This window comes from Fimicolochytrium jonesii (assembly GCF_025526975.1).
Source record: "Fimicolochytrium jonesii strain JEL569 chromosome Unknown EV422scaffold_29, whole genome shotgun sequence".
Taxonomy (NCBI): domain Eukaryota; kingdom Fungi; phylum Chytridiomycota; class Chytridiomycetes; order Spizellomycetales; family Powellomycetaceae; genus Fimicolochytrium; species Fimicolochytrium jonesii.
The window spans coordinates 193,462-414,133 of NW_026515696.1; the positions used below are offsets into that span (position 1 = coordinate 193,462).

A 220,672-nucleotide genomic window follows, 5' to 3' on the forward strand; every position below is an offset into this window, starting at 1 on the left:
CCATGTCAAGCGCCTGCCATTCCAAGACTGTTATGCAGGGACTCTGTCCTTTCTACAGATTCCCTTCCGGACAATTCTCTCCATCCGTCGGCGCCCACCAGTGACGGCGGACTAAAAAGGGGATGAGGACGCCAAGGTGATGGGAAAGAACTTTCGACAAAGAAAAAGCTTGCTGGCAAGTCCCTCTCATTTGGGCACCTCAGCTAGCTTAGACCAGGCTTCCCAAGCGGTCTGAGCTGTATGCACATGCATAAGCTGTGTGTCATTCAGACTGAGGCAGATGTATGCCAAAGGCCGTTTGTCCTTTCTTTCCACCAACTCCTCCTCCTCCCCTTCAGGCCCCTTTCCCTTCGATGTGCTTGCTGTAGCCAAATTTCCTACCTTCTCCCTCATCCCAAACTCCACTGCCAACCAAAGTCCCTTTGCCTTCAACATCATCATCATCCTAAACTTCCATAGATGGTAGTTCTCCCTGTGAACTTATCCACCATAAGTTTCAAAGTCTCTGAGTCTCCAGCCATTGTGTGTGTGTGTGCGTGTTGGAGCCAGATTCATCTGTTTCAAGTGTGTGGACGCGTTTCTGATGATGTTGTATTGTTGGACGCATTTTGGGTGTCAAGTAGTGTGTATCTCATCGAGTTGAGCAGTTTGGCGCGTTTTTGGTCACAGAGTGGTGAATTCCAAAGGATATATCAAAGATAGGGCGTAATTAGCGATGGTACGAGGTTTTGGGCATCTTGAATAGGGTTGGCGAGGATGGTTTAGTGATGATAAAGCTCAGGGCTCATAACCTGTTGAAACCTTAGCTGATACAAGTGTATCTGAGAGGTCACTAATACAGATTCGCCAATGACTTAGAGATGTGGGCGCCCAACTGGCATTGTTGCGATGAAGAAGACCGTACTGTAGCTGGAGTATTTGATAGAAAGATGTGTATTGAAGAGGATAAAGTGAAGGGAGGGGATGGGCAGCATATCTGCCTTTTTTTATAGGATATTTGAGCTACTTTCCTGTGGATCTAGCTATGTGCTGGGGCATCCAAAACACCCTCTGATGCCGGCTCAAGTCGCCCAAGGCGTCTCTGAGTGCTGCAGTTAAGGTTGGTAAGGTTGGTAAGGTTTTGGCAAGTCTTTGTACCCCATGGCCTGCCTGCTGATGTCCCATGGGCATCTGCCAAGTCCACGGAGTCCGGGGCCTGCTACAAGCCCAATCTAGCTACGACAACTCAATCACAGCTCCATACGGGTATACTGACCGCCATCAGCTCAAAGAACATCATGAAAGCGCAGTGCTGATGCCTGGATGCCTGGGAACTAGTCCAGACATCTTCAGAGCCTTCCAAGATGCGTCCTAAGTCTCGCAGAGCCTTCTAAGTGCCCCATCTTGATGCTATCTCAATACTCCTCAACAATTTCCATAATAACAGCCTCACTGCAGGTAGTTTCACGTACTCATAACAACCTTCTGGCCAGCGTAATCGCATTTTCAGTTTGAATAACCTCAAACAACGACGAATACGTCCAGAATGCGGACAGAAGTACTCTGTTGATGTTGTGTAGCTCAGGACGATGAGCAAATACACACAAACCACTAGGTGCCAAATCAGGTATATGCTGTATGCAATAACCAAAATTCGGCGGTAGATTTTCCCTCTTTTGAGTAAAAAATCCCCAAAATCCACCGTGTCTGATGTCAGCGGATTTTGGCTGCATTGATCCTATACATGATCTGAAGCTATTAGTTGAAAGAGACCTTTGAGAGGGTCAAGAAGAACCCTCATGGCTTAGCTCTGTCCCGAAACTGAGAGAGTTTTCCTATCCGCCCGTTTTCGCTTACGTATCGAATTATCGACAAGATTCAAAAGTCCCAAAACGTTCAGCGTAATTGGAGGTAGCTCTTGCGATCGGGAAGAACCTCCTCGGGGGTTGTTTCGGTCAGAACTGCGATAGTTTTGATATACAGATGTTATAGTGGCGACGATTTATGGCGTTTTCGATATTCCGTAGATCGAATTCCTTCGAAACTAGCTATGTGCTGGGGCGTCCAAACCACCCTTTGAGACCTCCTCAAGACGCCCAAGGTGTCGCTGAGTGGCGCAGTTCAGGTTGGTAAGGCTGGGAAGGTTTTGTCAAGTCTGTTTACCCCATGGTTTGCCTGCTGATGTCCTGTGAGCCTCCGCCAAGTCCGCGGAGTGCCCAGAGAGCGTTCTAGACCATCAAAACCCCAATCTGGCTACTACAACTTGGTCACAGGTCCATACGTCCACAACTGACCGCCATGAGCTCTAAGAACAACTTGAAAGCGCAGTTCTGATGCCAGGATGTCTGGTAAATGCTCCAGATATCTTCAGAGTCTCCCAAGACGCGTCGGAAGTCTTGCAGAGCCTTCCAGGTGCCCCATCTTGATGTTATCTCGATGCTGCATCTACTTGAAGGCTCTGCAGCCTCTAAGTGCATCGCAGCTCTCAGACGTGTGAAATCCGGCATGGGGAGGGGCTTGGTGAGCGCATCAGCTATCATCTCCTTTGTTGGGCAGTACTGGAGGGTAACTGTCTTGTGTGCGACTTGTTCACAAATGAAATGGTATCGGATGTCGATGTGCTTGGTTTGTGCATGGTGAACTGGGTTTGTGGCGAATGCCATAGCTCGTTGGTTGTCTTCCCAGATGACTGTGGGCCCTTGGGCGAGTCCTGTCTTGTCTTGGTGCGTGCTCAGTTCTCTGAGTAGAGATCTGAGCCACATGGCTTCTTTACAGGCGTCTGTGAGTGCCATGTATTCGCCTTCGGTGGAGGAGAGTGCTGTAGTGCGTTGTTTGCGTGATTTCCACCTTACTGGACCGCCAAAGGTGAAGAGGTATCCTGTGGTCGATCTTTGAGTGTCTGGGCAGCCTCCCCAGTCTGAGTCTGACCATCCCACGAGTTTGGGGGTTCCTTGGACGGCTCCCAGTCGAAGTTGGTAGTGTTGAGTCATCTTGAGATAGGCTAGAATGCGTTTGGCAGCTTTCCAGTGTCCTTTGCCGAATTTGCTAAGAACTGGCTTACAGCTCCGACTGCTTGAGCTATGTCTGGTCTTGTCCCGACCATCGCGTAGATCAAACTGCCTACAATGGGTTGATAGGGCTTGTCCTGCATTTCTGCAGATGTTCTATTCCCTTGAAGCTTGTCTAAGACCATAGAGAGTCTTCCCAAGTTCAAGCACGAGATTCTCTTCTCCAAAATCACCAGTTTCCGACCAAAAAACGCGCCAAAGTGCTCAACTCGACAAGATACGCACTACTTGACACCCAAAACGCGTCCAACAATACAGCATCATCCAAAACGCGTCCACACACTTGAAACAGATGAATCTGGCCCCAACACACGCACACACACAATGGCTGGAGACATGGTCGATAAGTTCACAGGGGAGAACTACCATCTATGAAAGTTTAGGATGATGATGATGTTGAAGGCAAAGGGACTTTGGGTGGCAGTGCAAGCTGGGAAGAAGGAGAACGAAGGAGCTACGGCTAGAGCAAGCTCGTCGCAGGGAAAGGAAGCTGAAGGGGAGGAGGAGGAGTCGATGGAGAGGAAGTATGAGAGGGCTTTGGCATACATCTGCCTCAGTCTGAACGACACGCAGCTTATGCATGTGCATACAACTCAGACGGCTTGGGAAGCCTGGTCTAAGCTAGCTGAGGTGCACGAATGAAAGGGGCTCGCCAGCAAGCTCTTCCTACGTCGAAAGTTCCTTACCATCACTATGAACGAGTCTGACTCAATCACAAATCACATCAACAAAGTCAGACAGCTCGCACAACAGCCAGAGGCTATCGGCGCACCAGTACCCGAAGACGATATCATGACGACCTTGATATACAGCTCACCAAACAGCTACGAACAAGTCCTCACGAGCCTCGAAAGCAGGCCGGACGACTTAGACATGGAGTTCTTGACGGCCAGACTTCTGAATGAAGAAGCTAGGCGCAAGGAGAACTCAAAACCAGTCAGATCGACTGGAAACGCCTTCGTTGGGGACGGGGGACACCAGCAGGAGGCTGGGGGTTCAGCCAGGTTTGCCAGGAAGAAGGGAAAGTGCCATCACTGTGGTATTGAAGGGCACTGGAAGAACGAGTGCAAGAAGCTCAAACAAGAGCGAGCTCAAGCCAACAATGCGAATCAAGCCGAACCATACCAGGCCAGCCAGGGAACCGGGTTCCTCTTCATGGCAGCTATGAAACGCACGGAAATCAGCCCAGAGTGCTGGATTATCGATTCAGGAGCCTCCTCACACATGACACACGTCAGGGAATGGCTCCAGGACTACAAGACGCTGGAAACTGAGATCCAGGTCCAGCTAGCTGATAACCGGTCAGTCCTAGCCATCGGAACACGCTCCATTTCGATTAGAACACAAGGGGGGCACCCTGGCACCCTTCGAAACGTCTGGCTTGTTCCCAAACTGGAAAAGAACCTCATCTCAGTAGCCCAGCTGACTGAGAACGGAGCACAAGTCGAGTTTTCGAGTGCAGAGTGCACAGTCAAGACTAGAGATGGTGCTCTCGCCTTCAGAGCTCTCAAAGGGAGTGGTCCCTACACCATGAAGGCCCAAGCTATCCCTGAACATGCCTACTCAGCAGGAGGGCTTTGCAGCACTCCCTTTCATATCTGCCATCAGAGACTGGGTCATCTGAATGCCCAAGATGCTCAGAAGCTTCTCAATTGCTACCAACATGATATCAAAGTCACCGGACACCGTGAGGGTCATGTCTGCAAAGTCTGCACGCTCTCCAAGCAGTCCAGAGTCCCATTCCCGAAGAAACAAGCTACGCAAGCCACAGAAGTCCTGGCACTCGTCCACACTGACCGCTGCGGCACCTCCTCAGCGCTCTATGACTTACACAGTCCCTTACAATTATCTGACACCGAAATGGAAGCCATACATACAACCCCTCCTCAAGTTCCTGCTCTTGTGGGAATTCCTCAAGAGAGTGAACCTCTGAGACCAGTTACTCCCGCAACGTCCACGTTGGCCACCAAAACACCATCCAAGGTCTTTGTAAACAGCACACTCAGCAAACTCGGTACCGACAATGGAGAACCCAACGTTGCCAATTTGGAGGCGCTTCTTGATCACATTGATGTGATTATGAAGTATCAGATGATTACACCTTATGACAACCGCGTAGACTACTTTGTCAACGCACTCACTGGATCTGCTAACCAGTGGTGGAAATGCTTGAGTGAATTCGAACGCTCTTCCATTATCTCATGGCACAATATTCAAGACGCCTATGGACTGCCCGTTCAAACCGGACTCCGCTCCGCGATGCTCGCGCGCTTCATCCCCCGCACTCACTTGCTGCAAGTTCTTCATAGACAGCGTGCATTGAAGCCCAAGTCGATGAACCATCAAGGTTTAACCGAATACGTCGCACAGTTCAACCTTTTAGCTGGACAACTCAACAATACATGCTCTGTGCCGATTTCCTTCAAGCTCTGCCTAAGAATCTTAGCACCTTGATCACTGCCCAGGAACACTACAACGATAATCTTTGTCTTTCTCAACCAGCTGCTATGTATAGCTGCCCAAATCAGTGAGAAAACACCAAATGCACCTCAGTCTGGCACATCTGCCGCCCACGCTACTTCTGCTCAACCGTATAAGGAGAAGAAAGATAAATCGAAGTCTGATGCCTCAAGGGGCTTTTCATCGACTCCCTCCACCTCATCTGGACCCACCAAGTTTTGCAAATTCGGGACGCACAAGTCTGAGGATTGCTTCACCTACAAGCGTGTCAAGGAGGATATTGACAAGAAGAAGAACAAGAAGGAGGCATCCGCTGTCACTTCCATGGCCCACGCCATGCAATTTCAAGCTTATGCAGCCACCCACAACCCCCGCCTCTTTAAGGCAAAGGTGGATTCAAGCTGTACGGATCATATGACCCCCTTAATTGAGGATCTGGATTCTACCTCTCTAGTAGACCACCACAGCCTTAGTGGATCCCGGACTCTACAACCCTTACTTCTCACAAGAAGGGCACCGTTCTCATCCAGCCCAAGTCCAACGGCAATGCGCTTGCTCTGGGCAACGTGTTTTGATTCCTGGTCTCACTCAGCTGCTCATATCAGTTTGTAAATGCACAGATAGCGGCATCCCCATCTCCTTTCACCCCACCGTCATTACGTTCAACACAGACACCAACTTATTTGTGACGCAACTTACTCACGATGGGACCACGCCAAGGCGACGCGTACTATCGAGAGGGACAGGTTACTACATATGAGCCCAACGCCCATGCACTGATTGCTTCCATTACCCCCCAACTTCTACATGAACGCCTTGGACACCCAGGAAACCAACCACATTATCCTGGCCATGTCTAACATAGTAGAGGATTGCCCTTCAGTGGGGCCTACGCCTGATTGAGGCGCACGCTGCTACACTTGCGCACTTGGCAAAGCTACCTGCCTTACCTTCCCTGAATCGACATCCCCGCCACACAAGCCCGGCGAGATGATCCACAGCATATTTACAAGGACGCTTTCAAATTCAGGGCATTGACGGACAGCGCTACAGTCTTGCGTTCCTCGATGATGGCTCCAAGTTCCCTATTTGATTCCAAGTTACCTATTTGATTCCGGAGAAAGAGCCATCCACTATCAAAGAGAAGGTTATGCTCTTTCACAAGTGACATAGGAGGCAAATACACAGGCGAGCTTCCGTCATATTTACATGACAACAGGATCACTCATGAATCTATCGTCACCTATTCTGCCGACAAAATGGAAAAGCTGAGCGCCTCAACCGGACGCTGCTGGACCATGTATGCGCTAACTTTGTGGATACGCATCTACCTCAAAAGCTCTGGCCGTCCATCCTGGAGGCTATTTCCTACCTACACAACCTCTACCTGCATTCACTGGATGCGCTACAGTCGCTTGTGCCTTAATGATGGCTCCAATTTTGCCCGTACCTACTGAATTACGGAGAATGAGTCATCCACTATCAAGGAGAAGGTTCTGCTCTTTCACAAGTGGCTCATAAATCAAACTGGCACCTCCCTCGAGATCTTACAAACCGACAGAGGAGGCAAATACACAGGCAAGGTTCCGTCATATTTACATGACAGCGGGATCCCTCCCAAATCTATCGTCGCCTATTCTAGCCAACAAAATGCGAAAGCTGAGCGCCTCAACCGCACGCTGCTACACCGTGTACGTGCTGTGCTACCTTTGTGGATACACATCTACCTCAAAAGCTCTGGCCGTATATCCTAGAGGCTGTTTCCTACCTACAGGACCGCTACCCCCATTGAGGTGCATCACCGGATGCTAAATCGCGCTGCCTATACCTTATTGGTCGCCACTCCAGCATCGCACATCCGCGCAAGCTCAGATGTCTCGTGTATACGTTTGTTCCACCCAAGTGCCCAGACAAGATGGCCAAACACTCTACAAGGACATGTCTTGTCAGCTACACACACCAACAAGGAACCAAAGTTTACTACATATGGCATCCAGTATGCGATACCATTACAATCTCCCATGACGTTTGTTTCGATGAATCTACTGGCCTCCTTGAACATGTTCGTCAGGATCCCGCTCTTCTTGACATCCAAGAAGATGTTTCCCTTTTCCGCCCAGCCACATGAAACGCCCAAACAATTGAGCAATACTCATGCTCCTTCAATGCGTGTAGCGAGGACACCCCTACATCAGTCACTATGACCTGGCGCCAAGCGATGGCCTCCCCTCACTCAGCCAACTTCAAACTTGTCTCATCAATAACAAAACTTGGGAACTAGTACCCCTGCCGCACGGTCAGCGTGTACTCGGTACTACTTGGGTACTTTGTCAAATCTTCAACCCCGATGGTCGTTTCAAGGTATTCAAGGGCCACGGCGTCGTTCAAGGTTTTTGCCAACAATACGGCATTGATTACACTGACACCAATGCACCAACACTGCCCATGTCAGTACTACGCCTATTCCTTGCCATAGCCAGCTCTCTCAGTATCGATATTTATCAACTTGATGTCCCCAACACATTCTTTCACAGCGACATTGACGGTTGTGTCTACGTCAAGCAATTTCAATGCCACAAAGATCTGCGCCACCCGCACCGCAACGGGGTATACCTTCTTGTCAAGGCTTTATACGGTTTGAAGCAGTCACCGCTTCTCTGGTACTGCACCCTTTGCGACACACTCAGGTCCCTCGGCTACCAAATGTTGGTTAACTGCCCCTGCATCTTCTATCGCTTCGCAACAACCACGCGTACCCTGGACGCCATTCCAATTCTTTTGATGTATGTGGAAAACTTCATTGCCATGTGTCTGCCCCTTTACATTGATCAAGATAAAGCTGAACTTGGTTTTCACTTTAGCTGTATGAATCTAGGCTGCATTTAGAATTGCCTCGGTCTTGTATTCAATTACACGCTCTCGGCTTCGAGCAATCACCTCAGCATCAGTCATGTTACCTATATTGACAGCCTACGTCGGGGTCTTTCTCTCTTTTCCTGTGGCGGTCTACGTAATTTTTCCTTTTTCCATTCGCATGTTTGGCGCTGATACAGTCTTATCGCTAATCTTTTCTCGGGGTTTTCTGCAATGTTCGGCGTATACGGCCACTGGAAATTGGTTTTCTTGTTTCGCAGGTGATTTCTTCAGCGTTTCGGGCGTCATGGGAGCTTCTGGTTGGTTGAGAGTCGGGTCGGGGTTGCTTTCATGTGTGAGATCCTCTCCTACGCCTACATTTTTCGCATGTCAGTCGTATCCGAGGACAAAACGTCGTTGTGAAGCAAGGTTTCAGTCAAGGTAGTTGTATTTGGTAATCGTCGGAGTGTCGGGAACGCCCGTGTGTCGATTTATTGTCGGAAGTTTTGACGGTATTTTGACGTTGTCGTATAAAGGTGATTTCATTCGCTTGTTGAAGCTTCTAGGCATATAATCGGCGTCGAAATATTATCGATTTCATGCGCAGTTTGAAGCGCACCACCACAACGTCAACACGACAAAGGTCGAACGTCAATCGCATACAAAATTGGCGACCTCATCAATCTAAATCGGCAAGGGATCAACCTAGAAGTAGACGCTCGAAGAGGACTTCGATACTCAGCCACGTGCTTCGGACCATTCAAAATCATCGCACTGGGAGCACATCCTGATACCTACAAACTCGATTTATCACCATCGAAGATCGGCGGCATCTGGCCCATCTTTCACGTCGATATTTTAAGGCCACATCGCAAAGAGCAATATCCGCAAAGTGCAGTTCCACAACCTCCTCCACCAATCGAAGAACGCGGACAACCTGAATGGGTTGTAGAAGATATCATCGACGAGCGACGCGCCGTACAAAATCTTTTAGTCAAATGGCTCGGTTACCCTGACCCTACATGGCAACCCGAATCCGCACTTCGCTACATGCCTGGCTACAAACGACGGCGTAAAGCTCATCCACAATCTTTGTGGATCCGGAGACGAACAGCATAGAGCATCTCATATCACATCACATGCGCAACGCCGCAAGAACCGCTAACTACCAATCACACCGCTGACAATAGCGACGTAAACTACATTACATCACGCGCGGCGACGCAAGAGCCGACCTTACACAAACACACATATCACACGACGTCGGCTTAGGGACGCCTTTGCCTCAAACACACACATCCCACAGTGCGTCAACACTATAAAATGAACAAGTGCATCAACACCATAAAATGAACATGAGCTCTCCCTTTATTTACATATCCCTTGTAGTTCACCTCTTATTTATTCGGCGCCCTCCTCAGGATCTGAGGGAGGTTCTGGAGATATCTCATATATTCACTTGTATTTCATATTACATCTCTTTACTTCTACTTGATCCGAGACCCAGGCTGGCCACCCGAGCTCTCGGTGACACATTACATCAGGCGCCAAGCCTCACTGAAGCCACGCAAGCCCCATTGACAACCCATATATAAAGCTGTCAGTCGAGCGGCCGCTGCAGAAAGCTTTTTACTTTTTTCTTCAATACAATACACTGCTCGCAGCCCTCTCAGAAGGGCCCAATATCGCCTACGTTTCCTCTGACGTTACAGTTTCTAACGGTTCTAGGACCCACTGCAATGCGTAAAGTGGGGTTAGGGTTAGGGTAGTATCCTAACCTGTGGTATTCATGCACTTCTGCACTTCCTTAATGCACATGGGCCACCCTTCCATTACGTTCAGGTTGACCGGGATCAATTAGCTAAACTAGGTGCGGGGAATGCTGCGGAGATGGATGATCCGATGGACTTGGACTGAGGTTAACCAGGAGGGGATTCTTCCGAGGAGGGTTAGGGCGCATTTCATAGAGAGGAAAAGGCGTATCCCGTAGTTTTAACATCCCATACTTTATTAAACATCCTGTAGTTCAGCTGTACTGTAATGCTGTAATCCCAGTTCAGCAGTAATGTACGTATGTACAGCACCACAACAAAAGGGTTACGGTTGTAGGGTTAGGGTTAGGTTTCCGCACGCGCGTTACATATCTAACAGTGGATTTACACCATTCTGGTGTACTGTGATGCATTCAGAAAACACTGGCGCTTTGGCACAGTTAAATCTTGCTTTCCCTGCAGACGTGCAGGTAACTGGTTCAATTCACACTCCCAGACAGCTTCTTTGTTCAGATTATGACCCCTGTCGAGCTAGGCGCGGCGTGGTAACTACTGTCGCGCTTGGCGCTTCGTGGGTGTTAAATGAACAGCACAACTAAGTACCGCAACAGAAAGCTACCTTAACCAATCCTCAAGGCCTTACCCGCTCTCAAACAGCTCGAGCCACAACCATTTTTGCTCTGCCTCACGCTCCATCTCGACGGGGCTCTGGGGAAACCAGCACAGCCCATGCAGGTCGACCTCCCGCATGCGGCGGTCGTGCTCAACATGGGCCGCAAGATCAGCGTATAGCAAACATGCCCAGACCGCACAGCCCATGCCGGTCGGCCTCCCGCAAGCAGCGGTCGTGCTCAACATGGGCCGCAAGCCCAGGCGGTCAACACCCAGTGGAGACGCCCACAGCTGCACAGCCGCCACTCCCCTCGTCAGCCCTGAGCATGCTCGGAGTGTGCTCTGTGTGAGTTGCCGGGCTTGAGCTGGAAGGAGGTGGGCGGTGGCCAGGGGGGTGAGGGGGCTGTCGTCCGCACCGAGCGCTTGACGTTTTGTGTGAGAGGAGGAGAGTGTGGTCTTGGAGATGCGGCGATCAGCAGCAGTGTGGACAAGCCACCACTGCACCACGACTGTGCCTCACCGCTCTCAGCCTCAATACCACAGCACTAACGTGAGTTCTTTGACCTGCAACACCGGTCTCGGCTGACTTAAGGCACAGCACAGCCATCATGTCATCACACCAGGCGCTTCAGGGGCACCTGTGGGGTGGCTTCTTTGCCGGAGTTACCACACCACGGCGGAAGAGGAGGAAGGTTGCTCCGGTTACCCCGCGGTTGCCCATACGTCTGCCAAACGCTGTGCAGCCAACCGCTGACACCATTGCAACCCCCGCAATTTAAGTTCCCACCTTCTGTCCATCGCCACTTGCCCGAAGCAATTGCAGACATGGTTAGCGAAAGTTCCGGCGATGAAGACGGGCGGCACCAGCAGCGAGGGCTTTCAGCCGTGGACAGGGATCTGCAGCGCCCACTGAACCTCCCCGCGCTGTAGTATTGCGCTAAACGGCGCATGAAATCGATAACATTCCGATGCCGATTATACACCTAGAATCTTCGACAAGCGAAAGAAATCACCTTTATACGACAACATCAAAATACCGTCAAAACTTTCGACAATAAATCGACACACTCGCGTTCCCGACATTCCGACGATTACCAAATACAACTCCCTTTACCGAAACCTTGCTTCACAACGACGTTTTGTCCTCGGATACAACTGATATGCGAAACATGTAGGCATAGGAGAGGATCTCACACATGAAAGCAACCCCGACCCGACTCTCAACCAACCAGAAGCTCCCATGACGCCCGAAACGCTGAAGAAATCACCTGCGAAACAAGAAAACCAATTTCCAGTGGCCGTATACGCCGAACGTTGCAGAAAACCCCGAGAAAAGATTAGCGATAAGACTGTATCAGCGCCAAAATTGCGAATGGAAAAAGGAAAAACTATGTAGACCGCCGCAGGAAAAGAGAAAAAGACCCCGACGTAGCTAAATCCTCTAGAGACGACTAGTAGAGAATTTGGACTTCCACAAAATCCCGTAGCCTAGAAAAATCCATATAAAAACCCAACTGTTTTGCCCAGACCTTTGTACAACACGCAGAACACAGATCCCGATCAACAACAGAGCTTTCTACTTCTCTACTCCCGACGACTTCTTTCAGTTTCAGATAGACTTTCAAGGCGCGCTCATAGATCCGGAGAGCTTAGACAAGACGACCCCGACTGTCGCAACTTGTACTTTGCTGACGTCGCCGAGGACTTGGTAGTTCAGGAATCCCGTAAGAAGAGCTGAGAGTGAGATTGTATAACCCTGTTGTTTTGTTTTGTAGTCAACCCCGCAGATATTCCTGATTTCGTACCCGTACCCGTAATTCCCGACCCCATATTAGAAGAAGGACTCCTTTCAAAGCACCTGGATATTAAGGTTGCAAGACAACGCTCTCCCTTGAGATCTTTTCTTGTGCTATTGAGAGACTGGCAGCTTATTTTTCCCGAAACCTGACCGTAAACCCGTATTCAACAGACCCTCGCTTCTGCCGGCCACCACCACAGCGCCCATCCCTTTCCGTTTTCCCAGCACACCGGGTGGATCCCTAGTGTATGAACCCCCGCCACCACCACCACCAATTCAACGACCCCGCCCACAGACACATGCCAGCACCAAGGTTTTGCTTCACCGAATCCATAATCAAAATCAAGTTCAAAGGGAGCGCCTGACAACATTCATCGGCAATGTTCACATCCTTGCGCGCCACACCACCTTCTTTCTCAAGTACTACCTTGGTGAGTCTTTGAGGTGCACTATATATTTCCCATCAAACATTGTCCTGACTGCTACGTCTGCTCACCGCAGCTGATCATCCTCTACACAATTTCCCGGACATTACCGACAAGCACATCAGTGTGATATTTGAGCTGCTAAACAATCCAGACTACAATGGCAATCCAGTCATTGCGCAAGAGTTGCGTCCACGGGTTCAAGACTACTGTGATGTTCACGGATTCGCCCCCATCCGCATGCAAAATTGCCAACAGACCGCAGCGTACACAGCTACGAGCATATTCACAAACCTCAAAGTCAACGTACAAGAGCATTTCATGCAAATGTTTCTGCGCTACGTCAATGAAAGGCTTGGCTTGAAGCAAGTCGAACTGCATCTCCGGAGAGGGCAGCGGTGACACTATTATCAGCGTGTCCGCCAGGTTGCAAAGTATGCAACGTTTGAAGAGTTTCCAACCGAAGAGGAATTTGCCCGCCTCACACGACTCGAGCGGACTGTCCTCAACAAGTTATGGGCTCTGTTTCCTCCCCAGGATGAACCGCTTGCATACAGCCTTGCAGTGGACGCAATGCCATATTTAGGTGAGTTAGTATATTTCCGCCCCCACCCCCACCCCCCGGCTTCCTCTTTTGTCTAATCATGGTCCGCACCTGCCTCATCACAGGTGCCTATTGTGAGCTCTCACGCCTCTATGAGCGCCGTGGAATGCGGCTGTTTTCGGCTATCCCGCTGCGCAAACCTTGAATCCAGTCATCTGTTCGGATGGACACGCTGATCCTAGGCACTCATATCCTGGATTTCGGCCAACGTCGCATGGGGAAACTCACCAATGAATGCAAGCGGGAGCTGTGGGGGCAGTTTCTCAATGTGAATGTCAGTTAAGTCTGGATGCTTTTGCGCTTATTTCAATCACCTCGCTGAATGACGGATTGCAGGACAAGGTCTTCAAGCATTGAAAGAAGCTTGGTCTCAAATTTGATGGGTCAATCAGCGCAAACGGGTCTTCCGTTACCATCCACTTCAAGAAGCCAGGGCTCAAGTATGGGCATCGGGCCTGCAAGCGCAGCAAGGCCAAAATGCGGGAAGAAGTCAAGCAGCTGTATTTTGAGCACCACATTGCCGAACTGAGGGAGGCTCCAAACATCGTCTGCATTGGTCCGGGCTAGCGTGACCTCTTGTTCTGTCGAGACATCAAGAAAGAGCGACCATTTTGATATCTTTTAGTGGATTACTACTTTTGACATTCCGTTGCAGCATCCTCACAATGCACCACCCCGTATCAGATACACATCCAATCAACGGGCGTTTGAGACAAAGTCTTGGTACTTTTGAGAAGACATGACAGAGCAAAAGATTAATGCCAGCATCACTGAGATGGAATCCCATATCCCATTGCACAAGAGCATGAACATCGAGGCGTTCTCAGAGTTCATCGTGGATTACGAACATGCGGGTATGATGTTCTACTTCAACTTTGATTTTCAACTTTGGTAAAACATGGGCTGACATCCATATCCCAGATCCCGCCCTGGATGAGTTTTACCAGGATGGGATTCATGTGGCTCGCAGATTTAAGGCGTTCTCACTGTGGCAAAAGTCTGAGAGCAAGCTCATCAAGAACATGCGACGCCTGTATGGAAAGCATTTTGCCGTCATCTTGGGTGATTGGAGCGATGCTGGAAAGACCATGCGCTTCCAGGAGTCATCAAAGACCAAAGGGTGAGTGACCATCATTGGTACTATGTATTATAATATGCTAACTCATCATGGAAATCAGATTCCGCACACTCTTTGCAAGAAACAACATTCCGTGTTACTTGCTAGACGAGTATCGAACGTCCTCCGTGTGCCCAGACTGCCACGGCCGTGTCAAGAAAAACATCCGATGCCGGCTGTCATCTCAGCCGTGGCTTGGTGGGTTGAATGGGAAGAAAGGGAAGAATGGAATTTGTCCATGGATTGGTGGGTTGCCCCAACCCCGAATGTATCAACCAAGACTGGACGCCATTTGAGATTCCTGGAAGACAACCACTACGACTACGGATGAAAGTGCACAATTGGGACGTCCTAAGCACCAAGAATTTCCTCTCGATTGTGCGTTCGGTGGTGTTTGGCATTGATGGCCGCAGACCAGACGCATTCTCCCGTAACCGGTAGTCTAGATTTCACCCCATCCCATTTTCCGTGGTGGTTATCTGCCATCCACATCATTGTACCTCTGCCTGAGGCGTCGCCGATGATGGCAACTTGTAGGGAGTTAAGAGCAAAGATGAAGTGGAACGTGCCGCGTTGCCTGTACATGTAGGCGTTGCTGGGGCCTGAGCTAAGTGTCTAACTTACTTATCTATCCTGTTACTGTGGAAGAGCTGGGCGTGGGAATTCGGCAAGATTGGAGACGGAGGCAGCACGACCAGCACGAGGGGAAGCCACATTTGACAACCACTTTATACGGAGACAGGAAGCCACAAGCCTCAGAGCGTGCGTCTCCCGAAAGTCTCGAAGAGGCCAATCGGATACGCTTAATGAAGTTGCGAGGCACTCCCCGCTCCCACACGAACACTCTCGACCGCGTAGTAGTACTTTCGTTGAACCTTGCGCTGTACAGTACTGTATGTATAGTGTACTGTATGTACGTCATTTCGTGAGGGTACGCTGGGGCCGTATTATCTCAACTTTGTTGGGCTGAGTCCTGACTCCGTCGGAAAGTTGGGCAGAAATACTCCAATAAAAACGTGTGCACAGATATGTGAGCTCGGAGGAAGAGGATGCCAGTGACTGGACAGCAGCGGAAAGGAGTGTGCCGACTTGCCCCGGAGGAACCCTCCTAGTCCATAGTTATTGCGGATGCCGCTCGTTCGTGCGCTCTCGGGCAGATGGTTCAGCTTTGAGTAAGGCACGCATTTTCTGCCAAGGGGAATGCTGAGAATATGTTTCCTCGTCTCAACGCAGATATGGTCAGGAATCAAGTGTGTTGCAAAACTCTATGATGTAATGTAATTACAGATGGTGCTTCAAGTCTGAATCAACAGAACGAGGGGGATATTGGGAGCAACACTATGCTACAAGGTCGCTAATATCAAGGAGTCTATCCACAGAAAACGGATTCACCACCGAACTCGTCCGAGGGGCAACCGACAGCGGTACCGTGTTCGTCAAACTTATACTTGGCAATCTTGATGGCGGCCAATGCGAGACCAGCCAGACCCTCTCCGGCAATCAAACCACTCGCCAGCGCAAAGCCCCAGACGTTCCACGACTCCGGGTTGCGGCGCTCCCACACCAAGAGGATCATGGACCCGATCAACATGGCGTTGGCGTACGACGTGTCTTGGACGACCCAGGCGACTCCGAGGGCGGACATGTTGGGGATGATCCAGGAGATCTTGGGAGGCAGGGTCTTGCGGGCGACGATAAGGGCAACAGTCAGGAGACCAAGGATGATTGCAGCGATTCCAGAGGAACCCGGGATTCCAGCATCTGGACTTGTCAGAGCGGTGGTGGTCACGGCCCATGCGGTCGCAGACGCCAGGTCGAATTCGCACTCGACGTCCGCAAGAGCCTGGTTGATGCATGGGTAAGCATCAACGTAGAAGATGTAGAGACCGACGGAGATGAACACAGCGAAGAAGGTTCCGATCGCCTGGGCGTAGAACTGGGTGCGGGGAGAGGCGCGGAGCAAGTGGCCGGTCTTGAGATCTCCGACCATGTCGGTGGCTTGGGAGGCGGAACCGGCAGCGATGGAACCGGCGACCAAGTTCTGCATCATAGCGTTGTTGAGAGCGGGCTGGACGGTCTTGCCTTGGGCGCGAGACATACCACCAAAAACGAACTGGGCGGTCTTGGCAATAGCTCCGACGGGGTTAATGTCGGTGGTTCCGGCGGCTTGGATACCGATGAAAGCAAAGATGAAACCGAGGATGATGGCCAGGATCGACTCGCCAACACCGACACCGAACATGGTGGAGCATATGGTGATGGTCAAAATGGACGAAGCGACGATCCCGGAGGCCCACATCCACATGGGAACTTGTTCGTGGGCAGGGGCGGGGTCGACAATATCCTCTTCGGTTCCATCGCTCTTGACGAAGATACCCTTGACTCCGGCCCAGATCGATCGCCAGTTCCAGAAGAGCTCGGTGAAGGAAGCGGCAATCATGATCATAATACCGGGCCAGAGCAGCCAGTAGCGCGCGGTGGGGGCGGTGAGGGTTTGGCCAGGCTTGGGCATACCGGTGAAAGAGGACGCCTTCACAACGCCTTTGGCGACAAGGATGGGGCCAACGATGCCCCAAGCGGTAAGAGTTCCTATCCAGAAGGACACAGAGGCGTGCACACCGGACAACATGCCGGCGCCCAAGAAGGCGGGGGTCCACTCTGTAACAAGTCTCAGTATCAGCGACAGAAATGTGGGCGGGCATCGGGGCATCGACATTAACTTACCAATCCTCCAAGTCCACAAGTTCGCTGTGAAGCACGCCTCACATCCAGCCGTGGAGAACCAGTACATGACGTACCAGCTGTAGATTCCGGGCATCCAAGAACCGATGATCTTCCAGAGGAAAGCGCCACCCATAGAGCCGAACATGATCAGGGCCTTCTTACGGCCGACGGCGGCACCGTGCACAGAGTGCAGGGATGCGATAGTGGCGGCGGAAGCGAACGGGGTGGGGAAGACGAGCTTCATCTTGAGGATGAAGTACTTGCGGAACGGGATGGCGAAGAACAGCCCGTAGTAGGCGGTGATGAAGGTGAGGGCGATGATTTTGCCAGCATCTTCACGAGGGCTGGCGCCGAGCAAATCCAACGCGTACATGGCAGGGAGCGCGGCGACGAACAAGGTGCTGAGACCTCCGGCGGCGGTGGCGGCGGTTTGCACTGTGCAGTTCTCTTTGATACCGAAGTAGCCACCGGTGATCGTGGTTATGATTTGGAGAATGAACCAACCACCAATAGCACCGAAGAGAGAGGCACCGAATGTGAAACCTGGAAGTGCAAAAAATGACCTTGTCAGTAAAATGGGAGTAACAACCCTTTCGACCCGTCGATTGAACGACTTACCGGTCTTCAAACCCAGGTAGATGTTGGAAGCAGCGACGATCGAGCCCAAAATCACACCGACGACGAGAGCGCGAACCGTCAAGGCATTGCCCTCTTCAGGGAGGCCTTCTGGCAGGTCGACGTGCGTGCCGTACTCGTGCTTCACAACCGGTTGGTGAATTTCTTCAAATTCCTTCTTCTCGGACTCGTAGACCGTGTCGACCGTAACGGGGTGCGGCTTCTCGTCAAGGTTCGACGCATAGTGCGTCGTTTCGGTGGGGGTTGCCATCGTGCGACTGGGGTTGCGAGGGGATCTTGCGTGAAGCTCAGATGTCACAACAATCTGAAAGGGATCAGCGATACTAGGCGGCCAGCGCTCTAGAGCTAATCAGTGGATTCGAAAGAAGCGGATGCGGATTCAACGGGGCAGGGCAGCAGCAACACGGTGCCGGCCTTAAATATTCGGCATGCCAGCAACTTGTCCACCGGCGGGACTTGCATCCACGGCAGCCATCCGCTCGTGCATCACAGCGTAGCGCATGATCATCATCTCGGCAGAGCAGTGGGCGTCCTATTTGCGAGACCGCCAAATTTTTTTCCGGTTTTCTCTTGTGATTCGACTGATTTGACAGAGCAGGACTATCTGGAGGCCCCGATATGAGTGTCGCCAACCGCTGCCCGTTTCCTGGCAACAATCACTCAACTCAGATTGCGCGAATGACCGACCAGACGCGTGCGGGTATGACCCCCGCACAAGCAAATGGATTATGGATTTGTACCATCTGGATTCGGGAGAGCAACAACACTGTGAAATTTACTGTTGGGTGCCTTGGGACATGTTGGAGTCTTTAGATTGTCAGGAATAAGGTTTGTGGTGTACGAGGTGTATATAAGGATCCCGCCCGCAGCAACCGGAGATAGCTCTTACAAATTTCGTCCGATCAGGCCCATCTATAAAGTTTGTGGTGTACGAAGTGGCCCCGGAGATGAAAATTTAAGCTTCGTCCGATCAGGCAGCGTGACTCCTTGATCAAAACCGCGTCAAAAACTCTAATCATCTCTCAGTGTTTCACAGCCGCTGATTGGTCGCGCATGAGTCATCCTGACTCTGTGCCAGCCAACCACGAGCCGGCGGAAGGCCGTTCCGGCTCGTTCGAGACCTGAGCCAACCCCCATCCATGCGCTGTAATGTACTGTATCATGCGCTTGTCAGCAGGCGGACCAGAGCAAATTGGCATCGTTTTGGCTACGTACCCGGTAGGAGCTCATCTTGTCACAGCCTGGAAAACGTTGAGTCTCCGCCGCCGCACTGAAGTGAGAAGTCTAGCAGCCTGACCTGGGGCTGTCGCCAGGCTGCCCTAAGGTTCGGCGGCCTTAAGGACGCGGGGACTCCCCCCTAGTCCCCCCGCCATGCTGCCGCATATCATCATTTGTGGGAGATGCTGACCGGGGCCCGCGCTCTGCCACTTCATATGTACTATTTCCGCATTACGGATGGGCGACGTTGGGCTGTTGGTCAGGTTGTTCCACCATCTTGCAGCGTTCGAAGCCACACATTCTCTGATGGAGTCCAATTTCCGTCCGCATCTTCCCGAGTCGCTGCCGGCTTTCCATGCGGGGAAGAAGTGCAAAACACATCTTTCTATCTGACATCTTCGTCCGTCATTTAATGGGATCCATGGATCCCAGATCTGAAATGAGCGGCGAAGATTCCCCAGGACGTCAACGCCCTGTGGCTGCCATTAGCAGGACTTCTGAGCAGCGGCAATGTGGCAAGTGCCACTCGGCGAACGTACTGTACAGTGGGCTGCCAGAAGAGCAGTTAACGCGCGGTGGTAGGAACGACCGCGAAGGCACTTGAGCGAGCGAGCGGTCTTCATACTGGCCGTCTTCGTTGAGCGGTAACGATATACCGGTGAAACAACTCTTCAATCTGGGAAATTACCTTTTCATGGTGTATTGTAGCACGCAGGCTCGCGCGATGATTTTCCGCATCCAGGGAAAATCAAGGAACCACCTCCGTCCCAACGGACACAACCTTGTTGGCACATACATATATTACCCCATCCTGTTCCTAGCTTTTCTGAGCGTACTCGGGTTGTAAAGCAGCTTTCCATGTGCTTTCCTTCGCATCCATGGAAAAGGTGAATATGATCAATTAAAAAGCGGAAGACATCTTCAGGTTACTGTCAAAATGAGTGTAACAACAACGGCGGCAGACGTACAATGCACAGCGTGTTGATCACTCTCCCAACACTCACACCTCCCTTCCAGCTATACATCTATAAAAACGTTTATGCAATACGCTCCTTTCTATATACATTCATCACCAGGGAGTACACCGGCAGGATACGCCCAGCGTACCCTAGTACGACGCCCTCTTGTCACATACGTCTAAACCAAACGCACAAAAGAGGGCGAGAAGTCATTCTGCGTCCTTCTGAGAAAAAATGTGAGCCCTGACGGCTCTTCGTCGTCAGGCGACATGGTGGGGATTTGACAAACTCAGAGAGTTACGCATGTTGTTGCGCCTGTGGTAAGTGGGTGATATCGGAATATGGGGATCGTGTTCTCGCACTGGTATCGCGGTTGCGTAAGGTTCTGCGTCCCGTGGGTCTGTAGTACTGGTCGTCGGTGGGGGTAGGTCAAAGTCCGGCGGTACGTCGTCTGGTATCGTTACCACATGTGCGGGTATTGAAACATCGATGGGGTTCTCGACATCAAGCCCCTCTCCTGCTCCGCCGCGGACAACATGCCCCGGTACACCCGTCGTCGTTCCATCATGTCCCGTCCCAGAATGTATCTCAGTATACTCCGGCGCCTCCGGAAGCTGATCCTCAGTCAACATATCCGGCGCATACTCCCCCTCTCCCCCGTCCTTGGCCGGCGGAACATACGGCGGCAGCGCGTCCTCCGCCAGCGGGCGCACCGAATTATAAGGCGCATCGACCGAGTAATCCGGCGGTGTCGTCAGCTCGATATCCCGAGACCCGACGCCCGCTGCTCTCCTCCCTTTCGGTGGTCGCCTGAAACATATGCACGACATGAACGCCGAGGCGATAAACACGCCTGCCACTACCATGCAGAGGATCAGCAGTTTTGTTGAGGTGGTGCCGCCGGGTTTTGGTGGGCATGGCGTGTAAGGTTCCATCTGGAAATTCGTGATCTCAACAGGCGCGGTCGACGGCGTGATGTTGAAGATCTCCAGGGCGTATACGTCGGGAGACTCGATAAACGATTTGTGGAAATTCGGGGAATCGGACTGGAAGTTTTTGAAAGGTTCGACCTGGGTGCCGCCAAAGTCGCCAGTGACACTGTACTTGCGGGGAACGGACAGTACTGTGTCGTTGAAATTGGCGCATGAGCCGGGATACGGGCTTAGGCGGAGCCGGACATTGAACGTGAGTGGCCAAGTGTTGAAGTGCAGGCTCGGACTGAATCGGTATAGACGGGGCGACCCGAGCGAGCAAGAGGAGAAATGTGAAGTCTAGGAACGAACCATTCATCGTCAGCTACCTCAGAGGAGAAATAGGGTAGCTGGAACAGTATTTACCATATTGATTCCGATGACACTAGTGTTTGCCGGAAAGACGACCCCGCCTTGGCCTCCGAGGACCGGTGAAGGTGCCTGGTTCTCGTAGAACCACGACTTGGCTGTCGCCTGGTCTTGTAAGGGGATACCGACCGGGGCCGCTTCGCAGTCCATTTTGCGACGAAAGCTTGGAGGATATGAGAGCGAATGGAACCCGGTGAACTACAGATTCTGGGGCGGGGTTGGGTAGCAGGTGAATTGCCGAGCTATGCGGCGACGGCGGCGGTACTTTAGATTGGGTCCATCTTCTTCAACTCTTCCTTCTCCGATCGAGTTGCTTCGGGTATTCACAAGTTCACAACGCTTTCATATGTGCAATGCCAAGTTGCAATAAGTTGCAGTTGGAGCCCTCGCGGTGTTGGGCGCCGGGCGGCCGTCTGTGATCGCTTCAAACTTACAGGGCGTCCAATGCGCGCCGTATAAATTGCCACGGTGTTGTGCGGCGCGTGGTAACGCCGACTCTCCCAACCACTTTTCGATCGAACATTACACGATGGCGCTTCCATCCGAGTTCCCATATTACGGAGTGGAAGGATGGAGGGGATAGTGATATCTACAGTACATACATACAAATTGTTCAATGAAGGGTGAGGCGAAGCAAACTTCGCCGATAGTGAAGGGGAGTAACATACCGCCGAAACAGGTTTATACAAATGGGAGAAAGCAGCGTCATACGCCATCAAGTCGGAGAATGTAGGGGAAGATATTTCGCTCTGACTGCTATATACAGTTACACTTTCAGGTGAACTCGCAGGCATCTGTTGAGCCTGTTGCGAGTCCTGTGAGGGTCATGTGGCGCTCCTAGGCACGTTCGCTCCATGTTCACGGTCAACATGGGGCGAGACATCCGCATACCCGACGACATGTATCGTGTCATGCTCGAATGTACCGCCGTTGCCCGCACTTATCCTCGTCCCGTCCGGACTCTCCTCCCGCTCTTCAGCCGCCGTATACCCCTCCTGCTCCCAGAACTCCTTCGGGGGCGGCTCGTACGGCGGCAGCGGGTCGTGGGCCAGCACGCGTGCATCCAACGGCGCATTGGTAGCATACCGGGGCGGCGGGCGCGGCCGCGTGGGGCCTAATTCGGCATCCTGCACGGTTTGAGCAATATGCAGCCTTGAATCCTTGTTGCGGCGGCAGCGCATTATGCAGTAACCGAAGCAGCCGATAATGGTCAGCGAGAAGCCGATTGTTAAAGCCAAATTGAGATTGCTCGGTCGCATGTCGGGACGGCCGCTGTTGTCGCTCGTGATCTCAGGCCCGGGGGGCTGGGGGCATGCCGTTGGGTCGAGTACCACGCCACCCATCGTTGCGTTGGTCGGTGAACTGAAGTTGAACAGCTCGACGCCGTAGATGTCCCCGAAAGAGATCGGCTGGGCTAGCAATCCGATCCCACGAGGAGCTCGAAACTTGAGGGATAGGAGCGAGTACTTTTGATCTTCCGGATATAGTTCGACACTTGACACGCTCTCGCTGTCGTGAGTGTCATTGTAGGTCCCACATTTAGAGGGCTCGTTGAACAGTTTCAACCGGACCATGAAATTGATGTTGGGCTCGCTAAGCGCCATGCTGAAGCGCAGATTACCGTAAGAGCTTGCATCCCGGTTGCTCCCACAGGAGGCGGCGATACTGGTCTATAAAATCAACATTCATGGCCCTCAGAAGGCTGCAGGTAGCTGAGAGGAAAATGACAACGATGTCTCACCAGATTGATTCCGATCACGCTTCCATTACCCGCCGCAAAAGAAACTTTATGGTCGTTCGCCGACGCATCGAATATCAACATAGTATTATTCGCAGCATAGTACGCCGCTCGAGCATCAGACGCGGACGTAAACTCCGAGGGGGTTACGTCCCTCGGACAGGGGGCGGCGGCGAGCGCTCGTGCGGCACATATAAGCAGAACGGCGAGAACGGTACATTGAGCCGGCACCGTTCTGAGCCTGCTCGCTCGCATGTTTCTGGGGGCGTTGCCGCGCTATAAGTACTTTGGATTTCGGCTGTGGATGTGTGGCGGAAGAAGGTGTGGCGGAAGAAGGCGTGACAAGAGGATGGGCAGCGGGCTGCGTCAAAATGGGAGTCGGACGGCCAGTGTCTGGTATTATATGGACCTGGCGATCAGCTGCGAGCTGGAAGCAATGCCGTACGAGTGAACAGGAGTGGGTGCTAGCTACATGTGTATCGTCGCTGTCGATGGGGGTTGGAAGAATAGTTATGCGATGAATGACCCCCTCAGCCGCACACCTCACACCTCTCACACCGAGCTTGCATCGGAGGCGGCGGACGTGACACGAGCATGACTCAGCACTCCGATCGGGGCAATTCCCGCCATTCCCCCCCACTGCCCCAGGGCCCCCAACTACTGTACCATCGCTCGCACCGCCTGCACCGGCAATGGCCGCGACTGCAATGGTGGAGTTCTCGACGTGGATCTTCAATATCAGCACAAAGAAGCAGGACGGCCGGATTGCCCGGTGGATTAGGGATGGAACAGGGCAGCTCACGGAGGAATCAGTGGAGGAAATCAAGGTTTTGCGACTCGATCAGGAGGTGGAAAAGACGGTTTTGCCTGGTGGAGACGGAGCCGAGACTGGTGGTGGCGACGTGGGTGGTACTCGGGCCATCTCCATTAATCAAGAACGAAAGTTAGGGCATCATCCGAAATCCGGCCCTTCAGAACCCGCCTTCAAGATTCCGCCCTTAGAACTACCGACTCCGATGGTGGCCCCGGTGTACCCTTTGAACCTCCCGTCGGAGAAGATGATCTTCTGGAACCTGGAGGATGCAAATGCCGACAAGCTCTACCTATTTGCCCACATGGCTTGGTGCGAGGAATGTGGTATCATGATCGGAAGCGGATGGAAGGGGAGTGCGAGGAAAGCGAAATGCGACCAGTGCAGGAAACGTGTAAGCCCAACCAAACTCGATAAGCACAAGCTCCTGGTCCATTGTCAAAATCTGCTCCAAAAGCGCATTTCCGGCAAGTTCGCAGACGCATTAAAAAAGCACGCCGGCTTGGTCAACGCGCACGTTGTCGACTACGAGACCACCACATCGAAAGCGCGCGTGCTCTGCTTCTGCTTAGGCCGCTTCTCTGCTCTGGGTTGCCGGGGAAAGGGAGCCCACCACCACCGAGATACCTCGATGCGAGTGTTAGAGTTCCTACTCACAACAACACTCCCATCAACGCACTCCGTACTCGCCGCATTTCGCGACAAATGGGTAGCCCGCGCTGAAATCTCCGCATGCGACTACCTCATCATGGGAGCCGGCACCCAGGTGGACCCTCTCGACCGGCCGTACGTATTGCAGAATGGTCGGCTGCGTTTTCAGGCCCCAGTCATCTTATCCGAGCCTCGTGGCCTAATGGGCAATGGCACGCGCGTATGAATGCATTTCTCGCATAGGATGTGAGGCTTGTCTCCCTTACATGCATGCATGTAGGGGTCGTCTATGTCCCCGGCGACGTGCCCAAACACGCCTTCGGGCGCATCAAAGGGTAAGTACCGCGTGCGTTTGCCAACCGAGCCCCTCTCGAATGTTCTGAAGAGCTTTATCATATATGCAAGGAGATCTGCGGCCGGCTGAAGGCGCAAGTGGGCGCGGGGAGGATCGAGTCGCGTGTGCCGCCAGTCAGGGAAAGCACGACGGGGTTGCGTGCGGGGCTGTACGGCTTGGAGATTGACGGTAAGTTTCCGACGCGTAGTATTTTATTCTCAGGCCGGCTGTGGAAACGTGCTGTACTGGTTTTAGCCCCAAAGCAGAGCAATGGCACTCGCTTATGTAGGAATTTCTAGCTTAGGATGTGAGGCTTCTCTCCCTTATATGCATGTATGTAGGCATTCATTATATACGTATCTCACATTGGTTAATGGCAACGTATGTAGGCATTTAATATATATGTATCTCACATTGGTTGATGGCAACGACGAGGAGGGTTGTGGCGACAGGGACGGGGTTGAATTATGGAGACGACGAGGAGGAGGCGGATGATAGGGAACCGGCTGTACAAAGAGGAAGATGGCGCAAAAACTTTCCAAGCGACTACGAAGCCCAACCCAGAGCACGACAAGATGAACGATCGCAAAAAAAAAATATGAGTGAATGGTTTCGCTCGCTATATGCTGAAGGTTGCGGAGAACGAAAAGAAGGAGAAGGAGAAGAAGAGGAGCAATCTCGACAGGCATCACGGATCACTTCCTGAAGACCAAGAAACGGACAGAGCGAAAGAGATAGGGGGGGATGTGCAATAGCATGTATAGCAGATATTGGAGTGCCCTCATACATTGAGACATTTATCGCCGGGCGGACCACTATCACTTTCGCCGTTGCAGATATTAAGGTCCGGCAAAGTCAGCCGCCATTTGGGCCCTCTGAATGTCCCTTTCGTGCCTGACTCTACTGTAAACATCGCTCCCGAAGCACGGAAGATAAAGGCCCTCCGTTCCCTATTACCCAACGATGCATCCCAACGATGCGCATCCTTCCCAACGATGCATCCCAGCATTGCCACTGAGGTGCTTCGTCGGGTTGGGCTGCTTCTCGAATTCCGACGCTACAATGTCTTTCTCTGCGTACCTTGAACTTGGCGCCAAATGCAAAGTTGTTCGGAAGTTTATCCGAGCCTCGTGGCCTAATGGTCAAGGCGTCTGTCTTCGGAACAGAAGATTGGAAGTTCGAATCTTCCCGGGGTCGCATCAGTTTATTTCTTTTCTTCCATTTTTGTCAGCACACTGCTGACTGTGATATATCAACCTGCAGCAGAGGCAACTTGTGAGTTCAAGTGGCTAGGGGTGTTCTGCCACGACCACGGTCTAAGGATGTATGTACGGTGGGACACATGAGGAAACGGCGTCTTGTCACCTTTTTTTTTTACGAACGAGCCTCATGGTCTTCATCCATCCACAGCGGCATTCCACGCGTACATCCCTCCCACATTACATTGATATCCAGAAAACACCGAAACGGCACTCGGCCGAGTTTGCTTTCGAAAACCAAGGCTTATAGAACGTTTCATTTCATCAAAAAGAGGGATCCCATCGGAGGCTTTACAACGGGGTGGGTATGTACACAAGGGGATCATATATCCGTTTACAGTGCTTTTGTTTTCGAAGGAATCTGTATGTATGTATGTATGTATGTATGTACGGAGGAAGGTCCCACGGGCGTTAGGGATAGGCGCAGCACAGCACGTACGAGCGAGAGATTGGATGTCCCGACGCAGCATCAAGCCGGTCCTGGTGCGCCGCGGTTCGTCGCCGATACCGTGTCGAGGGAAGTGTTGCGGGGGGGTATCTGAACCATCGACCGAGCGGAGGTTTTTTTTTACAAATGAAGGAACCGCAACACCCGTCTCCTGACGCCCATCCGCGCGCGGTTCTTTGCATATCCGCCTGTTCGAACCGACGAAATGAGCACATCAGTGAGCGGATTCGACAGACGAACGACGGGCAGTAAACTGTACTGTACCAGGACTCCGCTTGAACGCCAACACGTTCTGGACTTTCCAGAGGATGCGTTGCAGGCCGTTGACTTTTGATTCTGTTGTCATTTTTTCTTGGGGTGTATATTTGTTTGTTCCTTTGTTCCGTTTCTCTGACTTCCCCGTGAGAGGTTTGGGGCTCGGTGTGTGCTCTGTGGGTTGAGTTGAGGTTGAGTGTGTTTGCGTTTTGGGGTGTCCGTTCGGAGGTGGATGGAGGTTGGTAGGTTTTATACTTCGCTGAAAGGGAGCCGGCGACAGCCAAGGAACGCAAGGAAGGAGGGCTCAGCCACATGGCTTGCGTCGCTTGCGTTGGTGGCGTGTGTCGTCATCGCTGCCAAACTCGAACATCCTTAAGAGTGACGCTGTCGAAACGCGTGACGTACGCGCTGTACGAAAGCGCTTTCCGAAGGTCAAAGTTCGAAGCGGCGCTCAAGGGACAGAAAATAAGGAAGCATTCTGGATGGAAAGCCCATGAAGAAAAAAAAACACGCCGTCAAACCAAAGAATGTAAAGAGCACGACGGAAAGCGGTAACGATCCAGTCTAGAAACATACAAAATGGAAACAGCGGGGCCAAATGGGATACACCAACTACAACAAGGACACTATGCTAACGAAACATTCCAACCCCGTCAACACAACCGCTCTCCTCTATCCTAAGCCCAGACCCCCTCCACACTCCCCAACCAAGGCCTCAACACCCTCATCCACCCATCCAACAACCACGGGATGGCGCGTGTCGCGACGGGGTCTTTCCAGACGGTCGTGCGTTTTCGTCCCTCTGCCCCGTGTTCCAACCCTTGGGGTGTGATTCCCATCGCTTGTTGTTGTGGTGGTGGTGATAAAGGACCGGAAGATGGGGACTGGACATCCCAAAATAATCCGCGAATCTTTTCTTCGACACCCGCGACATCCGGGTCGGTATCATCCACACCGATCTGCGGGACAGGACCCGCACCGATCACTTGGCTGGGTGTGATATCGACCTCGTTCGGTTTGGTCGGTTGGGGATCATCGGAAAGGGAGGTCTCGCTCCCGCCAAGGGACTCGAAACTCGCGATGCTGCGGACGCGTTTCGGGCCGTCGGTCGTACCTTCTCCAGGGATCTGCAACATCCCCGCCTGTCCCACCGGCTCCACCCGTCTCGGTTCGTCTCCTACTAAACCAGTGGGATCCACCCCCGCTTCAGTCCGCCACACATCCCGCACACCGAATGATGCCACCTCCTCCCCCTCATCCTCCTCCTCCTCCTCATCATCATCATCGCCGAAAACATCCGCCAAAGCACTCTTATCGGTCTTTGTCGTCTTCGTCGTTGAGGAAACATCCCCACGGACCCGCTCACGAACCTTCCGCGACCTCTTCTCCTCCCTCCGTCGTTTACGTTGCTTCAATTTCTCCAAATCCTCTTTTAGCGCTTTCATATCCACTTTCTCAGAGGAGGGAGTGGTGGAGGCTGAAGTGAAGATGTCGGCGAACTTCACAACCCCGCCAACCCGTCCCGTGAAAAACCCAGCAAGGACTTCGAACCAGTCGGAAAACGTCACGTCCCTTTTGGGTCCTTTGGTGCGCGGAGTCGCACTTTGTGACTTTGCAACGTCGATGGTAACAGGCGCCAGATGCATCCCCTGCGCGATATTCCGGACATGTGTGAACAGCCGGTGTTCGTGACGCGCGAGGAGGGTTTGGAGGGGGAGTGTTTGCGGGTGCGGTGCGTCGTTCGTGGTCGGACTTGAAGACCCTTCCTCCGTGGCCGATGGTGGGGGAGGAGCCGTTGACGATGTGGGGGTGGAAAATACAGGTTGTGCCGGAGGAGCGGGTTGTTGTGACCGCATCTCATCCAACGTCAATATTAAGTCGTCTATGAACTTCGCTGCGTCTCGTACAATGCTCGCCGGGTCCGATGCCTTCATAAAAAGACGACGTCATCAGTCCACTTACCCCACACACACCCGCACCCACCCAAAGGCCAAAAACCCACCTTGTAAACCCCACTCAGCGGCCCATACAGTATGTTTAGGACACAGCGCGCAAACTCCACCGTCGCTTCATCTGCTACCACTGCTCGGAGCTGGTAGTATCGTCTCATGCTCCACAACAACTCCAACAGTTTTTCAACTGCTAGTCGGTGCGGGTGCGTCGGCGGGAGGGAGGCGTGGGGACCTAGGACTTGCGGTGTTTGGTCTTTGAAAATTATGTGATTTAGTGGAGGTGGGGGAATGGTGTATTGAGATGGGAAGGGGGGATGATACAAACCTTCGGAGTAACCACCCTGGGGAGCGTTATCGACGACATGCGTTCCCCGCGCGATGGTATCAGGGTCGAGGAATGATTTGACGTATGTGAGTTCCTTCTGAGCGATGGCCAGTTCGTCGTCTATGTTTGATATTATCACGCTGAGTCAAAAAACAACAGGAGTGCTCAAGTTAGATATCCGTGCAGCCCCTCCTAAGGAAGGAGAAGTAAAACCAACCTCTGAAGTATACACCACCCTCCGAACGGCCTCACCAGCACCACATTCCCGACGGCTTTGACAACAGCAACCGCATTCGTCCCCCTCAACACCGCCGCCCAACTCCTATACGGCGCGCCTTTATGAAAATGCCTCAGTCGTCTAAAATGCTCATCCGCGCGATCGTGCGCGACGAAGGTGCGGTAGATTGATGCCGAGGCGCAGAGTTTCCACCAGGTTATGGTGGTGCGGATGTGAGGGGGTAGGTCGGTTGTTTCTTGCGCTGTGGAGATTGTGGTGAGGAGGGTGGGGAGACCACGGGGGGCGAGGAGGAGGGTTTGGAGGTGGGAGAGGGCGGAGAGGATCTCGTTGGCACGTTGTTCTGTTTGGGTGTGGGTTGTGGGAGGGAGGGGGAGGGGGTCGGATTGGTTGAGGAAGTCACGGAGGATGGATGTGGGTACTTTTGCAGCCGCATTCAAGTATTCCGTGTATTTTTGTTTCAACTGGTCCCATGTTTCCGGGGTGACTCGTGAGTAAGGTGGGGTAGGAGGTGTGGGTAGGGCGGGTACCGAGATGTTGGGGCGACGGATGAGTTCCTTGTGGAGGTGTTTGAATGAGGCGTAGTCGCGGTGGGCGGTGCGGGTGCGGGTCTTGTTGAGGGTGGAGGTGAGGGTGAGGGTAAAGGATTCGGAGGTGCGGAAGAGGTGTTTTGTGGTTGTGGGGGTGAGGGTGGTGGCGTGGATGGACGTGAAGTGCGGGTCGCTTGCGGAGGGTTCTTGGGTGTCGGTTGTGAGAGACGTGCGGCTTTTGGTTTTGGGAGCTGAACCCTCTTCGACGGGAACGTCTAGCTTTTCGGCCTCCTCCACATCGGTCCTAACCGCTTTACCCAACATCGCCGCCAATGTATCCAACAACGTATTCGCAATCATATCCCGTTTCGCCATATGCGCTTTTGTGCCGCCGGAGTCGACACGGGAAAGTATGATACCCAGGAATGTGCCAATCGTACGCCACGCGCCTTCAGCGCCGCCGTCTGCGGCTGCGAGAGGAGGGAATGTTAAGAGGAGGGTGCGGAAGAGCGGGGCGAGGAGGGGGAAGCGTGTGTCGGTGTCGGGGGAGTCGAGAAGGACGGCGATGGTGAGTGGGTCGGAGAGGATGTCGGAGATTTCGATGCGGAGGCGGCGGGCGAGGAGTTCCTTTTTGAGCACTAGGGAAGGGAGTAAGGGGGGTGCGTTAGACAAGTGCGTGTATGTGAAAAAGGGTATGGACGAGAAGGACAATTCGTTCTCTTCAACGGCTGGCGAAGACAATAAGTTGGTAGGAGGATCGGAAGCGTTCGTGCGACACTTCACAAACGCGAATCCCATCTTCCTGACGGCCACCAGCAACAGCGAACCTGGGCCTCAATCACTCATCTCCCCCGGCAGTCCCCTTCAATCCTAAACCGCCAAACCCCCTCGTTTTCTCCACAAACACACTCACAGTGAACTTCCTCGACAGACAACGTTACTTCCGCGGCCTTCTCATTGAGGGCTTGCGGGGCGGCCACCGATGCGATGTGCGTTGACATGACTTTCGTGGGCGACGTCAGTGAGGCCTACGAGCGGAATCTTTTTCCGATTGGAGTTGTGAAAATTGAATACTGGCGGTAACTACTGGAATGGGTATATCTGTCGCAGCGTCGGTCCAATAGAGTATTGTACAGTATATGCGGTTGCTGCTGTGTTTACGCCGCGTGATGTTGCTGCTTGCCAAGTGGCGATGGTTCCGACTGTCTGGAAGGTTGCCTGGCAATGGGGAGAACATTCCACAATCGAACTTCCAACTGAATATCGCAGCCATGATGTCACCCCCGGCTCAGTCATTGAATTATCATCCATCATCGGGGCTGTTGGAGATCACTCAGGTGACTTGAATATTCCAACACGCGCATCACGTAATCATCGGGCTCTCGCCTTTCTGACTGGCTCCCCGCGCAGCGATCCTGAAACAATTCAATTTTCATCCCCCCCCGTCTTTCCCAACAAAGACGCCCCCCTTCCACCCTCCTGTATGTTCAAGTCGCACCAGCCGTCCCAGCTTGTATAGTCATGATTTTAGCTTTTCCGGGCACTCGCACAAGCCGGCAGTTCTCGCTCGTGCATTTGAAACGCAGGCAAATCACCCCCTGCAGGGAGGAGGACATTGGCGTGTTTCAGAGGGGGTGGGTGTCTATGACAGACAGGATGGGGGGGGGGGGGGGAATAACTGATTGGACGCACAAGCGCAGAGTGAAAAAGTCTGCAAGCGGTGCAAAAAGGCACAGCAAGCGAGCAACCAACCAGTTGAAACTCAGACGCCAGACGGGGGGGGAGGGGGGGTTTGGGATACCACCGCCAGTGTGAGACATAGTATAGTAGTAGTAGCAGTAGTAGGATAGTATCTCGCTCAGGCAAAAGAGCGAAAAGGCCGTAGTAATGGGAGGCAGCGTGGGAGAAACCTCCCTGGCTCAGCACCCGCCGGCCTCGTTCGGGAAGAGGTTTTGGCGTCCTCTCGCACCCCTCCCCTCCCCACCCGCAACTACTCTTGTCGCCGCCCGCACAGCACAGCACGCTGTCCCCGTCCAGCTGAGCTTCCCTTAGTTGACTCCCATTCGCATAAACTTCCCACTCTCACACCAACGACGACACTCGCCATAGTACGATCTATCTGAGTAGTGGTCCCACGTCCGCATAGTCCAGTAGAAGGGCACGCACGGTCCAGCAAGCGTCCACCAACCATGTCGTCCACCGCCGCCGCTACCGCCGCAAGTAGTGATACCCCTGCTGGTGCTGCTGCTACGGGATGCTTCCAGCTTACAGGGTCAACCGCTTGTCCGGATTTAAGTGGGATGTGTAAGTATGAGATACCGAGGTGGGATTGGTCGTGGGAAGACGGCGAGCGCGGGGGATCCAATGCGCTTGTGGATGCGCTTGCGAGGGGCGATTGTAGGGAGAGAAGCAAGGTCTAGGGGATGCCTGAGGGCTAACGCAGTGAAGTTGCGAGCGGAGGGTGTTTCGCGCAGGCGCACGAGACCTGGGAGCGCGCAGCGAACGGTCGTTTTCACTGTGGGAGTTGGGAGTTGGGAGGGTCGTGGGAAGGTGCTGTGTGTCGATTCAGGGGGCCTGGCAAAATGGACATCTGGACACCCATCGCTCAATGACTATCTCTTTCTCTTTACAGATGTCGCACCACTACGGAACGGGTTCAACGATGTGGCCACATTCGACAAGTACATCGTCAGCAATACGAAGCCCTCGCCGGACTACATCTCCACCTTCAGATCCGCATTCTCCTGCCCAGCGTTCGACGGTACGGGCCAACGCTACGCCACATCCGTGCAATGCTTCTTCTTTGTCGCCAAATCCGGATGCGCCGAGAACCCGAACCCGCTCCCCGCCTCCGACACCCTCTGCCAAGCCCCATGCCAGCAGAACGTCGCGGCCAACCGAGCCATCCTCTCCAACACCACCCTCTGCACCTCCAACCCCGCCGCCGCCGCCGGCACCAACCGGAAAGACCTCACGGCCATCGAATCCTTCTGCTCCACCCTCCCCACCACATCCAAATGCTCCAAAGGCCTCCGCGCCGAATTCGCTACCTGCGGATTCGCAACCCCGCTCGAAGCCCAACGCTACTGCTCCACCCAAACTGGGAAAGCCGACCCTTGCTGCATCATGGTCGCCTCCACCGCAGCCATGTCCGCCGGCGACCCGGGCTCTTTAGTCGACCCCATCAGCGCCACCCCTTACATCGCCTCAGGCCTCGCACTCGGCGGAATGCTCCTGGGAGCCACTCTCTTCTTCTTCTACGTCAAAGTCCGCCGCTGGAGAAGTGTCACAACCACCGCGATCCAACCAGGCGAGAACGAAATCAAGCCGGGCACGACGCTCGGACGTACGGGTACGGTCGTCCGTGGCCGCATGGACGCCGAAGACGGCCCTTCCTCCTCCCGGGGAAGGTTCATGAACACTGTCCGGAAATCCTTCCTCGGGCCCGCCCGCTCGACTACAATCTCCCCCGCCGCACCCGGATCAGGACCAAAACAACAGTCACTGAACCGTCCACCGCTTCAGTCCCTGAACCGCCAACCGCCTATGTCCATGTACTCCGACTTCAACCCCTCCTCCTCCAACAACAATGGAACGTATCAACGCAATTCCCCCACACCCCCCATGCCAGCCATCCCACCCCGTGTACGTAACGCACCCCCGGAATTCTCGCTCCCGGTCCTCCCAACCCAACCGGCCATGATGGAAACCTTCGAGAACCGCGCACCCTCCATCCTGCCCCTCGCACAAACAATGACGGTAGTCCAGACTTACGAAGCACAAATGGGCGATGAACTAACGTTGAATATTGGGGATGTTGTTAGCGTGGATGAGGAGTTTGATGATGGTACGTCTTATATATCATATCCCCTTCCCCCTGTCTTGCCCCCCTCTAACACCTATCTATTTATATCATTAGGCTGGGCAGTCGGAACAAACCACACAACCTCCACCATCGGCGCATTCCCACTCTCCTGTCTCGAGCCGGCCTCCCCGCAGCCCTACCCGGGTGACAACAGCGATGAAATGGATCCGAGTGTGCGCGCATCGGAGTTCTTCTCGGCGTACGCGAGGCGAAGTATGCGGGATGGAAGTGGGGTTGTGAGGGAGCGCGGGGTTAGTTTGGTTGGGATGCCTAGGGGGAGGTAGATATCTTTGAGGACACGGCGTAATTGGGGACGTCGGCCCGTGACATTCCTATCATGAAGCAGACATATCCACCCACCGCATCATCATACATTTGTACATTCTTCTTCGACACCCCATGATCTGAACATCAACCACCATCTGTACATTTCTTCATCTGTCCCAACAAATCTTTCTGTAACCACTTGTATATAGACAGAACAACATATAAACATGAACTTTTTTCAAGCTTTGTCGCGAATGTGTTTGAGGCTTTTTCGGGTGTGAGTTATCGGTTTGTGTTGTTGTTGTTGGAGGCGGTTACGAGAGAGAAGACAGGCAGCCACCCATGGGGGCACTTGGAAGTTTTCCGACAGCACCAAGGCTCGAAGCTGACCTCTCAGAAAGAATCGGAAGGTGAGCTTGGATGTCCGAAAAACCGTGAGTTGTACACGGACCGGGGGGGGAGGGGGGGGGGGGGGGCGGGGCAAGACTGAGCGGAAGAGCAGGAGGGGAGGGTTCGATATGTCTCCTCGCAAATGAATGGAAACGATGGAAAGGAAGGAGCTGCGACAAGGTACAGTACACTGCGTATCCCGTCTACAGCCACACACACCCATCCAAACACCATCTCTCCATGTCCAGAAGGCCATCGTCAGCAGGAAATGTCCGTGCGTGCCGCGTATTGGAGTTAACCAGGTTCAGTGGGACGATCGTTTCGGACACTCATCAATGTCCGAAAACGCGAACCTGACGCGTGAACAAAGACATGGGCCCTTTTCCCGTGTTTTTTTCTCATCTCCCTGTGCCACGCACGCATTCACCAACCATGTCAGTTGTGTGTCCACGCTTTGTCAAGTGACCGGGCGTAATCTAGAACCTGATATATACCCAGCATTCGTCAAGCAGCATTTCGGACGCTGGTCCAAACTGCGAAAGTTTCGGCTGCTGATTCACCGAATGGGGGAAGGGGTCCGATACACTCATAAACGCATTAAGAACAACCCCCTGCTCATCCGCCTTCACCCTGGGCGCGTATCGTTTGGTTACTTGTCCCAGCTATCTGTCCGAAAACGCGAAACTGACGCGTAAAGGACGGTGGGTGTGGGCAGATAGAAGAGGGCCCCCCTTCCCCCACCCCCCCCCCCCCCCCCCACACACACACACACACACGCACGGTATGTTCTTCACAGTGGTCTGGTGGACTCTGCCTGTGGTGCGCCCCGATCGCTTCGTAAAATCGATATTTCCGATCCGTAAAATAAATACCATCGGCCACTTCGGGAACTTTACCGCAGCGAACTTAGGGCATGTGTTCCCACAAGCTTGTAGCCCCCGAACACGCGAAACTGACGCGTGATAGTCGGGCTGCCTCCTCCTTTCGCCCTTCCCTTCCCTCCTCATTTCCACAGGGTATTGTAATAACACACCGCCACGGAAATTCCACTCATCAACACCGATACTGCATCTGTAAGTCCGTCCAAAAAGCGTGAGTAAACCGCTCGTGATTATCCCCGCTTTTGAAATAGTTCGTGACATTATTGACGCTGTTGAAGACCTAATGCAACCACGGTCTCAGACTAGTCTCGCTCTGATGCCTCAAATGTATATGACAAACTGTGTGTGTGCGCCGCATATCGTAATTAGGGAAGGAGAACCTTGTCCGAAAACGCGAACCTGACGCGTAGATATTTGTTCGGACCACCCCCTCTCGCCTCCCCGCCTGTCCTTCTCCCCACCCCCTATCCTTCAAGTTGATGTAAGCAATCCGTTACGGGTATCTCATTCGTCATCACATCTGTACATGTAACTCCATGGTGAAAGACCCCTTTGTCCGAAACGGAATGCGTACCACGGAGAATTCAACTCCGAGACGGCTCTTCCGGCAAGATAGGACTGGGTGCGTCCCGACTCCGAGACCCCAACTCGCTGTAAAGAACAAGATGGTGCGAGTCCCCTGCAGCAGCAGTGCATGTCAGATGTACATCCCCCAAATCCAGTGAATGAGTCGGGTCGTGCGTTGGAAGATTTGTATGCGTTTAAAGAATGATTGCAGGAACAGAGTGCAGAAAAAATATGGTCTAACCCCTAAGGGTCGCCTCGAAACAGAAAGTTCACTTTTTTCCATCCGTTTTGCGGCCCCTGAAAAGAAGCAATAGCCGGCACACGTAAGATGCAATAGCCCGTCGCAGCCGGCAGTTTCTTTCGCCGTCCTTTCTTGTACCTCTCTCTCCCAAACCTGATATCAATGGAAGCCGCCGGAGGAGCCGAGGGTTGCAAAGACTTTTCACCGTTTGAAAAATGGGTGTGACCGCCATACCTCCTGAGGTCTTTGAGGCAGGCAACCTGACAGGCAACCTGACAGGAGACGACAGGAGTGCAGTCGTCTTAGGCCATCTGAGGGACACCACGTGACACGCACCTATTCCACCCCCATGTTTTGAGTAGTTTGGAGTGATCTCTCGACCTTTTTGGCGTACCTGATGTGGTCAACCGGCGCATCAGCTCTAGACGGCGGCAAATAGTCATAGACATAGATAGCTCTGAGGTTGGAAGGCTCCCGTTCTTTTGGTCACAAGGATAGCTTATAGCGTCTATGAGCCATACAGACATCAGCAGAGCTTGGGAGTAGTTGCGGCTAAATTGGAATGAGCTCAACCTCCATCATTGTGCACCCCATGCATCCGTTTCTTCCGATAATGTGCCCAACACAATTGGGAACTTTGTCCGAAAACGCGAAACTGACGCGTGGATGGGCTTAGTCAGCGCAGTACGTTTGCCGGACGACCATACGTCATGTTTTTCGCAGAATGGGTCAAAGGTGGAGAGGGCACGGGCAGAAGATCTGGAAGGGGGGAGGGGGGCGGACAATCCGCACCAGCGGTACCGATGTCTCGACACTCCCCACTTTCACGTCCAAAGCTCGCGCTGTCGGGGGTAAAACAGGGAGTGCATAACCCTTAAGGGGGTGTTAGCACACAGATGATAAAAAACGATAACCCATCCGTCTGCGTTCCTGTACGAAATTTGGGAAGGCCCCACCGTACGGAACTTGAGTCGGGAACGCCTCTTCGAGCGTGTCGGAAGACGCCACAATCTGGGTTGGGTTGGTCAGTTCCGTCCTGCTTTCGCCTTCACTTTCCCTTCCTGCTGCCCGGCCCCTTTCTCTCACACCACCCTCTGATAAGTGCGCCACGGAGAACCTTCACTCTCACTACGAAAATCGTGTACCGCGCATATATCAAGCAAACCATGTAGTCCGAAACGCCGAAACAGACGCGTCCGTGTGCTGAACGGGTGTTTGTACAAGAGGCAGAGGGGAGGAAGCCCGGCTGTTCATTCACCTTGACGGTATCCGGGACAGTTAAGAATTATGCACTCATGCCACGACTACCCAGTCCCATAGGCCCTTCCACTTCTTGCTTTTCCCAAGAGGTTCGCCCAAAACGCAAAACTGACGAGTGAAAGGGGGCCTCCTTCACATTTTACCATCACCCCTTTCCCCTGTTCACCCCTTGCACTATGCGCCACTATCCATACGGGAACTGGCAAATGCGGTGTGCATTTGAGGGAAAGCAGGAAATCCCCTTCCCCAAGACGTGAACCTGACACGTACGTCAATGGGACTACTTTGGAGTCCGTGGGGTTTTCGAGACAGCCGCTCTCCGCCGAGTGTAAACCACCAAAGGTCGGCTGACAATATTTACAAAGCACGGGCACTGCCCGGGCCAGTCAGAAATGGGAGGATTCACTCATGAACGGCAATGTAACCTCGTTTTCCGGTGGGTGATCGAGGACCTGACCCCGTCTGGTTACTTCGAACTATTGTCCGAAAACGCGAAAGTGACGCGTCCAAGAGAATGGTTGGGAAAACACAAGAAGGTCGCTCCCTGCCGCTGTGTGCGAGAAGTTCGCTCGGGTCATTAACATCTTGGGCCCCACCCAGGCCCGTCACGATGTGGATGATCCACCTATGAGCAGACTGCGATTCCCACTGCTCCACCCCTTTTGCTTTCATCGGGGGCTGGGCATGTGTGTTGTCCGAAAATGCGAAACTGACTCGCTTTCTGAGCGCGAGCGGTATGGCGTATTCCGGATGGTGTGGGTATATATATATATATATAGATAGTTGCTAACTACGTACGCTACCCGTGTTTGCTATCCACGCTACCTTTAAGCACACATACTTTAATTGTTAAGTGGATGGAAACTATAACTTGCAGCCCCAGTTAGGGTTAGGGTTAGGATTAGGGTTAGTAACACCCAGCCCTAACCGGCCGAAGGCCGCCCCAAGCGGAGCGTGTTGTTATGGTAGGTTAGTTACCCAAAAAGTCACCAAGTCTATGTCGCTTATTATAGTGTGAAGTGGAGGGTAGCGCGGTTAGCAAATTCCGTTAGCAACTCCCTATATATATGTACATATATATGTGTCTCACACATGTAAGGAGGACAGTGGGAACTATGCGGTAACGAAAGAAGTTGGTCGCTTGGGCAAGCGGATCCTCAGATCCGCGTAGAAAGGCCTGTGCGTCTCTCAACAGAAAGTGTCTATAACCATCCAAGATCGAAATCTAGGAGCCGACGCGTTCGTTCGCGGGCTTACATGGGCTTTTCGTACATTTGCCATCAAGCACCTCTCCCAACACGTCCCACACCACACACCGTGCGATCCACATAACCAGGTTGCGAAATCCCGGCGGATCAACTCATCTGAAAACGCGAAACTGACGCGTACATCCAACGGCCTGATTACACGTAGGCTGCTCTCTCTCCTGCTGCCAATCAAACAGTCCGCATTCTCGTATGAGCGAGTGAATATGTATGTGTCCCGTACGCCTCCATTGAGTCATGAGGAAATTTGCGACCGCCCGGTCGGCTGCCCCAACTGTCGTCCGAAAACGCGAAACTGACGTGTAAATCGGTATGATCTTTCAGCCCTAGCCTGTCGGTTCACGGGCGGGTCACAATCGGCGTGTGTATATGTACATCTATATTCAAAAATAAAGTGCGATAACGGCCGGGCAAGCCAGTTAGCACATCCCACCCGTGCAGATGTAGTCTATGCCTGAAAACGCGAAACTGACGCGTCAACAATACTGTGGTATTTGAACCGCCCTGTGCAATATAGGAGTTGACTCGCCTATGCCCTGTGGGCCAGCCGTAAATACTCTTTCCACTCAAACCTTCCGCCTCCGGCCGCGCTTCCCCGCTCCCAGCAGGTCGACGAGATGTGTTTTCCCGAACTGTTGTCCGAAAACGCAAAACTGGCGCGTTCTGTACATGTACATTTCTGGCGTCTTTCGCACGGCGTAGGTGGTAATGTCTTGATTCCGCTGCTGGGCAGTGGGCAGATAACAAAACGCACAATGTACAGAGGCCCTCGTTGAGTTTGCACCCCGAGCACATTGTCAAAAAGTCTTACACACCTAAACAAAGGGCTTGCGGTCAGGGCATGGATCGGCCCCACTAACGTGTTTACGAGGGGTGGTATCACTCTGCCCCGGTGAGCTGCCAATTCACTGCGGCTTTTAGTTGGAGCAGTCCTCAATTTTGAATCTCCCTCTCCACATTTCAACTTCTGTCAGAAAACGCGAAACTGACGCGGTCAGCCTGTGTGCGTCTTTAGGCTGACTGGTCAGCCTTGTGTGCATCTTTAGGCTGACTGCGTCCGCCGGAGTTTGCATGCGTTGGCTGTAGGTCGGCCGGAGGAAAAGGAGCTTCACTGTCATCTGCCAGCAGAATGTCCGAACACAACATCTCCGCCTGTCCGAAAACGCGAAACCAACGCGTCGCCCGATGAAGCTGAGAAACCCGCCAGAAAGAAAATTACCCGCCGGCCAAAGGAGAGACAACCGGGTGCCTTCCTTGCTCCTCTGCTGCCCTTCACGCCCTTTCCCAACGGAAGCGCAAGACTGGATGCGTTCGTTGAGGCGTAAGTCTCGGCTCCAGATCAAACGCTTCTTGTCCGAACAACCCGACACTGGCGCTTGGTCTGCGGGCATTTTTCAACGCGCCTGTGAAGCGGGGTGAACCGTTCCACACCACTTCTCCAGTTGCTCAATCCGTATGAAGTCCGATTTACGGACTTACTCACTTGGCGTTGCATACAGTCTGTCCAGTTAAAGCGTCATCGAATATAACGGGAGTGCTCTGACGGTTGACGTTTTTGGTTCCCGCCTGTCCGAAACGGCAAAAACGCGAAACCGACGCGTCCTTGGAGAAACTCGGACATCGTTCATGCTTTCCGTCCGAAGGCACCGTAACGGAAAAAGACAGAGGAAGGGCCACGGAACTTGTTGTGGGCACATACGGGGTGGTTCTTGTCACAGAATGTGAGAAAGTTGCGCGATTCCCGCGCCCATAACTTTGGTCAGTCCATTCGATCCGCTGTCCAGAACCTCCAAGACGCGAAACTGACGAGTCGGATGGAACCCGCTCATGCGTTTCCAGCGAAGGATCGACAAGGACGATATGGCAAAGGGAAGGGCCGGTGTAGTGAGCGTGTCCAGGGTCAAGTGACGGGACAACCCACCGATCATCCTCCAACTCGAACGCGAGACTGACGCGTCTCTCCCAGCCTCGGTCCGCTATTGTGAATTTGTGAGAAGTCCAAAGAACGCGAATCGGACGCGCTCGGAAGAGGGGATTCGTTTTGCGGTACGCAACAGACTGTGGGGAGGTGTCCAAAGCCAGGAATAAGAAAGCGAAGGGGCCAGCTTCTTGCCAGATTCTTGCCAGTCAGTGTATGTATGAGGAACGGGAGGCTTCGAACAGGGAATTCCTCAAAGGGATTGTAGTTGAGGGATGTGATAATCACTGGTGCATCAAGCGTGAGTGGCAGATGCTCCTCGAAGAAGGTACAGATGATGTTCCCGCCCCAACTGTAGTTGTGCACCGTCGGGGCCGGCGACGCCTGAGCACGCTGCCATGCCTGAAGTCCGAGGGACAACGCGATGAACGGGCCGCAGATGGACCTGTGGACCGACGAGGCCCGGAAATGCGAGCATCCATCGTCGTCCATACATAATCCCGACCCACCGCCAACGCGTGGGGCGGGGTGCAACGGCCGACGAAGTAGCATCTGTTCCGTCGTCTCCGCATCTCCACTTCCAAAAGAACCATCCAAATCTCGCCAAAGTAAGTCATATATCAAAAAAAAAAGAAAAGTGGTATGTATATCACAAAAACCCCCAACTTGGTATAAATCAACCCAAAAAAAAAGAAGGGAATATCCAAAATCCGGCTTGCGCATCTGTTGCTAGTTTAATTGCCCACACTCCCCCCCCCCTCCCCCCCCCCCCCCCCGGTCCCTTTCAAGACTCCAAAACCGCCGATTTACTCGGACTCATCCCCCTCCCTCCCGCCCCCCCGGCCTCATCCCCCAACCCCTCGCGACTCCTCCCCTTCTCCTTCGAGACGTCTTCGCGGGATTTGATCTTTTTCTCTTCCGTGGCGCGCCGTTTGAGGCCGCTGAAGGCCGCGAGGAGGGATGAGGAGGCTGTGCGTGATTTTTTGCCTGGGACAAAGGGGTGTTAGGGATGTGTGTGAACGAGACACGGGTTATGGCGGGGGTTATGGCCATACCTCCTTCGTTATCCGCCAGACTTTCCGCGGAAGAATTAAGGGCCGTCGTTGAGCGTCTCGTCGCCACTGTGTGAAAAAAAAAGGGAAACAAGCCAATCAATCCCCACATTTTTTGAGTCAACCCCCCCCCCCCCCCCCCCCCCAAAAAAAAACATATACAAGCCACACATACCATCCAGACTCTCCCTCGTACTCTTACTCCGTCCCAACTTCTTCCCTTTCTTCTTCTTTGCGTCCTTCTCCTTCTCCTTCTCCATCTCCTCTCCCGGAGTCACATTACTCCCACCGCTCTTCCCCCTCCCGGTCTCCGCAGGGTCCGCCTCCGCCCGCTTGTGGGTACTCCCAGCGCCGTCGGTGGTATGATCCGGCACGCTCGCGCGTCTCGCCAGCACGCCTCCCAGGGACGTAAACACGCTCCCCCTGCGCGGCGGCGGTTGTTCCCCCGGCAGCTCCGCCGGGTTCTCGCCCGACGGCGTCGGCGGCTCGGACATCAAGCCCGTGGACGGACGATGCACGACGGGACTCGCCGCGGCGCTGCTCCGGTCGTCGTTCGCGTTCACGGTCCCGCGTTTGCTGGATTTGGACGCGGTGGCGCTGGACGAGGAGGCCGTGGCGTAGTCGCGCAGGATCTCGTCCATCATCGCGTTGCGGGTGCGGTGGTGCGGTTTTTGGAATTTGGGCGCTTTGTACGAGGCGTTTTCGCCGTTTATCACTATCATTAACAAAAAAAGGCGCTGTTGAGTTACCCCCGCCCCCTTCACGGTCACCTGGCACCACTGTGACTACCCCGTTGAACTCACTCTTCCCCAACAGAAAATCCCTCATCTCCGCCTCATCCCAAAACACGGGCGGGGTGGGCAACGGCGGGCCGTAGGGCGGGACGTCGACGTTGGAGGCGAGCACGACGCGGTAGCCGATCTTGCCGGGGCGTGTGTGCCGGTCTTCCTGCACGGCGATGAAGATGTGCAGGAACTGCGATTTGATGGATTTGGGGTCGAAGGGCGTGTCGCCGTCTATGAATATGATTGCTACGATATCTGAAAAAAAAAAACGTCACGCGGATTAGTATATTTTACCATGTATGATTATAAGACAACATGATTTGATTCGTTTTCATTTTTGTTTTTTACCATTCCCAATATGCCTCTTCCGCTGAATCTGCTGGCGATCCTCCTTCTTATACGGCAGGAACGTCGACACGTGGTACATGACCTCAAAGTGTCTCCATTTGGTGTACAGCGACCATTTGCCCGTCTGGCCGTGCTTGGTGTCCAGACCCGCGGAGTAGCCCGTCCATGTGGAGAGATCGATTTTGTCGCCGATGCGTGTGAGGAAGCGGTCGAAGGCGGGGGAGCCTGTTTCTGTGGGGGGGAGGGTTGAGGTGTTATATTGCGGGTGGGTGGGTGGCGATGGGGATGAATTCAGGGGGTGGAGGGATGTGATAGTAGGAAGCGAAAGGCCGGCGCTTACCATTCCCGAAAAACTCCTCCTCAGTCGTCTGTCCCGCCTTACAATACAGCACGCCAAACTTATACCTCGTAACCGTCTCCAAAAAAAAAGGTCATCAATCCCCATCCTCCCCCGCCCTGTTCTCAAATCCCAAGACCTACCAACAACTCATCCAGCGCAACCAACCGCCTCTCAAACCCCTCGCCCGCAACCTTCCTCAACTTCCCCGGCTGTATATCCCTATGCAGCATCTGCAGCGCCGCCTTCACATCATGTTTCGGGTTCTGACGGAGCACGGAGGAGGCGGTTACCCGCGCGGCGTCGATGACTGCGCGGAGGGGTTGGGCCTACATCAAATGGATATCATTGTTCAGAGAGTCGGTAGACGGGGGGGAGGGGGAACTATGAGAACGTTACGTCTTTGGTCCGCATGATAGCCCAGAACTCTGCACCCTGGTCTTTCTCCCCGCCCTGGCCGCCACCCATGCTACCCCCGACGACGGCGGGCGGGCTCTGTGAATACGGCACGTCGGCTTTCTGAGACCCGGGCTTGTACATCAACGAAATGATGACGGGGCCGAGTTTGGGCATATCGCCTATGTAGTTTCGATGTTCTGTCCAAATCACAAACGAAACAATAGACTTGTCAATCAACAACCGACAGACAGAAAGATAATCGGGTTTGGTATGACGTACCATTCCCAAGAAAATGCCGCCGATAGTACCCTGCATCCTCATCCACATACTCCAATTTATAACTTCCGTACGAGGGGTCTCCCTCCGCCGTAGTCGTGTCGGCAATGGTTCCGGTGGTGCTCCGCAGCCCATTGTCGGGCCCGATGGCTTCGAGGCGGAAACCATCTGCCGTTTTTATTATCAGCTGAAGAAGAAAAAAAAAGCGAGAGGTCAATAAGTGTGGTGTGGTGCGAGGCGGGCGAAAGGGGGACACGCAGACATACCTTCCCCTGAGCCTCCACATAACTACTAACAACCTTATCGGCCTCATGCACGGTCTGCAAGATCGCCTCCCTCAGCTCCCTCACCCCCTTCCACCCGCCCTCCTCAGCGCCCGCAATCTCGCGTTCCGCCTCGCGCTCCTTCGCAGTCAACTTGACAGCCGCGGCCCTCAGGCCACCCACAGGGACCAGACAATTCGCAATCTCCATCAGCTTCCGTATCGACTCCATGATGCCTCTGAACACCGTCAACGCGATGTTGGTTTGGTTTTTCCGCGCGTTGAGGTCGGATGTGGACGCGGCGGTGGTGGGACGGCGGGCCCCCTGGGACGGCGGGGGAGGCAGACGGTTGAAGTTCTCGTAGATCTGGATAAGGTCGAACCCCTGTGTGGAGACGATGTTGGCGAGGTCGGAGAGGAGGGTGGTTGATTTCGTCGAGGAGACACGATGTACCGAGTCGGGGATTTCCGCGCTTCTCACACTCGCATGCTACCAAGAAAAAGGAAAGAAAAAAAAAACAGAAAGACCCCAGGTTTTTCAGTATATCATGCCGGGGGCGAAACAACGCCAGACAACCAAACACCGCAGTATGATGTTTTTCCCACCCACGTACCCGCTTCTTCTTGGGGCCCAGCGTATCCAAGCTCAACGACAAACTCCTCCCCTTCCCAATCCCGCCCTCCCCCGTCCCTTTACCGGCGTCCAAATCATCCAACGCAGATACATTCAACCTGATCAAGGACTGTATACTCGAGTCCGGGCTACTCGTTCTCCGAGCCGCCTGCGATGCAGCTACACCTGGGGCTGTGCGGCGGAGATTTTGCGTGGATCTTGTGGCGGGGTGGGGCGATGGGGTGTCGTCGGAGGATGAGTAGCCCACCGAGTGATTCGAGTGGGAGAAAGACGAGTCGGTGGAGAAACGGCGCGGGGAGGTTGGGGGGATGCGGTCCATGCTGATTGTGCGGGAGGAGTGCGGTTTGGAGGAGCCGCGTCTTTTGGAGCGGGGGTCGGTGGGTGATGGGCCTGATGACGAATTGGCGGCCTCATCTCGTGCTGCAAACGTCCGCGATTCTCAATAAAAGCGCCATTAAAGTCCCCGCGAGACAAAAAGTCCCCAAAAAGCCTACCTAAAAGCCCCTTACTCCCCCCCTCCCCGGTCTTGATCCCCCCCGCCCTCGGATACAACGGCGCCGACATCGGCGGCTTCCCTCCCTGCGCCGTAGTGGAATTCGAATTCAGCAACAATCGGCCCGGCGGCGGCGTCTTCCGTCCCGCTCCCGCGCCGCTATCCGCGTAGGCCCGCGATGATGGGGAGGCCAGGGTGCTACCTAGATTGTGTCAATTACACCAACTATATCTCATAAGTATGATACACAGCGCACTCACTTGAGGTTAACGGCGACGTATTCGGACTCGATTCGGAGAACACGTTTCGTAAATTGGGTCGGTGGGCGTACTCTGACGCACTGCGTTGGTGTGCATCGGAACCGGCGGTGGTGGTGGTGTAGGTTGAGGAGAAGCCGGAGAGGGAGCCGAAGGTTTTGTCGTCGGAGTTGCGGCGTCCGGTGGGGGTGGTGAGTTGCGGGGTTTTGGGGAGATGGGCGGTGCAGTAGACGGAGCCGTTGTGGGAGGCGTAGTTTGCTATCTGTTGAGGATTATTCATCGTCAGACATCAGCCATCCATCATCAACCGTCAACCACGATGTGCGTTGATGTTCCGAAGCCGTTCGCTCTGGGCCGGCCGGCCACATCGCTCGTGTGTTGCATTGGCTCCAGCCCCCGGGTCGCCCCCCTCTCGCCCCCGCTCGCCGCAGACAACCACCATGGTTCGCTCCGCTCGCGGTCAACCTGTCCCACCCCCCGATGTCTGCCATCCCCACCTCTCAGCCAATCCAATTCCCCCACTCTCATCGTCCACCGCTCGATCCCCTTCCCAAACACGCAACATCCCAACATACCGACAGAGTCCGATTACACTGCGCACATTTCAAGCACTAAAAAACCGAGAAAAATGCGAACATCAAGTCAGTCGATCACCGGGGCCCCCCCTCATCGAAAACTTCCCATCCCCAAAACGGGAACGAGACATCCAAAACCCACCCCTTTATGGTAAAACTTGAATTGCGCCACCACAGCCTCCATCGCATACCTAACGCCCCCCCAACATCAAACATGGCATAAGTAACCTCATACATCAAACAGAAGCCCAAGCAGAGAGAGGGAAATATGGGTCCTCGCTTCCATCCCCAATACATACACAGGCCTTAGACAAACACAACACGTCCCGTTGCGCTGGACCTGTAATGCCGGCACGGAGGTTGATATGGGCGCGAGTGTATTGGACGCCATGGCGGTGGGGGGGACTTTGCGGAAAGTGGTGTCGGGCTGGGTGGTGGGAGTGGGGAGAACGAGCCCCCCTGGCCGCTGAAGCGGGGGAGGTTGTTGCTCGTTTGGTGGGCTGGGAAGCGTTGGGAGTGTTCAACTTGGGGAAGGAATGGTGTTCCGTGGGGATGGCGGGTTGAGATGGGTGGATATAGACCAAGGGCGGGCTGGATAGAGGGTGGGTGGGGGCTGCAAGAGCAAGAGCGGGAAGGGGGCTCTTTGGTAGGGAGCGAGGTATATATATAGTAGAGAGTATTGCGAGCAAGCAGGTTGGTTTTCTCTAGTGGTAAAGTAAATAGGGGGGGGTTTGGGGGGGGGGGGGGGGGTTTCCACACTGCGAGAGAGAGAGGGAGTAGGGGCCATCACGTCAGCACCCACTGCGCCCTTTTTGGGACAGACATCCCACGCTCGCCCCTCCTACTCCCGCTCGCATCACTCGCAGGGTGGTCGAAACTGCTTGGAAAAGATCACGGGTGGATTGGCACGAATCATAACATCTCACGCCCCCGCCTACATACTGTAGGTTCCGGGGCCATTGATGATGCATCTATCTTTTGACGCATTGGGATGCCCATGAATGAATGAGCGACAGACCACACGAGTCTTTAGGGGGCTTCAAGGGTGTCTGTATGATGCTGCTGCATGCTTGCGCGGCTTTTTTCCATGGGCAAACGCTTTCATACGATATTTATCATCATCCAGCATGCGCGCCTTGGGTTTTCACAGAGGTACTGTAAAATGGCATCGGACTCGGACTTGTGCTCTTGCATTTTCCATGCAGCGAAGCGGCATTCTGCGGCTAGCTAAATCGATCGGGCAGTTGATGTGTTAAGCTGTGCAATGGCCTCAAGACCTGCCATGGTGTTCTCGGCCGGAGTTTCTGGGTCTGGGTCGTTGGGGGGGGGGGGGGGGATCGACGGATCCGTTCGTGCACCACCCAGAGTTTGTCCTTGCATATCTACGTCGATCAACCCGTCGTCATCAGTCCGATAGGTGCAGGGGCCGTAGTACCGACGAGGATCGTGATAGTATTATTGTATGGGCATTTTACAGTATGAAGGAGTATCCTCCTGTCGACGTCGAAGAGTCGAACGCAACTCGCCGGAATAACTTGTTGTGGGGGGTTGAGTTGGGGTTCTTACCGCCGTGTCTTTTTAGTATTGCTACTCCTAGTTGACTACCAGTGACCGACTGCTTACCGCCATCCAAGGACTTATTAAAGGGTATTCCAAGGTGATCGATCCCCCATCTTGCAAACTCATATTCTGTCCCATCGATGGAACATCTTCATATTCATATTACTAGTAAGTTACACGCACGACATGGGTGGTCCTGGGGGGCGAGTTCCATGGGAGTCATGAAGTAGTGGGAGTAGTAGTAGTAGTAGTAGGAGGGAGTCATCACCATCGATGGGGGGGCGCGTCTCTCTCTCTCTCTCTCTGTCTGTCTGTCTGTCTGTGTCGCTCGCGTCTCTTCTTTTGGGAGAGATGGATCTCTGATAGCGCTCTCTCTCTCTCTCTCTCTCTGAGAAACAGACACAGCGCCCACACATATCTGTGCTCTGACCCCCCCTCTCTCTCTCTCTCTCTCACTCTCACTCACTCGAAGAACCCCTATCTCCCATCTATCTCCCTCCCCCCCACCACGTTCCTCTCACTCGACAAACCGAAACCCCCCCACCGCACTTAAAAAAAGGTAAACAACAACCCCCCCCCCCCCCCCCAAATCTTACTTCCCACTCCGTGATCACACACCATAAAAAACTTATCGTTTTGGCACTCCCTGGTGGTGATCTTTCATATCATATACCTAACCACTCCGTCTCTCTTGTCAACTCCATCTTCCCAACCCCCCATTTCGACTCGGCACACCCCAATGCTAGGCCAAACTATGTCCGACTCGCAGTATATTGCTCAGGCTGGTGAGTTTGTATTCCGAGACGGGGACCCGAGGGGATGGGGTTCCGACCGAGCCTTAGCAAGCGAAGCGAGCTACGCTCCGCCCACAACATCCTCGTCGCGAGCGGAGCGAGCAGGGTAATGTTTGTTGATGCTTGATGGTTCGAAGGTTGACGGGTTGAAGGTCGATGCTTGATGGATGTTGATGTCGATGGTTAATGGGTTGATGGATGTTGACACCCTCTCGGCACACGCAGACCGCCATGTCCAAATCAAATCCAAGATCATCTGCACAATCGGCCCCAAAACTCAATCCGTCGAAATGCTCGGCAAACTCGTCGCCGCCGGCATGAACGTCATGCGCATGAACTTCTCACACGGAAGCCACGAGTACCACCAAAAAACCGTCGAAAACATCCGCACCTACCTCGCCAACGCCAAATCCCCCAAATCAGTCGCCATCCTCCTCGACACAAAAGGGCCCGAAATCCGTACAGGAAAACTCGTCGGAGGAACCGACAAGAAACTCAAGGCCGGATCCACATTCACCTTCCACAACGACGATTCGGTTTTGGGTGACGAAACCCAAGTCTCAACCTCCTACAAATCCCTCGCATCCTCCGTCCACCCGGGCGACCGCATCCTCGTCGACGACGGCCTCATCGGCATGCTCGTCACCTCCATCAACCCCCAAACCAACACCGTAACATGCACGATCGAAAACGACGGCCTCCTCGGCGAAACAAAGGGCGTCAACCTCCCCGGCATAGAAGTCGATCTCCCCGCCATCACCGAAAAAGACGCCTCCGATATCGCGTTTGGAGTCGCGCAGGGCGTGGATTTCATTGCCGCGAGTTTTATTCGCAAGGCGAGTGATGTGTTGGAGATTCGGAAGCTGATCGAGGGCACGGGCATCAAGATTATCAGCAAGATTGAGAACCAGGAGGGGTTGGAGAATTTCGACGAGATTTTGGCCGTTAGTGATGGGATCATGGTCGCGAGAGGGGATTTGGGGGTGGAGATTCCTGTGGAGCAGGGTAAGCATATGACTCCATCCTCTCTTTTTGCATCACCCCACCCTTCTTTTTTACCAACATCCTCCCTCTCGCTGGATTTTTTCCCTGTGATTTATTCCCTAGTCGCACGGTATCAAAAAATGATGATCCGCAAATGCAACGCGGCGGGCAAACACGTCGTTACGGCCACCCAGATGCTCGAGTCGATGATTGTCAACCCGCGGCCGACGAGGGCCGAGGCGACGGATGTGGCCAATGCGGTGCTGGATGGGAGTGATTGTGTCATGTTGAGTGGGGAGACTGCTAAGGGTAAGTGTTAGGGGGGTGAGCCGAGCGGGGCAAGCCTCGAGTGCGAGGGGCAGCCGAGCGGGAGCCAGCCCGAAAGCTCGCCATTCTCTCACACCTAAAATCGTGATGATGTGCAATTATTGATCTTGTTTTTTTTTGTGATTGATTTTTAGGATCATTCCCGATCCTCGCCGTCGAAATGATGGCCAAGATCTGCCGCGAGGCCGAGATCGACATCAACTACACCGAGCTGTACCCGTCCATACGTCGCTCGATCCGCCTACCCATCTCTGTCTCGGAGACCATCGCTTCTTCTGCTGGTATGCTCACACATTCCGTCAGGAATTTCTTGCCCTTGCCTTTGCGAGAGATATATCTGACGCATTTATTTATTTTTCATAGTTAAGACCAGCTGGGATGTACATGCCGCTTTGATCATCGTGCTTACGCAGACGGGAAACACGGCGATCGCGATCTCAAAGTACAGACCGATTGCGCCCGTGCTTGCCGTCACGTCGTCTCCACAGGCCGGTGAGTCTCATACCCCTTGTGTATCCCAGGGGAACACACGCCTCGGGTATCACACCCTTCCAAAAATCACCGAATAGAAAGCCAAAAAAACCTGACGATTTCTCCCCATTAGCCCGGCAATGCCAAGTCCTCCGCGGGATCTACCCGATGCTGGTGGAAAACATGGAAGGCACGGAAAACATCATCCACCGCGCCATGCTGTGGGGCGTCAAGATGGGGATGGCGACCAGGGGAGACCCCGTCGTCGTCACCAGCGGCGTGCTGGAGTCGAGAAGTGGAAGCACGAATATCATGCGCGTGTTGAGGTGTGCGGGGTTTGAGGTTTAGATGCGTGGGACGAATGATGGAGGATCCCACCCCCCCGATTACATGGCCACCATACGGCACACCACGCATACACCGCAACCACCACCACCACCACCACCCCGGCTGTTTCTTGTTTCGTCGTACATTCCGTTTTGTGGGGGGGTTGGGGGGCGGATTTTTTCGCGAGTGCTCTCTCTTGTTCATAATGGTTGGAAAATGACTATACCTGTTGCACGCACACTCCTGTAGTTGGCAACCCCGGCGTCCTGGTCCCTGTTTCGAACCCCCCCTTTGCTGGTCGACTGGCGTACGGGGCATTCCGGACCCGTATAGAGGAGATCGGGGAAGCGGGGACCGACCCACGGCCGTTCTGGCCAAGCTGGATTGATGACGAAAAGTTCGACTGTTCGCGCACAAGCAAAAGTCTGCCCCCCATCAAAAGACAATCACCAAAACCCCCTGTGATCCGCATCCGTCCGTATGTGTCCTGGCCGACAACGGTGGTGGTGTGGCTCCATCTAGCCATGCCCCGGGGAAACGCGTGCTCTCGTCACCAGGCGGTCCGAGGGGCCTGTGCGTCGACGTCGCAGCATGACCCACCGTCCGTTCATCCACCCGCTACGAACACGCTACAAGGGCGGGGGGTTCTTTGGGGGATCAGTACACCCCCCCCCCCCGCCACGTTCATCCGCACACCGGTATCGGAAACATAGCGGGGTGTGTGTGGAGGACCGCTGGGGGGGGGGGGGGGGGGGGGGGGGGGGGGGCGGTGTATCTTCCCGCGCTCGGCAGAGGAGTACACGCCTCAGAGACCGTGTTCCAGTCCCACTCCCAGCTCCGCCACCATCATCGCTTGTGACTTTTATCGCTCACGCATCCACTGGACGTTCGCTGGACGTGACAGAGATGGGGTACAAATACGGTACATCTGCGCTGAGATGTGGGGAGGCGCATCCATCCATCCATTCATTGATGGGTCCGTGGCTGAGGAACGCCAGGTCTGTCATATGTCATCCCACCCACATTCTCAGCCTAGTCAGACCACTTCGGATTTCCGTCGGGGGGCTGAGGAACAGACGACTCCGACAAACAGAAGCCGCGGAGGGTCGGAGAGCAAGGAGACACCCCGGGGCTGAGCATGGAGCTGGAAGCATCGACGCGTAAGACACCTGGGGGTTCGCTCGGTAACGTCTCCGCCCCTTGCTTCCGGGCTCCTAAGTTCACTCCTATGCGGAACTTGCAGTTTTGGAAGGGCGGGACTGGGAATTGACAGTGACAGGCTGTCAAAGGTGCGTGGTTATGGAATGGACGTGGGGGCATAACATGTAGGTGAGGACAAATGGGCCGGCCGTGGGGGAAGGGAAGTGGTGTAGTTCGATGGATGGGGGTGCGCGGGAAATGAAAAGGGTAAGAGGAGCGGACGTGCGGGGAAACAGGATGTCTTTCGAGTATTCCCTCGCCAAAGGTGCCGCAACGCACGGCCCGGCCACCTTTGGAGGTCGAGGGGGGAAGGAGCGTCGGCAAGGGACAGACATTCCCATGACGGTGTGTTCGACCAAGGAGGAAACCGGCGAGCTGAGCACCTACGACGGTTTTTGGGTCCTATGCGCGGTTTTTTCAATGACACGTGGATCTATCATAGAAGGAGAGGAACGGGAGGGACTTTCTCAATCACGCTTGGATGGAGGTTTTGCAAAGCACACCTTCGTCGAATGGAGTGGGTCGCCATGATCTTGAGGGTAACTTACACAATGACATTGGACAAACAGACCGCTACTGGTGTTAACCAAAGATATCGTAGCTGGAAAAGGTCAGATTGGCACGAACACTCAGGAGGGATCGGGACTAGAGCAAAAGTTTGTACAGTACATGTAACGTACACCGCGCGGACTAAACCGGTCAGTGCGCTCTGATGAAGTCGCGAGGCCCGGCTTCGGTGGTCGGGAGAGCACCCACTTCGTCGATGCATGGAATGAGACGAGCAAGGAGAACAAAAGGGAGGAAAGAGGAGGAAGAAATGGATCAGTCATCTCGTAAAAGGTATCATGAACGGCCCGGCAGCAGCCAATCATCCAATATCCACAAGTGTGCCGAAAGCCTCTAAACGCTAACCCCGACGGTTGTTCACGGAAGGGGGCCGGGAGAAGAGACCACTCTTTTTCGCAGGCAAGAAAATTGGCCGCGTCGAACACCCCTGCAGTGCCCACCGTAGCACAGGTGTATGACACAAGGGTCACAGCACGCCAGATTCTAATCTGGTTCGTGGAGAAGAGTACCCAATGCAGCCGTTGACGACCGACAACAGGAAAGGCGACTAGAACGCTGATCCCCAACGGTTGTTCACGGAAGGGGACCCGGGAGCAGTACAGTTTTTATCGCAGGCGGCCCAGAAAGGGGATGCCGTGCGCCTGATGACCGTGCGGGTCTCACAGAGACGAGGCCCGTGAGGATACGGCACGCCAGGAGTGAAACCAACCACGCCTGATCCCGGCAGGAAGCTGGAAAGTCTCTATGAGTCCGCTTTTTGCCTTTCAGACACTAATTTTTCTGATGACGGCTTTTGGGAATCTGTAGAGGTTCAGACGCGTGCAAACGTGCGCGAAGGAGAAGACGAGGTAGACGCCAAGCACGCCCCCTAAGACTCGACTGCTCCTGCCTACTGCCCTCGACCTACCACTAACTGCCCTGCGACAATGCCACCCACTGACAGTGACGGGAAGTCGCCAAATGATTGTGCTGGATCTGAATGCCGGAGCGACGCGTCAAATAAGTGGACGATTTTAATGTGGAGATTCAGGTTGCACGTGATCCCCAGCATTCTTAATGCAGATGAGATATCCCGACCTCACCCTCCGTTTCGCCGTCCCATGGCCTTCCACTCTCCATAGCTTCCCTATTTGTGTATCCCCGAGAACATCAGGAGCGACTCATATCGCTCCAAGTTCAACGATGACACCACCACACGACACCACAGCAAGAAAGCTCAATTATGTCCATACTCGCCTCGTAGGAGGGGGACATATCAATCCACTGTGCTATGCGAAACACTTTAAGTCGGATCTGGGGGAGACCGCGATGAAAGCCGATTTCGCCGAGATAGTGCGTGAATACATCGACGACCGCCTGCCGCTCCTTCGCGGCAAGACATACACGAAGAGTCGCGAAAAACTGGAGGCGGCGCGCAATTACGCCGTAAGTGCAGGGTCGGGACATCGAAGATGGTAGCTCAGTATATGGACGCAGTGCAGCATGAGCGCAACAGTGCAGCAAACGGCTTAACGCGTGGGGCGGGTTTGGGGGCGTCCCATTGCTGACGAGAACTCTCATTTCTTTCGTCGTAGTATGCGAGCGATGGGGCGTGGAAGGCATGGTGGGTCAAAAGAACCTCGAGATTACAACTCGAAGAACAAGCCGGCCGACGCCACGTTGCGATGGGCGAGCTGACGACGCAAAGGGAAGAAGAAGAGGCTGGTCTTCGCAAACGTAAGCGCGGGGAGTCGCCCGAGCCTGACCAACTCTCATGCGACGACGACGATGTCGACGAATGCACCGAAGATTCCGCAACAGTTTCCGAGGAGGCTACCGAAACCCCAGCGCTGAACTTTCCCAGCGTCCTGGGAACAGAAAAGTTGGTGCAGCGCATCAAAGAGCTTCATCAAGCGAACGTGTCGCTGGTGGCGGGCGGCACTTTGATCTGGTGTGTTCTGGTGTGCGTTAGATTCTGCTGACAAGAAAAGCTATACCCTCTTGAGCAAGATCGTCAGGGATAAGGCAAAGCGCCTGACAGAAGACGCGCTCGGCGATGAAATGGCGGGCGCCGCGCTCGACGAGCGGAAATCTCCCCTTTTGCGTACACAAGTTATGGTCGCAGCTATTTCGATTTGCTGGAGGGGCCATACTTCAACGTTTTCTCGGAGCCATACGATGCGACATTTCCGACCTTCTGTACCCTCCAGTGGTTGCACGGCAACCGCATCCACCGGTTGGAATCGCCCTGGTAATGACCGAGATCGAATCCATGAGCACTTCAGTGATGTTGTGGTGGGAATGCCTCGACATCATCCGACACTTGGCGCGCGGAATTCCAGTGTAAATCATTATCCACCGTGACGGAAGCCCGCTCTGCTTGACGCTTCCCAAAGCAATGTGACTTCTGGGAAGACTGCTCGACCATCGACAAGGCGAGCTTCACCCGCTGGACGCCGATGGGCAGACATTTGCTCGGCAACTGCGCGACATCCAACAGGTTCGAATCAAGAATTAGGAGAGGGGCATACGGGGCATTCGTATGGCGGGCTAAAGTCGTTCTGGGAGAGAATGGATGGGGACGCGGCAGAAACGAAGGAGGCGAGCCGCGACGCCGACGTCCGGTACATCATGAAGTGTCTGCGTGCCATGGCAACGCACACCAGCACGTATGCATGCCATACAGAACGTGCATTCGACGCACATGCAGTGCTTCCTTTGGCCGAGGTGCCTCTTGAGCCCAAACTGCACTATGGCGATTCGATGCCAGTTTCGGGCCAAGAAGAGAAAACGCCGCGGCGGGGGAAGGACGTTGAGTACAATCTGTCACCATATGTCTGCGACCACCTGTGACTTCCAGGCCGGCCCCCTGCGACAATGGCAGCCGTCGCGATGGACACTGACTTAATCCCGTGAGGTCGCAGACATATGGTCACAGACTGTACCTATACAAGATATCCGGACACGAGCACGGGTGCGCAGAGAACTCCGGGCCGCTGATCAAGGCACACGAGCTCCATGCGGCAGAGAACCTCGTCAGCTTGGCCAAGACATGCAAATCTCAGGCAAGGGCGCTTGCCAGGCTCAACCCAGCTCAGAAGGAGAAGATCGTCGTGCCCTCGTTCCAGGTCCATTTCCTTTTCCGCGGAATGATAACGACACTTAAAGCGTCATGGACATGTGCGAATTCTTCTTTATATACTCTGTACGAGCAATGCAGACAGTCCCGCATAGGCGAAACATCCGACGGTACTCAGAGACACCCCAGAAGAATGCAATGGCAGGCATCATGACCCCGATGAAAAAGGGGGATGTCAATCAAGCAAACTCCAACCCGCAGGCGAGAGGAGAAACTGCAAAGGAGTCCGGAAGCGGGCACCGTCCGGCTGGGCAGCGTTGAAAAGGATGACGAAGAGGTCGTAGGGAAGAGCGGAGGGCGTGTTCTGGGTCGGTTCAAAGGGGAGATGGGGATAGGATGGAGTGGCTTCGGCTTTATTGGCGTATGGGGGTGGAATAGGGTGGACTTCGCCTGAAAAGAGCCATGTGGGCTGGGATGTGGTGGGCTACGATCAATGCTCGTCGCCGTGATGCAGAATTGCACGCCTTCATGATCGCGAATGACTGCTCGCAGCCGGCCCCCTTTTCAATACAAGTTTGCAGGAACTGCGTGGGCATTGCTGTAGCCCGTCCCGCTGTACACTGCACCTCGCCCCTGTGGCACCTCACCGGTCACATGAGTTCATCCTTCCCATCCTCGCCATTGTCCTGTATATCGCTCCTCCGCCACAGATTGTCACAGAGATTGGCTGCGATGTTAATGAGCTTCTTGGCTGTCGCCATTCGATCCTGATCAGCTCTCTGGCTTTCGTGGTGCAGGCTTCGGAGCGCTTACCCCAGCGGGTGGTGATGGAGCAACGCGCTGTCAAATTGTTACTGCGCCGACCCAAAGTCCCCGTATTTCGACAGAGTGCGTCAATGCCATGTGTAGCTGTTCTAAACCGTGGCAGCAGTCCACATACACTGTTCTAACTCCCACGTTCCCTCCAGCGATGGCTTAAGTTCTTTCAAAGCCCAAAATCTGGCTCTCGCATTGGCAAACTGCAACAAGAGGTCTGCTTGATCAAAGATGCCAGATATCTCTTCGTTGATCGTCACGCCGGCGCTGCCATCCGTGCCCGGGATATCCAGAGAACTCTCGTTCGTGTTGTTGTTCTGGGGCACTGCACCCAAAGTTTGAGCTGATGGCAAGCATCTGTACAGAGTAGCTTTCTCGGTGGTGATGGTTTTCAGGGCTTGGTGAAGTGGGTGTGCTTTCGCAATGGGCAACGCGGGCTCTTGCTGCGCCACATCTCCGACTTACGCGCGGCTAGCGCAGCCTCTTTCTTGGTCACGCGGCGCCAAGTCGGAGTTTTTAGGGCGCTGCCGTCGATTTACCGTGGAGATTAAACCGGTCAACGGAAGTTCGGAGGGGAAGAGGCTCCTCCAACGCCCTGGTCCCTGGTCCCTGGTCCTCGTGCATTCTTCAGCGAACGCAAAGCCACGGCTCAGCTATTTATGGACAACCTTACCTGAAAACCCACGGCCTGTAGTCCGCATTTGGATCCCCTATTCCCATTCATGAAAAATGGCACAACCCACAAAAGTGTCTAAAGGTGTCTTATGAGAACGACGGATGCGCGGTGGCTGATGAAGGTTGCGGAGGGCATCGACACTTCTCTCATCTTTTAGCATTTTAGCAATCCGCACACTCCGCTGACATTTCGGGTGTCTGTCCCCATTGATTCATGCACTTTATTCGGATTTCTCAAATCCGTAGGAGACAATGCTGCGTGGGCCGCGCGAAGGGTGCAGGATGCGTAATGCCCATCCATATTCGTCCTGTGCCCTTGTCGGGCTGTCGGTCATCAGTCACCCATGGCCCTTCACACAATTTTCCTGACCCGAGGGTGCAAGGGTAATGGGCATTCGAACCCCTTGATAAGGCATAAGTCAAGGGGCGTCTCCCTTCCGCCCACTTTCGGGACGTTCCATATTTGCGAGAATAACCCATTTCTCGTAGACGCTCGACATCTGAATTGAGCAGGCCAGATACCTACATCCGCGTATCGTGAAGGTCTTTATTTCTCTTTAGCCAGCACTCTCTATCATGGCGACGCCGACAGACACGGTGCCTGATTCCAATGGCAATGGGTCCGATGACGAGCTCTACCTGGAGCGTTTCACAGTGCACAAAGTCCTTGGGGAGGGGAGTTATGGCAAGGTGAAGCTATGCTATGACACGACGACGCATCGAATGGTGAGTAGTGAAGGCGGACACATCCAAGGAGTAGAAATGCTCAAAGCTTTATTGGGACCCTTCGTCTCAACGTCTCCTTGACGCATCCCCAGGTTGCCCTAAAAATCGTCCCGAAAGTCTCCCTCAAAAAGACCGCCCACGTAACCCGCCTCAAACGCGAAGTCCGCATCATGCGGCTCCTCCACCACCCGAACATCACCCGCCTGTACGAAGTGATCGAGACCGAGCACCAGATAGTGCTCGTGATGGAGCACGTCGAGGGCGGCGAGCTGTTCGACTACATCGTGGCCCAGAAACGGTTGAAGGACCGGATTGCGAGACGCTTGTTTAGGCAGATGATTGGCGCGCTGGAGTATTGCCATAAGAGCTCGATTATTCATCGGGGTGAGTTGCGAGGGGAAACGGTTACGATACGATTCCGTCTTTGTTTGAGGGTGTTTGGGGTGGCTCTGAGAGGGATTAATGCTGATTCCTGTGGTTTTCTGCGCAGATTTGAAGCCAGAAAATATCCTTCTGGACCAAGACAAGAATATCAAAATCATCGATTTTGGGTTCGTGAAACTCTTCGAACAGACCAATTGCCTGCAAACGTTCTGCGGCTCCCCATTCTATGCATCACCAGGTACGGGGAAATCAATTCAACGCTGAACTTCCCTGGCAAATATTGCGGTGACGCCTATTTCCAGAAATGCAAATTCCTCATCTTTCATTTCGCTTTTTTCATCAGAAATGATCATCGGAAAAGAATATAGCGGCCCAGAAGTCGACATCTGGAGCATGGGCGTGATCTTGTTTGCGCTGCTGAACGGGTACCTGCCCTTCAAAGACGCGAATACGCAGGAGCTGTACCGGAAAATATCCACGGGCACGTATGAGATGCAGACAAGGTGGATGAATGAAGGTATGCGTCCGTTCTCCACATACATACCGTGCAGCCACAAAACGCTAACGGTGCCCTTCCCTTGTTGATTCTAGCCAGCTCAGACCTAATCAAACGCATGCTAACCGTCGAGCCGTCCCAGCGCGCGACCATGGACGAAATCAAACATCACCGCTGGGTCACCGAAGACGACGGCTCGGAACAAGCGCCCATAACCGACGTCCCCCCGCGCGCCGAATTCATCGACGACCCGGACCCATATCTCCTCGGCAAATTCGCCATGTACGGAATGGACCGCGCCGCCGCGGAAGCGTCTCTCGCAGCGGGCGAGCGCGGCCCGGCTTGGGGGCTGTACCACCTGCTTGCCGAGCACGAGGTGTGGGAGAAAGGCGCGGCTGAGGAGCGGACGGGGGTGGACTCTGGGAATGTGTCCGGGCGGACGAGCGTGAACGCCTCACATGCTGGGTTGGTTGAGAACAACCTTGACGGGTCCGGCCATAATATTCGCAACGGAGGGTCGATGGCTCGTCCGAAATTCCAGAGACGGTTGTCCCTTGGGCGTCCGACGGGGTTGAATTCGGGCAATAATAGCCCGTTGGCCTCGCCGGGGACGTTGGGGAAGGAGACGAACCCGTTTGATTCGCCGAGGATGTCGATGCGGAGACGTGCGTCGATGATGGAGAGGGATGCAGTGCCGCATGGTGGTGGGCCGCAGAATGGGGCGCCTGCAACCACGACGACGGGATTGGGGGCTGCGTCCATTTTGAAGAGGAGGTTGACGTTGGATACGCCTGCACGATGTAAGTGTTGGCTACCCATATCACATTCCTTTTTTGTTTCTCGTGTATGCGTGTCCATCGCTACACTATTTCCAACCTATGGCTTGATTCATCACATGCTAACCAGCATCAACATTTCTGAATACAGTAAAGGAACGGGCAGAAACAGCCGCCGCCTCCCTCCCCCGCCGTCTCTCCCGCCCCGAGACCGTCTCCCTGCCGCGGGACTCCCCCCATACCTCCCTCCATACCTCCGCCACGCCCGTCTACGTACACGCCTCCCTCCCACGCAAAAGTCCTCCCCCAGGCGCCCCCGTCTCGTCGACACACACCTCCGGCTCGATCCCAATCCGGTCCACTCAAACCGTCAGCGGCGTCAGCTACGACAGCGTCTCCTCCGGCGGAAACACCTACCACCGCTCCGCACGCCTCCGAAGCACGGCCGAGGGCGGTATCGAGGAGGGGAATGAAGGCGTATATGTGCCGAAGCGGAGGGCGAGCGCCGTTCCTGAACAAGGCTCGCCTAGACTTCCAACCAACACCGAGTCCCGTCCCAAAAGCACCACAAAGTCCCCCGATCGCCGCCCCTCCGTCTCCCGCATCTCCCTCAATCTCTCTACGCTGCACAAAAAACTCTTCAAGAAATCCTCCTCCACCAATTCCACCCCCTCAACAGCCGGCGCCGACACAACCTCGACCAAGCCCGCGGCGGACATCATCGCGGAGATTTGCCGCGTGATGGAGCTTAACGGGGTGGAGCAATGCACGCTGTCGGCGACGCGGATCCAGGGCACGACAAGGGAAAGTGTGATTGAGGTCGAGCTGTGTCGGTTGAAGGGGACGAATATGCATGCGTTGCAGATGAAGAGGATTAAAGGGACGAGTGTGGCATATCAGACGCTTTGTCAGACGTTGATTTCGCAGTGGCATATATGAGAGCGATATTTCTGTTTCGCTTCGACGGCATGCATCGCTGCCCCTCCATGTCAAAAACCCCTCTATCCATCCCCCTTCCTACAAATTCTTGTACCTTTCCCCCCGGGTTCCTTTTTCGGCCGTCTCCACTTCCGCTACGCTCTTGTGTAGCGTAGCTACGCTTTCTTTCTTTATACCAATATAACCACCTTTTTCGGAAACTGCGCAACTGTCGGGATTATTGGCATCTGCCGACGAAGACTGGCCTGGACTGTGCCCTTGACACCTCCAAAGGCCCACTGAAAAGGGATGCGAAGAAGGTTATGCTTATCAGGGTATCAAACGGGTTGATGCAATCCGATCCAAACATCAACGTATATATTTTTGTATGGCTCTATCCAAACATCGAAGGCCCGATTAGCTCAATCGGCAGAGCGTGCGGCTTTTAACCGCAAGGTCGCGGGTTCGAGCCCCGCATCGGGCTCTCTTTCTGGCAGAGTGGTATCGTTTTTGCCTTTTTGCCCTTCACGCATTTGTGCACACACGTCATCGATGCCCACGTTCTCTCCTGTGCAAGTCTCCGCTTGTTTCCCAAACGTTTAATCTCTTACGACAATAACCCAGAAAGATGCCCAGCACACTGGACTTCATCAACAAGCCGCTCGTCACCGCCGTTGGCGTGCCCCTCGTCCTCGGGATGGCCATGGGGACCATCTCCCGCCGACCGGTGCAGACGTGGTATAGGACCATCAACAAGCCGAGGTAGCGTGGCTTCTTGTTGACGGAAGATGTGTGAAAAGGAGCTGCTCGACTGGTTGACTGATTTCTTGTGTGACTGGTTTCAGCTGGACTCCACCGAACTGGGCTTTTCCTGTGGTACGTGTCTCGAGGTGGGAGGGGCTCCGGGCGTCCTTTGTTTCCGGGGACGTGAAGGCGACGAAGCATGTGGAAATGGAAAGAATGGCCTGGCAGGTGCTGCGGGGAAGAGCGCCTCGGGGCCTGCAGGCGTCAAGACACGTCCGTTCCATGGTCCCGAAGCTGCGGGAACCAGTGGGCCTGTGTACAGGCGAGGAGCCCTGGACGCAACCACATGATTGCGATGCTATGTTCTCCGTTGGGAGCATTTCCGAGTCATCCATTTGCTCTTACCCAAGCTCACCCTCTGAACGCAAACAACAGGCCTGGACTTCGCTCTACGCTGCCATGGGCTACTCCTCCTACCTCATCTACCGCGCCGGCCTCGCACGCCCTTTCCTTGACACCACCACCCCGCTCCGTCTCTACGCCGCCCAACTCGCGCTCAATATCGCCTGGACGCCCATCTTCTTCGGAACGGCCAATTTCGGTCTCGCCACCGCCGACATCCTCGCGTTGCTCGGCACGCTCGTCGCCACGACGGTCGAGTTCAGCAAGATCGATACCTTCGCGGCGTGGTTGCTGGTGCCGTATGTGGCGTGGGTGTCCTATGCGTCGGCGATGACGGTTTGGATTTGGAGGAATAACCCGAAGAAGGGTCGGGATGTGAGGAGGAAAGGGTTGTAGAATACCTTGAGGCGTATGTACTCTTCTCCCATCTGGCGTACGATTTTGAATGTTCTACGTTCCGTGCATATTATATGCTATATCTTAGTACTGCGTAGTTCCAGATTTCGCTGCTACTGTAAGCTAAACCATCGCGCCGGCCCTTCCTCGGCTCCTCCGTCGTGAGTAACTGGCGAGGTGCGCGAAAGCGAGCTGCATGGCGTCCTTCCCGCGAACTTTCGTCACGGCGGAAGCAGGTGCCAAAGTCCAGCCTTCAAAAAATGCGGGACGGGCGACCTGTTATGAGGAGAAAGCTGTCAGACTGTCGGCACTAGGTATTACCATTATCTGTCTATCCCACGGACCCAGAATAACAACAGCCCGGTTAGCTCAATCGGCAGAGCGTGAGGCTCTTAACCTCAAGGTTGCGGGTTCGACCCCCGCATCGGGCTATTTTTCTTTTTCGCATTTTGCTTTCCCCTGTGTACAGTATGTTCATCAGTTCGCCCATTTTTCGTTTTGCTCTAAGTGGGCTGCGGCCATGCCGCCGCACAAGTTCTATTCCCTGTCCTCGATGTTGGCATCCGGTTTTGCTCTCCCATTCTTTTACGGCTCATCCAGAACCCCGTCAGCTTGTAATGTTCGGGATGTATGAGTAGCTCGCGGCCTGCTCGCGGCCTTTCCCACTTCTCCGTAACGTTCGCCGATCCCCGTCCTGATGTCCAACGGTCCCTCAAACTGTTGAGCGACGAATGCTCACCTGGGTCGGAGTCACCTCCGCGCGTTGCATGAACTCATCTGCGGAGCAGCGAGCGTTCACTGATAAGGACGAGAAGATCGAATGCACGGGGCATACTTAGGACCCCATTTTACAACGGCCGAACACTGCACTCTGTGTCCCTCGCAAACCCTCCGTTCGTTTGTTCCCATACCTGCACAGATGGTGAGCGTCGGTGCCGTATTGTAGCGTTCGACTTCGCTTACGCGTCCGAGGCTTCTTTCGCGTCGTGTCCCAACCGGCACTGACGTAACCGGACGTAACAGACCTCCCCCATGAAGTCGGTTTAATGTCTTTCTCCTCGACCTTGAAGGTCAATTGAATCATCTGCCTACAATAAGGCTTCCAGAGCAACTTGTTCACCTCAGCACCGAAAGCACTCCAGTCCTTAACTGAAACAACCAGAGCTCCGATCCCCCCCACCGACCATTGAGCGCACTCGGCATTTACACACTTTCACCCCACCGTCAACCCGCCAACCCCAATATGCGTCTCCCAACCACCGCATCCATCCGCCTCCTCCCAACCTACCGCACCATCACCCACACCACCAGTCTCTCCTTCAAATCCAAATCACCGCAACCAGCAACCCACATCCCACCCCGTAACACCCCGGGACCCACCCCTGGCAAACCCAGCAGTATCCCGCCCCACGGCAAGGGAATGGACCCGCCCGACGAAGCGATGTCGTTGAAGAATGAGGGGAAGAAGCCGGAGATGGGGTATCGGGAGGAGAGGAAGAAGGAGGAGGAGGAGAAGAACGGGGATGTTAAGAGGGGGTGGGTGCAGTAGGCGTGGTGAGAATCGGAGAGTAGCTTTTTGGGATGAGAGTTCACAGATGATAGGTTTGAGATGAACGGGGGAGCGGATGCAGGGATGGGAAATGGGGTGGTGGAGGGTCCCGCAGCGCAAAGGGTTTTGCTGCCATTTCATGAAGATTGCTGCTGGATGGGACCAAATGCTTGTATATACTTCGTTACTCTGGGAATGGAGAGGCATATCTTGATCCATGTGCTTTGCCAGTGGATGGTAACGAATTGATTCAACTTGACCAGCTTTGATCAGGGACTCTGATATGACCTGGATGCTCGCCCAAAAAGAAAATCACTGGAAGAAGTTGTGGGGACCAAAAGGAAAAGAAACATAGCCCGATGCGGGGGTCGAACCCGCAACCTTGAGGTTAAGAGCCTCACGCTCTACCGATTGAGCTAACCGGGCTTTTTGATGTTCGGGTCTGAAACTTTGGGTACACAAAGGTAACAATTTGAGATTTCGGCCACGTTTATCACGAACGCGTGGATGGTGTCCGAAAGGATCGAAGATCGAGATGCGTAGCGTGTGGGGGCAACCCTAACAACTTGAAATGTTGCGAGAGCTTTATATATAACGTGAGTACTGTACCGTATATCTACTAGCCTCCCACCGGCCATTCGTCCATGCCAACATCGACTGCCGCAGTGTCTTGCTGGATCTGGGCGAACCAATACCGGCAGAAATGGCTTTCGCACTTTCCAGCAAGGTTCCGTTCATCCCTGGGGGGCCAAGGGCGCACGCACGCGTAGGTACTGCGCGTTGTCCAAACAACAAATAGACTTTTCGCGCGGTGTTAATAGCGGGCGGCATGGCTGTCACATGGACTGTGCGCTGTGATATTGACAGCTACTCTCACCGACATTTGTATTATGAGACCCCCATTGCCCAAGGGCCCTCCACATGTCATATTGGGGCCGTCGCCGTCGCCGTTACTGAGTAGGATCAAAAGTTGCAATACAGAGAAGGGGGTCAAGGGATGTTTGCTGTCTACCGCAACGATTGCAATAAGACCTGCCGGGCGTCCAACTTACTCGAGAGTAAACATCCCATACCACAACGGCACCGCTCAGTTGTAAACTCCGCAACCGGGGAAACCTGCAGCAACTTCAGAAACTCCCGCCGCCTCCGCTGCCTCCGCTCTTGGGAGACGAACCACGCTTCGCCAACGCCCTACTGGGAATTGTCGAGGTGCTTGCACGGCAACCACATTCTTGGCGGGTGTGTGCGGAACCTCAAAGCGTATAGCTGAAGTTGCATAAAGGGCAGTCGGGTTGCATTGTGTCGCCGCCGTCATCACTCCCTCCTCCGACGCGCCAACTGTTCTCCAATACGCAGTTACATTTACTACCCACATTCCAGTTTAGCACTCTGACGACAACCTCGTTGAGACACAGCAATGGCGGAACCAAGTCCAGTAAGGAGTGGTGTCTCGCGCCAGACCTCCTTTATAGGAGACTTCCTCAACAACCTCGCCAGCCCAAGCTCGCCCGGTTTCGACCCGGTCACCCCAGGCTTCGAAGATGACGCTTTCGACGAAGAAGGCAACTTCAAAACCGACCTTCCTTCATCAATGTCACCGTCCGTCGACGCCAAAGGCAATCCCACGTTAGTCCCGACGCACGGACCAGACCCTCACCGTCAATCCCAATCATTCGATGCGTTGCAACGCCCGCCATCCCCGCCATCCAGTTCCCACCACGGCGACGAACAACCTGCTGTCCGCGAAGAGTTCCTGGCAAACCTCCCAGACGAATGGCCTCTGGAGAGGGACGAAGCGTTAGATCCCGGAACAGACACGGAGGACGAGTTCGTGGGCGAGATGGTTGATGCGTGTAAAGGCAAGGGCGAGAGCAGGATCAGAAAGGCGTTGCGACCCGCCAGTCACGTGCGGACGTCGTTTTTGAGCTTCCTGGGTGGATCGACGCCAACGCAGAGCTTGATATTCCTCGTGCTCCGTTGGCCGCTGTTGATCCTGTTTTGCGCTTTCATTCTGTTTGATTTGATATGCTACATTGCTGTCCGGCAATGGGTTCGGTGGTATGAGTGGGCGATTACGTGGCGCGGACATCGCCGGATCTTGCGCAAGAAGTTGAACGAGTCCAAAAATTATGAGGTAAGTTGTTGCGTACTGGAGTCGTCCGCTGTCATCCGCCGTACCACATATAGTTGACGCATTCCCACCACAGGAATACAAAGAAAACGCCACGATCCTCGACGACTACCTTCAAAACACTGAATGGAAATCCATCGAAGCCTCCCCACACTACGACGTCCGCCTCATCCAACGCACGACCCGCCGCCTCAAACGCAACCGCACCCTCATCCAATCTTCGCAAACCCGCCCGCAGGACGCAACCTCCGCCAGCATCAGCGGTCTCGCCACTGCCACACGTGAGATCGTCTCCATCATCCAGCACGGCGCTTGCAAAACCAACTTTGGGAATGTTGAGAACGAGGCCTTGTACAGTTATACATACTTCGGCACGAAGAAGTTGGTGGAGGAGTATATTGAGGAGCTGTGCGAATCGATTGATTGTGTGGCTGACTCGCCGGTGCTGGCCCTGGAGGAGAAACATGATATTTTGAGGAAGGCGGCACATAGTTATGGACGGACGGCGCTTTGTTTGAGCGGAGGGGCGACGTTGGGTTATTATCATTGTGAGTTGGGGGGTGGCCTTTGCACATTTGGGGTTGTCTCACGCGGTGCTAACGGACATCATCTATCCTTGCAGTCGGTTTGTAGCGTCTTCATTGCGGTACTCGATCTCCGCCGCTGCTTGCTCATACTCGTATATTACACAGGTGTCGCAAAGGCTCTCTTCGAACAAGGGCTTCTCCCGACCGTTATAACCGGGACCAGCGCCGGAAGCTTGATTGGTGAGTGACCAACCAACGCGCCACATTCAGCCGACGTACGTAGAGAACTCAACCCTTGCTTCCTCTTTCTAGCGGCGATATTGTGCACGCGAACAGACAAAGAGCTGGTGGAGGAAGTTTTTACGCCCAATATTTCGAAATTGTTGACGGCGTGCGAGCCGACTTACATTGTAAGTTGAGCGAGAAACGAGACGCTGACATACTTGTGCTGATTGGTGTCCGTTTGTATCATTTGCAGGAACGCTTCAAGAGACTTTACCGCACAGGCGCCATGTTTGATCATCGGGAATGGTTTCAGCGGCTCATCTTGGCGTTGAGGGGTACGTGTAGCATGCAATCAGAGCAATCATCCAAAAACGCAGACACCAGGACTAACCAGCCCGAACCGTGCAGGCCCACTAACCTTCCTCGAAGCCTACCAACGCACTGGCCGCATCCTCAATATCGCCATCGTTCCCGACGAACCCCACTCCCCCTACAAACTCTGCAACTACATCACCACCCCGCACGTCATCATCGCCACCGCCTGCATCGCCTCCTCAGCCGTCCCCGGCGTGCTCAACCCGGTGGAACTGCTCATGAAGAACCCGGAAACGGGAGAAATCGTACCCTTCCATGGATCTGGACGCAAGTGGAGGGATGGGAGCTTGATGATGGATATACCCGAGAGGGAATTGAATAGGCTGTGGAACGTGAATTTCACGATTGTGAGCCAGGTCAATCCGCATATTGTCATGTTCTTTTTTGATCGGAGGGGGAGTTGCGGGAATCCGACGGCGCATCGGCATGGGAGGGGGTGGTGAGTTGTTGTGCCCTGATTGTGGACGTTTTTTTAGAGTACGGGTCGTCACCCATGTACTCACTTTCTTTCTTTCGCAGGCGCGGCGGTTTCATAGCCTCAGCTCTAGTGCAACACTTTAAACTCGACCTCCAAAAATGGATGAGTCTACGTATGTTGGCTTCAATCGTCAACCTTCGTCCATCAACACACTAATTCCGTCCCTTTCCTCTCCCCACCAGTAAAAGACTTCCAACTCCTCCCCCGCATCCTCGGCACCGACGTCTCCGACGTCTTCCTCCAACGCTTCGAAGGCTCCGTCACCATCGTCCCCCGCCCAACCCTCCAAGACTTCAAGTTCATCCTCACCGACCCGACCTACGACCGCATGGAGATGTACATCGAGAAGGGCGAGCAGCGCACATGGAGTAAGATCGAGATGGTGCGCCAGCGGATGAGGTTCGAGAAGAAGATTGGGGAGGCGAGGCGGCGGGTGCCGAGGTTGGAGAGGGGGCACTTGCAGAGGAGGGAGAGCTCGGTTAGTGCGGTGACGAATAATTGGGCGGGGAGTGTGGGGTCGGGAGGCGGGCAAGGGCAGGTGAACGGGTATAGTGGGAGTGGGATGACGGTGGGGGGCACGGTACAGAGTAGGAGGTCGGCGAGGAAGTTGCCGTCGCATATGGATGTTCATGCGGAGTAAACGAAGGCGAGGATTTTCTGGAAACGGATCCCACCCTATCATGGTCGTGGAGTATCCCATTGCGCCAGGAGGACACCACACCCGCCTATCACTGTCGGCTACCACCTCACTTTCAACGGTCATGTACACCAACCATGCGGACCGACGTACGCACACCATCTTCATCAGTCTCCCAAACATGAACAAACGGATCTCCGCCCCAAGACTCCCTCAAATACCCCGCATATACAGTACATTCCGCCCCAACATATATCCCCCCTAATATGCGATTTTCATGAATGGTAATAGTAATTTAGGTATCTTTTGTATGTACATAGAAGACAAAGGTGGTGGTGGGACATTGAGACGATATTTCTTTGTCTACGGATCCACGAGAACGAAAGTTTGTCGGAGCTATTTTTCTGATGGTCGTGTGGGACTGAACACGCTGCGAGACCTCAAGATGGGGCGAGTAGATGCGTAGGTGCCGCCCTTGCTCTGTTGCGCGTCACCCAGGGCTGGAAGCCGTCTACTCCCGTCTATGGCCGTTTGGAGCGACGTACCCAATCTCACATGGACTTCGTGATCTGGAGCCCAGCTTTCAATACTGAAATTGAATTACGACATGTGCCTAGGCGTCACGGCATCCGGAGTCGATATGTGTATCGGTAGGCACGGCGGCAACGCCTCGCCGGTCAAGATTGAAGACGATATTGCATCCAGTCGGTTGCGTCCGCTGTACCACTCGTACAACAGTCAGATTTATGCAGTTGCTGACACATTCTGCGCTTAGTCGTCGGTTGGTCGTCGGTGCCAGAACCATCCCGCCCTATGAGAATCGCCCGCCGCTTTTCACCCGAATACGGAATTACGAACAGCTCTGAGACGGACACCCCGCTGGTGACCGACCCCACCTGCTCGGACGGGCTAACCATCGCCCACCACGGCGAAGTTGAATGGCTAGCCCTACGGCTATGATGGGTACGAGGTCATCGTCCCCGCCGGCTACCAACCAATCTCTTCTCCGGTCCGCCGACAGGCGGTCGACCAACAGGATCTCATCATCGACCAATTGGATGCGATGCGGCGGTTGTACCGCGGTTTGAAAAGTGAGGTATCGAACCTACAGCATCGGACGGCATGTGGTCAGCGCCAGGTCTCATGGGTCACGGACAGCAGGATTCCCAGAACTTGTATAGTCTTCTGATGGAACGTTTGTAGAAGGACATGGGCAACATACGAGGTGATGTAATGGAAAGGCACGGGCACAGTGGAGGAACGACATTCGGACAGGGTCGTGCCCCTGGCAGACTCCGATCCACTGCTGCCAATGCAATCGATTTTCAATACATCTGTCCCACAGATCAGGTAGAACCCTGTTCGAGGAGGACCTGTGAGCTGCGCCATCAATGGCCTCCAGTGCGTGGCTGAAAAGCCAGAAGAGAGCGATGGTCGACCCTTCCAGCACCCCTTAGGGCTGAACGCAAAGTTTCTTTTTGTTGACACTTTTGGGAGCAGTGTTCAGCTGGCTAGGTGGGCTTCTGAGCATCACATTGCCCCGGATGAGCTGCCGACGGAAATTTGGAATCGTTTTCGCCATAATGCCCATACCGATCCAGGCGAAAATGAGAGATTGCTAACGGTTCAAGCCCTCGCGCGGGAGTGCCTTGATATCCTGGATGACCCACAATCGGTTCGTTCGCGATGTGGGCCATCCGGGTTTTCAGGCACACTTCTAGCTGCAGGCGACTGGGAGTCATATAGACTGGGAGTCATATAGCGACATGCACATTGTCCTGCGGGATCACGGTGATGCGCCGCGCCGTACCACTAGAATATTAGACCCCTTGCGATTTACCGTCCCGACCCGAGCGGGATCTACAGTAGCACTCTGGATCCCCTGGTCTTGGAAAGAATGGGAAAGGATTTACGACGAGTTCTTTCCGCAGCCATCTCAGAAAGGGCGTGGTGATGAGGAATATCCGCAGAAGCGGACGTGAACAGATGCGGGCCACCTTCCTCCAAATCAAGGGGCAACGGCACTTTGTCGACAGAGATCACTTTCACTGCGTTTGAGCCATAGGTTACTTCGCGAGGTTGAAAGTTGAGACACTAAAGGTACGTATCACTCGGCCTTGCGGCATGCATGCGATGCCGCTGTAGCTCGCATATTGATAGCGACAGCTGATGTACGCAAAGGGCCTCTCCATTTCTCGTCAGGATAGCGCGCAGGTAGCCGCAATCGCGGATGGTGGGATTCATATATTTCGGCGGCTTCTGCCTCATCCGCCAGGTATGTGTCCTGTCGAAGATTCCGTGGGAGTCTAGTCTGTAACTCAATTCTCTTGATTTCCTTTCTTCTAGCTCCTTCTTCGCATCAAGGAAGCGCGGGATGGCGTTCCCGTTTGTCATGCCAAGAAGGCCAGGGACGGGGAGCTTTTTGAAGCACGTGCGATCGGTGGCGAAGATACGGCTACTGCTCACGCGTGGTCGAAAGTGACTGACGAGCGAACGCTGCTGATGACAGAAATCCTGCAAGCGACTGAGGAAGAGGATGATGGAGAGCGAGAGGGTGAAGATGGGAGAGAAGAAGAAGAGGATGAGACCGTGGACGAAGATGAAGATGAGGACAAGACAGAGCGAGGCAACATGTCACCGTCCACAGCACTCAAGGCGACGACACCTCCGGCAACTTCAGAGGTAAATTGTGACAAATGAACTCGCAGTCTGGGTGCGGCTAGCCCTGTCATTGTTAGAAGGCAGAGATGTCGGAGACGTGGCACAAGCAGTAAAGGTGTACCAGTCGGCTAAGCTGGACGGCGGCTTTGAAGCGCTGCGGGTCCAGCACAGAACCGCGGTTTCTTGCTTCCCTTCACGTTGAAAGTGGGTTGGCGATCGCATCCGAATTCACCGGATGTCTTATCAGTCTTCCTACGTGCGCCCCTCTGCAGCTCAAGCCCGACATCCAGGCCGATTCAGCGCGGGTCTTGTCGATCGCTGTCCTCCGTGAACTGTTCCACGATATCAAAGAGTTCCAGTCGACAAAGGATGTCAGATTGAGACATACCAGTGCCCATCATCATTGTGATTTTCCTTATGTTTTTTGTTGTTTTCCAGTTGCACTTTGAAGGGGCGAACATCTCCCGTTGGGTCCGCACCGCCCCGCATCACCTTTACACGCAATGTTGCAAAAAAGATAGTACCTGAATGGAAAGAAACCTGCATAAGCGACATTCTGTGAGGCATAACATGACAAACATCGATGCCATCATGTTTCTAATATTCGTTCTAGCCTCCTGAACAACATATGCCTGCTGTCGCCGAAGTACTCTCCATCTTTCGTGAGTAGCCCAACGGCCAGGGTGAAGATCATTGCTCTCTGGACGAAGGCGGTCGCAACCTTCCACGCCGAACGTATGACCGCTTCCCTCCCTCCAATCGTTGCGCGCATCGTATTCTCATTCTGCAATGTAAGTGTTGACGTTAGAACACCTTGATGCCTTGACGAACTCATGCAAACCGGCTCCTAGGAGCTGCGATCGTCCGATGTGGAGCAGAGTCTCCGAAAACATATGCAGAAGGCGCTCGCGGTTGGTGGTGGCGGTGATCCGGTCATTGTAAGTCACCGTACTCGGATGCGGCTGATCGACTCAGCGCACGCGAAGTTTGCTGACTGGTCCTCAGCTTCAAAGCCATGAAGAAGTCGATGCGCATGAATGAATTCCAGAGCGTGGACAACGTCGCGGATGAGGACGCCGAGGTGCATGCGCTCCTACACGCTTTGATGGAAGAGATCTTCGATGAGGATGACCTCGTAATCCTTTGGTATGCACGAAGATCTTCGCAGATGCCTGAATGGCATGTCCTCGTAATCTGAACACTGTTTGAGCGGGGTTGACACTTGTTTAGGGCAAATGGAGAGAGCAAGAGCTTCCGTGCCCATAGGCAGACTTACCGGCCGAACGCTCCACGCCGGACGGGCGCGTTCTCTCCGCCCACTTCGAAGAAGTGTTCTTGGAGACCAAGTCCTCGAAGCATGCAGATACGTCGGCGCCCGCTATTTACGACTCTTCAAGCTGGGACAATTCCTGCAAGGCGCCCTCAACGCGAAAGTAGCCCAAGGAGTGCGTAAGGAGTCGTCCTTTGGCATGCAACTACTACGTACGTATGCTGATTGGCGTGTTGTTGATGCGCGCTGAACCGTTGACTCACGGGATGCTTAGAAGAAACGCTGGAGATCTATGAGATGACGTTGGAGCACGATGGAATCTCCACTATGTATCACCTGGCCTCTTGCTCGACTCCTCGTCGCCCTGGAGGACATGGGATTGGCGCCCCACCTCATCGGTGCCGTGATGCATGTCAAGGTTCGTGTGCCCATGTTGAGGCGGACACATGCGAGCAATGTCGGCGGGTGCATGCATGAGGCGATGTTGGCTCACGCAACGATGATCCCGCAGGGTCGAATTCAGCAATCATTGCGCGAGCGGGCCCAGGACCAGTACGACTCTGACGACATGTCTCTGCACATTACGTCAAACCCCGAGTCTCCTGCAGATATTAACGATGAAGGATTCCACAGACTGCCCCGCTGCGCGTTGGGGATGACTCTCGCCAGGACTGAGGTTCCTTGGCCTTTTCCGGTCCAGTCCCTCCAGCAGACCCTTGTGCGAATCCCGAATTTGCTCCTGGGGTCCTATCGCTTGGGGCTGGGTTTCCAAGGCTTGGGTTTGGGCGTTCCACGCGTTCTTCTACGCATCGGCCAGTATCCTCTCCAGTTCGAGCCCTTCGGCCTGCGGGGGTGAAGACCGCATCGAACGAGAAGAGCAGAGACGGCCGTGAACGAGGATATCGAAGCTTGATGGTCCACGATGGGGATCCAGGGGCCTTGCTTTACACTCAATCGAACTTGGACGAAGCGACAGGCGCGCCGGCCACGACAAAGTAGATTGAAAGATGAAGTAGCCAAGGAAATGAATACATGTGTAATCGCACGTGCGTTGTCCATAGAGTAGAATTGGATGACGCCATGACCCAATGGAATGAAGATAGAAACGAAACAGTGATCAGTATTGCACAAAGGAATCAGGTCATGGAAGCCACCAAACCGAGGCGCCCAGAATGTTTAGCTAGGGAGACTTATTCGTGGCGACAGGTGGCACGGGGACATACTTGGACGGATATGCCGGCGCCTGAAAGGTTTCCCACGCACTCTGTCTGGACCGGTACCGCTTGAAGACCAAGCCATCCCGCCAGGAGACTCTGTCTTCTGATGTTACTCGGAAGGCATTATCCCCTCCCTTTTCGTGCCTCCTGATACAGCCACTTTCGTTCCGCCTACTGATAGCGGCACTGCAGGAGGATAGACAGATATGCCGGCGCCTGAAAGGTTTCCCACGCACTCTGTCCGGACGGGTACCGCTTGAAGACCAAGCCATCCCGCCAGGAGACTCTGTCTTCCGAGACTACTCGGAAGGCATTATCCCCCATCGCCATGGGCGATGCAACCCGCGAATCCCGGCAAGATGTTCAGGTTCAAGTTTCTTCTGAATTATGCTAACACGTACGTTTTAGCTGTTTGAACACGCGTCAGAACTCGCCCGACACCATCCCGCTTGTCGCCTTTCGCAAGCAGATCCGCCGCCTCTTTCTCGACCTCAACCAGATGAGACAAATAGTCGTCCCATGCAGCTTCGGGGGCTTCGGTCGGGAAGGGGATGGGCGGCCCGTTGCGAAGCGGCGGACACCGAATGTTAGCGGGATTGATCTATGAGCGCGTCCGGATGAGAGCGGCCGGACAGACATAGCGACGACAAACGGACGCGTTTAACGGGCCGACACTTCCGGGGCTCAAGCGGGGACCGCTTGCCCTGACGCACGTATATGTATGTACCTAGCGTTTGCTTTTGATTGCGTGGAGACGCGAGGTAGATTGGTCGATGGATGTTCGACGAAAAGGGGACGGACGTTGGACCTCGGAAGTGATCCTTTCCCTCCTTTCGCCTGTGGAAAGACAACGGGTAAGCACGCAGGGCATAGGAAGTCTCACAAACGACATAACTTTGTTCTACGCCGAATCCGAGCGAAGCAGATACTCGGAGATTCGCTACTGCAGGTGAAGCGAACAGGCAATGCGCCTTCTCACACTTTTCTTCCAACAAATTTTAGATCATGATGGAATCCGTTCGCATCGTCAGTGTTCTTATTGTGCAGCGTGCATCAACAAGCACACGCAAATGGGAACAGTTGCGCTTCGCATGGATGTTGAAAATAATGGGGTGTGTTTGTGCTGAATGGAGACGGCAACTGACGAGCCCATCGTTGAAAACATAAGCGAAGGAGGTTTCATGCAAACGCATTTTTTTTTGGCTTTGCCGGGACTTGACAGCAGAGAGTTCAGGTTCAGGAAACCGAGATATGCTCCCAAAGGATCTATCCATCAGTAACGTCGATCCATTACATGACATGCTTTGGTTGGCTCCCATGACCTTGACCTCGCCCCTGGTTCCTATAACCTCCCAACTCGGGCCCAGGGAAGCGATCGAAGGGGGCGAGAGCGTGCCACTTACGACTTTGGGAAGGGTCGAAAAAAAGCAAAAAACCTAAAAATATTTTGGGGGACAACCGGGGTTTGAACCCGGGACCTCTCGCACCCAAAGCGAGAATCGTACCACTAGACCATTGTCCGTTTTGATTCTGGGACTGCAGTTGGGAAATTGGAGCGCTCGAAATCATACCACTAGACCATTGTCCGTTTTTGATTCTGGGACTGCAGTTGGGAAATTGGAGCGCTCGAAATCATACCACTAGACCATTGTCCGTTTTTGATTCTGGGACTGCAGTTGGGAAATTGGAGCGCTCGAAACCATACCACTAGACCATTGTCCGTTTTTGATTCTGGGACTGCAGTTGGGAAATTGGAGCGCTCGAAATCATACCACTAGACCATTGTCCGTTTTTGATTCTGGGACTGCAGTTGGGAAATTGGAGCGCTCGAAATCATACCACTAGACCATTGTCCACTTTTGATTCTGGGACTGCAGTTGCGAAATTGGAGCGCTCGAAATCGTGGCCCCGTTGAACTTCTTGCAGGCCCGGACTCAAATTGTGATAAGAGTGCATAACAATTTCTGCGACAAGCTGGACAAACATACCTTCCCAATCCGCCAAATCTGCTGGCGTGTTCAGAGTGAGGACAGAGCAATGGCTCGACCAGTGGGATTCTGAAATGGTTAGAGTGTTTTTGTGGCCTGAGATGTCCTACCTAAGTAAGGCGGAGTCGCGTGTACGTAATTCTCGCATACAGTACTTGTCGATTTGGACTCCGCCGGGGCTGATGGATAGCACGCTCGGCGGGAGGTGGCAATTGGCGAAAGCATGTCGTCAATTCGCTCGTGGTCCGCTAGGACTTTGGAACACATGATCAAGGACATCAACGACAAAGCTCCGTAACTAGCGGTTCTAATTCTTGATAGGGCGAGAGAGGCAGCAGCTCCCATCAGAGTCGCATGAGGTGGCGCAAACGGTGCCACATCCGTGGGTAGTGTACATGTGGGTGGGTAGGGTAAACGGTCAGAATGGTGAAGAAAAGTGGTACGCACAGCGAGCTTATGTACGGTGTAAATGACTTTCAAGTGTCATAATTTTGAAAAAGGTTTCATTCAATTGGATGTGGGTTGTTGACGCCAGTCTCAGGAGAAACATCGGGAAAACCGACTTGGAATGGACCCAATTTCTTCGCCAAAGTCTCGGCGCATCGGAACATGTACGGTGTAATGAGACGCAGATACCCGTACAAATAAGGAAAGAGGGGAAAGGCATCATTGGTTCGACACTTCCGCTGGCTTGGACATGCGCCGTGGGTCGATGAGTACGGCGTCGCATCAGCGACAGGCGTGGTGATCTTGCAAGAGGCTATCTTGCAGCGGGTAAGGCATCCTTCAAAAACATTTCCACGCGTACAACAGAGTCGCATGCTGATAGGTGAGTAAACACCAGTGTGAAAAGACATCCTTTGCAATGAAGCACATGCGAGAGAACTATCATGGAAACGTACGGTCAGCAGACACGGCGATAGCAATGGGGTGGGTTCCTTGCAAATGATTGCAAGCGAGGATGGTCTGCGAATGTAAGATCGTAAACGGTGAGCAGCGCCGCCGGGTTGCGTCGTTGGTGAGGACACAAGGCACTGGAAGTGTCGACTGGAAAATTTGGAACAGTCAGATGTTGGAGATCAGTGACTGTAGCGTCTTTTCTTACGGGCGAGTCTGTCCTACTTACGATATGGCGGAAAAGGCTTGGTGGTGCCGCAAATTTCGGTTTGGTACTCTTAACGGCGGATGGCGCCTGCAGCATTCCGTAGCGGTGCTGCCTTGAGGGCCGTTCTCGGATGTTGGTGCAGTGTACGAATCATATGTAGATTGAGGAGGAATAAACCAAAGAAGGGAGGACAAAACAGAAAGGAAAACACGGAGTCAGTAAAATGTTCAGGCGGTAAAGATATTGTTCGGGGTTCGAATTGGCGGGAAGAGGCCCCCACGTCTCTCAAATACTGCTTGACCAACCAAGAGAGCACGCCGTCCGCTCCTACACACTGTCGCTCAGCTCAGCTTTCGGGCTACGACCGGCGATTGCGACTGCGAGTTCGGTATGCTCGGCAAGCCCTGAAGCATAGATACCCCAGAGGCCGACCTCACAACTCCAAAGCGCAGTCGAGACTAATGAGAAGAGCAGGGTCGAGTCTTTTCCCCACCAGGAGTTTGGAGAACTCCTAGGTGAGGCTAGATGTCGTGATGGGCGTTATCTGGGCTACCCCACCATCCCCCGATATCGGAGGGGCCTAGGCTTCTAGTCTGGCAAGCAGAGAGAAGCAAAGGACCGAGAGCGCCTGCGTCCCCAGGCTTGACCCAGGCGCACATCCCACCTGTCCCTGTAGAACACGCGCGAGCGCTATTTCGAGAGAGAATCATACTCACAGCTATGAAAAATTTGCGGTGAATGGGCAGCGGAGAATCGTGCGGTGCTGCGGTGTTTCGAGTTGGGGGCGGGTAGATCTATTAGATCTCTCTCTTACTGCGTAAGTTCGGTGGTCGGCGGAGCGCGCGCCTGTGTGTGGAACTTGAACTTGACGCGCGTCGCACTAGGACTCCGACAACGCTTTTTCTTGCCACCGCAGTAATGCAAAAGTTCAGGCTGCCCACATTTATCATACTAGATATGGTAATAGTAGGACCATCATGATACGGGCACATGGCGCTGCATTGCGACGTCGTGCTGGCCGCCTTCGAGTTCTCGACATTTATTACAGTAGGTGGCCATAGATAGGTGGCCTTTACGACGGGGGCGCCTTTCCCTTACTAAGTAAAAGTGCCCCATCAATTTAGGAACCGCGCACTCGTCGTAACATTTGTTTTGGCCACCTACTGTAATTATTGGAACTCGCGAGTTACGGATGGGAAATTGATTGAGACGCGAGCTCCAGTCAAAAGCCCGTCAATGTCATTTTCCCGCGTATAAACTTATATGTATAATCCGCCTGTCACAATGCGGCCATGACGTCAAAAAATGGAAATAATTATTTTCCCCTGCAAAAGAATCTTCCACGGAACAACCGAATCCCGGACTTCAAGTTATCAGGACACCGCGCTCGTCAAATGCGCGCACAGGTGCCGATCTTTTGATTCCAACCATGTCAGACATGGTTTCACACTCGTTCGCGGCGGTGAGTTTCGTCCTTGGCGGACGATGCCATTGGCGTTGCTTCTTGCTTTTCGACCGTCGTGCGGGAGACTCATAACCAGCACAGCCCCATCAGCGGTTGGGGGTTCGAAGATCCCATCGATTATGCGCGTTTGGGGGGGGGGGGGGGGAGGGGGGACCTTCAGACATGTGCCACGGCAGGCCGCTGATCTCGGCATGCTAACTTCTAAGGCCACGCAGAATGCCGGTGAAGGGGGCGTCTGAAAAGCGTCTGCGGTGCGCTGCGCCTCTAAAGAGTTTAGTACCAGGGGGTGCAGGGAGAGAGTTGGAGTTGAGGAGTTTGTCCCCTCTTCGTCTCCTTCATCATGGATCTGGACAACGATGGGACAACGATGGGGACCTCCAGGCTCCAAATGCATCGCATTGAAAAATGAGCAAAGAGCACAGATGGCAATCCGCTCCATGTCATCGAGTCATCGAGTAACGACGACCGGTGAGACCCGGCTTGATGATAGTAGTAGGAATAAGTAGCGATAAGTTGTTAAGGTTGTGGATGTATCTATGGGATCTGATGGGATGTTCAGTCGTTCAACGCGTCGTTTTCCGCCAAACCCACACCGCCTCAATACTATGGGGTTACTCAGCCAGCGGCCCATAACAACGTCCACGCCCTCAACTCCAACTTCAACCTTGTCAACCTTATCAACCCAAAGAGTCCGAGTCCCAGTCCCCACGTCCGACACCTGACCTTCAACGTCGCATCTCGTTGCAGTTCACATCTCCCGTCGTCGCCGAAGCCCAGCAATATAGGGACTCCTCTCACACCATTCAAGTTATCTGTTCAAAACCCTTAGAAATAAACAGCCAGACGCGGAAGCGTGAGAAAAACCGAACGCCACAATCACCTTCCCACCGCCATGCACTTCGTCGCAACGACCGCCTTGGCAGCAGCATGCCTCACCGCCGGTGTCGCTGCCCAAGCGCAGCTAGCTCCGCTTGAACCGTCAAGGGGAATCATGTTGGGCGCTTGGATGGACACGGCGCCTGGAATGGATACGCCAAAGGACTTCAATACCCGGTTTGGCCACAATATTGTGAGTATCGAGGAGTGATGCGAACACGTGTGAAAATGTGGGGTCAGGGTGACGATGGTGTGTGGGATTGATAGCGGGCGCTGTCGATAACGTGCGTCGTAGGTGGATGCATGCTGGAGGGATAGCGCCGTCAGCCCGAGTAGTCGGAGAACGGCGAGCGACAGGGAGGCTCTCACAGGAACGAAGCGAGCATCCGCGGTTTCTGGCGCGGATGAGAACGCAATCGTGCCTTCGGCGGGAGAAACTCCCGCCCATTTCTCGCCCAACTTGTCATTCCTTGGTCGATTCATCATTATATCCACCTGGCACAATATTTCCATTTTACTTACTCAAGCCTCCCTTTTCCCTTTTCCCTTGTTCCAGTCGATGATCCACCTGGCGCAGAACCTCCCCATCGAGCAGGACAAACTCGCCCCTGTGCAGCTCATCGACCAAACAGGCACCAACGCGATCCTCTATTTATCCGTCTACCCCACCGTCACACCCGACAACCTGTCGGACAAGGCCATCAATGACTTTGTTCAGCAGCTGGCAACCTTCACCCACAACGGCCGCGGTATCCTGCTGCGTATCGCACCCGAGATGAACGGCAACTGGCAGCCGTACGGCCAAAAACCCGTCGCGTTCGTCGCAATGTGGAGGAAACTAGTCACCGCCATCCGAGCCGTCGACACAAACAAGAACGGAGTTTCCTTCATCTGGGCTCCCAACATCCAAGGTGGATACCCATACGGCAGAGTCGCCGGTGCTGCCACCGACCCCGAGTTTGCAGCGATGGATACCAACAAGGATGGCACGATCACCGTCGAGGACGACGGGTACACGCCCTTCTACCCTGGCGATGAATACGTCGACTGGGTCGGACTGTCGACCTACTGGTTCGGTCCTGGTTTCCCATACGTCATCAACGACATCCCCCCGCCTGGGTTCATGGAGAGGGTGATCCACGGCGTGTCAGCAGGAGGCAATGGTTTGGATTTCTACCAGGCGTTTTCCCAGTCGCGCAACAAGCCGTTCTTCATCACCGAGTCGGGATCTGCGTTCCATCTGAACAGGATCACGAGTGTTGCGAACCCTACCAACACTGGCTCGATCGCACCTGGCCCTGGAGAGCTCGCCATCAAGCAGGCGTTCTGGAGACAGGTATGCAGATCGTAGATCGTCTCTGTCTTTTTCTGTCTGGTTCGAACGCACCTCTCACAACCTCTCCTCCCGCAATCTTCACAGTACCTAACAAACACAACCTTCTTGGACAAACACCCCCTTCTCAAAGCGGTCTCCCTCTTCGAATGGCTCAAACCCGAAGAAACAACCATGCGCGAGTTCCACATCTCCAAGGACCCGGCAATTCTCGCCGCCCTCAAAGCCGACCTCGAGAAACCGGAAGTCCTGGCCCGATATTTCTTCGCTAACGCCGCCCAGATTGTCACTGACCCGACTGCGCCGGTTGTGCCCATTGCGAGTAACGGGAGTGTGGCGAGTGGAGGCGCGGGAAATGCGCCGCCGGCGGGGAATGCGGGGAGTGGAGGCTCGAACAGCGCTGCGGGTGTTGTGGAACGGAGCGCTTTGGTGGGGCTTGTAGCTGCCATTGCTGCTGTCGTTCTCGCTTTCTAGGCCTTTTTGGAACTCGAAAACTCACCTCCTCATTTCGTTTTGGACTCGACGCTACGTGCGGCGTTTCCACCCTTTAATGTCACCCCATCGGCGGAAACAGAAGGCGTAACTGTACCTACCCTTACCCCTTACCTCTCGCTTTCGACCGATGGGGCTTCTTCATATCTTACCTGTTTTCTTAGTTCGTCGTACGGCGTGTGTATAGAAGACGTTGTTGCTTTTTGTGTAGACGTGTGTTCTGCTTGTAGAATAATATGATTTTGTCTATGAGAGTCGTATTGCTCTGTTCGGAGATGGTCCGGGAGTTTTGATTGGCGTCGAACGTCAACGCTTTGATGTGTTTTGCGGAAGGGGGTTCGTTGGAAGGGAAGACGCGTCGGTTTCACACCCTTCCCAATCTTTTGCCACACACAGCACATCCCAGAGCACATCCCGCATAAAAGACAAAGACAAGGTGCAACGAAAGGACCAGAGACACTAGAGTCGTGAGGTGCGCGTACGAAGACTTTCGAAACAGGCCAAGTATGTTTGAATCATGGACGGACGAAAACCGTGGTTCCAAACTGCAAGAGATCCCGCGTTTGGAGGCCGCGGCTGATGCATGGACGGTTTACGAGGCCGGCACGGACGGTGACGGCACTGTTGCAGCGATGGCGGCTGTTAAACCGCTCAAACTTGGGCGAGGCATTGAGGCTGGCACGGGTCTGAAAGAGGAATGTAATCGGTAAGGGTGTAGTAGCTCTTCGGGGGAGGAATCGGCACGACAGGACAACCGACGAGTCATACGACGGGTTCACGTTCCATGCTATGGCTAATGCGGCCCGTGTGGGTGCACAGCGGCTGGCCATTGTTCTTGCCTATCTCGTGAGAGAACCGTGTTAGAGATGGTTCTGACGCTGTGTGCCGATTATAGCGGAGGGGACATGCTTGTACGCCGTTGGCTTCATGAACAGGAAGTGGTGCTAGTATGAATGCTACAACCACACCGATATTCCTGCAGATGTAGCGACGATGGAGACATGGGCCGCATCCCATCAGCGAAGTCCTCGACTCGCCGGGGTCCTTGCTGGAGAAAAACACAAGCGTGTATCTGTATCAGGACATCACCGCAGGGCTCCATATAGGTTCCTTTGAACTGGGTACCAGACGAGGAAGTTACAACTCCCTGATTTCACACTGGGCTGTCGCCAAAATTGCGATAATCTGTGGACCGCACAGGTCGGGGGGACGTTGGCGCACTTGGCGCACTACTGTTATGGCGAAATTCCTCCTTATTCAAGCAGATTCACATCAGCACGTGAAGGAGGAGAAGTTGTGGGGGAAATAAGAAGAGACGAGCGGACGACAGCCCTCGGCAAGGCCCAGCTGTACGCCAAACGGACCTGGATCTTCGTCTTCCGCGCGCCATGGAAGACGAGGACGAGTTTGGTTACTACTGTGTGACTGTGGATCTACGTGTCGAGAAAGACGCAGATCTTAAGACCGGACATGGGGGAGCGATCCGAGTGCGTGTGGGGCTCTTCGGCTTCTTAACGCAAATCAGCGGCCCGCAAAACCCGTATGAGAAACTTCTTGGTCACTACCTGTGAGAGCCACCATGTCCTTGAAGTGCGGATGTTAAGAAAAGTTTGTGTGGAATGCAGCAACATCCAACTTATTTTCAGGAATTGGAGGCTAGAGGACGACGGCGACTACCTAAAAGAGGAGGAAGAGGAAGATGAAGAGGAGGAGAAGGACGAAGAGTAAAGTGAGTCGTCAACGGACTCTACATGGAAACACCAGTCCCATTCCGACAACGCCGACGACAAGCGTTCGGAGCACTAGGAGAATTATTGGCACAATTGTGGAAACCGAACTGGGGCTGAGAGGTTTGATCCAGATGGCTTTCCGATCAGCGGACTGATAAAATTTGGCCAAAGGAATGAGTGTCTGGAAGGAAGCACGGATCCCGGGTGCGTGCGTAGAACTTCTGTGGGCGTTCCGGTTTCATGGTTGGGGTTCCATTCGCATCAAAGGATGTCTTGGCTTTTCCTTTGAGCGCCGAGATCTCGCCGATGCGGGCGTGCTATTCTCCTCTTTGCGCAGGCGATCAATTTCAACCTCGCGGAAGAAGAGTGGTGTCGCTAGGACCACGGGAACGTTCGTCAGCAAAAGGTCTTAGAAGGCGAGAAGGAAACGTTTGTGCTTTCGATCAGCAACTTTGGGAGTAAAGCCCGCGATACCCCTGGCAAGGTTTCTATGCAGCCAAAGTGCTGCGGTCAAGATTCATCTACGGCCGTGCCCTTTGGCATGAGGCACTTGTCCGTCCAGAGCTGTGATTGATCCGTCATTCTTGGGAGATGGGTCACTAGTCGCATAGACAGACGACAAGGAACGATCCATCGTTCGATGATTTGATTGGTCAAGATGCTCCAACCGATCTGCGGGAAGGGACGCACGATCTCGTGGTCCGTGTTCTGGAACTGCCAACATGGCACATGCCCTACGAGTTAACATAACTGTACTTGCGCTAATCTCAATCCCCACGAGATCATGGACGGGGTATGCCCAATATTCTCGATCATTTCGGAATTTGGACGGAAAGTGTTTACGAAACTCGACGATGAAATCGAAAGGAAACGACCGATCTCCGGGAGATGGGTATCTGCGCCACTCGCGTCGTCTTCGTGGTGCCGGAGATGTCGTCTTGCTGCCGTCGCTGTCTTTCTAAGGCGAAAAGAGTGATGTTCCTCGAAGAATCAGGGTCGAAAGTCGAAAAGGGCGGCAACGGGCCTAAGGTGAAGCCCGCGACCGCAATGCGATGTTCCGATGTACGGCCGAAGTCGTCACGATTTGATGATGGGCTCCTTGTCGACGACAGTATCTCCCCGGACAACCTGAAGGCCGTGATGTTAGCACCTCCTTCTCGAAGAGATCTGGAATCCTCAAATCTTCGACATGGGCGCCAACTGAGGTTCCGATTGGACTTCATGGTTGGTGGGAGTCCGCCAGACCTTACTCCTACTAGTACCACCCAGCGCTACGCTTTTGATTCTCCGGCGAAGCTGAAGGTTGACGATATTACAATGATTGTTATGGGCGATGAAAGGAAGGAAGCTGTGCCTCGGACGGTCCTCTTTACGTACGCAGGGGATACTGTTAAAACACCTGTAATAAGACGACCATAAATATCTGCATGAGCGGGAAGAGCACAGCCCGTATAAAGGCCTCTTATATTCATGTCCCACGGTTGCGCTAGCGCTAGCTCCTCGGTCTGCCATAGTCATCAGATGACCAGAGGTGTCGTCTAAACTGACAGTCACTGTCATTCTGTGGCTGCGTGGCTGGAGTGGCTTGCGTGCGTACGTAAGCGAGCGCGGGAAGATCCGGCAGGTAACAACTCTAAGTGTAAAAGCGCTCTTTCTCCAGGAGTGTTCTTTTTCCAGAACGTGGCTGGAGGTTTGACCGGAAACCACCGCTACTAGAGAAAGGTCATTAGCAGCAACCACATGCCCGCCAACCACGCCATAGAGTATCAGTAGTATGGCAACAGCACAGCAGTAGCATAGTCTTTTCCCCCTCTCGTCTAGTCTAGTTCGCGTAGTTGAGGTCTTCTGTCACACACCCTTCATCGTTTCTAAAATCAGGAAACTTGCGAGCTACGTTCGTGCGCCTCCTATCACCTTTTACAAAAGCTTATTCGGAGATTTTTGGTGTCTCGAGAGAGGCGCATACAGAAGGCGGTGCCCCTCGACGTCGACGTCGAACTCACCTTCTTTAGTATATTCTCGTGTAGACGTTGTAAACGCTCACAATAATGATCGATATACAACGCAGAGTAGGATACGTCGCAACGGCAGCCGCCATCCTCGCCATCGCCGGCCTGGTTTGGTGGAGGACAAGAAACGAGCGCGATACGAGGCAAGACGACAAAGACGACGAGCTTCCCGCCCCTGTCACGTCCTTAGAGCACATCCTCAGCGAACCCTGCAGTCAGACTGAAAAGCGCATCGATGGAACTCAGACTCAGACTAAAACTGAGACTGAGGTTTCCACAGCAGCTCAGACCGCCACGTCGACCGCAACACACCTGCCAGAATTGATTGATATATCCTGCGAAGACGCCGAGAGTCGCTCGATGGACGCGGAAGCCTCGGAAGACGACAGCGAGGCTTCGGGATCCCATCCAAGCACCACAAATGCGGTTGTCACCCCGTCGCCGACCATTGAAGTGCATGAGGAGGAGGAAAATTTGTTCCAGCTGGACGGCACCGACACGCTGCCTGCCGCTGTTACGGAGCCTGTGCTTCGTTCATCTGCTTCGTCTCACAGTATCGCCAGCAGCATTCGATCGTCCACACTCGATGCTGTGCCTCCGGAAGACACCGGCCGTGACTTCACCAGCTCGCCAATGGTTTTCCCTTCCGCTTCGGTCTTGAAAGTCGAATCGAAAGACTTACTGAATTTACACCCCAGCGGCCTTGGCAACGACTCCGACACGCCCACCCCTGCCGCCGCCGCAGATGCACCTGAGCCATTGGGATCTGCTAGCGACATCAAGAGAGAGGAATCCGCAAATGTGCAATCCCTGTCCGGCCTTCCAACCGACGTTGCTGCTCTCCCAGCGAAGAAACCTCTACCAAATCTCGCTATAACCATCCCGCCGCTGCGCCCCGAGCGCACCGTCACAGCGACCCTCGAAGTTTGGAGCACGTCCCCCGATTCCCCCAACTGGGAGGACGATGAAGAAGTGATACTTACGATCACATCACCAATTGACGAGGACGACGAAAAGGAGGTGCCGAGTCCCGTCGACCCTAGTCTTCTGTCGCCTGATATTTGTCGAGAAATGTATAAAACGAGATATGAGGCGCGGCAAGATGCAGATGGGAATTTTGGGGGGGAGGAGGTGTTGATCGAAGGGTACTATGATGAAGACGGGGAATTCGTTGAAGCGGTATATGATGATGTGATGTACGGGGATTCTGGGGATTTCGATGGACAAATGCACGGGGACTTCGAGGTGGATGAGGCAGGGGAGCCTGTAAACGACGCGGACGTGGGCATCTTGAAGCATTCGCAGTCGGCTGACTTTGCAGAAGACAAGGCAGGGGGCCTCTTTGACGAGGAAGACGTGCATCCATTGAAGCATTCGCAGTCGGCGCCCGCTGGCTGCCCTATATACGCAGTTGTGGAGCATCCTTACCTTGAGGAATGCGAAGATGTCGAAGACCACATCAACAGCGCCGCCGCAGCCACTGCCGGAGAAGGAACCGAGACCGACGCAACCCCGGCCGCCGCCATCGAGAGCGATCTCAGCATGCCCGAGGAGCTGCAGTGCGAACGGCCGCAATCAGCAGCAGCCGGAACCGCGACCGAAACCCGCCCGGGGAAGTCGCGCCTCAACCCTGCCGCAAATGCCTTCGTTCCTGTGTTCTCCACGCCCATCCCCACTGCGCATCCCATCTTCACCGCGCCGTCCTACGCCCCATCGGTCGAGGCACACACATACTCCACGTACCCGTACTTGCAAAGCGATGCTTACAGCTCGCAAACCTTCGGCATGACCGCGCGTGAACAAAACTCAGCGAGCGACATCTTCCACTTGCGAAACGAGCCCCAGCAGCAGTCGACCCACCACGTCGGCTCAAAGCTGAACCCGAACGCGACAGAGTTTATCCCAGGCGGGGTGGTCGCGTCCGTTCTCGCGCCGTCTGCGCCCGCTTTCACACCTCGCCGCAGCACCCAAAGCCGCCCGCCATCCCGCAAGGCAGCACCCACCACACCACAATGCATCTTTGGGACATCCTGCGCAAACAAGTCGAATTGCGCGTACGCGCACGGAGTTTTGTGTCGGTATGTATCTTTGCTTCACTCTTGCCTTTTCCTTTTTCTGTCGGTACACATATACTCACCATACTTTCGCGTCCGCAAATAGATACTATCCATCATGCAAATACGGGGCCATGTGCAAGTACATCCATCCAGAACCACCGGCTCCTACGCCCGTCAATGGTAGGACGGTGGGGGTGGTTGAGTTGTGATGAAGGGAACTCATGGGGGGTTGGGGGGTTAAGGTATGTACTCTCTGAGGGTAAACGCGCTTGATTGAGTTATACTAACCGGCACTGTCTCTTTAGGGGTTGGACATACATACAAACTACGACATTCACACACACAGTTCGCACACACCTGCCCCTGCACACACATCAGCCCACATTATCACGCAACACACAGTGCGAGCAGTAGTAGTAGTAGCAGTCACTTTTTGTCCAGTTTTTTTTTTAAGTTAAAGGAGTTTTTGTTAAGGTTTTCTGAGCAGTTTAACTGATTGTGTGATGCTGATGCTGGAGAGGAGGAAGGTCGTTGCGTACTCCCATTCCCCAACAACACAGCGAAAAGGGGACGCACAAAGCGATATATCCGTTTGCTTTTTTGTCTGTGACTATTGCTACAGTAGTTAGCGGTGCGCGAGAGGGCTTAACATGCCCGCGTTTGTTTTATCGATAAAACGAGGCCGAGGGGCCTATTCTCACCCGGTTCATCAACAAGTACGTGACCGTCAGCGACACGAAGTTGAAAGATGTGCTCCGCAAGACGATCCGAGCAGTGGAGAAGTTCCTAATTAAAGGCTGCGCCAGCTGCGATCGCCTTATGGAAATACACGTTGGTCTATTTCATGATACAATGAATCTAATTTCGTAAAGCGGCTTTGAGTTTGTCCATCTCAGCATGCAACTTTGCATATTCTGCCCTTTCCCTCTCCGAAACTCAGTCTTCTGTCGTCATCCAGCAAGTGGCACAAAGTATCATCCCTTGTGCCGTGATCCGATGGGAAGCAGCGTAAGCTCAGACATTCGACAACCGCCCTGCCAGGCCAAAGATTGGAGAAGATAGCGAGTGAGCGAAACGCTGGCCGCTTCGTTCCGCATACTGTACGCGACGCCAGAGGATCCACTACTCTCATGCCAGAAAAATGCCCTTGCTACACCGTCAGCTGCGAAAATGCCCCTGTACATCTCGGCTTGATGGCGTTCAGCTTTGATGGTGACCACGGGACCAGCACTGCTTGGCTCGGCGGCGCCCCTGTGCCCCCCATCGTAGCAGTGGCGCCCTGATGCTGGAAGTGTGGAGGTAGCACACGCCAGAGATAAGGCCACCCATATTCGAGGACCTCGCTCTTTCGCGAAGGTCAGGTTTCCTCATCGACCCAAACGGACAACAGATCCCCTTCGAGACCCAGAGCGCAACATGGAAGCGTTTACTTCTGCTCATAGCCGTGCGGCTGATACTCAGCACCATCGCTGCGTACTTCCGATCTCGAGTAGGTAGCGTTTCCGTGTCGACGCTCCGGGCTTCTACGACCACTGTGTCCCAGCCAGCTTCCACCCCCAAGGTTACTGAACCGGGGCCTGCGGAAACGGTGACCGTCACCGAAAGGGAACCTGCTTTGACAATCAAGTTGACCCAGCAACCCGCTCCGTTGGTCCCGACGGAGATAGCGACCCGAATGCAACGACAATAACTGCAATAGCGAACCCCAGCACACCCGTAACGCCGCCGGGTGACAAAGCGCCTCTTGATGGCCTGGCCCCTTTCCTTGCTGCGCCGTTAATGAACGACCGTGGTGCCGCTGCACTGGTGACGGATGCAACCGTAGTTATGCAGTCTTTTGAAAAAGGCAGTGAGCATACATCCGAAGTCTCGCCGCAATCTGCAGCCTCGGATGCGAACAGGTAACGGTGGATGCACTCTCCGTCTCTGTCGGGCGGACAGTAACAGCTGAAGTGGCTGTGCCCGTCTGGATTTCCGTGGTGGTCGTGGTCGATTCCGAGACGCCTCTGAGTGTACGGATAACAGTAGAAGCGGGCTCGATTTGCACATCGGGCTGAGTTTCACGCACGGTTGCGGTGGGAGTGGCCTTCTCAGGTTCACGCAAGCACTACAAAAGCACCGTCTGAGCAGCTAGAGCCCCCCGAGCATCCCCATAGAACCGGTGCGGCAGCTCCCGCTGGTAGACCAACGACGGAGCTCTCCCACTCTCGGATGCGGGTTTCGAGGAACCCGTGGAAGGCTCATGTCGCAGAAGGTTCGGAGGCGATCGATTAAGGTCGGCCTGGTTCGTGGGATGGTGGGCGGTGGGTTTTGATATCGAGTTTCGGGGTGCTCTCGCTGTCTTGATGGTAATCTCTGTCATGTCCGAGAGGGGATTCGTTACTTGGGCGGGGGACGCCTCATCGCGATCGTGGAGCGCTCGCACATCAGTCGGCAATCCAGATCTGGTAACACTCACACGGAGGTTCGGTGCAATCTGGAGGGAGGACCAGCTAGCTCGCCTGACTGTCGCTCCTTTGGCGTATCCGAATCTCCTGGTCGCGGGCCTCATCCACATAGTTTCACCGCTTTAACGCACAATCGCGGCGAGGAGGGGATCCGTCCAACTGGTCCCGAAACTGTCGGCTGATTTTCAAGGGGGCAGATCCTTTTTGCCTCGATCCACCCGGAACATTGGCCAGCGCCTTCATACCCAACGGGAAGGAGCTGAAGCGGTACGCACCGAGAAACCGCTGAGAGGCGCGGTATAGACACGGACTGACGATTTGCGCACTCCAGTGGGTGATGCCGACACCGAAACCCTCTATAGTATCAATATGTAACGACGCGTTGAGAAGCCCTGTTCTCGTCACACCGACTGGTCAGGGCCACCGACGCCTTCGGCTGTCCAGAATGCCTCTCCCGCTGGTTGCCTTGTGACAGGTGGAGGCTCGGTTGCTTTCGCGGGTTAGGATCCGGGTTGATATTTTCCTTTCATCCGTGGGTACTCCGCTTGGAGCGTCCAGGCCAAGCGCTCCAAACGCGCTTCATTTTCACGTCGTTTACGTTCCATTTCTCTATCTTCAGCCGTGATTTCCCTTGAGCCCTTCTTCAGCGGAACGCCGAAGGGGTTGGTGACGAGGGTCCCTTCGTGATGTCCCTGTGCCACACTGGCACACCACTGTGATGGTGTCGTAGTTACTCCCACATCCATCATCGTCGTCAAACACCCCCATCCACACACTCCTCAACTCAATCTTCCGCAGTCGGAGGGACGACGAATACGATCAGACGACCCCTATCACGAACCCCTCTCCCCTCGCGCGGGCAGGAGTTCATAGTAGGGATCGACGTATCGGCTTCACAGTCAGAAGTCAGCGAGGTGTGAACAAGAAGGTGATGGCATGTACAAGAGGGACAACGAGTTTCGCCACTACGATGAAATATGCCTCGGGCGCAGGGCCTGCATAAGTGACGGCGACGACATGCCCGAGGGACCTGCGTATCGCGAATAAGGTGACAACGACTACAACGGCGATCAGAGACGAGGGCGCCAAGGACTGCGGGCCACGGTTGTCTAGTCGCAAGAAAGCTGTTAGCGACAACCACTTCAAAACGTATCGCGACGACTGACACTCACACGCAGGACGGGCAACGACGGTGCACCACATCGTTCAAGTAGCAGGTCGTTGAAGCACCTTCGGCAGAGGAGGTGGCCAGAGGTACCGCAGTAGTTCGCAGAGCCCTCCATGCACACGAGGCACTCGGGTTCGTCGGCCATATCGATCGTCTTGGTCGTTGAAGACTTGAAGTTGCTAGTTGACACTTTTGACGGGGGGTTGCGGATCTGGGACCTCGAGCGTGGGAAGCAGACGTATAAACGGAATGTGCGCTCGGATGTGAAGGGGTGAGCCTCCGACGATGAGGGGGGCTTCTAAATTGTGAATGGCCCAATGGCTGATAGTCTATCGACGCTGGAACCAGATACAACCGATATGGGAACTGCTCTTGAGTATGAAACGATACTTGAATACAGGTACGGGAAAAGTAGACGATAACTTGATTTGAGGTGGTGGATCGGAGCGAGCACTGGTCTTGCAGCAGCTCTATCACCTCAGCGAATAGCGCCCGAGTTATCTCAGCTAAGATCCGCACGTTGGTGTCTCTTCGCTGTCGCTTTCGCTTGGAATTCCGTCATCTCGTTTTCGGACCGGTCACCTTCATGGGCGAGTTGGCTCGCCCCAATAGGTCAGACACTTCCTAGTTGTGACGGCTGTATTGCCAAGGGTATCGACTCCTCTTTGTTTCTCTGGCGGATACGCCAGTCTCGTGGGTATTGAGTCTCGTGTAGTGCCGGCCGTGTCTACACGTTTTCCGAATCATCTTATTTGTCGAATAGAGTAACATTGGCCGGGGTCTGCCGCCTCGTCGGGGCCATACGTGAATGCATATGCCCCCAGGTACGTTCCTTCATCCTCCCAGGATGGTTCCGAGGCGTCTCTAAGGTCCCCCATATTTGTACTGGTCCGCAATCGCTTCCACAATGTGACGATCGGGTACTCCAACCAGTCTAAGCTTTGGATGAACGATGGGGGATCGCCTACCCGTTTGTCCACCGGATTCTAGTCAGTCTCGCGGGCCTTAGCCGGGGCCAGCGAGAATTGTCCTCCTGTAGCTGTTGCTGAGGACCACGTGACGAATCGACGGAGAAGGAGACCGGTGCTGGATGTTCGGCGTTCGCGAGGGAGACCGACGCGCCCTCCAGTTGTTGTTTTCCACGAAACGCGGTTAGTTGCTGTCTCGGCCTCGGCGAGGAAGACCACATATGATGCATACGCAAACAGCTGCCTCCTTCAGTGCTGGGTTTGCCCGGCGGACAATCAGAAGCCCGGGACGTGACTGATAGCAGCGTCAGATGCCTAACCGTATCCGGTATCGCCGTATCGACATCCATGAGCAACCCGCAAACCGCCAAGTGGGTCTGTTCCCGCGAATGTTATGCCCCGCGCCAGCTGGAGGAAACACTCACAGGAGAATTGTCGCGCCGCTTCCCACTTTTCAAGATCAATGCCTTCCAGAGTTTTCGCGGAGTATCTCCGTATGCCGTCGTATGCGTTCCATCGCAGTCACCAGATTGGCTACTGATTTGTATTCTACTCGTCAAAAGGGTGCCACGAACTCTTCTTGCAGCGACGGGATTGTAGAAAGCCCAATACATGTGACTTGTAAGGAAGCCGTAACCCATGTTCTTCGCGTATCTTGGAGACCGACCGACCGTCCCGTTGGCCGAAAGCCTGCTCTCAATTGATGGGGCCGAACTAATCGTAGCAGGGACCTTGGAATTCCACACGTCAAGGACACAAAGTCTCCCGGAAGAAAAAGACTGCCACCCGTCCAGTCTCCGTGACCACACGGATCACCGTCTTGCAAAGAAATCGTTGGTCGTTCCTGAGATTAGAAGTGAATACAGAGGTAACGCTCTCTTGCTGTCATGAATGTCCCTACGTCCGTCAACATACTGTCGCGCGTATCGCCCACGGCGGTCGTCGCTACTGGGGGAGCGATGGTTTCTAGGAAATGCGAAAAGTGACAGTGGTTGGAGCGCCTTCAGATCTGCGGCTGAAACGTCGATGTGGTCCGGGGGAGGACGATGTCTCGTGGGCGACAGACGACCGAACGTCCAAAAAGCCTGGCTGATCGATTGAGCGGGTTCTCTAGACATTTCTCGAAGCACCCTGGCTGAGGTCGGCGACAGCTCGTTTCGTTCCGGACATGACGTCGATGAGATCTCTTCGGAGCCGTCAAATCTCAGTTTGTGGGCCTTCCAAGCGACCCACAAGCGACCGCCGGAAAGTATCGAACCGCGCGCCGGCAACTTCAGAACACCACACAGTCCGCCCAAGATTGCTCCAAGATGGACCCCATCCTCACCCCAACCTCCTGGAAATACAAACACGAAGGCAATGCAAACGTCGTCTTCACCTACACCGGTTCACACCCACCCCTAGTGAGTTGAATGCTGTGTGTCTACGCTACAGCCTGGACACCACCTAACACTCCCCTCCAGAAAGGCCATGTCCTCCGCGTCCGCAAAAGCGTCGACACATCGGAGACACCCATGAGTCTTGGGGATGAGCAGGGGTTCCAGGAGCGGGTGATTGCGCCGCTAGTTGGGGGGGATTATGTTGCTAAGACTGTGAGTTGGGAGTGCGCGTGATTCCAATTCCCATCAGGAGGTTCTGAGCAGGCTCCGTTTCTCTCATAGAGATTCGTGAAGGTCACCCCAGACTTCTTGCAAGCCCTCTCAACAGCCTTTGCGGCGTTACGACCAGAATTGAGGCGGAACAGGGATCTGGACCTCCGGCAGGAGTTTGTGGCGCTGATTCCGGACCTGACTGTTGCGAGCACTGATGGTCGTGGGGGTGGGCTGGCGATCACTGTTGAGATCAAAGTAGGTTGTTGGGGGTCTCCTGCCGAACTGGGGTCTCCTGCTGAACTATGCGAATTATTGACGATTCCCTTCAAAAGCCCAAATGGGGCTTCCTCCCAACCTCCCCAAACATCACCCCCGTCAAACTGCACACATGCCGCTACTGCATGCACCAGCACTACAAACAGCACACGCCGCTGAGTGAGTTCTGCCCTCTGGACCTGTACTCAGGCGATCACCGGCGGGTTGCAAAGGCCGTGGATGCGTTGGTTATGTGCCCGCAGAATAATCTAAGGGTGTTTGTGAGAGGGGATTGTGTTGGGGTCAACAGTGTAGGTCTTTGTTGTTGTTGCTGTGAGCTTTTGTGGGTGAGGGCTGATGGCTCTTATAAAGGCGACCGCTAAAGCAGCGGTGGAAGCATTAATGCGTGCATCCCATTCAACCGACACCGTAAGCATCCCATCGTCAATGCCCCTCTCAGTATCCTCTCCTCTAATCAGCCCCACACAGACCCCAGCCACCTTCCTCACAACCCTTTTAACCCCCATAATCACCTCCCAACCCCTCTTCCCGCGTCTCGCAACCCATCAAGCAGGTCTTGACTCCCTTGATATTGAAGGGATCATTATGGTCTACAATGCACTACCAATGGAGTTGAAGACAACAAACCCGACGCTGGGGGAGTGGGAGGGGGTTGTGGCGAGGTATTTGGGAAATGATGTGGGAGCGGTGGAGGGGGTGGAGGAGAGTAAACAGCGGGTGTATGAGTATCTGCTGTCCGCGACGTTGAAGGATTGTTCGGTTATGATTACCGTTTGGGTTGATGAGAACGCCGAGGACAATGGGTGAGATTCCTCCCTTTCACTTGCATGTATGGTCTTGACTCACCGCTTCTAATTCATCACTTAGTCACTCAGCCCCATCAAAAGAAAATGAAGGCACCATCTCCGTTCCCACCTCCTTGCAACCAACAATCATCCGCTACACCTTAGGACTAGTTGACATCGACCCGAAGAACATTACAAAGGTGCCGGAGCATTATGCAAAGGATCAGGAGATTGTGAAGTGTTACGCGAGCGTAGGGGTTGAGAGGCGATGTGGGTGACGATGTTCGGAGAGGCGGAGAATAGAACGGGCGGCATATCAGGTAAGACTTCAAACTCTCATAGCCCCACTTTCCATGCAAATATTTTTCTCAAACATACAAAGAATTTGTTGAAGGGAAGGCGAATGTGCCAATCCGTCCCATAACGTTGTTGAAGTGAGCGCCAGTGCTGCATTTCCGAGGGTGGTCGGCGACGGGGGGTTCCGTGGACAAGTGTCCGGAGGAACGATGCTGTTGAGGGTCGTCTTGGTGGGTGTTGCGATGGGACCCACAAACCTCACAAGGCTCACAAGGTCCAGTTTCGAAACCATTTTCGAAACATCAACCCGCTTGTCAAAAGTATCATTTGCTTCCATCAAAAGACCAGGAACTAATACAGCCAGAAGGTCTCCAAATGGATGATACCTTATGTGAGCTAGCTCTATAAGATTTCGATCCTGCTGATAGAGTCCTTGTTGTAGACATGCTGCAGAGCGAATATTCCCCGCCGCCTTCGTCGGTATAGTTCTCCATCAACCAATCATGAACAAACTATATACCCTGCTCGCTCTGCTTGCGACAAGGATGTTGGGCGGGTGTGTGATCCGCATTCTTGGGCCTCCGGCCCCGCCGCACTCAAGCATTCTTGCGTCTCGCTTCGCTCGGACTCCGGCGCAATAGGGCTCGCTAGCGCTCGAATTCTCCTCGCTCCGCTCGGAAACCGCCACAACCTTAAGTGTCAAATCAATATTGAGTGCCCTTTATACTAACTTTTATCTCACCTGGGAGCTTGGGTGGCAGAGTGATGTGGTATAGTGTTGTGTTCTGGATATCACGTTGTATGGGTATGGGGAGGGTTGAATAGTTTCTCTGAGCGGGCTGGGTGGAGGACCAGCCGTCCTTGGCTGTTCTTTGGTCACTGTGATATCCGGGACCGCCGCATCCTTTCAAGGCATGCAATCTTCGGTCTAATGGGCGCGTTGTTTGAGTATTCCGTTGTTGCGACAGCGATAGGGGGAGGGTTGCGTGAGAGTGAGTGAATGAGTGCGCATGCGCTGGCTGCTGGTGTTGCAAGTGCCAACGGGGGGGGCCGTTCGATGGCCGAAGCCCGTGAGTGTTGGTTGAAACTTGAGAGTGTTGAGCGTGTTGAGAAGGGCAGGGCCCCACTCGTCATCCCTCTTCCCTCTCGAGCGTCCCCTCCCTTTTCGCCAGAACTCGCAAAGTTCCCACCCGCTGCTGCAACCCCTCCCACGCCCTCTCTCTATCTACAGCACCGTACATATAGAGTCTAACCAACACCGTACTCCATATTCCTGTGCTTGCGGTCTCGTGCAGCAAAGAGTCCTCCGCGCTATACCTACGTTGAACGACCGGCCGCTGTTCTTTGATCACCCCGCCAACCCAAAACTTCACGCGTGAGAGATCCCACAACAAGCAACACTCAACAAGCTCTCACCAAAACACACTCCCATCCGTCTTCCAACCTTATCCTCTCACCCCAGCACATCCTCAAACATGCCAGGCGGTATGTGAAATGCTTTTCCACAGGGCGGTCTCATTCCCGCGCACCTCCCCTAATCACCCCCCTCGGACAAACAGCAGCGCCAGAGGAGTGGCTGGAAACAGTCAAGAAATGCCAGTACCTGCCTGAACCCGATATCAAGAAGCTTTGTGATATGGTATGTGAGTGGAGGCCCGAAGGTCGAGTCGATGGGATTTCGAGGCGGGAGAATTTTGGATGAGGTGACGGCAATTGAGGGCGGGAGTTGCGTGGAAGCTTGTGGGAGGCGATCGGTAGTGGGAGGCCCGCAACGGTGAACGGCGCATACAGAAACCGCAGAGGTGGACACAGTCCCCTTGTTGCGGCCTGACCCTCGTAATTCTGGCCGAGGCGCCGCAATTGTCGAAATCCTTTGGTGCGGCACATCTTTTGCGGCTTCCAGAGGAACCCCGGCGGCCAGTGAAAGAGAAGCAAATGTGAATCCCATCTACTTCACGTCAATCCATCCATTCTTCTAATCCCATTATTCCGAAAATAGGTAAAAGACTTGCTCATGGAAGAGTCCAACATCCAGCCCGTGAGCTCCCCAGTAACCGTCTGCGGCGACATCCACGGCCAATTCTACGATCTGCTCGAACTGTTTCGCGTCGGTGGGGAGGTGCCAGATACAAGTTACATTTTCATGGTAGGGAAATCAGGGAGATTTGGTGGTGGGATCTGAAGTGGGGAGCTGACAGGAAGTTTTGTTTGTTGGACGTTTTTTAGGGAGACTTTGTGGATCGAGGATATTACAGTTTGGAGACGTTTACGTTATTGCTGGTTCTGAAGGCGAGGTAAGGACAGAGATTTTCGCTTCGGTCCTCCCTAATTCGACTTTCCGCTGACTTCGTCATTCACCTTTTTTAGATATCCGGATAAGATTACGTTATTGCGAGGGAACCACGAGAGTAGACAGATCACGCAGGTGTACGGGTTTTACGGTATGTTTTGGGGGAGGGGGACAACATGACGGAGTCCCCAAAATACAGCAGTTCTTCGCTCAATCCCGGAACGAACTAATAATTTCGGCGATTTTACAGATGAATGCCAACAAAAGTACGGCAACGCGAACGTTTGGAAATACTGCTGCTCGGTGTTTGATTACCTAACACTAGCTGCGGTGAGTGTTTCGGTCATCACAAAATGAATTCCATCTCTGCATTTCTCACTGACATGATACCTCTCTTCATGATTACAGATCGTGGACGGCCGAGTCCTCTGCGTGCACGGCGGTCTGTCACCCGACGTGCGGACGCTGGATCAGATCAGGACGATACAGCGGTGTCAGGAGATTCCGCATGAGGGGGCTTTTTGCGGTGCGTATACATATACTCGTCATTAGACACAGGGACGTAGCGATGTACTCACTGTCACATGTCGTATGCAGATCTCATGTGGTCAGACCCAGAAGACATCGACACATGGGCCGTCAGTCCCCGCGGCGCCGGCTGGCTCTTTGGCAGCAAGGTCACCTCCGAGGTAAGTCTACTGCCGACGCATACACTTCCCCTCCTGGCGATATTAACAACCCCCCCCCCCCCCCCCTCTCCCCCCTATCAGTTCAACCACGTAAACTCCCTCAAATTAATCGCTCGCGCCCACCAACTCGTCCAAGAAGGCTACAAATACCACTTTACAGACGAGAATCTCGTCACGGTGTGGTCGGCGCCCAACTACTGCTACCGCTGTGGAAACGTGGCGAGTATCATGGCTATTGATGAAAGTCTGGAAGTGAGCGAGCAGAGCTTCAAGATTTTCCATGCGGTGCCGGATAATGAGAGGGTGGTGCCTGCGAGGCAGACTACGCCGTACTTTTTGTAGAGAGGAGAATGAGAGTGCAGGGAGGGAATGGGACGGGGAGGGAAGGAGGAGTGGAGGTGTGATGGAGATGGAGGTGAGATGAAGGTAGAATGGACGCGGTCAACGATTCGAAACGATGGATGCGATGATCCCACCCGAGAAATCGTCGGTTGCCGCCGTACCCCTCCGGCACGTTACTCCGCACCAATCGAAAGTTATCCAACCGACCAAACTCTCTGCCCCTGCTCGAACGCTTTCGTCTACCTTACCCACCCGCCACCATCCACCGCACCAACCCGCTGCCCCAGCGCCATACCCTGGGCCAGCGGGCAACCCGTCGGTCCCGCCTTCGACATATGCGCGCTCCCTGCAACCCTTGCGCGCGATACTCGTCAAACGCAAATACCGACATACCCAACACTTGAATATATAGCGTCCGCCCCTTTTTGTTACCCTCTACTCTTCATCATCCCACTAGTATCACAGTGGAGAGATTGATGTACCTTTCCCTGTACTTTTTGACGATCGTTTTTTTGTCGTACAGTTGATTATGCACACCACGACGAGTCCTTTTCTAAAAGATTGCGGATGACGGGGTTATTGCGTTGCATTGCATTGCGTTGTAGTTGTTGTGTGCATGAACCGCTTTGGTCTGTTCTTTGCCTTTGTGTGGAGTCTACTCCCGGAAGGGACGGGAAGGACACCTCCGGACCAGCCTCCGGACGCTTGGACGCTTGCTTGCACAAAACAACAACAGGCAGCTATCCAACAGTGAGGTAGACTATATATATACCCACATACCTTCACGCACAGGGCGATAGTGGGACCGTATACTTGCGGGGATACGGTAGAAGTCGTCCCTTTCTGGCGCCGACACCCCGACCCGCAGAACGTTCTGTGCACACCTCCCGCCAACCATTATCGCGTGTCCGGAATGCAAGCACCGAGCAACGAGAACTCACACACCCCGCAGACACTCGAGAGTACACGACCCGGCACACTGGGGGAATGGTGTACCTACTATCGGCAACGGCATTGCGGATGGGGCATCCTCGCCATGCCCGACATGTAGTCATATCGAAGAACGCACGATGGGAGCCGACGCGTGGGATCGGGACGATGGGATTGACGATGTGGAAACGGCCCACGATGCGGAGTAGGGAGAATCTCAGTGTTGGTGTGGCTGGAGCAAGACGGCCGATGAGGACGAGTAAGGATGGGATAAATTCGATGAGGGTGTTGGGGAGGAGGGGCATGGCCGGGACAAGTAACGGAGGTGGGGAAACGACGACTGGCGCCAAAGTGGAGGAGATGGTGGTCAAACAGCGGACGAGACGCGGGGAATCGACTGTATGGACCGTTATGGCGATGCAGCGGGGCTCGACACAGGGGCCAGGACAGCAGCCTGAATGGCGGGTCGCCAAAAAGGTAGTCGACACCTCCCACCCCTCCGCCGACCCATCAAACATCCCATTACCCGCCAGCCCCCAAACCACCACCAACATCCTCCACACCGCCTACCTCCAGACCCGCGAAAAGCTCGCCATCGCCTTCCTCCCAAAGGGCTACCCGCACTCCATCACCCCCGACTACACCCCCTACACCCTCTATTCCTTCCTCCACTCCGTCACGGGAACCCTGACGGGCACCCTCTCCACCCAAGCCCTCCTCCTCGCCCTCGGCATGTCCGCCTCCACCTCCGCCGGCTTGGCCGCGACAACCAACTGGATCATCAAAGACGGGTTCGGACTCCTCGGGGGTGTGGTGTACGCCGCGCTCACGGCGAACAGGTTTGACAGTAGCCCGAAGCGGTACCGGTTCCTCGCGGCGGTCAGTATCCAACTAGCCACCATCGCGGAGCTGCTCACCCCTTTAGTCCCTCACCTCTTCATCCCCTTGGCCGGGTTATCCAACATCTGCAAGAACATCGGCTGGCTCGCCGCCTCCGCCACAAAAGCCTCCATGCACAAAGGGTTCACCCGCGAAGACAACCTGGGCGACGTGACAGCAAAAGCGGGTGCGCAGGCCACTGCTGCCGGATTGGTGGGGACGGGCGGCGGGGTGTTGTTGAGTTGGTGTGTGGGCACGGAGGTGGGGAATCTGATGGGGGTTTTTGTGCCGCTCTGTGCGGTGAATCTGTGGTGTGCGTATAGGGCGAATGAGAGTGTGGTTACAAGGAGTATCAATTTGGAGAGGGGGGAGGGGATCGTCAGCGGGTGGTTGAGGGGGATGGGGGGCGACCTTACGAGCCGCGTGAGCCCCACGGGCCTTGAGACGAACGGCGGCGGGACGATGGATACGGGATCGAAGCAAGAACGTGGGAGCCGGATCCTTCCGACCCCGCAACAGATCTCGCCGACCGAACACTTCATCTACGCCTACAGATCCGTTTTCCCCGTCCCTCTCGCGTTGGAACCGTCACTCAAACGCCGACTCGATGTATTCACCACCCACCAACAATGGGAACGCTTTCTCAGCGGGGAGACGACGTTCGGGCGTTCGAGGACCGCCGCGAGCGAAGCGCAGATACCCAGTGAGAATTATCGCCTCCTCATCGCCCCCGGCCCGGCCTCGCGTGCGCGGTCCTACATCCCGCGCATCCTCCACAGCCTATGGAAACCCAACGAAAATGGAACCGGTACACGAACGACGAAAGAGGGTATACCCGACGTCCACGTCTGCTGCTGGTACACGGAACACGCGACCGCGGAGGATATCCTGAAAGGGTTCTACCATGCGTGTGTTGTGCGCGCTCTTGTCGCTCAGGAGCCCCAACCTCGCGATGTCGACACGATACAGGGGTACGACGGGGTGGTGGTGGAAGCGTACCAGTTCGTGGAAGAGACGTTTGAGGATTTCATGGCGAGTTTGAAGGGGGCGGGGTGGGACGTGGGCTTTACGCATTTGGGGGATCGGAATGCGCGGTTGAGGATTGGGTGAGGGGGGTGGCAGACAGAGCGGGGTGAGGGGACGGTTGATGTGGGGTGCATCGTCGCTTCGTGAGTGAGCCCTGAGGGGAAGGGCTCCGAGTCCTTCGGGCACCCCCTCGAATATCTCGGAAACGCCCATTTCGGCCCGACCGCAACGGGATCTCATGGACTCAAAGTTGGTACCTCCCGTTCAAACGGCCCCCCCATTCTTTGCCGCCATCGCTGGAAAGATTCACCCGGCAACTTCCCTGTCGTGCATTGCATAAGAGCACCGCCGGGACCCACATGGACAGCTGAGACTGTACCCGAATCGGATACCGGAGAACAGCTCGAACGCAGTACAAGGCGGATCTCCTTTACAGCGTACGGCGTATCCCATAGGTTGATAGGACGTAGATATACTATGTATACCCCTTTCCTTTCCCCATTTCTCTCCCGCGCCGAAACCCGCGCAGTGCGAAAGATACCCCCTTCTGCAACCCCCGTATTGGCTAGATCTATAATGTCTCTATCGGCCCAACCTCTATCAGTCAATTGGCCCTTACTGACCTTCCTTTGGCTTCACAGGTCAACGTGGGCTGGCCTGGGAGCGTGGACGACAGCAGAGTCTTTGCCACATCTTACGTTGGTCGCGGACTCCGTGATGGGAAGATTTTCCCTCCCGGTTTCTTCTTGGTTGGAGACTCTGGCTATGCGCTGCGATCGTATATGCTGGTCCCGTACAAGGGGCTTGTTTCTCCAACCGCGAAACAGCAGAACTTCAACTTTGCCTAATCCTCAACCCGTATCATCATTGAACAGGCCTTCGGACATTTGAAAGGGCGCTGGCGCGTCCTCCGGGGGGAGCAGCAGGAGGGCTCGAAGCTTGCCACGAACGTTGCCATTGCCTGCATGGTCCTGCACAACCTTGCATCTAACGACGCGAAGAGCACGTACTGTACCTTGGACGTGTGGTCTGCTGACGATCCCGGCTCATCCAGCCAGTCTGCTTCGGCCAGCATCGGCAATCCTGCAGGCAATAATTGGGACATACATGCCGTGCGTTTGCGAGACAGTATCGCAGAGGAGATTTGGTCGGGCTTGGAGGCGGGCCCTATGTAGTTATTGTTGGATATACGACAATTCACAGTATGATGATTGATAAAACAAAAACAAACAACGGGCAGATCGTGCTGGTATCATAGGGTGCCCTCATTGTACGTGAATATGTACTTTTGCACTTCCATCCCCCCCTGAGAATGCAAATCGTGGTCAGTACTGCTGGATATGGCAGGATATGGCGGGATATGGCTGGATATGGCTGGATATGCAAATCTCTCACCTTCTCACAACTCCATCTCTTCCTGCTCCCTCTCGGCGTCACGCCTCTCCTCTTCTTTGGTATCGGCGGAGTCCATGACATCGATACCTTCGCTGGATCTCTCCGAAGAGAAGTTTCCCCATCCCGCTTCCGCGTGCGGGTCGTCTGTTGCGACAGCGTCCCTCATCTCGTCATCCTCCCCTTCACCCCCTTCACCCTCCTCATACTCGTCCTCCCCCTCTCTCTCCGCCTTGGCTGCGGTGAGCTCTCTCGAGGCGGTCGGCATGGGCGGCGTAGAGGTCGTCGAGCTTTTCGTTCAAGCCGCTGCTCGCAAAGTAAGACGGCCATCCCTTCCCTCCCCGAGCCCTGCGGATGGCCTGCCACATCCCTCTTCCTCCTCAACCCCCTCCAACTCCCGCATCCTCGCATCGTGCCATTCTTCCCTCACCGCCGCAGCGGACTCCTCCTCTTCCTTCTCCACCTCCAAAGCCTCCAAGAAACGTCGCCCAACCGGGATCCCAGAGCGTCGTACAGGCGCCTCGGCTGCAGGCGCAGCAGCGGGAGCGGGAGCAGGGGCGAGAGCAGGAGCGGAAGCAGGGGCGGGAGTAGGAGCAGGGGCGGTAGCAGTGGCGACAGCGGGGATGGTGCGTTTGGCGGGGATACAACGGCGGGTGGGATACGGTGCCGGGATTCGAGGGCATATATACAGGAGCCGCATGCATCCTCGTGCCGAAACTTACCGGCATCCCTCGAGAAAAAGTAAGGATGTCGGGAAGTTTTAGCACGGGGACAGATAGGTCGTTCAAGGGCCGCTGCTTCCGCTGCTCCCGCGCTAGACCTCCCGAGCACCTCCACCCCACAGAAGCGAGGACCTGGATATCGGATTCGGCGTCTTCGTTATCGACGTCCTCAACGAGCGCTTCCTTCCCTTTCGAGGAGAACGGTTGGAGGACGGTTGAGCTCCCCTGGACGTAGCCCGAGTCTTGCGAGCCGCGCCGGCCGGCCTGGCCTTCGCAGCGGGAGCTTTCTCGACTTGCGCTTAACATCGGTAATCCCGAGGCACGAGAGGCCACCACACGAACGGCGGGCACATGCTTGCAATCATCACTTCCTTGATGTCGCGGTTGCGAAGGTGCAGACCTTGGAGGTCGATATTTTGTAGGGAGTGGCTGCAACCATTTCCACAGGGTCTGCCGCTCAGCTATGCCTCTTCACACCCCAACTTCTCCCACGTATAGGTCGTCGGACTTTCAGTGATTGCTAGCACGGCTAGTTCTGACAATATGATCTGAGAAAGTGGGCCGGTTGTTGTCGACCCGAGTGGCAATGACTTGATGTTTACAAAACTATGAAACTCTTCCAGAGCGGTTCATTGATGGCGTAGGTGTCGGCCAGACCTCCGCCGAAGGTAAGCTTCCTCACAAATGTTTTCTGAAGGGATTGCAGGCTGGCGTGACCAATGACGGCTTTGAACACCATGGGGCACAATCGCCCAGCGGGATTCCCTAGCTGACGTTTACCACGGTTTCCAACTGAACGCCCGCCGTATGCCCCGGAAAGAGTTGCATAACCTTCCTCCTATTCCCCTCCGCATATTCCCAGAGACCCCAGAAACAGGGGCATTCCCTAGCCTTGGCCTCCCATCGCCTACCATCCGACCCCCGTCGGGATGGGGATGTAGGCGGTAGGCACGGCGCGCCCACCCTCCAAGGACACCCGTGTTCACGTGGTGCGTTCTCGTCAACGTCTATGTTCATTGCCGAGAGTTCGGCGGTGAGCTCTTCGTTGTTGATGCGCGTAGGAGATTCAGTTGCGACGGTTGCGACGGGTTCGATGTTGGTGCTCGTTAACTTTGCCGAAGAGAGCTGAGCTTGCAAGTCGGCTCTCTGGGCGCGGAGTATGTTGATGGTCTTTGCCAGTCGCGCGACGAAATTTTGCATCCGCTTTTCATCATAGGTAGTGTTCGCACCGTCGACCATCTTGTCAATCTGTCGCTCCGCGTCCCCGTCAACTTGAGGCGATACAAAGGTTTGGCACCCTCCAAGCGATCCAGTATCTTCTTGAGCCACACCTCATAAATGTCGTTGTCGCTGTCGAGGTCCTTTCGGTAGTTCACGTCCTTGGCAACCTCCACCAAGTGCGTCTGCTGCGCGATGAGTGGAACCTACTCCAGTCTATCCACCTTGCGCAGAAGTAAAGCTGCTAGCTCTGCCTAGGGATGACTGCGCTATTGCGTCCGGCCCATCTCCGACATCGCGTATGATGCTGTCCGCCTTCTTGTTGCCGCGTCTGGAATGCTTGTGGGGCCGGCAACGCGAGGACTCCCACGACTCTGATTGGGCCAGGCGCGGGGCGGAGGGGGTGACGAGGCCCGGCGTTCTTCTGTGGTTGCAGGTCATGGAACTGATAGATGCGGAAGACGGATAAATGAGCTCACTTAAGCACAATCGCTGAAGGTTCAATTGACCGACAAAGACTTACGCGTCAGAGGATCATTTGCAACAAACGCTTCCCGACCTAACCAAGGTCCTACTGCGACCAGGGGCGGTGGGTTGGCATACTCTTCATCGTTTTCTTCCTCCTCATCTTTCGCCACGCCCGTCAGCCATGTGGTTGCGCTGGGTTGGGCGGTCCTGCCCATGATTGCCATGTATACATGCTCGTAGCGTTCATCTTAAGTGATCCAATGGGCGTAGCCACGGCCCCTCGCTTTCACGATGAGTCTGTTTGTGAAGACGCAGGAATTGATGGCGGTGGCTTCCCCTAGTCGCTGCTTCCGATCCATTTCCCACTTGATCCTGATGGTCGTCCCCACCGTTGTGATGACGTGAGATGGGTCAAATCCGTTACTGGTCATTCTTATCTCGATGCCCTCGAACACGTCCTCCTCGTTCTCCTCATCTAAACAGAAGGCGCTTTCGGCGGCGGTGGTGGCTACTGTTGGAGGCCGCGGACGAGGGAAAACGACTGCCTTACTCGTAGCGAAACGAGTGCGCACATGAAGGCAATTCACTTGCGTTCACCGATGGGCAAATGGCGTGGGTATTCCAGAGAGAGTTCAGGTTCCAGATTGCCCGTTCACAAAGTCAGGAGCACGTGACCATGAAAAGGTTGTATGGGTCCATTTTAACTCGCAGCCTTGTTTTCAAAATTTGCCATGTCAAAAGACAACTCTCTTATTATATAGCGTATGTACAGCACACAACGACAAAGAAGTAAGCCAAACCCCAGCTAGACCTAGAACCTACTCGTATCACGACCGAACAAGAAACTGAAGAGCCACGACGCCGGAATAAGCACCATATTCCTCAAACTCACGCTCTTGACAAGATACGCCGACCGCCACACAAACCACGCCAACCTCCCTCGTAACGCCCTGGGCAACCTACTCGGCGCCTGCGTCCCCTTCTCGCCCGTCGTCGCCGGATGCGTATCCGTCGGCGAACTCGTCGCGTCCATAATCGCCTTCCACCCGCCGACATACACCATGCTTCCCATATGGCTGTACTCGAATTTGGGCAGCGCGGAGAAGGAGGAGGTGTAGGTTGGGGACGTGGGGGCGGGAAGGGTGGGGAGCTTGTTGAGGTGTTTGCGGAGGTAGGTGCCTTGTTGGGAGGCGACTTGGGCGGTGGCGGGGAGGGAGAGGTGGAGGAGGGAGGCGCAGTCGCCAAGGGCGTAGACGGAGGGGATTGGGGTGTATACGTCTCGTGAGGCAGTGGGCGGTGACGGTGCGTCCTTCGCTGCGATGGTGGCGGGCTTGTCCTTTGATGTGCTAGCGGCCGGTGAGTCGGAGATAGGGGCGGGCTTGTCCTTTGTTGTCGTAGCGGCCGCAGGTGTGTCGGCATGCGGCGCTTCTGCTGCTGCACCGCTGTCATGCACCCTCCTCAAAACCCTCAAATACTCATCCACCACCAGCCGATTATCCCTACTCCTCGCAGCCCCCAACTCCCTAATCAGCGGCGTCGCCGTCAGTCCCGTGGACCACACCAGCACGCCAAACGGTTCCTCGGACCCATCTGCGAGAATGAGTTTGTTCTTTTCGACGCGCTTGATGTAGGTTTTCGTCCGGATCTTGATCCCTTCGCGCGCAAACTTGCGGGCTGCGTAGTCGGCGAGGGACGCGTCGAAGGTCGAGAGGATCTTGGAGCCGACGTCGTAGACTGTGAGGGTTACTTTGTCCATTAGGGTTGGGTAGAGGCGGCTCAAGTCGTCTAGGAATCGAAGATAAGGGGATGAATTCAGCATATTTCCTCCAGAATTGGAGATGTTTCTCACGGCTTACTCCGGACGCGCACCTTTGATAAAATCATGCAACTCAGCACTAAACTCCACCCCCGTCGGCCCACCCCCCACCACCGCAAAACTCAACAACCTCCACTTCACATCGTCCGGCGTGTTCGGCTCGCTCGCCATCTCGAAACACTCAATGATCTTTGCCCGGATCTTTTGCGCGTGCGAGATCTCTTTCAGAAAGAATCCGTGCTGCTCTACGCCGGGGATCCCGAACGTGTTGCTGTAGGCTCCAACCGCGATAACGAGTTTGTCGTAGCGCAGTTTGAAGGGTTGCATGTCGGGTAAGGCTGGCATGCACGTCAGCTCCTTTCGATCCAAGTCGATCGCGTCGCACCAGGCCTGTATGAGAGAGGAAGATGGGGTGAGTGTCATCCACAGCCATCAACCGTCAACGACCATCGACCATCTTCAAGTGATATCCTGCTCGCTCCGCTCGCGACAAGGATGTTCGGCTGCGGTGGGCGGAGCGTAGCTCGCCTCGCTCGCAAAAGATCTGACGCTCGCTGGGGCTTGCTAAGAGCCGTGATAAGGGGTATTGCGCCTTCGGCGCAAGGAACTCGCTCCGCTCGCCGCTTCGCTTTGCTAGCGAGAGGCATTCGCTCGGGCTCCCCGACCGAACCAGACCGAAAGCGGCGCTGATTAGGAGTATTGCGCATTCGGCGCGACTCGCTTCGCTTGAAACGTTCGGCCTGGTCGCCTTCATTACGCTGCAGGCTCCCAGACCAAACCAAAGCCCTCGCTGTTGCTCAGGCCTCCCTCCGGTCGGGCTTTATGCTCACTCACTTCGTTCGTTCGCACCCACCTGATGATACTTGGCACTCCGATTATGATGCCTAACCGGCTCGGTAATGGCCCTAAACTCCAGCGTCCCGACGCTCGTCCCCGCAAGCAACGGCGTAAAAACAAAATGATTCCGTGGCGAAATACAGACAACATCATAGTCCTTCGTGTTTATGCCAGAGAGGAGTTTGAGCCCTGCCCAGCCTGAACCGAGGATGACGAGCGTGCCTTGTGGTTTTGCGAGGGATGTTGCGTGCCGGCGGTGGAGAGAGGTTGGAGCGACATGACACCATTTGGGACTGGGGTGGCGGATGGGTGCACGCCCGAGGAGGACGCGTGGGAGGATAAAGGTCATCGTGGCGATGGTGCGGATATGATCCAATGATGTAGGAAGGTGCTATCGTCCTGCTGTTATCCGCGCTTGTTGTGGGCGCTTTCCTCCGAGTGCAGATGGCCAAGATGGTCCTCGTCGCCTACGAATTAGGTTGAAGTGTGAGGTGTGAAGTGTGAGCTCCCAATGCGGGGGCAACCTATTGCAGTTACCGGCACACCTACTGAATTGTCTCTGTACTCTGTCGAGCCAAGGGCCGGGAGACCGTGGCAAAGTAGGCAATGTTTTGTAAAGCTGGAAGGGACGGACGTTGTGCCCCTGTTGTCCAGCAGTGGTATCGGAATACTGTAAGCGAAAAAGCGGGTCGGAAAAGAACGGGAAGAGATCTGATAAGGGCCGAGGGAGGCGCGCGCGTTGATGTTGTCATTCGCATTCACACCGAGAGCGTTCGACTACGAGAGGGGGTTGCTATGCGCTCACGCGGACTACTACGGCAGATGGATCAGATGGAGAACAACCCCACGTGTGATGCGCACAGCAGAGATTTGCGTGCTGGTGCAGTCGGCATATGATATGGAGCCCCATCCGTACAACGGGAGATGTGGGTAATGTGCCAACATCCTCCACGAGCAAATATCAAAGAAAGGGGGAAGATACACCTCAGTGTTCCCAATCGGCAGGATCACTGTAAGGTTTCCTTGTACTAGATGGGTGTTTCTTTTAACGATCTAGTTGGTGCCAATCGTTCTAAAAGGCTGCCGAGACCGGAATGTCCCTTAATGCATATGATAGGGAGGCCCCATCCAGAAAGCCAGAGATGATTGAGATGAGAGCAACAGATGTCCACGAGGATGAGAAACGGGACCAGCATTTCATTACTGTATTGACAGATGTTCGTCTTTCTCTGTAAACTGACTGACTAACCGAATTGACAACATGACGACGACAGGACACCCTGACAAGAACTTAGAAGTCCCCATCCCCATCCATTCCGATGCACACATGTACCAATACATGCACTGGCCGAAATCACTTCATTCAAACCCCTCCTCCTCCTATTCCCTAACACGTCAAACGCAACGAACTCGTCTTATGCACATCACTCGCCTTCCCCCCAAGTCCTCCGATCACAAACCCGCCACTCCCAACCTGGGCCGCCTGGAACACAAGCGCATTGCCGCACTTGGTATCCGTCGCCAACCCCGCAAACTGGAACCCGCTGCCAAAGTACGAGCTGGTGCTGATGGAGGCGACGTTGTAGCATCCGGATTTGGTGGCGTGGAAGACTTCTTTGGACGCGTCGTTGTAGAAGATGAATTTGCAGGCGGTAGTCGACGACGCGAGGAGCGTGGCGCTTAGGAGGAGGAGGTGCGGGAGGTGCATTTTTGGGAGCGGTCGGCGAGGCGGATGAGGGTGGGGTGGTGGCGATTGAAGAAATTGTTCGTCTTCTTTCGGTTCGTTTCCGTCGTAGATCTGCGGATGTGAAGCGAGAGGTTGCCTCGGCGCCCCCCTTTATACCCCGGCCGAACGGTCGTCACTCTGCCTTTTTTTTCTCTCCCGGCGGTCCGTCCCTCCGGAAAGACCACTACCGATATCACCAAAAATGTATCCGTAGGCCGTGGGGAGTCGGGACTGCGTTGCCCAAGTTGCACAACTGGCAGTTCAGGTCCCCCCCTGCTGCACCGCGTACTGGTAGTCTGGTACAGTACAGTACAGAGACGCGTGAATGCAAAGGGACGCGTTCAGCTTTTGATTGGGACAAGCTTTTATTGCATCAAAGGGACGTTTTTCAGGCGATAAGCGGAATGCTTTGTTCAGGTTCCGGTCGGCAGCGGTCGGCGACAGCTCGTACCTCAACCCTGTGCCGGATTGTGCATCGGAGTGGATGGGACATCTGGACCCCGGGTGTTCGTTCGTCGCGCGCTTCGTGAGTTCGGAATGTCTAAGCACGGCAGTGCATGTTCGGGCCGATGGCCGTGTTTGTCTTGAGGAATGTTGAAGCACAAGCCTCGGACTGGACGGAACGAGCGGAGTGGGGTGAGGCTAGTTGCTACAGTATGTGCTCACAGTCACAGTGGACTGGCACCGACTGCGATAGGATTCATTCGGACAAAACAACGGCCGACTTATCCCGAATTGAGAACTCATCCTGGTCCATCCCCATAACAGGCTCTTCAACTTAATGTACAGTACAAAGATCAATAAAAGCCCACCGTCAAAGCGGGCCAGTTCTCATCCATGTCCTTTCTGAGAAGTTGTGAGGGAGGGAAGCTGCGAGGAACGACCGCGTCGACGGGGAATAAACCCACCCACGTGACCTGTCTCCCGATTTAATCTCCTCCTCTGCCGACAGCGCCGCCCGCCCACTCCCACCCACCCCCATCCCATTACCCCCTCACAATCACAACCCCCATCCATCCATACTCCCACCCACTCTCTCACTCTCGCACTCACTCACTCATACCTTCCCGCATAGAATAGACTATTTCCTGCCATCCTGTCTCGGAAGCTGCTCTTCCTGCCGCTTCTCTCGCTTCTTTATCGGCGTCATCGCCCTTGCTTCAGCTTCATCCGGAACGCTCGGGTACCCGCGGAACACCTGAACCTCCTCCTCAGGAACCTCCTGCTCATTAGTCATCGTTGGCGGCGGCGGAAAGCTCTTGTTTCAGCCACCACCACTCCCTCCTCCTTCGCAACTATTCCCGCCCAACAGCTCTTGGCTGCTCTCGCCGCTGTTCAGGACTCCCTCCGTCGTCGTATCGACCACCTCATCTCATCGCACCCATCGTTATCGTTCTCTTCTACAAACGTCCCCGCCGCGGCACAGCTCATCACTCTGCTCGTCACACTCTTTATCGCAACATCTATCCTGAGTCACAATATACCCGCTTGCATCACGAAAATGACCGATATCTTCAAATCTGTCGACCAGTCTCGCCAGGAGACCGAGGACCAGCAAGCCGCGCCCGTGACTAGCACCACTAACGTTGAGAATGAACAAGTGATTTCTCCTGTCGTCGCGCAAAAGAATACCGAGGTTGTCGATGATGATGTTGATCATGTCGCGGAATCAATCTTCGATGGCTACGCCGAATCTGATGAGGATGCCCTCGTTGAGGAGGCCGACGCCGAAAAGCCCATTTCCAATCACGAGAAGCTTCTCAAAGTTGACGCCGATGTCGCCGTGGAGCCGAAGGCCGACCAACCCATTGATGTCCACGAACACGTCGCGGAGGTAGCCACAGCCAGCGACTCTGACGGAGCGGCCATGATCGACGCTCCCGAGACCGAGGCTGAGGCCGAGCCCGAGACCGAAAGTGAAGAAAAGTTTGTCATTGTGGACAAGGAAGAAGCCGTCCAAGCCGCTGGTGAATCCGAGGTTTCCCCCGAAGCTGTCCGCGAAGAACCTGATGAGGTCACGGCCGCTGATGTCGATGTCAAGGCCGGCAACACTGAGCAGCCCGTCGAACACGTGGCCAAACCGGATGTCGCTGACGAGATCCCCCTCCCTTCCAACATCAAGGACGAGTCGGAGGACTCCACCGACCCCGTCATTGCCCCCGCTGCGGAACAAGGCCAAACCGAGAACTCGGACCTCCCTATCGTTCAAACAGAGGAGGTTATCCTAACTCCTACCGCCACCGGTCTCACGGCCGCCCACGTCTCGACAACCCTTGTAGCCGACACCGATTCCGAGAATAACGTCGTAATTGTCGAGCGTCAGGACATTGATGCCGTTGCCGCTGAGGGAGTCGAGACTGGCACAAGTGAGACCGTTACCGTCCTTCATGACGATGGTGTCGTAGAGACTGTCACGGAGGAGAGGGCTACCGCGGTGGTTGACACGGAGGAGGGTGAGGTAGTTGTGGAGCATGAGGCCATCACTGCTACTGCTGTCGCGGAAGAGGATACCGTCACATCTACCGAGCAAGAGACCACCACCCTCACCGCCGTTCACGAAGCCACCGGCACAGTCGAGACTTTCACCGAGGAGGAGTCCGCCACCCTGACCCGCGAAGCCAACGGAGACGCGCTTGTCATCGAACATACCGAAACCACCGGTACCATCGTCGACGGCGGAGACGTCGAATCCATCACCACTCACGAAGCGACGACTTTTACCGCTGTACATGACGATGTGGTTGAAACTGTCACGGAGAAGGACGACACTACGATTTTGATCACGGAAAATGGGGACGAGGTGGTTTTGGAACACACTGAAACCACTGCGACGGTCGTGGACCACGATACGGTTGAATCCACCACACGTGAAGCGACGACACTTACCACCGTACACGACGATGTGGTCGAGACCGTCATGGAAGAAGAGGAGACTGCCGTTGTCGTCAACGATGGAGATGAGATTGTCATTGAACATGCGGAGACGACCCACGCGGTTGTTGTGGATGAGGGCGCTGAGTCAACCACACGTGAATCGACTACATTTACCGCCGTACATGACGATGTGATCGAGACTGCCACATCGGAATCGGATGTCATTAAAACAGGAGACGCGGAAGACGTCGTCGTAGCCCACACCGCAACCACGACCGCGGTGATCGTTGACAATGACGTGGTCGAATCCACTACGCAGGAAACTACAACTGTTGCAAACGTTGATGAAGACGGTGTGCTGGAGACCATTACAGAGGAATCCACTACCGCTGTGACACAAACGGAGGACGGAGAAGAGGTTGTTGTTGCGCGTGAGCAAGTTACGGCTACGGTCGCTGACGAGGAGGGTGTGGAATCCGCCACCACCGTCTCTACAGTTGATGATGCCGGCACGGTCGAGACGGTTACGCTGGAGGCTGTTACGAGCAATACCGCCGCGGAGGACGCCGGGGTGGACGGGGAGGAGGTGATCACAATTGCTATGCTTGGAGCGCGGGATGAGGCCGATGTCGGGTCCCCGGAGACAACCGCGGATAGGGATGTCCCGGCTGAGGGACATGAGGAGACTGAGACCGAGACCGATCTCCCGATTGGGGGGGACGCCGACCAACCGGCAACTACAATTGGGGATGTGGAGACCAAGCACGTCCCCGCGGTTGATGAGGCGGGAACGGGGAACACCGCTGAGACTGGGAGTGAGGTTGAGACCGTGCAAGTTCCCACAGAACTCGAACCCTCGGGTGTGAGTGCACCGGTCGTTGAGGAGAGCAGGGAGATTGCTGATGAGGTTGTTGGTGCGGAGAAGGATGCTGGGGTTGTTGAGGAGCCGGTTGAATCAAAGGGGGTTGTTGCGCCCGCCGCTGCCGAGACTGACCGTGAGCCGCCTGTCGGGACTGCGGAGGTTACGGCGTCTGCGGTTGAGAGTGTGCCGGAGGTTGCTGAGACCGTTAATGAGCCTGTTGAGGAGAAGGACGTCGTCACCCCCGCCGCCGCTGAGACTCACCACGAGTCTAGCGAGCCGGCTGTCGAGAGCATGGAGGTTACGGCGTCTGCTGTGGAAACGGAGGATGGCGCTGTTGAGAGCGTGTCGGAGGTTGCCGAGGCCGTTGAGCAGCCTGCTGAGGAACGGGAGGCTGCTGCGTCGGTGGCCGAGCCTGAGAAGGGTGCTGATGTTGAGACACCCGTCGAATCCGTGGAAGCTGCCTACGGTACTGCGTCTGCTGTTGAGACGGAGGATGGCGCTGTTGAGAGCTTACGGGAGGTTGCCGAGACCGAGGAACGTCCTGAGGAGAAGGAGACCGCCACACACGTTACCGAGGATGAGGCTGTTGAGAGTGCACCGGGAGTCAGCAAAGCTGTCGAAGAGCCGGTTGAGGATGAGAAGGTTGTTGAGAGCACGCCGGAAGTCGCTGAGACTGTTGAACAGCGTACTGGGGTTGCGGAGGTTGCCGCACCCGCGGCCGAGACTGAGCAAACCACCGTCTCGGGCGAGACCATCTCGGACCTTCCCTTGGTCGACCGTTCCATCGTTGGAGACGAAGAGGGGGAAGTAAAACAGGCCCCGACCGCCACCGAACCCTCCTTCATCCACCCCACGCCCCCTCAAACCCCACCCCCCACGCGCACCCTCCCCTCCACCGCCACCCCTCGGCCAACCTCCCTAACCCCCCGCCCCTCCAAACATTTCGACCGCCTGCTCTCCTCTGCCTCCACCCCCTCGACCCCACCCCCCTCCCGCACCGCCGCCCACGGCCCCACGCAGCCCCTCTCCTCCATCACCCGCGCCGTGCGCCACACAAACCCCATCCTCGACGAGATCAACTACGCGATCCACCTCATCAAAACCAACGACGCCTCCTTGACTGAGCTGGACCTCACCGACTGCCGAGTCCTCACACCTGCCCACTTAACCGCCATCGCAGGGGGCTTACTCCACAACACGCATCTCGCCACCCTCGTCCTCAAAAACACATCCCTGGCCACCCCCGCCGCCATCGACCTCGCCGAAGCGCTCAAGCTGAACACCGCCCTCGCACTCCTCGACCTGAGCGCCAACGCGATCGGCCCCGCCGGCATCAAAGCCATCGCGGAATCCCTTGCTGAGAACAGCACCCTGAAGGAGCTGAAATTGGGCCAGCAGAAGTACCCCGCCGGCACGGACGCCGAGATGGCGCTGGCGACGGCTATGGAGAGGAACACGGGCGTTGTGAAGTTGGGCGTTGTGGTTCGGGATGTTGGGTGCAAGGTGAAGGTGGATACGGCGGTGAGGAGGAATGCGGAGAGGGAGAGGGAGAGGAGGAGGAGGGAGGCTGAGAGTGCTTGAAGCGAGCTTGTGGGATGCGATCGGTAAGGGGTGGTGGACTCCCCCTCTTCGGCCTCCCCTCGGAGATTCTGCCTGCGACGCTCGGTTTCTCATGTCGTGATTGTGATCCTGGCTTTGATGGACCCACGCAGTATCGCAACACCCCCGACCGCGCCTTCAACCCCGGCGTATTCTTCATCTTTCCCTTTATTCTTCACCTCTTTTTCGTCACCATCCTCACTCCCGTTCTCCATCTTTGTTCCATTTCCATCTATCTATGACACAAACCCCCCTCCCTTCATTTATGGCGTAATCACCACCCCTGTGCACTTCCCTCATTTCCATTTTCCTTTCAATTTTCTTGTTGATTCCCTACCCCCGCGAGATACAGCTCGCTGTAGTTCTATAAGTTGTATCATCTCCCCCCCCCCCCCCCCCCCCTCCATATGCATGTATTGTGCCCTGATGTTTTGAAACCCACCAATATACCGCCTCTTCCTGTTGTTTTTCGGATTACAGGGGTGAGGGGAGTTGCCCCCAGCGAGAGTGAGGCGGATGTACAGTACGTGCGGGAGCGAATACAGGGAATACATCAGACCCGATTTCCTTGCGCGGAGAGGGAAATCTTGTGGCTACTTCTGCGAGCCCACGTCTGTGTATGCGGGAACGGGGTGGGTCGAGCATCGTCGTCCACTCCCCGCCGTCAACGAGTGTGCTTTTATGGGACGAATGACAGTTCAGGCGTCATACAGAGTCGATGGAGCGTCTCGGCGACTGCGCGAGTGTCCTGACCCCGGATTGCCTTGAGGAAGGGGGATCCCATACATGGACATACTTGATATTGATATGTGAAGCTAAGCTTGATCTGTTATAGTGATACGATGCCACTGACGTGTTGAGGACATTTGGCCCGGTATTCCGCGGCCATTATATGTATGTATGTACATATGTGCAAAAGGCATATTTTCTTAACGGTAGATCTGGAAGAAAGGGATCGGAAAGGACGCTAGGATGTGATCCTAAGATTGAGGCATGGTTCGGTTCCTAGGCTCTAGAAGTGTTTGTTCGATGTCTGTTCCTGTTGCGGTGCGGGTGCGTTTTCTGGACACACTGAAATCCTCCCAATACCGCCCAGGTCTATCAGTTAGTCTGGCGGCGTACGAGCCATCACTCGCCCGGCTTCTTTCCCGATGAGGTAGCGGCGGCTGTTCCCTGTTTGTCTGTCTGCAGGGTGTGCCGACTGTGTTTTGGTCGTAGTTCGGCGTTTTCCGCGGCGTCGTCCTGAAGTTTCGAGTTCACTCCATGACTGCTCGCTCCGAGATAGCTGTGTGTGTCCCGGTCCCGTACACTCAGTGAATATGAACTCCTTCGAATACCTCTCGGACATCAACGACAACCTGATATGCTGCATCTGCCATGCTCCCTTCACGACCCCAGGTGGGTGTGGTCAAGCCTTCCCCCACGTCATGTCATGCGCAAATGGCATCTTACTCCCCACTCCCCCCAAAAGTATCATCCCCCTGCGGCCACACCTTCTGCAACCTCTGCATCCTCACCTCGCTCTCCACAACCACGGCCGCCTGCCCGATCGACCGGCAACCGCTCACCCGGGCCGACCTCGTGCGCGCGCCTATCGTGCTGGAGAACCTCGTCCAGGAACTGCAGGTGAAATGCATGTGCGGGTGGACGGGCGAGCGCGCGCTGCTCGAGTCGCACCCGATGGACAGGTGCTTGAACTTGAAGTATACATGTCAGGAGTTGGGGTGTGGGCGGGTGGTGCTGAGGAATGAGGTCAAGGAGCATAGGGAGGTGTGTGAGGGACGGATGCGGGAATGCGAGGCGTGTCAGGAGAAGGTTTTGAGCGGTGATTATGAGGTACGTGCCCCGAGCAAAACGAAGTGAGACAGACAGTGAATGGCGGATTGCCGCGAAGCGGAGCGAGCCCAGGTCTTTGAGCGAGAGCGACATGGTTTGGACACCCAGTCCATGTCTCTTCTCCTGGCTCAATGTCATAGGGGTTTCCTCCACCTTCTATTGCTCAAAATCTTCTTGAATTCGGGCACGGAACAGGTGCACATTCTCACATGCGACAAGGTGCCCATCGAATGCGAGTTCTGTTCCGCCTCCGTCGCACGCGGGGAGCTCGCCGAGCACCAAGAGAAAACCTGCCCGGAGGTGTCCACCTCCTGCCCGCACCTCCGTTTCGGCTGCCTCTGGCAAGGCCCCAGGCGCGATCTCACATCCTCGCACCTGCCCACGATCTGCCCCTTCGAGCGGATGAAAACCTTCTTCGAACTCCACGAATCCAAACTGGCGGCCCTCATCCTCGAAAACCAAGGGCTGCAATCCCAACTCGACACCCTCCGCCACCACGTCCTCGCCATCGAAGACGCGCGGCGCGCCGAGTCCGCCGCCCTGGCTGCCAACCAGAAGTACTTTGCGGAAGTCATGGACGTCACCGCGGACCGCATGGCGCGCCTAGTGGAGGAACACCACATGGACCGGCTGGAGATGGGCCACCTCAAAGACAGGTGTGCGGCGCTGGAGGCCCGGATGCATGTCGCGGAGCTGGACGCGGGGTCGCGGCAGAGGGAGGAGGTGGGGTCGATCAGGGCGTTGTGTCGCGTGTTGGAGGAGCAGGTTTTGGGAAGGGGGCCTGGGGATGGGATGCCGGTTCCCGCCGCGATACATGGCAGACGCACCCCAACGCATTCGACACTGTCTAGTCCGGACCGCGGAAGCTCCACCACCACCACCACGACATCATCGTTTCCCTCATCCCCAGCAACAGCGGCGTCCATCACACCATCACCCACTCGGACACTCCTCACACACCACCCCAACCTCCAACTCAAACAGCAACTGGACGGCATCCGCAAGAAGTTTGACCGCATGAAATTGGACGAGGGCGGGTTGTGGGATCGGGTCGTGGGTGTGGCTGCCGCGGAGGGGGTGGGTAGTAGTAGTAGTGGCAGCGAGACGGCGGGACCGGACACGGAGGATGCGAGGCGGGGGTTGGGTGGGAGGGTTGTGAGGAGGGAAAGTGGGACCAAGTTGTAGAAGAATGCGGCGATGTTTTTTCTTTTTGGGGGTGGGTGTTGGAGGAGATGGAGGAGGAAGGAGGAGGAGAGACATGAAATGTGAGGAACTATGGAGGTTCGGGGCCTGCGTGCGTCCGAATTGTTGTTATATGAGATCGAGCGGGATTTTGAGGGATGTCAAGTACGGTTATTTGCAGTGCGTTTTGAACTGTGATGTGGAGCCGGGTTTTTGGGTTAGCCATTCTTGAACAAGTTGGTTTGGGAACCCACCTCCACCCTTTACTGACTGTATATTGCATGCAGAGTAGGCTTGTTCTTCCCGGCCACGACGCATCAAACAGTCCAGCCAAAGAAAGCTCTTCAAAGCCGTCCTCGACGTTTTTCCATCAACAACATTTCGCAATATCAGAAAGTCTACTCCCATTCGCATATATAAGAAAGAAAAGAGCAAGAAAAAACTATTTGACAAAGAGGAATGATACGCAAATGCGAAGAGAGTAGAGAGGTAGCTGTCTTCTATAATAAAGGTCACATCATACGTCCAATCCATATCCACCAAACGCCATAGTATACAAAGGGGGCCCATTATCTAGATCTCCATAACAACGCTCCTTTCCACCAATTCACCGACCACAGGAGAATGCACAGCCTTCACAAACGCCTGCCGTGATGGCTCAACTACCACAGCCGGGGACGCGTTCTCCGCCAATTTCATCATAGTCGGGCTGTTCATCGCAAACGCCGACACCGCCGATTTCATCATCAACTCCCGTACCGCTTCCGTCGTTGGTGTTGCCGGTTGGGCGAGGACGGGGATGGAGGGGACTGCTGGCGCTGCGTACGGTTGGGCTGACACGCCGTCGAGGGATATTGTAGTAGTTGGGCGGAGTTGTGGTTTCGCAGCGACCTTGTAATCCAGACGCTCCGTGAAGAGCTGGGTCAACTGGGCGTGGAATTGCGGGACGACGTAGAAGAGGAAACCGGCGACGGGGATACAGAACCAGTCTGCCAGGTTGCGGGGGTACTTGCGTTCACTGGCGAGCTGGGCGCGCTTGCCGAGGGGTTGGACGCGGAGGTGGGAGTGAGATGGCGCGATGGAGAATTTGTCAGCGCTCAAATCCATAGCTGAGTCCACACGGGAGTTGAGGAGACCCCCCTCCCGCGCCATCTGCTGATCCTGCAGCGCCCACCGCTCGAACCCGACCCATTGGTGGTACTTCTCGTAGTAGTAAATCATGACGACGTTGGGGACGACGATGGACATGCGAACCCAGAAGGAGATGTTGAGAGCCAGCTCAACGTAGGGGTGGACGGGGTCGTCGGAGAGGAAGCCCCAGAAGTAGGTTGCGATCGTATAGGAGAAGCAGGAGCGGATGGGGAGGATGAGGGCCGAGACGATGATCATGGTGAAGAGGTGGCCCATCATGATGTGGGATTCAAGCAAGCGGTGGCCGAGTTCGAGGAGGAGGAAAGGCCGTTGGGCGAGCTTGGTGCCCGCTGTGGCCTCTTCCTTGCCGTACTTGGACACGTTGGCGTTCTTCATGGGGATGACGGTCTCCTTCTCGGGGGCGATGAACGACATCAGCGTGCGGCGGATGGCGTACCCCGTGTCGAGGGATCCCCACAGGTGCCGGGTGGCCTGCACGTAGCGGGCGTTCATGTACGAGTAGTAACCCTTGATGCCCGTGCCCTCGCCTTCGACGTTGCACTGGGAGGCGGGGGAGAAGATACTCTTGACAATGACGCGACCCTCGGTGGCAAAGAAGCACTTGAGGTACATGTGCATGTCTTCGCCTATGGCTTCTGGTCCTGCGTCCCAGAAGTTGACCGCGAGCGCCAGGTCCATCGAGACGGAGTAGGCGGAGCAGGGGATCTTGATGGACGACGACGGGTACAGGTTGGAGATGACACCGATAGACCAGAACATGTCCGTGACACGAACGAAGACGGGTACGTTCTTGGAGTTGCGGTCGAACACGGTGCAGGGCGCAAACATCATGATCCGGCGCTGCTCAGGGGTGGCAGTGGTGTAGTGGTAGGTCACTGCGGAGAAGAAATCCTCGGCGAAACACGTGTCGGCGTCCATGACCGTGAGGATTTCGTGGTCGTGACGACCGGCCAGACCGCCGCCGGAACGGAGAGCCATCTGGGACGCGGCCCACGCAACATTGGAGGACTTGCCGCGAATCTCGCCGGGTCGGCCGACTGGGTGGAGGGTATAGGTGATCTCGAAGAACGAGTTTGCGTACTTTTGCATCAAAGTCGCCGCTTTCGCAGTCGCTCCTTGCTCCGATTCCTCCATCGCCAGGCAGATCTGCATTCAGAGAGAGAGTGGGATGATGAGTATAATGTAGATAGTTGGTGAGTTGACGGGATGGTTGAATGGTCCGTGTGCTAAGCTCGCATCGCTCGCTGAAGCCCGCGAAATTCCGTGGTTAAGAGTATTGCGCCTTTGGCGCAATGGAACTCGCGCCGCTCGTGCTCAATCTTTCAATGACATACCTTATACTGAACGACAGCCCTAGAGTGACTTGCGAGAACATCGAGCGTCTCACAAAGGGTATCCATATCCTCCTTATAATTCGGCAGAATGATCACATGTGTAACCGCCTCGTACGGCAAATCATGCCTCGTATCATGTCCATCGACGGTCCCCGTCTCCTGACAATACTTCTTGACCCAATCCGTGATCGAGTACAGCTTCGCATTTGTGTAGGCAACGTACATGCCGTAAGCGGACCGAGCGTTGTTGAGGAGGAACCCGATGTGCAGGGCGAAGTAGTAAGCGGCAAAGAGGGCGGGGGCGTAGATGGGCCCGAGGAATGCGAAGGGGACGACGAGCAGGAGCATTGTGCCGGGCATCCGTTGGAAGATGGGCTTCCATGGGACGGTGGCGAGGTAGTTGCGGATGGAGGACATTGTGGTTGTTGTTGTGGTGGTGGGGTAAATATAGTCTAAGTATAATACAGGTCTAGGAAGGAAAACACTGGGTGGGAAAAAGGACGGGATCGGAATTAGCTCAACGACGACGAAGAGGGTGTGGGGGTGGCCATGGAAAGTCAGAGACAGAGACGAGTGCAACTCACCTTCACACACACAGACAGACAGAAAGAGAGAGACAGAGAGTCTGAACCGGATTACGCCGGATAGAGAGGGGGGGGCTATTAAGTGGGTCTATATAATATACGTTAGAGGAGAGAAGAGTGGTGAGCAAGGGAGTCCGCCGAGTCTGTCCGTGATGGTTGTGAGAGGCGGGTGGGGCGAGAGACTGGAGACTTGAGACTGCTTGAGATGGCGGCGGTTGCGGAGTGGGGTGGGAGAGAAGTAGGAACTGCGAGATGGCCGTCCGTCCGTCCGTCCGTAGGGGGAAAGACCAGCAACAGCACAGCACAACGACCACAGCAGCAGCAGCAAGAGAGAGAGAGAGAGAGAGACCTTCTCCTTTCTCCTTTGTGGCCGTGTTGTTGGTCCTGCCTCTCTTTCTCTTTGCCAGCAGAGAAGGCGAAAGAGGAGGAAGAGGAAAAAGAGGCGCAGGCGAAAGGTTTTCGCTCTTGGCCGCTCCGCTCCCGAGGCTGCGTGGTGGCTTGCTGAAACACACTCGGAGTGATGAGCAACCGAGCGAGACGCGCTTTGGGTGGATTCACTTGGAGACTTGGACGTGGGTTCCCTGGTTGAGAAAACAGAGGCCTGGGCGCTCGCTCGGTTCGTGCGTCGGATGATCTTCGGTTTCAAGAAGATGGCGCTGCAAGGCGGTCTCAGTGGAGTGGGGTCGCTGTGTCTTCCACCACAGGTTTCGATTGTTTGCAGTATGTCGATCCGCTTGTTCGATACCGTTTCCCAATATGACCCCAAACGAGATTTTAGGTTGCGCTTATTCGTGTGGGGGGAGCGAGAAGTGGCTGGAGATATCGATAGTTGTCAACGAGAGATTGCGAGATGCGGACTGCGGAATGTCGAAACGAGCGTGGGAATTGTGCGGTTCGACTCTAGTCATAACCGAACGGCGCTCTTGCGCTCTGACAGACACGGCCCAGCCAAGCAGCAGGAGAAAGGGGTTGGGAGCGAGCGGCGGGGGAGGACACAAGTCGGAGTCTCTCTGTTGTCTTCGGGCTTCGTCACTTTCGTCACTGACCGCCAGAATATCTCGGCCGGCCCTCACTCAACCAACTCGGGGGGTGATATCAAACCGGCGCCAAGATTGCTTGCATGGCCGCTCGATTTTTCTTTTTCGCATGGTTTAGCCGGTTGTGTCTGTCAATCCTCCCTCCATCCATCCATGATCGCCACAGAAAGAGAGGGAGATCTCTTTGTGCCACACCCTTGGCGCCGTGCCGCAGTCGCGTTAGGAATGTGCGTGGATGGATGGCGACCGTTGCATGTGTTGTTCGCGGCTGTGTACCCGTAATTGGAGGTGTCTCGACCAATCCGCGTTATCGATGGGAGGGTCACGTGAGCGCAGTCGCGTTGTGTGCGGTCAGGGTTAGGGTTAGGGTTACGATGTCGCGTTGGGTTTTGCGCTGCGGCAGTGGAGTTCGCGGGAGGGGGCCAGACTCGATTTATGTACGAAACTGACCTATCTTCGTACTTTTTCGTCTCCCCATTGTTAAACCTGTAACCTCGTCGTCGCATCTGTCCATGTTGTATTCGCAAACGATATATCTATATACTCAACCGTCCAACCTGTGACAAAACTCGACCACCATGCACTGATGTTGGAACTTGCATCCATGAACTTACTGAAAATTGGTGCCGTGCCGTACAAATACTCGTTGCCTCAAAAACCTCGGTGCGGAACCCATTCATGTCGAATTCGAAAACGCACAGGTGGTCGAAAAAATACCGCCAAGCGATGGTGCGGGACGCCAACGCCATGTGGGACGCAAAAGACGGCGAAGCCACAGGGACAGAAACCCTTGGAACTGAACAGGAGCCAGACTCCGCCGACCTGTTCGGGCCCCTGAAATCAAGCGAGAGCGGTGGGAAGGGAGGCGGAATTCTAGATCTCGACGATTTACCTCCCGCAGAGCCGTATGATTCCGCAACGACACCACCAGCATCGGGCGGCACAGCTAGTTTGTTTCAGCCCGGTGCGGCGTCAATGTCGAACAAAGACAGGACGGCCCGGAGGTCGTCGATGAGCACGGGAACGTTTGGGGCTGGCCGCCACTTCATCGCATCCGAGCTCGACGCAGCGTTGGCTGATATGGATGAGGCTGAAGGTGACGGCGGTGGGGCAGATGCACAAGCACGTCGGAGCAGCAACGACATGGATTCGACAGCGACGCCTGGCACCAATGTCTCGTCGACGGGAGTGTCGCGGCGACATTCTCACGAGTCGCAAACGAGCTGTGAGGGGACCGCGTCGTTGAGCAGTAATGAGAGCAATGCGAGCAATCTGCATACCAGTTGGGCCACTCCGGGGCTAAAGCCGTCGTTGAAGGCGCGGAGAGGTACTATGGCGAACGTGCCGGCGATGGCGCACAAGGCGCCGTTTATTGGCAAGCCCCCATCGCTTGGTGATGCTGGCAGCGGTCCGACAGCAGCTGGGCCGTGGGCGCTTCCAAAGGCGCCATTCCCGAATCCGGACGCAAGCACCACCAGAAACTCCGCGAAAGGGCCGTCTTCATCGCCAAAGCCTTCGCGCAAAGTTCGTTTCTCCGAAATCGTGACGACCATCGCGGCAGAAACCGACCAAGAGAGTGGCGACAGCGACGAGAGCCGCGACTCCGGGTCCGCAGATCCCAACCAACAAGCACAGTCCCGTTCATTACTTCAGGCCAAACCGTCCAATCCGTCCCTCGCCTCCTCAGCAGACACGTTGAACTCCACGGGGAAGCCGGCAGGCAAAATGCGAGCGCCAAAGGGTGCGAAAGCGGCTGCAGCCATCACAGCAGCCGCCGCACTGGCAGTTGTAGCAGAGCCCGTAGTAGGCGGGAAGGGGTTACTCATCCGGCCTAGGAACTCAGATCGAGACTCTGATGTGGAATCGTATCAGTCGGATGAGTCGGATCGCGAGCAGGCTGTTAAGGGAAGACGAAAGTCGCAGGCGGTGCGGAGATTGACGAAGGTGTTTCGGAAGGCCTTCCCTGTCCGTACGGGTGCCGTTGCTGCTGCCGGCGCGCCAACACCGACGCCGGTTGTACCTGGGGAAGAAAACAAGCTGAACGTTGCCGCCGTGCATGCGACGTGATATCTGCTGCAGTCTTAACTACCAACGGGAGGGCGATTCTGCCAAGTTGCATTCACCGCCTTTTGTCTGCTCTGCCTCCATGGCCGGCACCTGGAACGCCCCATCTCATCCGAAATGGTGTAGATCACCTTCCTTCTTTACTCCTTCATCTGTGCACTTTATCTTTCTTTGACTTCTTTTTGCTTGATTGGGGAGTAGACCTCCCCATCTTTGATAATATGATTTTTTTGGACCATCATGTCGGACTTCCAAGTGTTGTAACCGCCAAACGGGGCAATGGCGGAGGCTGCGATATGGCGTCGAGAGAGGTACATTGTGCAGCAAGACCTTACAGCGCTTGCCAATGTGTTAAAAGGGAGCAATATTTGGGACGGAGGAAACATGAATAGAAGCATTCAGAAGAGACATCCTTGGTTACCCACACAAATCATATTCGAATTCAAAGAATATACAGAAGACACAAACGATCAACGCCATACATCACAAGAAAGCCAAAGAGAAACAGAGACTAAATCATACAAGGAAGCCCCAAGAACAAATACGCCCCATCAAAAGACCGCCCCCGGTATATGAGCCTGCACGAGCCTGCATAAGGAAAGGGGAACACTACATCACATTATATCGCATGCGACACCTCACAAGTACTGGTCATGCGGCAACTTGACATCCTTCGGGATCATGACATTATCAATGACCTGGATCGCGCCGTTGCGGGCGAGTCCGTCGGTGAAGGAGATGCGGGCCTCGCCGTCGTTGATGGTGAAGTGGTAGCGACGGACATCGTGGTGGCCGCCGTGCTCTTCGTCGTGCTTGCGGCGGTGGGAGAAGATGGACGACCATTCGCGGTCGGTGTCCTCGTCTTCGTCGCCGCGGCCGCGGTCTTGGCGGTGCTTGGCGCGGATGGTCACGGTTTGGCCTTCGAAGGTCTTAAGCTCTGGTTGGAGGAAGAGGAAGGAAACAAACGATATCAGTAAGAGGAATTGGGACGAGGTTGATTGAAGAAGATGCGCAAGTATGTGAAATCAGAGCACAAGTAGATACTCACGAAGCTCCTTCTTCTGCATCATATCAGTCGAGTAAGCCACGTCCGTCGCAACGTGGTACTTGATAATCTTCTTCAAATCCGTCAAACCCTGGCACGTGGGTTGCTCATAATCGCCGCCCTTGCCGCCCTTGCCTTTCTCACCGCCTTGGCGCTGACCGACGCAAGAGAAAAGGTACTTGAGGTTCTCGAAGCCGACGTTCTTCCATGCGCGGTTGGACGGCGCAAAGACCGTGACGCCGTGGTGCTGGTCCAGCTTGTCGGCGAGCTCGGTGCGCTCGAGGGCAGCGAGGAAGGTGGAGAATTCGGTGGGCAGGGTGTAGAGCATCTCGGTGGCGTGGCGCGGCGGGTGCAGGACGTTGTCGATGGCATGGATGCGCCCATTTTCGGCTTCGAGGTCTTTTTCGACGATGCGGGCGTGCATGTTCTATGGTTGGGAGTGGGAGGGAAGAGAGAGCTGGTCAGCGAATGGAAGATGACATAGGACAGGAGCTGGCATCGAGCAAAAGCCACCAACGAACACATCATAAAGACAGAAAGCAAGTCACTCACCAGCCAAACATCCCCAGCAAACCTGAATACCCTCACCCTCTGATGACGATCGCCCAACTCCCTCAACCTCAAGTTCGTCGGAATCAAGGCCCCGGCATGAAGCGCATCGCCCGCAATCTGAGAGTCAGGGGCAATGTGGTACTTCAACGCCTGACGGATCCACTCTTCCTTGTCCTCGTCATCGTAAGCGCGACGGTTGCGCCACTCGTCCTCAAAGCGCTTGAAGGCCTCGTTGGTGGGTGCGAAGACGGTGGTTTCCTTGTCGCGATTGTCGAGGTCGTCGCGGAGACCGCGCTCGCGTTCGAGGACTTGGACAAAGCGGCTGAAGCGTTTGTCGTCGCGGAGGCGGTCGACTGTGGGAGTGAGAAGAAAAAGAAAGGTGTGATGAGTGATGAGCGACGCACGAGACCCCTTTCGCATGCACCAGCCAGTTTGAAGAATTCGCACTTACCAATAGTGCCACCACCCTCACCGCCCTTTCTACCACCGCTCAAGCTCCTGCCGCCATCGTTCTCATACTGCGAGACGAAGGTGCCAAAGCCGGGAGCGGCTAAGGCCGAGGAAGCGAGAAGGAGGATCGAGAAAATCTTCATGTTGGATTTTGGGTTTGTGATGAAGGTTTACTGGATGTTGAGTGCTTGTCTGATGCTTTGAGATGTGGATGCAGTGCGATTGATGGATGGGTGGCGAGAAGAGGGGAGGTGGATGTGGGCTGCCTCTTTTATAGACGGGATCAAAACAGGCGTCTGCCCACTGCTGCTCTCGAAGCGCTGTGCGTCTCGAGGCGGGGCGGGGGAATGCCATCCATCTCCTCGGAAATCATCCTGTTACCTACGAACTCGATCTATCTCCATCAAAGATCAGTGGCATCTGGCCTTGCTCCATTGCGTGCTCGCTCCTACGGGGAGAGAGAGGGAGAGGCCGGATGACAGCCGTTCACATCCAACATCCTCCTTGTGCGTCGGGCTGGAAGGTCCCACAAAACAAGTCTTGGATATCCCTTCCGTCACAAAACGATTCATTTGGCACATCCCCCGTTTCTCGTGGTATATTCCGAAATCCCAGAATGCAAACTCCGCTGAAAAAAAAGGGAGATGCATCGCGTGGTGTGTGGTGTATCGGGGGAAGGATGTTTTTTGACGTGTCGAGTGACGGCAACTGGGGGGCGGTTCTGGTCTTACGTGCGCGCTGTCACTGTCAATTCGCAAGGAAAGTGTGGGGAGGGACGTGAGGCGTATAGTTGCGTTCCCTCCATCCGGGATTGGATCCTTTGGCACATTTGACGTATCCTATGTCGAATAACCCGTGTGCACCACCAAATAATATAGGATATCAATGCATCGCCAGTGAACGAAGCATTGTCACAAAAACCTGATCAACGCTTTGTGCTATGCACATCCGTTTCGCAAACCATGCCCTCTGACCGAAAGGATATCCTTGAAGATTGCGTGCTCGTATTCCGCTCCTCTAATGATGCTGAGCCTCATCTCCGCAGATGTCTCAGCCCGCCATGGGCGTTTACCGGGGACAAATGAGGAAGGAAGGGCGGACCACGTTGCCGACCGAGGACGAGTGAGTGAGGAGAGGCTGCATCTCCACGTTACATTGATACCCGAGGCCGAGGCGTCATTGTCTTCATTGCGGTCACGGCGTAAGGGGGGCCACATTGTTTGGGGCTGGAAGTGGTCGGATGTCCGAGACATCGATTCTCGCAACACGCCTCTCCACACTTTACAAAACGACCTGTCACTGGCCATCACCCTATGTGCGGGGGTGAACATTCTCACAATTCAGAGGGGCTTGCCAATCACAGTAACGATGACCTGCTCATGCCACACCATGATGAATGTACGACGCAAATGGGGATGGAAAAACAGAAACGGAAGGAACACCAGGAATAAAGGAACGGAATGAAGGCGTGCAAAGTGGGCGATAATGAACCAATTACAATTTTACCGAAGGAATGCGAGTGGATTTGGATGCCACTGACACTTGCCTTTAGGGCCACTGACAGGTTCCTAGCGATGCAAATGGATGGTTGAAGGCGAACGAGACGAGGTTGGTTTTCGACTGACAGGCGTTGCGAGTTGACGTTTTGGGACTGACAGTTATTGACAGGGAGCGCGTGTGTCATCATTAAGACAGCAAATCATGTGACCTCACATGCACTCTAACGACTTGTGAGTCGCTAACGAGCAACGTGGAATGACGGGTGGCCAAAACCACTGAGAAAAAATCTGCTTCTCTTCCCATCCCAGATCCGCACCGTGAACGAGCCAACGCCCATCGCACGCAACCCGCAATTATCATCCATAGACAGATGATATGATATGCAGCATGAAAGACTTTCCCCTACGGCCCTACCCATGCGTCCGGTATGATGTGTCTCTCGCAACTTTTCCATCCGCGTAATTTGTCATTTCCCATCCTCCGTCCTGCACTTTTGAAAGTGAAAGGTCACGTTTGCGGTGTTTCTCTTTCTCGAAAATTTTAGTCCCAAAACATCAAAGCCCCATCCCCACACCGTCACCGACTCACTGACGTGATGCTCCGCAGCTCGCCCACTTTTTCTATGTCGTGAACGGTGGGGTGGGGTGGAGGGAAGTCCGTGAGGAGGTGCTTGTTGTAGTTGTTAGATTTAATCTATAGTATTGTTGGAGACTTGGTGGGCTGCGCCGGACGGCGCTCTTCGAGGTTAAAGGGGGAAGCCTCACTGGAAGCGTCGGATCGATAGGGTGTCGGATTCCGAGATCCGTAGGGTACCGGGATTTGATTGATGGATGCGGTGGGTGACGATCCTCACGGTGATATGGCGGGGTGTTGTTTCGTTTGGCCGACTCGGGTTGGGGCAAACTCCATCTCATCGTCAGAGGTGATGGAGGGTCGGGTGTCGGAAATTGCGAGATATCATACAATGGTCATCAGAATCAGTTAGATATCATATGATATCGCAGATAATGGTAGTCGTGGCGGAGACGACGTGGCTGCTTTGTGCCGCATTGTCCTTTGGGTTAGAATTGGCGATTCGACGACGGGCTTCTAGACCAAATCTTGCTTATGCCTGGGATACGCCTCTTCGCGAAACTTGCGCTTCTTTGCTGGACCGGGGCCTGAGGCGTGTCCAGGCAAGGTTTTGTGGTAAGGCTGGCGCCGGACAATTGGGCCGCAAAAGGATTGAAGATACCGAATAATCAACCCATGGAGGCGCTCTAAGTTTTCGGCAAAACGTTTGGGAAACATTTTCACGAAATTCAATACCCGTACTGTACACAGCGTCCCCTTCATCAACACCCTCGCCGCAGCCGGGAGAGATTTCGAAAAATCAGTGATACATCGGTTGGTGCTGTTAGCGAGCATTTGAGGTTTGGCGTGCAACGCGAGAAATACCATGTTGTGTTTTAACAGATGCTGATTCATGGTTGGCCATCGGGCGTTGTGGGCAATGGACATCATGGGATTCACGACGGCTGGTTTTATCTACGTTTAGTTGGTTTTCCTGAGTCCCGCTGGCGTACCATCGGTGCCTGATGCCTGTGATGCATCACGGACCTGATACAAATTCGTACGTTGATGGATCGGTGATGGCGGGTTGAGAGATGAGATGTTAGATATGATTAGGATGAGATTAAGACGGAGGGCGAACGATGTGCGTTGTTGATTCCTCGCAGACTTCCTATCGAGGAAGTAACTGCGGAGGGGCGTACATACTGTACAGTAGACGGAGCGAGGACCACCGCCGGCCGAGACCGCCGATGCCGAAGGAGCGTGAAAAAGCACAGGGAAGAGGCGTTTTGCCGGAGGGAGGGGGGCGAGGTCTGCTTGTTTAGCCGAAGTTTGCGCGTTTTGCGCCTGATTTAGTTTAGCGAGTCTAAGACGAAAGTGAGAAAAGGGCGATGCGCTGAATTAGGCGGGGGCATGAGATACAACTCCCCTGATGGCTACTACCGCTCTGATCCCTCCCCGTTGGGGCGTTGGCCAAACCGTCGTCAGCTTCCTGCACGCTTTTTGCTGGTCACTCAGGGCCAAAAAGGACGCATAACGAGACACCATACAACGCACAGACATGGCCGCAATCTTCCGGTACGGGAGCGACTGACTGGCTACTGCCTGAGACTGACTGGGCCGTACACTGACCGACAGTGAGAAGGCGAAGCATAGCGGCTGGCCCGTTTCCAAATTGCAACAACACGTCCGCAACAGGGCTGGTCGTCAGAAATTCTTCCTTCATAATCGTGGTCGTGGGAAAATCGTCCTTGTACCGACCAACTTCGCTCAACGCAACCAGATAACATTCCCAGCGAGCGGACAAGCAAGCGCTAGTCTGCTTCGTGTTTGCAGCGTCAGGCATCGCGAACAGTCTCGCCCAGCAATTGCCGAATAACGGGGCGTGGGGAAAGACCAGAAACCACAGGCGGAAAGCCAAGGAACATCGCATAGGCTCGCCCATAATGGACAACGCATACGGGCACCGTTCCCCAGTGACGTCGATGCAACAGGAATCACCACTCGCTGAATACGCAACTCCGCATATCAGTGGCATCATGTCGCATTCCCACGAAGTTCGACCACCGGTTGGTCTCGCGGCATTCCCAGAAGCGAACGTGAGTGCCAGTTCTCCGGCAGAGCAAATTGCCGCTGGGCAGTTCATGCAACAGGACGGATACGTTCAGCAGCAACAACAGTCGTACCGGGACATCCGCCCTCAACAACAGCAACAGCAACAGCACAGTCACGCTTCTTCGGGGCAAAGCAGGAGCAGGACCGCGAACTCTACTTCGACGCCGAATCAATGCGCAAATTGTGGTACCCTGTCAACGCCGTTATGGAGGAGAGGATCTAATGGGGAGACAATATGCAATGCTTGTGGTGAGTGAGAGAACTTGGCACATCGCGGTGGAGACCGATCCTATGATATTGGTGCCCATATAGAAATGTTCATGTCTAATATGCTACCATCGTACATAGGTCTCTACTTGAAAGCTCGTCACACATATCGCCCGCAACACATGAAGAAGCGAAGGCTTTCCAGCAACAACAGCAGTACAAGCATTGTAGGCGAAGAATCTCGACAACCTCAGAGTGGCCAGCGCATATTGCAGCAGAAGCATAGTCGATCACCGTCATCAGCTCTGGCAGGCTCCAGCGATCGCATTTCCCAATACCAGGCAGACGTGCATGCACCACCCGCAAACCTCGTGAACCATCTCACTCTCACGAAGCAGCATCTGGCGACATCTGCTCCTTCGCTGCCCACCCCACCAGACGACGGCAGACACGCGTCGAAGCCAATGCTCCCTCCAAGATCTATCTCGCAGTTCGACCCTCACTTGCCATATATATCGTTCGCCGGCAGGCCGGCGAACCCCTCTTCGCATCCATCTCAACACCACCGCGTCGCCTCCTACGACGATGCACGCGTCTACAAGCACGAACGACAACACGATATACCCTCACCGCGCATGCAGACACAAAATCGCGCACATAAAGACCCGCATTCGCTCGAACACTATCCCGAGACGTTCACCGCTCTGAGACCCGAACCTGGATTCGGCGCTGGACCGGCGCCGAAAAAGCGACGTACGAAAAGCGAATCGTTTCCTCAGTATCCGGACGGAAAATCATCGCACTCGCCTAATGCCCTTACACACCCCCGCATCCAAGCATCACAACTACATCACCATCATCGTTCATCGTCGGCGTACATTATACCAAACCATCCAGGTCTAGCGGAACTATCTCACCGCCGCTCAGTGTCAACATCATCACCGAACATCGTTAGAGCTCATAGTGGAGGCAACAGCAGTAGCAGGGGAACTACAGTAAACCCACCACCGGAAGTGCACTGCATCAACTGCGACACGACCTCCACTCCTTTATGGCGTCGAGACGACAAAGGCAACGCGATATGCAATGCGTGTGGGCTGTACTATAGGTTACACAACACCAACCGGCCTGTGACGATGAGCAGGGCGGTGATCAAGAGAAGGAAGAGGACGGTGCATGGGGACGTTGCGGCGCCTCAGCCACCTGCGGAGGTGCCTGCGGTAATGGCGGCGGCTATGGAAGCAAGACATGCCCAGACGGGCCCGAGTGCAGGGCACGGCTCGGCGATGGATGTGAGGCATGCGCTGATGGAAAATGCAGGGAACGAGCAGCAATTTTTACTAGCACACCAGCAGCATGAGCATGCACCGTCCGGCGGAAACGTCAAAATCCACGCCGTGCACAGACGCAACCCATCCTACACTCTTCCCCGACCCATCATTCCACCGTCTTTCCCGCAACCCACCGGCTTGAGCTCACTCGCCATGGGCGGTACCTCCCACATCTCCTCAACACTCGAGCCCACCCAACACCAGCCCTCAACAACGTCACCACACGGCTACCTCCCACCACCCACCCTCCCACCCCTCGAATCCTTCGACCCGCATTTCCACACCTCCCCACCCGGCAACCTCGTCCTCCCACCGCTGAGAACACTCATTCTGGGCGGTGGCGGGATGGACGGCACAGAGCAACACCATCGTCGACATTCACCACCTTCACCCTTACGCCTCCACCGCAGTTTCCATGCACCCGAGGGGACAAGCGCGCTGGCGTCGGAGGGGAACTTCGAAGGGCGAGCGCGCTATGGTGGGTTTGAGTATGCGCACGCGTCAGCGAACGGGGCGATGTCATATTCGTCGCCTAAGCCTGCACGATCGCCGAACAAGGAGATGAAGGTAGAGGCACTCATGGACATGGATGTCGATACTGTCAATGCTATCCACACAAACACAAACACCGCGCGCCCTGGAAGCGCATCGCCACACGGCGCGATGATCTCCCTCCCTTCCATCACCGAAGCGTTTGACTCCTTCCGTCACGCCTCCCCACCACACGTCTCGTCAGCGAAAGACCTCCTGCATCGCGTGGAGAATATGCGCGTGTCGGGTGGTGACGTGAATGTACTCTACAACCAACACGAGCACCAAACAGCGAGGCCACTCCATCGCCACGACTCATCAGGCTCACCGATATCAGTCTCAGGTTCTTCACCGCATTCGTTGAGGAAGTCACCCACCTCGCCGAAGAGAGAAGAATGTGCGTCGGATGCGGAGATGAGCGCTACGCATGCGTTGATGGTTTTGGCTAAGGGTGGGCGGTAGACAGATAGGGGATTATGCACACACATGGTCGCTCCCGATTTTGCATAGGCGGCGGCGTAACTCCCTTTCCGCGTAACTCTCCCATATGCGCTGTGGTTTTTCAACCTACCCACTTCCTTACCCTTACTTAATACCATTATTACCAATAAAATTACCTTGATGTGTTACGACTTACAATAGCTTGGTGATTTAACACGTCGAGGAACGAGATGAGGCGTAAAACGTTCGGTTTGACGTTTGATGTACAGTGGTATCACATCAAAAAAACAACCCAAAACATCGAAGCCCGGTTAGCTCAATCGGCAGAGCGTGAGGCTCTTAACCTCAAGGTTGCGGGTTCGACCCCCGCATCGGGCTTTCTTTTTCGTGGTCTCGCCTTCGGGTCTCTTTTTGGGTCTGTTTGTTGCATAGAGCAAATTTTGCATGGGAGGTGCTTTTGCTAGGGAGTGAAAGCCGGATTTAAATCGGAGACGGAGGCGCAAGTGCACGTGACAGCCGTGAACGCGTCCAAAACGCGTTCACGTCACGGAAGTGACAAACCCCGAAAACCGCCACAACCATTGCAAAAGATAACAGTGTGTGAATGGCGCACATTCTATTACGCTCTGAGATCAATATGTGTATGTATGAGTAGCCAGCAGCAAGCCCAGCGCATCGCAACGCAGATTCTCCATAACGTTGCGCTGGTCCGTCTGTTCATTTGTCAACGGCTCGCTTCTAGCTTTCCATTCTCCAACTTCTAAATCTACCTTCACCCAACATTTGCATTCGGCAAACCGGCAACGTGGGGCGGACGAGGCGACGGAGTACCTGTTTTTCCCAGGCTATGGTCCGCCACATTCTCGGACTAATTTGTACTCATCCGTTTTGCCTTTCCCCGGTCAGATAGACTTGTCGGTTCTGATGCCCGTCTTGCTTGCCGGGGTTCGTATGGTCACCTTTCGTTGATTTTCTTTAGGAATTCCAATCTCTTCCTCCGGTTGGCCGATTGCCTTCTCGACGCCCTGCACGTGGTGGAACTCTTCGCTCTGTTCCGCCATTACACGATCCTTCTGGAACTGAGGTTCCCTGTGCCTTTTTGCCTCGACCTTCCACGTAGACAGCCATCCCTCGTCATCAGGAAGGTCGAAGCCCTCTGTCTGGTGGGCGTTCCACAAATTACAGATCCATGCATAACGTTCCGCTGTTAGAACACCCGGCGTTGGTACGAGCGTGCCTAAATCCCAGATGTGCGCTATCGACATTGTTTGAGGCCATCTGGGGACAGGTATTCCTCAGAACATCCGTCGTACGTCCAAGGGTATGGCTTTATCTTCCAAATGTTCGGCATGTGGGCGTCGAAACTCAGCTATACGCGAATCCTCAGAAAGTCCATCGCGTCCGGAGACGTGCGGTTTCGTGTTTAGTGGTTCGAAGTTGACGTGGTGTTCACAGCTCTCTTCTTCGTGAATTCTCAGAACACTCGACGTACGCGTGTGTAAATGCCTTGCGAGTCGTGGAGCTGAGTAAAGCGGTCGAAAGTGTGGGGCGCCGGGGTGGGCGAATGCAAATTCTCTTTTTGATGTTGGTTAGAGAGGATTCACTGTTTTGTTCTTCCGCCAGCACTGTCATGTCTGAGATTCGAATTTGTCGCTCGTCGCTTGCTTTGCATGAACCGTCGAGTGAGAATGTCTGATTGATTGGCGGGTAAAGCCCTTCCACATCGCGGGCTTCCACAGCGGGAATGGTACTACTGGTTCCCGATGATTGACCATAGCCACTCTTCGATCGCCATTCGTCTTCGACACCTTTGACCAAGATCACTCCACGTCAGATCGCCCGTAACCCTCCACAAGCGTTACTTCTTCTCAGTCAAGACAGGTTCCAAAAGGTCGAAAAAGCCATCGGCCTACGCACGCATTGATGGCGCCGTCGCTTAGGAGACCGCGGCGCCGGTACATTCCACTTGTCCCGGATAGTTGGCTAACTGTCAGGATGTTAAGTGGAATTCGGGACCGCCCCCGGCCGTCAAGCGTTGAGCTCATGATCATTGTAGTTCAGGGATTGCCAAAGTTTCTCTTTCCGCTTGGGCCATCCTCAGGACACCATCTAATGTGTGTTGATGTTCCCGTCCACAATGACTGCGGGGTACTTCCATGCTTCTTCAATTTCCCTCTGGTTCTTCCTCCGAAGGACCCAGGTGCCCCAGTATGCGTGGAACGCCCGTTGCTTGCCATCGACTTTCGAGGTCTAAACGGCAAAAGTCCAGGACTCGCGTGTAAACCGATTGCGCTGCGTCCAGATTCAGGGTTGCGGCGCAGGGTCATGGCTGCGAAAACGACTTTCCAACCGGCCAAAGTGCATCCAACAACGCGTACCATTACCGGCAGACTCCGTTCTGTCGGCCATTTCCTCCCCACTGTCGCCTATCCAGATACGGCGGGGCCTCTCGATTTTGGCAAAACTCGGTTGTCTGGCATAGGCCGGTTCTCAGCGAGCCAATGTGGCGCCATCTCCGTGGCCAGGACCGTAAGAGGGTGCCTTGCCACCGCCTTACAGAAGGGTCTAGTCACCGTAACATGCTGGTGGTAGCGGATTGATTTTTGTCGATGTTTCGACTCGTGCTGGGCAAAATGCGGAACCCCGCTCCCTCGGGTGCAGATGGTCTCCATTCCATTATCTTTCGCATCTTTTGCGTTCCGTCGGAACGATCTCCGCAAAACACGACGTCTTCATCCACAAAAACCACCAGGGGTATTTGAAAGGACAAGATAGTGGACACCGGGATGCAATGGTGAGGGGTCCTCTATTGGTAGGCCGTCCGATAGGCGCCGGTTGTTACGCTGTCCACCGGTTGATCCAATCTGATTGGCCGTACTAGCTGATAGAGCCTCTTGTGCCAAGGTACTAGTCGGTGGCACTTGCTCCCGTGGTGCTGGCCTACATCTGTTGAGACGTCCAGTGGTACGTCATATCCCGCGTGCATCGAGTTTCTTTGACTCTACCCTGCCCTCCAAGATGATCCTACCGTAGCAGCGGCTTCTCAACATTGAAAAAGAAACAAGCAACCACAACGCGTGTTCATTGACAGAAGTCCTATTGCGAGTCGCCCTCTCACCGTATCCAATCCTGATTCCAATCGCGGGATTCAACAAGGTACCGCGCACCGCAACCGATCCATGGTGATCCGGCAAGACAAAAAAAAAGAGAGCCCGATGCGGGGGTCGAACCCGCAACCTTGAGGTTAAGAGCCTCACGCTCTGCCGATTGAGCTAACCGGGCCTTCGATACTTGTCCACTCTTGTAGGATTACACAAACGGAAGGCGCACGATGAATCATCAAGGCTTCACCCTCCAATTGAACGTGTTGGCAGTTCACTCCTTTCGCGGAGCACCCTTCTCCAGGTTCCTCAACCCATACATAGACAGCCTGCACATCCCCTCTCTCCGCCTGTATATGTATTGTATGTATATGCAGCATTCCTCGACCTCTTCCGATATCTGCCAGCAGACCGCTCACGGGTGGACAGCGTTTCTCAATAACTGAACAGGCATCTGGGACACTTCTCGAGGCGGAATCATGTCCGACAGCGGAGATCACTCAGAACCCAACTCGGCGACCAGCTCAGATTCACCGACCCCTCCACTCCAGTCGACCGCGCACTTTTACGACGATGCGACTGTGCGTATCATCGTAGAGCACACCGTCTTCGCCGTCCACAAGTCGCTGCTTAAAAAGTTCTCCAAGTACTTTGACACGATGTTCACCGGGCAGTGGCGCGAGGCGCAAGCATTGGGAATCAAACCTGAGGTCTCGCAAAAACAACCTGTCCACGCAATCGCGGTTTCAGATGTCACCACAGGCGCGCTGGAGCAATCTGTCGAGGCGATCGAGGATTCAAATGTCCCCGCGGATGCTGAAAAGGTCGAGGCGATCGAGAGGCCGGACGTCACCGTGGCACCTTTACTGAACGAGATTTTCCTGGAAGATCTCGACGGAGAACATTTCGAATCATTCCTCGATATCATCTATGAATTCAACGTGAACCTAATTACGCTCAACGTCTCCAAGCTTCTTGGCATACTGTTCACATCGGAGTACTTGCTAGCCGATCGCATTTTCAACGCAACAAAGTTTGCACTTCGGGCGATCAAGAAGGACTGGCGCAATATCGCAGAGTTCGTTCGCGGATTACATGGGTACAAAGAGCCTCTTGCACCATGCCTCGCATCGATCCGCAGTGAATGCGTGGAATTCTTTAGAAACGCCATGCAGTACGAGGACCGCTGCATTCGAGTGCTGCATTTCGCCGAGTCCTATCATTACCCCGAACTGCTCACTGACGAGTTCAAGGAGAAGTGGCCACGCAAACCTTTCTTGGATCTCTCGTTCCAGAACTTATCCATCGAGTTACAACACCGTCTTCTTATGAAGTTGACCGAGTGTACATGTGGTAAGGCTGAACCTAAGGGGCATGCAGCTACGTGTCCTCGAAATCCCACATCCTAGTAAACATATATCAACCTGCACATCCTCCAGCGGCGTATCAGAGTCTCCATCCCGTCCCCTGCGTCCTTCTGTGAATGAAACACGGCGCGAATAGATATGTATCGCAGAAAGAAGCACCTGTCAGAAAGAAAATTTGTATATCCATACTGAGAGGCATTGTGTTTTGCTGGGGCCATATTCGTTTCCAAGTACCATAACGGGTTGGCTCTTCATCAATACACTTTGATTACCTTCCTCTACACTGAACGCAAACTCTGCTCATGGCTGCTCCTCTTTCATACTACATTTTTCGATCCTCGGCAATATAAGGCTGCGGGGGACTTGCAGGAACAGGTCTTCGTAATGGTGCTTCGTGGAGCGGGTCGGCGGAGTCGGTGGTGCAACGGCGGATGGTGTAGAAATGCTGGTTGCGCGGTTTTCGGTGATCGGCGGGGTGGGCGGGGCGTCTTGAGAAAGGCTCAAGGGTCGACATCGAGAAACGCTCAATGGTATTCTGTCTGAGAGACCGGGTCGTTGAGCTGCGTCTCTTGGCATGCTGGCTATGCCGGAAACTGTAAAGGAGGAAACGGTCGATTTCGCATGTGAAAAGGTTGAAAGCCCAGATCCAACTGCCGCGCTGTCGAGTTTGGTAAAAATGACAGGTTTTTCGTGTCGCTGTGGATGAGTTCGTGGCGCCTCCGGCAAAAGATGCAAACTTGGTAATCCTCGCAAGAAATGTGCATCAAAATTGTCGAGCTTCGCTATTAGATACATCTAGAAGTTCAAAGAGAGTGTCCGCTCTCGCTTACGTCGTGTATGAATGATTTGGTCCTACGACTACCAAACAGGTCGCCTTATGCGCTCCCACGGGAACCGGCACGTGCGTCCGACCGGTGTCGGAGCACGAAAAAAGAAAAATCGCAAGGAAAATGGGTGAAGGCGCAGATGCCCTATACGTGTGCTCCGGTGGGCCACGACGCTTTATAATCATCTGAAGGAAACTCATCGTATTCCCACATCTCAGCAAGGTAGAGAACTTCCAGTCAGTAACCGTTCATTTGCGAGCCTAAAAACGCGCGGTATTCGTCGTGGAGTCTCTCAAAGGCCGGTAGGGCGGGCAGTCGGCACAGACCCTGCAAACACGGGTAGAAACCGCCCCAGGTGCTCGGGCGTACTGCTAAAGTGGTCCTCGGTCTTCTTCAGAAATTGATCGGCCTGTAGATAATTGCATGTGTAAAGCAAATCAAACAGCTCCACGATTGTCAACGACGACATATCGACTCTGAATGGCTCGTAGATGATGTCAAGAAGAGGTCAAACTCGGCCTTGGTGAGGCTCTGCAACGGTATCGGGGTGAGAGAGACGTCGTCCAAAGAGCCTGGTGATTCGCGCCAGGGTCCGTCGAACATCGTACTAAAGTACGTAGAGGACTTCTTCAGCAGAGATTTGTGGAGCGCAGAGATTGTGTCCTCCACCAGGACCGTGGCGTCTTTGTAGAGGTGTTTTGCTGAAGGTGTTGTGATGGATGGCGCAACAGACTCGATTGTCGGATTTGTTGAGGCTGTTTTGGTGATCGGGTCAGGAGCGGCAGGTTGAGAGGTAATCGAATTCCGACGGGCACTGCGGATCTTTCTGACGTACGACCGCTTCGTTGCGCGCCGCTCCTAGTCTGCATGGCGCTTATGGTTGCTGAACGGCAGACGGGTTGCGTGATTGAGACTCCGGGGCAGTTTAGTTATGTTCAAGAAAGAAGCCGAGGCGAACACAAGTTGGGTGAGTTATGTACATCCGCCGCGCTGTCGATTTTGTCTCATTCTCACAAAATGACAGGTGTTTTCCTCATTTCTTGCGCTAAGTTTTCGCCGTTATTATGCGGTCCCTTCCTGTTTGCGAATGCGTCAAGTAAAAGCGACCGAGTGCCAAGGTGCGACTCATATGTTTAAAATACTCGATTTATTTTCCCAGCTTATCATTCAGGTAGAGGTAGAGAGTCGGAAGCCGACTTCTGGACCTCCTTAAAACGCAGTACAGAACGCAATTCGGTTATCGGGATAGCAAGGGAGATTTAGATCAGGCGGCACAGTGATAATAGAAGCACCCACCACAATGGCCGCCGTTAACTGAAGCAACAAGGGTTCTCAAACACCTGGTTGTATAGAAGACGGTATCGCAGCTCGAAGGACAACATCTCGAAGTGCTCGTCTGTACGCAGTTTCCTGGGCCACTGGTGCTGGTAGTCATCCGAAAGAAGCTCGGAGATACCGTATTGCTCGGCAATGTAGAGGACGTGCACCCGATTGGCGGGGCCGGCCCTTTTCAAGAAAGCGACGCACCGGACCTGAACCGCTTTGAGGCTTGGTATATTTTCTGAATGGGCGTTCTTAAGTGCGCCGAGGTAATCACAGATGTTATCCCAGTTTATGCCAAGTTTTCGAAGGGCTTGTTGTCCTACTTCCGAGAACTTTTCAGCCAGCAAATATTCGCAAGCAGAAAGCAGACTGACAATTTGTGAGATTTCGAGCCACGATAGCTTCGAATCGACATCGAAGTCATAGATGAGATCGAGAAAGATATCGAACTCATCCTTCTTTAATCCCCTCAGCTGCACTTCAATTGGGCAAGTGGCCGAGACAAGTTTCGAGTCGTTCGTCCCCCGGACAGGGTTCGTTTCGCGCCACGGTCCGGCGAAAAGAGTCTCGAAATACATGGAATATCTCTTGAGGAGCGACTTGTGAACCGCAAACTCTTTGTCCTCCACGATTACCAGCACGGTGGCATCCTCGTAGTTGTGTTTCGCAGAGCGACTTCGAGTGCCGGTCAACAAATTCGAAGCGTCGACGGGGACTTGATCGTCGTCGGACATGTCGGTTGCTCGGCGGTCCGCTGAAGCTCGAGAGGGTTTAGGCGAAGACTGAGCGTGCAGTGGGCTCTAGCTTCAAGTGATAGGCGGTAGGGAGCTGATATACGGTTCAAACAGACTCTTGGGAAGGTAGGGAAGGACAGCGCAGGATGTGAAGTGGAATACCGTCTCCACGATGGAGGTGAAACAGCTCGATGTCCGACACACCTCCGCAGAATCCTTTCACCGCCCTGTGTCGCCCCGCTGACATTTAGATCTCCGCTGCAATGCATTCTCTGCGCAACATGCGAGGAGAAAGGGCAGACAATGACGGTGAGTTACATCAATGCGGATTGCATTTCATACTCACGCACATTTGGTTTGTGGAGAGGAGGGTGCTCGAGCAGACCATCAGCCAGTGGTTTCAACTCCACAGAGAAACGCATAGGCATCAGTTCCCGCCGGGGTTTCCTGGTTCAACTGCCGCACTCCAACGATCTTTTTTTCCCGTTCTCTCTCGCGCCTTCTTTCTTCATATTCTACTGCACCAGTCTATCTACATCCAGACTCGTTGGCGAAGATGTCCGACGGCGAGAAACCCGAATCGGAAACCGACTCCACTTCCCACGCTCAATCCCTAATCCGCTCCACCAAGCACTATTACGAAGACGCAACGGTATATGTAGTTGTCGAGGATACGGTTTACGCAGTGCATAAATCCTTGCTCAAGAAATTCTCCAAGTACTTCGATGCGATGTTTATGGGTCCGTGGCGCGAGGCACAAACCGGTGTGGAGAAGGCACCTTTCGATGTGAGGGGGGTGGTAATCAGAGGCGCTAAATCGATCGCGAAGCTTTTCACACTCCCTTGGCGCAAGAAAAATGTCGTGGAAACTCCCGACGAGCAGAAGGAGCCTGTTTCTGCGCCCGAGGCACTAGACTGTGCAGAAATTAAGGAGATTTTCAGTCAATTGCCTACTGCGGTGATGCTGTACATTCTCTTGAAAATGATTTGTCTCGACTTCGCCGCCTTGTTCAAAAGTCTCATCATCAGAGTGGTTCAACGGTTCATCGCCGTCGCCACCGAGATTAGGCCTGCGGCGCACGCTCTGAGTGAGGTTCATCTGAAGGATTTGAGGAAGGAGGAATTCGAGCTCTTGCTGGATGTGATATACAACCCCGTTGAAGTGCAGATCGAGTCGCTCGAAATATCGCAACTTCTCATTCTCCTCTTCACAACCGAATACCTGCAATGCGACGGATTTCAAGATGCGGCCAAAAGATCGATCGAGAAACATAAGAAAAACTGGGACAATATCAATGAGTTCTTCGCCGCGCTAAGCGATACACCGGCTGTGGCAAGCCTCGAAGGGATCCGCAATGACTGTTTGGTCTTCCTCAAATCGGCTGCAAATGATAGATGGGTTCATGTCTTGCATATAGCCGAGCAGTATGAAGTTTCGGAGCTGCTCTCCGACGAGTTGAAGTCAAAGTGGCCCATCAAGCCGTGGAAGAGTCCTATTTTCAAGCAACTGTCGATTGAGCTGCAGAACTGGCTTTTGCTGAATTACACCGTGCATCCATGTTCGCCCCAGTACTGCGCAAAGTATCACTGCTGTGGGTGCCCGCGTTATGAGTCGTAGTTTACTTCCCGTTTGCGGTGTCGAAGCATTAGCGTTGCACCTATTTGTAGCATGGCGAACCTCGTTGTGAATGTACATACATGTGACCTCATTGTCAAATCCATGCGAGCAATGCGTACCGCAGCCTCCATGCGTACCATTCGTATGAGCGGCACATTGGCTACATCGCTTGTTTTCTCATGCGACGAAGAACGCTCGTCTCATTCAAAGGTACCAGAAGGTCCGGAAAGCTACGTAAGTCACCGTCACTCTGATTCGCGGTATATCCAACCATGACATCAAGAAGAGTGTATCGTGCAGATGCGATGCGGGGGAAGTCAATCCAGTCCGCTTGCTCTTCTTGTCGCCGGATGTCTCTCACACGCCATGTTCTGCTTCAAACCTAATAGATCATTGATGCGCCAGTGCACGCAAGTACCCCAAGGGGGTTGCAGCTACTTTACGTGCCTAGTCATTCTACGCCACTAGACAGATATGGAATCTACAACTAGGCATCCAGTGCAGTGCTTGCCGTCTGAATACTATGTAGTGTTTGCCCCTACTGTTTCATTGTTGACGCGCGCTCGCAGAGAGGCGGGATCTGGCAATGTTGTTGGAAACGTGTTAACTGGAAACTCCTGATAAGCGACAGAACACGTGGAGGCGTATTCTCACCTGTTCTTGCAGTGAACATCACTCTGGTGCCGCGCTTGGGGGGATCAAAGACGGAACATCCATCACAGTGGTACCTCTCGTCACACTTAGAAGAAACGTCCACCATATCGAAAAATATGCGGTTCTGTAGCTCCAACGACAAGCTGAGGAAATTGACATCGGCGTATGCGTTGCGTGGCAAAAGGCCCTTCAAGTCCTCCGACAGCACCTCGTCAAATCCATACATTTCAGCGTATAACAGGACTTTCACGCAATCATTCCCCAGGGCGGATTTCAAGAACTTGATACACTGTGACCGAAGCTTGTTGAAGGAAACGTTGAGAGGGGTTTCGCTCAGGCCCGCCATAAAGTCTTCTATGTTGCCCCAGTGCTTGCCGCGTGCCTCAAGCACCATTCTGGTCGAGTCACGGATCGCATCAGCTTGGAGATAGTCTGATGTAACGTACAGCTCGAACAGTTGGGACACGGGAACCATCGACAAGTCGGTTAGCGGCTCGTAAATGACGTTCAGGAACGCCGTGAAATCCCGCGCCTTCAGTTCATCCATCCGGATCGGCTCGATGGATTCGACGCTTCAAGCCAGGGTCCGTCGAACATGGTGACAAAGTATTTCGAGGCCTTTTTGAGCAGAGACTTGTGTACGGCATAGACGCAATCTTCGACCACGAGCTGAACTGTGGCATTCTCGTAGAAGTGCTTTGAGCGGATCGGTGGTTCAACCGAAGACGGTGCCGTCGTGCTGGTCGCGGGAGTTTCGGTGGTCGGCGGGCCTTCGGCAATCATATGGGCTTCTGAGCCGGTCGGTTGTGAAGATTCTGACATGCTGTCGGGAGTGTCGGTGGTCGGGAAGCTTTCGGTTATAGGTTTGAGAGCGGCAGGCTCAGACAGACTATTGGTTTCGGCTCCTTCGGCGATGACGATAGGCTGAGCGAGACTTGAGCTTCCGGATCTTTCGGCGATGAGGCTCTCGGAGCGAGCTCCGCTGCGAGCTTTCCGCACGTATGGTCCGGGTCGTAGAATGCTTTTTCTTCCCATGCTGCCTATATCGGATAGAGGTAGACTACTATACTCAGGCTATCGTAGTACTCAATGAGGCTCGTGGGGGAAGACAAGGACGACAGCAGAGAAAGCTCGAGGATGAGGGTGACAAGCAGACGGTGAGTCACACACGCGCGGTCGAAATAGTCAAATTGACGAGGTCCTCGCAAACGACCGTTCATAGTAATGGTGGGGCAGCGTGAGGGAGTAGCATGGCAAGTCATCTGCACATGCAGGTGCTGCGGACAAACTACCGCCAAAGATTGAAATGCGGACGAGGAACGCAAACTGACGATGCGTCTCCTAAAGGCTACACAAATAGACTAGCTTCAAGAATTATAATGAGCCGAGCACATAGCTTACGACGTGCTACCGAACGCCCAACGCATTACCGCTCTGGCTCAATGTGTCAGCCATGTGACGAGATCGATGCAAAAGTTGGAAGCCATGCAAGTACGCCCCACCAGCGAAAATTATATGGCGCTTCGAGTCTCTTCCGGGACAAGGTGTCCCACACTTTGTAATCACTGTATGATTTCCTCCCCGCCCTTCACACTTCCTGCCGACCAGCGTCGGTCAATCCGTCATCACAGAAACCATGGGATTCCAGGAAAGGGACGGTTTACAAGCATGGGACGGTTTACATGGGACGGTTTACAAGCATCAGGGACATTCTTCTCGAGATTCAGTTCCTTCACGCCGTTCTGGACAACTTTTCCACATATGCCTTTATATATACCAGGTCAGCTTCCGCTATCAAAAGAACGCAGCAACCCCCAACCCTTACGCCGCTGCAAGCACTCCACACATGCACCTCAGATGCGAAAGTTTCCGTACGTATTGTCGTCGAGTCACTGTTTCTGCGCGAGACCGGTACGAAGAGAGCGTTTTGGCGGATTGCGTGCGGTTCCACCGTTTTTGCTGCGAACCGGGAGGAGCGGCATAAATCATTCAAGACTCCGCGCTATCATGCTTCAAAAGCCGATTTTGCAGCTTGACAGAGAGCATCGGAAACATCTGGATCTTGTATGTTTCCTTGGGTGACCATTGGTTATACTCATCCGAGCGCAGCGTTTCAGCATAGAACAGAACGCGAATACAGACAGAACTCCATTCTAGAGACCAGAAACTTCACACAGTCGGCCCGAAGCCTGTTGACGCTGGGAATAGCCGGCAACTTCTTCAGCTCATACAGATACTCAGTTATATTGAACCGACGTGTCATCAGGGCTTCCTCCGTCTTCTTGGGAACAGCTCCGCTTCTAAGTGGTCGCATGTGGAAGCAGCTAAACAAAGTCGGCAGGCTCATCAGAGCCCGATCGACGCGGAACGGTTCGTAAATGAGATCCAGAAACATCTCAAGGCCCAGGTTGGTCAGAGATTGCAGGTTGAGTGGGACAAGAGAACGCATACTGCGGTCAAAGATATATTCAGAGACCCCTGCGACTCGCGCCAAGGTCCCGTAAACATCACGACAAAATGCTTGGAGACCTTTTTGAGCGCAGATGTGTGGATCCCGAATATCGTGTTTTCGACGACGGTCTGGACTGTGGCGTCTTCCGCAGTAGTGCTCTGTTGCGCGAGTCGCGGAACCCGAGTCTGTCGAAATGTGGACGTAGAGGGAGAGGGTGTGAGGGTACGACCGACGCGCTGTCGAAATCGGGTCATGGCCTGTCATTTTGGTACTGTATGTACATGTTGGATGTTCCTGTATGTAATGTTGGACAATCTGGCTGGGGCGGTAGGAGAACGGGCGGTTACGGCTTGTGTGGCCGCATGACGTTGTCCCAGCTGGTGCTGTGTTTGGTAGCAATTATCTTCGCATGGTATGCATTTACAAAAAAAGTCGCAGAACTTAGAGTCGGGAGAACTGCATCTATTCGCCCCACCACCTATCTCCACAGGAGCATCTATACTTTTCCCAACGAGAAAGAGGTATATCGCCACCCCCATAGTTGCCTCGAACCTTCCCTTTCCTGTCCTTGTGAGAAATGATTACGAGTTTTGCATAGGTGTATTTGAGCGGATCGGCCTGATATCGTAGCAGGTAGTGACGTAAGACGCCTCGGCTAGCTCTTTCGAAACGACTCTCTGACTTCTGTTTCTTCTCGAGGAAGCGAAGGGTGGCGGCTGCGTCTCCGGTGTGAATAGTTTTTGGAGCGGGGCCGGTCAGTCGTGCGAGATTCAACCCGGAGTCGAACGGATTTCTTTCAACTTCGGCATTGCATGGTATAGAGATATCTGTCAGGTCGTCGAAGCGTTTACTGTACTCCTTTACGGCCTCCACAATGAAACCTTTTCGTGTTTTGCGGAGACCATACATGGAGTACTTGAAGTATCCGTTGCTTAACAGTCCCAGTATCCGCTTTGGCCTTCTTCATGGTAGTGTTCGTAAGTGCAGAGAAGCATGGCTGAAGGGAAGGTTGTCGTGGTAGAAGACGACTGAGGCTGATATCCCTTGAATCAACCAAATAGAAGTTCGTTAGGTTCGATAACGCACAGCTTCCGGAACACTCCTTCAAACGTTCTCTACGCGAGCTGATCTTCTCTGATAAGGTGATCTGGGCATCTTGGGCATAGCACATCGGGCATATTTATGCGAGGTGCCTAGTCTGAGTCAACCCGCCGAAATCTGTAATATTCAAGGTAGTCACTATACGCAACGTGATACACGTAAGATACTAAGAAGACCATACATGTACAGTAGGTGGCTATGCTGGGTTGCCCTGAGCCCAGCCCGTCAAAGCCTTGCCTGCATCGGTCTATCTTGCTCTCACAATGGACGGTCGCAAGTTCGAGGATGACTTGCGCGAACTCATCGATTACTTCTGGCCCGTCCAACTCTCCAACGCCTCTACCGGCACGAAACACACGAGGAGACATTACAAGCCAACCTTCAGAGCGCTCAAGAAATGCTGGACGATCAACGTGTACACCAGCAAAGTGTGCAAGCTGATCTGGCTGAAGCCAGGGAGACCATCGAAGAAGCACAAAACCGGATCGACGAGCCCAACAAGGCGACCGAAGCGCGATCCGAAGAAATCGAACAGCAACGAGCTGCGATAGCGGAGGCCGAAAGAAATATCACAAATTATGACAACCAGTTGAGGCAGTCAACCGAAGCGCAGCGTGAACTCGAAGCACCTTTAGCAGCGCGAACGACCGAATTGGATACGGTTGCAGATTACGTTTCCAGCATGGCCGAAGTCGTTTGCCACAGGAACCAGCTCCTGATAGGAGCGGGTCAAGATTCGCCGGCTGTGCGGACAAGATACGACAGAATACAAGATCTTGGTTTGGGGGGTTTGATTGGTAAATATTCCAACCATCTTCTGCTAGGTTGTGCCCACTCTGACCCAAATGAACGTTGTAGGAAGCCCACAAGCCTCAATTCAAGATGCGCCCCGGGCGTCAAGCTCCTCCTCTTCCTCCGCCCCACCCACCCAGCCGATCCGACTGTAGCCATACATCAGTGTAGAGGCTACCTGGCTGCACATCGTGCAGTCGGTGCGACAGATCATCCAGAGCGGCGTCTGGGTGCCGCTCTTGCCCGGCGAGATGCACTCGACTGTAGGCGTCGGCGAGAGCCCGCTCTCCACCGTGCGCAGGATTGCAAAGCGTACACTGTCGGAGCAGCGCCGGCTGAACGAGATGATCCAAGATGTCCGCGAGACGGCGTCCGTGCTACTCACGGACCACGGCGGCATGCCGCACGACTACGACCCACAGCACGCGTTCGACGTGGTTACAGCGTTTGGCGCACGCATCATGGAGCCGGTGCGCCTCGCCAAGCGGCACGCGGTCAGCGAGGAGCAGCTGCGCGACTCGATCCAAGCGCTGCAGCGCTCTCTGTCGGAGCTGAAGGCGATCGTGCGCCAGTACACGTCCACGCCTGTACGCCCGGCGCGCACCGGGTTCTAAACACGGGCGTGGAGGCGCGTTCCGGGGCTCTAGGCTGAACGTGGGGGCCGGCACATGAATGAATCTATACGTATATTCCATCTGGGTTATGGATTAGGTGATATTTATAAACTCTGTCGCCATCTGTCTGTACATGACTCGAGGTCAAGTTTCCCACAGATATCATAACATCGTAACATCATCATGTAAACAACGCTACGGCCCAGCTAGTCCAGCGACTTCCGTGCGTGTTCATGTCTGCTCGATGTCAAAGTTTGTCGCTCCGGATCGAGAACCCCCTCCCACTCATCCCATAGGTGGCCGATTCTCTCGACACTTTAGGATGTAATAGTATAAAAGGCGTAAGAACGTTCAACTCGCGAGACATCATGAATTTGAGTGGGAGACCTTCATCACGGGTGAAAAACCAAGACGACGTCCATGTACCCAGAATTGATCGAGATGGTTCCTACGTTCGATAGTCTGGACCTGAGAAGTATAGAGAAGAGCACATCCGATCCCTCAAGAATCATGTACAAGGGCACACGCCTTCTCTTGCGAAGCCGCATCGAGTTGGACATGGAGACCGGGAACACAAGGGTTGCAGAAGGTGTTCATACGCTGAACGAACGTCTCGAAGAATTGAACGTACAGGTTGAGTTTTCAGATCTAATCTTCGAGGATTCGGTGCTCCTCATTGAGAAACAAGGTACATCCTTTGATACCATAAATTCCGAGGCGATTCTCGATCTTATGGTGGAGAAGTGGCCCTGCGAAGCAATCTTGCGACTGGCCAATGATGATGACTACTTATACAACGAGGATACGGACACAGAATCCTCCGCGGGGGAACCAGGACCTCACCTCCTGTGTATGGAGGCCCTTATCTTTCCAACCTACACGTCGCCCCAAGCACCGGCTGCTCGACCGTGTGGAATACATTGAGGAGGTTTTATCAAGGCCTAATCATCTTGGCAGCGTGCAAGGTTGGGTCAAGATGATGCAGGACAATTGGACCGACAAACCGATGGAAAGAAATGGTAACACCCCACCAACAAACTAATCTTTGAGGGAAGTAACTGCTTTTTGTTACGCCCATGGTATGTGTGTGGCTGAACAGGGCTGTAGACCCTGTTGGCCGTAGCGCGACAGGGTGATGGGACTGGTCTGGGATTGCTCGACGTCAGAACGGAATGGATATCCAGATTTCGAGCACGGTTTTAGCGGAGCATTGGAAAAGCCAGGCGTTTGAGACACCACCGACGCGCTGTCGAATTCCGGTCATTTTGTTATGTACGAGATCAAACAGTCGGTCAATCAGTTCATATTGCAAGGATGCACAGGCAAAGCTGGGTTGTGGAGCGACACAGGATTGCGAGATTCAATCTCCCACAATCATCGAGGTGGTCTCCAACCCTCAGCCATGTCTGCGCATCTCGAGCCCGGACGTGTAAATCTCGCCATTGGACGATCCCAAGGCGCAATTCGCATTCGTGTGTGGACAGACAACCGCTGGGCAATGTGCCACGCAGTGAAGCACAGGATATTCAAGGTTCACCACCTCGGCATGAAGCAATTGTGCTTCGAGAACAGGCAAACATGTTCGGGGAACTGTGCCGATGCCAACTCTGCGACCCCACCGAAATATAGAAGCCCCTTAGTTCCGCTCTTCAAACGCCCCGACTCATGACCATGTGTGTATCAGTGAAAGTTGCGTGGAGTGGAGAACTCTCTAGGTGGCTGATGGGACCCAGTGAACGAGCCATCGGTCATCATCGGGAGCAATGCAAATCATAGGGAAACGGGCCTGACGGCGACTTCCAACAGCGCGGCGGTGAACGTGTCGGCCTGTGGAGGTATGCACAAGCCTTCTCGTGTCCTACCCACCCGCCAACCGAGACAGGGACAAGCGATGCGTCCGCGGTGTCTGCATTCAGGTAGACAGACCTCACCAGGTGCATCTTCTGTTTCACTTCGCTAAGGGGCTTCCCCCTCACCGTCTGTTCCGACCTAGGAAACCACGCAGTTTCCCATCACCGCCCTCGTTGACTTGAAGTTTGTCGGAATGCCCGACAACGGAACCCCCGATCCCGAAACGGATCCAATCTCACACGAACACCCGCACCCGCTCAGCGAAATATAATCACGAGGATGCGTCCGTGGGTATCGTTGTGTGCAAGACACTGTTTTCGCCGTTCACCCTTTCAACCTCGGCCGTGTAAGCCGAAGCCCACCCCTGACTTCGGGGTCCATCTGCAAAGATATGAACAAAGCAGCCCTTCTCGCTACTCTCGGCCGTCCTATATTGGCTACTAAACCGCAAATTGGCCACCCGCTCAGCATCCTGAAGCTCTCCAGGCCGCTCTTCCACGCCGGAGTGCTTGCAAGCCCACGAGGTCCCCAAACGAATGCCGGGGAAGACACTTCCGGAGCGCGGCGATAACGTGCGACAGAGCATCCCCGGATTCCGTCGAAGCGGGTTCCAACCCACCTATGGTCACGGGTCTGGTAACCCGGTCAGGGGCTGTGAAAACGTCCTCAGGTCAGGGTATTCCGGTGGGGTCTGAGTTCGCCAGACCAAGATCTTTCACTCAGGCCCATGAACGGCCGAATTGCGCCCCCGTGATCTGTACAGGGATCCGTACTTCCCCAGACGCCCCACGTAGAATTTCCACAACGCACACCACAACCCGCGGGCACGAGTAGAGAAGACCACCGGCAGACCATCGATTCAAACATTACCCGCACACCGGAAAAGAAATGTAAACAAAAAGCGATGATACCAAAACAAAGCTGAGGGGGGCGGGAACGAAAACTAATGGAAGCTGTACTGTACACCCCGTCCCCTCGCCTTTCGCTTCCAAAAACAGGAATGGAGTCACACTGGGATTACGGAACGGCCGCCTTGGCTAACAGGTGTGTGTTCCCAACCCCATCCAAAACACAAAAACACCACCGCGTACAACGACACGATCAAAGAGATGCGAGGGACGATTTCGGCGGACCGCTACCGCGGGTTAGTGCGGCCGAGTGGCATACAACGTCGGATCCAGGGTCATGATACGCTGCTGGGTTTGCTCCGGGGTAAGGTCGTGTGCGTTGGGGGGCATGAAGATGACCTTCGTGTCCGCGCGGCCGGCCATGCTGTTCAGCGTTTCCAGGTAGCGGATTTGCATCGCCTGTGAAAAAAAAAATATCAAAGGGGGGGGGGTGTTAGTGTGTGAAGAGGTGTGAGGGGGCAAGCGGGAACTGGGACTTACGGCCGGCGTGTTGAGGATATCCGAAGCCTCTCGCATAAGTTTCGCGCTCTCGACCTCCGCTCTCGCCGCGATGATCTTACTCTCGCCCAACCGTTGCTGTTTCGCGGCGGAACTCAGCGTCTGCTGCAACTCTTGCGAAAAGTTCATGTCTTTGATCAAGATGCTCTCGACTTTGACCCCCCACGTGCTCGCGGGCCCCTCCACAATGAGCTGAATCTCCTGCGCAACCGTCTCGCGTTGTTCAATCACCGTCTGGATATCCCTCGCGCCCACGATCTGTCTCAGCGTGGTTTGAGTTCGCTCAACGAGAGCTTTGCGGACGTCGTTGACGAGGAACGCGGCGGTGTAGGGGTCGATGATGTGCCAGTAGAGCACGCTGTCGATCATGACGAGGACGTTGTCTTTGGACATGACGGATTGGGTCGGGATCGACTCGATCTGGATCTTGACGTTGAGGCGTTGGATTGTTTCGGTTATGGGGTTGATTTCGTGCAGGCCGGGGTCGACGCTGGTGGAAATTTCGAATGGAAGATGTGAGATAGGTTTTCCTCCGACATGGAATCTTTGCGGGATGTTTCGGAAACGAACAGCGAACATCTCTTGATGTGAACATACCTCTTATAATACCGCCCAAACCTCGTAATCAAGCCCACGTTGCCTTGCTCCACCGTCTTATACGGGTTCGGGAAACACACACAGAGAGGTATACTGCCCACCCCGCCCAAAACGCCGCCAATGCAACTCATCATGCTCTCATACCACCCATACGCCTCCTTCGGCAGCGGGATCTCTTTTGCGTAGGACTGCTGCATGGGGAACATGGGGGGAGGGGTGGCTTCGTGGGCGCGGGGTTGCTGGGTGGTGATTTGCATTGGGTCGTTGGAGAAGGGGGGGAGGGTTGGGGCGATGGCGCGTTTGGAGGTGGAGGAGGGGTGCAGGGGGCTGCGGGGGTCGACGAGGTTTGTTTGGGATGAGGAGGACATGAGGGTTGGTTGTGTGATGGTGATGGCCGGGGTGTGGAGGAGGTGTGAAGTGGCTTTTTCCGCGTGTGCGTTTTGCGCCTCGAAACACTTGGGGGTTACTTCAGGTGAGAAGGTCAAGGCACACTTGGGACTACGACTCTACGAGACTATGGATGGGTGCGACGGGAAGTTGAACTGTGTTCTTGGCGATGGAAAGCCTCCCGAGCCCTTTTTATCTTGGCGTCGGTGCACATAGTAGGTACAGTATGTACAGTATGTGCTCTTTTTTTCCATCGACATGCTACTGCTGCTCGACCCCCCAACAAGTCGTCACGGGCAAAGGGGGTGGGGAAAGGCATATGCATGTGCAATGTAGTGTACAACAGGCCGCTGCCATAGGACGCCCACCTGCCAAGGGGTCCGGCACAAAATGACATAAAAGTTGGCGAAGGGGCCAAGTAGGCACACTATGCATCATACAAAAGCCCGTGAAGAGACGTAGAGATGGAGCAGGGACAAGAGAGAACACCGCTCGTTTTGCCAAGTCACTTTGAGTTTGTTTGCCAAGTCAACCACCCCGCCTACATACGTTAGCTTGCCTACTCACATGGACACCCGGATGTACAGTATGTATGCCACACACTTACAATACCGCCCTGCATGACGGCCTGCTGCTTGACGTACTGTACAGTATTGCTACCTGCTTCCCACCCGGGCCACTTCGTTCCTTCATGCGAGTTCATCCGTTGTCGACTCGCCGTAGTAGGGTACCGCCAAGTTCCTAAGGAATGTGTCGTGCGTACGGCCCCAAATGAGTGTCATTTTTGATCATTATACAGTAGATCCCGCCGTTCGGCCGCATGTAAAAACGACAACCACCGCGGCAAACGGCCATGTTCGGAGACCTGTTGCGCGGCGATTTCGCACTGGTATGCATGTATGTATGCATGTATGTATGTAGTGGATCGCTTTTATTGTTTCCTTCCGGTCTATCATACTACGAGCCTGTGCATGTAGTCGCTCGTCGGAGAGAGACGGAGACAACTTCGGTCAACACCCTGTAAGTGAGTGAGTAGTTCCAACTCCGCCCCTCCGTGCCCCTCCGACGTGGATCAAGCGATGGATTCCCAAAAGCGGATGGATGCAAGAAGGTTCTTGTTTCCCAGATCCAGTTTGGGCGGGGGGGCGGGGAGAATTGAGTGTATTCTTAGCACTCCTCGCCCGCCTTTGACTACTATCATCTGTACTATGTTTGGGGGGGAGATTACTTATGAGAGGGTGAGTCACTCCCTGCCACTCCAACTGTCCGCTGTCCAAAGAGCCCCCTCCCCCTCAGAGAGAGAGACAGAGAGAGAGAGAGAGAGAGAGAAAGTCGTACTGAGCACGCAGCCTTCACTCAACAGCGTTCTTCCCCACTCCCTCCCATACATACAGTACATACATACTCACTCACTCCCTCCTTCTCCCGCCCTCCTCCTTTACTCACCCCCCCGCCCAACATGTCGCCCTCAACAACAACAACCTCCTCCGGGACGCCACAGAGGTTCCCTTACTACTCTCCCCCCGCTCCCTACAACACAGACTCAGACTCAGACTCAGACTCCCTCCTCGCTCACAACCAGCACTGGGCTTACCCTACTCCACAGCAACACTATCACTCAAACCGCCGCCGCTGCAAAACCATAACCGCAACCCTCAGGCTCCGTGAAACCCTCTCCTCCCGCCACAACTCAACAACATTCTCAACAAGCTCAGCAGCACACTCTTATGCAACTCGCAAACTCCCAGGCTCTTTCCACCACTCCCCACAACACATCGATACTACCGGTTACGACAAGATATTCGCCGCTGAATGGTTGGACGACGAGAACGTCGTGGTTGGGACAAAGTGTGGGAAACTTGTCGTTTGTGACGTGGATAAGGGGAGGAGGGTGGAGATTCCCACCGTAAGGGACCTACAATGGGGGACGCATTCGGAGGTGAGTGACGAGAGCGATAGCGAGCGTCAGAACTTTTAGCGAGCGGAGCGATGCAGGGTATTGTTCAACCAACCAACCTTCGCTTCGCAACCTCCCAACAATCGCTTCGCAGCCACCCATCGTACTTGGTGGACTGACGAATTTTTCCCATTTTCATTAGGAATCCGCTGGGGGAGGCTCAGGCTCAGGGATCCGATGCATTGCGATCAATCCATCGCGGACACTCATCGCCGTCGGAGTCGGGTTCCCCTTAGGATGCGTTGAAATATTCAGCCTACCATCCTTCCAAGTCGTCGGAGTACTTCAAGGCCACGAAGATCTCGTCTTTTCGCTCGCCTGGATCTCCGATACCTGCCTCGCTACGGGATCAAGAGACGCTACCATCGCCTTATGGGACGTCGATTGCAACTGCGACGGTCACATCCAACCCACACGGCGAATCGTATCCCCCTCCTCCTTCGGTGCCCCCTACAGCATCCACACCCCAACCTTCCGCGCCCAAAAACACCGCGACCGCGTCCGCGACCTCCACTACTCCCCCACCACCCACACCCTCGCCACCCTCAGCACCGACGGCCTCCTCAAACTCTGGGACTGCCGCACAACAGCGACAACCCACTCCTTACCCCCAACAACAACATCCACAATCATCCTCCGATACCGTGACGAACTCACCTGTCTCGCCCAGGACTCTTCACAGAATACAAACCTGTACGCGGTGGGGTCAGCAGCAAAAGTATCCATCATCGACCCACGCATCAACACCGTAGCCACAGCGTTCGATTCATGCGACGACGGCTGGGGCGTGCGTTCCCTCCTCTTCAAAGGCGAGATGGTCGTCGTCGGCGGCGGAAAAGGCCGTATCGCCTTCTGGGACGCCCGCGCAGCCAAATACATCTCCTGGGTCGAGTCCCCCCCCACTTCCTCAACCTCACAACAACCCACCGCCGCTCCCAATGACGCAAATGACAACTCCTCCGAAGAAGAAGAAACACTAAGCACACCCGAATCTCATGCCCCGCCCTCCCTCACGCGGACACCCACCCTCCATCCGCACCGCCGTCTCTCCACGCATCTGCTCACCCACCTGCCTGCGAACCATACGGCGTGGCATACGACGGGGGAGGGGTATCTGTTACCGAACGAGGTGTGGAGAAGTCATTTTAGGGGCTATGCGGTGAAGAACGCGCCGTATGTGATGCGGTTTGCTGAACGGGGAGGCGTGGGATTGGGAAGATTGTTTGTGGCTGGCGGGCCGTTGCAGGTCAATTTGGAGGGGAGTTGGGCGGGCGTTTTTTGGTAGTCGATTTGACGGGAGGCGGGGGGTTATGTTACCCGGGTACCTATTGACTTGACCTGTAGGTTTTATTTGGTTTGGCGTAGTTTTAGAGAGTATGGTAGAGATGTAGGTAGACCTTAGAGCCCTTGTATGCGAATCTTGAGCGGGGAGGAAACCTGATAGAACACGACGGTTCGTAGATTAGAAATGGATGTAAACGTTACATACAGCTCTACCCAGCATCTATCTATCTATCTATCTATTCAGCGAATGATATCTATTTCTCTACTTTACTTTCGAGATCACTCCACCTTGAGTCTTCCAAAGGCGGATCGCCAATACGCGTGGGCTCGTATATACAATTTCCCCAGACATGCAAGAACATCCGGTATTACGTACTGTAAACGCTCCAATCTTTCACGTCCCCTGCTCAGTTTCCCGTGAGAGCAGGCCATGTCTTCCAGAGAGACGAGAGACGGGTCCCCGCACGAAAACACCCGCAGAAGCATCGCGTGGGAGGACGTATGTCCACGACGCACACGCATCCCGCCCATCCCTCCTGCGCGCCCGTCCCACACTCATTCCAAGTCGGCGTGCACACGGAAAAAGCAGATGGCCAGTGTGTCGCTCACGAGTCGGGGACGTGGCGCGAGTCCGGGAGTGTACATACACGACGGAGGGAGCCCCCTTCGCGAGTGCGGAGCCTGTCCCCGCATTGCGGAAATAGGACGTCGCTGGGGGGGGGGGGGAGTCCCCTTTCCTTTTCGTGTCGCGTGTCGCGTCCAAACGGCGGTGTATTTCCGCGCGCCCATCTTTTTTTGTTGGTTTCCGTCTCCCGCGCATCTCCTACGTATCGCCGCGGTACCTGTAGATGTAGAAGGTGACAGTACAGCCGGCATCCCTGGTTGGACACCGGACTCCTTTTTTCATTGCGCGATATATATATATATACGCATCACGGCTGTCCGGACCCCTGTCAGAGCGGACCGCCGCCCGAGACCAGATCCCCGGGGACCTTGCGGACCGCCCGGGGTATTTTCCACGGAAGTCGTGACGTGCGTCCCCATACCCGCCCGTGATACGGGCTCAACACAGAAGCATATCGGGTGAGGGGTCGGTGTAGGTGCGCGGGTGTCGACGGTGGAGGGGGTGGACGGACAACCCACTCGGCTAGGGTTGTACGACGCCCGGTCGCGGAGCTGAGGAGGGGGCTGGCTACGAGATCCGGTAGTGCGGGCGGTCTCGCATGGATACAGGCTCGTCCGTTACGGTCCAGCCTTCCGGGAAATATGCGGTGGCGGACGCGTGGCATTTTCGGTACCGATAAATCCCCGAGGAGGGGGGGCTTTGAATATGATGTTCGGTCCCACTGTTGGCACCAGCGTGGTCGGCGGATGGAACGTTCTCGGTGGCCGCGGAACACCTGTCGTCAAGTCCTCAACGGCAGGGTTGAGCGATGACGACGGGTCGCAGCCAGGCTCCTGTGGTGTCAGGAAGGGGCGGAGGAGGAAACGAAAGAGGACGCACGTGGACCGCTCAACCCTCTCCGACCGCGGACGTCGACGCCCGAGGGAAGGGTGCGCTTCCTGGGCATGTAGAACGGGTACTGTGAAGACGGATCCGCTCTCACTCCCTTGTTTGCGAGAACCGGACAAAAAGAGGGTGTTAGCTGGAGTGAACCGTGTCACGTACTTCTTCGTGCGGATGTGACCCACACCCATTGATCGAGGTCTGTAGACCCTCTGTCTGTTCGCGGCGGAGAATGTGTGGGATCTACCCAGCGCACTGCGAGCAATTCTGGATTGATCAATCCGGTTGTCTTCGTTCTTTCGAGCCTGGTTAGAGCTCTGGGTGGCCTCACGCCCCCTGTCACTCCGGCTACAGCGCTCTTGACGTTGATCACGTAGCCGACCCGCACCTTCCCCCTCCCGAAAAGTTCCAATCAAAAGCCGGGTTAACAACATCAGAGATGACTCCGAAACGTGGCGCCTGACATCGGACATCCGCCTTCGAGTCGTTGTAGCCGCTGTTTGCCTTAGACCCGTTCAGAAGATTCCAGAAGATCCGATTGATCTCACGCAATCCTTTGCGGAGGGGCTAGCCGCCAGCGCAACTCGGACCTCTTCCTGGTATTCCACTGTACGGATTTCGCTTCCTCCACGCGGTGCCCCTCCTCCTCTTCCCTCCGCGCAATGGGTTTTTGCAGTCTTTCCGCCTGGCAAGAAAGCGAGGGTCAGTGCTACGTAACACACTGAAGACCACGTCTTTCAACTCACTGCTTTAACTCTTAACGTCCGACGGGCTGAACCTGCGTCGCGCTATGCTCATCGCCACCGCGTCAAAGAGGTCCTCAAGGCCGGCGCGGCCTGGCGAGATGGCTCGGAATCCACAACGCTCTCACTTCCTCGTATCCCGTCGCAGCCTGAAAGTTCTGCGTCCGATGCAATGCCTGAGTTCTGGAAGCTTCTGATCGCATGTTGACGGGTTCACGTACGCGCATCTTTCCGATTTCGACAGACGCCCAGTTTGGCGGGAAGGAGGCGCATCAACGAACTTTCCCAACGGCGTAAGCATTCCCATCGCCGGCATCTTCTGAACATGCACAAAGCACGACTCGGCTTCATAATAATAATAGTAGTGTTGGCCTTCTGCATATGCGGGACGGAGATGCGGAGGGAGCAGGTGTGCGAAACCCTCGCACTGATCTCCGGTCAGGCCGTCCGCAAACCAGCCTTCGGTTGACTTACGAAACCACTCAGATTCAAGTTACAACGTCCGGAACGAATATACCGGACTTTGAATATTCATCGTCGACTCCACCCGGCACTGGGTCTCCTTTCTTCTTGTCCTTGCATCTCGCGGCTTGAGCCGTCTGGAAACCCTGCTCGTAAGTGTTACCCCAGTCCCACTCGCGAAACCCTGTTCCGGCGCGGTTCGGAACGGTCAGGTCGGTTAAGCCCAGGCCAAAAGCGACCCGTTCTTTATGGCCGGCGAGGTCCCTGGGTGACTTCGTGGCTAGCCCAGATAAACGAGGGCGCTGGGAGGCTCGACCGCCGTCAAGGACTCCGTAGGAAACGGATCTGCTCTTATTTTGTGCGGCATTGTTTTCGTCCTGTGCTGGTCGGAATGGTCAGGTCAGTTTGCCCAGGCCAAAAGCCACCCGTTCTTTATGGGCGGCAAGGTCCCTGGGTGACCTCGTGGCTAGCCCCAGATAAACGAGGGCGCTGGGAGGCTCGACCGCCGTCGAGAACAGCATTGGCTCGCGCATTGTTTGCGAGTGGTTACGATTTGTTTGCGCAAAGGATGGTTCGGACCACTTCCTCTTCTTCCTTTCCCCCCTTCGTTGGGTGCCTCCTCGCTTTTGATCTCGGACACCTCCGTGTCGTCGATGTTACGGAGGGTGAGCAGGCATGCTGCAGTCTCTCACCTGTCTCTGGTGAGGACGTCCGCAAACTAATCCGCAATTCATATTCGTGAAAACGCCCACATTGTCTGCTACCAAAGGTGCGGCGAAGCCTGAAAATCGACCCGTACGAGCCTTATACCTATCAACGGGTTATGGTTGCTTCGCGGCTGGTGCGTTATCCTCCTGTACTTTGGCACTGTTTCGCCCCGTTGGCTTATGTCCGTACCTCTCTCTCGCCCCTACTACCCCAAGGACAGATTCTTAACCCCGGCGTCAATGCATATGGCAAGCAATGCTCCGGTCCGAAGCAGATATCGGGCCAGCCGGGCGTCGAGGCAGATGTCAAGCATGTCCCGTTGCCATTCAATTCTCCGCTCTACCAAAAATCAACGTGGAGCCCTTCGTCGAGGCGGATGTGTTGACTGTCATGCGGGCAGACCGGCATGTGGCATAATCTAAAGTACTTCTGCAGATTTCTACATCGGCATTAGCTACCTTGGTAATGTAACAGCACCCCGCTCCCCTCAGCAACGTATCGAGAGGGTTTGCTAACTTCATTCGTAATACATAGGAGCCCATAAAAGCAACCCAGGCGCTGCACTCTCCTGTACACACGTCTTTTTTGAAGCCATTTCTACACAACAAACAGTACGGTACGTCTGGAAAGGCCGTCGTGGAGGTCCTCTCGGGATAGTGGCAAAGCCCGCTCCCGTGGCATATAACGGGACGCCCGCTCCCGTGGCATATAACGGAACGGCCGCTCCCATGCCATATAACGGGACGCTCGCTCCCGTGGCATATAACGGGACGCCGTCCACCGTGGCATATAACGGGGTGTTGTGATGCCAGAGAGGCGAGCTTCCCACGTGCAATATATGTGCTTTGATTCACTCGGTTGTTGCGTGAGCTAATGACTGTTGTTTGTCATTTTTCTCTTGCTGCCCTTCCTACTTCCTTTCTCTCATTGATTCTAGTCTCAACAACGAAAATGCCGGGGGAAATCGAGCGACCGCGAGAGATTACAACGTCAGGCACTCCCAAAAGAGCATGCTACCGTTTGGCCTGTTTCGTATTAAGGGGCTTCACCTCATTCGCTTTCCAGTCGAAGGTTGGGCGGACACCTTCGGGACTGTAATGATAGTTGTATGCAAATATAACCTATCGTGTGCTCACGGAGCAGAATCCAATGAGAAACAATGGCGCAAAGTTGTTATGACCCAGCGTTGAGCAGTGGATGACATTCCCTGCTCAATTGTGAACAACCCCGAGGACTCACTTCCCCAAGTACGCAGCAGGATGTTACTCGCTTGACCTCTGCGGATAGCATATGCTATCGCCTCCGTCCGGCCTTACCCGCCAGCATGCACAAATTTGCCCATGACCGAGTTGGACGGGGGTTGGGTGGACGTCACAATGAACCCACGGCAACCTTGTCGACATCGGACTTTGGGCCGGAAAATCTGACCAAAACCGCAATATTCCTTCAAGGGCCTTTCCCGCACGAATCGAATACGCTAATAGATGAGGTTGTGCTGGTTCGGAACTGGATATACACCGCGTTCGGAGAGTTGGCACTCGGAAAAGCTACAGTTTTGCTGATGACAGTCCTTTCCCTAGTTTGTAAAACGACGATGCCCTGGGCGGTGCTCTATATTGTGATCGTGCCCCTCACGAGACGCACTGAATCAACCGAAGGTTGCTTCCCACACATCTTCGTAAATGTGGGCGAATCACTAGCAAATTGCTTTCGCAGGCTGCCATAAAGGCGTAGCGCATGCCTAGGACGGTGCCTTGGGGTTCATCCATCTTCGAAACACCGATCGTCGCGTCCCATCTCCGTTAAGTGTTGGTGCCGGTGGAACCCTCCATATTTCCGTTCTGCGTCGGTGCTCCGCGCAAACCGGTGCTTCTCTGGTTCGAACCGAGGGTCCGTCCACCCGCCACCGTATCCGGATATACCGGAAAGGCTCTCGTCGCCCGAGCTCGAGAATTGAACCCGAGCGGAGAAGCCTGGCTCAACACACCGCCCTTGACCACCCGAAGTCTGGCCTCAAACGACATTTCCGTTCCGTTTCCCTCGATGTCGATGTTGGGCCGACGACCTCTTAGCGAGCACCGATGCATAACAAGCTGGATCTTGCATTCCGGCCGACATACACACAGACGCTATGGAGGCACCTTCCACTCCTCGTCCCGTCTTCTCTCTCCCCACCCGCGAGTGTGCGTGCCGTAGGATGCCTTGTAGTAGCATGCCTACGTTGAATACGTAGCTTTCAAGGTGGAAATCTGATATCTGAAATGGAGCTGGACGCGCACAAGCCCACTTCAGATTCACCTGTCGAAGACGGGAATAACGGCCTCCGCGATGGATCGCAGACATCGCAATCTGAATCGATGAGAGGCGGGCGGCTCTGCGGATGCTGCTCAGCGGGTATGAATCGACAAGCACCGCTTCCTCGCTACAATCAGCCCGCCCCTCCGATGCTTCCGGATATGCACATTCGTCGTTGGGGACGAAAAAATTGCAAATTCATTACTCCCGGGCTAGTGGCAAATTAAAAGATATTACCGGGCGGCTTGCCAGTGGCCCCATATACTCTCAAAACAACAAAAAAAAGACTTTCTCAGCCTGGCGCCTTGCCAAGCGGAATGCAGCAACAGCTCGCTGTTTTATTTTCCGAGTCTCCCTCATCGATCCCCAATCCTTTGCGTTGTTCTCGCCAATCGGAGAGATGATCATTGCATGGACCGAGCGGTATTGCTAGGGTGGACGTTCCTTCGCAGAGATACGCTCTGGTGTTGCGTGCTTTTCGTCGGGCACACTGATCATTGATAGATTAGCTAGGCACGTAGGGAAGGAGGGACAGCGACCGGGAGGAAGGAAGGACCCGGGGTCGGTATAAAAGCCAAGGCAGCTGGTTGCCAGTTTTCCAAGCCTGCATCCCAACACCGTCCCCCTCTTCACCCGAAATCTCTCTCCGAAATGGTTTCAGTCAAACTTTTCGGCATCCTTGCCGCCTCCTTCGCTGCCATCGCCAGCGCCTTGCCCACAAACTCCCTCACACCCCGCGCCGATGGGCCCCTCGACTATCCATACGGGTCCTCGGACATCTCCGTCATCGGCAGCACCTACTTCCAAACCAGCGAAGTAGTCTACCATGGGATGTACCAGCGCTTTTACAACTTCACTGCAACCCTCGCCGTTCGAAACAAAGCCTTCGAGAAAGACGTGGGAGTCCGTTGGTCAGACGACAACTGGCAGACCTCGAAAGAAGCATCCGCCCACTACGTCGCCAACCTCGACCAGCCGGGCTTTGAGCGATGGGAAGTCCTTGCCGGTCAATGGTCGACGATTTCGTACCTCCCCCAAGGCGATCCGGACCCGACATTCACCGCCTATGCGTCTTTTGCAAAGGGGCCGCGTGTGTGGGACCCTCGCCCGAACTACGCCATCGTGCACAAGGCGACGCAGAACAACCCTATCGCATACATCTCATCCACGGTCGAATTCATCCCTTCCCGCTCGGCCGCGTTCTACCTCAAGGGGTCCGTCCGCACGTACGCATTCGACAAGGCCGACGAACAGGCCAACAAACTCGTCGTCCGCTGGTCCGTTGACGGGTGGAAGACTTCCACCGACACCCCTGCCTCGACTTACAACCCGACTGACAAGACGTTCGCGTTCGATTTCCCGGTGGTCAACAGCACTGGCGCGCCCGTTCCTGACAAGGTGGCGTTTGCAATCCGCTATGATACCTCGAAGGGAACTTTCTGGTACAACAACGAGGGGAAGAACATTGAGGCTTACATCCCGACCCCGAATGTGTAGATGACGGGGATCGATTTCGTTTTCTAGAATATAGATAGGATACCGACTTCTGCTCGTTAGATAGATATACTTTTTCTCATACATACCTTTACACACCCCGCACGCTCTCATGTTGAGGGGTCTCCTTCTCCTGTGTGCAGAGTGAAAAAATCATGAATGTTGCGTTGACGTTTGCCGACTGTGGGGGATCCCTTGTGAAGCGAGGTGGAAAAGTTTCGCAGAGCTCAAAATGGGACCCATTCCCCTTTGGGCAAACCGCCGGAGTCTACAGCACACCTGCCGATAAGAGGAGCGTTCTTTTGCAGGTGAAGTTGCCGGGAGATGGTCGTGCGGTGGAAGTGACCGCTACTCGCGGTCAACCGTCATAACGTAATCGTGGCGGAAGCCTCTCATGATTCATGTTTTAAGTCACGCTTGTGTAACGCCAACGCCTAAAGCAAGCATCCAAAGCCCGGTTAGCTCAATCGGCAGAGCGTGAGGCTCTTAACCTCAAGGTTGCGGGTTCGACCCCCGCATCGGGCTTTCCTTTTTTGCCTTCGTCATTTTCGCGTAACTTTTCTGTTGATCCTTCTATTCACTTTTGGCAGTGTCATTTTGCTGGAACACGCTTAACGAATCAACCCTATCCGTTGTCATCCAAGCATAGCTTTCCTCTTTCGTCCTCGTCATTTTCGCATAGGATTTCTGTTGATCTTTCCATTCACTTTTGGCCGTGTCCTTGCTGGAAGACGCTCAACGAATTAACAATATCCGTCGATGACGCCTTTCTTACTGTGGTAGGCTCTTCATCCGATTTGTATGTGACGATGGGATGAGGTAGAGCGTTGCACGATGTGGGAGTAGATTCAGGGTCCGGAAACGAATAAGAAAACGTGGAGTGGTTCTGCTGTATCTGGGCTTGGGTGTTGACTTCCCCGAGGATCTTCACCGCTTCAGTCACTGGTGATTCAAAGGTGGCCGACAAATGCTCTCACGTATGCGGGTAGACCGAAGGCACGACTCAGTCACCTTGGCAAAACGAGCCGATCGATCTTCGTGGATGGGTTCGACCTGCATATATATACGTAGTTGAAAGCGGAGTAGAAGGGCGTTCCCGACGCACATCTCCTCCCCCTTTCACTCTCACTCTGAGCCTCACACCGATCATGCTCACTCTCCGCTCATTCCCCGTAGCCTCGCCAGCAGACGCTGCCAGAGCAACAATCGTTAGACCCGTGCTTCGCCGACTGGAGCTCAGCTTCAACAGCAACGGAAACAACGATCAGATCTGCAATCTGTTCGCAAAGGCGCTGCGTCTCACAGATTTTGACCACTCTCACATCACGGAAGAAGAGCGAGCGGCCGTGCGCTTGATACTCACGGCCATCGGCCCGATCACCGTTGCTTGTGCAAAATGGAACCTTCGCAACCAGCAACAGCCCGTCTTCTGTTTCGGTGGGACATCTGCTGAGGAGCATGTAGCTCGAGTAGCTCATTCTTGTGCCAAACCTCTTTCTGTTCAGTTCTTGGAAGCAGGCCCCGCCATATCAAACCATGGTAGCCATCCCTTCGCGAAGTCGTCGCCGTCGTCCGATGGAGCTTGTCTCCGCAGACACATGCACAAGGCCTTGCCGGGGTTGGTGGAGAAGCTTGTTGGTGGAACGATCGCCCCGGTAATCAGCCTCGGCGGTGTGGGGCTGATGAGAGAGCGTATACACTCTTTCTTGCCTTCGAAGTTCACTTTTGCCAGCCTTTTCTTCGAAGAATCTTTGGGCCGGCACCCTATGCCAAATCTGGACTGGATGGACTGCCACCAGACAGTCACACTCACACCCTTCTCATTCCTTCTTGTTGCAGAGTTCGCTCGTTTCCAAATCTGGGAGTCAAAAACCAGCGAGTAGTCTGACGTCCATTTCCCTGCTAGCAATGCTTATGGCCTAACCGGGACCCACACCTTGCCATTCTTCCAACCACAGCTTTCAACTTGCGTTCAACTTGCGATGGAACGGGAACGGATTACCTGTCATACACCACTCAATGCCTAGCTGAGCATGATCCCAAGACCTTTCCATTCGCCAGAACAAACCACAAAACAACTCATCAGCGACATTACGCTTCTCCGCCAACTGCCTTCCATCTATTCAGGCCTACTTCCGTTCAGCGGCTACGGTTGAGCCCACCACCGCGCGGGGAACGTGGAGCTGTTTTCAAAGGGAAGTCGTTCGTATTGAGGGTGGCTGTGGGACGATGCGCGATGTTTGAAGTGACTGAGAGGATTTTCTTACGTGCCTATTTGCCTCCCGCTGTATTGAGACATCGCTTATTAGTCTGGATCCTTGAAGAGCCGTAGGGCCTTGTTCTTCAAATCCGCTCTATCAGCTCCCGATATGTTTGTTTTCTTTGGGGTCAGGTCTGGGCCCCATTCCCTGCCGCATCCGCAGACAGCGACATGCGGAAGCGGCCAAACGACCTTGTATGCACGGAGTAGCGCCTGCGCGCCGGTTGTTGGAAAGCCCATGGTTGACTGTCAGTTGGACGCGCTGTCGAAATCGGGGTGAGCTCCTCCGCTCAATATTCTTTCTTGCGCCGCAAACTTTCCATTGTGCACTTCAAATCCAGGTGATTGCGTGGCGTTTGCCGACGTGGGCACCGCAACACCGGAAAACTAAATTCAACCTTCGAAGAGCTATGAGTGATGTTAATTTTGCCCCGGGAACTGCATCGCGAGCGTTGTGTACCGTAGGAATGTTTGGGTGGTCAACGGACGGTTGAGTTCTGCCATCCTCACGCTGAGCTCACCTCTTCGGCGATTCGCGGCGCATATTTCGCTGCTTGCGAGCGATACGGGATCAGAGCGTGTTCGAAAGTTTCACCATGAAGGACACAAAAGATGCGAGCACTCGGCGGGACGGCAAAGACAATAAAATTCCACGCACAGCGGATCTGAAGGATGTCGAGGCAGACAGCGACGCCGTGTCGGACTCCACAGCGGTTAACGCAAGCAACAGCGGGCTTGTGTTCTGGTTAATCACTTTGGGTCAAGCATCAGTTGCTCTTGGCATCTTCCTCCTCTTCTGGTGTCTCGAATACAGTGACTCCCTAACCATTGGCTCGATTCCCGCTGATTGGTGATTTACGTTTTGATAACCGTCCTCCTTATGTGTTCGGCACGGTGTGCGCAGATGCTGGTAGTCAAAGCGATGGCGCTGCTGGTCAGCCGGAAAGCTTCCTCGACCGAAGGAGCCTCCATTGGACCGCTGCTTTTCTGCGCTCACATCCATGTACCGCTTAGTTCGTCGATGTCAGGGTTTATGAGATTCATCACCACATTCATGGCCGTATTCGTCATTGCCGCGGAACTTGCGACGATTCTTGTTTACATCAAGCCGGTTGCGAAACCGGAAATTGCGGCTCATGGCAGTTTGTTGGGCTGGACTGTTCTCCCGCCGGCGTCTTTGCTGAACACCAGCATACCTCTCGATGCGGGCGGCGTCTTATCTACCATATACACATCTTCGCTGACAGCAACGCGAGCTTATGGCGTGCCAAAAGCATCTGGGTAGGGAAGCGTCTTCGTCCTACATCCTGAATCGGTTCTGGTTTCAATTGCTAACCCTCGCACTCTAGTCTTCTGGTCACCACACAGTTCGCAAACCAGCCGCCGACCATCCCAAAGAACGCGACGGTGGGACAGTACAATCTGAAGTGCAAAGTGCCTGGAATACAAGTTTCGTGCAAGTGCAGCGGGGCCTCAAGCTGGGCGTCTGTGGATGATACCAGTCTGCTTGGAAAGATGTCGAATTTCCTCACATTCTACAACGATACCCACATCATCCTTCCGGCGACACAATCGCCGACCTTTTCCGCCGCATACTTTGTTCCCTGCAGCTGCTCCGCCACTTACGGTTTGGCCGATGTTGAAGGCACGGGGACCGTGCGGAGTAGAAATCCTTCCATGAAAACGGTGCCAGAGAAGGCCTCATTCTCTGAAATTCGATACGATCTTTCACCTTCGCAGATCGCAGATCAGGGCCCTGCAGGACAGACTGGCAACCGTACCGTCGCAGATAGCGCTCACGGAAGTTAGTCTCGTTGGGATCTACACCAATTTCACCCAGACGGGGGCTGAGATCAGTGGGATATCGCCGATTCTGAGCAGCGGATTGGAAGCATACCTGACCTGGAGCATACCGGCCGTGGCTTGGGGCCAGGCGTCGCAAACGTACGATCTCTATCTGTCGCAGACCAACGCATTCAAGGTTTATGTCGGATGGGCCGCGCTCTTCTACGTCACCATCTCCCTCGCAATTTCGTTGGCGTCCCTTTTGTACATGGCAACCGTCGGTGTACGCAGTTCCCAGCTCGGGATCTTGCGACGTCTGAACGAGCCAGTTTTGATGATGCTCGACCTGGCGAGGGTTCTTTCCGACGCTCGGCAAGCGCTGACTGGACTGTACAGCTTGCAGGCTGTCCTGGGAGTCCTCAACTCCTGGCGGCTACGGTACGAAACTTCGGATGACGGGACATTGGGACAGATGACTCATGGAGAGGGAGTCGGCAATGGTTCTGCAGCTGATGCTTCGGAAGTCGAAGGCCAGGCGGATCTCTTCGGTGAGAAGGGCTTGCAAATCGCCAAATGCCTTCTGGCATTTCTTCTGAGCGGCACTGTGTGCGTGCTCTTTTGGTGCAGCCGGTTCATCAACATCACCCTGCCCGTCACCGTGCACGCTGATGAATCTGTGCACGATTATTCCGAAACTATCCTCTATTGCGCTCTGGTGGTTTTGGCGGAGATTTCGGCCCACTGCTTCCACCATTCCGTAATGGCCGCCGCCGCCGCCTGGATTGGTTCCCAACTCAGCCGTCCCTCCGGAGAGACAACGGACTGGGTGCTTTTCGCGGCTGGTGTACGACTACCCATCCGAGCGAACGACGTGTCCAAACGGGTGCGGGTCTTGCTCGTTTTCGTATTCTCCATGGTCGCACTTGCCTCATCGGTTTTGGTATCGACGAAGATCTTCCACAATTGGGACGTTTTCCATCATGGAAGTTTGACCGGATACCAAGTGAACCCAAAAAGTTCTAGACCCAAGCACGACGCTCGACACTCGCCGCTATTTTGGCGTCACTATGTCGTGCAGCGCATTCCGGATGTACGGAACACCCAGTGCTGGTGGAATCATTGCCAGTGCTCAGTTTGGACAGGCCCCTTCTACCGTACGAGATGTGCCGGTAGGCTCTTACGAGTTCCGGGCGAAGATACCGGCAACGTACACCAACTGCAAATGCAAGGACAATTGCACGTGGGTTCCTATCTCCGACAGCAGTTTACTCGGATCAGCAAATTTCCTCCAAATGGTCAACAGCACGCATCTCATCTTACCATCCCAGCAGACCAAAATATCAACTTCAGCCACGGGTACATGGTGCCCTGTTCTTGCTCGGTGCGATACGGAGTGGGTGATGTAGAAGGCTCGGCCATGGTCTTTGCCAAAAATTCGGCATTTCGAACGGCCCCTTCACGGGTTTCTGGCGAGCTTGAGCACGAGGTCACTCCCGAGCAGAGAATGCGATGGTGGCGCTGATATTGAAACTTGGGAGTCAAGCCGACCTTCTTCGCTACACTCAGGGCACCGGAGTATGGGATGTGGCATCGCGACTGCCCATCGACGAGACCGGGGAAACATATATGGGACGAGGGTTGGAATGTATGATCGCGTCAATGCTCTCGCAGGTCCTGCATTATGCAGCCGATAGCGTGGTGTACGACATCCCGCTGGGGACCGCCACTGGACTCACGGCAATCATTGGGATTCCGGCAGTAATCTACGTTACAGTCTGCTGTCTGACGTCCCTCATTTGCCTCATTGGCTTGCGCGTGATCATGATCCCGGGGAGCCCGTGGTTGGTGAAGCTGACGAAGAGGGTCAAAGAGCCTCTGCTGGTTTTGACGGACGTCTCTGATGTGATTTCAAAGTGCACACCTGAGAAGCCGTCGCAGACAGAGGAACAGATCCTAGGGAGGGTGATGTCGAGTCGATTGCGGTACGAGGTAGCGGACGGGAAGGCCGGGAACCGTTCGGGTTTGGTTCTCAGCAGGAACAACCTTCGAGACTAGCCTAGTCCGATATTCCCGAGAGACCTGACGCTGTTTTTTGGTAGTCTGCTTGATGTGATTTGCTTAAATAGTAAATAACCGCCTTCCTTGTCTGAATCGTGGGATGAGAAAAGCGCAAGTTGACAGGGACTCCTGAATTGACAGTACCACGCGCTCCACGTTTTCCATTTCAAGTTTTCAACAGCGTGACCCATTTCTTTGCAGATTGCACGAGCTACAACAAAGTCGCAGCTCGGCGCTCTCGGCGGCGTCATGAACCGACGTTCGGCGTGCATTGTGCAACGTGGCTTTCTATTCGGTCATTCGGAAATTCGAATTCTCGGCGTTCCTTTCGGAGGTTCTGCTCAATATCGAATTACGACGAATCGACGCGGCGACGCCCATGTCTCCCAACGTGCCATGTTGATGGCCCGCCTTCAAGTTTTGCACCGATGGGCGCTATACAGCTGTTCAGTATCCCAGGGGAATACTAAGTGGATAGAAACGCATGACATGAGGCCCGAGAGCTGTGAACTTTGTCGCGGACCGCTGATCTGGTACGGCAACTCGATCAATTGTCGGGTGATATAAAGAGGCAGTGTGAGCAGGAAGCAATCCTCTTTGTGCCCGCTGCCAGTTCTTGATCAACCTCCCTCAAAATGCTCGTCGTTCCTTTCCTGTTGGCTGTCGCCACCGCGACATCCGTCTCTTCGGCTGCTCCCACTCCCACTACCGTGACACCTGCCGGAACGTATACGGGCAAGGCCTGCCCGCAGTCGCCCACATACGCACAATACTTAGGCATCCCCTTCGCCAAGCCGCCTACCGGTGACTTGCGATTCGCGGCTCCCGTCGCATACGATGGTCCATTCAAGTCCAACGTTACCCAGATGCCGCCGGCTTGCTATCAGAACGCTTTCTCCGGATTCCCTGTGCCCGCTAACCAAAGCGAAGACTGTTAGTGTCAGAGTTGGAAATCTTTTTCCCATGAAAGAAAGCTCATACCATCGTACCCTTCTCTCCTGTTACTCACAGGTTTATTCCTCAACGTTTACGCGCCCGTTATCAGACCCGCCAAGCCTCTGCCCGTTCGTTTCTTTATCTGTATGTACTGTAACTAAGTTTGGGCGGCTCATAATCTTGTGTTGTTTTCGTTGCTGACAGAAGCGAACTTCTTTGTTTAGATGGAGGTGGATTCCAGAGTGGTGACGTCTCTTCCCACTATTACGATGGATGCCAGGCCGTAAGAAGGGCCGCGCCTCCTACGGATTCGATTGTCGTCACCGTGAATTACCGCGTTGGCCCACAAGGATTCTTGGCACACCCTGTTTTCGCCGCGGCCGATGGGTCCGTCGGCAATTACGGATTCCTCGACCAGCAGCTTGCTCTGAAATGGGTCAAGGCCAATATCCGACAGTTTGGCGGCGACCCAGCAAAAGTTGTAATATTTGGAGAGTCAGCAGGAGGAAATTCCGTTTTCGCCCATATGGCCGCCCCATCCAGCGCCGGTCTCTTCTCCGCGGCTGTGTCGCAGAGCGGTCTCGCAGTCGGGATGTTCCCCAAGGATGTCGCAGCGGAAGTCGCTCGCGAGTTTGCGAACAACGCCGGATGCACTTCCGGGGATGTTGCCTCGTGTTTAAGGTGCGTTGCGAATCATCCGGAGCGTCAATTTTCTGTATATATGCTAAGCCCTTCATCCCTATCAGGTCCTTACCGCCTGCAGCTATCTTGAACGCGAGCATGGTTTCACCGTCTCTCGGGCAACCGGGCTACAAGTTTACGGACATACTCAAGTACGGGACTCCGGACTATGGGCTGGTCCAAGACGCGGTGACTTTTCCGAATGTGTCGCGAGATGCTTTCCTGAGCGGAGAGTTCAACAAGGTGCCCGTGCTCGCGGGCACAAATCTCAAGGAGGCCAATCTGTTCTTACCAAGACACAACTTTACTGAGGACGATTACAAGACTTATATATCGGATTCCTTCCCGGCCAACCTGACCTCCGCCGTCTCAGCGCTTTATCCTCTTTCCGCAATGTCCCCGGCGGCCGCAATCTCCCAGATCGCTACGGATCGTTGGATGGCGTGTCCCAGTCGTCGCGACCTGAAAGCCATTGCCGCGGCCGGAGTTCCCACCTACGCCTACCTCTACAATGTCACGCTTTCTTGCAACTTCATCCCAGGCGTTCCGTCCAAATTGCTCGGGCCGTCGCACTACTCGGAAATCCCACTCGTCTTTGATTTCACCACCTTCGCCGGGCCTTGTACTGCCACCCAGGCGGAGCAGGATCTGGCGCTTGCCATGGGCATCGCCTGGACATCCATGGCCGAGCGGGGTCGTCCGTTCAATGACACCGCCGCGACATGGCCACAGTACCCGGGGTATGAGGATCTGAGCGTGGCCGGGCCTACCGCCGTTACCACGGAAAAACAGCTTGACTACTGGAATCCTCGCTGCGCGATTTTCGACCAGATCGATTGGCCCTACGTTATTACGCAGACCAACTACACTACTCAAAGCAACGGTACTGGAGCCGCCTCGACACCTTCCGGGTCCTCGAGCGGGTCAAACACAAACTCAGCCTCGGCCCCGGCCGGGCACATCGCCCCGGCTATGATGGTGGTTGTTGTTCTCGCACTTGCGATCCTCTAAGCTATAGGACATTAGCATCTCTCGTTGTTAGAATTGTATTTTAGATTTCTTACTGTACAGTACACAGTCATGTCTACAACCGGTCAGCCGCGCTAGAAACTTCCTAGTAGCGCCAAACTTTGCTGCAGGGAATCCCGCCTTCCAAACTTCTCGTCTGCTGCCCATGGCTAAGAAGAAAACACGTTGTGCTTCGGTAAGGCGCGCAGGACGACCCTTTCTGAACGCCCCTGAAGGCAACAGCCTCTCGGTCCACTGCCTAATGGCAGTATGTAGCATGCTGGGGGCTCCTCATTTGATATGTTGCCACCTCAGTCGCTTCCTACAATTACCACCACCTTCCCTCCAGCCTTTCCACGCGCCTCGCATCGCCGCATGGCGTCCTTACCGTCTTTCAAGTCAAAGGGTTGATCAACGCGACCCCTCAATCTGCCCTGGCTAACAAGCTTGCCGAGGTGTTCCAATTGCCGCCCGTCCGGTTCAGCAATGAAAAAGGATGCAGTTTTTCGAATTTTGAGACCTCCAACGGCGAAGTTGCGATAGAGGACATTGGAGCCGCAATCGAGATGATCCGTCCGCCTGGTTCGAGAATGGACGAAGGATCGAGCAGAATCTCGCGTGCAAGCGCACCACCTACGGTATCAATCTCGAGATGACACTTCTTCAGACTCTGTTTTTGGATGTTTTTCGCAAGTGAGGTGAAGGATGGAGGAGTGATGTCGATTGTTGCGGCGGCATGAAACGAACGAACCAGGTCGAGTGATTGCACACTGCACACTGCGTAACGTGCATGTCCGACCGAGCCGGGGGCGTCGGTCAAAAGGAGCCGTATATCCGAGATTGTCGGAACCACATCTAAACTCGGGGCTGCAGAGGCCAGGCCACTTTCAATAAAAACCGCCTGATAGGCCGTCAGTCCGGATAGGGAAATCGTTACAAGCTCTTTGTTCCATTCGGAGGACGAGATGTCTTGTGGACACGGAGGAGCCAGCGAAAGCTCGTGTTCAAGCGCTAAGGTAAAGTCGGCGGTCATAGGCAAGGAGAGCCCAGACGAGGTCTCCCTCGCGAAATTTGGGTGTCGGTGAGATTCCAGTGGCTGGGTCTGGCGCAGCGGGATAGATCTGGTGGATTATCCCCACGAGATCATGCCCCGGGATCGCCCCGCGGTGCTCATGGAACCGGGAGGGCTCGAGTACTTCAGCCCAAGTCAGTTCCCCGCGAGTGAAAGCTGTGGTGAGAACGCGGACTGAGTATTCTAATTGTCCAGCCGATTCGGCTCCGGTGGGTCAGGGGATACTGATGAGAATTGGAGGTCCGCTGATGCAGGAAGCTTTCCAGGAACTCGAAAGGGGGCGAAGAGTTGATAGAATGTCCCGGGAGATGAAGTGCTCGCATTATTGGGCCTGATATGTGAGGGGACTGCGCTGTAAGGAGTAATACATACTGTAGTTGTCGTCGCCGGAGGCGGTGGTTAGCAAATGAGTACTGGTGCTTTCCTCGCAGTGGGAGCACAACCACAAGGATGACAGCAGCCCGACGGGAAAGTGACGGGTGACGCGCTGTCGAAATATCTCAATGGTCTCTCCGACATTGCGCAACTCTTTTTCCCACGCTACAAAAATGCATGGGTCGAAGAATACGCCTCGAATGTTCCCTCATGAGCACGACGAAGTATTGACATAACGTATTCCTTCTGCATTCAGCGCCCAATCGACCAGCCGTCTGAACACCCTCAACGTCTTCCGGTAGCATGTTTTGCGGGCATCTGAACATCACTGACTTATTACCTATACGATCTACATCTTAATTGTCGACAGTTTTACACCACTGCGCTCGGTTTCCACGTAAGCATCCATCCCGCGGTTCTATGGTCCTGAACGGGGGACAAAGAATTTGACAGCGCGTGCTCCGTCCCGTCTAGCAAATGTGAAGGCTGTGTGAAACAGTGTGAGGAATAGCCAGACTGTCCCAACTTGAAAGCCAGTCTCTCAGTCTTCAAAAACCGGGAAGCAACTCCACCCCATCGCTCAGAGTCTCAATCCATCGAAGCCGCAAAGGAAGTGGAACGTACTTGCAGAAAATGACGACTGACATTGACACTCGCCGGGATGGGATATAATAGAGATGGGGTGGGAGAAAGAATAACTGCCAAAAAGTGATGACAGCCTTGCGCGGGAAATAACAGGCTTCCGCGCGAAATAACTTACGTTCTTAGGGTTACATGCGCGAGTAACAGCCAAAAGAAGTCCACGGATCTAGGGTCTTTCCTGGAGGCGGCAACGCCGCCGTGGCCAGGCCTTGTTTGGGTAACTAACCTACCATAACAACACGCTCCGCTCGGACGGCCTTCCGCCCGGTTAGGGCTGGGTGTTACTAACCCCTAATCCTAACCCTAACTGGGGCACTTAGCAAGGTAGCGTGGATAGCAAACACGGGTAGCGTCGTTAGCAACTGCCTTTTTTTAGCACCATGAGGCTCTACACCGCACACTCCCTACTCAGCTACATACGATATGTCCAGCGTATCCAGCCATTAATCTGATCTACGGCCCAGACCCAGACTCCGAGGACAACGAACCAGAGGAGCCAATTTGTACGTGGAAGGAATGGTCCACACCACTTTAGGTGAGAATGAGAAGCCGCACACAATACCAAAGCCGATCGCTTGAGGCAGCCTGCATTGGGGCGGCCTCGCGGTGCGCTCTTCTGTTCACGATCGCTTGAGGCAGCCCCCTGCTAAATCTGTGCCGCCAGACTTTGCCTGGTTCCCTTCACGAAACTATCCCCATCAATGATCTCCACCGTAATGCCTTCCCCGGCAGTGTCTCAACACTTCTACCTTTTGAATTCTTCAGTTCCGCACGACTTTCAATGTGTCAACTCTCGCCGACATCTGCAATGCTCCGCAACATTTTTCAGGTCGCTTACGCTGGATCCCTGTTCTTCTTTCCGTCATCGGCGTCCGTATCGATCTCGTCGATGTATGCGAAGCATATGCTGACTCCATAGTTTTACAGGTCCCTCTGTCTTTACCCCCTCGGCCCAGTCGCCAGAAAATCATCCGGTTAATATCAGGCGTAACCTTCCCTGACTGCAGCATTCCAGAGCACAGTACAGCCTGGCCAGCGTCGGAGTCCGCAGAGGATGCACAGAGGAATCAAGTGGCCCAAAGGTCGGTGATTGCAATGCGCCGAGAGGGCATCCCCAAGTACTGGACATACATCATCGGGCTGGGTTGAATGGTTTAGATTAAGATGAACTTCAAAGCGTTGGCACAGGCATCGTCCCTGCTGACCACCATTTACCTTGCGATGGTTGGGCGCCCTGGCGGTAAATCATTGGTTCAAATGAGTTGTCATCCCGCTTGTGCCGAGCAGATGGAGCGTAGCCAACAGAGCCTTCGTATACTGTAGTTTAGAGTCCTTTCTTTCCCTCTCGGCGACCGGTTTTGTTCTGTTTTGTTCCTGTAAAGTGCCGAAGGTCTCATACTCGACCGGGTACTTCCCGCGACAGTCCAACGCACTTTTCTTTCGGAAATGCTAAAACGACACCTTGCCATCACTCGCTTGAGGCTGACTGCATTGGGGCGGCCTCGCCGTGGTTTGACTGCATTGAAAGGAGGAGGAACTCATGTAATAGGTGATAGGGGTAGATAGCATAGCTTTGTTGTTCTTGGAAAAGTGCGTTGGACTGTCGTGTGCGTTGGACTGTCCGGCACTCTCTGGATCTTCCAGAGAGTGCCGCCGGAGCGCCGTCGGCGCGATTGCGGGCGAGTATGATACGAGACCTTGGCAAGGGTAAGCGGGCGTAGCCTTTCTTATCACTTGACGATGGATCGGACAGTTGGGATCGCTTCTCGATTGGTGAGGTGAGACGCATCGAACCGACGGTCGATACACACAGCGATTGGTCAAGCTCGCCAATGATTATTACGCATTATGCCGCCGAAGAGAAAACCCGCGACCGCCTAGGCTGACGAGACGCTCGGCGAAAATCAGGGCGGAGAAACGTGAGGCGTCGTTCGCCAAAACAGAACTCCAGTGATGAAAAGAATCGGATAGAAGAGTATTTTGATGATATTTTGATTTTCATTGATTGTGGATAAACATAGAGTAGATAAATATAGGGGAAGAAACTAGAGCACGCCAGAACATGAGAAAAGAGAAGATCGTTGACAAGGGAAAGTATGGCATGCCAGAACATGAGAAAAGAGAAGAACGTCGAAAGGAAAGTAGAGCAGGCCGGGAAGAGAATCATGTCGCGACAGAGAAGGGGAGAGGAGAGTCGTGAAGGAGAAACATAATCGGGGAATAAGAAACCTTACTAAACTAATGGCTTCCGTGCGTGATGATGATGAGACAGGCGGTCGCTTGTTCTGGGGACGCGGAAGGTGGTCGATGGCTTTGTGACCGATATGGGGTAGGACCGTCGACCGATATGGGGTAGATGAATGTCGTTTCGAAGTCGCTGAACGGAGTCAGGATGATGTGGTTTGCGCGGACTTGTACGTGACTGTTTTCGGTGTTCGTGAAGTTGTTTCAGGCTGCCGTGCTTGCTGCGTTCTTCGAGTTTCGTAGGCTTTTTGGTTGACCGGAAGGGAATGGCGGTTTGAGCGGACGTGAGAGCGGGATTTTTTTGAGGAATCGAGGGATGGGGATCGGAGGGTATGAGGGCTTGCGATGAGGTGCGAACGAGTGCTTTTGACGAGTGCTTTTGACGAGTGCTTGCGAACGAGTGCGTTTGACGAGTGCTTGCGAACGAGTGCGTTTGACGAGTGCTTGCGAACGAGTGCGTTTGACGAGTGCTTGCGAACGAGTGCTTTGGACGAGTGCTTCCAGGCGACGACGCAGGACTTTGTGAGCGTTTTGCGGTGGGTCGTACGTAGTATTTGGCTTGCAATGCTGGTTGCATCGTCGCCGGTTCGAGTTTTGACGAGTGCTTGTAGGCGACGACGCAGGACTTTGTGAGCGTTTTGCGGTAATCGTAGTATTTGGCTTGCAATAGTGGTTGCATCGCATCGTCGCCGGTTCTCGTTGTTTGATGTGTTCGTTCGCATTGAATTGTTGTGTGTTCGGTTGGATCGCAACTGAGAGTGTGAAGTAAGTAGCCCTCTCCCCTCCGTCCCATCACCATCATCGCCTAAGGCAATTTGTGACCCAAAAGTCCCATCCAAATCACGGAGAAAGTCAGAAGATCCAATAGCCCGGCCAAGCGAAGCAGTGAGCGCAAAGAAAAGGTTAGTCTTCAAGCCCAACGGACGTGGCTTTCTCTCGCTTTGCGAGCCGCCACGCCAATCGCATCAACTTCGCCGATCGTAGATACTGTGTATGCTTCACCGTCTTCGCAGACGGGTCCGGGGATGAGATAAGGCTCACCCCTAACAAGCTTAGGATCGACAACGAATGACGAGAGGTCAAACGTTGAGGATCCCCACCCTGGCTCAAACAAGCACCTTGTGCTCTAACCCTCGAGTGCGACGGTCCCAGCGGAATCACCCGCCAGCATGCCGCACCGAGTTGGATGACACGAAATCTTCAGTGGCGCGCTGTTGCGCTGACTCCAGTACACCGGACGAACGGCAGCAGAAAGCATCGGCGCTGCTTGCTGTCATGTATCTGTTGATCTTGGCTGCCGTTCTTGCGTCCGCTGTCTGGAGGTGTTTGGAAAGCCGAAAGCGGGGCCTGTAGTGGGCCACGTTTGCAAGTCAGGCTTGGTCGATCTCCTTACAGAACCACCAGGGGACCTGAGCCTCCCGAAGGAGTCAAACGTCTCCTGACGAGGGTTGAAAACCATGTCAAGAGCGCGCGATGATGTGTTGTCCGGGGGTGAGCGAGCATCCTGCCCCTAAGAGTTCAAAGAATGCGTCAATATACCGAACTTGAAAGACGCGTAGCAGTGAATGCAAGACGAGGAGAAGGAAAAGTACTCACCATTGGTCCAAAGGCGACCAACAAGGGCGACCAACGAACGACACTGGGGATGATAGGTCTTGTCCCTAAGAGTCAAAAGTATGCATCAATATACCGAACTTGAAAGACGCGAAGCAGTGAATGCAAGACGAGGAGAAGGAAAAGTACTTACCATTCGTCCGAAGGCGATCAACAAGGGCAACGAATATGGGCAACACGCAACGAAGGGACAAAGGAGTCCCTTGAGGGGAGAAGATGCGCAACATGGCTCGCGAGCCATGTCGCACATCACCTCCCCAGTTGAGACGAAAACGGTATCAGTATGATGGATGCAAGATGTCAAGATGCAGGCAAGATTGGCCGTACATACCATACAACACGAGAGCTGCCCATCACCAATGCTCGTACCCAACGGATTGTTGATGTACATGACATGAAATAGGAGTTCCCATCCTCCTCTTCACTTCTGACGATCGTTGAGCGCCCCAGTCGCTCCTGCGCTCCTGCGCGCAGGAAGAACCGGTTCCCCCGTGCGAAGCTGATGGCCCGAAGGCTGCCGTCCGAAGAACCTTCCCAATGCGCTACAAACTGCTTGCTCGGCGGCTACCGAATCTCCCTCCCTTCAACCGCGTCCTTCAAAGACTCCTGAATCACATACCTCAGACTCCGGCGCCTCGATTCCCTCAATTCCTTGTGTATGTTCTCCGCTGTGCGATATGCCGCTGGGTGTCGATCGTTTGAATGGCTTTCGGTTTTGTTGGCGTGTGTAGTGAATTGTTGTGTTGATGTGGGTAATTTGTTATGCGTCTGCTTTGATTCTATTTTGTTGGCGTGTGTAGTGTTGTGGTGATGTGGGTAACTTGTTATGCGTCTGCTTTCATTCTTCTTCTATGCTGAATTTTGTTCTTTGTTCTTCTTTTTGTTTCGTTTTCTGGGCACGAGGAGCAGATGAGTAAACTGGCCAAAGTGTAAAAGACGGCGCACGGGAGGTACCTTTTTTTTTTTTTTGGTTCCGTTATTTATTTTCTTGGGGTTTTTCTACAGGCACCACAAGTGAGCAACAGGGTTGAAGACGACGAACAGGAGGAGCACCCTCACGCACCTTTTTATTCTATTTTCAAGTCGGATTATAACGGACGTATCTGATCTTGACTTGGACGTTGACGTTTAAATTGATCGGCGGTGATGTTGAAGATACAACGGCCGATGATGTTGGATGTTGGTGAATGAGTGTAAGCTTGCGGTGAATGCGTGTAGAGTAGACGTTGAACGCCCTTGGTAGTGTTGGAGAAGCCGTGGTAATGATGGTTGCTGAGTGAGTGTAGATCCGGCGTTGAACGTCCTTGGTAGTGTTGGAGAGTGCGTGTTATGATGCTTGCTGAGTGAGTGGAGAGCCGACGTTGAACGCCCTTGGTAGTGTTGAAGAAGGCGTGGTCATGATGACCTTGACGCCGACGTTGAACCGAGTGAGTGTGTGTGTAGTTGATGTTAATGGTCGGCCTTGTTGATGTGAGAGAAGGCCGTGGAGTGGTGCTTGAGGTTGTTGAACGGCCTTGGTGGTGTTGGAGGAGGCCGTGGATCGGTGCTTGCGGAACGAGGTAGTGTTGATGTTGTTTATGAACGGCCTTGGTAGTGTTGGAGGAGGCCGTGAGGTAGTGTTGATGTTGTTGTTTTTTGAACGGCCTTGGTAGTATTGGAGGAGACCGTGTATTGGTGCTTGTGGAACGAGGTAGTGTTGACGTTGTTGTTGAACGGCCTTGGTGGTGTTGGAGGAGGCCGTGGATTGGCGCTTGCGGAACGAGGTAGTGTTGATGTTGTTGTTGATCGGCCTTGGTAGTGTTGAAGAGGCCGGATGCAGGGTACTGGTGATTGATGCTTGAGACGCCGATGTGGGAAGCGCTTGGATTGATGTGGATAGGCTTGGATGGTATTGGATGGATGCCCGACGACGAAGCGCTTGGTGTGTATAGATTTAGGTGGTCTTGGATGGATGCCCGACGACGAAGCTTGGATTGATGTGGATAGGCTTGGATGGGTGGTGGTGGGTGCCCGATGACGAAGCGCTTGGTGTGTGGTGTGAGTGATGTGGGAAGCGCTTGGATTGATGTGGATAGGCTTAGGTGGTCTTGGATGGACGCCCGACGACGAAGCTTGGATTGATGTGGATGGATAGGCTTGGTTGGGTGGTGTTGGATGCCCGACAACGAAGCGCTTGGGTGTGTGTGTGAGTGATATGTGGGACGCGTTGGGGGCTGTAAGCGCGCGCGTGAAGCTGGTGTTGTTTCTTGTTGTGTTTATTAACACGTCGGGAGTTGTGTTTCCTGAGTGTTTGGGTGAGTGGGAAAAAGTCAAGGTGGGAAATTTGCTGCTCGCGTTTATATGCAGGCGCTGGAAACACGTTGGCTCGCTTACGTTTGAGGTCAAATTTACAGCTTACATAACGCGTTTTGGTTCCAAATCGTGAGACTGGAGATACAAAACAGCTAGAAATCATGTTTCGTAACGTTGCGAGCCCGTTGCAAACGAGAATGTTGCTACATTCGTAACATGGGGACGATCTACGTGGAATTGGAGATGACGATGGGCATTAGGAAAGTGACCTCCAAAAGACATGAAACATGCCTATCCATGATCGGGAGAATGAGAGGAGTTCAGAGAGCCCACGGGAAGTGAGTCTGCTCATCTTCGAGAATTCCATGATCTCCCTGATCATCTGATCTGGCACACGTCCCATCTGATCCTGGCACACGTCCCATATCGGTAGTTGGCAATGGGCATAGGTTACGTGGGTGCTCCAAGCAACGGAGAGTCCTTTCCTACTCCGCAGGTTCGCTTGGATGCACCCTCCATCCTGTAGTGAGGCCCATATAACCGACCCTCTGTGTAACGGGGTCCTGTCTCGTGTTATTGCCCACGCGTTATTGGGGGAACCCCAAGGGACTCCCGACTCCCTACTACAGGTTGGACCCCATGCTTCATGCTGGGGCTGCATGCTGTAGTGCATTTCAATAAAGGTCGCCCCTCTCATATGGTGTGCTCCAACAGATGTGGTTGGTTTTCCACGTCCAGCACGTTCCGAAGCGCACCCTCCGACCCCTGCCCGCTTAGGAGGTGAAGGCAGTCGTCCATCCAGCCAGCTGAGAATCCGCTTTCGACCGTGGAATGTATGGTCCATAGGTATGGTGATGGAAATCCATGATATCGCTCGAAGGGTTCTGCACTCATGTATGGCCGCTCTCTAACGAAGATCTATCCTGGGCTGGACAGATATCCAGAAGCCAGTGTCGGCCGTGCGAGAGACGCTGGTCAGCCGGGTCTATCTCATATCATGCATGCCTGGCTCCCCGGAAGCACCCTCGGAAGGCATATCGTATCTTAAATTCGCGTTGATCGGCTCGCTTGAAAGGGAACGTGCATTCTGCAGTATAAACTCCATGTGAGGTCATTCTCCGCGAAGAGGGTCATCCGACTTGGATTGACGAGAGCGTTGTTTGTCCTCAGAAGCCTGGGCCGGATGCTCCCTGAGTTTGGAGAACGCCAGGCAAGAATGATGCGGATACGACACTCGTCATCGTTTACCTTCACACCTTGGACGCAGGAGGTGAGGCGACCGCATTCGATCGTAACGACACTTCGAATTTATGAGGCTGGATCAGTACCGTTTTCGAGAGCGTTTCTTGGCAAACCGAAGTAAACCTTTCGCGGATGGAAGGTGAGCCCGTTGAGGAAGAATTCGCTGTCCGACATGCTGTCCTTGAACACGAGGGCAGCTAGTTTAGCCTCCACCGAGTTGCGGATGTGAGAGGCGAGTCTCACTTCAAGCGCAGCACGCGACACTCGACGTCAACACGGTCAACACGGCGTCGATAAAGGATGAAAGCAGCGAGCGCTGGGTCTGCCTGCCTGAGCGCAACAGCAGCAACGCCGCCTGCCCGATTCCAGAGTGCCCTTAGCGGAAGGGAAACGAATCTCGATCTGCTGTTTGCGCGACCATCAAACCGTTGTAGACAGCTCACCCCGCCTCAAGCCTGCCGTTATCGAGAGCTTTATCAACAAACACCGACAAACACACTGCTCCACAAGGATCCAAGCACGGCGACCTGTAGGCGATCACTCCTGGCCCGATGGGGGCCTCGAAGAACCATGGAATGTAGGAAGGATCGCGTCAATGCGTGACGTGGGCAGCTGAAACGACGCAAACCCCTTGACATCAACAGGAGACTGACTGGACAGGGCTGGCCAACAATATTCTCTCATAACCGGACTCCTACCAGCTACGCAGGACTCGACAGATGACGGGTTGGACAGCGCCAACATCGCCACACATATGGTTGGCATCGCAAACCCCTTGACATCAACAGGAGATTGGCTGGACAGGGCTGGCCAACAATATTCTCTCACAACCGGACTCCTGCCAGTTACGCAGGACTCGACGGATGAGGGATTGGACAGCGGACAGCGGACCAGCCGGTACCAAGGCCAAATTAGTTTTGCTTGACACGACCTGGCTCGGAGAACGTACGGTCCAGCAACCATACGTTCACCGACCATTGCTGCCTACTCTCATAGGACGGGGTGCCGATGTCGAAAAGTCCTCTTGCGGACGGGGCGGATGCAAGAGCTCCATCAAGCGCTACAGTATAGTAACTCGGACTTGCGCAACTATCATCATTGATTCAAAGTGCATTTCGTAAGCTTTGAAAGCGCAGCAGACACGGGTACGTTCACAGTTTGAACCTTTTGTGTGTGAGGTGAATGCCAATTGACGGTCACTTTCAGGAGCAGACCGATGGCGTAACCCCTTCAAAGCGAAAGCCTCGTCAAAACGGCCCGATCTCCCCAAATGAGTTCATGTCTAGCGCAACCTGAAGATCCGCGATGAATGCCCTAGTTGGATGATGCGGGGGGAGCTCTTTTGCAATCCGCTGCGCAACCCGGCCGGCATAATTATGATGACAAGGAGGCGGTAGAGTGGCATGAGCTAAAAGTTGTGCTGCATCGTCTAAACCCTTGCGTGCGAGAGGAGACATGAAGCTCGCAAGGGTTTCCGCATCGGATGGGGCGGGCGGCGATGAACGACCGAAGGAGAAGAACTCCCGACATCCAGCTCCCGAAGGTCGTGTCTTCCTCGGGATCTTCCGCTTGCCAAACTACGCGCCAGTTTACCTCTCGCCAGCACGGAGATAGGTGCAGCGTCCAACTTTGGTCCCCGGAACGCTTTTTTCCCGAGTCTCCATCCATGCACACGCCGTTGCTCCTCGTAACATGTTATATATACTCTCAGAAACCCCACCCTGAGTCTGTCTATACCTCTACCTGCCCCCCGCGCAAAATCTGATCGTAGAAATAACCCACATCGCTTAAACTACTTCTGGGTGAAAGGGAATCTACCTGACGACATGGATAATGACAAAAGATTGGCTCCCCATTGCGGTGGTGGCCGGAATCTTGTCCCCATTTGTTTGTTTGGTTTTCTTTTTCTCTTCCCAATCACATCTCATCCGGCTCCAAGCACGTATCCAGCGTGTCGCGGTTGCACGTCGGTCGCGTGCCTAGTTCGGGGAACAGCCCGTTCTCGTACAGCCAGAGGAAACTCCACGTTCGCGCTTTCTCGGTTCTATCATTGGGCAAAAACACGGCGGGTAAGTAAATCAAGAGAGTGTGGAAGGGGGGTGTCAAAAGCCACGAGCAAAGGAAAGGAGGCGAGACGGAGAGTGGAGAGGAGAGACCCCCGGAGCTTACTGAGCAGCCCAGAAAAAGTACCCGGACCCACCAGCGTACGCGTCCGCGTGCGCCTGCACAAACTTACTGGTGCGGCGACGGAGGTTCTCCCGGTGTCCGTTGAACCCGTCGTCCGGCGTTTCATATTCCAGGTCTCGCCACTAAAAGGGGAGAGCGAAGAAAAAGCCATCGCCCATTTGGGGAAGGTGAGGGCGTGTTTTTCCCCCATGCCGCAGAGACGGGTGTTTGCGCTTCCCCTCTCAGGACGCAGAAACGAACGCGTGGAATGTTAGGGCGGAGTCCCATACCCCGTTGCAATTGTCCTTGCTCCCGTTCCACTTGTCCTCTGCGGCCCCGCCGCGCGTGAAGCCCGGCTCGTGGCTCAGGTACGGTGCGTCGCACCATGTCATGGCTGCTGACCATTCACCGACTGGGGAGAAACGGGAGGGGGGGTTTGCGTCAGAGATTATTTTGTGCCAAGGTCAGATTACGCCAAAGAGAGACCGCCGGGTCGTGAACCAACGCGGCTGCTTTTACTTGTACTTACCAACCGCTTGCTGAGGACGTGTTTTTACCGCGAAGGAAACAAGAAATAGAACGCGGCATGATGATCAGCTCCGTGCAAACCATCTCACAACTGGCCATACCCTCCCCATCTTTGCAACCCATACCTTTCCCCCAATCTCGATAGCCTCCAACGACTTCTTATTGTTGCACGCGGCATCCAGACGCTGTCGCATACTCATATGGTGGAAGCTGGTGTAGAAGACCTGGTAGATGTGTACGTCCACACTGACGTCCGCACAGTCCCATGCTCCCGGGTAGTGTTCCCCGGTTGCTTTTGATGTGGACTCTAACACCAGAACCCTCCCTGTGCGCATGATGTTTTCACCGTTGAAAACTCGCAAAGGCCGTGCTGCGTCGCGAAATGCTCGGCTGGGCTCGAGACAGGCCAACCCTTGCCGTTATCGAGTCGGAAGGTGTGGCTCCCATACGCGAGGGTCGTAGTCTGCAGCGTGGACCTTCCAGAGTGCACGGCGACAGTGCGATCATTGATGGAGGAGAACAGATCAATGAATGATTGGGAACTGCATGCTGCGGATGTAAGCAGAACGACGAGAGGCTTTCACGTACCCTCCACACTGATTATGGACGACGACATGAGTCACGCCGGATGGGTCCAGGAAGGCCTGACTCATAATACAGCCCTCTCCTTGGACAGTGGCGCCAATCCGAATCGAACGAGGTAACACACGGAGACGCAAACCCAGTCTCCTCCGATGTGTTTATCATGCCTCGACACTCATGACATCCTCTTTTATTGAAATGCGTGGACGTTCCGTCGCTTCGTTCCAAAACAATGTTCCACTCAATGACCGCAGAGTACCCGTCGTTGATGCCGTTCCAGAATAGATTCTTGACTCCATTGGCTTCTTCCCAATACTCCGGTAAGGAGGGTTGAGCTTCAGTATAGGGCGTACATTCACCCATAATGTGTTGAACGCCAGGAAATTCACGTATGGAGGCGGTGGCATCCCCGGAATAGCAATGCCATGAGATGATGTCGATGACCCCGCCAGCCTGTACCAACAAGGGCCTCGGGTAATCAGGTCTATCATGACTGTGTGCGTAGCCCACGATTTTGGAGATGTCCCTCGTCATTCCGTAGGCGTCGAGTTTTTGCCGCATCAACCTGGCCACCTGGGCAGCGTTTTCAGCAGAAAACTCCATGCCGACCCAACCACCGTGATTCACTTTGACGAGAGGCTCGTTGATCATTCCCACCCAACCAACGTGGAAACCCTGATCGCGCCATAGTTTGGCTGCGGTGGCAAAATATGCCGCCCCGTCATCAATGTGTGCGGCGTCAAATATTCCCTACCAGTTGTGCATGCGAAGGGTGGCCTCATCTATATACCATACATAATGGAATGGCGGTGTTAGAGATCGCTTCGCGGCATCAAAGCGAAGCACCATAAGAGCGCGGATAAGCGGTGTAGTGCGGCCATTAGTACTTGCCTTGCATCATCCACCATGGCAAAGCCCAGGACTCAAGATACAGGATGATCTCAGGGTTGATCGTAAGGATATCTTTTAGAACGGGAAGCACGTTGGCACGTGAAAACGGAGTGATTGCCATTCTGGAGGCGTCCAGTCTCTTCCCGGTCTGCAGCGAAGAAGGTGAATGTGGCACCGCACGTCAGCAGGACTGATCGAGTCACTACATTGACACAAAAACCAAGAGCATACTTTCAAAGAAAAGTCATTCTGAGCGGTCCCGTCATAAAACATTCCTTCTACAGCGAAATCGTTCGGGCCAACCGGAACCCGAACAATGTGCATCCCAAGCCCGGTTGTCCGGTCATAGAACTTCCTGAGAATCTTCCAGTACTGACCGGCGTCATTCGCTTTCGTGCGGAGGAGCAGCATTGCTGAAACTTCCGTCATGGCGGCGCCAGATCCGAGCATCTACTGATGTTTGATGTTTGCATCCACGAGAACGGTCGCGGAAGCGCCACTGCCTCCATTTGCCAGTGAGACGCCTTGGAACGACCACGGCACCCGCTCGTCACCCTTAATTGCCGTGTAAGGTGTGCTCCAGATACCTGCTTGATTGAACTGCCCGGGAGGAAGACTTGGGTGGCCGCATGGATAGGACGATTCCAGATCTGCATAGGAAGCATAGGAGCTTGTAAGAGATTGGCTCTGAACATCCCAACTTCCAGATCCCAACTTCCAAAGCGAAAAGAACAGTGACCGCCGGTGACTCACCAAAAGAGAAGGTGACGGCTCCATTCAAGGGAGCCGAACGGTCCCAGTAATGAGTACGACCAACTAAGTTTGTCGGGTCAGTATCCCGAATAGTTACAAGGACGAGCTGCCATCCAGAGCTTGTGATGCGGCCGGAAGCCGAGAAGAAGTCGCATTGCTCCGAAGCATACAAGGCACGCTCCTGAAACGGCTTATCGTTCGGCCCTCGGATTCCCTGTCCCATTGATCCAACCACGCTGAGGCTCCTTACCCGCGACTTTCCCAACTAAGCCCTTATATGTCGCGGCATTCAAGGTGGTTTTCCCATCCAGTACGTCGGTGAGCGGCACACTGCCAACGACCCGAACCACACCCCTCCTCGGCACACTGACCCTAGCCACTAGCCGATGATATGGCACACAAAATACAAGTCGGCCCACGCTCTCACTTACCCGATGGGGTTTTCATGCATCTCCCATACTCGCAAGCCATCCCCCTGGCCGTGGTGCCCAAGGAGCGTTCTTCAGGAGGTGACATTGTATAGTGGCGCATCGTTATGGACGCCTCCTTCCCCACCGGCAACTCTGTGAACGACCACATTTCACAAGAGTCCTTTGGCACCTGCCGCCTCGACAAGGTCGACTACCTTCTCAAACTGCGCAACGGACATACCCCGACAACCCCTGACCCTATGGGAGGTCGAATGGGCCGATGCCTACCGCATCAACCCGCTGCGCCCGTGCGGCCCGGCACTGCAGCTTATCTGATGGGACGCCAGATATTGGCTTGGCCACGTATTCCAATTCGGCTGTCGCACATCCGGCCACGAGTGCTGTTGTGAGGCAGGTTGTGAGGGGGATATCGTCGCCTCATCAGCCAAAGAACGGTAGTAAGCATGGGCTCACCAAACTGGCACTTTTACAACCAAGAGTTCGAGACCGCGGACGACACAACCTTCCAGCTGCATGACCTCGTTGGAACGCAGAGGGGCGGTGGTCTGGGCTACTTCCCCGGCAACCCGGCACTGATTGTGTGCCTACCGACAAGAGGAGCGGTCCAACAAGCAACTCCAAGCCCTCTTTGCCAGGTTCACAACGGGCAACTACAAAGACGAGGATCGGAGCATCATGATTCTCTGTTTCCCCGCGGCCAACCTGCGCGCGCCGACGAAGGGTGCCGATGACCTCCCGGAGGCGACGCAAGACGGGTACGGCGTCACGTTCCCAATCGGGAAGCGGTGGGACGATATCAACACGCATCCGTTCCTCGCATGGCTAAAATCCGAGCGACCCACGCACAGCGAATTTGACGACGTGGATATTGACGTGGAACCTCCGCACTGGCTCGACTACGAGAAGAGCATCGACGAGGGGTTTGAAATGTTCCTCGTCGATTGCTTTGGGTACACCGTTGGCAGGTGGAGTGGATCGACGCCGTTGGAAGACCTTGTACCGTATCTTGAGGAGGCGTTTAACGCTTTTAACGCGTTCCGTTAGTTGTGCATGCAGAGACCTTGTACAGTCAGGCCCCCAATTTACCGGGATCGACAATTGAGGTCAGTGTCCATAAAGCTGGGTCTGCTGGGTCCCCCCCAAGATTAAGTCAGAGTGTCGGCCCCCAGAGCAAAACAGCCATCCGAGAGGCCGACATTGCCTTTAAACTTTTTGACAACCCCAGCACTCGACGGCGCCACCGCTAGGTATTAGGGTTCTAGAGTAGGGCTCTAATCCCTCGCGGTGCCGCTGGCCGTCTGGTTGGCTGTTAGCTCTGGCTGGGGGCCACGTTCGTCTTGCCTTTCAGGTTTGCTTGCCGCTGGGAAACCCGCGACCTCGCTTTGTGAAACGGACATTGAAATCAATTATGGGGGGGACCCAGCTTTATGGACACTGACTGTAAAATATGACATTTCATCGAACAATGCAAAAGGGGGACGTGACCGTCTGCTGGGAACATTTGTCCTTCATGTCGTCTGGTGGAGGGGACGTGAGAGGAGAACCAGTAGTTTTTAGCCAGCATCATGAGGTGGCGATGATGGCAGTCAGCCAGAATCCGGCATACACCTGTACGGTTGACGAAGGAAGAACTATATTTCAGTATGCCTCCTCCGGCATTGCGCCCCGGCGTTTCGTTTCGCTTAGTCGGCACGATCTTGGCATCTGAGTCGTCACGGCGGGGGTTCTCTTGCCGAGCTTCAGGGATAAAAGACAGAGAAGAGATGTAGCAAGCGCGAGAACCTCATCCATCCTGCTGCAAGCAACTTCATACCACCGAGCCCTCGTTGGTAGCCTCCGCTGCAGGGCATCATCTCCTCCTGCGACGCGTCCGGTGACCCTGGTGATCTCGCAATTCGAAACCTAAAATCACTCAAACCCAACGCAGCATGGAGCAGTTCTCCAGTCCCACTCTACGCGCTACAGAGGAGTACCCGTGGTCCCAAGATCGCGCGGAATTCGAAGGGTTAGGGTTAGGGTTAGGGTTCGAGTCTGCGTGCGGAGGATAACAGCAGACGGGAGGAGTATAGTGGCTGCACAGGCTTGATGATGGTTGACAGCCCATCGCAGGATGATGTTCAAATAACTGCGGACCCGTTGGACAAGTGATGGAGAAAGCGGGGGGTTCAGGGGGGCGGCAGCGCCCCTGGGTTTTTTTCTGTAATAAGTATGTGATATTTATAATAATACACCTCGTCAAATGAGCAGCGTACAGAGGGGGGTCCAGGGGGGAAAGCCCTGGTGGGGGTGCGGGGGGAACCCCCGCTGTCTGTGGTTGAGTGTAGTTTGGTGGGGTTTTCTTCACTCGGCAAAGTGTAGTTTAGTGGGTTCTGGGTTCGACGCGCAAAACCCACTAAACTGCACCCTGACCAGAGCGGCGTCTCTTGTTTGCAGTGCCGTGAAGTCGAGCACGTTGCGACGACGTGATACGTAGTAATCAGACAGATATCGCGATGGAGGTAACAGGCCTCGCCCACGGCCAGCATTCTCGGCAAGCATTTTCTGTGCGTTTCACCAAAAACGATCTCGAGCAACCAGCCTTCTCGTTCGTAAACCTCATTGCCGAGCGACCAAACCTGCCAGCTCCTTCATCAACACCTTCCACCACTGCTGGCCCTTCCTCGCGCGATGAGAAACGCCCGGTACCGCCACCTCGACGGCATCTCCGCCTGTGGTACCTCGATGAGCCCACCGGTTTGAATCTTGCCAATAATCGACTGAATGTCGCTCATGAGATCTATGTTCACCAACCCCGGGATCTGCGCAAGGTTCCTGTGGAAGAACCTTTCGCCGTTTACCGATATACCGTCCAGGCCGGAGCCCCTGCGGACTTGGTTTTCCGCTTAACACATTTAGATCGCCACCGACGTTTGCGATTGCACTCCGGCAATCGGGATGTCGAAGTAGGCTTCCTTGATGCCTTCAACCATTTCCTCTTCCGTCAGCGTGTATTCCCGTCGGAGCAGACCTTCCTCGCCGTCATCGTCATGGCCATTCTCCTCACGAGGCTCCGCGGCAGCCCGGATTTTGAAGAGGGTGGGTGCCGCATTTTGGTCAACGAACCACTGAATCTGTTGTTTGACAATTCCTCCAGCCTCCGCGAATAATCGCACCAGCGTCATACGTTCACCGGGGTCAGTCGGGTCCATCTTCTTGGTAAGCGGTATCATTATTAGATGACGCAAAAGTCCACCTTGGCGTCGTTGCTGAGTAGGGCTTCCGAGAGCCGCCGCCAGAGCCGCATGCGACACGGGAGTTTCTGATAACTCTGTTGGAGATCTCGCCGGGGTGGTTGCGGCTGTTACTTCCGCTGGTGTGGCGGGTTCGTCCTCGACAGGATCGCTGAAAAATGTGCAGAAAAACTGGGTGACGAGCCCTTGTTCCGTGCTTGCGGAGAGCACGGCGATGTCATCGATGTTCTTGCCCAACACGGCCCAGGTGTGGGCTGTCGCGTAGGTCGTTGCGACATCCTGGGGTATAGCTGCGTCAATGGTGATGCCATTTGGGCCCCCTTTATTGCCAATCGAAAACAGCGGGATCGCACAATCGTATCCGTAACAGATGTTCGGTAAAGCTCCCGGTTCCGAATACACAATGTAATCGGGTTTTGGCTTGGAGAATCCAATGGCGAGATCCCGCGGCACCAGGATATCTGTTCGATCACTGAGGAAGCCGAAGTTGAGTGGCAGATAGAGAACAAAGTAGATAGAAATCATTCATGATTGAACGCTTACTTCCGAACCGCATAGATATCAGACGGAAAAATATATTCCAAACTTGGCAGCCACATGTCTTCCAATTGCCTCTCGCTAGAAGCCAGAAGAACCCGATCCCACCGAATCTTGTCGAAGCATGATTCGAACTGCTGACCATTATCATTCAGGAGGAGATTCGGGGCCTGGAAAGGTATACATCCCGAGCTCGTAAGATTGTGTACCTTGGCGACAAGGACGTTGATGAGTTGAGGGTGTACTTACTGTGAAGGCTCGAAAAATTTCGGAAAGCGCAGGTCGCCTAGCCCAAGGAAGAGCGTTCAAGTGGGCCTTTCCGCCCCATGCGTGCAGCTCTATTCCAGCACCTTTCGTGACCTTGGGGAACGTCGCCGAACTTTTTTTGGCAGAAGGAACGACCGGATGACAGTCAAGTCCTATAAGTTGCGTGCCAGAGTGCTTCGACCCGCTCTCTTCCCACAGACCTACCTTGCAGAACCTCCGACGTCTGAACGTTGTCTCTTCAAGCCGAGTGTCGACAGTCGCTCCGAAACGGTGAAACCTTTATCGAAGTCGTAAAGAGGAGGAGCAGCCACAAAGGAGTTCCCTAGTCGCCTTCTTTTCGTATCGGCCATTGTCTCTGTGTCTGAGGAACGAAGAAGTTTGGCTTGCAGGATGTAGAGGAGGGGGATGGCTAACGTTATCGAGCGAGTTGCTTTGTCCTGCTGTTTCTTGACTGCAAGGTGGAGGATGTCAAAAAGCAAACGGTTCCTGTATGTAATACATATATGCTACGTACAGTCAGTGTCCATAAATAATTGATGTCCGTTTCACAAAGCTTACATAAACACAAGAATTCAGCAGTACTGTAGGCCGGTGGTCAATAACCCCCTAACCCCTCCGTTGCTCATAACCTTAACCTTTCTGGTATTCACCTTACAGCCCACACATTGTGAGACTTGAAGCCCTTTCTCATGACTCCCACTTGTTTGGCCCATCTCTTGTCGAAAGGTTCACCTTACAGCCCAGATATTCCCAGGCTTGGAGCCGTTAACGTTCACCAACAGACAGCGGGAGCATCTCAGGGCGTGCTCCCGGCTGCAGAGCTTCTCGGTACGTGGCGCCGCTCTAGCAAGCTCCCGCCAGTGAGCCGCCGGCCGAAACTCCCTTGCTTGCTAGGGTCGCTCAAGCTCCTCCAGCTATAAGAATATGGGGGGAAAGAAAGCCGCCAAACTTACACCATGCAATCCCGCCAACTGGAAGGAGATGAAGGCCATTCTGAACTCGGTTTGTGCGGCCAACCCGCAAACCTGCCCCATCCTCTGCCGTTTCGTGCACAACTATCAAGCTCGTCTCATCGCTGCGCACGAGGCCTGCGTGGCGAGAGAGGTCCACCCAATTCCCGTCCACCCACTAAATCACCTGGCCAGACTCCTCGAGGGCGATGAAGTCTGTGGAGCTGTCGAGTTGCTGCCAAGCACTGGAGAGCTTTTCTGCTCTTCGAACTGGGCTGAGCACACCGAGACGGCCGTGCGAACCGAGACGATTCTGAGCTTTCCTCACATCGAAGGTGATGTGAGGCGTCTCGGTGACGGGCTCACGGTCATAGTCGGTTGTCGGTTCACTCTTCTCACATCCGCCAATTTGCCGCCCCAAACTCGATATGGGGGAAGGGTGACTTACAACCTGCTGAAGGGAAAAAGTGTCCCCTACCTTGTCTTGCCCTTCGACTCGCCGGTCACTTTCCGATGCTGCTTGAAAAAAGACGACGTCCCAGCCTGGCTCGACGACGATTTGTCCATGAATTACACCTGTTTGAGAAGATTACCCGTCGAGACACTTTTCCCCACCATCTGGGAACAAGTTAGGACCACATGGCCGTGGCTCCCGCTGAGTGACCCCATCGAACCCCTTGTGATACCGAGAGTGCCCTTGGACCCCTTGCGGCGGAGACTAGAAAAGCTCCTGGATCATTGTGTGTTGAAGCTGCTGGGACGCTCCCAGGGCATGGAGGAGCGCCCTGTACATGACATAATATATTGGAAGATCGTCCGACATGCCAGAAGCGGCGGAGATTGAACTAACCCTAACCCTAACCCTAACCCTAACCCTAACCCTAGCAACGGGGAAAAAGAACTGGGTGAACGTCATAGGCGAGATCGTGGAAGCTTACAACAACTCGTTCCATGCCACCACCAAGCGCCGACCGATAGATGTCGCTAGTGGCCTGCAAGACCCAGAGCAGCGAGAGCAGATCACGTTCAAACCCCTTGATATCGGGACCAGCGTCAGGACGCTCTTCAACCGTAAGCAGTTCTCGAAGGGGTACGAGGCGCGATGGACGAAGAAGATCCATAAGATCACGGGGAGAAAGGGGAACCGATATTTCGTCAATGATTCCGAAGAACGTTCGTTCAAGGAGAGCAAGCTCCTTGTTGTCGAAGGGACGGTCCCCCTCAACGCGCGCTGCAGGGGTTTGTGAGGTAGAAGGTCTCATAGACACGTTCATCCAACCTTCCGCAGCAAAACGCGTCCCCAAGAGGAAGACCATCATCCCGTGTAGACCCGTTGATTCCCGCAGTGTTTCTCACCTGGTTACAAGAAGACTGGTGCAGCATCAGTACATTAGACCTGATTTGCACACTATTTTCTTGACTTCATTTTAAGAAGGCTAAGTAAAATCAATCAGTCATGCCACCGAAGGGCAAGACGAGAACGCAAAAGGACAAACGATAGCCAAACACCCCCCAAAAATGGCTCCCATCAGCGAAGAAAAGGCGAATTTTCAAGTCGAACTCATTCCAGGCCGTTTGGAGCTATCAGACCGGACACGAAGTGCGCGTCGTACAGAAGCACTTCGACGGTATTAGGACAAACTGGATGGAACAACTCGATGACAGCAATGAGCTTGATGCGAAGGCAGAGAGGGCCGCAAAAGATTGGCTGAAGAAGAAGGTCGGAAATATTGAAGGTCATGGGCCACTAAACCGGAACTTCAAGATGCTCAGTATGCATGTCGACAAAGTCGGTAGTGCCCGACCCAGGGAACGTCGAACAGCGGCCAATCTCAACGACTGTTGGCTCTGCCGGAGAAATTCTATAGCCCGTCCTTTAACGTCACCTTTCACTGTAGGCATCGAGAATCCGACGAGTTCCGCACAGGCAAGAGCGACCTCATGGTTACCCAAGTCATGGCCCCTGACGTAGACACAGTACGACAGAGAGTAGATGAATGGGCGATCGAGTGGTATCGCACAGTTATGGAGCATTCCGCGGAGAACATGCCTCAACTCCACGGGTACAAATGGGAATTCGCATCGATTGACTTCATATTCAACCCGGATGGCTTCAAGTGGGAGACGCGGAAGTTTCCTTGGGCCAAATATATGAACATCGTGGAGATCCCCCCAAACGATCTGGACCACTTCACAGAGATGCGCATGCAGAAAAGCAGAGAGGAAGGCATCTTTGCACCTGTACCCATCAAAGTCCCGATCAAAACCCGAAGAAGACAAAAGACAACAAAGGCACCGAGGACTAAGGCACAGAGGACAAGGAAAACGAAGGCTCAGACCCACAGGAAAACGAAGGTGCAAGTGAGATTGAGAAACGTAGACTAGTCTCACTCAAGAACACGTGTGTCTTGGAATACATCATCAAATACATGGGGGCACGGAAACAGGGGTGGAAGAGAGGCTGTCCGAAAAATATTCAAGATCTCGCGAAGGAGTTAAAAAATGTCATCGCCCGAGGACGGAGTATCTGTCAATATGCTAGTTCAATTCTGCAAGAATTCCGACATATCCCTCTATGCGTTCGATCCCCTCTACCATGAGGTCAAAATCCAGCGAGGGGATGAAGAAGGGTCCGACAACACCAGAGGAGACACTTTCGTATTTATCATAAAGGATGAACACATTTACCTGATAGAGGATATAGCCCTGCGGAAACAACTGATTCAGACAAAAACACAACGCAGAGTCAACCAAACTCACCGTCAGATTTGGAAAGGTTATAGCAACCAATCCTGACAAGGAATCTTTGACGAGGCTCTTCGAGAACAAAACTCAAGGCATCGTGGTCTATGACCGGGCAGACAAAGATGATTTGCGAGAGCAGATGCATCTGATCGCGCGAGGTACGGTGGTATCTCCTATGGTGGAAACTCAACGCAACACGGAACACCTCGTGTACAACGAACATCTGACAATCAGGATCTGCGAGGATCCGCAGATGTGCATGCAGATCGCGTCGGACCTAGGACTAAAGTACCTCGGTCAAGGTACGTCAGCGATGGCGATGGAGGCGTTCAAGTCCTTCGCCAAAATTGAACAGAGCGCATATTTCGAGTCGGTATGGAAGGCAATCCGTAGTGACCGTTTCTTGCGATGCGCCGTCAACGTGAAACCCGAGGTACTCGAAGTGCCTACCCCAGATTCAGAGACCAAAAGAGTCACACGTTTCCTGGACGCGACGCAGGTGGACTTCGAATTCAGGGCAGAAGATCATTTGGACGAGATCGTCTCCATCGACATTCAAACAATTACCCCACGAACGTAGAAATGATGCCGACAGATTATTCTGTGTCCAATTCGATGGACGAGGTAGAGCTCATAGACCCCCCCATGCAGTTCAATGGACGCGGCTGCATAGACGTGCCGAGGGACAGGTTCTATTTTTATTACGTCACATCCGACTCATTGGCAGTGTCAGGCTCCACACACTTTATTCTGGGAGATGGATGATACTCTGAAGACGTTGTGCGCTCTGCGCTGAAGGCCGGCCATCATTGCACACTCACTCACCGGATCAGCGCCCAGAAGGGCGTCCCAAGGAAGGCCGTAAGCGACTTCATCCAAAATCTACGGTCTCGCTTTCAGGATCCAAGGATTTTCAAGATGGTGGCAAACCGATTCATCGGGACTCTAGGGTCTCACAAGGAACTTGAAAACTATGAGGCCGTTGCCACAAACAACCCAGGAACAATGGCACAAATATACTTCAGCAATTCCCTTGAAGGCCGGAAGACTTGGGTGGAGAGATCTGTCAGCGGGGACAAAGACAAAAAGGGAGACCCTATATACACGGAGAATGGGTATCGAGTATGCTTTCGAACAGGTTTTACAAAGGGAGATCAAGACAGTCGCTCTATCAACGCAAAGATGGTACAATACACCTACGTACGGCTTTGGGACCTGTACAAGGCCATCAGCATGTGCACACAGCACTCTGGCCATTTGATCCAGATACGGACAGACTGCATAAGTTTTTGGATTCCCTACCCCTCAGAACGCGCTCGGACCATCGCCTTCGTGGATGAACACAAGGACAAATTTTGCATCGAGCTTGACGGCTTTTCCTCGCTCCGCTTTCCCGCTTATATAAAGCAGGAGAAGCGAGGAGGGCGCAGGCGTACCGCGAGATATATATTCAACTAGAACAACAATGCAACAATCAGTAACCAGAGCAGAGCTGGATAAGGGAGAGGAGGGTGGGGCGCAAGAGCTACTATGTGTCCGTTTGTCGAGATTCCCACGACGGGAAAAGGGAAAGAGAGGGAGAAGGTGCTATATATGGCTCTTGCTTGTTTTGCTGCGCCTCGGAAAAGCCACTCTTTGGGTGGCTGCGCCTCCCAACCCGATTCAAACCGATCAAGAACAAGGTCAAAAAACGGGCCCCCCCGGGCCTGGGTCACACCCCCCTACCATACCATGGAAGGACATAAGGCTCCCCACAAACGACGACATCTCACCAAAGCAAATCTTGGCAATGGAAGGATGTTACTTTACCGGTGCGGCTGGGACAGGCAAGAGCATCGTCATCGAACGGTTGGTGAAGTACATTCAGAAGGAGAACGAGACGGGACGCATGAAACTATCCGTTCAAGTATGTTCCTTCATGAACCTCGTCGCAAACCGACACGAAGGCGGCCTGACTTTGCACCGGGCCGTTATCTGTGGCGCCAAAACACGAGCAGATGTAATCATCATCGACGAAGCATCGATGAACCCAACGGTTTTTAAGGGGCAAATTGACGGCGTTCAAAAGGCATAACCCAAAGATAATGTTCTTTCTTTTCGGAGGCCTCAAGCAACTCCCCCGTGTGGAGGAATTGGAATACGCCCATGAGGAGTCCGAGATGGTCGAGATATGCCGTCATCACAACAGAGTGATGTTCGAGAAGATCTGGAGATATGATGAAGAGACCGCCGAAATATTTCAGGATATATGGGACCGCCCAGCGGCACTCGCAAACTACGACTGGGGTGACACCCTTCAAGACCGCACCCTTGTGGCCACACATCTAGAGAGGAAACGAGTCAATCATCTAAAATGGAGGAGGCAGAGGCAAGAGGTGAACAAGGAGAGTGGACCCCACAACCACGCACCACAAGCGGCAAGCACCAGGCGATATTCCTATACGTTGGGTTACCATTGATATCCATTCAGAAGCACGCAAACAACATTCCCAGCAAGCATGCGACGTACAAGGTAGTAGAGATGAACGAGGCCAGGATCATACTGAGGAAATGGGACATTGCAACAGACTCGTGGCGCTGGGATTACGAGAAGAAGGATCGAGAAGGTCTCAAATTGAACCAGCAGATGCTCGCCAGGGAGAGGTTGAAGAGCGACATCGCCTCCTGGTTCCGGGTAGCAAAGAAGCAGGAGGTGCTAGGAAGTGAAAATGAAGAAGAGCCCCAGGAGTATCTGCAGATCACCAGGAAGCAGATACTGAAGCGCTTTTACCCAGCCTTCGCCATCACGGTGCACGTAGCACAAGGGTCGACGTTCATCGGCCCTTATTCCATCCTGAACGCACACAAATTCCGCGATCGAAGGATGTTATACACCGCCCTGTCACGCTGCAAGGGTTCTTGGAAAAATATTCATATCCCTGTGTGGCAAACTCCGGAAATCGATGAGCAGAAACTGACGGAGCGCCTTCTACGCGACGTCGGTAGAATATACGATGGCCCTCATGAAGCGACATGGAAACAATTCATCGAGGAAAATTGACTATCATCAAAACTTCCGCGCCAGTCCTTAGGTTTAACACGTTGTGGATGCTGTAGCACTTGATGAGGAGAACCAGACTAGTGATCCCAGCTGACACAGTCTACGCCTTTGGTCGCGAGTGGTACCAGATGATAAATACCTTAGGAATTTGCTTACCTGGATTTTCAGCACGAGGGTGCCAAGACCCAGGAACAATTCGATCGACATCTTCATGCCATCGCTATTCCCATTATCGCCGTGCAAGTCAATCTTGCGCCCCAGAAGAGCGTCAGCCAGGTCATCTATTGGAATTGATTCACGTGGAACACATATTAAACACTTCCAGTTTTGCCGGAAGACACTCATGATACTCACTACTCGACGAAAAGCTTTGTCCTCTAGATACCACTTATTCACCGACTCCACCGCCTCCTGATGCGACTTCCTACTGCCCAGTCCCTGTCCGGACCCCGCCGAGGCGGCAGGAGCTCGATCCAAATCTCGCGGCGGGGTATCTGCGACACTAATTTTTGACAGCTCTTCAACGTTATCGTCATCGGTGGGAATGAGACTGGTGGGGAATCTGCATTCCTGGTAAACGTTTGCTCGGTTCCAGAGTTCTGTACCGGGCTATGGGGACGCGAGGGGCTTGCTTCACAGCAGTACTCGTTGCACCTTGGCCGTCACGCAAGATATGCTCAACAGCCTGTGTCTGATTCATTGTCGCCGCCGTGTCCGGCCCCCCAAGACGACGCTCATTTGAGCTCATCGTGCCACAGTCGGTCAAATTGGTATGTGCTTCCTTGGCCGTTACTTCTTTCTCCGTTCTCCTGTACTATATCATCCCTCATCTTCTCCTCCCCTGCGCCGAACCATCTCCAAGATCAACTGGAGCACGAGTCAAGATCTCCACTACAAAATAGACTGAAAGCGGCTTTACTTCGAATTTTATTGCTTCTGATAGGAGCACAGAACGTAACAAGACAGAGGCAAGTTGTGCATCGCCGCAGGCATCACGGGCGAGAAACAGACAGCCATTTGGTCCTCCGGCCAAGACCAAGATGACTGTGAGAAAAGTAGCGGCGGAGAGCATGACAGAGAACCATTGGTGAGGCCGGGAAACTCTTTTCCGTGAACTCGCCAAACATTGCAGCTCACCGGATTGATACGACGTTTCCATGAAAGCAATATCAGGGCTTCCGCAATGGGCAGATTCCGGACAGATTGAGACGTATTCCTTCATTCAGTGTGGTGATATAATTGCGCAACTCTGCGGCGATTTGCAAGAAGGTGTGCTCCAAGGGCGTTCAGAGTAGCGAACAATGGACTTGCATACCCGACTTCCTTTAGAAAAGTACGATTCCGAGTATATGCGGCTGATTCCGATGGAACCGAACGTTATCACATCGCAATCCGCATTTGGGGAGCGGCAAGACGCTTGGAATGTGGCAGTGCATATTCGATACGAAACCGGCGTGCGTTGGCTAACCCTTCGTCAGGACGTACCACCTTAACTCCAATCTGAAGAGTTGTCGTTTTTGAGAGTTCTCTGGGTGTGACCAAACTGCGCGGTTGATTTTTAGCTCGTGTCCATCCAAGATATCGGCTGATTTTCAAAGACCCACAAAAATATGTACTGTACAAATAACAAGTCAGGTTACGCGCGATATGAGGGTTCGAAAATGACCCTAACCCCTAACCCATCCCACAGTGAATGATGCTATTGCAAAACCTATGTAGATCTGAAGAGATCCCACACTCCGTGTCCACAATCAAGTATGATGAATGGCCTACATTGACGGCGGGCTATTTGCTAACTCTACGAGATTTTCGAACAAAACCACCTTCGAGTAAGGTTTTACCAGGTAGCGGTTCATACCAGCAGATATCGCCCTTTCCCGAAACACGTCACGCGCGTTTCCAGAGAGTCCCAGAATCGGCACTTTCACAGCACTTGCATTCGACTCTTCGAGCGCGCGGATATGGCCCGTGGCTTCTAGCCCGTTCATGAGGGGCATTTCGACGTCCATGATAATAACGTTAAAGTTTCCTTTCATAAATTGCTCAATGGCTTCTTGGCCGTTGTTGGCAACTTCAGTCGTAACACCCTCCTTGTCCAGCTGTTTCCGAAGGACCTTCTGATTGATCATGTTATCCTCTACTATGAGAACTTTAAGTTCGTCCAATCGAAGATCTTTGCGCTGCCGAGTGGGTCGTTTCGGTTGATCACACGGCGCGGGTGCCGGTGGCTTCCCGAGCCACTCAGCGCCATTAGAGATCGGCGGCGCCAACATATCAGCGATTGAGGGCTGCGAAGCAGATGTAGAAGCTCCATTTGGTGTGTGATTCGCGGCCGATGCTAACATTAAAGAATCCCTTTCATGATCCAAGCTCGAGCAAGTCAATGAGCTCGCGGTCGACGAGGAGGATGCCGATAGCGATTCAGCAACTTCGCTCTCCGCTACGCCGCTTAGAAATTCGCGCATCTCTTGTTCCGCTGGTCTTTTGCAGCGAAGGTTGAAGAAAACATCGGTACCCGCATTTGCGGCGCTGCTCAGACCAATCTGGCCCCCCATCATATCAATGAGTTGCCTGCAAATGGACAGACCAAGCCCGGAGCCTCCGTAGGTGCTGTGCGTTTTGACAGATGCTTGACTGAAACGTTGAAAGAGCTTTTGCTGCTCCACGTCGGATATCCCGATTCTAAGAATGAGGGGAAAAATCAACGTTTTGGAAGTCCCATGCAAAAGTTGGAGAGACGACCACCACGTACCCAGTGTCCTTCACCGAAACTTTTATGTCGGTAATACGCTGTTTACGAGGCCCTGCGGTTGCGGCATCTACTTCTTCCTCGATGACCGAGTTCGTGAGTTCTACTGCAATGGTGATCCTTTTTTCGTTTGTGGACTTTTCCGTGAACTTGATAGCGTTGGTTACTGTTTATTATTCAAATGGTCAGTTAGAAAGAAACGAACATGGAAACACCGATGCTCTCAGGAAATACCTAGGTTGAACATAATTTGTGCCAAACGGTCGGGTTCCGAGAAAACCAATTCAGCATCCACCACATTTCTGAATTCGGAATAGGTTTTTTCCACAGCTTGTCCTTCCGTCTTTATGGAAAGATGCCATCCAAATTCAATACGTTTCTTGCGCATAAGACTTCGGAACATCCTCATCACGCGTGAGATGACAACCTCTGGCGCGCAGATGACCGGGTTATATGGCATGTCGTGCTGTTTCAACTTGGAGAGTTGCAAGCTGCGCGGTGCCACCCAGTGAGTATGTCGAGACGCAGTTTATGCTTGCGTGAGACATTTCACTTACACATCATTTGTAATAACCTCCTGGTGGTTCGTGCACATCGAAATGGCATCAATTGCCTCATGATCTTCCAGCAATTGGTTCTTGATAGCTGGAATCACACACGCGTCCAGATATCGCATGAAATCGTTCATGTCCACGGGCGCAGACCACTTTTTCTTTCCATTGAACGCGTTCGCAGGCCCAGCGTATTCCGCACCGCTCATGGACTTCCAAGCGTTGACAGCAGACTGAACCGTTCGAGTGATAGACCAAAGCCGCTTGACTCCTAATTGCAGCAAATCAGCACAATTCCGGACGCCCGAGAGCGGATTGCGAATCTCATGGCAAATTGTGTCCTACAGGAAACCGTTGTTTCTTTTTTGGTACAAAGGTCTACTTCACACAACGATCGAGCGCGACATTACCACAAATGCTTCCTGTTGCCTCCTGTTCTCATCCGCATCCTCCGCCCTGCGTCTCTGTTCCTCCGACAGTTCCAGTAGAGCATTGATCCGCTGCTGCTCAAGCTTTTTCTCCTCCGTGATATCCATGGCGGCAAAGTAAAAGCCAGCGTTCTTGCTGTATGCTTCAAGATCCGTTTCCCCCCCAGTAAATTCGTGGGGCTGGCCATCCTCGCCGCTTCCGTCGTCAAAGATGCAGCTGCTAATGATTGTGACCTCCGTTCCGTCGGGACGGACAAGGGTGGTCTCCCGACGGGCAGTCGCACCAGCCTCCTTCACGCCGTCAGACATCAGGTCGTTAACGTCCGCTATCGTCTCCGGCTTCACCCACTGCTGCCAGTCATTTGGATCATCGACGTTGGGGTCCCGGCCAACAATCTTCCACCTACAAATAAGTTGAACCTGACGTTAACACTTTGGCGCATCATTATGGCGGTTTCCATTTTAGAAGATGACTTACCACGCCTTGTTCACGAAAACCACCTCGCCCTTCATATTCAAGCGGCTGATGCCTACCGGCGAGATATTGGATAAGAGCTGGAATTGACGTGCACTCTCTTGCAACTGCGCAGTGCGCGCTTTGACAAGCCGGTCTAATTCCTTGCGCATCCTGCCAATCGCAATGTGCGCCCTTACACGCGCGCGCAATTCCTTTGCTGAAAACGGCTTCACCTGGAGGAATGGGTTAGCAAAGGCGAGTCGGTGATAGGGACGAGATTGAGAAGCCGTGTTCCACCCCAAATAGCGATTGGCTCACCATGTAATCATCTGCACCAGCTTGCAAACCTTCGACTTTCGCTTCTTCCCCAGCACGGGCGCTGAGAAGCACGAACGGAATATTCTTCAAGTGAGGGTGTTCACGGATCTTCTGGAGCAACTCGAAACCATCTAAAATCGCCAGTAGTATCTAGATTGATAGTCATAAACATGAGCGCGGGCAACGAGACTCACTCATATGTGGCATCATGACATCGCTTGGGACAGAAAATGGCGCGAAGCTTCGTCAGTTGGTAAGACGTCGACCGGAACCCCAGTTTCGTTTTCATACCTGAGAATGAGATCGGGTGGATTGTCTATGATAGCACCATATGCGTTACGGCCATCGTTGGCTACATGCACTATGCAAAACTTGGCCAGCAAGCTACCCACATACTCTCTCATATCCGCGTTATCGTCTGCCAGCACCACCCGCGCCAAGCGGTTATCGTTGAAAGGGCCTTGATCAGAGGATCCTGTTCCGAGGGCGTCCTCGTTTGCTGACGTGCCAACCGAGAAGGATTCGTCCGGCTTGTCGTTGACGGAGCCAACATAACTCGAGTTTTCGGTAATCCACCTTGCACTCTCTTGGATAAACGCCCGGCCAACAGATGATTGGGCAGTGGAATCCAGTTGATCCTGCGCGGTAATCTGGGAGGAAGAAATATGGCCTTTTCCAAGCGGTATAGAAACCGTAAATTTAGTCCCGACACCAAGGGTGCTTGTGGCCGTGATGGCACCGCCGTGAAGCTTGACAAGCTCGTGGGTCAAGGAAAGCCCGATTCCGGTGCCCTCCACCGATCGGCCGCTCGAGGAGTGGCAGCGGTGAAATCGCTCAAATAAACGGTCAACTTCATTGTCGGGAACTCCGCATCCCGTATCTTCGACCTCCAAAAAAGCAGCCGTTTCGTCTTTATACAGGCGAACTTTAACGCCGCCTTGAACAGTATATTTGAAGGCATTGCTGAGGAGATTTAAGACGATTTTCTCCCACCTGATAGGAGTTTTCCCTTAGAGGTGCCTTTCGCTGAGGTAGCACCAAGGCAAGCGAACACTCTATCACTTACATGTCAACGTCAAGATAAACCATCTCTCCCAAGGGCGGCGTCTCGACCGTGTAATCCAGGTTCCCCTTTTCCATCGCTGATCTAAACATAGACGCGGCATTCGCGGTGACAACGCTTATGTTCGTAAGGCGGAAGTTAGCTTCCATGCGTCCAGCCTCCAATTGCGAGAAGTCCAAAACCGAGTTCACAAGCTTGTGCAGGCGCTGAGCATTCCTTTCTACCAGACGGATCTTGTCCAACTGTTGGGAAGTCAGGGAGGAGTCCCCCAAAAGATCCGCAACCGGGGCCAAGATAAGCGACAACGGCGTCCTGTACTCATGAGAGATATTGCTAGAGCACGGCGAGAGCGGGATTCGGCGTCAGGCCAGTGAATATCAAGAGATATCTAAAGGAGTCCTACTTGCGTACCTGAAGAACACGGATTTCGCGCGATCAATCTCGGCGAGCGCCTGCAGCCGGTGTTGCTTTTCGGTCAAGGACCTCCCGCGCAGGATGGAAGTGGCGACTTGAGTCCTCGTCATTTCTAAGAAATCCTTGTAATCAGAATCCAGCTCTCTCCTAGGATTGATCCCAAAAACGACCAGGCCGATGGGTTCCTGGTTTGCAGAAGCTTCCAGAGGCAACACAATGGCTCCGGATGTGGGCGTGTGTTCACAAACGCCTCCGGTGATATAGCCAAACCTTTCCTGCAGCTCATGGACTTCCACCCCACACCGCTGTGAGAATACTTGGTCGACCGGCCATGATCCTTGTTCCTCGCGATCGATTGAAGAAACGCACAGCAAATGACCAGACTCGACGTTGGAAAAGCCCTTTAGTATCAGCTTTCTGCCACTCCCATCGAGCATATAGATGAGCGCAAACGTAATGTCTGCACAGTTTTGCTCAAAGATTTGTGCCGATAAGGCGCAAGCTTCGTCCTCGGACTGCGTGTTAGCAGTGCTTGCAGCCAGCTCTCGCAGCAAGTTCAGCCTGCGCTCGCTCAACACGGTTTTCGTTGTTTCGGTGATGGGCGTCATGACTCCACCAACGGTGCCGTCCTCAATCCTAACCGGCGAGTACGACCAGGTGAAGTAGCACTCTTCCACGTAGCCATTGCGGGTCAACTCGAGCAACTGGTTCTCTGACCAGGTGGCTGTACCACCGCGGACGTTTTCGAGCATGGGCCTAATGACATCCCAAACTTCACTCCACGCCTCGTACCCAGGTTGGCCCAGCACGGTCGGGTGCTTTCCGCCAAAGATGGGGATGTACTGGTCGTTGTAGATAACGTTGTAGTGGTCGCCCCAGAAGAGAATGAAAGGGAAGGCAGCGTTGAGGATGAAAGAGACGGAGGTTTTAAGTGACTGAGCCCAGTCCTGTGAGGGCCCGAGCTTTGTGGTGCTCCAGTCCTTTGCCCTGACGAGCTGGCCCATGGCACCGCCGCCCGAGAAGGCACTTGAGCAAGACATACGGGCGCGGATACAAGGAGTATCACCTACAGCTGCTGCAACCGACATTTGTGAGTCTGAGCCAGGGAAACCAACGGGCGGAAGGGGCAACGCGGCAATCGGTGAGGGAAGAAAGTCCGGCGTGTTTGACCGTCGCCCTGCCTCCCAGCCCAATTGGCTGCTCAGCCATGCGACGCGGAATCGGCTTGCTGCTACGGTGGTATCCGGGCCCAAGAGCCGGTGGTTAGATTATTCGAAGAATTCGGACAGGTGTACTGCGCCACCGGCGCAAAGCGTCAATTGACTGTAGCCTAACAAAAGTCTCCGGAACGCACGCGTTTCAATCATAAACAGTTTGACTACACTTTATATCGGTCAAACTTAGAACCCCCAGGATAGCGCCGGCTATTTCACGGACGTCCCAGACCTCCAAGGTTTGGAGCGTCTGATGGGTGGAAGTACCACTCTGAACTACAAACTCGACGATACCGAGCGTCTGGTCGCCGGTGCATACGAGAATGCGTATACTCTCAAATTTTTTTCAGACCATTCCGAAAAACTATCGTTCGATGGGTGTCTTCAAATCATTACTACGAGTGATGGAAATCATGCAACAAAAACAAATTGCAACATCCCCCACTTAACAAAAGGGAACGCGGCTGTAGTAGCGTTTTACGACGTGAATTTCGAACTGCCTGCATCGGAAGATGAGGGCAGGAGACACGAACGTTATGTTATCAACGTTTTGGACCTCTTAGACAAAGATGAGAAGAAAGCCGAAAGACAATTAGAGAACTTCACTACATATCAAGCAAAACGAAGCTATGGATTGAAGGGGGTGTCCTTCGACGTCGGCTTGGACCAAGATTGGTGGAAGGGCAGTCTCGATTTGAGTGTCTTCGAGTCTGAGAGAGATGCCCACGTCAAACATCTAGCGTTGTACAAGCAGGGCGAGATATACTTAGTCAAGAAGAGGGAGTGCCCCATTTACACCTAGCTAGTCCCGTACTCTTTGACCATTGTCTTCTTCATCGTGCATGATTGTTTTACTTTTACTCATTGTCTTTTGCCATTGTCTTCTTTATCGTGTATGATTGTTGTACTCAATGACATTCCATGTTTTTCTACCCTCGTCTTTGGGGGCTGACGGCTTCTGATGCCAACCGTTTGGATATGACTTCCCTGTGTGATTTGCATACTACTGATACTACATTACACACAATAAAGTTTTCTCGGTAGCGTCCATATGTAACTCATCCTGACTCACATTCTTTCCACTTGCAGTCACGTGCCTGTCTGTGCTTTAATTGTTTTAGTCTTTTTCCGTTCGAACTAGATTTGAATCTCGTAGTGTTCAAACCAAATTTGATTCGCGTTAGAATCGCTCGGATCAATTTGTGTTTCTTTTCTGTTCAAATCGCTCTGATCGCTCCCTGCCGCACTGATGAAGTCCATTTTCAGTCCTTCATATCTCAAGTGGAGAACTCGTCCAGCATCTCGAAATGTTGCCGATATTTGCGACGCTTCCCATCGAGATGATGGAGGAAATTTCTAGCTGGTGCAATTATATCAACACACTCCAGAGTTCCTCGCCCCTGCAGGTTGTTGCATAAAAGCACAGCGACCCGGCAGCATGATATATGCAACCGCGTCGATGAGTACAAGATCAACTACAACGAAGTACCACTGTTGAGTTTTCCCACGATGTATATCAGGGATGACTACCTTGCGAGGACTCGTTTTGCCACACCATATGTTCTCGAAATCTTCATTACACTGGATGAACCCGAGAGTAGACTTGAACGGCATAGAGGATTCTTTGAGCAGCCTGATAATGTTCCCACCGGGGAATCATCTACCCGGACCCCAACCTCTTGGCCGAATGAGCAAAATCAAAGGAACCAAGTTCAAACAAGTACGGCACAAGTCCCCTTGACATTTGTCCGGTGTAATTTTATAAACCTAGGGTTCCTTGCTCATGACGAACCCGCGGACGCACTCCATACATGGAGACAATGGCAATATATTTGGTGGATAATTCCTAGGGATATGGAGCGAAACACGCTTCTGTCTAAGAGAGTCCACGGGACCGGGGGTTCTGGCCCTTCTTGCAAGTTTCCTATACATATGACTATGTCTGTTGGTAAAATGGTTATATGGGTCAATTTATCAATTTATTCTCCCGTTCCTTAGGAAACTCTTGGGAACCGTAAAACCCTTAGACCCCCTGGACCCTTATTTTTACTTCCATTCTTCTGGAAAGAAGAAAGAGTAAAGAAAGGAAGTATGGAGAGGCTCCACCGGGTTTGAGAGATGAACCGAACCCGGCACCCCTCGGAGTCTATTATAACCTATACCCGCATGCTCTGAGGTACCTGGGGCGGTCCTCTCCTTCGAACCCTACCCGTAACCCTAACCAGCAAAATGAATGTATTGGCGACATCCTCAACATTACTGTTCGGTTCAACGTTCGGACCTGTCCGTACCAGCAAAATGACCATGAAGTTTCGTGGCATTGACATACAATTGTCCAATATTGGATCCAATTTCTGATACCGGGAATTCTTGATTTTTGGTGCTCACTGTCTTGATTCACGACACTGCTGATTGCTATTAATACCTTTCTGTGGCCTGTCATGATTTAATGTAAATTCCACAGTTATCGGAGTGTAATATTGCTATCGGGTGATATTTTTATTCTTATTTTCCCGTTTCGCGTAATTGACATTTTTGTCTGGGCAACAAATTTATACTTTCATTGACCGAACCGGATTTCATCCAGCTCCTTTACATACTGTTTAATACATGGAGTTATTTAGCTTTGACTGTGCAAATGGTGTACAGGCAGCTTTTTCAGTCAGCTAGCTTGAGTAATACTAGGGTTTACTGTACAATGAAATACATCCAGAGTAGATGGTTGCTGGGGGCGACGGGAAGACGGAGTAAATCTCACCATGTTGAAAAATGGGAATGACTGCGAGCAGAGACGAGTGCGGCAGAGCGCTACTGGCAGAAAACGAACCACATACTGTCGATCACTTGCCGTGCAAAACATTTTCGACACCACAGGGAATCTTGCTTCACATTACTGATTAAGACTACCTTTCATATCAACACCTGCGGCGAACACGACAAGATTGACAGCACGTTCTGTTCTGCAGGTGATTCCCGTTTGCATATCGGACATCACCGACATGTTTCCGCCATGCAGGAGTTTCACAAACCTATGTGAAACCTAGGTTCCTTGCTCATGATGAACCCGCGGACGCACTCCATACATGAAGACAATGGCAATATATTTGATGAAAATTTGCATCAAGATGAAGCCAATAGTGCCTCCATAAAAGAGAGTCCACGGGACCGAGGGTCCTGACCCTTCTTGAAAGTTTTCTATATATATTACTACATCTATTGATAAATTGGTTATATAGGTCAATTTACCAAACTGTTCTCACCTCTCTATATGAAACTCTACGGAACGGTAAAACCTTTAGACCCCCCGGACTCTCTTTTTTACTTCCATTCTTCTGGAAAGAAAAAGTAATGAAGAAAGGTTATTCTCTTGAAGCATGGAGAGGGTCCACAGGTTTCACGGAATGGATTCTGGCCCGGCACCCTTTGGACTCGAACTACCCGCGCAACCAGGAATCTACTGCAATTACTTGTGTCCGATTAACCATCACCCCCACTCGCGACACGTAACCCACAGGAGGAATATTTAACGACCACTCAGTGCCGTTGCCATTTTTGAAAAACCATCTCATACTTGAAGCCTTTCTAAGGGTACCAAAAGCGAACGTTTCACTGTCAAGCTATATCCTGCTGCATACAAATCTATTGTCTCTGTTTGCTTGTTCAAAGTTTTGCGAACGATATATGGACTTGCTTTTGGTAGTGGCTATCAACGTTGATCACAATACTGGTAGTTTTGTAGTCCCTTTCCGACCCCTAACTTTAGGTATTCGCTAGCCGCATCGATTGTTACCGTCTCATTCTTTCCATCGCGCACCGTTGATCTGCCGGACACAGTATCTGTTATGGACGACGCGTCCATACCATGCGCTTACCTCATGACAGCATCCCAACAGTCAGTCAATGTCAATTCCCTGTCAATACCTGACATCTGCCAAACCTCGCAGCCGCACGCAGCCGCGCTACCCCACACCTGCCACTGCCTTCATTTCTCCACCCAGCCGCACGTAGCCACACCTCCCAACACTCGGCGCTTACAAACCCTTCTCCATACTTCCCCACGTACCCGCCCACAGCCTCAGCGTAGCCACCCCATCCCCAGTCTTCTGTTTCTATGCTCTCCCCACCCTTGGCGCTTCTCTTGGCTTCCCTCTCATTCCGTACCCTTCTGCTTCCCCACGCTTCCCCAGCCTTCCCAGAAAAGCATAAATAGCCGCCTCCCCTGAGCTCCCCACTTCCTGATCCCCCAGCAGATCAACACCAGTTCTTCCTAGTCTTGTTCTAGTTCTTGTTTCGGTCTGAATACCATTACCTGTCAACAACCTGCACCACAAGTCGCCTCTATTTCCGTCGGCTCCGCCCATTCATAACAGTTTGATCTGCTCAACAACCCCCAGCCGCTGTGCCTCCACGCCAAATCACCATGTCCGACGCCCTTCCCCTCACGGCCGAAGCCTGGCAAGCCATGTGCAATGCGATTGACGAACTTCGAGCGCAGAATACCACCCTACAAGCCGAACTAGCGCAAACCCAGACCACTGCCCCTGCCACTCACGCCCCCGAACCCAAAATCAGTCTCCCAGACAAATTTGATGGCACCGGAAGCAAGTTCCGTGGGTTCCTCAACCAGATCCGGCTCATGTTCGCCCTCCAACCCAGGCGCTACCCCAACGATCAGACCAAGATACGAACTATTGGCACCTACCTCACTGGCACCGCCCAGGCCTGGCTGGCGCCCCTTGTCGAACAGGACCATCATTCTCTTACGAACCTGGATGATTTCATCCAGCAAATGCAAGCAGTCTTTGGAGACAGCAACAGGATCCGCACGTCCGAAAACAAGCTCCAGAACCTTCGACAAACCCGTGCAGCAACAGAGTATGTAGCTGAATTCCGACAGCTGCAATACGATGTGTCGTGGAATGACCAGGCATTGATTGCCACCTTCCGTCGCGGCCTCAAAGAAGACGTCAAGGACTTAATGCTCACGATGCCCCCTACCGCCTCAATCGACACAGTGATGGAACAGGCCATCCAATGTGACAACCAATTGTTTGAGCGCCGCCTAGAGCGAAGCAGGAACCGACAGCCATATGTGCCAGTTACCACTAGCCCCACCCCCATGAGCCCCGACAACCGCCCAGACGACCCTATGGTCATTGACGCTGCTCGTCCGCGAGGACCCCTCACACCGCTAGAGCGCCAACACCGCATCACAAACAAACTTTGCCTCTATTGTGGTAAACCTGGCCACATAGCCAAACTCTGCCCAAACAAGATACGCACGGCGAATGTCGCGGTTAAGGAACCTGCACCCATCCAGGATTTTGCCCGAAGTCCAGCTGCAGTAAAGGCCGAGCAGCTGGGCAACACCTGTCCTGGGCCTTCTCACCACGCAAGTACTGCCAAGGGAGAAGCCACAAAACCTTGCTCCGATCCTGGCATCTCCAGCAACACCCTTCTCCTGACCACCAACAATGTCAATCTCCGATCTGAGATACCCTCACCCATGCGGATTTTGGGCCCATCCTCACCATTCGAGTACCCTGTTACCCTGCAGATATCGGCCCAGCGAGCTCCAGTTCAGCTTTCAGCACTACTTGACACCGGTGCGATTTCGTGCTTCATCGACGAAAGTTATGCCCGCAAGCACCGCATCCCACTTGTCAAGAAGGAGGACCCCATTGCGCTTGAACTGGTTGACGGACGTCCCAGCCATGCGGGCTCCATTACCCATCACACCCAACCTTTGGGCATGTGGGTCAACGACCATTTTGAGGAGGTGGTATTCCATGTGACATGTTCCCCGCATGCGCCAATCATCCTGGGGCTTCCCTGGCTTGAGCTCCATGATGTGGAGCTACACTGGAAGACTCGCACTCTTTGCGTCCGCTGCCATTGCGGTTTTGGACAATACGCCTCCTGGGATGCCCTGCCAACAGAACCTTGCCCGAAGCCCTCAAGAACCCCTGAACCTCTGATCCGTATCGATCAAGACGAGATTTCAGTCTCCCTAGCCCAGACACCCAACACACTGGACCCAGCACCCACACCGATCCACGTATCGTTTATCAGCGCCCCAGCTTTCCGTGTGGCGGCAAGGCATGACCAGGCATTCATTGCCTACGCCAATGCGACCAAGTCAGATTCCCAAGCCCTGGCGACCACTCCTCCAAAAGATCCGAAGGCCATCATTCCTGAAGAATACCAAGATTTTGCGGACGTCTTCGCCAAGAAGAACGCGGATACCCTCCCAGAGCACCGACCCTACGACTGTCCCATCGACTTAGAAGAGGGCAAACAGCCACCGTTCGGGCCCGATCTATAGTCTCAGCGAGCCTGAAATGCAGGCACTCTGTGACTACCTTGAAGAGAACCTAGCTAAGGGGTTCATCAAGCACTCCAAGTCTCCCGCCGGTGCCCCAGTCCTCTTTGTCAAGAAAAAGGACGGTTCCCTCCGTCTGTGCGTCGACTATCGTGGACTCAACAATATCACCATCAAGAATCGCTATCCCTTGCCCTTGATTAACAGCATCATGGATCGTCTTCGAGGGGCACGCCGGCTCACCAAGATTGACCTCCGGGGAGCCTACAACCTTCTTCGGATCCGGCCAGGGGATGAATGGAAGACAGCGTTCCGATGTCGCTACGGCCTATTCGAGTATAATGTCATGCCGTTTGGGCTCACCAATGCCCCTGGAGTATTCCAACACCTCATGAACGACATATTCCGTGACATTCTCGACGTTTTTGTTGTGGTCTACCTTGACGACATTCTGATCTTCTCAAAAAACCCAGAAGACCACCCCAACCACGTCCGAGAGGTGCTCTCACGGCTCCGCCAGCACGGGCTGTATGCGAAACCGGAAAAATGCGAATTCAACCGTGACTCTGTTGAGTTCCTGGGGTTTATCATCTCCCAGCAAGGCATTTCCATGGACCCAAAGAAGACGGCTGCCATTACCGAATGGGAACCCCCGACGAATGTCAAAGGCATCCAGCGCTTCCTTGGTTTTGCCAACTTCTACCGGCGATTCATCAAAGGGTACTCTGCGATCGTTGCACCCCTGACCACGCTCACTTGCAAAGACTTGCCATTCAAATGGACCCACGCTGCACACCTAGCTTTTGAACCCCTCAAGAAAGCCTTCACCTCCGCACCTATCCTGACTCACCCCGACCCTGACAAGCCCTTCATTGTCGAATCCGATGCCTCCGACTTTGCCCTTGGCGCCGTCCTCCTTCAACCCGATGACACAGATCAACTCCACCCCGTGGCCTTTCACTCCCGCAAATTTACTCCTGAGGAAATCAACTATGAGATCTACGACAAGGAACTGCTGGCTATCCAAGACTCATTTGCTCAATGGCGACACCACCTCATTGGTGCCCGCCACAAGGTCATCGTTTACTGTGACAACAAGAACCGCCAGTACTTCATGACTACCCGTACCCTCAACCGCCGCCAATCCCGCTGGTCAATCTTCTTTGCTGATTTCGACTTTGTCATCACATACCGCCCAGGTACCCAGCAACACCAAGCTGACGCCCTCTCTCGTCGCTCTGAATACGAGCTAAGGGAGGGGGAAGAAGCATTCCGCTCCCAGGAAACCACGATCCTCACCCCTGACCATCTCCGCCTGGCCGCCACTTATCTGACCCCACTGGACTCCTCGCTCCTTGACCAAATCAAAGCTGCCCTGGCATCCGATGTGTTTGCGCAAACCATCCGGCGACAGCTTAGGGCCCCCATTGCCCAGCAATCTCAAGAAGACCAAGAACGGATAAAGCGATTCTCCGAGGAAAATGGGGTTCTGCTGTACGACAACCTTGTCTACGTCCCCACCAACAAGCTCCGTGCTGAGATCTGCCGGGACATGCATGACACGCGTTTGGCAGGACCCTACGGCATGTCAAAGACCCTGGAGCTCATCTCACGCAACTACTGGTGGTCTAGCCAGTGGCGTTTTGTCAAGTCCTACATCAGGTCCTGCGACGTATGTGCTCCAAGACCAGCAGACACAAGCCCTACGGACTCCTCCAACCCCTGCAGGTCCCTGACCGCCCCTGGGGGTCAATTTCCATGGACTTCATCACGGATCTACCTGCCAGTGATGGGGTTGATTCTGTGCTCGTTGTCATCTGCCGGTTCACCAAGATGGCGCACTTTGTACCGTGCAGGAAAACTGCCACCGCTGAGTCAACTGCAGATCTGATCCGGCACCATGTCATCCGGCTTCATGGACTCCCCGACGATATTGTATCTGACCGTGGCCCACAGTTCAACTCCCACTTCTGGAAACGTCTCTTCGCTCTCCTGGGAACCAAGGTCAACCTCTCATCGGCGTTCCATCCCCAGAGCGATGGACAAACCGAGCGGACCAATCAGATTCTTGAGCAATACCTTCGCTGCTTTTGCAACTATCAACAAGATAACTGGAAGGAACTCTTGTCTTCTGCTGAGTTCTCTTACAATAACACCATCCACTCCGCCACCCAGACAACCCCCTTCTACGCCAACTATGGGTTCCATCCTCGATTCAGTCTGGCTTCCGCCACCACAACCGAATCCCTTAATCCTGCAGCCGAAGCTCGTGCCAATCATCTCAAGGAAATCCATGAACAGCTTGCCACTGAGCTCAAGGAGGCCCAAGGACGCATGAAGCGCTTTGCCGATGCTAAGAGGGCACCTGGCCCAGACATGAAACCCGGGGACAGTGTCTGGCTCTTACAGCGGAATCTCAAGACTCTCCGACCTTCCCAGAAACTTGATCACCGTAAGATTGGCCCCTTCACAATCACGGAGAAGATCAACTCGGTCACATATCGCCTCAAGCTTCCCCCATCCTACAAAATTCACAACGTCTTCCATGTCTCCCTTCTTGAACCACGTTTCACCATTCCGGAGCGAACTGAGCCAGAACCCACCCCACCAGAAGAAGTCGAAGGACAGGAGGAATGGATTGTGGAAGACATTCTTGACTCCCGTATTCGACGCACGCACCTTCAGTACCTCATCAAGTGGCAGGGTTGGCCAAGCTCGGAGAACACATGGGAGCCAGTGGAACACCTTGCCCGATGTCAAGAGCTTGTTGCCCAGTTCCACCAAAAGTACCCCGACAAACCCCGACCAAAGCCTGCCAACATCAAACAACATCCGGACGCCGTGGCTAAAGGAGGGGGTGATGTTATGGACGACGCGTCCATACCATGCGCTTACCTCATGACAGCATCCCAACAGTCAGTCAATGTCAATTCCCTGTCAAAACCTGACATCTGCCAAACCTCGCAGCCGCACGCAGCCGCGCTACCCCACACCTGCCACTGCCTTCATTTCTCCACGCAGCCGCACGTAGCCACACCTCCCAACACTCGGCGCTTACAAACCCTTCTCCATACTTCCCCACGTACCCGCCCACAGCCTCAGCGTAGCCACCCCATCCCCAGTCTTCTGTTTCTATGCTTCCCCACCCTTGGCGCTTCTCTTGGCTTCCCTCTCATTCCGTACCCTTCTGCTTCCCCACGCTTCCCCAGCCTTCCCAGAAAAACATAAATAGCCGCCTCCCCTGAGCTCCCCACTTCCTGATCCCCCAGCAGATCAACACCAGTTCTTCCTAGTCTTGTTCTAGTTCTTGTTTCGGTCTGAATACTATTACCTGTCAACAACCTGCACCACAAGTCGCCTCTATTTTCAGTCGGCTCCGCCCATTCATAACAGTTTGATCTGCTCAACAACCCCCAGCCGCTGTACCTCCACGCCAAATCACCATGTCCGACGCCCTTCCCCTCACGGCCGAAGCCTGGCAAGCCATGTGCAATGCGATTGACGAACTTCGAGCGCAGAATACCACCCTACAAGCCGAACTAGCGCAAACCCAGACCACTGCCCCTGCCACTCACGCCCCCGAACCCAAAATCAGTCTCCCAGACAAATTTGATGGCACCGGAAGCAAGTTCCGTGGGGTCCTCAACCAGATCCGGCTCATGTTCGCCCTCCAACCCAGGCGCTACCCCAACGATCAGACCAAGATACGAACTATTGGCACCTACCTCACTGGCACCGCCCAGGCCTGGCTGGCGCCCCTTGTCGAACAAGACCATCATTCTCTTACGAACCTGGATGATTTCATCCAGCAAATGCAAGCAGTCTTTGGAGACAGCAACAGGATCCGCACGTCCGAAAACAAGCTCCAGAACCTTCGACAAACCCGTGCAGCAACAGAGTATGTAGCTGAATTCCGACAGCTGCAATGCGATGTGTCGTGGAATGACCAGGCATTGATTGCCACCTTCCGTCGCGGCCTCAAAGAAGACGTCAAGGACTTAATGCTCACGATGCCCCCTACCGCCTCAATCGACACCGTGATGGAACAGGCCATCCAATGTGACAACCGATTGTTTGAGCGCCGTCTAGAGCGAAGCAGGAACCGACAGCCATATGTGCCAGTTACCACTAGCCCCACCCTCATGAGCCCCGACAACCGCCCAGACGACCCTATGGTCATTGACGCTGCTCGTCCGCGAGGACCCCTCACACCGCTAGAGCGCCAACACCGCATCACAAACAAACTTTGCCTCTATTGTGGTAAACCTGGCCACATAGCCAAACTCTGCCCAAACAAGATACGCACGGCGAATGTCGCGGTTAAGGAACCTGCACCCATCCAGGATTTTGCCCAAGTCCAGCTGCAGTAAAGGCCGAGCAGCTGGGCAACACCTGTCCTGGGCCTTCTCACCACGCAAGTACTGCCAAGGGAGAAGCCACAAAACCTTGCTCCGATCCTGGCATCTCCAGCAACACCCTTCTCCTGACCACCAACAATGTCAATCTCCGATCTGAGATACCCTCACCCATGCGGACTTTGGGCCCATCCTCACCATTCGAGTACCCTGTTACCCTGCAGATATCGGCCCAGCGAGCTCCAGTTCAGCTTTCAGCACTACTCGACACCGGTGCGATGTCGTGCTTCATCGACGAAAGTTATGCCCGCAAGCACCGCATCCCACTTGTCAAGAAGGAGGACCCCATTGCGCTTGAACTGGTTGACGGACGTCCCAGCCATGCGGGCTCCATTACCCATCACACCCAACCTTTGGGCATGTGGGTCAACGACCATTTTGAGGAGGTGGTATTCCATGTGACATGTTCCCCGCATGCGCCAATCATCCTGGGGCTTCCCTGGTTTGAGCTCCATGATGTGGAGCTACACTGGAAGACTCGCACTCTTTGCGTCCGCTGCCATTGCGGTTTTGGACAATACGCCTCCTGGGATGCCCTGCCAACAGAACCTAGCCCGAAGCCCTCAAGAACCCCTGAACCTCTGATCCGTATCGATCAAGACGAGATTTCAGTCTCCCTAGCCCAGACACCCAACACACTGGACCCAGCACCCACACCGATCCACGTATCGTTTATCAGCGCCCCAGCTTTCCGTGTGGCGGCAAGGCATGACCAGGCATTCATTGCCTACGCCAATGCGACCAAGTCAGATTCCCAAGCCCTGGCGACCACTCCTCCAAAAGATCCGAAGGCCATCATTCCTGAAGAATACCAAGATTTTGCGGACGTCTTCGCCAAGAAGAACGCGGATACCCTCCCAGAGCACCGACCCTACGACTGTCCCATCGACTTAGAAGAGGGCAAACAGCCACCGTTCGGCCCGATCTATAGTCTCAGCGAGCCTGAAATGCAGGCACTCTGTGACTACCTTGAAGAGAACCTAGCTAAGGGGTTCATCAAGCACTCCAAGTCTCCCGCCGGTGCTCCAGTCCTCTTTGTCAAGAAAAAGGACGGTTCCCTCCGTCTGTGCGTCGACTATCGTGGACTCAACAATATCACCATCAAGAATCGCTATCCCTTGCCCTTGATTAACAGCATCTCTTCGAGGGGCACGCCGGCTAACCAAGATTGACCTCCGGGGAGCCTACAACCTTCTTCGGATCCGGCCAGGGGATGAATGAAAGACAGCGTTCCGATGTCGCTACGGCCTATTCGGGTATAATGTCATGCCGTTTGGGCTCACCAATGCCCCTGGAGTATTCCAACACCTCATGAACGACATATTCCGTGACATTCTCGACGTTTTTGTTGTGGTCTACCTTGACGACATTCTGATCTTCTCAAAAAACCCAGAAGACCACCCCAACCACGTCCGAGAGGTGCTCTCACGACTCCGCCAGCACGGGCTGTATGCGAAACCGGAAAAATGCGAATTCAACCGTGACTCTGTTGAGTTCCTGGGGTTTATCATCTCCCAGCAAGGCATTTCCATGGACCCAAAGAAGACGGCTGCCATTACCGAATGGGAACCCCCGACGAATGTCAAAGGCATCCAGCGCTTCCTTGGTTTTGCCAACTTCTACCGGCGATTCATCAAAGGGTACTCTGCGATCGTTGCACCCCTGACCACGCTCACTTGCAAAGACTTGCCATTCAAATGGACCCACGCTGCACACCTAGCTTTTGAACCCCTCAAGAAAGCCTTCACCTCCGCACCTATCCTGACTCACCCCGACCCTGACAAGCCCTTCATTGTCGAATCCGATGCCTCCGACTTTGCCCTTGGCGCCGTCCTCCTTCAACCCGATGACACAGATCAACTCCACCCCGTGGCCTTTCACTCCCGCAAATTTACTCCTGAGGAAATCAACTATGAGATCTACGACAAGGAACTGCTGGCTATCCAAGACTCATTTGCTCAATGGCGACACCACCTCATTGGTGCCCGCCACAAGGTCATCGTTTACTGTGACAACAAGAACCGCCAGTACTTCATGACTACCCGTACCCTCAACCGCCGCCAATCCCGCTGGTCAATCTTCTTTGCTGATTTCGACTTTGTCATCACATACCGCCCATGGTACCCAGCAACACCAAGCTGACGCCCTCTCTCGTCGCTCTGAATACGAGCTAAGGGAGGGGGAAGAAGCATTCCGCTCCCAGGAAACCACGATCCTCACCCCTGACCATCTCCGCCTGGCCGCCACTTATCTGACCCCACTGGACTCCTCGCTCCTTGACCAAATCAAAGCTGCCCTGGCATCCGATGTGTTTGCGCGAAACCATCCGGCGACAGCTTAGGGCCCCCATTGCCCAGCAATCTCAAGAAGACCAAGAACGGATAAAGCGATTCTCCGAGGAAAATGGGGTTCTGCTGTACGACAACCTTGTCTACGTCCCCACCAACAAGCTCCGTGCTGAGATCTGCCGGGACATGCATGACACGCGTTTGGCAGGACACTACGGCATGTCAAAGACCCTGGAGCTCATCTCACGCAACTACTGGTGGCCTAGCCAGTGGCGTTTTGTCAAGTCCTACATCAGGTCCTGCGACGTATGTGCTCCAAGACCAGCAGACACAAGCCCTACGGACTCCTCCAACCCCTGCAGGTCCCTGACCGCCCCTGGGGGTCAATTTCCATGGACTTCATCACGGATCTACCTGCCAGTGATGGGGTTGATTCTGTGCTCGTTGTCATCTGCCGGTTCACCAAGATGGCGCACTTTGTACCGTGCAGGAAAACTGCCACCGCTGAGTCAACTGCAGATCTGATCCGGCACCATGTCATCCGGCTTCATGGACTCCCCGACGATATTGTATCTGACCGTGGCCCACAGTTCAACTCCCACTTCTGGAAACGTCTCTTCGCTCTCCTGGGAACCAAGGTCAACCTCTCATCGGCGTTCCATCCCCAGAGCGATGGACAAACCGAGCGGACCAATCAGATTCTTGAGCAATACCTTCGCTGCTTTTGCAACTATCAACAAGATAACTGGAAGGAACTCTTGTCTTCTGCTGAGTTCTCTTACAATAACACCATCCACTCCGCCACCCAGACAACCCCCTTCTACGCCAACTATGGGTTCCATCCTCGATTCAGTCTGGCTTCCGCCACCACAACCGAATCCCTTAATCCTGCAGCCGAAGCTCGTGCCAATCATCTCAAGGAAATCCATGAACAGCTTGCCACTGAGCTCAAGGAGGCCCAAGGACGCATGAAGCGCTTTGCCGATGCTAAGAGGGCACCTGGCCCAGACATGAAACCCGGGGACAGTGTCTGGCTCTTACAGCGGAATCTCAAGACTCTCCGACCTTCCCAGAAACTTGATCACCGTAAGATTGGCCCCTTCACAATCACGGAGAAGATCAACTCGGTCACATATCGCCTCAAGCTTCCCCCATCCTACAAAATTCACAACGTCTTCCATGTCTCCCTTCTTGAACCACGTTTCACCATTCCGGAGCGAACTGAGCCAGAACCCACCCCACCAGAAGAAGTCGAAGGACAGGAGGAATGGATTGTGGAAGACATTCTTGACTCCCGTATTCGACGCACGCACCTTCAGTACCTCATCAAGTGGCAGGGTTGGCCAAGCTCGGAGAACACATGGGAGCCAGTGGAACACCTTGCCCGCTGTCAAGAGCTTGTTGCCCAGTTCCACCAAAAGTACCCCGACAAACCCCGACCAAAGCCTGCCAACATCAAAACAACATCCGGACGCCGTGGCTAAAGGAGGGGGTGATGTTATGGACGACGCGTCCATACCATGCGCTTACCTCATGACAGCATCCCAACAGTCAGTCAATGTCAATTCCCTGTCAAAACCTGACATCTGCCAAACCTCGCAGCCGCACGCAGCCGCGCTACCCCACACCTGCCACTGCCTTCATTTCTCCACGCAGCCGCACGTAGCCACACCTCCCAACACTCGGCGCTTACAAACCCTTCTCCATACTTCCCCACGTACCCGCCCACAGCCTCAGCGTAGCCACCCCATCCCCAGTCTTCTGTTTCTATGCTTCCCCACCCTTGGCGCTTCTCTTGGCTTCCCTCTCATTCCGTACCCTTCTGCTTCCCCACGCTTCCCCAGCCTTCCCAGAAAAGCATAAATAGCTGCCTCCCCTGAGCTCCCCACTTCCTGATCCCCCAGCAGATCAACACCAGTTCTTCCTAGTCTTGTTCTAGTTCTTGTTTCGGTCTGAATACCATTACCTGTCAACAACCTGCACCACAAGTCGCCTCTATTTCCGTCGGCTCCGCCCATTCATAACAGTTTGATCTGCTCAACAACCCCCAGCCGCTGTGCCTCCACGCCAAATCACCATGTCCGACGCCCTTCCCCTCACGGCCGAAGCCTGGCAAGCCATGTGCAATGCGATTGACGAACTTCGAGCGCAGAATACCACCCTACAAGCCGAACTAGCGCAAACCCAGACCACTGCCCCTGCCACTCACGCCCCCGAACCCAAAATCAGTCTCCCAGACAAATTTGATGGCACCGGAAGCAAGTTCCGTGGGTTCCTCAACCAGATCCGGCTCATGTTCGCCCTCCAACCCAGGCGCTACCCCAACGATCAGACCAAGATACGAACTATTGGCACCTACCTCACTGGCACCGCCCAGGCCTGGCTGGCGCCCCTTGTCGAACAAGACCATCATTCCCTTACGAACCTGGATGATTTCATCCAGCAAATGCAAGCAGTCTTTGGAGACAGCGACAGGATCCGCACGTCCGAAAACAAGCTCCAGAACCTTCGACAAACCCGTGCAGCAACAGAGTATGTAGCTGAATTCCGACAGCTGCAATGCGATGTGTCGTGGAATGACCAGGCATTGATTGCCACCTTCCGTCGCGGCCTCAAAGAAGACGTCAAGGACTTAATGCTCACGATGCCCCCTACCGCCTCAATCGACACCGTGATGGAACAGGCCATCCAATGTGACAACCGATTGTTTGAGCGCCGTCTAGAGCGAAGCAGGAACCGACAGCCATATGTGCCAGTTACCACTAGCCCCACCCTCATGAGCCCCGACAACCGCCCAGACGACCCTATGGTCATTGACGCTGCTCGTCCGCGAGGACCCCTCACACGGCTAGAGCGCCAACACCGCATCACAAACAAACTTTGCCTCTATTGTGGTAAACCTGGCCACATAGCCAAACTCTGCCCAAACAAGATACGCACGGCGAATGTCGCGGTTAAGGAACCTGCACCCATCCAGGATTTTGCCCAAGTCCAGCTGCAGTAAAGGCCGAGCAGCTGGGCAACACCTGTCCCTGGGCCTTCTCACCATGCAAGTACTGCCAAGGGAGAAGCCACAAAACCTTGCTCCGATCCTGGCATCTCCAGCAACACCCTTCTCCTGACCACCAACAATGTCAATCTCCGATCTGAGATACCCTCACCCATGCGGATTTTGGGCCCATCCTCACCATTTGAGTACCCTGTTACCCTGCAGATATCGGCCCAGCGAGCTCCAGTTCAGCTTTCAGCACTACTTGACACCGGTGCGATGTCGTGCTTCATCGACGAAAGTTATGCCCGCAAGCACCGCATCCCACTTGTCAAGAAGGAGGACCCCATTGCGCTTGAACTGGTTGACGGACGTCCCAGCCATGCGGGCTCCATTACCCATCACACCCAACCTTTGGGCATGTGGGTCAACGACCATTTTGAGGAGGTGGTATTCCATGTGACATGTTCCCCGCATGCGCCAATCATCCTGGGGCTTCCCTGGTTTGAGCTCCATGATGTGGAGCTACACTGGAAGACTCGCACTCTTTGCGTCCGCTGCCATTGCGGTTTTGGACAATACGCCTCCTGGGATGCCCTGCCAACAGAACCTAGCCCGAAGCCCTCAAGAACCCCTGAACCTCTGATCCGTATCCATCAAGACGAGATTTCAGTCTCCCTAGCCCAGACACCCAACACACTGGACCCAGCACCCACACCGATCCACGTATCGTTTATCAGCGCCCCAGCTTTCCGTGTGGCGGCAAGGCATGACCAGGCATTCATTGCCTACGCCAATCCGACCAAGTCAGATTCCCAAGCCCTGGCGACCACTCCTCCAAAAGATCCGAAGGCCATCATTCCTGAAGAATACCAAGATTTTGCGGACGTCTTCGCCAAGAAGAACGCGGATACCCTCCCAGAGCACCGACCCTACGACTGTCCCATCGACTTAGAAGAGGGCAAACAGCCACCGTTCGGCCCGATCTATAGTCTCAGCGAGCCTGAAATGCAGGCACTCTGTGACTACCTTGAAGAGAACCTAGCTAAGGGGTTCATCAAGCACTCCAAGTCTCCCGCCGGTGCCCCAGTCCTCTTTGTCAAGAAAAAGGACGGTTCCCTCCGTCTGTGCGTCGACTATCGTGGACTCAACAATATCACCATCAAGAATCGCTATCCCTTGCCCTTGATTAACAGCATCATGGATCGTCTTCGAGGGGCACGCCGGCTCACCAAGATTGACCTCCGGGGAGCCTACAACCTTCTTCGGATCCGGCCAGGGGATGAATGGAAGACAGCGTTCCGATGTCGCTACGGCCTATTCGAGTATAATGTCATGCCGTTTGGGCTCACCAATGCCCCTGGAGTATTCCAACACCTCATGAACGACATATTCCGTGACATTCTCGACGTTTTTGTTGTGGTCTACCTTGACGACATTCTGATCTTCTCAAAAAACCCAGAAGACCACCCCAACCACGTCCGAGAGGTGCTCTCACGACTCCGCCAGCACGGGCTGTATGCGAAACCGGAAAAATGCGAATTCAACCGTGACTCTGTTGAGTTCCTGGGGTTTATCATCTCCCAGCAAGGCATTTCCATGGACCCAAAGAAGAAGGCTGCCATTACCGAATGGGAACCCCCGACAAATGTCAAAGGCATCCAGCGCTTCCTTGGTTTTGCCAACTTCTACCGGCGATTCATCAAAGGGTACTCTGCGATTGTTGCACCCCTGACCACGCTCACTTGCAAAGACTTGCCATTCAAATGGACCCACGCTGCACACCTAGCTTTTGAACCCCTCAAGAAAGCCTTCACCTCCGCACCTATCCTGACTCACCCCGACCCTGACAAGCCCTTCATTGTCGAATCCGATGCCTCCGACTTTGCCCTTGGCGCCGTCCTCCTTCAACCCGATGACACAGATCAACTCCACCCCGTGGCCTTTCACTCCCGCAAATTTACTCCTGAGGAAATCAACTATGAGATCTGCTATCCAAGACTCATTTGCTCAATGGCGACACCACCTCATTGGTGCCCGCCACAAGGTCATCGTTTACTGTGACAACAAGAACCGCCAGTACTTCATGACTACCCGTACCCTCAACCGCCGCCAATCCCGCTGGTCAATCTTCTTTGCTGATTTCGACTTTGTCATCACATACCGCCCAGGTACCCAGCAACACCAAGCTGACGCCCTCTCTCGTCGCTCTGAATACGAGCTAAGGGAGGGGGAAGAAGCATTCCGCTCCCAGGAAACCACGATCCTCACCCCTGACCATCTCCGCCTGGCCGCCACTTATCTGACCCCACTGGACTCCTCGCTCCTTGACCAAATCAAAGCTGCCCTGGCATCCGATGTGTTTGCGCAAACCATCCGGCGACAGCTTAGGGCCCCCATTGCCCAGCAATCTCAAGAAGACCAAGAACGGATAAAGCGATTCTCCGAGGAAAATGGGGTTCTGCTGTACGACAACCTTGTCTACGTCCCCACCAACAAGCTCCGTGCTGAGATCTGCCGAGACATGCATGACACGCGTTTGGCAGGACACTACGGCATGTCAAAGACCCTGGAGCTCATCTCACGCAACTACTGGTGGCCTAGCCAATGGCGTTTTGTCAAGTCCTACATCAGGTCCTGCGACGTATGTGCTCAAGCCAAGACCAGCAGACACAAGCCCTACGGACTCCTCCAACCCCTCCAGGTCCCTGACCGCCCCTGGGGGTCAATTTCCATGGACTTCATCACGGATCTACCCACCAGTGATGGGGTTGATTCTGTGCTCGGTGTCATCTGCCGGTTCACCAAGATGGCGCACTTTGTA

General features: G+C 54.0%; 63 protein-coding genes and 8 non-coding genes across 71 annotated transcripts; 37 read left to right on the forward strand and 34 right to left on the reverse strand.

Annotated features, from left to right (window-relative positions):
* Positions 1 to 13,611: 13,611 nt before the first annotated feature.
* Positions 13,612 to 15,294, forward strand: EV422DRAFT_509100 (uncharacterized protein; the record flags this gene model as incomplete). Its single annotated transcript, XM_053068815.1, has 9 exons — positions 13,612 to 13,645; positions 13,754 to 13,845; positions 13,932 to 14,117; positions 14,227 to 14,294; positions 14,337 to 14,425; positions 14,493 to 14,691; positions 14,750 to 14,934; positions 14,969 to 15,066; positions 15,226 to 15,294. The coding sequence occupies 9 exons, from the start codon at positions 13,612 to 13,614 to the stop codon at positions 15,292 to 15,294; spliced, it is 1,020 nt and encodes a 339-aa protein (XP_052922236.1).
* A 763-nt stretch (positions 15,295 to 16,057) lies between these two features.
* Positions 16,058 to 18,298, reverse strand: EV422DRAFT_500306 (OPT oligopeptide transporter protein-domain-containing protein; the record flags this gene model as incomplete). Its single annotated transcript, XM_053068129.1, has 3 exons — positions 16,058 to 17,346; positions 17,413 to 17,955; positions 18,031 to 18,298. 3 exons carry the CDS (start codon positions 18,296 to 18,298, stop codon positions 16,058 to 16,060), a joined length of 2,100 nt encoding a protein of 699 aa, XP_052922237.1.
* A 785-nt stretch (positions 18,299 to 19,083) lies between these two features.
* On the reverse strand, positions 19,084 to 19,993 carry EV422DRAFT_229920 (uncharacterized protein). The gene is made up of 4 exons (XM_053065545.1): positions 19,955 to 19,993; positions 19,806 to 19,890; positions 19,264 to 19,739; positions 19,084 to 19,202 (listed from the first exon to the last, which is right to left on the reverse strand). Exons 1-3 carry the CDS (start codon positions 19,960 to 19,962, stop codon positions 19,368 to 19,370), a joined length of 465 nt encoding a protein of 154 aa, XP_052922238.1. The 5' UTR covers positions 19,963 to 19,993; the 3' UTR covers positions 19,084 to 19,202; positions 19,264 to 19,367.
* A 485-nt stretch (positions 19,994 to 20,478) lies between these two features.
* On the reverse strand, positions 20,479 to 21,801 carry EV422DRAFT_229870 (uncharacterized protein). Its single transcript, XM_053065543.1, has 2 exons — positions 21,563 to 21,801; positions 20,479 to 21,496 (listed from the first exon to the last, which is right to left on the reverse strand). Exons 1-2 carry the CDS (start codon positions 21,713 to 21,715, stop codon positions 20,486 to 20,488), a joined length of 1,164 nt encoding a protein of 387 aa, XP_052922239.1. The 5' UTR covers positions 21,716 to 21,801; the 3' UTR covers positions 20,479 to 20,485.
* A 251-nt stretch (positions 21,802 to 22,052) lies between these two features.
* On the reverse strand, positions 22,053 to 23,831 carry EV422DRAFT_229889 (uncharacterized protein). Its single transcript, XM_053065544.1, has 2 exons — positions 23,307 to 23,831; positions 22,053 to 23,235 (listed from the first exon to the last, which is right to left on the reverse strand). Exons 1-2 carry the CDS (start codon positions 23,556 to 23,558, stop codon positions 22,390 to 22,392), a joined length of 1,098 nt encoding a protein of 365 aa, XP_052922240.1. The 5' UTR covers positions 23,559 to 23,831; the 3' UTR covers positions 22,053 to 22,389.
* A 147-nt stretch (positions 23,832 to 23,978) lies between these two features.
* EV422DRAFT_542225 (uncharacterized protein) lies at positions 23,979 to 25,487 on the forward strand. Its single transcript, XM_053071257.1, has 2 exons — positions 23,979 to 25,100; positions 25,171 to 25,487. The coding sequence occupies exon 1, from the start codon at positions 23,996 to 23,998 to the stop codon at positions 24,989 to 24,991; it is 996 nt and encodes a 331-aa protein (XP_052922241.1). The 5' UTR covers positions 23,979 to 23,995; the 3' UTR covers positions 24,992 to 25,100; positions 25,171 to 25,487.
* Positions 25,208 to 25,925, reverse strand: EV422DRAFT_229927 (uncharacterized protein). Its single transcript, XM_053065546.1, has one exon. The coding sequence runs from the start codon at positions 25,786 to 25,788 to the stop codon at positions 25,423 to 25,425; it is 366 nt and encodes a 121-aa protein (XP_052922242.1). The 5' UTR covers positions 25,789 to 25,925; the 3' UTR covers positions 25,208 to 25,422.
* A 298-nt stretch (positions 25,926 to 26,223) lies between these two features.
* EV422DRAFT_t122 lies at positions 26,224 to 26,296 on the forward strand. Its single transcript has one exon. It is a non-coding gene; the product is annotated as a tRNA-Arg (tRNA).
* Positions 26,297 to 26,584: 288 nt separating this feature from the next.
* Positions 26,585 to 27,396, reverse strand: EV422DRAFT_542227 (uncharacterized protein). Its single transcript, XM_053071258.1, has one exon. The coding sequence runs from the start codon at positions 27,373 to 27,375 to the stop codon at positions 26,770 to 26,772; it is 606 nt and encodes a 201-aa protein (XP_052922243.1). The 5' UTR covers positions 27,376 to 27,396; the 3' UTR covers positions 26,585 to 26,769.
* An 80-nt stretch (positions 27,397 to 27,476) lies between these two features.
* On the reverse strand, positions 27,477 to 31,331 carry EV422DRAFT_542230 (uncharacterized protein). The gene is made up of 5 exons (XM_053071259.1): positions 31,017 to 31,331; positions 29,556 to 30,741; positions 29,339 to 29,478; positions 29,064 to 29,266; positions 27,477 to 28,989 (listed from the first exon to the last, which is right to left on the reverse strand). Exons 1-5 carry the CDS (start codon positions 31,102 to 31,104, stop codon positions 27,739 to 27,741), a joined length of 2,868 nt encoding a protein of 955 aa, XP_052922244.1. The 5' UTR covers positions 31,105 to 31,331; the 3' UTR covers positions 27,477 to 27,738.
* A 483-nt stretch (positions 31,332 to 31,814) lies between these two features.
* Positions 31,815 to 34,478, forward strand: EV422DRAFT_542232 (uncharacterized protein). The gene is made up of 3 exons (XM_053071260.1): positions 31,815 to 32,407; positions 32,736 to 33,950; positions 34,023 to 34,478. The coding sequence occupies exons 1-3, from the start codon at positions 32,293 to 32,295 to the stop codon at positions 34,250 to 34,252; spliced, it is 1,560 nt and encodes a 519-aa protein (XP_052922245.1). The 5' UTR covers positions 31,815 to 32,292; the 3' UTR covers positions 34,253 to 34,478.
* A 7,130-nt stretch (positions 34,479 to 41,608) lies between these two features.
* EV422DRAFT_542237 (uncharacterized protein) lies at positions 41,609 to 44,895 on the reverse strand. Its single transcript, XM_053071261.1, has 10 exons — positions 44,831 to 44,895; positions 44,221 to 44,706; positions 43,958 to 44,141; positions 43,679 to 43,875; positions 43,423 to 43,608; positions 43,283 to 43,358; positions 42,943 to 43,173; positions 41,985 to 42,849; positions 41,813 to 41,878; positions 41,609 to 41,744 (listed from the first exon to the last, which is right to left on the reverse strand). The coding sequence occupies exons 2-8, from the start codon at positions 44,446 to 44,448 to the stop codon at positions 42,089 to 42,091; spliced, it is 1,863 nt and encodes a 620-aa protein (XP_052922246.1). The 5' UTR covers positions 44,449 to 44,706; positions 44,831 to 44,895; the 3' UTR covers positions 41,609 to 41,744; positions 41,813 to 41,878; positions 41,985 to 42,088.
* A 456-nt stretch (positions 44,896 to 45,351) lies between these two features.
* Positions 45,352 to 46,909, reverse strand: EV422DRAFT_229995 (uncharacterized protein). The gene is made up of 5 exons (XM_053065547.1): positions 46,475 to 46,909; positions 46,318 to 46,366; positions 46,176 to 46,211; positions 45,604 to 45,862; positions 45,352 to 45,541 (listed from the first exon to the last, which is right to left on the reverse strand). The coding sequence occupies exons 1-5, from the start codon at positions 46,564 to 46,566 to the stop codon at positions 45,453 to 45,455; spliced, it is 525 nt and encodes a 174-aa protein (XP_052922247.1). The 5' UTR covers positions 46,567 to 46,909; the 3' UTR covers positions 45,352 to 45,452.
* A 1,814-nt stretch (positions 46,910 to 48,723) lies between these two features.
* On the forward strand, positions 48,724 to 50,659 carry EV422DRAFT_500310 (pyruvate kinase; the record flags this gene model as incomplete). The annotated part of the gene is made up of 5 exons (XM_053068130.1): positions 48,724 to 49,534; positions 49,637 to 49,822; positions 49,975 to 50,121; positions 50,204 to 50,332; positions 50,445 to 50,659. 5 exons carry the CDS (start codon positions 48,724 to 48,726, stop codon positions 50,657 to 50,659), a joined length of 1,488 nt encoding a protein of 495 aa, XP_052922248.1.
* A 2,857-nt stretch (positions 50,660 to 53,516) lies between these two features.
* On the forward strand, positions 53,517 to 54,661 carry EV422DRAFT_230184 (uncharacterized protein). Its single transcript, XM_053065548.1, has 2 exons — positions 53,517 to 53,830; positions 53,980 to 54,661. Exons 1-2 carry the CDS (start codon positions 53,588 to 53,590, stop codon positions 54,364 to 54,366), a joined length of 630 nt encoding a protein of 209 aa, XP_052922249.1. The 5' UTR covers positions 53,517 to 53,587; the 3' UTR covers positions 54,367 to 54,661.
* A 2,379-nt stretch (positions 54,662 to 57,040) lies between these two features.
* Positions 57,041 to 60,545, forward strand: EV422DRAFT_542257 (kinase-like domain-containing protein). The gene is made up of 6 exons (XM_053071262.1): positions 57,041 to 57,680; positions 57,773 to 58,064; positions 58,171 to 58,302; positions 58,408 to 58,581; positions 58,656 to 59,360; positions 59,488 to 60,545. The coding sequence occupies exons 1-6, from the start codon at positions 57,531 to 57,533 to the stop codon at positions 60,273 to 60,275; spliced, it is 2,241 nt and encodes a 746-aa protein (XP_052922250.1). The 5' UTR covers positions 57,041 to 57,530; the 3' UTR covers positions 60,276 to 60,545.
* Positions 60,546 to 60,665: 120 nt separating this feature from the next.
* EV422DRAFT_t123 lies at positions 60,666 to 60,738 on the forward strand. Its single transcript has one exon. It is a non-coding gene; the product is annotated as a tRNA-Lys (tRNA).
* A 7-nt stretch (positions 60,739 to 60,745) lies between these two features.
* On the forward strand, positions 60,746 to 61,941 carry EV422DRAFT_542260 (translocator protein). The gene is made up of 3 exons (XM_053071263.1): positions 60,746 to 61,016; positions 61,100 to 61,130; positions 61,434 to 61,941. Exons 1-3 carry the CDS (start codon positions 60,883 to 60,885, stop codon positions 61,794 to 61,796), a joined length of 528 nt encoding a protein of 175 aa, XP_052922251.1. The 5' UTR covers positions 60,746 to 60,882; the 3' UTR covers positions 61,797 to 61,941.
* A 213-nt stretch (positions 61,942 to 62,154) lies between these two features.
* On the forward strand, positions 62,155 to 62,227 carry EV422DRAFT_t124. The gene has a single exon. It is a non-coding gene; the product is annotated as a tRNA-Lys (tRNA).
* Positions 62,228 to 63,698: 1,471 nt separating this feature from the next.
* On the reverse strand, positions 63,699 to 63,771 carry EV422DRAFT_t129. Its single transcript has one exon. It is a non-coding gene; the product is annotated as a tRNA-Lys (tRNA).
* Positions 63,772 to 65,185: 1,414 nt separating this feature from the next.
* EV422DRAFT_500290 (triacylglycerol lipase) lies at positions 65,186 to 67,721 on the forward strand (the record flags this gene model as incomplete). Its single annotated transcript, XM_053068128.1, has 8 exons — positions 65,186 to 65,479; positions 65,553 to 66,036; positions 66,169 to 66,243; positions 66,316 to 66,413; positions 66,482 to 66,569; positions 66,637 to 67,042; positions 67,123 to 67,193; positions 67,264 to 67,721. 8 exons carry the CDS (start codon positions 65,186 to 65,188, stop codon positions 67,719 to 67,721), a joined length of 1,974 nt encoding a protein of 657 aa, XP_052922252.1.
* Positions 67,722 to 69,948: 2,227 nt separating this feature from the next.
* Positions 69,949 to 71,577, forward strand: EV422DRAFT_570908 (uncharacterized protein; the record flags this gene model as incomplete). The annotated part of the gene is made up of 7 exons (XM_053072928.1): positions 69,949 to 69,993; positions 70,065 to 70,400; positions 70,652 to 70,750; positions 70,831 to 70,937; positions 70,993 to 71,170; positions 71,231 to 71,317; positions 71,401 to 71,577. 7 exons carry the CDS (start codon positions 69,949 to 69,951, stop codon positions 71,575 to 71,577), a joined length of 1,029 nt encoding a protein of 342 aa, XP_052922253.1.
* A 2,739-nt stretch (positions 71,578 to 74,316) lies between these two features.
* Positions 74,317 to 74,388, reverse strand: EV422DRAFT_t128. The gene has a single exon. It is a non-coding gene; the product is annotated as a tRNA-Pro (tRNA).
* A 3,467-nt stretch (positions 74,389 to 77,855) lies between these two features.
* EV422DRAFT_542296 (glycoside hydrolase superfamily) lies at positions 77,856 to 80,373 on the forward strand. The gene is made up of 3 exons (XM_053071264.1): positions 77,856 to 78,493; positions 78,857 to 79,636; positions 79,721 to 80,373. Exons 1-3 carry the CDS (start codon positions 78,317 to 78,319, stop codon positions 80,105 to 80,107), a joined length of 1,344 nt encoding a protein of 447 aa, XP_052922254.1. The 5' UTR covers positions 77,856 to 78,316; the 3' UTR covers positions 80,108 to 80,373.
* Positions 80,374 to 80,498: 125 nt separating this feature from the next.
* Positions 80,499 to 83,274, forward strand: EV422DRAFT_580860 (uncharacterized protein; the record flags this gene model as incomplete). The annotated part of the gene is made up of 11 exons (XM_053073352.1): positions 80,499 to 80,831; positions 80,875 to 80,971; positions 81,021 to 81,036; positions 81,108 to 81,231; positions 81,411 to 81,692; positions 81,772 to 81,849; positions 81,890 to 81,975; positions 82,027 to 82,246; positions 82,303 to 82,407; positions 82,467 to 82,554; positions 82,723 to 83,274. The coding sequence occupies exons 1-11, from the start codon at positions 80,632 to 80,634 to the stop codon at positions 83,272 to 83,274; spliced, it is 1,848 nt and encodes a 615-aa protein (XP_052922255.1). The 5' UTR covers positions 80,499 to 80,631.
* A 629-nt stretch (positions 83,275 to 83,903) lies between these two features.
* EV422DRAFT_570911 (uncharacterized protein) lies at positions 83,904 to 86,130 on the forward strand (the record flags this gene model as incomplete). The annotated part of the gene is made up of 2 exons (XM_053072929.1): positions 83,904 to 85,942; positions 86,025 to 86,130. The coding sequence occupies 2 exons, from the start codon at positions 83,904 to 83,906 to the stop codon at positions 86,128 to 86,130; spliced, it is 2,145 nt and encodes a 714-aa protein (XP_052922256.1).
* Positions 86,131 to 86,506: 376 nt separating this feature from the next.
* EV422DRAFT_604939 (uncharacterized protein) lies at positions 86,507 to 88,478 on the reverse strand (the record flags this gene model as incomplete). Its single annotated transcript, XM_053073767.1, has 5 exons — positions 86,507 to 87,266; positions 87,352 to 87,531; positions 87,636 to 87,724; positions 87,781 to 88,028; positions 88,107 to 88,478. The coding sequence occupies 5 exons, from the start codon at positions 88,476 to 88,478 to the stop codon at positions 86,896 to 86,898; spliced, it is 1,260 nt and encodes a 419-aa protein (XP_052922257.1). The 3' UTR covers positions 86,507 to 86,895.
* Positions 88,479 to 91,814: 3,336 nt separating this feature from the next.
* EV422DRAFT_570912 (inositol-pentakisphosphate 2-kinase) lies at positions 91,815 to 93,435 on the forward strand (the record flags this gene model as incomplete). The annotated part of the gene is made up of 7 exons (XM_053072930.1): positions 91,815 to 91,907; positions 91,968 to 92,096; positions 92,166 to 92,351; positions 92,429 to 92,662; positions 92,724 to 92,780; positions 92,841 to 93,175; positions 93,240 to 93,435. The coding sequence occupies 7 exons, from the start codon at positions 91,815 to 91,817 to the stop codon at positions 93,433 to 93,435; spliced, it is 1,230 nt and encodes a 409-aa protein (XP_052922258.1).
* Positions 93,436 to 94,818: 1,383 nt separating this feature from the next.
* On the forward strand, positions 94,819 to 97,059 carry EV422DRAFT_231076 (Metallo-dependent phosphatase-like protein). Its single transcript, XM_053065551.1, has 9 exons — positions 94,819 to 94,939; positions 95,014 to 95,093; positions 95,454 to 95,600; positions 95,681 to 95,748; positions 95,822 to 95,895; positions 95,995 to 96,074; positions 96,153 to 96,270; positions 96,342 to 96,433; positions 96,515 to 97,059. Exons 1-9 carry the CDS (start codon positions 94,930 to 94,932, stop codon positions 96,773 to 96,775), a joined length of 930 nt encoding a protein of 309 aa, XP_052922259.1. The 5' UTR covers positions 94,819 to 94,929; the 3' UTR covers positions 96,776 to 97,059.
* Positions 97,060 to 97,903: 844 nt separating this feature from the next.
* Positions 97,904 to 99,694, forward strand: EV422DRAFT_570914 (vitamin B6 photo-protection and homoeostasis-domain-containing protein; the record flags this gene model as incomplete). The annotated part of the gene is made up of 1 exon (XM_053072931.1): positions 97,904 to 99,694. One exon carries the CDS (start codon positions 97,904 to 97,906, stop codon positions 99,692 to 99,694), a length of 1,791 nt encoding a protein of 596 aa, XP_052922260.1.
* Positions 99,695 to 101,009: 1,315 nt separating this feature from the next.
* Positions 101,010 to 103,625, reverse strand: EV422DRAFT_570915 (uncharacterized protein; the record flags this gene model as incomplete). The annotated part of the gene is made up of 5 exons (XM_053072932.1): positions 101,010 to 101,239; positions 101,369 to 101,527; positions 102,636 to 102,972; positions 103,056 to 103,127; positions 103,518 to 103,625. The coding sequence occupies 5 exons, from the start codon at positions 103,623 to 103,625 to the stop codon at positions 101,010 to 101,012; spliced, it is 906 nt and encodes a 301-aa protein (XP_052922261.1).
* Positions 103,626 to 104,121: 496 nt separating this feature from the next.
* Positions 104,122 to 105,772, reverse strand: EV422DRAFT_542309 (FAD/NAD(P)-binding domain-containing protein). The gene is made up of 2 exons (XM_053071265.1): positions 105,280 to 105,772; positions 104,122 to 105,195 (listed from the first exon to the last, which is right to left on the reverse strand). The coding sequence occupies exons 1-2, from the start codon at positions 105,647 to 105,649 to the stop codon at positions 104,222 to 104,224; spliced, it is 1,344 nt and encodes a 447-aa protein (XP_052922262.1). The 5' UTR covers positions 105,650 to 105,772; the 3' UTR covers positions 104,122 to 104,221.
* Positions 105,773 to 107,450: 1,678 nt separating this feature from the next.
* On the reverse strand, positions 107,451 to 107,771 carry EV422DRAFT_509121 (uncharacterized protein; the record flags this gene model as incomplete). The annotated part of the gene is made up of 1 exon (XM_053068816.1): positions 107,451 to 107,771. The coding sequence occupies one exon, from the start codon at positions 107,769 to 107,771 to the stop codon at positions 107,451 to 107,453; it is 321 nt and encodes a 106-aa protein (XP_052922263.1).
* Positions 107,772 to 114,443: 6,672 nt separating this feature from the next.
* Positions 114,444 to 116,145, forward strand: EV422DRAFT_570919 (uncharacterized protein; the record flags this gene model as incomplete). The annotated part of the gene is made up of 3 exons (XM_053072933.1): positions 114,444 to 114,522; positions 114,596 to 114,960; positions 115,156 to 116,145. 3 exons carry the CDS (start codon positions 114,444 to 114,446, stop codon positions 116,143 to 116,145), a joined length of 1,434 nt encoding a protein of 477 aa, XP_052922264.1.
* Positions 116,146 to 116,242: 97 nt separating this feature from the next.
* Positions 116,243 to 116,671, forward strand: EV422DRAFT_231418 (uncharacterized protein). The gene has a single exon (XM_053065553.1). It carries the CDS (start codon positions 116,340 to 116,342, stop codon positions 116,625 to 116,627), a length of 288 nt encoding a protein of 95 aa, XP_052922265.1. The 5' UTR covers positions 116,243 to 116,339; the 3' UTR covers positions 116,628 to 116,671.
* A 341-nt stretch (positions 116,672 to 117,012) lies between these two features.
* On the reverse strand, positions 117,013 to 119,045 carry EV422DRAFT_489430 (glycosyl transferase family group 2-domain-containing protein; the record flags this gene model as incomplete). Its single annotated transcript, XM_053067441.1, has 2 exons — positions 117,013 to 118,440; positions 118,629 to 119,045. Coding segments are annotated over 2 exons (1,845 nt in total), but the record flags the coding sequence as incomplete, so codon positions are not given.
* Positions 119,046 to 120,676: 1,631 nt separating this feature from the next.
* On the forward strand, positions 120,677 to 122,721 carry EV422DRAFT_542324 (uncharacterized protein). Its single transcript, XM_053071266.1, has one exon. The coding sequence runs from the start codon at positions 120,928 to 120,930 to the stop codon at positions 122,314 to 122,316; it is 1,389 nt and encodes a 462-aa protein (XP_052922267.1). The 5' UTR covers positions 120,677 to 120,927; the 3' UTR covers positions 122,317 to 122,721.
* EV422DRAFT_231465 (uncharacterized protein) lies at positions 122,396 to 122,839 on the reverse strand. The gene has a single exon (XM_053065554.1). The coding sequence runs from the start codon at positions 122,709 to 122,711 to the stop codon at positions 122,475 to 122,477; it is 237 nt and encodes a 78-aa protein (XP_052922268.1). The 5' UTR covers positions 122,712 to 122,839; the 3' UTR covers positions 122,396 to 122,474.
* EV422DRAFT_604983 (FAS1 domain-containing protein) lies at positions 122,455 to 124,503 on the reverse strand (the record flags this gene model as incomplete). The annotated part of the gene is made up of 4 exons (XM_053073768.1): positions 122,455 to 123,250; positions 123,362 to 123,785; positions 123,911 to 124,263; positions 124,362 to 124,503. 4 exons carry the CDS (start codon positions 124,501 to 124,503, stop codon positions 122,952 to 122,954), a joined length of 1,218 nt encoding a protein of 405 aa, XP_052922269.1. The 3' UTR covers positions 122,455 to 122,951.
* Positions 124,504 to 128,556: 4,053 nt separating this feature from the next.
* Positions 128,557 to 129,903, forward strand: EV422DRAFT_500275 (uncharacterized protein; the record flags this gene model as incomplete). The annotated part of the gene is made up of 3 exons (XM_053068126.1): positions 128,557 to 128,776; positions 128,876 to 129,029; positions 129,720 to 129,903. Coding segments are annotated over 3 exons (558 nt in total), but the record flags the coding sequence as incomplete, so codon positions are not given.
* Positions 129,904 to 131,342: 1,439 nt separating this feature from the next.
* On the forward strand, positions 131,343 to 131,415 carry EV422DRAFT_t125. The gene has a single exon. It is a non-coding gene; the product is annotated as a tRNA-Lys (tRNA).
* A 2,831-nt stretch (positions 131,416 to 134,246) lies between these two features.
* Positions 134,247 to 134,319, reverse strand: EV422DRAFT_t127. The gene has a single exon. It is a non-coding gene; the product is annotated as a tRNA-Lys (tRNA).
* Positions 134,320 to 134,396: 77 nt separating this feature from the next.
* EV422DRAFT_542336 (uncharacterized protein) lies at positions 134,397 to 135,763 on the forward strand. The gene has a single exon (XM_053071267.1). The coding sequence runs from the start codon at positions 134,618 to 134,620 to the stop codon at positions 135,545 to 135,547; it is 930 nt and encodes a 309-aa protein (XP_052922271.1). The 5' UTR covers positions 134,397 to 134,617; the 3' UTR covers positions 135,548 to 135,763.
* A 1,025-nt stretch (positions 135,764 to 136,788) lies between these two features.
* On the reverse strand, positions 136,789 to 137,201 carry EV422DRAFT_570926 (uncharacterized protein; the record flags this gene model as incomplete). Its single annotated transcript, XM_053072934.1, has 2 exons — positions 136,789 to 137,087; positions 137,168 to 137,201. The coding sequence occupies 2 exons, from the start codon at positions 137,199 to 137,201 to the stop codon at positions 136,789 to 136,791; spliced, it is 333 nt and encodes a 110-aa protein (XP_052922272.1).
* A 249-nt stretch (positions 137,202 to 137,450) lies between these two features.
* On the reverse strand, positions 137,451 to 138,667 carry EV422DRAFT_231573 (uncharacterized protein). The gene has a single exon (XM_053065555.1). It carries the CDS (start codon positions 138,387 to 138,389, stop codon positions 137,643 to 137,645), a length of 747 nt encoding a protein of 248 aa, XP_052922273.1. The 5' UTR covers positions 138,390 to 138,667; the 3' UTR covers positions 137,451 to 137,642.
* A 278-nt stretch (positions 138,668 to 138,945) lies between these two features.
* EV422DRAFT_509132 (uncharacterized protein) lies at positions 138,946 to 140,007 on the forward strand (the record flags this gene model as incomplete). Its single annotated transcript, XM_053068817.1, has 1 exon — positions 138,946 to 140,007. One exon carries the CDS (start codon positions 138,946 to 138,948, stop codon positions 140,005 to 140,007), a length of 1,062 nt encoding a protein of 353 aa, XP_052922274.1.
* A 672-nt stretch (positions 140,008 to 140,679) lies between these two features.
* EV422DRAFT_580874 (uncharacterized protein) lies at positions 140,680 to 141,881 on the reverse strand (the record flags this gene model as incomplete). The annotated part of the gene is made up of 4 exons (XM_053073354.1): positions 140,680 to 140,695; positions 140,736 to 141,233; positions 141,257 to 141,701; positions 141,731 to 141,881. The coding sequence occupies 4 exons, from the start codon at positions 141,879 to 141,881 to the stop codon at positions 140,680 to 140,682; spliced, it is 1,110 nt and encodes a 369-aa protein (XP_052922275.1).
* On the forward strand, positions 141,879 to 142,872 carry EV422DRAFT_542350 (uncharacterized protein). Its single transcript, XM_053071268.1, has 2 exons — positions 141,879 to 142,152; positions 142,270 to 142,872. The coding sequence occupies exons 1-2, from the start codon at positions 141,912 to 141,914 to the stop codon at positions 142,695 to 142,697; spliced, it is 669 nt and encodes a 222-aa protein (XP_052922276.1). The 5' UTR covers positions 141,879 to 141,911; the 3' UTR covers positions 142,698 to 142,872.
* A 201-nt stretch (positions 142,873 to 143,073) lies between these two features.
* Positions 143,074 to 144,022, reverse strand: EV422DRAFT_509134 (uncharacterized protein; the record flags this gene model as incomplete). The annotated part of the gene is made up of 3 exons (XM_053068818.1): positions 143,074 to 143,349; positions 143,395 to 143,496; positions 143,666 to 144,022. 3 exons carry the CDS (start codon positions 144,020 to 144,022, stop codon positions 143,074 to 143,076), a joined length of 735 nt encoding a protein of 244 aa, XP_052922277.1.
* Positions 144,023 to 144,382: 360 nt separating this feature from the next.
* Positions 144,383 to 145,763, forward strand: EV422DRAFT_231633 (uncharacterized protein). Its single transcript, XM_053065556.1, has one exon. It carries the CDS (start codon positions 144,612 to 144,614, stop codon positions 145,656 to 145,658), a length of 1,047 nt encoding a protein of 348 aa, XP_052922278.1. The 5' UTR covers positions 144,383 to 144,611; the 3' UTR covers positions 145,659 to 145,763.
* Positions 145,764 to 148,297: 2,534 nt separating this feature from the next.
* EV422DRAFT_542363 (stomatin family protein) lies at positions 148,298 to 150,250 on the reverse strand. Its single transcript, XM_053071269.1, has 3 exons — positions 149,475 to 150,250; positions 148,860 to 149,367; positions 148,298 to 148,778 (listed from the first exon to the last, which is right to left on the reverse strand). The coding sequence occupies exons 1-3, from the start codon at positions 149,840 to 149,842 to the stop codon at positions 148,617 to 148,619; spliced, it is 1,038 nt and encodes a 345-aa protein (XP_052922279.1). The 5' UTR covers positions 149,843 to 150,250; the 3' UTR covers positions 148,298 to 148,616.
* Positions 150,251 to 151,106: 856 nt separating this feature from the next.
* On the forward strand, positions 151,107 to 153,310 carry EV422DRAFT_542366 (WD40-repeat-containing domain protein). Its single transcript, XM_053071270.1, has 2 exons — positions 151,107 to 151,800; positions 151,961 to 153,310. Exons 1-2 carry the CDS (start codon positions 151,321 to 151,323, stop codon positions 153,101 to 153,103), a joined length of 1,623 nt encoding a protein of 540 aa, XP_052922280.1. The 5' UTR covers positions 151,107 to 151,320; the 3' UTR covers positions 153,104 to 153,310.
* Positions 153,311 to 153,318: 8 nt separating this feature from the next.
* EV422DRAFT_231689 (uncharacterized protein) lies at positions 153,319 to 154,267 on the forward strand. Its single transcript, XM_053065557.1, has one exon. It carries the CDS (start codon positions 153,533 to 153,535, stop codon positions 154,187 to 154,189), a length of 657 nt encoding a protein of 218 aa, XP_052922281.1. The 5' UTR covers positions 153,319 to 153,532; the 3' UTR covers positions 154,190 to 154,267.
* Positions 154,268 to 154,294: 27 nt separating this feature from the next.
* On the reverse strand, positions 154,295 to 156,347 carry EV422DRAFT_509139 (uncharacterized protein; the record flags this gene model as incomplete). The annotated part of the gene is made up of 9 exons (XM_053068819.1): positions 154,295 to 154,502; positions 154,607 to 154,748; positions 154,772 to 154,825; positions 154,866 to 154,945; positions 154,998 to 155,163; positions 155,200 to 155,294; positions 155,574 to 155,821; positions 155,850 to 156,191; positions 156,240 to 156,347. The coding sequence occupies 9 exons, from the start codon at positions 156,345 to 156,347 to the stop codon at positions 154,295 to 154,297; spliced, it is 1,443 nt and encodes a 480-aa protein (XP_052922282.1).
* Positions 156,348 to 159,395: 3,048 nt separating this feature from the next.
* EV422DRAFT_542380 (uncharacterized protein) lies at positions 159,396 to 160,647 on the forward strand. Its single transcript, XM_053071271.1, has one exon. It carries the CDS (start codon positions 159,469 to 159,471, stop codon positions 160,312 to 160,314), a length of 846 nt encoding a protein of 281 aa, XP_052922283.1. The 5' UTR covers positions 159,396 to 159,468; the 3' UTR covers positions 160,315 to 160,647.
* Positions 160,648 to 160,763: 116 nt separating this feature from the next.
* Positions 160,764 to 160,836, forward strand: EV422DRAFT_t126. Its single transcript has one exon. It is a non-coding gene; the product is annotated as a tRNA-Lys (tRNA).
* Positions 160,837 to 161,294: 458 nt separating this feature from the next.
* EV422DRAFT_232053 (uncharacterized protein) lies at positions 161,295 to 163,081 on the forward strand. The gene is made up of 4 exons (XM_053065561.1): positions 161,295 to 161,966; positions 162,151 to 162,190; positions 162,270 to 162,912; positions 162,980 to 163,081. The coding sequence occupies exons 1-3, from the start codon at positions 161,460 to 161,462 to the stop codon at positions 162,641 to 162,643; spliced, it is 921 nt and encodes a 306-aa protein (XP_052922284.1). The 5' UTR covers positions 161,295 to 161,459; the 3' UTR covers positions 162,644 to 162,912; positions 162,980 to 163,081.
* EV422DRAFT_231963 (uncharacterized protein) lies at positions 163,081 to 164,502 on the forward strand. Its single transcript, XM_053065559.1, has 2 exons — positions 163,081 to 163,852; positions 163,921 to 164,502. Exons 1-2 carry the CDS (start codon positions 163,452 to 163,454, stop codon positions 164,378 to 164,380), a joined length of 861 nt encoding a protein of 286 aa, XP_052922285.1. The 5' UTR covers positions 163,081 to 163,451; the 3' UTR covers positions 164,381 to 164,502.
* A 2,366-nt stretch (positions 164,503 to 166,868) lies between these two features.
* Positions 166,869 to 169,253, forward strand: EV422DRAFT_231966 (Carboxylesterase). Its single transcript, XM_053065560.1, has 4 exons — positions 166,869 to 167,347; positions 167,426 to 167,494; positions 167,575 to 168,031; positions 168,097 to 169,253. The coding sequence occupies exons 1-4, from the start codon at positions 167,050 to 167,052 to the stop codon at positions 169,040 to 169,042; spliced, it is 1,770 nt and encodes a 589-aa protein (XP_052922286.1). The 5' UTR covers positions 166,869 to 167,049; the 3' UTR covers positions 169,043 to 169,253.
* Positions 169,254 to 170,253, reverse strand: EV422DRAFT_232118 (uncharacterized protein). The gene has a single exon (XM_053065562.1). It carries the CDS (start codon positions 170,070 to 170,072, stop codon positions 169,464 to 169,466), a length of 609 nt encoding a protein of 202 aa, XP_052922287.1. The 5' UTR covers positions 170,073 to 170,253; the 3' UTR covers positions 169,254 to 169,463.
* Positions 170,254 to 173,361: 3,108 nt separating this feature from the next.
* EV422DRAFT_509145 (uncharacterized protein) lies at positions 173,362 to 175,213 on the reverse strand (the record flags this gene model as incomplete). The annotated part of the gene is made up of 6 exons (XM_053068820.1): positions 173,362 to 174,177; positions 174,298 to 174,415; positions 174,616 to 174,719; positions 174,766 to 174,882; positions 174,969 to 175,033; positions 175,120 to 175,213. 6 exons carry the CDS (start codon positions 175,211 to 175,213, stop codon positions 173,362 to 173,364), a joined length of 1,314 nt encoding a protein of 437 aa, XP_052922288.1.
* A 1,126-nt stretch (positions 175,214 to 176,339) lies between these two features.
* On the reverse strand, positions 176,340 to 177,881 carry EV422DRAFT_232238 (uncharacterized protein). Its single transcript, XM_053065563.1, has 2 exons — positions 177,360 to 177,881; positions 176,340 to 177,268 (listed from the first exon to the last, which is right to left on the reverse strand). The coding sequence occupies exons 1-2, from the start codon at positions 177,439 to 177,441 to the stop codon at positions 176,562 to 176,564; spliced, it is 789 nt and encodes a 262-aa protein (XP_052922289.1). The 5' UTR covers positions 177,442 to 177,881; the 3' UTR covers positions 176,340 to 176,561.
* A 1,176-nt stretch (positions 177,882 to 179,057) lies between these two features.
* Positions 179,058 to 179,977, reverse strand: EV422DRAFT_509147 (uncharacterized protein; the record flags this gene model as incomplete). Its single annotated transcript, XM_053068821.1, has 3 exons — positions 179,058 to 179,326; positions 179,470 to 179,609; positions 179,775 to 179,977. The coding sequence occupies 3 exons, from the start codon at positions 179,975 to 179,977 to the stop codon at positions 179,058 to 179,060; spliced, it is 612 nt and encodes a 203-aa protein (XP_052922290.1).
* A 460-nt stretch (positions 179,978 to 180,437) lies between these two features.
* EV422DRAFT_570938 (uncharacterized protein) lies at positions 180,438 to 181,549 on the reverse strand (the record flags this gene model as incomplete). Its single annotated transcript, XM_053072935.1, has 3 exons — positions 180,438 to 180,564; positions 180,690 to 180,829; positions 181,340 to 181,549. The coding sequence occupies 3 exons, from the start codon at positions 181,547 to 181,549 to the stop codon at positions 180,438 to 180,440; spliced, it is 477 nt and encodes a 158-aa protein (XP_052922291.1).
* EV422DRAFT_232290 (uncharacterized protein) lies at positions 181,511 to 182,805 on the reverse strand. The gene is made up of 3 exons (XM_053065564.1): positions 182,688 to 182,805; positions 181,803 to 182,578; positions 181,511 to 181,690 (listed from the first exon to the last, which is right to left on the reverse strand). Exon 2 carries the CDS (start codon positions 182,445 to 182,447, stop codon positions 181,815 to 181,817), a length of 633 nt encoding a protein of 210 aa, XP_052922292.1. The 5' UTR covers positions 182,448 to 182,578; positions 182,688 to 182,805; the 3' UTR covers positions 181,511 to 181,690; positions 181,803 to 181,814.
* Positions 182,677 to 183,116, reverse strand: EV422DRAFT_570939 (uncharacterized protein; the record flags this gene model as incomplete). Its single annotated transcript, XM_053072936.1, has 2 exons — positions 182,677 to 182,835; positions 182,919 to 183,116. 2 exons carry the CDS (start codon positions 183,114 to 183,116, stop codon positions 182,677 to 182,679), a joined length of 357 nt encoding a protein of 118 aa, XP_052922293.1.
* Positions 183,117 to 184,314: 1,198 nt separating this feature from the next.
* Positions 184,315 to 184,915, forward strand: EV422DRAFT_570940 (uncharacterized protein; the record flags this gene model as incomplete). The annotated part of the gene is made up of 2 exons (XM_053072937.1): positions 184,315 to 184,414; positions 184,467 to 184,915. 2 exons carry the CDS (start codon positions 184,315 to 184,317, stop codon positions 184,913 to 184,915), a joined length of 549 nt encoding a protein of 182 aa, XP_052922294.1.
* Positions 184,916 to 186,579: 1,664 nt separating this feature from the next.
* EV422DRAFT_232653 (uncharacterized protein) lies at positions 186,580 to 188,377 on the reverse strand. Its single transcript, XM_053065565.1, has 4 exons — positions 188,110 to 188,377; positions 187,888 to 188,017; positions 187,645 to 187,808; positions 186,580 to 187,573 (listed from the first exon to the last, which is right to left on the reverse strand). Exons 1-4 carry the CDS (start codon positions 188,253 to 188,255, stop codon positions 186,763 to 186,765), a joined length of 1,251 nt encoding a protein of 416 aa, XP_052922295.1. The 5' UTR covers positions 188,256 to 188,377; the 3' UTR covers positions 186,580 to 186,762.
* Positions 188,378 to 189,676: 1,299 nt separating this feature from the next.
* Positions 189,677 to 192,180, forward strand: EV422DRAFT_570942 (uncharacterized protein; the record flags this gene model as incomplete). Its single annotated transcript, XM_053072938.1, has 3 exons — positions 189,677 to 190,098; positions 190,754 to 191,216; positions 191,632 to 192,180. 3 exons carry the CDS (start codon positions 189,677 to 189,679, stop codon positions 192,178 to 192,180), a joined length of 1,434 nt encoding a protein of 477 aa, XP_052922296.1.
* A 1,146-nt stretch (positions 192,181 to 193,326) lies between these two features.
* EV422DRAFT_605035 (uncharacterized protein) lies at positions 193,327 to 194,640 on the forward strand (the record flags this gene model as incomplete). The annotated part of the gene is made up of 2 exons (XM_053073769.1): positions 193,327 to 193,975; positions 194,071 to 194,640. The coding sequence occupies exons 1-2, from the start codon at positions 193,685 to 193,687 to the stop codon at positions 194,638 to 194,640; spliced, it is 861 nt and encodes a 286-aa protein (XP_052922297.1). The 5' UTR covers positions 193,327 to 193,684.
* A 1,579-nt stretch (positions 194,641 to 196,219) lies between these two features.
* On the reverse strand, positions 196,220 to 201,838 carry EV422DRAFT_542429 (uncharacterized protein). The gene is made up of 11 exons (XM_053071272.1): positions 200,618 to 201,838; positions 200,210 to 200,539; positions 199,435 to 200,136; positions 199,338 to 199,360; positions 199,144 to 199,274; positions 198,847 to 199,058; positions 198,351 to 198,771; positions 197,947 to 198,281; positions 197,624 to 197,880; positions 197,393 to 197,555; positions 196,220 to 197,322 (listed from the first exon to the last, which is right to left on the reverse strand). The coding sequence occupies exons 1-11, from the start codon at positions 201,706 to 201,708 to the stop codon at positions 196,410 to 196,412; spliced, it is 4,578 nt and encodes a 1,525-aa protein (XP_052922298.1). The 5' UTR covers positions 201,709 to 201,838; the 3' UTR covers positions 196,220 to 196,409.
* Positions 201,839 to 220,672: the final 18,834 nt, after the last annotated feature.

Excerpts from the sequence above, each read along its gene's own strand:
- EV422DRAFT_229920 (XM_053065545.1), bottom strand. Across the intron at positions 19,740-19,805 it reads TTCTGGCAGCCCACTGTACA|GGCGTTGACGTCCTGGGGAA; the intron begins GTACGTTCGCCG and ends TGGCAGCCACAG.
- EV422DRAFT_229870 (XM_053065543.1), bottom strand. The coding sequence starts at position 21,715 with ATGGACTGCGAAGCGGCCCCGGTCGGTATCCCCTTACAAGACCAGGCG. Across the intron at positions 21,497-21,562 it reads GTGTCATCGGAATCAATATG|ACTTCACATTTCTCCTCTTG; the intron begins GTAAATACTGTT and ends GTTCGTTCCTAG.
- EV422DRAFT_229889 (XM_053065544.1), bottom strand. The coding sequence starts at position 23,558 with ATGCGAGCGAGCAGGCTCAGAACGGTGCCGGCTCAATGTACCGTTCTC. Across the intron at positions 23,236-23,306 it reads GCGTGATCGGAATCAATCTG|ACCAGTATCGCCGCCTCCTG; the intron begins GTGAGACATCGT and ends TTGATTTTATAG.
- EV422DRAFT_542225 (XM_053071257.1), top strand. The coding sequence starts at position 23,996 with ATGGCCGCGACTGCAATGGTGGAGTTCTCGACGTGGATCTTCAATATC.
- EV422DRAFT_229927 (XM_053065546.1), bottom strand. The coding sequence starts at position 25,788 with ATGCCTGTCGAGATTGCTCCTCTTCTTCTCCTTCTCCTTCTTTTCGTT.
- EV422DRAFT_542227 (XM_053071258.1), bottom strand. The coding sequence starts at position 27,375 with ATGTGGCTGAGCCCTCCTTCCTTGCGTTCCTTGGCTGTCGCCGGCTCC.
- EV422DRAFT_542230 (XM_053071259.1), bottom strand. The coding sequence starts at position 31,104 with ATGTCAACGCACATCGCATCGGTGGCCGCCCCGCAAGCCCTCAATGAG. Across the intron at positions 30,742-31,016 it reads GTCTGTCGAGGAAGTTCACT|TGCTCAAAAAGGAACTCCTC; the intron begins GTGAGTGTGTTT and ends TCCCTTCCCTAG. Across the intron at positions 28,990-29,063 it reads CGCTGAGTGGGGTTTACAAG|GCATCGGACCCGGCGAGCAT; the intron begins GTGGGTTTTTGG and ends CTTTTTATGAAG.
- EV422DRAFT_542232 (XM_053071260.1), top strand. The coding sequence starts at position 32,293 with ATGTCGTCCACCGCCGCCGCTACCGCCGCAAGTAGTGATACCCCTGCT. Across the intron at positions 32,408-32,735 it reads TCCGGATTTAAGTGGGATGT|ATGTCGCACCACTACGGAAC; the intron begins GTAAGTATGAGA and ends TTCTCTTTACAG. Across the intron at positions 33,951-34,022 it reads GGATGAGGAGTTTGATGATG|GCTGGGCAGTCGGAACAAAC; the intron begins GTACGTCTTATA and ends TTATATCATTAG.
- EV422DRAFT_542237 (XM_053071261.1), bottom strand. The coding sequence starts at position 44,448 with ATGGAGTCGATACGGAAGCTGATGGAGATTGCGAATTGTCTGGTCCCT. Across the intron at positions 43,609-43,678 it reads CTATCATGCGGACCAAAGAC|GCCCAACCCCTCCGCGCAGT; the intron begins GTAACGTTCTCA and ends CATTTGATGTAG. Across the intron at positions 43,174-43,282 it reads GGAGGAGTTTTTCGGGAATG|AAACAGGCTCCCCCGCCTTC; the intron begins GTAAGCGCCGGC and ends TCCCCCCCACAG.
- EV422DRAFT_229995 (XM_053065547.1), bottom strand. The coding sequence starts at position 46,566 with ATGGCGTCCAATACACTCGCGCCCATATCAACCTCCGTGCCGGCATTA. Across the intron at positions 46,367-46,474 it reads TGTGTTTGTCTAAGGCCTGT|GTATGCGATGGAGGCTGTGG; the intron begins GTATGTATTGGG and ends GGGGGGCGTTAG. Across the intron at positions 45,863-46,175 it reads AGTGTAATCGGACTCTGTCG|ATAGCAAACTACGCCTCCCA; the intron begins GTATGTTGGGAT and ends AATCCTCAACAG.
- EV422DRAFT_230184 (XM_053065548.1), top strand. The coding sequence starts at position 53,588 with ATGACACCACCACACGACACCACAGCAAGAAAGCTCAATTATGTCCAT. Across the intron at positions 53,831-53,979 it reads AGGCGGCGCGCAATTACGCC|TATGCGAGCGATGGGGCGTG; the intron begins GTAAGTGCAGGG and ends CTTTCGTCGTAG.
- EV422DRAFT_542257 (XM_053071262.1), top strand. The coding sequence starts at position 57,531 with ATGGCGACGCCGACAGACACGGTGCCTGATTCCAATGGCAATGGGTCC. Across the intron at positions 58,065-58,170 it reads GAGCTCGATTATTCATCGGG|ATTTGAAGCCAGAAAATATC; the intron begins GTGAGTTGCGAG and ends TTTTCTGCGCAG. Across the intron at positions 58,582-58,655 it reads GACAAGGTGGATGAATGAAG|CCAGCTCAGACCTAATCAAA; the intron begins GTATGCGTCCGT and ends TGTTGATTCTAG.
- EV422DRAFT_542260 (XM_053071263.1), top strand. The coding sequence starts at position 60,883 with ATGCCCAGCACACTGGACTTCATCAACAAGCCGCTCGTCACCGCCGTT. Across the intron at positions 61,017-61,099 it reads AGGACCATCAACAAGCCGAG|CTGGACTCCACCGAACTGGG; the intron begins GTAGCGTGGCTT and ends GACTGGTTTCAG. Across the intron at positions 61,131-61,433 it reads CGAACTGGGCTTTTCCTGTG|GCCTGGACTTCGCTCTACGC; the intron begins GTACGTGTCTCG and ends CGCAAACAACAG.
- EV422DRAFT_542296 (XM_053071264.1), top strand. The coding sequence starts at position 78,317 with ATGCACTTCGTCGCAACGACCGCCTTGGCAGCAGCATGCCTCACCGCC. Across the intron at positions 78,494-78,856 it reads CCCGGTTTGGCCACAATATT|TCGATGATCCACCTGGCGCA; the intron begins GTGAGTATCGAG and ends CCCTTGTTCCAG. Across the intron at positions 79,637-79,720 it reads AGCAGGCGTTCTGGAGACAG|TACCTAACAAACACAACCTT; the intron begins GTATGCAGATCG and ends CAATCTTCACAG.
- EV422DRAFT_231076 (XM_053065551.1), top strand. Across the intron at positions 95,094-95,453 it reads TCAAGAAGCTTTGTGATATG|GTAAAAGACTTGCTCATGGA; the intron begins GTATGTGAGTGG and ends TTCCGAAAATAG. Across the intron at positions 96,271-96,341 it reads GCATGAGGGGGCTTTTTGCG|ATCTCATGTGGTCAGACCCA; the intron begins GTGCGTATACAT and ends TGTCGTATGCAG.
- EV422DRAFT_542309 (XM_053071265.1), bottom strand. The coding sequence starts at position 105,649 with ATGACACTCACCCCATCTTCCTCTCTCATACAGGCCTGGTGCGACGCG. Across the intron at positions 105,196-105,279 it reads GTTGCATGATTTTATCAAAG|ACGACTTGAGCCGCCTCTAC; the intron begins GTGCGCGTCCGG and ends TTCGATTCCTAG.
- EV422DRAFT_231418 (XM_053065553.1), top strand. The coding sequence starts at position 116,340 with ATGTGGAGCCGGGTTTTTGGGTTAGCCATTCTTGAACAAGTTGGTTTG.
- EV422DRAFT_542324 (XM_053071266.1), top strand. The coding sequence starts at position 120,928 with ATGTCGAATTCGAAAACGCACAGGTGGTCGAAAAAATACCGCCAAGCG.
- EV422DRAFT_231465 (XM_053065554.1), bottom strand. The coding sequence starts at position 122,711 with ATGCTTCTATTCATGTTTCCTCCGTCCCAAATATTGCTCCCTTTTAAC.
- EV422DRAFT_542336 (XM_053071267.1), top strand. The coding sequence starts at position 134,618 with ATGTCCGACAGCGGAGATCACTCAGAACCCAACTCGGCGACCAGCTCA.
- EV422DRAFT_231573 (XM_053065555.1), bottom strand. The coding sequence starts at position 138,389 with ATGTCCGACGACGATCAAGTCCCCGTCGACGCTTCGAATTTGTTGACC.
- EV422DRAFT_542350 (XM_053071268.1), top strand. The coding sequence starts at position 141,912 with ATGGCAAGTCATCTGCACATGCAGGTGCTGCGGACAAACTACCGCCAA. Across the intron at positions 142,153-142,269 it reads AAAAGTTGGAAGCCATGCAA|CGTCGGTCAATCCGTCATCA; the intron begins GTACGCCCCACC and ends CCTGCCGACCAG.
- EV422DRAFT_231633 (XM_053065556.1), top strand. The coding sequence starts at position 144,612 with ATGCTGGACGATCAACGTGTACACCAGCAAAGTGTGCAAGCTGATCTG.
- EV422DRAFT_542363 (XM_053071269.1), bottom strand. The coding sequence starts at position 149,842 with ATGTCCTCCTCATCCCAAACAAACCTCGTCGACCCCCGCAGCCCCCTG. Across the intron at positions 149,368-149,474 it reads TTTGGGCGGTATTATAAGAG|CGTCGACCCCGGCCTGCACG; the intron begins GTATGTTCACAT and ends AATTTCCACCAG. Across the intron at positions 148,779-148,859 it reads ATATCCTCAACACGCCGGCC|GCGATGCAAATCCGCTACCT; the intron begins GTAAGTCCCAGT and ends TTTTTTTCACAG.
- EV422DRAFT_542366 (XM_053071270.1), top strand. The coding sequence starts at position 151,321 with ATGTCGCCCTCAACAACAACAACCTCCTCCGGGACGCCACAGAGGTTC. Across the intron at positions 151,801-151,960 it reads AATGGGGGACGCATTCGGAG|GAATCCGCTGGGGGAGGCTC; the intron begins GTGAGTGACGAG and ends CATTTTCATTAG.
- EV422DRAFT_231689 (XM_053065557.1), top strand. The coding sequence starts at position 153,533 with ATGTCTTCCAGAGAGACGAGAGACGGGTCCCCGCACGAAAACACCCGC.
- EV422DRAFT_542380 (XM_053071271.1), top strand. The coding sequence starts at position 159,469 with ATGGTTTCAGTCAAACTTTTCGGCATCCTTGCCGCCTCCTTCGCTGCC.
- EV422DRAFT_232053 (XM_053065561.1), top strand. The coding sequence starts at position 161,460 with ATGCTCACTCTCCGCTCATTCCCCGTAGCCTCGCCAGCAGACGCTGCC. Across the intron at positions 161,967-162,150 it reads TTGGTGGAACGATCGCCCCG|AGTTCGCTCGTTTCCAAATC; the intron begins GTAATCAGCCTC and ends TTCTTGTTGCAG. Across the intron at positions 162,191-162,269 it reads TGGGAGTCAAAAACCAGCGA|CTTTCAACTTGCGTTCAACT; the intron begins GTAGTCTGACGT and ends TTCCAACCACAG.
- EV422DRAFT_231963 (XM_053065559.1), top strand. The coding sequence starts at position 163,452 with ATGTGTTCGGCACGGTGTGCGCAGATGCTGGTAGTCAAAGCGATGGCG. Across the intron at positions 163,853-163,920 it reads GGCGTGCCAAAAGCATCTGG|TCTTCTGGTCACCACACAGT; the intron begins GTAGGGAAGCGT and ends CTCGCACTCTAG.
- EV422DRAFT_231966 (XM_053065560.1), top strand. The coding sequence starts at position 167,050 with ATGCTCGTCGTTCCTTTCCTGTTGGCTGTCGCCACCGCGACATCCGTC. Across the intron at positions 167,348-167,425 it reads CGCTAACCAAAGCGAAGACT|GTTTATTCCTCAACGTTTAC; the intron begins GTTAGTGTCAGA and ends TGTTACTCACAG. Across the intron at positions 168,032-168,096 it reads GATGTTGCCTCGTGTTTAAG|GTCCTTACCGCCTGCAGCTA; the intron begins GTGCGTTGCGAA and ends CATCCCTATCAG.
- EV422DRAFT_232118 (XM_053065562.1), bottom strand. The coding sequence starts at position 170,072 with ATGACCGCCGACTTTACCTTAGCGCTTGAACACGAGCTTTCGCTGGCT.
- EV422DRAFT_232238 (XM_053065563.1), bottom strand. The coding sequence starts at position 177,441 with ATGATTTCTAGCTGTTTTGTATCTCCAGTCTCACGATTTGGAACCAAA. Across the intron at positions 177,269-177,359 it reads CTGTAAATTTGACCTCAAAC|GAAACACAACTCCCGACGTG; the intron begins GTAAGCGAGCCA and ends CCAAACACTCAG.
- EV422DRAFT_232290 (XM_053065564.1), bottom strand. The coding sequence starts at position 182,447 with ATGATCAACGAGCCTCTCGTCAAAGTGAATCACGGTGGTTGGGTCGGC.
- EV422DRAFT_232653 (XM_053065565.1), bottom strand. The coding sequence starts at position 188,255 with ATGGCCGATACGAAAAGAAGGCGACTAGGGAACTCCTTTGTGGCTGCT. Across the intron at positions 188,018-188,109 it reads GACGTCGGAGGTTCTGCAAG|TTCGGCGACGTTCCCCAAGG; the intron begins GTAGGTCTGTGG and ends TGCCAAAAAAAG. Across the intron at positions 187,809-187,887 it reads AAATTTTTCGAGCCTTCACA|GCCCCGAATCTCCTCCTGAA; the intron begins GTAAGTACACCC and ends ATACCTTTCCAG.
- EV422DRAFT_542429 (XM_053071272.1), bottom strand. The coding sequence starts at position 201,708 with ATGTCGGTTGCAGCAGCTGTAGGTGATACTCCTTGTATCCGCGCCCGT. Across the intron at positions 200,540-200,617 it reads GCGAAATCCGTGTTCTTCAG|CAATATCTCTCATGAGTACA; the intron begins GTACGCAAGTAG and ends GCCGTGCTCTAG. Across the intron at positions 198,772-198,846 it reads GTTTTCGTGAACAAGGCGTG|GTGGAAGATTGTTGGCCGGG; the intron begins GTAAGTCATCTT and ends ACTTATTTGTAG.